General features: G+C 38.4%; 2 protein-coding genes across 2 annotated transcripts; one reads left to right on the forward strand and one right to left on the reverse strand.

Annotated features, from left to right (window-relative positions):
• Window positions 1–16,000: 16,000 nt before the first annotated feature.
• On the reverse strand, window positions 16,001–19,649 carry LOC137579540 (uncharacterized). The gene is made up of 4 exons (XM_068293326.1): window positions 18,881–19,649; window positions 18,447–18,713; window positions 17,335–18,024; window positions 16,001–16,386 (listed from the first exon to the last, which is right to left on the reverse strand). Exons 1-4 carry the CDS (start codon window positions 19,647–19,649, stop codon window positions 16,001–16,003), a joined length of 2,112 nt encoding a protein of 703 aa, XP_068149427.1.
• Window positions 19,650–28,969: 9,320 nt separating this feature from the next.
• On the forward strand, window positions 28,970–175,018 carry l(2)41Ab (lethal (2) 41Ab). The gene is given in 7 exon segments (XM_068293338.1): window positions 28,970–29,680; window positions 29,682–29,893; window positions 29,958–30,100; window positions 30,633–31,192; window positions 31,258–31,402; window positions 79,418–79,626; window positions 174,203–175,018. Coding segments are annotated over 7 exon segments (2,676 nt in total). The 5' UTR covers window positions 28,970–29,077; the 3' UTR covers window positions 175,007–175,018.
• Window positions 175,019–288,358: the final 113,340 nt, after the last annotated feature.

Consider the following 288,358-nt stretch of genomic DNA (forward strand, 5'->3'; position numbering starts at 1 on the left):
CAAGAAAAAAATATAAGTGCACTATCAGAAACTAAAAGGATGTAAAAAGCAAAATATTGGACCAGATCGTGCGGACGACTTCTCTGCAGATTAGCTAAAGGTGTTGTTCGCTAACCCTTTCTGTACCCACCCTACCTTGGCAAACTATTGGGTTTAATTGATTGCCCCTTAACAGACTCTTAAATGATCTTTGACGATTTGTAACGGCAGCATATATTTATAGCATATATGTACATGTGTGTGTTAACTCACGATTTATCCAACGTTGCGATCTCTGGGCCCATCGATGCTGCAGGGATTTGCTATATAATTTAGATATTAGAAAAATGAAATGCAACAAAGCCAATCTCAACGCATTACATACCCATTAGGTTTCCGACTAAGGAAAACTGATTTTAGGGACTTAATTTTAATAATATTTAATGTTTCGTTACGTTACTTAAACTAATAATTCATTTAAATTCCTTTTAGTCCAGACCCATGATTCGGCCATCCTACACTTCATTCCTCGTCGTCGTCATCATATCGTACCCATGTTTTCAAATACTCAGCGTATGTGCTCGTCTGCCTTGGGCCTTCGCTGAATAATTTTCCTGCGGCTTGTTTGCTGTTTTGCAAATACTACCTGTTTATATACATACATACATATATGCCTTTCTACAATGTTAGATTGCTAATTACCTGCTTTGGAAAAACTGACAAGGCAGATAAATGTTATTTAAGTTGATGAAAAATTGGTCCTAGTTGCTGGTTGCTCCTTTTTTTCGTTTACCTAATTGTATGTAAATATTAAGTTTTTTAACTAATTAATACAAAAATTAGTTAAAGAAATTATAATAAATAATAAAGTGCTAATTATTCCTCTCGTTTGCGACAGTTTATTTTTAACTCCATAAGTGGAAACACCGTAAATCCGGACTGAATAGTATTTGTCAATATAATTCAAGACAGTTTTATTCATTTGTGCAAAAATGTTGTTAAAGAATGAAGGAGATGGGTGTTTTATTCGAAAACGCATTAGCGTTTCGTATTAACGAAGCTTAGGGTAAAAATTAAATATACACACTATAATTTAAGGCGAAAATGGATCGCAAGCGGCAGAAATCTGGCAATTTGGTGAAAAAAAAATGAAGTTTGGCTTGAGGAGTATACGATATTCAAGGATTCGGAGCAGGAAGATGCTCAACCATTCAGCCGTCTCACGGAAAGGATTTAATAGAATATCAGTGTTTACCAATTGAAAAAGCACATCCGAAGAAGCACAGGAAGGTAAAAACAAGGACTACAAAAGGTTCAGATAAGGGTATACATTAAACTCTTGTCGTGGCAGCCTCTTCGGACCATTCACTGAGACACGTACGATCACGAAAGGATTTGGAAAATAGCAACTATAGTCCCGAAATGTTGAGTTTGTTAGATATTGATGTAAATATTGAAAATTATTTTAAAACCGAGTATGTCTACAAAGATTTGAACCTCCTGCATGTACATACGAACATTCAAATCATTATATTTACAAAATCACATGACCGTAAAAATAATCATGGAATAAGAGTTATTTGAGGTCCATTTAACAGATATATTAAATTAACAAATGTTTAACTTGAAAGCAATCGCGTTAAAAGTAACGAAGTAATTTACAAAAGTCCCTGTTTTCGACCGATCGTTCCTATGGGAGCTATATGATATAGTCGCCCGATCTTGATCATATTTGGCACAGTCATTAAGAGATATATTAAACTAACAAATGTTTAATTTGAAAGCAATCGCGTAAAAAGTAACGAAGTTATTTACAAAAGTCACTGTTTTCGACCGATCGTTCCTATGGGAGCTATATGATATAGTCACCCGATCTTGATCAAACAGTAGTTTATAGGCGTAATAATCTCTCTAATAGTAAGTTTCACGATAATAGCATAGAAAATAACGAAGTTATTGAGAAAAGTCACTGTTCGTGACTTTGGCGTTTGTGTGGGAGCTATATGATATAGTGGTCTAAAAAATTTTTTTTTTAATTTCTTTTTTTCTTTTTGTAATTATGTTAAAAAATCAAATAAAAACATTAAAAAATGTTACATAGTCGTTTAAAACAATGAAAAATTATATTTGTGATTGAAAATAAACCGGGTTTCGCTCCATTTTTAAAGGAAAAACATATTTTCTGCCTTTGACCTTGAATATTACAGCACCACAAACACCCAGTACTTTTGACAAACATCTATTTTAAAGCTTAAGATATTCTTTATCATATGCTTTTTAAATTTTTAAAATAACTTTATTGGTTTGAAGCTATGATTTATGCAAAGTAAAATGCCAAAAGGCCATGATTAAGTTGGGTTCTTTTGATGGCAACTAAATCGTCTATCTTATACATCGATGCTGGTCTTCTTCTTAAGTTGTACCTTGCTTTGTTTTCATCTTGAATTTGTATATAGAAAATGTTGCTTTGCATCTTTAAATTTTTTATATCGTTTATCATTAAAGTGTTAAATCATTTCGTCTTCTATCATTTTTTTGATTTTGATATCTGACTTTAAAAGCATCTTTGTTCCCGTAAGTAGCTCAAAGGAGTTGTTTTTATACTTCTGCTAAAAATTGAGTTGATGACTTGCTGGACACGTAGTAATATACATGTGCACGTGTAGTTGTTAGCTGTCTAGTTTTTCTACCTTGCTAACGATATCACAAGTGTATGCTAAAGATCGGGGTCGTGCACTTCTAGCGTTGCTCTTGCTTAGCTCGTCGGATGAGGGCCCCCCCCTTTCCTACTCTAGGCATACGCACGGATCATCAAGAAAAAAATATAAGTGCACTATCAGAAACTAAAAGGATGTAAAAAGCAAAATATTGGACCAGATCGTGCGCACGACTTCTCTGCAGATTAGCTAAAGGTGTTGTTCGCTAACCCTTTCTGTACCCACCCTACCTTGGCAAACTATTGGGTTTAATTGATTGCCCCTTAACAGACTCTTAAATGATCTTTGACGATTTGTAACGGCAGCATATATTTATAGCATATATGTACATGTGTGTGTTAACTCACGATTTATCCAACGTTGCGATCTCTGGGCCCATCGATGCTGCAGGGATTTGCTATATAATTTAGATATTAGAAAAATGAAATGCAACAAAGCCAATCTCAACGCATTACATACCCATTAGGTTTCCGACTAAGGAAAACTGATTTTAGGGACTTAATTTTAATAATATTTAATGTTTCGTTACGTTACTTAAACTAATAATTCATTTAAATTCCTTTTAGTCCAGACCCACGATTCGGCCATCCTACACTTCATTCCTCGTCGTCGTCATCATATCGTACCCATGTTTTCAAATACTCAGCGTATGTGCTCGTCTGCCTTGGGCCTTCGCTGAATAATTTTCCTGCGGCTTGTTTGCTGTTTTGCAAATACTACCTGTTTATATACATACATACATATATGCCTTTCTACAATGTTAGATTGCTAATTACCTGCTTTGGAAAAACTGACAAGGCAGATAAATGTTATTTAAGTTGATGAAAAATTGGTCCTAGTTGCTGGTTGCTCCTTTTTTTCGTTTACCTAATTGTATGTAAATATTAAGTTTTTTAACTAATTAATACAAAAATTAGTTAAAGAAATTATAATAAATAATAAAGTGCTAATTATTCCTCTCGTTTGCGACAGTTTATTTTTAACTCCATAAGTGGAAACACCGTAAATCCGGACTGAATAGTATTTGTCAATATAATTCAAGACAGTTTTATTCATTTGTGCAAAAATGTTGTTAAAGAATGAAGGAGATGGGTGTTTTATTCGAAAACGCATTAGCGTTTCGTATTAACGAAGCTTAGGGTAAAAATTAAATATACACACTATAATTTAAGGCGAAAATGGATCGCAAGCGGCAGAAATCTGGCAATTTGGTGAAAAAAAAATGAAGTTTGGCTTGAGGAGTATACGATATTCAAGGATTCGGAGCAGGAAGATGCTCAACCATTCAGCCGTCTCACGGAAAGGATTTAATAGAATATCAGTGTTTACCAATTGAAAAAGCACATCCGAAGAAGCACAGGAAGGTAAAAACAAGGACTACAAAAGGTTCAGATAAGGGTATACATTAAACTCTTGTCGTGGCAGCCTCTTCGGACCATTCACTGAGACACGTACGATCACGAAAGGATTTGGAAAATAGCAACTATAGTCCCGAAATGTTGAGTTTGTTAGATATTGATGTAAATATTGAAAATTATTTTAAAACCGAGTATGTCTACAAAGATTTGAACCTCCTGCATGTACATACGAACATTCAAATCATTATATTTACAAAATCACATGACCGTAAAAATAATCATGGAATAAGAGTTATTTGAGGTCCATTTAACAGATATATTAAATTAACAAATGTTTAACTTGAAAGCAATCGCGTTAAAAGTAACGAAGTAATTTACAAAAGTCCCTGTTTTCGACCGATCGTTCCTATGGGAGCTATATGATATAGTCGCCCGATCTTGATCATATTTGGCACAGTCATTAAGAGATATATTAAACTAACAAATGTTTAATTTGAAAGCAATCGCGTAAAAAGTAACGAAGTTATTTACAAAAGTCACTGTTTTCGACCGATCGTTCCTATGGGAGCTATATGATATAGTCACCCGATCTTGATCAAACAGTAGTTTATAGGCGTAATAATCTCTCTAATAGTAAGTTTCACGATAATAGCATAGAAAATAACGAAGTTATTGAGAAAAGTCACTGTTCGTGACTTTGGCGTTTGTGTGGGAGCTATATGATATAGTGGTCTAAAAAAATTTTTTTTTAATTTCTTTTTTTCTTTTTGTAATTATGTTAAAAAATCAAATAAAAACATTAAAAAATGTTACATAGTCGTTTAAAACAATGAAAAATTATATTTGTGATTGAAAATAAACCGGGTTTCGCTCCATTTTTAAAGGAAAAACATATTTTCTGCCTTTGACCTTGAATATTACAGCACCACAAACACCCAGTACTTTTGACAAACATCTATTTTAAAGCTTAAGATATTCTTTATCATATGCTTTTTAAATTTTTAAAATAACTTTATTGGTTTGAAGCTATGATTTATGCAAAGTAAAATGCCAAAAGGCCATGATTAAGTTGGGTTCTTTTGATGGCAACTAAATCGTCTATCTTATACATCGATGCTGGTCTTCTTCTTAAGTTGTACCTTGCTTTGTTTTCATCTTGAATTTGTATATAGAAAATGTTGCTTTGCATCTTTAAATTTTTTATATCGTTTATCATTAAAGTGTTAAATCATTTCGTCTTCTATCATTTTTTTGATTTTGATATCTGACTTTAAAAGCATCTTTGTTCCCGTAAGTAGCTCAAAGGAGTTGTTTTTATACTTCTGCTAAAAATTGAGTTGATGACTTGCTGGACACGTAGTAATATACATGTGCACGTGTAGTTGTTAGCTGTCTAGTTTTTCTACCTTGCTAACGATATCACAAGTGTATGCTAAAGATCGGGGTCGTGCACTTCTAGCGTTGCTCTTGCTTAGCTCGTCGGATGAGGGCCCCCCCTTTCCTACTCTAGGCATACGCACGGATCATCAAGAAAAAAATATAAGTGCACTATCAGAAACTAAAAGGATGTAAAAAGCAAAATATTGGACCAGATCGTGCGGACGACTTCTCTGCAGATTAGCTAAAGGTGTTGTTCGCTAACCCTTTCTGTACCCACCCTACCTTGGCAAACTATTGGGTTTAATTGATTGCCCCTTAACAGACTCTTAAATGATCTTTGACGATTTGTAACGGCAGCATATATTTATAGCATATATGTACATGTGTGTGTTAACTCACGATTTATCCAACGTTGCGATCTCTGGGCCCATCGATGCTGCAGGGATTTGCTATATAATTTAGATATTAGAAAAATGAAATGCAACAAAGCCAATCTCAACGCATTACATACCCATTAGGTTTCCGACTAAGGAAAACTGATTTTAGGGACTTAATTTTAATAATATTTAATGTTTCGTTACGTTACTTAAACTAATAATTCATTTAAATTCCTTTTAGTCCAGACCCACGATTCGGCCATCCTACACTTCATTCCTCGTCGTCGTCATCATATCGTACCCATGTTTTCAAATACTCAGCGTATGTGCTCGTCTGCCTTGGGCCTTCGCTGAATAATTTTCCTGCGGCTTGTTTGCTGTTTTGCAAATACTACCTGTTTATATACATACATACATATATGCATTTCTACAATGTTAGATTGCTAATTACCTGCTTTGGAAAAACTGACAAGGCAGATAAATGTTATTTAAGTTGATGAAAAATTGGTCCTAGTTGCTGGTTGCTCCTTTTTTTCGTTTACCTAATTGTATGTAAATATTAAGTTTTTTAACTAATTAATACAAAAATTAGTTAAAGAAATTATAATAAATAATAAAGTGCTAATTATTCCTCTCGTTTGCGACAGTTTATTTTTAACTCCATAAGTGGAAACACCGTAAATCCGGACTGAATAGTATTTGTCAATATAATTCAAGACAGTTTTATTCATTTGTGCAAAAATGTTGTTAAAGAATGAAGGAGATGGGTGTTTTATTCGAAAACGCATTAGCGTTTCGTATTAACGAAGCTTAGGGTAAAAATTAAATATACACACTATAATTTAAGGCGAAAATGGATCGCAAGCGGCAGAAATCTGGCAAATTTGGTGAAAAAAAATGAAGTTTGGCTTGAGGAGTATACGATATTCAAGGATTCGGAGCAGGAAGATGCTCAACCATTCAGCCGTCTCACGGAAAGGATTTAATAGAATATCAGTGTTTACCAATTGAAAAAGCACATCCGAAGAAGCACAGGAAGGTAAAAACAAGGACTACAAAAGGTTCAGATAAGGGTATACATTAAACTCTTGTCGTGGCAGCCTCTTCGGACCATTCACTGAGACACGTACGATCACGAAAGGATTTGGAAAATAGCAACTATAGTCCCGAAATGTTGAGTTTGTTAGATATTGATGTAAATATTGAAAATTATTTTAAAACCGAGTATGTCTACAAAGATTTGAACCTCCTGCATGTACATACGAACATTCAAATCATTATATTTACAAAATCACATGACCGTAAAAATAATCATGGAATAAGAGTTATTTGAGGTCCATTTAACAGATATATTAAATTAACAAATGTTTAACTTGAAAGCAATCGCGTTAAAAGTAACGAAGTAATTTACAAAAGTCCCTGTTTTCGACCGATCGTTCCTATGGGAGCTATATGATATAGTCGCCCGATCTTGATCATATTTGGCACAGTCATTAAGAGATATATTAAACTAACAAATGTTTAATTTGAAAGCAATCGCGTAAAAAGTAACGAAGTTATTTACAAAAGTCACTGTTTTCGACCGATCGTTCCTATGGGAGCTATATGATATAGTCACCCGATCTTGATCAAACAGTAGTTTATAGGCGTAATAATCTCTCTAATAGTAAGTTTCACGATAATAGCATAGAAAATAACGAAGTTATTGAGAAAAGTCACTGTTCGTGACTTTGGCGTTTGTGTGGGAGCTATATGATATAGTGGTCTAAAAAAATTTTTTTTAATTTCTTTTTTTCTTTTTGTAATTATGTTAAAAAATCAAATAAAAACATTAAAAAATGTTACATAGTCGTTTAAAACAATGAAAAATTATATTTGTGATTGAAAATAAACCGGGTTTCGCTCCATTTTTAAAGGAAAAACATATTTTCTGCCTTTGACCTTGAATATTACAGCACCACAAACACCCAGTACTTTTGACAAACATCTATTTTAAAGCTTAAGATATTCTTTATCATATGCTTTTTAAATTTTTAAAATAACTTTATTGGTTTGAAGCTATGATTTATGCAAAGTAAAATGCCAAAAGGCCATGATTAAGTTGGGTTCTTTTGATGGCAACTAAATCGTCTATCTTATACATCGATGCTGGTCTTCTTCTTAAGTTGTACCTTGCTTTGTTTTCATCTTGAATTTGTATATAGAAAATGTTGCTTTGCATCTTTAAATTTTTTATATCGTTTATCATTAAAGTGTTAAATCATTTCGTCTTCTATCATTTTTTTGATTTTGATATCTGACTTTAAAAGCATCTTTGTTCCCGTAAGTAGCTCAAAGGAGTTGTTTTTATACTTCTGCTAAAAATTGAGTTGATGACTTGCTGGACACGTAGTAATATACATGTGCACGTGTAGTTGTTAGCTGTCTAGTTTTTCTACCTTGCTAACGATATCACAAGTGTATGCTAAAGATCGGGGTCGTGCACTTCTAGCGTTGCTCTTGCTTAGCTCGTCGGATGAGGGCCCCCCCCTTTCCTACTCTAGGCATACGCACGGATCATCAAGAAAAAAATATAAGTGCACTATCAGAAACTAAAAGGATGTAAAAAGCAAAATATTGGACCAGATCGTGCGCACGACTTCTCTGCAGATTAGCTAAAGGTGTTGTTCGCTAACCCTTTCTGTACCCACCCTACCTTGGCAAACTATTGGGTTTAATTGATTGCCCCTTAACAGACTCTTAAATGATCTTTGACGATTTGTAACGGCAGCATATATTTATAGCATATATGTACATGTGTGTGTTAACTCACGATTTATCCAACGTTGCGATCTCTGGGCCCATCGATGCTGCAGGGATTTGCTATATAATTTAGATATTAGAAAAATGAAATGCAACAAAGCCAATCTCAACGCATTACATACCCATTAGGTTTCCGACTAAGGAAAACTGATTTTAGGGACTTAATTTTAATAATATTTAATGTTTCGTTACGTTACTTAAACTAATAATTCATTTAAATTCCTTTTAGTCCAGACCCACGATTCGGCCATCCTACACTTCATTCCTCGTCGTCGTCATCATATCGTACCCATGTTTTCAAATACTCAGCGTATGTGCTCGTCTGCCTTGGGCCTTCGCTGAATAATTTTCCTGCGGCTTGTTTGCTGTTTTGCAAATACTACCTGTTTATATACATACATACATATATGCCTTTCTACAATGTTAGATTGCTAATTACCTGCTTTGGAAAAACTGACAAGGCAGATAAATGTTATTTAAGTTGATGAAAAATTGGTCCTAGTTGCTGGTTGCTCCTTTTTTTCGTTTACCTAATTGTATGTAAATATTAAGTTTTTTAACTAATTAATACAAAAATTAGTTTAAAAAATATAATAAATAATAAAGTGCTAATTATTCCTCTCGTTTGCGACAGTTTATTTTTAACTCCATAAGTGGAAACACCGTAAATCCGGACTGAATAGTATTTGTCAATATAATTCAAGACAGTTTTATTCATTTGTGCAAAAATGTTGTTAAAGAATGAAGGAGATGGGTGTTTTATTCGAAAACGCATTAGCGTTTCGTATTAACGAAGCTTAGGGTAAAAATTAAATATACACACTATAATTTAAGGCGAAAATGGATCGCAAGCGGCAGAAATCTGGCAAATTTGGTGAAAAAAAAATGAAGTTTGGCTTGAGGAGTATACGATATTCAAGGATTCGGAGCAGGAAGATGCTCAACCATTCAGCCGTCTCACGGAAAGGATTTAATAGAATATCAGTGTTTACCAATTGAAAAAGCACATCCGAAGAAGCACAGGAAGGTAAAAACAAGGACTACAAAAGGTTCAGATAAGGGTATACATTAAACTCTTGTCGTGGCAGCCTCTTCGGACCATTCACTGAGACACGTACGATCACGAAAGGATTTGGAAAATAGCAACTATAGTCCCGAAATGTTGAGTTTGTTAGATATTGATGTAAATATTGAAAATTATTTTAAAACCGAGTATGTCTACAAAGATTTGAACCTCCTGCATGTACATACGAACATTCAAATCATTATATTTACAAAATCACATGACCGTAAAAATAATCATGGAATAAGAGTTATTTGAGGTCCATTTAACAGATATATTAAATTAACAAATGTTTAACTTGAAAGCAATCGCGTTAAAAGTAACGAAGTAATTTACAAAAGTCCCTGTTTTCGACCGATCGTTCCTATGGGAGCTATATGATATAGTCGCCCGATCTTGATCATATTTGGCACAGTCATTAAGAGATATATTAAACTAACAAATGTTTAATTTGAAAGCAATCGCGTAAAAAGTAACGAAGTTATTTACAAAAGTCACTGTTTTCGACCGATCGTTCCTATGGGAGCTATATGATATAGTCACCCGATCTTGATCAAACAGTAGTTTATAGGCGTAATAATCTCTCTAATAGTAAGTTTCACGATAATAGCATAGAAAATAACGAAGTTATTGAGAAAAGTCACTGTTCGTGACTTTGGCGTTTGTGTGGGAGCTATATGATATAGTGGTCTAAAAAATTTTTTTTTAATTTCTTTTTTTCTTTTTGTAATTATGTTAAAAAATCAAATAAAAACATTAAAAAATGTTACATAGTCGTTTAAAACAATGAAAAATTATATTTGTGATTGAAAATAAACCGGGTTTCGCTCCATTTTTAAAGGAAAAACATATTTTCTGCCTTTGACCTTGAATATTACAGCACCACAAACACCCAGTACTTTTGACAAACATCTATTTTAAAGCTTAAGATATTCTTTATCATATGCTTTTTAAATTTTTAAAATAACTTTATTGGTTTGAAGCTATGATTTATGCAAAGTAAAATGCCAAAAGGCCATGATTAAGTTGGGTTCTTTTGATGGCAACTAAATCGTCTATCTTATACATCGATGCTGGTCTTCTTCTTAAGTTGTACCTTGCTTTGTTTTCATCTTGAATTTGTATATAGAAAATGTTGCTTTGCATCTTTAAATTTTTTATATCGTTTATCATTAAAGTGTTAAATCATTTCGTCTTCTATCATTTTTTTGATTTTGATATCTGACTTTAAAAGCATCTTTGTTCCCGTAAGTAGCTCAAAGGAGTTGTTTTTATACTTCTGCTAAAAATTGAGTTGATGACTTGCTGGACACGTAGTAATATACATGTGCACGTGTAGTTGTTAGCTGTCTAGTTTTTCTACCTTGCTAACGATATCACAAGTGTATGCTAAAGATCGGGGTCGTGCACTTCTAGCGTTGCTCTTGCTTAGCTCGTCGGATGAGGGCCCCCCCTTTCCTACTCTAGGCATACGCACGGATCATCAAGAAAAAATATAAGTGCACTATCAGAAACTAAAAGGATGTAAAAAGCAAAATATTGGACCAGATCGTGCGCACGACTTCTCTGCAGATTAGCTAAAGGTGTTGTTCGCTAACCCTTTCTGTACCCACCCTACCTTGGCAAACTATTGGGTTTAATTGATTGCCCCTTAACAGACTCTTAAATGATCTTTGACGATTTGTAACGGCAGCATATATTTATAGCATATATGTACATGTGTGTGTTAACTCACGATTTATCCAACGTTGCGATCTCTGGGCCCATCGATGCTGCAGGGATTTGCTATATAATTTAGATATTAGAAAAATGAAATGCAACAAAGCCAATCTCAACGCATTACATACCCATTAGGTTTCCGACTAAGGAAAACTGATTTTAGGGACTTAATTTTAATAATATTTAATGTTTCGTTACGTTACTTAAACTAATAATTCATTTAAATTCCTTTTAGTCCAGACCCACGATTCGGCCATCCTACACTTCATTCCTCGTCGTCGTCATCATATCGTACCCATGTTTTCAAATACTCAGCGTATGTGCTCGTCTGCCTTGGGCCTTCGCTGAATAATTTTCCTGCGGCTTGTTTGCTGTTTTGCAAATACTACCTGTTTATATACATACATACATATATGCCTTTCTACAATGTTAGATTGCTAATTACCTGCTTTGGAAAAACTGACAAGGCAGATAAATGTTATTTAAGTTGATGAAAAATTGGTCCTAGTTGCTGGTTGCTCCTTTTTTTCGTTTACCTAATTGTATGTAAATATTAAGTTTTTTAACTAATTAATACAAAAATTAGTTTAAAAAATATAATAAATAATAAAGTGCTAATTATTCCTCTCGTTTGCGACAGTTTATTTTTAACTCCATAAGTGGAAACACCGTAAATCCGGACTGAATAGTATTTGTCAATATAATTCAAGACAGTTTTATTCATTTGTGCAAAAATGTTGTTAAAGAATGAAGGAGATGGGTGTTTTATTCGAAAACGCATTAGCGTTTCGTATTAACGAAGCTTAGGGTAAAAATTAAATATACACACTATAATTTAAGGCGAAAATGGATCGCAAGCGGCAGAAATCTGGCAAATTTGGTGAAAAAAAAATGAAGTTTGGCTTGAGGAGTATACGATATTCAAGGATTCGGAGCAGGAAGATGCTCAACCATTCAGCCGTCTCACGGAAAGGATTTAATAGAATATCAGTGTTTACCAATTGAAAAAGCACATCCGAAGAAGCACAGGAAGGTAAAAACAAGGACTACAAAAGGTTCAGATAAGGGTATACATTAAAAACTTTGTCGTGGCAGCGTCTTCGGTCCATTCACTGAGACAGGAAAAAAGGAAATTTTTTTAATGTCTTTTTTTTCTTTTTGTAATTATGTTAAAAAATCAAAGAAGCTAACATCGGCTATGCCGAAGTTTATATACCCTTGCAGTCCTTGGTAATAGTAATTTTACATGTTCAGAATTTGTTTTCTGCAACTCAATACATCAATATATAAAGAAAACAATTTTACTCTTTTTACTACAATTTGTTCTTCTTCTTCCCTCATTCCCTAAGGAACGCACGCATACACATACAGTTTATGTAGCGTTGAGTCTGTGTGTGTATGCATGTGCTCTGTTGGTGACGTATGACGTAGTAGAAAGCAAGCAGCGCTTCCGGCAGAGCAGAGATTATTATATTGACTGTAAGTTGTGTTGTATTTATCCGATCAGAATCAAATTTTGGGATCTGGGGTTTTATATCCAATATTATCACATAAGTAAATTTCATAGCGATACTCCAAGTTTTATGAAAATGTTGGTCTGATCTTGATAATGCTCATACTTCATCAGCGCCAGATAATAAAAAACACAGAACAAAAATTTCAGCCCGATATCTCTTAAGGTGGCTGAGTAAAACGCATACGCACGGACGGACAGACGGACGGACATGGCTATATCAACTCAGCTTCTCATGCTGATCAAGAATATATATACTTTATGGGGTCGGAAACGTCTCCTTCTGTGCGTTACAAACATCTGACCAATTTTATAATACCCTCTGCAAGGGCATAAAAATCAAATAAAAACATTAAAAAATGTTACATAGTCGTTTAAAACAACGAAAAATTATATTTGTGATTGAAAATGGGTTCTTTTGATGGCAACTAAATCGCCTATCTTATACTTCGATGCTGGTCTTCGTCTTAAGTTGTACCTTGCTTTGTTTTCATCTTGAATTTGTAGAATATGTTGCTTTGCATCTTTACATTGTTCATATTGTTTTTCATTAAAGTGTTAAATCATTTCGTCTTCTATCATTTTTTTGATTTTGATATCTGACTTTAATCGCATCTTTGTTCCCGTAAGTAGCTGTAAAAAGTTGTTTTTATACATCTGCTAAAAATTGAGTTGATGACTTGCTAGACATTATTGACAAATTTGTACCATTTTCTTGGATCGTCGCTTGAGAGTTTAAAAAGGACTGCGATGATTGTAGTATTTAGCCTCTCTACTGGGGCGTTCGCTCGAGGAAGTCCCGTCGTGATGAGATGTTGTGTTATGCCTTCGCTTTTACAATACAAGTCAAATTCCTCCGAATCAAAAGCTGATCCTTTGTCCGATATTATTTGGGATGGATTGTCAAAAACCTTGCTCTGCTCACAGGAGGACTACAGAGTCGTAAAACTGCATCTTTTGTGGAAGTCGACTTTGTTGGATACAGCCAACAAAACTTCGTAAAACAATCAATGACTGCCAGGATATGTTTATACTGTTTATGCGTTGATTCCAGAGGTCCGAAAAAATCCATATGGTAGGTCACTAGCGGTTGTTCATCTCTGTTTAATGTTTAAAGCTCTCCTTCTTGTTTTGCTTTCTTGCGGTTAGTCACGATACATCTTATGCAGCAGCTTATAAATATTTTTATTTTCTCTTCCAGATTTTTTATGAAATATTCCAATGATCTCTCGGGTCTTGAAAAAATGAAAATTGTCATGATCGTGGGCTTCTTTTATTAGTTCTCGTTGCATACTAGTTGGTACGACAACAAGTTCGTTGTCCGAGATAAGTTTTTGCAGTATTCCAGCTTTTAAAAAATAGTTATTGTGATTCGTCTTATCTGCCAATACTTCGATAATAGCTTTAGATTGCAGATGCTTTATTCTGCTATGCATGCTGGTTTCGATGATCATCATCATTGGTACACGACTGAGTGCATCAGTATGGCGTATTCGCGTGGCCGCTCTGTGTTCGACGTCGTATTGAAATTTTTGCATTTGTAGAATCTAACGAGCTATTCGTGTGCATAAATCCTTTTTTCTGCAGAGTTTTAGTTAGAGCATTGCAGTCTGTAGCAATTTTAAAGCGAAATCCTAGTAAATAAACTGGACATTTTTTTTAATTCTTCCACAGCAGCTAAAATTTCTAACTTGTAATGGGTAAACTTCTTTTCGGCATCTGTCGTTTTCTTGCTCATGAAATACATTCGATGAAACTGTCTTCTGGCGACTTCTGTTGAAGGACTGCGCCAAATCCATCTATTGAGTTGTTCGTATGAAATTCCATTTCGTGTAGCTGATAAAAAATTTTTAAAACTGGCTTCTCTGTAATAAGCATCCTTAATTTGTTAAACGCAGCTAGCTCTTTCTCACCAAAAATAATCAATGCATCATGTTTTTTCATATCCGTTAGAGGCTTTGCAATCAGAGAAGCATTTAATATAAACTTTCGAAAATATCCAACCAATCCCAAGTAACTCTGTAATTATTTTATATTAGATCAAATACTCAATTTTCGTTTTTAGGAACTGACATTTTTTGAAATTCATTACAAGCCCATATTCTACGCATTGTTTGAATACTTCCTTTCAGTTTTTGCTGGTATTAATATTTCGTCAACATATGGTATGGCTACTCCTTTTCTGGTTAGATCTCTGAATTTAGCAATAACATGCCGTTGAAAGACGCTGGAAGAGTTCGAAAGACCAAATGGAACTCGAAGAAACTGGAATTGTCCCTGATGTGTTACGAAAGAAGTATACTTGCGGCTTCCTTCTTCAATGCCAACATGAAAAAAACCCTTTATTAAATCTACGGAACTGCATCGTACATTTTAAAGTGTGTCTTACTGATCTTCGATTAGGGGAAGTGGAAAATCTCTTATGATTACTTCATTAATTCGTCTGTAATCGATGCATAACCGATTAAATCCGTCTATTTTTTTCACAAGCTCGACTGGGCTAGTATACTCAGACTCTGAAATTTCAATTACGCCATCCTTCAGCCATTGATCGGTTTGATTATCACTGATGCATCTCTCTGCATATAAGAATCGTCGAAATTGTGAGTATATCGGTTTATCATCATTTAGAACTAGTTGCATTTGAATATGGATGATTTTTGTGTTTGTGCAAACTTATATATATATGGTTTATTAATAGATAATGGTACAGTAGAATTCTGGGATGTGTAGTTATAGTAGTAGTAGAAGTAGAAGTCCAGTAGTAGTAATTCCTCGTATCTATAGTAGTAGTAATCCCTCGTAGCTATCGTAGTAGTCTCGTAGTAGAAATCCCTCGTAGTTTTAGTAGTAGTTGCAGTAGTAGAAATCCCTCGTAGTTGTAGCAGTAGTCCCTCGTAGTTGTAGCAGGGAAGTCCGATGTTGTTCCGAAGCAATTAGTAGAACGACTGAGGAGTACAGCTGTTAACAGACCTTTTAACAGTGCGACGATAACAGCTTCTTAGAGATGGGTCACATACATAACACCCCTTAACACCTAGATGGGTTAAAGAATTCCGGGGGTTGTCTTTTCCGACTCGATCTGCGAGGAGTCACTGGAGCTGGGGACAATGGTGCCGGTTCAGACAATTCAGGACAGTCGGGTATATCATCAGATATCGAGACTGCATCTTCAGCAGGTAGTTCGATTGATTCCGTGTCTTGAGTACATTCGACAGGAGGAACCCGATGGCGAAGTTGGTCGAAATGACGTTTAATAATACGGCGATCATGTAAACGAACGTTGTATGAAATGGGGCTGTTTGGTCCACAATTTCGCCTTCTATCCACTTCGGACCGGGGGCGTAGTTACGGACCCAAACCGGAGCACCAATAGAAAACTGCTTATCATTTGTTGGGTCGCAGACCTTTCCGTATGTTATTTCCTTGGGTTGAATTTTGTCGAAATATGACTTCAGCTCTCGATTACATAGTAGTTCTGCAGGGGTACGATTTAACATGGAGTGAGGGGTAGTATGTTGGCTAAAAAGATACCGCGCCAGTGCGAGATCTATGTTAAGATTTCTGTCAAACTTTTTCAGGTAATTCTTCGTAGTTTGTACCATGCGCTCGGCTTGCCCATTTGTGGCAGGATGAAATGGTGCCGACCGAATGTGTCGAATCACGTTGTTTTTCATAAAGATCCTGAATTCTTCAGACGTGAATGCAGTGCCATTATCTGACACTATTTCGTCCGGTAATCCGTGCGTTGCAAACAGCTGTCTCAAGAATTTTATAGCAGCAGCAGATGATGTAGATTTTACAACAGAGACTTCTAGCCATTTCGAAAATGAATCCACGACGAGTAAGAAGGTATTCCCATTAAAGGGGCCAGCGAAATCTATATGAAGGCGTGACCAAGGTTGTCTGGCAGATTCCCAATGATGTGTAGTTGTATGAGGCTGTTCGTTTCGGTTTTGCTGACAGAGATTGCAACGTTTCACAAGTAGCTCTATTTCAGCATCAATATTAGGCCACCAAATGTAGCTTCGAGCCATGGCTTTCATTTTTACAATCCCCGGGTGTGAAGCATGCAACGCTTGAAGTAAGGCCGGTCTAGATGGTTCGGGAATCACAGCCCGGTTGCCCCATACAAGAATTCCTTTGTTTGCTGAAAGCTCATGTCGGCGAAAAAAATACGAGTAGAGCTGATCTGAACGATCAACTTTTCCATTGGGCCATCCCCTTAACACCCAGTTCAGAACCTTTGATAAATGCGCGTCCTTCTTAGTCTGTAATGATCCAGGTCTGTGAATTAGTGTAAAGTCATAGGCATTCAAGAATATTGCTCTTCGAAGCATCTGTGTGGAAATTACATTTGGAGTTGACTTGGCCGTTGTAAATATTCCGAGCAATGGGCGATGATCTGTGACGAGAGTAAACGAACGGCCATATAGATAATTGTGAAATTTTTTAACGCCTGCTATAAGCCCAACGGCTTCTCTGTCGATTTGCGAGTAGTTTCTTTCTGTCTTGGAGAGAGTTCTAGAATAGAAGGCAATAGGCTTCTCTGATCCATCCTGAAGTTTGTGGCTCAGCACCGCTCCAATTCCGTACGCAGATGCATCGCAGGTTAACGATACTGGCAATTTGCTATCGAAATGCATTAGCACATTTTGTGAAGTTACAAGTTTTTTCAGATTCATGAAGGCATCTTGATGTTTATGGGCCCACACCCATGGCGCATTTTTATCCAGTAGTCGGTGAAGCGGCTCAGCAACGGTTGCCTTATGTGGCAGGAATGCGTGGTAAAAATTGATGAGTCCCAAGAATGCTTGTAATTGTTTCTTATCTTTTGGAGCCGGAGCGCACTTGATAGCTTCGACCTTACTGGCACACGGTCTTATACCCAGTGCATCGATTTTAAAACCTAAAAATTCTACTGATGGAACTCCAAATTGACACTTGTCTCTGCGTAGGCGTAGTCCGGCCTTATCAAATCTTGAAAGCACCTCATTAAGACGCACCGCTAGCTCTTCCTCTGATTTTCCCATGACAATTATGTCATCGAAGTAGGGTAAAACACCAGAAACGTTCTGCAATATACGTTCGATGCAGCTCTGAAATATGCCCGGGGCTGAAGAAATTCCAAATTGTAGTCTGGTTACTTTGAAATAACCTTTGTGTGTACATATAGTTTGCATCAACGCAGACTGCTCATTTACCACTAGTTGTTGGTACGCCTGAGCCAAGTCGATTTTCGCAAATATGGATCCTCCTTCAACTGATGCTAATAATGAATTCATTGGAGGAATTTGATGTCCGTGTTGCTTAATCACTTTATTAATTGTAGACTTGTAGTCGCCACATATGCGAATAGTACCATCCTTTTTAATTACTGGCACTGTAGGAGTCGCCCAGTCGGAGTATTCAATGGGTACTAGGATTCCTTGGGAACACAGACGGTCTATTTCTTCTTCATATAATTCTTGAATTGCAAATGGAATGCGTCTTGCTGGCAGTCGGACTGGTGTTGCATCAGTATTGATATGTAATGACACAGGTGGCCCCCGAAACGGCCTAATTCCGACGAAAACAGATCCTTATACTTCGCCAGAGTTGCCTCGATGCTAAGTTTAGCGTTAATGGCATGTATTCCTTCTATGCTGATGCCTAAGGGCATAAACCAGTTGCGTCCAAGTAAATTCGATCCACCGCTTGATGTAACAACCAGTGGAAGATTCGGAATGTATTTATTATCGTACTGGACAGATGTATCCACGATGCCAATAACTGGAATTCGGTTTTTCTGGTAATCCGTAAACTCTAGAGAACAATATTCGGTCTATCGGTTGGCCAGATATAACGAAACATGGCTTCGTCTATCATAGTGATCGCAGACCCCGAATCCACTTCGAATTGGCATTTTCGTTTATTTATAATTATTGTAACGATTTCCTTTGGGCAAATCAACGGTAGTATGCTGTGGACACTGTATTCTTCATTCGGGTTTTGCTTGTGTGGTCCTCGGTAGGAGGCATGGCCACTCGATGTGTTGAATGTTTTACTACCCGGGTCTCTTACAGCCCGGCAGACTCGTTGAAGATGGCCTGCTCGGTGACAGGCATGGCACACAGTGTTCCGATGTGGGCATAGCTGGTGGTGCTGATTGGGTCGGCTTGGACGGATCGCGTTGGTCTGCACTTCGTGTATCGACTCAGTGCTCTCAGCTGTATTTCGCATGACCCAAGCGCTGTGAGCAGCGGCCTCACTAGATGTGGCGCGATCCATCGCGCGTTGAATTGTTAAATCTGCCTCTGCTAGCAGACTCTTCTGGAGACCCTCATCCTTCATTTCACATACGAAGCGATCACGCAACATGCGATCCAAAGCAGCTCCGAATTTGCAGTCGACAGCGAGAGTCCTAAGTGCAGCCATGTAGTTCGCAACCGATTCATCAATTAGTTGGTCTCGCTTGTGAAATTGGTAGTAGGCCGCAATTTCCGATTGACATGGAGAAAAATGTTGGTTGAGTATTTCATATATTTCCGATAAACTCAAATCACTCACCTGAGTAGGGGATGCCAATGACGTTAGAAGCTCGAACAGTGGAGCGCCAGCCAGCGTAAGTAATGCAGCCTTCTTCCGTGCTTCTTCCGAAACGTCATTGGCCAGAAGATACAGCTCAAAACGCTGCTTGTAAGTTGTCCATTTGTTTGGGTGATTTAAGTCAAATGGTTCTAACTGACCCACTCCTGACATTATCACTGATTTATTTGTTGTTTTACGTTCTGTAGCAATATTCACTTTGGAGGGCTTTTCCTCATGTGATTCCAAATCAGACATTAGTAGTTGAATTCGATCGTATGTGTGTGTGTGAGCATCAATTCAAATTGCAGTAGTCGTAGCGCGTCTGTCCGCGAATGCGCGCGTTGGAAAAGTACCGTTTCTTTTTTCCAATAAACTTGGCGCCAGCACGCATGCGATTTTTGGTGTCTCTTTGTTCGCTTTCGCTTGGTCGATTGTAACTGTACACGATATATATATAGTTTGACGAATTATCCCATCCTCGTCGCCAATTTTGTGTTTGTGCAAACTTATATATGTAGAATTGGAATATTCCTGGTTATTTAATTCAATATTATTTATTAACAATGTTTCTTTGTGTTAAGAATACATATATTTATTAATTATTATAATGGCCTTATCGACAAATTTGGGTGTGCGATGTGATCGAGGCGAGAGTACGATTGCGAGTGCTTTTCGATCGACGCTTCTGCTTTATTTTCATGAGTGAGTCGACCAGATAGGTACAGCCGCTGCGTGTCGTTCTGTCTCGCTCACTCGGTACCAAACGATTGCCATGATTATGCCTGCCTGACACTTCATTTCCTACAATCGGCTGTCCTGACAAGTCATTCGACCCGAATGATCCTAGCCAAGGTTTCATGAACTCAGCCACTGTTGAGGTCTTACAAGGTCCTTCACCGTCGCCAACCTTCTCGACGTCGTATCGACCGTGCCTATTCACCTTCGTAACTTTATATGGTCCTAAGTATTTACCTCTCAACTTTAGACCTGTCCCATACTGCGTACGTTTAATCGCCACTAACTCGTTTAAATTGTATTTTCTTTCACATTTCCTGTTTTTGTCGAACGTTCTTTTCATTTCTTGCTGTATTTCATCGATATTCTTTCGAGCCTCCGCTCTAATCTCATCACGACCACAGTCTAATTCTTCTATTAACGAATCGGTTATCAGCTTTCTCATTTTGGGATCATCAGGAATACGCATCTCTATTCCTGTCAAAATCTTAAAAGGTGTAACTCTTGTACTTCTTGGAGCAGTATTATTAATAAATTGTTGCACACGACCTACATACTTGTACCAGTTTCCCTCATTCTCTTGACTTAGCTTTGAAATCATTGGAACTATTATCTTATGCATCCTTTCTACTTGGCCGTTGCCACGGGGTACACCTGTTGCTATCAGTAAATGCTGTATATCCTGTCTGTTACAATTTTCCTTAAACGCATTGGACGTGAATGCTGCTCCCCTGTCAGAAATTATTTTCATCGGGTTACCAAAAATTATGGCCTGCTTTTCAAGAGAAATAAGTACTTCCTCGACTCCTGTTCCACGAGTCGGATACAACCATACAAACTTAGAGAACCCATCAACAATAACAAGTATATGATTGTAACGCTTTGTTGTGACCTCCATCGGGCCAACGTGATCAATGTGATATGTCATCAATGGCTGATCTCCTTTACTTATTGGCATCAAATATCCTTCCTTTTTGCCGGTCTGGGCATTAACAATAAGACATTCCACGCAACACTCAACAACACGGACTACCTCCTCTTTTAATTTTGGAATATAATACGATTTTTCTACAATATCCTGAGTCTTTCTAGCTCCAAAATGTCCTTGTTTATGTGCAATCTGTATTATTTCCTTTTCCATCTGCGAGGGAACGACAATAAGTTCTCGATTAGGGTCCTTTAACAATATTTCGTTTTCAATGTAAAAATCTTCATATCCTTTCTGTTGAACTAAGCTCCTAATCAATTTAGTCCAATCATCTGACAACTGTGCTTCCCTTAATTTATGGGTTATAGTGTCAGTTAGCAGAAAACAAGATAAACGGCTCAAGGCATCCACATGCCGCATCTTTGAACCTGAACGATGTTCGATCTGATAATCGAAATCTTGTAGGTACATTGCCCAACGTGCTACACGCAACGGAACCTCTTTCTTTTTAATTGTCATCGTGAACGCATTACAATCCGTGACAATCTTAAATCCCAATCCTAACACATATATACACCACTTTATTAATGCTCCAATAACTGCTAAAACCTCAAGTTCATATGAATCATACTTCTCTTCGCAAGGTTTAGTTTTCCGACTCATATATTGTACCGGATGGAATAAACCATCTTCTGAATCTTTCTGTAAAAGCGCAGCTCCGAAACCGTGTTTCGAGGCATCAGTGTGAATTTTAGTCTCTAGCTTAGGATTGTATAATTTTAAAACAGGACCTTTGATCAATGCTAATTTCAATTGCTCAAACGCTACCATTTGCAATTCCTTAAACTCAAACTTGTTGTCCTTTCGCAAAATGTCAGTCAAGGGCTTAGCTGTTACTGCGTATCCTTCGATAAATTTACGGAAATACGATGTTAACCCTAAAAATCGTTGAACTGACTTCTTATCATGTGGGATCGGGAATCTTGAAACGGCATCAGTCTTCTCCTTACTTGGCTTAATACTTCCATTTTCAACTATATAGCCCAAAAAATTTACTTTACTCTGCAGTATCTGACATTTCTCCCAATTTATTCTTAACCCATTTTCCGCAGCTATCTTCAACACCCTTTTAAGTTTAATTAGACCATCATTCACGCTAACACTTAGTATAATTATATCGTCCATATACACCACTGCATCTCCATTCTTTACTGATTCTCTCATTACTGCCATTATAAATCTGGTAAAAACTGCTGGAGAGTTGGAAATTCCGAATGGTACGTACAGGAATTCATACTGACCATTCTGAGTTACGAATGCAGTGTACTTCTGAGATTTTTCCTCAACAGGAACATGGAAAAACCCGTTTGTTAGATCTAAAGTAGTGTAAACCAACGCACTTTGAAGTTTTTCTAATACGGTGTCCATCTGTGGCATAGGAAAATTATCTCGGACCACTTTCTCATTTAGCTTTCTGTAATCGCAGCACAGACGCTTTTTCCCATTCTTCTTTTTAACAAGTACAACAGGCGAAGCATATTCGGAAAAACTTGGCCTTATTATCTTCTCCTCTAACCATTCTTGTACTATACTATCAACGATTTTCTGATCAGACTCTGCTAGACGCCTTGGATGCTGATAAACTGGCAACTCATCCGTTAGTACAATCTTCATTTCTATAAGAGTGTTTGTATTTCTAATAGGTTTGTAACTATTAATCAACTTCTTGACTTCACTACCGATTTCTGCACTGATATGTGACAATTCACTCTTGATTTCCAATTTATTCTGTTCTGCACTGTGCATACACATACTTTCAAATTCCTCAAACAACTCAGCACAAGATTTATTCGCGTTACACAGTGATTCTTTTCTGTTGATGCTCACAAACTTTGTACCTTTCTTGGTAACAACCAAATCGACGTGATCTAATATGGTTCTACCCAAAATTGCCTCATATGCCATGTCTTCATCAGGAACGATATGAAACTCGACTTCCATCTCAATGCCATCTATCTTGACAGTTATGCTAAAACTACCGAAGGTCATCACCTGACTTCCACCAATGCCTGTAAGGGTCTTCGAATATCCAGTTAGTGACTTAATTCCGAGTTTAACAAACACGCTTTTACGTATGAGACTCAAATTTGCTCCTGTATCAATTAGACCGTTGAACTTAATCGATTTATAAGTTACTTCTTTCAACTCCAAACCCGAATCAGTAAATTTACCTGATGCTTTTATTAATTTATCATCTACAACATTGGTGCTTTCAACTTTGGTGGTATCTTTATCTTTACATTCAAACGAACGATGGCCTGTTTTGCCACATTTAAAACAAGTAAACGTTTTCTTTTTACAGTCTCTCATGATGTGTGAAGGATCACCACACTTAAAACATTTGCGATCACCTTTTGTTATCGAATTTTTCTCTATATTATCTCTACCTTGCTTGTGCACAGATGAATCGAATGTTGTTTTCTTTGACGACTTTCTAGGATCATAGGATTTTAAGTAGGTCTCTATTTGAACTTTCAACGCATCCACTGTTCTGGCCTGATACAATAATGCCTTATTTGCTCTCATGCCTGGTATACCTTCTACGAAATACTCGATTAAACTTTCGTCATCCAAATCGATACAACTCATACAAGTTCTCACCTCTCTTTAACTGTCGATTGCCCAGTCTTCTATGAACTTCTGCTGATGAAACCTTTACTGTAAATTCGTTTTTCAAAGCTACTTTCAGGGACTCCCAACTACAAATATCTCCCTTACTACGTATAAGCGATAATGCAGCTCCCTTTAACAATTGTTTTGCATACACAAAAAGCTGTAACTGACTCCACTGTACGGTTAAAGCGCATTCTTCTAGCTCCCTAATGAATTGTACAACATCAATCGAACCTAAACCGCAAAACTCTGAAACGCTTCCCTCCACATCTTTTAGTGTGAACCATGACCTTTGCCCATCTGTGTTCGGGACTTCTCGAATTGTTCTAGCCGAGGCGAAATCTGCCTCCTGCCTGTCATTCTCAATTTCTATTAGATCGTAGTGAGCGAGTAGACGCGTTTGCAGCTCTGCTTTAAGGCCTGTAGTCTCTAGCCCTAACTCTCTCAATTTAGTGCGCAACTCCTCAATACGCAACGTTAGAATCTCACCTCGATCCATTTCACTCAATTACAGTTATATTGCTTAACAAGGTTGGTATAGTAATATATAGGTAGTATTAATCAATCAAATTTGTTACGACTTAACAAGATTTACACACTATGTTAATGTAGGTCAAATTGTGTTAGGTTATGGTTTAATTCAGACGATTCTTAGAAATGTGCTCTCTGCAGCTCGCATCAATTTCGTCGATATTTTTGCCACCGGTCTGGTTTCGCTGTGCAAGCAAAGTAACTCACACTCAAGACAATAATTAAACAGCTCACCCAACTATAGTCGTCCTGCTCTATGGGGCCACTCAATATCTCTGTAGCAACTGTTCGGTTCGCTCTCTGTTGCCACTCACTCTGTTGTCGCTACTCACTCGGCTGTTTTCCACTCGTTCTCGTGATCTCTCTTTGTCTGCTTCCACACCAATTGTCTCAACTTCGTGTCTGCTGCCTTCTCGTTTGGTCTTGTCGGCGTCGTCTGCTTTTGTAACGGTTTCTGTTCTCCGCTTTCTGTTCTCCTTTGGTTTTCCGTTTCCACAGTGAACACTAGTTATCACCAACTTCGTGCTCTCTCCGTCTGTCTGCTTCCACAGTGAACACTGGTTATCATCAACTTCGTGCCCTCTGTCTGCTCTCTCCGTCTGTCTGCTTCCACAGTGACCACTAATTATCATCAACTTCGTGTCCGCTGTCTGCTCTCTCCGTCTGTCTGCTTCCACAGTGAACACTGGTTATCATCAACTTCGTGTCCGCTGTCTGCTATCTCCGTCTGTCTGCTTCCACAGTGAACTCTGGTTATCATCAACTTCGTGTCCGCTGTCTGCTCTCTCCGTCTGTCTGCTTCCACAGTGAACACTAATTTTCATCAATTTCGTGTCCGCTGTCTGCTTTTTCCGTCTGTCTGCTTCCACAGTGAACACTAATTTTCATCAATTTCGTGTCCGCTGTCTGCTTTCTCTTTTCCTCTCGAGTCACCACCCTTCTCGAGCTGCTCTCAACTTCAGCCGCCGACTTTTGCCGAAACGGCGCCAAAATTCTGGGTGACGCTCTTCTTGCGTCGTCCGACCGCTCACCGTCCACTCGTCGCCTCTCGTACAGTCACGCCAACTTCCACTAGTTTTGAACTTGTAGTGGTTGCGTCTTTTGAAATTCGTTCGCCAACAACCTTGACTTTGTATATATATTACACGTTAATGCATGCAATTTTAACAATTTTCTGTTCATTTGCGAACTTCACACACACACACACGATTTTCACTAATTGTCTTGGGCCAGAATTCCCGGACGAGCCCCCAGTTTGTAGAATTGGAATATTCCTGGTTATTTAATTCAATATTATTTATTAACAATGTTTCTTTGTGTTAAGAATACATATATTTATTAATTATTATAATGGCCTTAGCGACAAATTTGGGTGTGCGATGTGATCGAGGCGAGAGTACGATTGCGAGTGCTTTTCGATCGACGCTTCTGCTTTATTTTCATGAGTGAGTCGACCAGATAGGTACAGCCGCTGCGTGTCGTTCTGTCTCGCTCACTCGGTACCAAACGATTGCCATGATTATGCCTGCCTGACACTTCATTTCCTACATATATATATGGTTTATTAATAGATAATGGTACAGTAGAATTCTGGGATGTGTAGTTATAGTAGTAGTAGAAGTAGATGTCCAGTAGTAGTAATTCCTCGTATCTATAGTAGTAGTAATCCCTCGTAGCTATCGTAGTAGTCTCGTAGTAGAAATCCCTCGTAGTTGTAGTAGTAGTTGCAGTAGTAGAAATCCCTCGTAGTTGTAGCAGTAGTCCCTCGTAGTTGTAGCAGGGAAGTCCGATGTTGTTCCGAAGCATTTAGTAGAACGACTGAGGAGTACAGCTGTTAACAGACGTTTTAACAGTGCGACGATAACAGCTTCTTAGAGATGGGTCACAACATTCTGTATTTAATTTTGAACTGTTTTTTTAGCCTTTTTACTTGCTGCTGGATCTATGTCGGCCTGCTGTTCTCTGGCGTCATCCACATTGATTTTCAGAAAGGAACTTACTTCGGATTCTAAACTTTTGGTTTTATTTTCATCTTTAGACCTTTGTAGCTGTTTGTGACCTCCGCTTGCTTACAGAAATCCTGGCCAAGAACAATTTCCACATCGATAAATTGTTGAGCCACTGAGAGAAATGTCAAACAGTATTTCTCACCGTTAATGTCAACTGTATAATTAAATGAACCCGATGCTTTGGTCTTGTCTGTGTCTTTTTTTCTTTCCGAAACCGATTAAATAAACGTTAGAATCACTCAACTTTGGATTTTTCAGGTTTTCCACCATTGCTTCAGATATTAAAGTGTACTTGCTGCCGGTGTCTAAGAACGCGTTATAGTTAATATTATTCAATTTAACTGGAATAGACATACAATTTTGAGACGACGTAATTTTAAATTAATTGGCTTTATCATTTTTGATACCGCTTGTTGGGAAATCTTGGGCAATGTGTCAGAAATTACACTGAAAACATTTTTTGCCCTTGTTCTTATTCTCGTAATTAACTGATGTATGGCCTTTGGCAGCGCAAACATTTCAATTCTTGTTTTGCACATTTCTTTTTCACTGCTTGAAACTCATCGTCGTTGCCAATAACTCTTCGTCTTCACTCCGTCATTATTTTTAGTTTGAAAATCGTCATCTTTAAGCAAACATGTTTTCATTAAATTCATTCATTTTGATTGTGCGGCAATCGAAGAGATTTACAAATAATAGCCAGATCCATATCTGGCAGATGTTTAGCAATATAATTAACTTTATAAGTGTATAAAATATCCCACTCTGTATCTCCTTCCGTCTCCTTCTCTTTCAAAAATAATCTTTTGCAACACAACAATATTCTGTATCTTGTCTCTATTCTAGCCGAAGCTAATACACTGAAAGCCATTTAACAGTGCCATTTTTTGTTTCGTCGTATATCGTTTAAATTGAATGTGAATTGAGTAACCAAGGGAGACGCGTCTATTTTTCGGCTTATGCAACATCCAAGAAATTCCGAAATAATTTTTTTTATTTTATACACCAATTCGACTTTACTTACTTGCAAACTTGGGCGTTTTTCATTATTTTTATTGAACTTAAGCGTCACTCACTATTAGTTTTGGGTATTTCTTTTACATTCGTCGTATTTATTTAAACGTTTTTTTGGTTGAGTTCATTTTGTTTTGGCTTATAATTCTTTTTAGTTAGAGCCCCCAAAATGTCCAAGCGGGAATCTTCCCGCATCTGCGTGAGAGGCGGAGCACAAAATGAAAGCGTTGGGGAGACGAAGATTGAGTGAATATTCCCAAACAAAAAGGGCATTGGCCTATGGAAAGAGCACAAGAGCAGAGAGTGGGAGAGACTATAAGGGAAACGTATGCACTTGTCTAGCGTGCGTGTGGCCCATGTAGCGATGGGCATGGGAAAATACACCCGAGCCACACGTACACTGTGCGTGTACGTCAGTGAGAGAGAGTACCGGTGGCAAGCAAGCCGAATAGACGGGTGCGAGGGTGCAGAGTGCCCTGTACGAAATAAAGTGAGGGCTATGCTTGTCTAGTAGACATTGTCTATGCGTGCCGTGCTTTGCTTAGGGAATGAGGAAAGAAGAAGAACAAATTGTAGTAAAAAGAGTAAAATTGTTTTGTTTGTATATTGATTGAGTTGCAGGGAAAGAAATTTCAAAGAAATTTCCAAGGGTATAAAAACTTCGGCATAGCCGAAGTTAGCTTCTTTAATATTTATTTAAACATATGCCTACTGCATATCCCAATAAAAATTGTAACTGTTAAAAGTTTTAAGAGATACTTGGCGGTAAAGAGATACTTCGTGGTAAAATGTCTTCAGCAAATGTTGTCCATGTTTGTTGTAGATTGTTGTGACAGTCTAGGATTAAGCCTCGATTTTTTTTGTCCCCACATACATTTTATCACAGTTTTCCGTATTATTCATGTTACATAGTATTATAAACTACATTGCTTTTGCTTTTTGTTCTGTTCAATATATTTTGCAATATATTGTTAGGTTTGTGTGTTATTTTATTGGTTTGGTATCATAGCAATAGAGTTTGTTAATCTTTCCGATAATTATGGGACATATTTATGTCTTTACATAAACATACTTAGTGACGGACATGAAGCTTTTGAAGAATCTATCTTTGCACTTAACCTGACAGTGGAAAGCATTATACAAATTTTAATTGCTTAAAAAATTAGCTTTAAGAAATGTTGTTCCTAAAATATTTTTAATTTAATGCATTTTCAACATAGTATAAAAAAATATACATATATTATATAGTATAGTATGGTAATATATAAAAATATTTTAGGAACAAAACATTTTAATATACCATAGGGGATGTCTCCCACTAAGACTTCTCTATTAAGATTTTTATATTTTTCTATGAGAAATTTTTCAAACTTTTCTTTTATTTTCTTTTATAAATTATATTCCATTTGGGCTAACAGCCACTTTTTGTTTTGGTCAACTATTGTTTAAGTTTTAACCAATCAAATATTGTGTATGCCTCGAGGTCAACAACACATGCCGGCAAACAAAGGCTTTGATAACACTCAAAGGAGTCACAATGTAAAAAAAGTTGTAAACAAGTTTTTTCTAACCCTAAAATTCTTTACTGTGTAACTAGGAGAGTTTGTTATTTTTGTCAAACAAAAATATCATAACCTTGTATATATTTCTCATAAACCTACACAGTTCGAAAAAGTGAACGCATTTTATGTACCTTCAAAAACATCAAAATGCATGCTGCCGAGGATTTTGCATTGTGCAATTTTGCAAATAACTTAGATGAACAAGAAAATCCTGTACCCGAGCCTGAACAGCTAGCGATTCTTTCTGCTAACCATCCGCTTTTGTTGAAGTTCCAAAATTCGTTAAAAAAACATCTTTTGCGTACGAAAGAAAAATTGGAGAATGAAATTTCCGAATTAAAATATCAAGTTAAAGCAAAGGAATATCGACGGGAAGCGCAAGGCTTGGCATTGTATGACATGCAGCAAAAGATGAGCTTTCAAGATGATCAAATTCGTGAAATATATGCGGAAATGGAACAGCACATCTGTAAGCGACAATCAGAGGAGATAAAAGTCGAAGAAATAAAAAAAGAGTGTGAGGAAAAAATTAAGCTAACAAAGCTGCAAAAAGCATCGTATCAAAAAGGAATGTTTCAGTTAGAAGATTTACAAAGCCTGGGTAGTAATATTAAGAAATGGGCGTACGATGTAGAAGATGATGTGAAAAATGCCAAACGTATTGTTAGCAGAGATGCACAACTGCAAAAAAAACTTTCCGAAAGTAAACGGAAATCAGACCTTCTGTTTTACCGCTTGGACATGGAAGTAAAAAAAGAGAGACGATGAGCTACAATCCATTGGTGAAGAAGAAATATCAATGAAAGAAATTCTTAACGTACTCAATATGAGTATTGTAGATGCAAACACAGACCTAGAAGCTCTGCAAAATGAACATAGGCGTTTAACCCAAGCTTGGAGTGAAGTAATAGTGGCAATTCAGCTCCGGGACAGAATAATGGCTCAAGTTCAAAATAGTATTAGGTAACATACTTATTTTTTTGACAACATTAATACTTCAGAATCCCTTTTTAATGCGCAATAACAGATCACAAATGGAATCTAGGAAGCTTAACAATACCGGCATTAATGCAATTAAAAAGCAGATTTCGAAAGAAATGGAACTCAATAAAAAACTTGAATCATTTAAACAACGACTTGCTGATGATACAAGTTCTCTAAAACGTGACTGTAAGTATTTGTCACATTTGTTAACGATTTATAATATTGAAATCGACGATAGCGAGATTATAAAAGCTTGAAAAAAAACTTTTCAGTGAAACAACTGATTTTGTTTGTTTTTCACCCACGTATCTGAAACTTAACTGGACTAACATGAAATTTTCCTAGACATTTAAAGCTACATTGTCTTATATAGCTTATATAATTTTATATAGCTTACCAAGGAATAATAAACCGGTACCAACTTTGGTATGTTGAGTCCGTGTAGTATGTAAAAATATCAAATTTTATTAACAATTTGGCCCATCCATCTTTCGGCCCTTGTAGTATAAATAATTTACTAGGAGAATATAAATGCTGCAGCTATTTAAATTGGTAGGAGCGTATGTATTTCGCTTATTCTATATTTTTTACACACCCATTTTCGCTTGCGTAGTTTTAAAAATTAGGTTTACTTTGCTAATTTCAAAACCAGTCGGAATGACGACTTTAATTTGTTACAATTTTAAGAAATTAAATATTGAGTGTATCCGTCTTTAAGGTCAAGAAGAAGCCGAAATATTACTTAAATTGGACAAAAAACTTGAAAAGTTCCCAGAGCTTTTAGCAGGCACTGAAGCTGACTTACAAATTGCTTTACGAGAAGGGCTAAAATTTATCTCCGAGATTCGGAAGCTGGACTTAACTCTAGACAAATATCATAAAAAAAAAGTTGTGACAGAGGAAACTATTTTAAAATTGGCACAAGAACAACTTATTAATAACAAAGCTAGTTGTTACAGACTTAAACTTTTAAATAAATCTCAAGAGAATCGGCGAAATATTGACTTATCATTGTCAAAAGTACAGAACCAGCTAGGTTCAGCTATACTTGATGTGGAAAAGCTTAGAACCGTTTTATTTGGTATTAATAGAGATAATGATGATATTGTTGGACATCTTAATAAATCTCAAAAAAAATCAGATGCCCTTGATGCGAACGTAAAAAAAATTCAGATACAAATTGAAATAAGATTAAAACGATTCGAAGTGCTAAGTAATAAAATAGAAAATTTGCAAAAAGTTTTGGGAGAAACTTATGGAAATCCGACTGAATTAAAGGTAATGAATATATTATCATCTAATATTACTTCCCTTTTCTATTTTTGTATCTACGCACATTGTAGATTAAACAAATCGAAAAATCTATTCATACGAGGGAATTACAAATTCGAGAACACCAACAATTTTGGATAATGCTTCAGAATCACTTTGTTAACTTGTCACAAAAAAGAGGCGATCAACTGAATGAAATTCAAGTTACTCGAAAACGTAAGTTTAAAACATCACTTAAGTTTCACTTAATTATCTTGCATTTATTGTACAAAACTGTACGGTTTAGTTCCCTCAACTTTTGTACTCTTAGAAATAGGGTATATTAAATTTGGTCAGCAGTGTGCAACGCATAGACGGAAGCATTTTTCATTATATATTCTTGATCAGCACTATAAGTCGAGTTAAAATAGCCATGTCCGTCCGTCTGTCCGTCCCTCTGGAACAGCGCAAACTCCTAGACCGTACGAAATACTCAGCATGATCTGATCACTATATCATATAGCTCTCATACAAACGTCAAAATCGCAGTCAGTGACAATTGTCATCAATTTGACATTAGTATCTTGCATACCTGTTATTGACTGTGCCAAATTAGATTAATTTCGAATGACTATATTATATACACTGGTCAGCATACACATATGTATGTATGTATATTTTGACATAGCGTTGCCATAGATTATATTCTTGATATTTTTATACCATACACCCATAGGGTGAAATGGTATATTAAAGTCGCCAAAATGTATGTAACAGGCAGAAGGAAGCTTCTGCGACCCTATAAAGCATATATATTCTTGATCAGGATGAACCGCCGAGTCGATCTAGCCATGTCCGTCTGTCCGTCCGTCCGTCCGTCTGTCCGTATGAACACGCAGATCTCGAAGACTATAAGAGCTAGAGCCACCAAATTTGGTATGTATACTCGTGTATTATGTACATATATAGAGTTAATTGGAATATCGGCCACGCCCCATAATCGTATTTTGCTACGCCCACTTCCGCCTCCATAATTTAGAAAAAACCGATTTCTTCCTGTAGTATTTTGACTATCGCAACCAAAATCGGCAGACCAATTAACTACCAAATTGTATTGAAATCAGACTAGAAACATGCAAAATATGCGTATGAACGTATTTTACTAAGCGGGCCACAAGACCAGAACTGGCCGTTGGCTAGTAGCGGCGCTAGAGTGCTCGTGTGTTCGTAGAGTGAGCGAGATAGCACATACTATGAAACATGTAAAAACAATTTAATAGACATACATACATTTGGTTTTCGAAATTTGAAATATTTGTTTCACCTGGTGTATGGTATACCCAAGTCGACGAGTCGACTTACTTGCTTCATTTTTTATTTCTAAAACAATAAATTCATAATTTTTTTTTTTTTTTTTTTGGATTATAGTGTACTTTAGAAAATTATAATTTAAAAACAAAGAAATTCAATATATCCCTGTATGTATATGAATATGTTTTCTTGTTGTTTTCTTTTCTTGTTGTAATTTACTTACAACAACAACAAAATAACTTCGTAAATAAAAGTTGCAGAACAAAGTTCATTGTGTAAATACTTTTGACCACCCCTGTATATTTTAATATTGTTATGTTTATCAACAAAATTTAATATTATGTTAAAAACCAGAGGGCCGGGGCTAACTTCGACCGCGTCAAAGTTTGTATACCCTTGCAACTTTTTTGGTGGCTCTTTCCTTACCTATTAGCCATCAATGTGGAAGAACGTTTAATCTAAAAAGGCTTATGTTTGCGAAAGAATGGCCTACAATCATAGGAAATAACGAAAACGGGAGCTATATGATATAGTCACCCGATCTTTATCAAATTCGGCACAGTCATTAAGAGATATATTAAACTAACAAATGTTTAATTTGAAAGCAATCGCGTTAAAAGTAACGAAGTTATTTACAAAAGTCACTGTTTTCGACCGATCGTTCCTATGGGAGCTATATGATATAGTCACCCGATCTTGATCAAATTTGGTACAGTAATATTATTATTTATATTATAGTAATAATCTCTCTAATATTAAGTTATAATATAATAGCGCAGAAAATAACGAAGTTATTGAGAAAAGTCACTGTTCGTGACTTTGGCGTTTGTATGGGAGCTATAAGATATAGTGGTCCGATCCAGCTGAATCCGAGATATACAACCCCTGCAATATATACAAGCCTACGTGTAAAATTTCAGCTCTGTAGCTCTTTCGGTCTGATCCAGACGGACGGACGGACGGACGGACATGGCTATTTGAACTCGACTGGTCGTGCTGATCAAGAATATATATACTTTGTATGGTCGGAGATGCTTCGTTCTATGCGTTATCGAAGTAAGTCGACTCGCCGACTTGGGTATACCATACACCAGGTGAAACAAATGTTTCAAATTTCCAAAACCAAATGTACATATGTATGTACATATTCAATTGTTTTTACATGCTTCATACTATGTGCTATCTCGCTCACTCTACAAACACATGAATTTATGAATGAATTTATTGTTTTAGAAATAAAAAATGAAGCAAGTAAGTCGACTCGTCGACTTGGGTATACCATACACCAGGTGAAACAAATATTTCAAATTTCGAAAACCAAATGTATGTCTATTAAATTGTTTTTACATGTTTCATAGTATGTGCTATCTCGCTCACTCTACGAACACACGAGCACTCTAGCGCCGCTACTAGCCAACGGCCAATTCTGGCCTTGTGGCCCGCTTAGTAAAATACGTTCATACGCATATTTTGCAAGTTTCTAGTCCGATTTCAATACAATTTGGTAGTTAATTGGTCTGCCGATTTTGGTTGCGATAGTCAAAATACTACAGGAAGAAATCGGTTTTTTCTAAATTATGGAGGCGGAAGTGGGCGTAGCAAAATACGATTATGTTTATTTATAAAGAATATATACATATAAGTTATGAGGTTCCATTTCCCTTATAGGGGAATTCTTACCATTTCCTTCCTAGGAGTTGAAGGATGGGACTTGGGAAACTCAGGATTTTCACAGTGAGACACAAAACTTGATTTGGTAACGTTATAATTTTATTTAGCTTGTCGCTTGATTTACTTAGTTCTATGTCTAAACTAAGACTGCCCGCTCTGTCGAGCGTGGTCCTTTAAATATACCACGAGATGTCCAAAGGGCGCTGGCAGCGGCGTCGTGCCGCTGGCAGCGGCGTTGGGATCGTGTCAGAAGTGGGTCGCCTCTTCCGGCGAATTCTGCTTACCGGCAATATACAAAGACTGGCTAAAAGTGCTTATGCTAGGAAAAGGGAAGTGAAGTACCTAGTGTGACCACGGGGGTCGTCTTGGGTCTCATATTTTGCTAGGGTCGCATAAACACTAGGAAACATAAGTTGCTTACTTGGCTAATTGTGTTTACAGGAAATAAAAGATGTAGGTAGCTTAGTTGACTAAAGGTGATATGAGTCGCGATGCACGCGTGCTGTGGGTGGTCGGTTGGTATTCCTAACATGTGTGAAAGGTATGTGTATGGTCAAGGGATGGTGTTACTTAGGGGGTAATTTGCCCGATGCTCGTTTAGGCGCTTCTGGTAAAGCGTGTTGATCGAGTCCCGTTGTGATAGAAGAAGCCGGGGTGCGGGGCATGGTCTGGTAACTGAAGGACGAGGCGTCCCTGGGGTGCTGGTTGTATGAGAGGAGGCCTCACGTGAGGATGAGTGTGCTAACTCCTCCCCCCTCAAAAATCGACGTCCCGGAGATCCCCTGTATCTGTGGGTGGTGACTCTGGGGGAGGGTGGTGTTTCTGGTTGTTGGAGTGTCTTCTTCAGAATCCAACCTATGGAGATAGCGAGAAGTATGAAGTTGGCGCAGCCGGCCGTGATGGCGGTCCCTTTTGTTAGAGTATTGAGGCGTCGCAAATTGTTTATGTGCAATTTGTGAATGTATTCCACATTTAGTCGGTGCCCTTCGTTTACGACTTCCGACAAAGTAGAGGGTATTGCCACCATCCTTGTAACCGTCTGGCTTCTGAAGGTTTTGTTGCCGATTGTTATTGATTCGTTCGCGAATTGAATGACAAAGGTCCCGTTTAGGTTAGATTCTACAACGCCGTTCGTCATTTTTCCTCTAAAGTTGGTCGTAAATATGGTGCCATCTTCCAGTAACTCAATGAGGCTTGCCGTGTTGGTTATTGAATGGCATTTTGCGGTTCCTCCCTTCATTAGTCTTGGCAGGCAAGACTCTTCATCCAAGTGAGTGAGGTCTGACTCCTTACAAATGGTGATATTGCCCATGGTCTGGCAGTTCCTGGATATAATGTACGTGTCTCGTGGTCCTACCAGAATTTTTCCCGAGGGAATGTCGAGTTGCTGATTATTCGTTATGGTTGGCCTGATGATCTGCACTGAATACTCCTGTTGTAGTACCCGTGGCATCGCTATATTGTACAGAAGTAGGGTACCGTTCACGAAGATAGTGGGTTGGGCAAATTCGATGGCCTCTATGATGTTGTTGTAAGGCAGGCTTGGTGTGGTGTTGATGATGTCCTGCAACTCGTCTATGTCCAGCAGGTTTGAGTTAACCACGCCGACTTTAGCGAGTTGGCATGCTCGCACAATTTCGTTCAGCTTTCGTTCAAGTAACAAGATTTTGTTCAGTAGGGTGGATAGTTCGGAGTTGTTATCCTTGCTTATTGTGTTCAGTGCTCCTGAAAGTTCGTTTATTTTGTCGAATGCCTCCTGGATGCCGGACAGGAATTGTTTATTTATGGTGAATTGTTGGTTATTCTCTCTAATCAGAGAATCATGGGATTGTAGAATCTGGTACCAGTCAGCCGCGTCCGGTGATCCTGCTACCCATTTCCAAGCTGAGCCTAACCATCTGATAGAACGTCTAGTCCTCTTGTTGGAGACCGTGAGTTCCTCGATTTTTGTTTTTAGATCTTTGATTTTGAGAGTGGCCAATGTCTTCAGGTCACAAGAGGGGTACTGGTCCAGGCCTAATGACAAGTTCTCAACAAGGCCCGCGAAAGAGTCGAGAGGGATTACATGTACCAGATTTGAGTGTCCTTCAATTCTCCATCCTTTTCCTTGTTGTAGCGTCACGATTGGGGACTCATATTTAAATACCTTGTAGCTCTCCACCGATGAGAGGCACAAAATGAGGGGGGCTTGTATTGAAAGTAGAAGGGTGTTATTTAGTGTGAAATTAATTTTAGCTTAGTGTCTAGATGTTTAAATGTTATGTGTACAAGTGTATTTTTATTTGATATGTGACTTGTGTAGATTTTTCCCTGTTTGTGTGATTACTGTGACCTTTTTTGGGTCGTCGGTTGTACTTTTGAGTTCCACATATAGTACATTTCGACACATAACTTTTGGTTTTTGCTGCCATTTTTGGGAAATAGTACTTCAAAAGAATTTGTTGCTTATTCTCCAAGTAGCTTCTATGGGCTCTTCGGTGTTCCTTTTCGATTATGTCTTGAATTCGATCCTCTGAAGTTATGTTCTCTACTATTTCTTGCGCTAGGCGGATTTTATAGTTGTTGAAGTGTTCCCAGATTATGGGTTGTATTTCAGAAACAGTGATTTCCGGAATCTTAATCCCATTTGTGTGAACTTTGGAAAGTGCTCCTTCCAGTGCAGCTCTAGTTATGGCAATGTCTTGGGTTAAATTTATGTGAACAACATGTCGCTGAAAACCAGGGAAAGGTTCGGTGGAGGTGTCAATACCTGACCCTACGACTAGGATTATCTGGTTTCGAAAAGTGTTAAGTGGGGTGTCGACCCTGTGAAGTGGGAGGCGGAGTGTTTGTCCTGCTGATTGCGTGAGCCTGAGAGGGTTGAGATGTGAGGTAATGCGTGACAAGGCGTCGGCCACAGCATTAGCTTTTCCAGGCTTATAAAACAACTTGCAATTATACTCCTCGATCCTGGCTTTCCATCTTTTCAGTTTGGCATTTGAATTGCGTTTTCCTAGAGCGAAGGTCAAAGGCTGGTGATCGGTGTATACCCTGATTTCCTCTGCTCCATACAAATACGAGCGCAACGTCTCTAGACCCCATAGTATTGCTAGCATTTCCTTCTCGTTTGTTGCATAGTTTTCTTCCGTTCGTGATAGTCCCCTAGAGATGAAGGAGATCGGTCGATCTTTCTCATCCTGTACCTGCGATAGGACACCACCTAATGCCTCGTTGGATGCGTCGGTCGTGAGGTTGAATGGTTTGTTGAAAGCTAGGACCTCGGAGGAAACCAGTAATGCCTTAAGATCTTCAAAGGCTTTTAATTCATTTTCAGTCAAGGTGATTTGTACCTTCCTTGATTGACTTGCTTTAACTTGTCCCAGGTCCCCTCTCTTGAGGTTGGTGAGGGGTTTGGCTACTTTGGCGTAGTCCTGGATGAATTTCCTGTAATACGATGTCATCCCCAAGAAGCTCTTGAGCTCCTTTAAGTTTGTTGGAGGTTTCATTGCGGTGACGGCTGCCACTTTTTTCTCATCGGTGCGTATTCCCTCACTCGACACCGTGTATCCTAGGAAATTTACCTCGGTTTTCATGAAAGTTGTCTTCTCCAGGTTAACTCGAAGGTTGGCTTCCGAGACTTTTTCGAAGACCCTTTGAATGTCGGCCTCGCTCCTGCTGAATATTATGATATCGTCAATGTACACATAGCAGCATACTCCGATAAGATCACGAAGGACATCGTCTATCATACGTTGAAATATGGCGGGGGCGTTTTTTAGTCCGAACGGGAGTCTTAGGAATTCGTATTTTCCGTTTAGGACCGAAATACGAATTTCTCGCGCATCCGAACCTGATGAAATCCCGAAGTCAAGTCCAGAGTGGTAAAGAATTTAGCCTTACCTAGGCTGGCCAGCGTAGAGTTAATGTCCGGAATGGGATACCGGTCGGCGATAGTAACAGTGTTCAATTTCTTGAAATCGATTACCAGTCTATATTGCTTCTCGCCGTTTGGTTTTGGTTTTTTGGGTACCACCCATACCGGAGAGTTATACGGGCTTTTTGATGGCCTAATGATTTTGTTGTCCAGTAACTCGTTGATTTGCCTCTTAACCTCTCCCATCATTGGCGCTGGGAAAGGGTAGGTATGTGTGTAGACGGGTTCCTGGTCCATGGTGCGGATTTCCGCCCTTACCTCCGTTGCCACTGTTTCTGACTCAATTAAGGGTTCAAAAATGTGGCTGAAGGAATGGATTATTTCATCAAGCTGAGGTGTATATGATTTTGGGGTGGTCATCATGTTTGCTGCGGTTGAACTCATCATTGAAAGTGGGATTTTTACGCCTTGTGCCATAATAAGTTGGTTGGTGGAGCGGTCCAATACGGCTCGTATCTTGCGCAGGGTGTCATCTCCAATGATCAAAGTCGACCAGGTTGGGCAGGACATAAAAGGTGACAGTTGTTTCGTTCCCGAAAGGCTTAAAAAATTGCCCTTCTATGTAGTGGGTAATCTTCATGCTTCCACCAACGGAAGAGGTGTAAAAAGGTCGTGGCATCAGTTGGCCATGGGGGGGCGTGTCGCTTCTGGATGTAATTAGCTGCGGCCCCAGTATCGATGAGGAAGGTGAGACATTCCCCATCTTTGGTAGCGTACTTTAGGTACGGAACTCCGGTTCGGCTGAGATCAAAAAATTTTCAGCCGTTTTAGGGCTTCGTCGGTCAGCCAGTTGCTGAGACTCACCCTTGGAATTTTCAGGGACATCCGATCCTTCCATGGTCAAGTGATTTAGGGATTGTCTTTGGCGGTGCGCATGATCCTCAGGTTTCCTTTGATCAGTTTTATTGCCTCCGTGGTGGTAGCCGTTGTTCCGGCCATAATTATTTTCCCAATTGGTTTTCTTATAGGAATTTCGTCCCCTGAAGTTGTTGTGCTTGTAGTACTTACTGGATTTGTAGTTTCCCCTGAAAGGGTTGTCGTTGTTTCTATGATTCTTATCGGAGAGTGGGGCCCGATAGTCGTTGTCACCCTGGCTGGCGCTTGTCGTTTCGATTTGGTACTCCTGCATTCTATCGACAACATCTAAAGCGGCACGGTATGTGGCGCTTAATGTAGTCGGGGCGAAGTGTACGAGATGTATCCTTATTTCCATGGTTAGGTTGCGAATAAATTCGCTTGAACTGTTTATTTCTTGTTGACGAAGCGTGGATTGCTTCAGTTCGGGCGATAGAGGTCCTCCATTAATTCCACGTATGTATAACTTGTGCAGCGCTCGAAATTTTGTGTAGTAGTTTTCTACCGGGTCACGACCTTGTTTTAAGTTTCGCATAGCAGTCAGGATAGCCTCTGGGCGGCGTTGGTCGGAAAAGTGTTTTCTTAGGACGCGTTTAATGGCTTCCCATGACGTGTGGTCCCCCTCTTCTTCGTAGTAGATATCAGCGGCTTCATCGGTCAACTTTAGCCGCACCCGCCGCATCATCATTTTGTACGCTGTTTGGTTCCCACCTGACGTGACCTCAGCCAGTGCTTCTTCAATTGAGTTAATCCACCGGCCGAGTTTGGCGGGACCTCCAGAATAGGAAGCCAAACCGTTGCACAAACTGTCTATATGGGCATTCAAATCGGAAGTGCAGGGAGGAGCGGGGGCGTTGGAGTCGAATTGGCCGATTGACTCTACTCTAGATCTTGGTTCACTATGGGTCACAGGAGTATTTGCAAGTGTTTCGTTGTTTGACGTGACGTACGCGTTATCCCCGGCGGCTGCCGATTGCTCGCGTTGGGCATCTCTTTCGGCCAATTGATTGATGACCTCCCATAACCTTTCAATTTCGGCAGCCAATTCCCCGATTTGGGCATCCCTTTCGGCTACGGCATTTATGGCATCCTGTAGTGTAACGCCCATGTTTTCGTTGTCACTCATTTTATTTTATAGTAACCCTTTTACCAAATTTTCAGGTAGTTTCTATATTTCTTAATATAGGACGTGGTGTTTGTTTTTTATGAGTGGAAGACTCTTGAGTGTGTATGTGTGTGTTGGGTTTTTAGATCTCACCCGTCGTGTAGCAAATTTTACAATATGTGATACTCACAATAATATCTGTAAGAATGGAAGAATACAAATTAGGATACCATATGTTAGATAGCCATCAGCCAGGCAGCTCATTTACGCTGTCACCATTCCTCAATTCTTGGAAGGGGCAACAGTTTTTTGCTTTTCGCGTTATTTCTGATGAGCGTGCATAATTAAAAATGCGTTTCTGCATATATTTCATATTTCTCCTTTCACCCCTTTTCTGTGCCTTGATTCTGTCCCGCATTGTCATTTTTTAGGGATTTTCTGTTTTTCTTTTTCTTGACCGTCTGACTAAGCATATTTTTGCTTTAAAAACCATAGTGCTGGTGCAGGGCTTAATTTAGTATCAACCAAGAACATGGAGCGATCGGACGAAAACTGCAACGCGACTATGCCAACGGAAGTAGTTTACTGTGACTCTTCTTCGGATGAGGAGAGCATGGAGGAGGAAATTATAGTTGTGGATTCAAGTTCTGAATCCGATGAGGATTCCACTTTCGAATTTTTCCCTCGGTTCACCAGAGGCGGGTCACCGAGCTTCGATCAGACTTATAATTTATTGGAGGATAATTACGACAGCTCAGGAATCATTGTGCCTAGACCGGATGATGATGAGGAAACGATCCCTTTCCCCTTTCCTAAGCCGGTCAGGGTTCCTGAGATGATCATTCAGAAATATCTGGACTATCCCCCATCATGCGAGGAATCGATCACCATTATGCTGAAGACGCATTCTTTAGAGTCGGTTTTCCGTTACGAGGAAAATAGAAGGCGAGCTGGGTGTCCCAACCTGAGGAGTGTACTCAAGTGGAGGCACCCTACTCCTATTCGCAGACGGCCAAAATAACCTGAATAAACTGAACGACAGAATCAAGAACAAGAGTTTAATATTTATTAGTTGGGGTATTATTTTTGGGTTTTCAACCGAATAGTATACGAATGTATACTTTTACTTTCAGCAGTTCCTTTCTCAGAAGGAAGGTTTGGCCTTTTAGTAAAGAATGAATTTTTTCCGCCCTCTCTGCAGGAGGACTTGGTTTTTCAACCAGTCATTCGGCCAATCAAACGACTCTTTCCGCCCTCTCTGGAGGAGGACTTGGTCTTTCAACCAGTTATTCGTTTATCAAGAATGAACTCTTTCCGCCCTCTCTGAAGGAGGACTTGGTCTTTCAACCAGTCATTCGAGGAATGAACTTTTTCCGCCCTCTCTGAAAGAGAACTTGGTCTTTCAACCAGTCATTCGCTTAACAAAACGACTCTTTCCGCCCTCTCTGAAGGAGGACTTGGTCTTTCAACCAGTTAATCGTTAATCAAGAATGAACTCTTTCCGCCCTCTCTGAAGGAGGACTTGGTCTTTCAACCAGTCATACACTTTCTGCAAGACACCGGAAGGAGGAGTTAGATTACATGCCCCCACATAGGGATCATTGAACCACCTCACTGCATGTGGTTATTTTTTATAATTTGTTTTCCTCTTTTTTTTTTTTTAAAGGCCCGTTGCCAGACACGGGAGCGTGTCATTCCCCTTCCGGTTTTTTTTTTATTCATATGTTAGCGCCAAAAATGCAAGAGGCGCAAAAAATTTTCCTTCATTTTTGCTAATTCCGCTTTGCCTGATTCTGCCGGCGTCAGAATGCGGTCTTAGCAAAAACGCGTTTGGGGCGTTTACCTGAAGAGTCAGCAGTTTTATGCAAGCCGAGGCACGCGTTGGTCCCAAATAACACCATTATCTGGTGAAGCATTTACGTTGGTCAAGTGGCCTAAATTATTATTTCCGTATTTGTGTTTTTTTTTTTTTTTTCATTTGGCATAGGTCAGGTTTGTGACTGAACAATTATTTTACTTTACTAAGCGTCTTGCTGACATGGCTTGCATTCAACTGTGGGGCTCTTCCTACTATCGTCTAGACCCGTAATGTTTCTAGCTTTCCCCCGAAGGGTGGTTAGCGCTATCATGGCTTCTAGAAAAATTACGGGTCCCTGCTCGGGCGCCAGTTATGAGGTTCCATTTCCCTTATAGGGGAATTCTTACCATTTCCTTCCTAGGAGTTGAAGGATGGGACTTGGGAAACTCAGGATTTTCACAGTGAGACACAAAACTTGATTTGGTAACGTTATAATTTTATTTAGCTTGTCGCTTGATTTACTTAGTTCTATGTCTAAACTAAGACTGCCCGCTCTGTCGAGCGTGGTCCTTTAAATATACCACGAGATGTCCAAAGGGCGCTGGCAGCGGCGTCGTGCCGCTGGCAGCGGCGTTGGGATCGTGTCAGAAGTGGGTCGCCTCTTCCGGCGAATTCTGCTTACCGGCAATATACAAAGACTGGCTAAAAGTGCTTATGCTAGGAAAAGGGAAGTGAAGTACCTAGTGTGACCACGGGGGGTCGTCTTGGGTCTCATATTTTGCTAGGGTCGCATAAACACTAGGAAACATAAGTTGCTTACTTGGCTAATTGTGTTTACAGGAAATAAAAGATGTAGGTAGCTTAGTTGACTAAAGGTGATATGAGTCGCGATGCACGCGTGCTGTGGGTGGTCGGTTGGTGTTCCTAACATGTGTGAAAGGTATGTGTATGGTCAAGGGATGGTGTTACTTAGGGGGTAATTTGCCCGATGCTCGTTTAGGCGCTTCTGGTAAAGCGTGTTGATCGAGTCCCGTTGTGATAGAAGAAGCCGGGGTGCGGGGCATGGTCTGGTAACTGAAGGACGAGGCGTCCCTGGGGTGCTGGTTGTATGAGAGGATGAGTGTGCTAACTTATATATATCCAATAAATAAACAGAATCGAAGTTTTTCATTTAGAAAAAAAATAAGAGCCAAACAACATCCGATGACTTCTTATCCGCCACCTTGTATTTATAACCGAAATACCCAAGTTATGTTGTGTCACAATTTCTATTCTTGTTTGTTGAGATAAAAAATCAAAGAAACTAACATCGGCTATGCCGAAGTTTGTATACCCTTGCAGTCCTTGGTAATAATAATTTTACATGTTCAAAATTTGTTTTCTGCAACTCAATTCATCAATATACAAACAAAACAATTTTTCTCTCATATTATCACATATGTACGTAAATTTCATAGCATACTCGATTTTTATGAAAATGTTTCTTCTAGTTCTTCTAGAGCTATATTATATAGTGGTCCGATCCTTATGGTTTTCATACTTTATTTTTGCCGGGTATTAGAAACCCCCGAATTCAGCCCGATAGCTCTTAAGACGGCTGAGTAAAACGCGTACGGACGGACAGACGGACATGGCTATATCAACTCAGCTTCTCATGCTGATCAAGAATATACATACATATATACTTTATGGGGTCGGAAACGTCTCCTTCTGTGCGTTACAAACATCTGCTCAATTTTATAATACCCTCTGCAAGCGTATAGAAATCTGAAATAAATATACAAATTTATTAAATGAAGAGATAATTTTCTCAAAAATTTCTTTATAAACACTTCTAAGTCAGCCTACAAAAAACGAAATCGATGCAATAATAAAATATTTCGCAAATTTACAGTTATTGCTGTGCACTTTACTTTGCCATTCATTTTTGCTTCGTTAAATGCAACGGTACTTAAAAAAGTATCAAAGAAGCTAACTTCGGCTATGCCGACTGCCTTGCAGTCCTTGGCAATAATATTTCTACATGTTCAAAATTTGTTTTCTGCAACTCAATTCATCAATATACAAACAAAACAATTTTACTCTTTATACTACAATTTTTTCTTCTTCTTCCCTCATTACCTAAGCAAAGCAACGCACGCATACACATACAGTTTATGTAGCGTTGCGTCTGCGTGTGTAAGCATGTACTCTGTTGATGACAAATGACGTAGTAAATAACAGGTATCGCTGCCAGCAGAGCTGCGAGAAGAGCCGTTTGACTGTAACTTGTGTTCTATTTATCCAACCAGATTTAAATTGTGGGATCTGAGGTTTTATCTCCAATATTATCACATATATGTATGTATAATTTCATAGTGATACTCCAACTACCTTCACTATACTTTCCGATTCTCATACTTGATCTGCTCCAGGTAATAAAAAGCACAGAAAAAAAAAAATTGTACCCGGCAGCTTTTAAGACGGCTGAGTAAAACGCATACGCATGAACAGACAGACGGACATGGCTATATCGACTCAGCTTTTCATGCTGATCAAAAATATATATACTTTATTGGGTCGGAAACGTCTCCTTCTGTGCGTTACAAACATCTGACCAATTTTATAATACCCTCTGCAAGGGTATAAAAAAGACTAATAGTCAAATGTAAATTATGTTAAACCAGAGGGCCAGGGCTAACTTCGACCGCGTCAAAGTTTCTATACCCTTGCATTTTTTTTGACAACTCTTTCCTTGCCTATAACAATCACAGTGGAAAAACGTTTTATCTAAAAAGGCTAATGCTTCAGAAAGAAGTCCCTACAATCTTAGCATAAAAAATAACGAAGTTATTGACAAAAGTCGCTGTTTTGGACCGATCGTTCCTGTGGGAGCTATATGATTTAGTCACCGGATCTTGATCATATTTAGCGCAGTCGTTTATAAGTGTAATAAGCTTACTAATATTAAATAGCTCCGAAAACAACGAAGGTTTTAAGAAAAGTCACTGTACGTGACTGTGCCATTTGTATGGGAGCTATATGATATAGTGGTCCGATCCGGCTAAGTCCGAGATATACAACCTGTTCTCTATATCTAAGCCTATTTGCTCCAACGGTCTAGGAGAAGTTCGCGTCGATTCAGACGGACAAACGGACGGACATGGTTATTTGAACTCATCTCGTCGTGTTACCTTTTATCTTAATATTCATTGTCGGCGAATAAACGTCAAAAAATTTGAAGCAAAAGCCTACCATTTGAGTGCCTTGAGCAATGAAACATCTTCGTTTTTTAGCGATAATGTGAAGCTTAATAATTTTTTATTTTCGTATTCAATGCGTTATGAATCAAAGATTGGTATAAGGTAAAAGACTTCTTATAATCACATCCAGAACCCATGTTCTGGGAAATATTTTGATTTTTCTTAATATCTATTTTTAGATTATTGCCTAATAAGCAACCAGTCTAAAAAAAATTTTAGATAAAGGCAGCAAGTAAAAAGAAAGTGTTGTTTTTGTGACAGAGTTCATGCTCGAAATTTTACACAGAGTTCAGCCCCAAAAAGATTTAGTAGTAAATTAGCACCAGTCTTTAAGAGTTCGTCTTATTATGAATTAGTTAACGAGCAGAATAAATCCCTCGGTGTACATCATTTGAAAGACATAAGCACCTAAATTAGTTAAAGAGGTCCTTTTTCAGTTCATGACTCCGTCAGTAGGCTTCCGTAGCATTAACTGTGGTGTAGTAGCCCTCTTTAATAATAATAATTTTAATTGCATTTCGGAAAGCATTTTTTTTTCTTGTTTGCAAGAATAAATGAACAACCCCCTTTTCCCCCCTTTGTATTAATATTAATATTCACATAAATATATGGTAATATATCCGCCACTCCATCCACTCACATCACTCAATTTCTCACTGCATTCACCCACATAACTTGACACCCCTTTAGTCTAGAAAACAGCGGATGTTTACTGCAACCGGGACTAAACAAAAATCCTATAAACAAATGTCCTCAAAACATCTTCCAAGCGTGAGAACGCTTAGTAGGCAAAAATCAATAAACCAATCAAAATGCAGATCCCATGTCACCAGATGAAAAGCTCCCAATACTAATATCAAAAGCTTTGTAACCGAACTTTAATCACATCTGTATGAATAATCATAAGTTAGTTCTTAAGACGCTTTGTTTCCGACTTTTAGTTGTCTGCTTCTGCTACGTAAATTGTAATTACGAGCATTTGTTGCATGTGCCTTGGCTATGTTATCCTTAGCTTTTTGCCGAGCTACTTGCAATGCATCGAATCTATGTAACGAGGTGTCTTCAGTCATTAAATTCAATTTCCGCAAAAGTTCATAGTCTTTACCATTATGAAGCATGTGTTGACCAAAGCATAGATAGTAGGAGGAATATCCAGTACTGCGGTGGATAGAAGATCGAAAGGCTGCACTAATTTCTGTAAGATGATTATCCCAAGTGGTATGGTCGGTCCCTATGTATGCGCAAATTGCTGCTAGAACTGAGCGGTTAAGACGTTCACTTGCGTTCGCCTGAGGGGAATAAATAGCGGTGCATTGATGCGAGACTCCAAATCTTTGAATTGTGAACCATTGTCCGTCAGTATACATTCCGGTACGCCAAATGTATAAAATATACAATTTTCTAAATATTTGCAAATACGATTGGATGTAAACTTCTTAAGCGGATGCAGAAAATTAAATTTGGTGTTGTGATCGACGATGATCAATAATCCAATGTGCCCTTGCTTTGATCTAGGATACGGACCTAATAAGTCCATGTAAAGCTTTTGAAACGGTCTATCGGATGTCATGGGCTTTCCCATGGGAGGTCGAAGAATCTTGTTGCCGCTTTTTGTAGACCGACAAGTCGAACAACTGTCAATAAATTTTTTGATTTGGGATGCCATGTTGGGCCAAAAGAAGCATCTCCTAATCTTATCACTAGTTTTGCCAATGCCACAATGTGCTGAGTTGGGGGGGATTATGTGCTGTCTTTATTATGTCTTCGGTAAGACTGGATAGGATCCATAATTTCCAAGAATCGTTTTCCTGCGCTTCATTTCCGCTTGCGTGTTCTCTTCGCTTATAAACGTATTTGCTGTCTACGCGCAAATCAGGCAATCTGGACTGGTTGTCTGTAATGTGTTTTGCCAGTTCACGATATTCATCTGATTCAAAATATGTAGACGACAAATCTATCATAGGTTTTATTTCCGAAAGTTCTGAAACTTCATCCCGTCGCGAAAATGAGTCCGCTACAATGTTTTGAGAACCAGGACGATCAACGATTTCAAAGGAGAAAGCTTGTAAGTTAATTGCCAATTTCGCTTATCTACCGGAAAGGTCCTTCTGTTTCATAGGCCATTTTAGAGAGGCGTAATCGGTAACAACTACAAAAGTTTGTCCCTCAATGTATGCTCTAAATTTCTTAATTCCTTATTTTACTGCCAAACATTCGAGTTCTGATATCATATAGTTTCTTTGTGCTTTGTTCAGTTTTTCTGACATGTAAGCTATCGGAAGTTCTATTCCTTCGGAATTAGTTTGAGCTAACATACATCCTATGATTCTAAACTTGTATCACATAATAAAATAAACGGTTTCTTAAAATCGGGAGTGCTCAAAATAGGTGCTGAAGTTAATTTTCGTTTCAGTTCTGAGAATGCGTAGTCTGCCTCTTCGTTCCAACTAAGAGATCGGTTCTTTTTTAAGAGTTCTGTTAATGGAAAGCTAATGGTGGCATAATTTTCAATAAAACGTCGATAAAAGCCAGTAAGTCCCAAAAATCTCCTTAATTGTTTCACTGTTGGAATCGGAAAGTCGTTTATTGCACAAATTTTTCCAGAATCGGTTTTTACAAGTCCCTATCCAATAATAATGGTATTTAATCTCCTGCATGCAGAACTTAGATTTAGCTACATTAATCGTAAGATTCGCTTTACGCAGTCTCAATGCTACCTCTTGTATTAAAGCAATATGCGATTCAAAATCTTCGGAAAGAATTAGCAGGTCATCGAGGTAAACGAATACCCTTGTGCGCAAATAAGACGGTATTACACGATCCATAAGTCTACATAAAGTCTGTGGGGCGTTGCACAAACCAAAAGGCATCACTTTATATTGGTATAGTGGCCGGTTAGGTATTGTGAAAGCGGTGTATTCACTGCTCTAGAATCTAAACATAATCGAACTTTATCGCCACGTCTCACCAATACACAATTGGAGCTCCATGGACTGTTACATTCTTCAATGATATCTAAATCTAACATTCTATCAATTTCCGTGAACATTAACTTCTCAATGGCCGGCGAAATCGGTCAATGCCTTTGTTTAATGGCCCTAGTACTATCAACTTCAATCTTATGATCAATGAGATGTGTGCGACCTAATCCTTCTTTATCGTAGCAGGGTAATTTAGCAATTGCAAAATTAAGTTTTTGCTGCTGAGACTCAGACAAACGGCGCATTTTCACGGAATCTCCATGATCATTTCCTTTTTCTTCAATAATATCCAATACTATTAGTGGGTCTTCCTTCATTTTATCTATTAAACCAAATTTACGCCAAAAATCTATTCCAAGATATATGTCTTGTTTCAAATCAGGAATAATAAAGAAATCAAGGGGTTTGGTAAGTTGTCGATACGTAATGTCACTTGTCAATTTACCTTTAACAAAACATTCAATTCAATTCAATTGTTGGCCATTATTATTTTGCCTTAACAATTGCGTGTTTTAGGATGCTTTAAAAACTCTTTAGCTACCTTACTTCCTAAGCAACTAATATTAGCGCCACAGTCTAAGATAGCAGTGAAGGTCTGGCCTTCTATCTTTATATATGTGTACAATCGATTATCTGATCGGGAAAATATACTGGAAATCAATTTCTTGCGGTTATTTTTAACCTTCTTCCAAAAGAAGCGTAGTCTATGCGTAGAGCGCTTAGACATAATCATTGGTCGTATGCTCTCTACTTCACCAAAGATGCGATGACGAACGGTCTCATACTGAGCCAAACGTAGGTGAAGAGAACGAAATGGGCTTTTATCGACTGTTTTCGAAGTTGGTCCTACATTTCCTTGTGAATCTGTTTCTTTACTACAAACAAGAGGTTCACATTTCTCTGTTTGGGAATATTTTTCCTTCATTATTGGTCTGGATGCGACAAAAAAGTGTTGATCGCCGCATCAGTAGGTCGGTTTTCCTGCGGGTTGCAATTACGACAACGCGGTTTAAAAACATTTACGGCTCCGCAACCATAGTAAAATACAGTACGCGGTTCTAGACAGATATCAAAACGGTGTCCAGGCTTCCGGCAGTTCCAACATGTAAGTTTATGTTGAAAAGCTTTCACCTCCTCCTGCATATAATTCTCGAAATTAGAGTCTAATTCAGCTATCTTTGAACGATGTCCAAAAGTATTCTTGTTCGGTATGCTCTTCATTTGTTTAGCAAACTGCTCGTGATTGCGTACTTCCTGTCTCAGATGAGATAAGGTAAAAATTCCTAGATGCATAAGTTCATAACGAATTGCCGACTTTGAATGTCTAATTAATAACTTGACTAAAGAATCCTCTGAAAGTTGTGTGTTTAATCTTCCTACAAGCATTTCGACACTAAACTCAAAGGTTTCATTTTCGCCCTGGTGTCTGCTATTAATCAGTTCCCAGGTGTCCATGTCGTTACCTACTTCATCAAACTTCTTTCTAAATTCTACACAAAATTTATTCCGAACGAAATTTCCAAAACCAATCATTCGCTTTACTTGCGAACAGTAAATACAAATGATCACAAAGTACTTGATAATCTTCATTTAAATTTTGTTCTGCTAATGAACGAACTCTGTATAGGAAATCCTCCGAATGCATTCCTTCTTTGGAACCATCAAATTTTATTCGCCAACTTTGCATAATGCTTACTACTTTTTCGGGTGACAATGTCGAATTTGCTCGCGACCCTCTATTTGAGTTCTGAGTCTGACTACTAAGATTTCTAGATGTTTGCGTGTGGTTAAAGTGTTCCTCTTGTCTTGGTGCCGGGAGGCTGAACGCTGCAGAACGTTCTGGAATGGGGTTTGGTTCGATGCGCTCAAGTCGAATATAAGCTAACTTGTCGTCAATCAGCAAAGCTAAATGGTTCACTTACTGTTCCTGTTATGCTTGGATAGCAGTTTGTATCAAAGTTGTATAATCAGGAGGGGTACTTGGTCTTGGACTACTAGCTTGAGTAGACGGTGGCCTATGTTGACGTGAGGTGGTCGAAGAAATCGTGCCGATCCCTCTCCTTTGAATTGCTCCCTGATTACGAATAGGTTTGGTATTGGCAGGTCGACCAGGTCCTGAACGAGTATTATGAGGGGTAACAGGCTGAGTTGTGGGCTCGCCTGATTTAATAGCTTCTTGGAGTTCCGTTTCCAAGTCAATATTCGATCTTACAAGTTGTTTTATCTTACACGGATGCTTGCAAGTGGGGCATAAATTCAAAGTTTTTAAACACTCTGTAATACACTTATTGTGAAATCTGTGCTTACAAGGCGACGAAGCAATTGCTTCGTTTTCATTTAAAGTTTCCTGGCAAATGCCGCAAAATGGGTCATTTTCTTGCAAAGCTCGCGCAATGCTCTCGTGACTGTTAAATTATATAAATTTGGAATACGCCATCATTATCCAATCCTAAACGGCAGTTTACAAAGTTGATTCGATCTGCACAAAAAATAGATTTCTATTAAATCTTAAACAAAAATTCCTATTGCCGATTTGTCCTAAACTGGTCATATATCGACATACGCCAGTCATTTGCTATTCCTGGTCCAGGTTCTTTTCACTCTAAGCAAATTTAGGGTCTAAGAATGCCTATTTTATAATATTGTAACTTTTCAACGACTCCATTGGTCAGTCAACCCGATATGACCGAGTTGCAACTGCAATTCCTAACGATAGCCTCAAACTACAAAAATCATAAAATTTGCGTTTCTGTCTAGTCATACAAAGATACGTCATACGATGCTGTTGCCGCCAATAGTTTCTTCTGGTCGACTAATCCGGAAATTCTCGAATTACTATCGCGATTCACACAAGCAATCTACAACTGGCACCATCGCATTACGAGTCTGCATAACTAGATTGAAAATAAAATTAATCTAAATAACTGAATATGAATGGATGATAATGAGCAAAAACATGTGTGTGGATACTTTGGTGGTGTACATATCCGATTAGTAGTGGGGTTGTTCTACGTTTTATTCGGGCCTTATGATTGGGCTCCATGTAGTGTTGTTCTAAATTATTCGAGTCCCGCGGTTGTTGTTTCTGTAGTAATGAATAATTTAGAATTCAGGCCCCACGTTGGGCGCCATTTCTGTAGTAATATACATGTGCACGTGTAGTTGTTAGCTGCCTAATTTTTCTACCTTGCTAACGATAACACAAGTGTATGCTAAAGATCGGGGTCGTGCACTTCTAGCGTTGCTCTTGCTTAGCTCGTCGGATGAGGGGGGGGTTCAAATTATAATATTTTCACTAAATTTAATTTTATATCACCTTATTCTTCGAATATTCACTAATATTTTTATTCACTTTAGCCAAATATGTATATTACTGCCTTGTGCAGTCACTGTACTTTTTAACGATGATGTAATATGCACGTGTTTCACAAATATTGAATATTAATATTCACGTCTTTTCGTGATCAAAGTATCAAATTAAATGAAAAAGCCTGTACCAAAAATTCTGTTTCTAAGCAAACGCAATGCATGCGAACGAATTCTAACGAATCTTTTCCATGCTCTCTTCTTTGCTTACGCTTTGCGTTCGCTGTGCGAAATGAGAGTAAGAACCGTACTCAAGGGGGGTTATTCATTCATTCGTGCAAACAAACAAAAGAAAATATTCTTTCCGAAATGCAATTAAAATTATTATTATTAAAGAGGGCTACTACACCACAGTTAATGCTACGGAAGCCTACTGACGGAGTCATGAACTGAAAAAGGACCTCTTTAACTAATTTAGGTGCTTATGTCTTTCAAATGATATAAACCGAGAGATTTATTCTGCTCGTTAGCTAATTCATAATACGACGAACTGACCTTCCTCAACACCTTAGCTGGGATGAAGACTGGTGCTAATTTGCTACTAAATCTTTTTGGGGCTGAACTCTGTGTAAATTTCGAGCAAATTTCTGTGCCACCGACTTTTAGTTGTCTGCTTCTACTACGTAAATTGTAATTACGAGCATTTGTTGCATGTGCCTTGGCTATGTTATTCTTAGCTTTTTGCCGAGCTACCTGCAATGCATCGAATCTATGCAACGAGGTGTCTTCAGTCATTAAATTCAATTTCCGCAAAAGTTCATAGTCTTTACCATTATGAAGCATGTGTTGACCAAAGCATAGATAGATCGAAAGGCTGCACTAATTTCTGTAAGATGGTTATCCCAAGTGGTATGGTCGGTCCCTATGTATGCGCGAATTGCTGCTAGAACTGAGCGGTTAAGACGTTCACTTGCGTTCGCCTGAGGGGAATAAATAGCGGTGCATTGATGCGAGACTCCAAGTCGAGTAAGAAATGACTTAAAGAATCCGGATTTGAATTGTGAACCATTGTCCGTCCGTATACATTCCGGTACGTCAAATGTATAAAATATACAATTTTCTAAATATTTGCAAATACGATTGGATGTAAACTTCTTAAGCGGAAGCAGAAAATTAAATTTGGTGTTGTGATCGACGATGATCAATAATCCAATGTGCCCTTGCTTTGATCTAGGATACGGACCTAATAAGTGCATGTAAAGCTTTTGAAATGGTCTATCGGATGTCATGGGCTTTCCCATGGAAGGTCGAAGAATCTTGTTGCCGCTTTTTGTAGACCGACAAGTCGAACAACTGTCAATAAATTTTTTGATTTGGGATGCCATGTTGGGCCAAAAGAAGCATCTCCTAATCTTATCACTAGTTTTGCCAATGCCACAATGTGCTGAGTTCGGGGGATTATGTGCTGTCTTTATTATGTCTTCGGTAAGACTGGATAGGATTCTTTTCCTTCGGAATTAGTTTGAGCTAACATACATCCTATACCTACTAAACTTGTATCACATAATAAAATAAACGGTTTCTTAAAATCGGGAGTGCTCAAAATAGGTGCTGAAGTTAATCTTCGTTTCAGTTCTGAGAATGCGTAGTCTGCCTCTTCGTTTCAACTAAGAGATCGGTTCTTTTTTAAGAGTTCTGTTAATGGAAAGCTAATGGTGGCATAATTTTCAATAAAACGTCGATAAAAGCCAGTAAGTCCCAAAAATCTCCTTAATTGTTTCACTGTTGTTGGAATCGGAAAGTCGTTTATTGCACAAATTTTTCCAGAATCGGTTTTTACAAGTCCCTATCCAATAATAATGGTATTTAATCTCCTGCATGCAGAACTTAGATTTAGCTACATTAATCGTAAGATTCGCTTTACGCAGTCTCAATTCTACCTCTTGTATTAAAGCAATATGCGATTCAAAATCTTCGGAAAGAATTAGCAGGTCATCGAGGTAAGCGAATACTCTAGTGCGCAAATAAGACGGTATGACACGATCCAAAAGTCTACATAAAGTCTGCGGGGCGTTGCGCAAACCTAAAGGCATCACTTTATATTGGTAGAGTGGCCGGTTAGGTATTGTCAAAGCGGTGTATTGACGTGAGCTTTCCTCTAGCGGAATTCGCCAGAAGGCGCGCTTCATGTCCAGTCCAGTAATTAATTGAGCAGGTGGCAGAGTGCTAAGTATTCCATCAATATGGGGAAGAAGAATTTTTCAAAGATGAAATATAATGTGGGTCGTTTATGTTAATCTTAGCTCCTTTTTTTATTCCAAGGGTTAAAGGCTTTGCAATGTGTGCAAAATTTGGAATGAATTTACGCAAGAATCCGCATAAGCCTAAGAATAATTTTATTTCTTTCGGGGTTTTCGGGATTGGAAATTTTTTTTAGAATAGCTTTGACTTTGTCTGTGTTTGGTTTGATTCCTTCTGTGGTTATGACGTGACCTAAAAATTCTGTTTCCTTTTTCACTCGCATTTATCTAATTGTAGTTTTAGATTAGCATTGCGAAACTTAGCAAAGACTTTTTTTAGTGATGCCAAATGTTCTTCTAATGAGGTGGAATATACAATAATATCGTCTAAGTAGACTAAACAATCTTTATAGATTTAATCTTCTAATAATTGTTCATACATCTTTGGAATGTTGCTGGTGCATTTTTGGTGGTGCATTCGTGTGTACTCGTAATGACCATGTTTAGTTGAAAATGCGTTTTTTTCGATTGATTTAGGTTCCATTTGGATTTGATGGAATCCCTTGGTAAGGTCAATGGTTGTAAAATATTGACATTTTCCAAGTTTGTCTAATATTTCGTCCATTACTGGTATTGGGAACTTGTCATCGACAGTAATCTCACTTAGAGTACGATAGTCGAAAACTAGGCGGAACTTTTGTTCCTAGGATGCGTCCTCTTTTTTAGGTACGATCCAGATTGGTGAACAATAGGACGATTTCGATTTTCGAATGATTCCCTGTTCTATAATTTCATTAATTTGTTTATTGACTTCTTCGTCAAAGATTTGTGGGTATTTGTACGGGTGTTTATTAATTGGGTCTTCGTGCTTAGTTCTGATGTTATGTTTTATTGTACTGGTAAAGTTCAAATTTTCACCTTTCCTATACTGCAATATTTTCTTTAACTTTTCTATTTCTTCGGAACTTTAATGATCAAGTATAAATTCGTTTCTTTCCTCAATACCGTTATTTATTTCATGTGCGAATGCTTCATTGGAGGATAAGGTATTGATTCTTCCTTTTCTTCTTTGTCGGTGTATTTGAAATAGAATTTGTGATTTGATAATGTTATACTATTTTCTTCGTAATTAATAACGGCCTGGCATGCTTTGAGATATTTTCTACCTAATAATATCTCATATGTTGATCAAAATTTATGGCAATAAAATTTTTGATGGTTGGGGCAAAAGTTTGCTTTATTATTAAGCTCTATTATTCCTTTTATTGTTGAACATTTAAATTTTGTGATGTTTCTGGAAAATTGAAATAATTTTCGTTGATAATATTTATTGAAGAGCCTGTATCTATAACGCACTTGAAAGGAATGTTAATGATTTTTATTTGGACATAGGTATTTGATTGGAGGTATTCGGATGATCTATTTGATCCAACTATTCTGTCTGAGCTATCTGATCCGAGGCTGATTGATGAAAATTTTCGGACCATTCCATTTTGCTCTGACCACTGGTACTCTCTTTTTGCCTTTTAGTGGGTTGATTTACCACAGGGTTTTGATTCTGAGGTAGATTCTGAATCTGATAATTAAGAGGATTTTTCTTGTCTGCCCTGATTAAGATTTTGTTGAAATCCTTCTCGAAGCTGTTGGTTATTTTGGGAATTGGTATGATTTGAATTATTGTCTTGGTGGTTTTGCTTATAATAGTTCTGCCCTGAATTGTTTTGGTTTGATTTGTAATTCGAATTTCCTGAATTTTTTTGATTGTTAGTTTTGGGTTTCTCTGTGGAGCTGTTTTCATATTGACCAACCCTCTCTCTGGGCTACTTGTTTCAAATTAGACACTGTTGAAATATCAAACTTCGCTAATGTCATATAAAGCTTGTCTGGTAATCTTTTAATAATGACTTCTTTGACTGTGTTTATTTTTTTATTTATAATAAAGTTTATAATAATTAAAATTATTGCTAACTTATGAACTAAAGCGCTGGCGGCTAAGGCCTTCGGCTTGGTATTTACATACTTACAAATTTACATATTTACATTTTAACTACAATAAGTGGTATATTTTTGTAAGGTTAAGGAATTGGATTATTTGGGATGTATTTTCTGGTGTGGGATTTGAAGGGATGGAAAGGGGGCAGGTATTTTTGAAAATTTGGTTCCTAAGGTGCTGGGTTGCTGGGCATTCTTTAAGGATGTGGGTAATGTTGAGGTTACTTACACATAAACAGTTTGGGCATGGGGTGATGTTGTTGGGGTCGATATATACTTGTTGGGTGAGCCGTGTGTTTCCTAGTCTAAGCCTTACTATTTTTATTTGGTCTCTACGTGTTATTGTGCTTCGGCTAAATGATTTTAGATAGAGACTTGAGTTCGTTAGGCTAGTGTTGACTTGTTGGTACCATCTATTGCAGTGTTCAATGTTATTCCTAAGTTGTTGAATATTTTTGCTTCTAAGAAATTTGTTGATGTCTTTAGTGTTGAAGTTAGGGGTGCAGTGTAACGGACTAACGATTGTAGACTTGGCTACCGAATCGGCAAGTTCGTTCCCGTCCTTGCCACAATGGCTGCGGATCCAAAGAAGTTTTATTTTGGGTGCAGATTTGGTAAGCAGATTCCTAATTAATGTTGGATAAAAGTTGTTATTGTCAATGTTCCCGATAGATTTTATAGATGAGAGAGAATCCGAACATATTACAAAGTTACCTTTCCTACTTTGAATTAGTTTAATTGCGTCAAGAATGGCTATAGTTTCGGCTGATAGTATTGATGTAAAGTGCGGTAATATACCTCTTTGTAAGGTTTCTGTTTCGGTGGTGATGGCAAAGGTAGCAGTGTTGTGTTGCAACGAGCCGTCTGTATATATAAATGTGTGATTGTTGTATTTAGCCTTGAGATCAAGGAAGTGCCGCCTATAAATACTCGTCGGTGTATTGGGTTTGCTGTATTTTTGTAGTGTGGTGTTAATAGCAGTAGGGAAAGTCCAATGCTCTGTTTGGGAGCGGAAGGTAGGGGATATGGTTTTCTTTGCATAACAGTATGATTTTTATACCATACACCCATAGGGTGAAATGGTATATTAAAGTCGCCAAAATGTATGTAAGGTCTCTCTGTTGTTCTATTGTGGGTATATATGTATATTCTCTCTAGCTTGTCATCTATGAAGTCTTCCTTCGTTCCCGGGCCTAATAATATACCTAGTTGCATCCTTAAAATGTGTTCGATTTCCCTATCTAAGCCTTTAGCTCGGTTATTCTTTATATCGAGTGGGACTTGTAGATTTCCTGATATTTGGAAGGAGTCTTTTATTATTCCGCTTTTTAAAAAGGGTAGCAAATCGAATGTTTCCAACTACCGTGGCATTGCCAAACTTTCGGCAATACCTAAACTGTTTGAGAAAATTATTACGTCTTCCCTTCAACATCTATCCAGATCCACTATTTCTCCTTGTCAGCATGGCTTCATGAAAGGTCGTTCGTCGCTTACCAACCTTTTAGAATTGACTACCCTTGTACACCATGGCTTCCGTAAAAAGTGTCAAACTGATGTTATTTATACTGACTTCAGTAAGGCTTTTGATACGGTTGATCATTCTTTGCTTCTCGCGAAAGTTAACATCATGGGTTTTTCACCAAAATTATTGGGTTGGTTAAAGTCGTATCTTATTGGCAGAACCCAAAAGGTGTCTTTTCGTTCCTCGATATTTAAAACTGTTCGAGTTACGTCAGGTGTACCCCAAGGCAGTCATCTGGGCCCACTATTATTAACATTGTTTATAAATGATTTGCCTTTGGCCTTGGCTCATTCACGCGTGCTCATGTTTACGAATGACGTCAAGATTTGTTATTCCTATAATGATCCTTCTTTCCAACAGTACTTGCAATCAGATCTCGATGCGTTCTGTGATTGGTGCCACTTTAATAAATTACACCTTAATGCCTCTAAGTGTTCTTTTATGACTTTCAGTCGTTTGTCTCCGCTCCTAGCTCATTACTCTATTAAGTCTGTTCTGTTAGATTGTGTTCCTTCATTCAAAGACTTAGGCGTTATGTTTGACCCTAAACTTTCATTTAATGTTCATATTTCTTCAATTGTCAACAGAGCAAGCAGCCTTCTCGGAATATTGCTCGCCAGTGTGGAACCCGCAATATGATGTTCACCATCGTAGTATTGAATCGGTACAGAAGCAATTCCTTAAGTTTGCGCTACGCGGTCTAAATTGGGACCCGGGTCTTCGCCTACCTTCTTATTCTGACAGACTTCTTTTTATTAATCTTCCTTCACTTTATAACCATAGGCTTGTTTTTGGCATTCTCTTTCTCCATAAACTAGTCAACGGCGAAGTCAATGAAATTGGATGGTTTAGTTTATTTATTTATTTATTTATTTACGTCAACTAACACAGCAGTCGACCAATTTACTAGATACGCTATATTTTTGTGTTCCCTCACGTCGGACCAGAAACTTTTTTCCTATTCACTTTAGTAGATGTCTGACTAACTACTCTCTTCACGAACCTCTTCGTGTTCTTTGCCAATCTTTTAACAACCTTTCTCACCTTATCTCTCCTCATCTTTCTGTCACTTCTCTTCTGAAAATATTCTAGACTTGGATTGGCTGCAACTCATCCCTGGCCACATTGGCTGTGAATCGGGGCATAGCTGGCACCTTGTGCAAATAAAACACCTCCACCGGGTCGGGGATGTTTAGTTGTGTATAAAGCTAAGCTACCTTCTTCATTTAATTACTATCTGTCTTTAGCTTAAGCTTTTTCGTCGACTGCTGTGTTAGTTGACGTAAATAAAATAAATAAAAAAAAAATAAATAAATAAAAATAAAAAATATTTGATTCGAAAAGTAAGTTTGATATATGTAGGTGTTGATCGTAGGGCGCCAAGTGATGTGCGTATTGCTGCGTTAAACAAAGATTTCAGCTTATTGAGCGTTGATTTTGGTGCGTGCCCGTAGATAAATATTGCGTAGTCTATTTTAGATATCAATATAGATTTTGTTATGTTGATCAGTGTGTGTGTGTTGCAGTTGAATTTGGGACTTGCTAGGCATTTTATGATATTGAGTAGTGTTGGTAGGATATGCTTTATGTGTGAGTCCCATCTGTATTTGTTGTTAATTGTTAGTCCTAAGATTTTAAGTTCGAAGACTAGGGGGATTTGGATGCCGTTGTATGATATGGTGCAGGCACAGTTTTGTTTTCGGCAAATATGAAGATGTTGGCATTTTCCTAGTGATAATACTGCTCCTGAGTATAAGCACCATTCCTAAATATTTAAGAAGAAGTTGTCCAGATTGAGTGTTAGGTTTTTTTGTTTATTGAGGCTGATAATCATCTGCATAGGCACTGAATTCTATTTCTTTTTCCAGACTGATGGTGTTTGCTAATTTATTATAAGTAATAAGGAAAAGGTTGACCGAAATTGGTGATCCTTGGGGAATGCCGTTAAAGAGTGGGTAAGGACAACTAATTACGTTTTTTATTTTGGTTTGAATTTTCCTCTTGGACATGAAGTTACGGACGAAGTTTATGATTTTTGTGCCTACTTTCCAGTTAATTAGCTGGTCGACAATAGTGTGCACTCCTACTCTATCGAAAGCCTTTGAAAAATCAAGGGCGATGATAGAGGTGTGCTTTTTGGTTCTCAAGGATTTGGTTATCAAATGATCTGCAAGAAGCAGACTGTCTGAAACCGATTTGCCTAGTTTAAACCCGGATTGGTTGTGGTGAATGAGATTGTTTTTTGCTACAAACCACGAAAGCCGTTTGGCTATGATTTTTTCCAATGTTTTTGATAAACAGCAGTTCAGTGAGATTGGTCTATAACTGGTTATTACCGTTTTGTTTGAGTTAGGTTTTAGGATAGGAATGACTAGGCTAGTTTTGTAAGATTGAGGAATAAAGTTGTTGAAAATATTGTTGAAATGGTCTGTGATTCTGGTTTTTACTGAGTAAGAGGTGTTTTTAATCATAGAGTAAGATATACGGTTTAGGCCTGGCGTTGTTCCTTTAAGGGAGTGTAGTGCAGATAGAAGTTCTATCTGTGTAATATCTGATTCAATTGTTTGGGCCGAAGTAATGGGTGTGTAGTTTATTGGTTTTTCTGAATATTTATTTCGAGTAAAGTTTACGTTAAAGCTTTCGTCCTTCGATTGGTTGGACCAATGTTGAGCGAAGGCGTGGGCTATAGAGGTTGTATCTGTCGTTAGTATGTTTGTGTCTGCGATGCAGTGAATACTTTTTGTTGGGTTAAGTCCACAAACGTCCATCGACGTATGTTAGACCAAATTTTTTCGGGGGGCGTGTTGGGATTAATTGTCGAGGTGACATTTGTTGTGGAGTTGATTTTTGATTTTTTGAGCTCCCTTCGAAAGAGCGCATTGGCCCGTTTGAATTTTAACAGATTGACGACATTGCTATAGCGTTTAAATTCCTGCCAAGTTTTGAATTTCTGTGCCCGAAGCTAACTGAAGGTTTTGTTCCACCAAGGAGTGTTCTTGCTGAAATGCTGTGGGGATGTTTGTGGTATAGTGTGATGGGCAGATTGTAAAATTATTATACCATACACCCATAGGGTGAAATGGTATATTAAAGTCGCCAAAATGTATGTAACAGGCAGAAGGCAGCTTCTCCGACCCTATAAAGTATATATATTCTTGATCAGGATCAACAGGGTTTCCACCCCTTTTCCTTTCTTGGGTTCGTGAATATTTAACAAATAGAAAACAGAAGGTACTTTTTAAGTCTTCTTTTTCCGCTTCCATTCCTGTGACTTCTGGTTTACCTCAAGGTAGTCGTCTTGGCCCTCTGCTCTTCACACTATTCATTAAAGATCTTCCATCAGTCATTGTTCATTCGCGTGTGCTTATGTATGCTGACGATGTCAAGCTTTGTCTTACTCATAAAGATACAGATTCATTTAGTCGGCTACAAGCTGATCTTAAAAACTTTCAATCCTGGTGCCAGTTTAATCTACTAAATCTTAACACTACCAAATGTAAGGTAATGACTTTTTTCCCTAACTCTCCTCAACTGGTCACTTATTTTCTAAACAATAGCCCTTTAGAACGTTTAAATAATATAAATGATTTGGGCGTACTTATGGACCATAAGTTAAATTTTAACACCCACATTTCCACCACGGTCGCAAAGGCCATGAGTGTCCTGGGTTTCATTAAAAGATGGTCAAAAGAATTTGATGACCCCTATACAACTAAAGTTCTTTTTACTTCGCTTGTCCGTCCTATTTTAGAGTATGGATCTTGCATTTGGTCACCTCAATATGAGTCGCACCAGATTAGACTTGAATCCGTTGAAAAGCAGTTCTTGCTATTTGCTCTTCGTGGCTTAAGCTGGGATCGCAATGTCAATTTGCCTTCGTATTCTATTAGACTACTCTTGATTAACCTTCCGTCCCTAACTAACCGTAGAATTATGCTTGGTGTCATTTTTATGCACAAGCCCCTAATTGGTGATATCGACTAGCCTGAATTATTAGCTCAGGTAAATCTGTCGGTACCATGTAGACGGAGTAGACATCCTTTGATACCTTTATCCCCTAGTCGTTGTTCTTCTAACTATGCTATGCATGAACCTTTTAGGGTCCTCTGCTCTGATTACAACCTTCTATTCCCTGTAATCAGCTCAGAGTTTTCTATTAATATGCTTAAAACATCTATCCCATTTAGTTAATAGATAGCTATAGTATTATTTGTTTGTCTGTTTTTTCTATTATGTATTTGTCCACGCGATTCGTGCCGTGCGTTATACGGCTGCACCCCTCGGTCGGTCGGGTGGGAGGTGGGCAGTTATCTGCTTGGGCTCGCACGTAACAGGCTATGTCCTGGTGTCGTAGGGGCCACTTGAACGTACTGCGCATAGTATCGTCAACGTCGGCTAATCTAGAAATAAAAAAACAGCCGAGTCGATCTAGCCATGTTCGTCTGTCCGTCCGTCCGTCCGTATGAACACGCAGATCTCGGAGGCTATAAGAGCTAGAGCCACCAAATTTGGTATGTATACTCGTGTAGTATGTAAATGTATAGAGTTAATTGGAATTTTGGCCGCGCCCCCTTACGCCCCCGGAGTTTACATAAAACTGATTTTCTTAAAAACTATGACAGCTACCGACGTCAAATTTGGTATGTATACTACCTTAATAGACGCGCAGATATTGGCTATTTAAAAATTTTGCCACGCCCACTTTCGCCCCCGCAAATTAAACAAAACTGATTTTATCAAAAACTAACAAAGCTGAAGTCGACAAATTTAGTACGTACACTGGCTTAGTATGCGCGCAGAGTATATATATTTTCATATTTTGCCACGCCTACTTCCGCCTCCATAATTAAGAAAAAACCGATTTCCTCCTGTAGTTTTTTGACTATCGCATTCAAATTCGACAGACTAATTAATCATATCAATTTCTACCAAACTACCATTTTATTGAAATCGGATTAGAAACATGCAAAATATGCGTATGAACGTATATTACTAAGCGGTCCACAAGGCCAGAATTGGCCGTTGGCTAGTGGCGGCGCTAGAGTGCTCGTGTGTTTGTAGAGTGAGCGAGATAGCACATACAATGAAACATGTAAAAACAATTTAATAGACATACATTTGGTTATCGAAATTTGAAATATTTGTTTCACCTGGTGTATGATATACCCAAGTCGACGACTTACTTGCTTCATTTTTCTTATGTTTGCTGATTCTTTATTGATGTTTGGGCTTTTAGGAATGTGCTGGTTTGTACTGTCAGTAAGATTAGTGAATAATGTCCAGTCAGCTTCTTTTATTTGAGTGTGTTATCCAATGGTATTGGCGGCATAGCCTTCTAGCTCTTACTTATTAATTGTAATAAAAGACTTATGTTCTAAATCTTCAATGAACTTACGAAGGTTTCCTTCAAAGGAAGTATGGTATAGCCGTCGTAGTAACTCTTCATAAGGCGTTTGCACCTTTTATTCGCTGATGAGGGCGGCCCGCAACTCGCTCCAATTATTGGCGTGCGCTAGTTGTGATATCCGTTGTACCATACATCAAGCTATGTTGACGGATGTCCCTCGACGGGTAGAGTTGTAGAATGTAGTCAACTCTCCGTATGAACGTGCTCAGGGTCAAAGCGTTACCATCGAAATTGGGCAACTGTCTAAGCATGGTAAGTGCCTGGTTCAGATGTGTTTCTGATAGTTCCAGTGTCATCTTGGATTAGAATATATTTAGAACTTCAAGATTCGATGTCGCGCTTTTGACTGCACGAAATGTTCTTTTGCGGATAAAGCGAAAAAAAATATTTTCGGGGTTTTGGGCCTTAGTTGCTTACAGCTCCTTATACATATATATTTTTTTTCGACGACTTTGGGCTTTAGTTGCTTACAGCTCCCTTACTTGTTTTTAGCACAAAAAGTCTTGATCACGGGCCAACCTTAGATTTGATATCTGTAGCGATGGCTTGACACAAATTTCGCACATTTATTTACTTAATGAAACAAAAAAAAAGTTTTGCTTATTACGCAACCTTAGATTCGATATCCGTAACGGGTGCACCCACTAAATTATTTCGTTTTATTCTACCGACTGCGAGAGTTATAAATCAAATTCTTTTATTAATTAAAAAAAATATGGATTGGTGAGCCTCAAAAACGATTTTTATTGAAACAAAACGTTAAGAACTAACTTATGATTATTCATACAAATATGATTAAAGTTCGGTTACAAAGCTTTTGATATTAGTATTGGGAGCTTTTGATCTGGTGACATGGGATCTGGATTTTGATTGGTTTATTGATTTTTGCCTACTAAGCGTTCTCACGCTTTGAAGATTTTTTGGGGACATTTGTTTATAGGATTTTTGTTTAGTCTCGGTTGCAATAAACATCCGCTGTTTTCTAGACTAAAGGGGGGTCAAGTTATGTGGGTGAATGGAGTGAGAAATTAAGTGGAGTGAGTGGATGGAGTGGCGGATATATTACTATATATATTCTTTATATATTCGGGCACGGCTCCAAAAACTGTTCAGTCAACATTCTTGTGCCCACTGTGGCGAGCCCCATGAAACGGTAATCTGTTTGCAGATGACACAGCCATCTATTGTAAAGGCATGCATTACGCTGACATTTAACAAGCCATTCAAAGCGAGCTAAACGAACTCGAAGCTTACTACCATAAGTGGAAAATAAAAGTTAATGCCACCAAAACTAATGTCAAAATGCTTTGTTCGTCATACAAATTTGAGTGTGGATACACAGCTTTAGTAAAAACACTACTCTTAACCTGTCTATCCACACTCAAATTTGTATGACAAACAAATTAGTTTTGTCCAAACACGTCGAAAATAAAACCTGTTCTATTTTCGTCAAACGCGCACTTCAAACACGAAAATTACTGCAAACAACACTATCCACGTTCAAAACTTCCTTGAAATTTTTCTTGATCACAATACTCCTCCTAAGGGTAGAGTATATATATTTTCATATATTGCCATGCCCACTTCCGCCTTCATAATTTAGAACCGATTTCCTCCTGCAGTTTTTTGACTATCGCAATCAAATTCGGCAGACTAATTAGCTTTTATAGCCTCCAAGATCTGCGTGTTAATACGGACGGACGGACGGACAGACGGACATGGCTAGATCGACACGACTGTTGATCCTGATCAAGAATATTTATACTTTATAGGGTCGGAGTAGCTTCCTTCTGCCTGTTACATATATTTTGGCCACTTTAATATACCATTTCAACATATGGGTGTATGGTATAAAAACAGAATCGAAGTTTTTCATTTAGAATAAAAATAAAAGCCAAACAACATTGGATGACTTCTTTTGCGCCGGATGACTTCTTTTGCGCCACCTTGTATATGTGATCGAAGAATTTTTATATACATAGTTATACAAGTTTGATGAATGACAATATAATATGGCAAGGAAAAATGATAATATATGCCTTAAATATGAACTTAAGCTAGGTGAGTGGGACTTTGATGACTAAACTAAGATTTAGCGGCTTAGTGCCAGAGGCTACCCTTAGGAGGAGTATTGTGATCAAGAAAAATTTCAAGGAAATTTTGAACGTGGATAGTGTTGTTTGCAGTAATTTTCGTGTTTGAAGTGCGCGTTTGACGAAAATAGAACAGGTTTTATTTTCGACGTGTTTGGACAAAACTAATTTGTTTGTCATACAAATTTGAGTGTGGATAGACAGGTTAAGAGTAGTGTTTTTACTAAAGCTGTGTATCCACACTCAAATTTGTATGACGAACAAAGCATTTTGACATTAGTTTTGGTGGCATTAACTTTTATTTTCCACTTATGGTAGTAAGCTTCGAGTTCGTTTAGCTCGCTTTGAATGGCTTGTTAAATGTCAGCGTAATGCATGCCTTTACAATAGATGGCTGTGTCATCTGCAAACAGATTACCGTTTCATGGGGCTCGCCACAGTGGGCACAAGAATGTTGACTGAACAGTTTTTGGAGCCGTGCCCGAACTGTTGGCATTTATAGCATTGCGTTAGCTTACCGGGTACTTTTTCTTTGTATTCCCAACGAACCCTAGTATGATTGACAAACATAAAGTCTTTGCGCAGTTGCTGCATTGTTATGGTTTTGCTGGCAAAATATATGATGTACAGCAGCAGTGTATGATTCGATTTTGTTTTCTTTTCAACAATCTTAACGTCAAGGCATTGTAGTCCATGGTTTTGATATCTTCATCGGTGTTTTTATCCAGTCCTGATAGTACTGCTTTGAATCGTTGAGCGGTCTTAGGGGCATGAGTGAAGAACTGACATACGCTTTGCCTTAGTTGGAAGGAGACTATGTCGAACAATTCCATGTTTGGTAGGAAGATTTTTATGTCGATGGAAAATGGACCTTATAAAGTACTCCTGGATTTTAAGTTTTCCGATAAGTTTGTGGATGAATTCTGCACTTTGCTTAAGTACAGTTATTGGAGGTGGTTTGGGTTCAACCACTGTTTGGGCCTCCGATTCTCTTTCGTTCGCCCTATCATTATTCTCTACGTCCCGCACTTGGAGCGGTAGGAAGTAATTGAGAGAGAGATAATAGAGTTTTGGGGCTCCCGTTTGGAAGTTTTTGTGCGTTGAGACATTGTAGAAGAGGCAGATGCAATTGCATCGCCAATAGTGTTGCTACGACGTTTAATTTTGTTGGTAGGTTTCGACGGTCTACAGATTCAAGCTCACAGTGAAGAGATAGAAAGAACGTGAATTAGCTCGCTCTTGTTTCGAGTGTACGCGTGGTTGATCAGTCCAATCCCATGAAATATATTTTTTTTATTTTTATCCTATTTTGATCCATCCCTTTGAATTTTTTGTTTCTTATTATTGTTATTATTAATAATTATGGTTTCCTTATCTTTTATCTTAAAGTGGGTCTAGTTTTCGCCCTGCCTCGTTTCCTATCAGCACTTTATCTCCCAAACTTAATTCAAAATTCTCGTATAATAATTTTCTATAAGCCTTAGAAAAGTCATCAAAATTGTAAATAGGGTCAACCTTATCTATTCTATTAAAATCTATGAACTGCTTTGGTAATCTGCCAAGTACGAGTTCGTTTGGACAATAGTCATGCGTTGCTGATAGTGTCGTATTAAAACAATAAGTGAAATATTGAGTCCAAACGTCCTAATCAGTTTTGTCTGCAGAGATATATGAAGGAATGCATTCGTTAAATGTTCGATGATTTGGTTTAATTTTCCCTAATGCTTGGTGGTGATTTGCAGTAGAGGTGAGATTCTTAATCTTCATGTACTTGCATAAATCCGTTTTCTGGTTTTTATACTCTTTCACATGTCCGAAATGAACGTCTTCATTGAACCGTACTTGAGTGTAAAGATTTAATAATGATGGCTTTTGCGACATTGCTTGCGCTTTTACTTTTGATTGAAATGGCTACTAAATATTTTGTTGAGTCACAAATTAGTGTGACTATATATTCGTTGCCTTGTTCACAAGTGTTTCTGTAACTACGCTTTCACTATGTCGAAAGCATTTACGAGTGTCTCGGTAAGGGTCATTGATGTTTTTATGTGTGTCGTTGTATTAAACTTCTGGGATTTTTAACATCTACATACGTACTATTTTATATGACGTGTCATATTTTTCCTGTAGTAGGGTCTTTTGATTCACGCTATCGCTGTTATGCCACCATGACCTCCTTGAATAGGATCATCATAATATATATATTTGCTGTATTCTCTTTTTTTTTGTAATTTATTGCTCATATATGTAAAAGTATCTATAAAAATTGATTTAAAGATCTCTTTGATCGGTGCCACTTTGAGTTGGCTGATTTGTTATATACCGGCTCTGTTTAAGAATAAACATCTTGATCAGCACGACGAGACAAGTTTAAATAGCCATGTCCGTCCGTCCGCCCATCTGTCCGTCCGTCTGGATCAACGCAAACTCCTACTAGACTATTAGAAATTTTGCATGTAGGCTTGTATATACTGCAGGGGTTGTATATCTCGGATCAAGCCGGATCGGACCACTATATCAAATAGCTCCCACACAAACGTCACGAACAGTGACTTTTCTCAATAACTTCGTTATTTTCTGTGCTATTATCGAAACTCAATATTATACAGTTTATTTCGCCTATAAACTACTGTTCCAAATTTGATCGAGATCGGGTGACTATATCATTAGGAACGATCGGGCGAAAACATCGACTTTTGTAAATAACTTCGTTACTTTTAACGTGATTGTTTTCAAATTAAACATTTCTTAATTTAATATATCTGTTAAAGGTAGCTTTCTGCTCTCTGACGTGACGGTCGTGTTTTTGCGTAGCTCCTGAGTTTTTATTAATGTTTATTGTTTTTTCTTAATTTTGAATTGTGCTTAGTTTGTGTACGCTTTCGCTGGTGTTGTTCGCTTGACTCCCTTGTGTTTTATTTCCATAATTCGCCAAATTAATCAGTTTAAACAGTTTTTTCTTTTTCGTGATTAGTGTTTGGTGCATTGTAAATGCACAGTGAATTTTATTTTTTTTATTTTTTTTCTTTCGTCATTGCTTCTGCAGTTGATCCCCACATCGCCCCCATCATACCATCAGTGCTAGTGGCTTTGTTGTTCTCTCTGCTTTGTGCTTGTGCTCAGCTTCTCTCCCGCGTAATCACTTTTGTAAGGCCGCCTCTCAAAGCTCGGCTTATAACTGTTCTTGCACTCTCTGTTGTGCTGTGCACTCTAGCTGTCTCTTTGTTTTATTTGTAATTATTGATTATTTATCAATAATTATCTTTGTGCTGTGAATTTAATTTTTCTATATATTCTTATATATATATAATTTTTTTTTCCTTTCTTTCGGCTTTTCAATGGCTTGTTGTCTACCTAATTGCAAATATTCTGATCGGTTTGATGATCAGTATAGAGCAATATCTTGTTGGCTCTGCGATAATCTTATTCACTTAAAATGTGCTGGCCTCAATGGCCGCGACTACGACAAATTTTCTGGTTTGTCTGTGTCTAAGCCTGAGCTTGATGCTTGCAGCTTAATGCGCTGGACTTGCCCATCTTGTGCCAGCCAGCAGCTTGAATTTAGCCGTATGTATAGGGATCTTCGTTTAAAGTTTCTTTCTTTAAACAAACTGGCCAAACAGCTGTCTAACGAGTGTGACTCTAGCGTTCATTTATTGTCGCAATTCAAGTTTGTTTCACCTTCTGAGAAATTGCCCAAGAAATGTACCTTTGAGTTGCCTCGTAACCAGTCGCCAGCTCTCTCTATTGCTTCCTTTCCGATTTTACTTTCGCCTACACCATCTTCTTGTCCCTCTTTATGCTCTTCTTTTCAGATTGAAGTACCCATTACAAGCCCTGGTCTACCTCAATCTATCCCTCACGGGAACTCTGATCAATCACAGGATCATGTCGGCTCTCAATCACTTGCGGATCCCAATGCTCCTCCGCCTCCACTAACTGAAGTGCCTCATCGCAAACAATTATTTATCTCTAGGCTTGCTCCAGATACTTCTAAGTTAGTAATATTTGGTAATATTTGCCCTGCTAAGGTTTTAATTCAAAAGTTTAAGTTTTCTAGGCCTCACGAAATCTCCTCTTTTAAAATTACAGTACCAAATGAGTACTTCTCAGCTATGGTTGACCCTAATTTTTGGCCATAGGGCCTAGTTGTACACGAGTTTGCGCCCAATAAGCGCTCTCGTCCGTTGCCTGTCCACCTTCCTAATTTATCTTCTGCTTCAAAAAACTAATAACGTCTAGTCTTTGCATTCATTATCAAAATGTAAGAGGACTTCTTACCAAGCTCTCGAACCTGTTCTGTGATAGCCAAACCTTTTCGGCTGACATATTAGCTTTCTCTGAAACTTGGCTTAACTCCTCTGTTTTAGATAATAAAATTCTTTCTAATAACTTTATTTCTTATAGGCTTGATCGTGTTGGTCGTCGTGGCGGTGGAGTGCTCATTGCTGTCAATTCGAATCTGCGTTCAAGTGTTGTGCCGAATGATCTCCCCTTAGGTGTTGAGTTTATTTGCGCCGAAGTTACATGTTCTAACTTTAGCCTATATATTCTTGTTCATATATGTGGGGTTTTATTTACGATATAATTATAGTCTAGGGGGTTTACATGATAATACGACTTCATAGAGATTACACTATGCTAAATGACAATCGACGTTTGGCTCGGCTCGACTTTGGCGTCCGTCTATGACGCTTCGACTTTTCACGCCCGACTTTGGCGATCGACTTTTAGTGTCCGACTTTGACACACGACTTATAGCACCCGTCTATGGTACTTGACTTTTAGTGTCCGGCCTTGACACTCGACTTATAGTACCCGTCTATGGTACTCGACTTGACCTTGCATCCGACTATGACGCAAGACCTCAAAACACGTCCGTCTTGTTCGACGCGCAAAAACCAACTCTCTCGTCGTCATCTCTCATTCGTTCGTCATCCCTCTTGATCGTCTCTTCTTACACGCTCACGTTCTCTCTTTGATCGTCGTCTCGTCTCTCGTCTTCGTGTACAGTGGGATTGATGCACATCGCAAATCCACATCCCACATATATTCCTCCAGCTTCTGATATCATGATCTACGTGCACCATGCTGATGCTTTACGAACTATTTTTGGTCGTCTTAAAGATCGTGATGTTCTTATAGTTTTAGGTGATTTTAACTTGCCTAATATTTCTTGGCTTGTTAATGATAATCTATCTTTCTTAATTTCTTCATCTCAACATGTTTTTCTTGATAGCCTACTTGAATGTCCACTATATCAGTTGAATTCTTTCCTTAACTGTTCTAAAAGAATCCTTGATCTTGTTTTTGTCTCTGATCCCACTGTTAGTGCTGTATCGCAAACACAGCCACTAGTGAAACCTGAAGATCCTTATCATCCTATCATTGAAGTTACTATTTCTTACAATTCCGTTACTAATTTATTTAAAAACATCTCAAATTCTCGTCGTAAATGTTTTCGTAAAACAAATTTCAATCTTCTTAACAGACTTATTTTCTCTTTTGATTGGTCGTTTCTATTTGAGTGCTGCGATATAGATTGTGCAGTGAAGTTTTTCTACTCTGCTCTTAATTGATAAATGCGTTCCTTATGTGAATGTCTCTACCGTCTCCAGCTCTCCAGTCTGGTTCACACGCTCTAATCTTCGTAACATTAAATCGAGATATTTTAAAAGATTAAAAAAACTGGTTCGCGACTTGACTATGCAAATTATTGTATAGCCAAATCTCAATTTTATCTTTTAAATACTCAATGCTACAACAATTATCTAGTTCGCTGTAAGGTTGAGTTTTATAAGAACCCCAAACGATTTTACAACTTTGATAATTTCAAAAGACGCTCTAATGTACTACCATCCACCTTCAGACTTAACGACCAGTCTGCTAATAATGATTTAGATATTGCAGATCTGTTTGCTAAATATTTTCAGTCGACATATTCTACTACTGTTTCGGATCCCACACCCTATCCCTTTTCAATCCCACATTTAAATTGTATGTTTTTTCCCAGTATTACTGAAGACTGTATTATCTCTAGCTTGTCATCTATGACGTCTTCCATCGTTCCCGGGCCTGAAAATATACCTAGATGCATCCTTAAAATGTGTTCGATTTCCCTATCTAAGCTTTTAGCTCGGTTATTCTTTATATCGAGTGAGACATTTAGCTTTCCTGATATTAGGAAGGAGTCTTTTATTATTCCGCTTTTTAAAAAGGGTATCAAATCGGATGTTTCTAACTACCGTGGCATTGCCAAACTTTCGGCAATACCTAAACTGTTTGAGAAATTCATCACGTCTTCCCTTCAACATCTATCCAGATCCACTATTTCTCCTTGTCAGCATGGCTTCATGAAAGGTCGTTCGTCGCTTACCAACCTTTTAGAATTGACTACCCTTGTACACCATGGCTTCCGTAAAAAGTGTCAAACTGATGTTATTTATACTGACTTCAGTAAGGCTTTTGATACGGTTGATCATTCTTTGCTTCTCGCGAAACTTGACATCATGGGTTTTTCACCAAAATTATTGGGTTGCCTTTGGCCTTGGCTCATTCACGCGTGCTCGTGTTTGCGGATGACGTCAAGATTTGTAATTCCTATAATGATCCTTCTTTCCAACAGTACTTGCAATCAGATCTCGATGCGTTCTGTGATTGGTGCCACGTTAATAAATTACACCTTAATGCCTCTAAGTGTTCTTTTACGACGTTCAGTCGTTTGTCTCCGCTCCTAGCTCATTACTCTATTAAGTCTGTTCTGTTAGATTGTGTACCATCATTCAAAGATTTAGGAGTTATGTTTGACCAAAAACTTTCATTTAATTTTTTACATTTCTTCAATTGTCAACAGAGCAAAGGTTTTATACACTTCGTTAGTTCGCACTACTCTAGAATATTCTCGCCAGTGTGGAACCCGCAATATGATGTTCACCAGCGTAGTATTGAATCGGTACAGAAGCAATTCCTTAAGTTTGCGCTACGCAAAATTGGGACCCGGGTCTTCGCCTACCTTCTTATTCTGACAGACTTCTTATTAATCTTCCTTCACTTTATAACCGAAGGCTTAATTTTGGCAGTCTCTTTCTCCATAAACTAGTCAACTAGATACGTTGTATTTTTGTGTTCCCTCACGTCGGACCAGAAACTTTTTTCTTATTCACCTTAGTAGATGTCTGACGAACTACTCTCTTCACGAACCTCTTCGTGTTCTTTGCCAATCTTTTAACAACCTTTCTCACCTTATCTCTCCTCATCTTTCTGTCACTTCTCTTCGCGCTATACTTTTTAATCATCTACAGCGAAACCAATGAAAATGTTCTGGACTTGGATGGCTGCAACTCATCCCTGGCCACATTGGCTGTGAATCGGGGTATAGCTGGCACCTTGTGCAAATAAAACACCTCCACCGGGCTGTGGAGTTGTTTAGTTGTGTATAAAGCTAAGCTACCTTCTTCATTTAATTACTATCTGTCTTTAGCTTAAGCTTTTTCGTCGACTGCTGTGTTAGTTGACGTAAATAAAATAAATAAATGACTGTGCCAAATTTGATCAAGATCGGGTGACTATATCATATAGCTCCCATAGGAACGATCGGTGAAAAACAGTGACTTTGATCAATATCTTCGTTATTTCCTATGATTGTAGGCCATTCTATCGCAAACATAAGCCTTTTTAGATAAAACGTTCTTCCACATTGATGGCTAATAGGTAAGGAGAGAGTTACCAAAAAAGTTGCAAGGGTATACAAACTTTGACGCGGTCGAAGTTAGCCCCGGCCCTCTGTTTTTTTTTTTTTTTTTTGTCATCTCAACAACTAATGAGTATGTCGAAGCATAACGTTTTCGGTGCATCCTGCTCCTGTTACTGACTTATAATCGAACCTAGCTCCTCTACTTTTGAACTGGAGTTCCTTAAAAAGGACTGTATGCACTAACACCTTGTAACACCTTTTAAATGTTGACTAAATTGAGCGAGAATTACCTGGTCACTACAGACTCAATGAAAAGTTTACAACTTCTGACAAGTGAATACAATTGATTAATTAAAAAAATTAAAAACTTAGAAATCAATAAGTAATTAAAAATGAAAATATTTTAAAAGAGTCGTATACAATTCAAATCAAAAGCTATGGGTAATTTGAAAACGAGACACAAAAAAAAAGATTCCTTTAAATTTCTTGAGGTAAACTCGACTGCTTTAATTATGTGAGCACAAGTGTATTTAATTCATTTAAGACAACAACAAACAATGTTTGTATATGGTGAACCTTAAGCTTAAATTGAAAAGACTCGTCTTGCCCCATCTAATTGATTCGTTCTTTTCAGACGATATGAAAACGATATATTTGAAAAAAGAACAGGAGCTGCACGGTTGGTCCTTTTGGCATTTTACATTACAAGTAAAAGTAAAAGTTAAAGCATATGTCAAAGAACTCCTCAAGTTTCAAAATGAATGTAATATTCTAGGTCAATGTCGGAAAATATTTTCAAGCTTGTTTTTCTTCTAAATTGAATGAAAACAGTTTCTTTTTTCATCCCAAATGAAATTTTTGATTGTTTTAAACGACTATAAAAAGTTTTTTAGTGTTTCAACTAGATTCTAAAGCATTTTAAATATTTAATTTTTTGTAGGTTAATTTTGAATATTTGCTATTGATGTCTGATTTTGATCAAAATAATCAATATCAATATTGAATTAACTCAGCATTTTGGAACTAAATATGCTATTTTCCAATTATTCATATTTTCCCATCCATAGCCTTTGAAAAAATTCAGCTTGTGTTTATAAATCACTTGCGAAAACATCGGGTTGGAGGCATCAAATTGTTATATAGGCAGAAAAAGAATTTAAAGAAACTTTAACAAAACCAAATTCAATCTCTTGATTGGAAGACTGGATAATTTCAGACGAGAACGCTGAATCAACAGCGATCAAAACACCACCACCATTACGGATAGTCCGATCATGTCTGTATGTTAAATATTTTGAGGTGAAAATTGAAGCATCGGCAATATCAGGCTTCAGCCAAGTTTCAGTAAAGGCAAGAAAATGAAAGTCAAAATCTACATTTTTTACATATAGTCTAGAGAGTTTAGACTTTAGTCCCCGTACATTCTAATAGGCCACAGTTAGGGACGAAGTTAGTTTTTTGACTCGCCAACAAGTGCCGACGAGCCAGAATGAATGTTGTTTGCAGAGGCAGGTAACAGGCTAATCGGCCGATTCTTCTTTTTTATTGTATATTCTTTTCTGGACAGAAATCTTTATGACATATTTGGCCAAAAAGATCTGGGGAGACACACGGGTATATGAAAAACTGAACTTTTCCACCGCAATGTTAGGGGCTTGAACTTTGCCCTGGATGTAGGCTATGACTTCCTCAGAAGTAGTATTGGGATAAAGCGTCGAAATAAAAATTTGCTTTTTGGGTGGAACTACAACAAGGGAACTAGAAGTGCCAGTAACAGCAGAAGCAGTAGCAGCTGAAGCAGCTAACACTTTACTAGCTCCTCTTGCAACTACTTTATTGGCAATATTCCTGGGAACGGATGTTTGCCCGGACGGCTCGGAAACTACAACAGATATCGTGCTAGTAGGCGTGATACTGTCTCCAGGGGATATGGGAAGAGACTCCACACCTACCAAAGCCGGACTCCTAAACGATATCGGCTGCTGTGCATTTGGTGAAATAGGGTCATTGTCAGAAGCCGGAACTGGTAGAGATCGGTGTGCCGACGGACTGAGGGACACGCCCTGAAACCTGGCCCTCTTTCGCGTCGGAGATTCAATCAAAAGTTTAGCTCTTCTGAATTGAACCTCCATCTCTAAAAGCTCCTCTTAAAGCTTATGAACGCTAGCTCACAGATTTTAACAAATTAAAAATCAATATGTAAATAAAAAATGAAAAAAGGCAGAAAAATTGAGTATCCCAACATTTAGTGTATTTTTTAAACACTTCTATGTCAATAACGATTTTAGTAAGTATTAAAATTAATAAAACATGCTATTTTAAAGAACATACTTTTCAGATAAAACAAAAAAAATCAAGATCGATTGTTGAATATTCCAATATTCAGTTTTAAAGTTGTGGTATTTTGAAAAATTTGCATTTATTCGGCGCCTTTAGCACCCATTAATCTAAACCGATTTAAAAAATAATCTCTGAAGTATTACCTATCGATTGCATATGTTATTTTTGCCAAACGCGGTCATTAAAAAATTAATTTTTGCAACGCTATCCGCCAAACATCTGACCAATTTTTTAATACCCTCTGCAAGGTTATAAAAACTCGCAAGCATAGAGGCAATTGCCTGATCACTGTGGAGCGTATTCTGATGAGCGACGGTTTTTTCAAATTGGATAACACTCGAATGAACCTGGGAGGTTTGTTAAGCCGCTCATGCCTACCAAGAGGCACACAAATATCAAACAGTGAATTCAGACTATCATAAAAAGTAAACAGATGAGTTTATATCAGATAAGAACAATCAGTAGGAGTTATGTTTTTATTAAGGCTGAAAAAGTCAGTCTTACGAAAGCACCTAGTGAGAGGTAACTCATTTGAACCAAGTAATGGTGATATCAAGGGCAGATAAATTTTAAAATTTAATGATGGATGAAATTTGTCTTCGGGGAGAACAAACGATTCGATCTTAAAAACATCGCAATAAGAAGAATTCAATACAAAAAATAAGATCTAACGGTGACATAGAAGGCAGAGACGTGGTAGATTCATCTGTTAGTGACCATTCTAAAGCAGGTAAATTAAAATCACCTACAACTATGAGCATGTCTTGACTAGAAACTAAAAAAGGCGCCAAACTGAATTGCCTCTAAATGATTTAAGTAGACCACTATGTCTGACGATAGTGGAATATACATAGGAACAAGTAATAAAAGCTTTAAAAGATTTAAAATTTACTTTAACACCGACAAACACAATCTCCTGGGTTTTAGAAAATTGAAATATTTCAGATGGTGAAGTAGCATCAACAGCTTTCAGAACGCCACCGCCTACTAGAAAAGCTTGTGAAAAAACCGATGCTTCAGTAATGTCAGGTTTTAGCCATTTCCCCGTTAAAGCTAGAATGTTTTGTTTAAAAGAAAGTCTATCTACATAGAGTTATATTAGTTAAGTTATATTCCTTAACTATTATATGTTTCGGCTAAAAATCTTCCCGACATACAATGTCGAAGATGTTGACAGAAACACGAAATGTCCCGAGAATAAAATTTTTTTTTAACTTTTTCACCGCAATATTCGAGACTTATATAAAACAAGGACATTTTGGAGCTAGAAAGACTCTAGATATCGTAGAAAAACTGTAATATATTCCAAAATTAAAAGAAAAGGTAAGCCGGTGAGGATAATTTATGACAGGGGAACAGCATTTACATCCCATGCATTTAAGGAAAAAGACAGGACATACAGCACTTACTGATTGGAACAGGTGTGCCCCGTAGCTACGGCCAAGTAGAAAGGATACATAACATAATAGTTTCAATAATTATAAAGTTAAGCGCGGAGCATAAGAAAAACTGGCACAAGTATGTGACCTATGTAACATACACACTATGGATTGAAGTTGAGGGGTAAATAGCTAGGACCCCATAAAGTTACAAAAGTGAATAGGCACGGTCGAAATGGCATTGACAAAGTTAGCGCTGTTGAAGGATCTTGCAAGACCTCAACAGTGCCGGGACTCATGAAGCATTGGCTAGAATCATTCAAGTCGAATGACTCGTCAGGACAGCCGATTGTAGCAAATGAAGTGTCAGGCGTGTCAAGTGGCTAGTGAGTAGACAGAACGTAGCTATCTCATCGAAGAATCTTATAAATAATAAAGACAAATATAAGGAAATTACAAACTTAAATTATAAAAAATAAAATAATAAGGGAAAGTATAATTCAAAATGTTTATCGTTTCTTTCTGCATTTATAGTAGATATAATATTTGCATAAATGAATCCATTTTTTGAATATTGTATAACCCAAAACGACATTTTAGGCTATACTTTTTGAAAAAGGTATGTTTATACCGTTTGTTAGAGTATTTAAAAATAAAAACGTTCGTTTTATTTAGACAATTATAGTATCTAGTATTTATTTTTTCAATTTTTTATTTAATTTAATTAATAAAAAATCAAAACTGTGTTTTATCGCTGCTTCAGGTCAATAAATCTTAATAATTTATAAGATTTAAAATCATAGGCAGCACAAAAGGTGATCAGGTTGTCTGTATAGCTATTTTAAAAACCACCAAGTTTTATCATCAGCAAACTTCGCTAAAGAATCCACAAGTGTAATGGCCATACCATATCTTCATCGCTAAAAATAGTTGGGAATTCAAACTACATTAAGCGAGAAAGGAACGCCGAAATAAATATACAAACTTTGTAGTATATGTAAATTTACATGTAAAATTTCAACTTTGTAGATCTTGAGGTCTAGAAGGTGTTCGCGGCGTTTTAGACGGACACAGGTACAGACAAACATGGCTATTTGAATTTGTCTCGTCGTGCTGATCAAATATGTATATACTGTATATCAAGGATGGGCACGTAGTGGCTCTTTTGGATCCCGTGGCTCTTTACCGGCAGAGGCTGGGCAGAGAAAAAGGTAATTTTTTGGTCTCGACGCACACAAAAATTTGTGTGTCTCGAGTTTTATGACGTGTCATAAACGACCTTTTTGGGTCGAGCGAGCGATCGTCGTCGAACTTTTAGGCAGAGGGACGGCCAAATCCCGAATTTTGCGGGGAGGGAGAAAACGGGTCGCGATCTCGAGCTCGCAACTTTTAGACAGAGGGACGGCCAAGTACCGAATTTTGCGGGGAGGGGGAAAAGGGTCGCGATCTCGAGCTCGCAACTTGTTGGCAAAGGGAGTGAGGGACAAGTAAAAAATGAAGCAAGTAAGTCGACTCGTCGACTTGGGTATACCATACACAAATATTTCAAATTTCGAAGACCAAATGTATGTCTATTAAATTGTTTTTACATGTCTTATACTATGTGCTATCTCGCTCACTCTACAAACACACGAGCACTCTAGCGCCGCTACTAGCCAACGTCCAATTCTGGCCTTGTGGACCGCGTAGTAAAATACGTTCATACGCATATTTTACATGTTTCTAGTCCGATTTTAATAAAATTTGGTAGTTTGGTAGAAAAAGATAAGATAAATTAGTCTGCCAAAATTAAGTGCGATAGTCAAAAAACTACAGGAGGAAATCGGTTTTTTCTAAATTATGGAGGCGGAAGTGGGCGTGGCAAAATGTGAAAATATATAAATTCTCCGCGCATACTATGCCAGTATACATACTAAATTTGGTGACTTTAGCTTTGTTAGTTTTTGATTAAATCAGTTTTGTTTAATTTGCGGGGGCGGAAAAGGGCGTGGCAAAATTTTTAAATAGCCAATATCTGCGCGTCTATTAAGCTAGTCTACATACTAAATTTGATGTCGGCAACTATCATAGTTTTCAAGGAAATCACTTTTATGTAAATTCCGGGGGGCGGAAGGGGGCGTGGCAAAAAGTTTAAACAATTAGTTTCTGCGCGCTAACTAAACGAGCATACAAACCAAATTTGATGTCTCTAGCTATTATACTTTTTAAGAAAAACAGTTTTGTGTGATTCCTGGGGGCGTAAGGGGGCGTGGCAAAAAGTTTGAACAGTTAATTTCTGCGCACTCACTAATCGGGTATACAAACTAAATTTGATGTCTCTAGCTGTCATACTTTTTAAGAAAAACAGTTTTATGTGATTCCTGGGGGCGTAAGGGGGCGTGGCCGAAATTCCAATTAACTCTGAACATGTGCATACTACACGAGTATACATACCAAATGTGGTGGCTCTAGCTCTTATAGTCTCCGAGATCTGCGTGTTCATACAGACGGACGGACGGACGGACGGACGGACAGACGGACATGGCTAGATCGACTCGGCTGTTGATCCTGATCAAGAATATATATACTTTATAGGGTCGGAGAAGCTTCCTTCTGCCTGTTACATACATTTTGGCGACTTTAATATACCATTTCACCCTATGGGTGTATGGTATAATAAAGGTTGTAATTGACGAGTGCTCGAGATCGCGACCATTTTCCCCCTCCCCGCAAAATTCGGTACTTGGCCGTCCCTCTGTCTAAAAGTTGCGAGCTCGAGATCGCGACCCGTTTTCTCCCTCCCCGCAAAATTCGGTACTTGGCCGTCCCTCTGTCTAAAAGTTGCGAGCTCGAGATCGCGACCCTCTTCTTCCTCCCCGTAAAATTCGAGACTTGGCCGTCCCTCTATCCACAAGTTGCGAGCTCGAGATCGCGACCATTTACCCCCTCCCCGCGAAATTCGGGACTTGGCCGTCCCTCTGCCTAAAAGTTCGACGACGATCGCTCGCTCGACCCAAAAAAGGTCGTTTATGACCCGTCATAAAACTCGAGACACACAAATTTTTGTGTGCGTCGAGACCAAAGAATTACCTTTTTCTCTGCCCAGCCTCTGCCAGTAAAGAGCCACGGGAGCCAAAAGAGCCACTACGTGCCCACCCTTGCTTTATATGATTGAATATGCTTCCTTCTATGCGTTGTACAATTCTGACCAACATATATACAACAAAATATACCTTTTTTGAAATGGTATAAAAAGGGGTCAACACTTGAGAATAAGTTGAGAATAAAAATAATTGTCCAAATATGTCCATTGATATATGTATGTTTGATTTACAAAACTGAAATAAAAGAAATTATTAATCAATTATAAAAAAAAAAAAGCCTACTACATTTAAATTAGTATTTTTAAACTGATTTCATTACAGAGTTGTCCATTATAAAACAAAAATCTCTGAAAATTGATCAGGAACTGGAATTATCCGAAAAAAAGACTAAAGAGTTAATGCTCGATATTCAAAAGCATACGGCGAAACTAGAATTGCTTAATGACAAGATTTACAAAACAAGAAAACTTTACGATCACGAAGAAACCGAACTTGAGCAAGTACATACTGGACTTAATGAGAGGCTTAAGGTATGTTGTACCAAAACATAATTATATATGTAAGGTTTTATTTGATAGTTTACGGGAAAATTATGATTAAATCTCGGGTTCTGTATACTGCTAATTTATCTTCTTATTACTGCTTATGACTGTCGATGGCTGATACTTCTGACTGCTGAGCATCGACTTGGCACCACGCAGCCACGGTTATATCCCATTTCACATTCGGCCTTTCTGATTAGTCTGATGACCATGCATCCTCGTTTTTTGTAACAAAACTCCACAATTTCATTTTGTCATTGCTAGTGGTCGTATATTTTAGTCCGTCGGCGTCTATTGCTGCTTTTTGAACATCATAGCGGCCTGCTTTTTTATATTTTTATGTGTTTGGGACATCCTTTTTTTTTTTGCTTTGTCACGCATATCCTGCTTTCCGAGTCAAAGGTATCAAACATTTCATTCTTGAGCAACTGTAAAATATCGCTTACCGTTCCGCTTCTCATTTTCACGCCGAATATTAGCTTAAATGGAAACCGCTTGTGGACTTATGTACTTGAACTCTCGGTATGACCTTATACCATCTCTCAGGCTCCTCCGAAGATAACTTGAATATAATGTTAAGGATCAATCGGTTGACATGTTTAATTTGTCCATTCCCCATTGTCACTCCAGTGGTGCTCCAGACATGTTCAACTCCAGTTTGCTTCGCGTACTACTTAATACTAGATGTAAATGCCGATCTACGATTACTAATAATGCGTCCGGATGTCCAAATATATCTGACAATTTCTGTAGCTTTTTGATGACTTCGTCAGCATTAGCGGTTTTTGTGTACCATTGCAAATATGTATTTGTAATGCTTTAACGTGGCATCCATCGGTCCGAGGCGATCCACTTGTAAAGTGTGCAGCGGTTCAGATCCTTTGTCGACTTGATAAAGAGGGCCTTCTTTTTTGCCAAGTTTTTTGTTGTAGATAATGCAGATTTAATACAAATGTTCTTTCTAGAGATTTTGGTATAGCGAGCAAATCTGTTCCTTGTGCCACCATGTACACCAAATCTTACATTTACATCTTTAAGCTTAAAGTTGTCGGGGGGCTTGCTTCTAAGAATTTCGGAAATTGATTTAATCATTGGATCATCTTGCTGAGCTTTTTTAACTTTCGCTGTGACTACTGACGATACTAACATTATTTGACTTGTGCTTGGCTTATGAAATCCACATTTTTTAACCGCTCACCTGGTCTGTGCTCTGCCTCAAAATCAAAGTCCCGGAAGTATAGAACCCATTGGGCAAACTCCTGAGGAACGCCTTTCTTACTTAATGTTTGTTTGAACGCAGAACCAGAACTAAAAACCCCAGTCTTATTTATCAAAGTGTTGAGTATATAAATGAACTCTTAGACTTTAGGAGGCAACAATTGTTGTTAAAAATATATTATTTAATGACCCACGTTTTTCGGTGGTTGAAAATTGTTTATACTTTATGCTCAGCGTCGGTTACTTGATTACGCGCCGTTGTTACCATCTTAAGTGTTTTCTACAGAAAGTGGATGCATGTTTTGTTTGGTTTTACGCAATAATTGTCATATGAATCTTATTTTTGTACCCTTGCAGAGGGTATTATAAAATTGGTCAGATGTTTGTAACGCACAGAAGGAGACGTTTCCGACCCCATAAAGTATATATATTCTTGATCAGCATGAGAAGCTGAGTTGATATAGCCATGTCCGTCTGTCCGTCCGTCCGTCGGTGCGTATGCGTTTTACTCAGCCAGCTTAAGAGCTATCGCGATGCAATTTTTTTTTTATTACCCAGGTGAAAATTGTCATATAGCTCTAGCAGAAACATTTTTATAAAAATTGGATTATCCCCATGAAATTTACTACGATGATAGTATTGGATATAAAACCCCAGATCCCAAAAGTTGATTGGATAAATATAACACAAGTTACAGTCAATATAAATCGGTTCAACCGCTGCCGGCAGCGCTGCTTGCTGTCTACTACGTCATCATAAAATCAACAGAGCACATGCATACACACACAGACGCAACGCTACATAAACTGTATGTGTATGCGTGCGTTGCTTTGCTTAGTAGTGTTGGGTTGCTCATGAGTGAGTGAACAAAAAAGAGTTGTTCACTAAACTGAGCAACTGAACATGTTCCTCTCGAATTGTTCTTTATTACTCACTTGCTCTTTTTTGCTCACTTGTTCTTTATTGCTCACTTGTTATTTTTTGCTCACTTGTTCTTTCTTGCTCACTTGTTCTTTTTTGCTCACTTGCTCCTTTTGCTCACATGCTCTTTTGCTCAGCTGTTTTTCAACACTCACTTTTGTTGGCTTTGCTCATTTTTACGTACTGTTAGCTCATTTTGCGTTCTTCCGTTTTTTATTGTCTTCGTGTTAGCGCCAATTTTTGTTTCGCTTTTAAAAATTCATTATGTCGCTAATCCGGAAACACAGTGAGATTTGGAATCATTTTGAGGACATAGGTCTCGCATAGATCTCGCACGCTCCAGGGTATAAGCTTCCCACAAGAAAAACGTTAACCACCTCTTTGATACCCAAAGTTCGTGATGAACACTTGGAACATATTTTGGACAATTTGCGAATGGCCACTGCAGTATGTCTAACAACAGACGGCTGGACACCACTCAGCAATGAGAGCTATATAGCAGTAACTGTGCACTACATAAATCAGGATACAACAGTGCTACAATCACACACCATTGCTTGCGAGGCCTTTGAAGAGTCACACACTTCAGTAAACCTTTTTGGTTTTCTCAAAAAAATTGTTGTCAAGTGGGAGTTACAAAATAAAGTAATGGCTATAGCTTCGGACAATGCCCACAACATTTTTGGTGCTATAAAATTGGGCAATTGGAAACAGGTGAGGTGTTTTGCGCACTCCCTAAACATCATTGTTCAAAAGGCTTTGGAGAAAATCAGCAGTGTGCGCACGAAAGTAAAAGCTATCGCAGAGTACTTTAACCGTAGCTCATCAGGGCTAAAAAGTTAAAGGACATGCAAGCTATGTTTAACTTGCCACAACTAAAACTCACGCAGGATGTGCCCACAAGGTGGAACCTTCAAAATGTTTCAAAGACTGTCGATGTTGCAGGCAGTTGTGGCAGCCCTCTCCACACGGACGGACCTTATTTTGTCCCCAGAAGACTGGAGTTTGATAGAAGGTGTACTTCCAATTTTACAGCCCTTCTATCAACTAACGGAAGAGATCTGCGCGGAAAAAAACGTGACGCTATCAAAGATAATTGTCTTAGTTGGGTTGCTGCAAAAAAAAATGGTGACAATAAATGCGTCTGTTGCAAGCCATACTTTGCAGGAGGTTGTCGAGACGCTCTTTTTGAAGTGGATGGCATCAGAGAGGTGGAAACAAATGTTTTGTACGCAGAAAACACCATTCTGGATCCAAGATTTAAAGGACGAGTATTTAAATCAACAGAAGCCTTTCAAAACGCGGTTTCTGAAATGAAGAAAAAACTGACAAAAATGCGCACCGTTGTCGCACTGAATGAAGGTGTCCCAGCTAAAGAATTGGGTTCTACTGACAAAGACGACATCTGGAACGAGTACGACAATAAGTTCCAACAAGTAAGCCACCCCACAAATACAATTGCTGCTGGTATTCGAGAAATGGATAAATATTTAGCTGAAGAGTATATATCTCGGAAGGCTGATCCATTGGAATGGTGGAATCAGCGAAAAATGCAATACCCGCATTTATATACATCTATGCTAAGTCGCCTATGCATAGTTGCAACATCTGTGCCATGCGAGCGCATATTTTCCAGTGCTGGTGAAACAGTAACCAAAAGACGGTCCCTGTTGAAGCCGACCAATGTGGAAAATCTTATGATTTTACATAATAACATGTAAATTTTATGTATGTTCCTAAATAATAGTATTTTTATTTAACGAGAAGACTAATATTCCCAATGAAGGGAATTTCTTTAACTTTAACCTTTTGTTTTTTTATTTTCTAATTTAGTTTTAAGTACAAGTTTTATAGAACATAAATACTCCCAATGAAGGGAATCAAATCTATGAAAAAGGTTTTGATTTGTTTTGTTAAATTAGTTTTAAGTACAAGAGTTATAAAAATCATAAAAAAAAGATTTAAAATGGAACATAACATATTTCATTGTCTGTTGTGTGAAGAATTCAGTAGCTTTGAGCTGTTCATGAACAGTGAGCAACTGAGCAATGTGAGTGAGTCGACTCACTTCGAAAAAAGAACAAGTGAACATGTTCACCAAATTGAGCAACGTTTACCCAACACTATTGCTTAGGTAATGAGGGAAGAAGAAGAACAAATTTTAGTATGAAGAGTAAAATTCTTTTGTTTGTATATTGATTGTAATTGAGTTGCAGAAAACAAATTTTGAACATGTAAAATTATTATTGCAAAGGACTGCAAGGGTATATAAACTTCGGCAAAGCCGAATTTAACTTCTTTGACATTTGTTTTATGTATTTGTTTGGTGCATCTAATTTTTTGAATCCATTTCAGATGAACACAATGTTTTTTATACCCTTGCAAAAAGGGTATATTAATTTTGGTCAGAAGTGTGCAACGCATAGAACGAAGCATCTCCGACCATACAAAGTATATATATTCTTGATCAGCACGACGAGACGAGTTCAAATAGCCATGTCCGTCCGTCCGTCCGTCTGGATCAACGCAAACTCTTCCTAGACCGTAAGAGCTACAGAGCACGTAGGCCTGTATATTCTGCAGGCGTTGTATATCTCGGATTCAGCCGGATCGGACCACTATATCATAAAGCTCCCATACAAACCCCAAAATCACGAACAGTGACTTTTCTCAATAACTTCGTTATTTTCTATGTTATTATCGTAAAAGAGTTTATTACGCTTATAAACGACTTTGCCAAATTTGATCAAGATCGGATGACTATATCATAAAGCTCCCATAGGAACGATCGGTCGAAAACAGTGACTTTTGTAAATAACTTCGTTACTTTTACCGCTATTGCTTTCAAATTAAACATTTGTTAGTATAGTATATCTGTTAATGACTGTGCCAAGTTTGATCAAGATCGGGTGACTATATCTTATAGCTCCCAGAGGAACGATCGGGCGAAAACAGTGACTTTTGTAAATAACTTCGTTACTTTTAACGTGATTGTTTTCCAATTAAACATTTCTTAATTTAATATATCTGTTAATGACTGTGTCGAATTTGATAAAGATCGGGTGACTATATCATATAGCTCCCATAGGAACGATCGGTGGAAAACAGTGACTTTGATCAATATCTTCGTTATTTCCTTTGATTGTAGGCCATTCTTTCGCAAACATAAGCCTTTTTAGATAAAACGTTCTTCCACATTGATGGCTAATAGGTAAGGAAAGAGTTACCAAAAAAGTTGCAAGGGTATACAAACTTTGACGCGGTCAAAGTTAGCCCCGGCCCTCTGGTTCTTAAATATTCTGCGAGGGCCCGTCAAATGCGACGTTTTTTTAATTTGCGTCAAATCTTAAGTTGTCTTATACAAATTATTATGAATATTAAAATTAGAATGATAGCTTTATATTAAGGAAGGTCAAGGTTACATGATGGAAGTTTAAACCTAGTAATTCAATATGATGTTCCTTTAATGATTGTAACTGGCTTCCTTTTTTCTCCAACTCTGCCGAATGGTTTACTATGTTTGCTTTTACTGGATTCCATACTATATTTGTAATGTTACTAATATGGTGAAATGGTATCTTGAAGTCGCCAAAATGTATGTAATAGACAGAAGGAAGCTTTTCCGACCCTATAAAGTATATATATTCTTGATCAGGAACAACAGTCGTGTCGATCTAGCCATGTCCGTCTGTCCGTCCGTCCGTCTGTATGAACACGCAGATCTCGGAGGCCATACGAGCTAGAGCCACCAAATTTGGTATGTATACTCGTGTAGTATGTAAATGTATAGAGTTATTTGGAATTTGGGCCACGCCCCCTTACGCCCGCAGGAACCACAAAACTATTTTTCTTAAAAAGTATAACAGCTAGAGACATCAAATTTGGTTTATATACTCCTTTTGTCAGCGCGCAGAAATTAATTGTTTAAACTTTTTGCCACGCCCCCTTCCACCTCCGGAATTTACATAAAACTGATTTCCTTAAAAAACTATGACAGCTACCGACATCAAATTTGGTATGCAGAATAGCTTAATAGACGCGCAGATATTGGCTTCTTAAAAATTTTCCTTAGTATGCGCGCAGAGTATACCTCATTTTATACTTTGCCACGCCCAATTCCGCCTCCATAATTTAGAAAAAACTGATTTCCTCCTGTAGTTTTTTGACTATCGCATTCAAAGACTAATTAATCTTATCTATTTCTACCAACATGCCAAATTTTATTGAAATCGGACTAGAAACATGCAAAATATGCGTATGAACGTATTTTACTATGCGCTAGTGTGCTCTTGTATTTGTAGAGTGAGCGAGATAGCACATAGTATGAAGCATGTAAAATCAATTTAATAGACATACATTTGGTTTTCGTAATTTGAAATATTTGTTTCACCTGGTGTATGGTATACCCAAGTCGGCGAGTCGACTTACTTACTTCATTTTTTTTCATTTGCATTTTTTCAATATATGCTAGCACCTGCTGCCATTTTCACCATTTTAATATTAGGTCGAATACGTCATACAAATAATTATATGTGCATTATTTCTTTTGTCTTGTTTTACTGTTATAAGTTAGTTTTTGAAAGTTTGACGAATGCACAATTATCATGGTATTCTTTGTGCTTGCCATGCGTATAAAATTTTGTCATTCTAATCTCTTTCGTGGTACCGTTACTGTAAAATGATTTGGTTTATCGGGTTCTGCGTAGTAAATAATTATATGTGCAAAACACTTGTGGCTGATCATTCGTACGTAAAGTATTGCTGTTGAAGACTTATTTCTGAAAATTTGCTTAAATCTCTATTGTAAGTATATAATTTTTTTAAATTTATAAATAAAAAACCTTAATTAGTACATAATATATATTGTTGTCAGGCTAAAATGCCTCGTGGTACAAGTTTGTCCGATTACGAGCAGGGAATTATCCTCGGCATGCATGAAAGCGGCTCCAAGATCTCTGAGATAGCAACCAGACTTAACAGGCATAGAAACTGCATAAGTAGGTTCCTGAAAAACCCATCGAAATATGGTGCTACTCGACGCAGCGGACGCAAGACCAACATTGACGAACGATGTAAACGGCAGATTCGACGTCTTGCAGTCGAGGATTCGATGAGCAGCGGTCAAATAAGGGCTCAATTGGATCTTCAAATAACGAGGAGTAGAATCGTTCAGATTCTAAACGAAAATCGTTTAGTTAAACATACCTCAATGGTCCCTAAACCAAAGCTTCTGGAGCGGCATTTTAAGGCTCGTTTAGAATTTGCCAATAGATACCGATTCTGGGATAAGGAATGGCACAACATCATCTTTAGCGACGAAAAAAAAATTTAATTTAGATGGCCCAGACAATTGCAAAAAATATTGGAGAGATACGCGCCAAGAACGACTATCTTGTTACAAGCGAGGTTTTGGCGGCGGCACCTTGATGGTATGGGCCGCGTTCTGCTATTTAGGAAAGACGCCTATGTGCTTCATATCTACTCGAATGAATGCCAATATGTATATAGAGCTTCTAGACGGTGTTTTGATAGACTTCGCTGGAAATCTTTATGGCGATAATTGGACTTATCAGCAAGACAATGCTTCAACCCACACGGCGCAGGTCACCAAAGACTTTTTTTGAAGGAAGAATAATTCCTGTATTGAAGTGGCCCCCATTAAGTCCGGACCTTAATCCCATCGAGAATCTTTGGGGCATTCTGTCGGCTCGCGTTTTCAAAAATGGAAGACAGTTTGAGACTGTACGACACCTTAAATTGGCTGTAGAACAGGAATGGGCTAATATTGACGCATCTGTTCTACAGTCGTTGGTCAATTCTATGCCAAATCGTCTCAACTTAGTCTTAAATAATAAAGGAAAAAGTATTGATTATTAACATAGTTAATACTTCAAAATTACCAACGTTAATTACTTTTAAGAGACCAAAGTGAAAGAATGCACATATAATTATTTACTATGAATATAACTATAATTTAAAATTTTTTATTTTAGTTGAAATTAAGTTTAAATTTTTTTTTTATTTTTCTATCTTACATCATGCTATAAATAAAATCACATTCTCAGAAATAATTTAAAAATACTATACGACTTTTTATTTGCAAAAAATATGATGCACATATAATTATTTGTATGACGTATGTCTTTTCGAAGTCGCGTCCCGATCCACATCACGTCATTGAGATTTCCGTTATTCGTGGTTTTCGCGGAAGCGTCAAATACAACTCATAATTTAGTTGTCAGACTTGCTTCTTTTACTACTGCTTAATATGGCAGGTCATAAGTTTCGACCATATGTCCTAACTCCAAATATTCTTTAATGAATTTTTCGTACTCCTTAAGTTTTGTATTTTTCTGAAACTTTTTCTCCAAGTTGCTTGCGCCTTTTAGTCACCTTATTACTTTTCTTGTTTAAACGGGATCGTTACCAAATATCTTTTAGAATCATCAATCTTTGTTGTTTTGTTAAAATTTTCTTCACATTTATTAGCTTCTATATCATTTTTTTTAGTCTGCCTCAAACTCCCGAAATCGCTCTAATCCGCTCTAACGTCTATTGTTATTGCTACTATAGACTTATCTTCTTTTGACTTGGTACATCCAGACACGATCTAACCAAATTGAGTATTTTGGCCCAGCAAGCCATCCATCCCCATGGAAACTCCCTCTTTTAAGACTGGGTATATATATATGTCTACTCCCATTATGAAATCAACCTGTTTAAGAATAAACATCGTGTTCATCTGAAATGGCTTTACCAAACCAGATGGACCAACGAAATATACAAAACATAAAACAAAAACAAGTCATAAAGATTCATAAGACAATTATTGCTTAACTCCAAACAAAACATGTGTCCACACTCTTTGGAAAAGCACTTAGGATTATAACAACGGCGCAATATTAAGTCGCCAACGCTGTGCATGAAATATAAACATTAGAATAAGCATTTTTAAGAACAAGAGTTCATTTATATACACAAGACGTTTGTTAATAAAATCAGTTCAAAGTTTGAATTCAAGAGATGAAGATCGTGTTTTAGTTTGCGGTACTGAAATCCTCTTCACAACCCTACCAGGTTTATTAAAGGTGGAGTAAGCTTGCACGTAAGATTGCCATTTTGACATTTCCACATTTGATATTCATTAATTGCGGCAACACAATTGTATCAACTTTAAGAAGCTCTTTTTCGGATCACGCATTTTCATTTCAACGTTTACCTTATACTTGGACGTTTTAGTTTTTGTCGAAGACACGTCACTTATTTCCTTTGTTTTTTGGTTTTGGATAATTTTAATAATTGAGCGGTTTCTTAAGATAAGATGGTGCTCTGTGAGCCACTATCAATCAAGGCTCTTTAAGTTTCATACTTTTCATCTTTTTTTTTTAACTTGTATAAGAGCTGTGGCCAACAGTTTTGGTTGTATCGTTACGCAAGTGTTTACCTTCCCCTGTTTTCCCCCTAAATGGTGAAGTCTATGGCGTCCCTTGCTGCGCAATGAGCAGACCATATCATTGGTGCATCTCTTATTGCTTGAATGCTTAAGCATCTTGTACACAGTTGTACTTTCTTGGCTATTTCCACCCTTTCTTTAGGCGTTAGCACTTTAAACTTATAACACAGAAGTGCGTTATGCCACGGACCACTGCAACCGACGTTTTTTGTAACGGGTTTATCTCTTCCTTTATCATGGCACTTAGCGAGCAATATCTTTGCTCAAAGTATTCCAACACGTCAGATAGCAATTGTATCTGCCTTGTTTTCCTAATCTGACTCTCATATAGTTGGACCCTCCAACACTACTCAACTCCAACTTAAATTTTCTAAGTAGAAGTTGTGCGGACAGATTTGCTTTTATTTTAATCAAGTGCATTGACTCATTAATTATGTCAATGACTCCTTTAACATTTTTTGCGGATTCATTGTTGTTCATCGGTAAATCAACGATCCGACTTAATTGTTCGGAAAATACCCTCCGATTATTTTCATACTCCCAAGCATCAGCTGAACCTGACAATAGACCTACCAAGCTCCTTTCTTTGCCTTTTAACGCAGATTTTAAATAATTAAAAATAAGAGTCAGACATAAGTCCTCTTTTTTTATACCCTTGCAAAAAGGGTATATTAATTTTGGTCAGAAGTGTGCAACGCATAGAACGAAGCATCTCCGACCATACAAAGTATATATATTCTTGATCAGCACGAAGAGACGAGTTCAAATAGCCATGTCCGTCCGTCCGTCCGTCTGGATCACCGCAAACTCCTTGCTTGTATATACTGCAAGGGTTGTATATCTCGGATTCACTATATCATATAGCCATACAAACCCCAAAGTCACGAACAGTGACTTTTCTCAATAACTTCGTTATTTTCTGTGCTATTATCGTGAACCTTAATATTAGAGAGTTTATTACGCCTGTAAACTACTGTGCCAAATTTGATCAAGATCGGATGACTATATCATATAGCTCCCATAGGAACGATCGGTCGCAAACAGTGACTCTTGTAAATAACTTCGTTACTTTTAACGCGATTGCTTTCAAATTAAACATTTCTTAATTTAATATATCTGTTAATGACCGCTAAATTTGATCAAGATCGGGTGACTATATCATATAGCTCCCATAGGAACGATCGGTCAAAGTTAGCTCCGGCCCTCTGGTCTCTTTTACTTCCTCTAAAACTTTGTTCGCACTTAAAGGAGCTGATTTAATCTCTGAGTCTTCTACCACTGCACATTGGGCGCAAATGCGATTTACCTGCATAAACTCCAAAAGTAAAGATATGGACTTAAAATTTTGCAATTATGTTAAGATTTTTTTTATAATTTTGGATTTTCTTGTTTTGGAATTTTGACCACGCCCAAACCAACCGCCCACATGCACATTGTAAAACAAATGGGAAATACTGATAAATTTTTATTTTCCATTCAAGATCGAATTCAAAATCAAATATTTCTTTAAATTCAAAATCGGATTCAACAACAACTGTTTTTTATGTTGAGGGCAACATCAAGAGTGCAATAACCTCTTTTGGTAAAAATTGTACCTTATTGTTTCTTTGCGAAGAGATAATAAAGGGTCAGATGAATCCAAAGCTCTGTGAAACACATCCGTTAGATTATTTTTGCGGCTCTTTTTTCTAGCGTGAAATAGTCTATCACGCTTGTAATATTTATTACGTGCCTCAGAAGCGTTTTCTCCCAAGTAACCGACAGGAAGCACAGAAGATTGTATAATATCTGCACCGTGCACTAAAATCTTGTGCTCGTTGGATACCACGGATATTTCGTTAAAAACAATTTAAGAGTTTCCTCACAAAGTTTCTTAAATTTCATTACATTAATTTCAAACTCGCATGAAAGAACAATTAATATTGTTTAAAAATTCTTCAATATTGCGGCAAATAATGAAACATTTGCAAATGCTCTTCGCGCCGTGTTGCCATCATTGGAATTTCCAGAACCGTTCGGACTTGGTTTGTTCACATGTAGTCCCATATCTGTCCAGAGCTTCTCCTCTATTTGCTTTTTCCGTATGAGCATTGCGTTTTTGTCTAAAGTATTGCAGACTCGCCATTTCCTAACACCAATTCTGTTTGAAATGTTCAATAGCGAATCCAAGTTCTGCAGCGGCATTCCAACAACAGTTACCGATACATTTACTTCAAGAGGCCTGCTCTTTTTATACCCTTGCAAACAGGGTATATTAATTTTGGTCAGAAGTGTGCAACGCATAGAACGAAGCATCTCCGACCATAAAAAGTATATATATTCTTGATCAGCACGACGAGACGAGTTCAAATAACCATGTCCGTCCGTCCGTCTGCATCAACGCAAACTCCTCCTAGACTGCAAGAGCTACAGAGCTGAAATTTCGCACGTTGGCTTGTATATACTGCAGGGGTTGTATATCTCGGATTCAGCCGGATCAGACCACTATATCATATAGCTCCCATACAAACCCCAAAGTCACGAACAGTGACTTTTCTCAATAACTTCGTTATTTTCTGTGCTATTACGCAATCCGCAATATTCTTATTAGTTCTGCTCTACGAAACACAACTATTTTCAGGTTAGGTTCGATTATAAACATGATTTATTAAATCTGCTAAATACAACACAATACAACAACGAACACAGTTTTGGCACTTAAATATACATACATTACAGAGCTGCCAGAAAGCCAGGGATGCGCGAAAAATATTTTTAAAAACGGTTTTATAATGGTTAGGCATTTCTCTAATGGAACTAAGAAAAAAAAGAAGAAAATATAACAAAATAATTTTAGATTTTATGCCGGTAAATCGGCATTTGCGCCCAATGTGCACTAGTGGAAGAAAACTGCAGAGTTCCTTTTTCTCGGAGGATCAAAATGCAGAGGAATCTAGAACCACAACTAAAAAACGCAGTCTGCATTCGTAACATTTAAAATATGAACTGGTTGTATTTATCAACGTGTTGAGTATATAAATGAACTCTTATGTTAGACTCTAGGAGGCAACAACTGTTCTTAAAAATCTCTTATTTTAATGTTTTCCACAGAGTGTGTATGTTTTGTTTGGTTTTACGCAATAATTGTCATATGAATCTTATTTTTGTTTTATGTATTTGTTTCGTTTTGTATATTTCTTTGGGGCATCTAATTATTTGAAGCCATTTCAGATAAACACGATGTTTATTCTTCTTGTACGTAGCTATACAGTTGTTCTTTCTCAGTTTTCTGAAGTTGACCCTCTTGCCACTGTAGCAATGCAACCCGTCCTTAGATGCGTCGGTGTGTATTAAGGTGCGTGTGGTGTTCTGTCCTAGTTCTCGTAGAAAAGACTCCTTGCATTCGGCCAAACACTTTCTAAGCAGAGACACGTTGGCTCCGGTATCTATCAGTCCCTTGACATTCACTTCGCCTATCTGCAAAAAGTTGAGTCGGTTTTCTTCCTACACGATATTTACAGAACAGGAAGTTGTCACAGTCACTCTTCAGTAGACTTGGGTAAAAGCAGCTCATCGAGGTGAACTGGCTCACTCATTCTTTTTTCCCTTGCTGATAGCTCATGACCCGATAGTAAGATACGTTACATTTTAAGCCATTTAAAAATATTACATATTTTAAAATTTTTTTTCTTTGAACTAGTAGAACAAACTCTTAATAAAAAATATATTTTTTAGCTCCCTTCATTGGGAATTTAATAAAATTATAAGATAAAATATAACAGAAAATTAAAAACAAAATAAACATTCTTTGACATCCATTCATTGAACGCAAAATGAGCCATAAGAGTGAGTGAGCCGTAAGAAATCTGAGCTCTTTAGCAAAACTGAACTACTGAGTCAAAATGAGCTAGTGAGCCAAAATGAGCCATATTGAAGGACCCAGCTCAGTGGCTCAGTTCAGTGAGCCATTCATTTTGGCTCACTCACTCATGAGACACCCAAGCCTATTCTTCAGGTTCGATCCCTTAACTATGTATGTGTTTGATAACTGACTCCATATCAATAATCCCATGGGCAGCGTTCCGTTTCATTTGCGAAATGAACTCACGAAACTTTCACCATTGGGCTTTTGTCTATTTCGTCGACATGCACTTTCGGAGAAAACAGTTAGACTAGCGGTGTTATTAACTAGCATTGCTACGTTTGTTCCGGCCTGTTTTCCATAATTTCCTTGTTTATGCTCAATTGATTACAATATGCACCTTAAATCTCGGGTTCTGTGTACTGCTAATTTATCGGCTTGTCTTTGTACTGCTGCATATGACTTTTCTGACTGCGGAATACCAACTGCTGTGTTCACACGACACCTTGCCAATCTGCATAAAGAAATTGCCACCAAAAAACAACTTAGCAAAAACGAACAGAAGTAGACACCGATTCAGCCTGCACCAATATTAACAGAAACCTACAAAAAAAAAGCTTCAATACACTAGAAGAATTTACACTAAACTGGCATCTTGATATAAATATTAGTAAATTATTATTAGTATTATAGGTATTATTCCGACCACCAGTTAACAAATGCAATCATAATGTCAGCAAAAATTGGAAAAGATTCCAAGTTGTCTGTAACCTTTTCAATGGACCCAGTCCTCTTGACAAATTCCTTTACTTTAATGAACACATTAATCTGCAAGTTTTTAGTTCCACCCAAAAAACAAATTTTTATTTCGACGCTTGATCCCAATACTACTTCTGAAGAAGTCATAGCCTACATCCAGGGCAAAGTTTAAGCCCCTAACATTGCGGTGGAAAAGTTCAGTTTTTCATATACCCGTGTGTCTCCCCAGATCTTTTTGGCCAAATATGTCATAAAGATTTCTGTCCAGAAAAGAATATACAATAAAAAAGAAGAATCGGCCGATTAGCCTGTTACCTGCCTCTGCAAACAACATTCATTCTGGCTCGTCGGCACTTGTTGGCGAGTCAAAAAACTAACTTCGTCCCTAACTGTGGCCTATTAGAATGTACGGGGACTAAAGTCTAAACTCTCTAGACTATATGTAAAAAATGTAGATTTTGACTTTCATTTTCTTGCCTTTACTGAAACTTGGCTGAAGCCTGATATTGCCGATGCTTCAATTTTCACCTCAAAATATTTAACATACAGACATGATCGGACTATCCGTAATGGTGGTGGTGTTTTGATCGCTGTTGATTCAGCGTTCTCGTCTGAAATTATCCAGTCTTCCAATCAAGAGATTGAATTTGGTTTTGTTAAAGTTTCTTTAAATTCTTTTTCTGCCTATATAACAATTTGATGCCTCCAACCCGATGTTTTCGCAAGTGATTTATAAACACAAGCTGAATTTTTCAAAGGCTATGGATGGGGAAATATGAATAATTGGAAAATAGCATATTTAGTTCCAAAATGCTGAGTTAATTCAATATCAAAATAAACAATATCAATATCAATATTGATATTGATTATTTTGATCAAAATCAGACATCAATAGCAAATATTCAAAATTAACCTACAAAAAATTAAATATTTAAAATGCTTTAGAATCTAGTTGAAACACTAAAAAACTTTTAATAGTCGTTTAAAACAATCAAAAATTTCATTTGGGATGAAAAAAGAAACTGTTTTCATTCAATTTAGAAGAAAAACAAGCTTAAAAATATTTTCCGACATTGACCTAGAATATTACATTCATTTTGAAGCTTGAGGAGTTCTTTGACATATGCTTTAACTTTTACTTTTACTTGTAATGTAAAATGCCAAAAGGACCAACCGTGCAGCTCCTGTTCTTTTCAATTTAAGCTTACGGTTCACCATATACAAACATTGTGTGTTGTTGTCTTAAATGAATTAAATACACTTGTGCTCACATAATTAAAGCAGTCGAGTTTACCTCAAGAAATTTAAAGGAATCTTTTTTTTTGTTTCTCGTTTTCAAATTACCCATAGCTTTTGCTTTGAATTGTATACGAGTCTTTTAAAATATTTTCATTTTTAATTTTTTATTGATTTCTAAGTCTTTAGTTTTTAATTAATCAATTGTATTCACTTGTCAGAAGTTGTAAACTTTTCATTGAGTATGTAGTGACCAGATAATTCTCGCTCAATTTAGTCAACATTTAAAAGGCTACAAGGTGTTAGTGCATACAGTCCTTTTCAAGGAACTCCAGTTCAAAAGTAGAGGAGCTAGGTTCGAGTATAAGTCAGTAACAGGAGCAGGATGCACCGAAAACGTTATGCTTCGACATACTCATTAGTTGTTGAGATGACAAAAAAAAAAAAAAGGGTTAAACCAATAGAGGGTGAACATTCTTGCTATGCTCGGGTCTAGCTCGTCGGATTGGTCGTGTAGTCTTATTTCTTTTATGACATCTTATGACAGTTCAGCAAGGATACTTGACAGACCATATTAGAGTAACTCAAATCATTGTTTCTGTTCAAACATAATTTTGGGTTTCTTTACTTATTTCCTAACGAGCTTGACAAAGTTTCATATTTCTGACTTCATTACTTTCAATTTAAAAAAAAAATGTACTTAAATTACTAGTATCTTAAATATAAAAGAAAGATACGTTTGTGTTACGGTAAACCGTATAGGGATATTTCATACATGTTTTTAAATAATTATTTTGTTAAAGGATTAACTCATTACTCACGACTTAGGTAAACCTCACAGTGTTTCGTTGTAATCGTTGGGGCCAAGATGTCGTTGAATTTGCTGTGTGTGGTTTTCAACGAAGTTTTAGATTAATTATATACAGGACAATAAAATATACTTCATAGGTTACCTTACGCATATCGCTCCATTAGACAAACAATTAAATAGGAATGTTTAAGAATAAACATCGTGTTCATCTGAAATGGCTTCACCAAATCAGATTGAACAAATAAATATAGAAAACATAAAACAAAATGAAGCAAGTAAGTCGACTCGTCGACTCGGGTATACCATACACCAGGTGAAACAAATTTTTTTAAATTTCGAAAACCAAATGTACATATGTATGTATGTCTATTAAATTGTTTTTACATGTTTCATAGTATGTGCTATCTCGCTCACTCTACGAACACACGAGCACTCTAGCGCCGCTACTAGGCAACGGCCAATTCTGGCCTTGTGGACCGCGTAGTAAAATACGTTCATACGCATATTTTGCATGTTTCTAGTCCGATTTCAATAAAAGTTAGTTTTGTAGAAATAGATAAGATTAATTAGTCTGCCGAATTTGAATGAAATAGTCAAAAAACTACAGGAGAAAATCGGTTTTTTCTTAATTATGGAGGCGGAAGTGGGCGTGGCAAAATATGAAAATATATATACTCTGTGCGAATACTAAGCCAGTATACATACTAAATTTGGTGACTTTAGCTTTGTTTGTTTTTTATAAAATCAGTTTTGTTTGATTTGCGGGGGCGGAAGTGGGCGTGGCAAAATTTTTAAATAGCCAGTTTCTGCGCGTCTATTAAACTAGTCTGCATACCAAATTTGATGTCGGTAGCTGTCATAGTTTTTAAGAAAATCAGTTTTATGTAAATTCCGGGGGCGGAAGGGGGCGTGGCAAAAAGTTTAAACAATTAGTTTCTGCGCGCCAACTAAACGAGTATATAAACCAAATTTGATGTGTCTAGCTGTTATACTTTTTAAGAAAAACAGTTTTATGTGATTTCTGGGGGCGTAAGGGGGCGTGGCCGAAATTCCAATTAACTCTGAACATGTGCATACTACACGAGTATACATACCAAATTTGGTGGCTCTAGCTCTTATAGTCTCCGAGATCTGCGTGTTCATACGGACGGACGGACGGACGGACGGACGGACGGACAGACGGACATGGCTAGATCGACTCGGCTATTCATCCTGATCAAGAATATATATACTTTATAGGGTCGGAGAAGCTTCCTTCTGCCTGTTACATACATTTTGGCGACTTTAATATACCATTTCACCCTATGGGTGTATGGTATAAATAGCTGAAACAGATTCATATACGCATATCGCTCCATTAGAACAAACAATTAAAGAAGGATTCTTAACTATAGATTACTTAAATACTAAAAAAAAAGTTTAAAGGCTCATAATGAGAGAAAATGAATTAAATTTAAATTGTTCTTAAGGAACAGTGGGTAATGGTTGATTCCAGTCAAATGACAAATTTGCAAATTTTTATAGATTTTAAGAAAGGTTGACTCAATTTAACAGTCTTTAAACACATTTAGTTATTATTCAGACGGTTTTTGCATTTTTTTTTTATGTGGTCTATGAGCGACATGTGCGAGGTAGTGTAAAACGATGTATGTGTATCTTAGGTTTTTCCGGAATTCATCACCATCCTTTAGCGCTTTAAGTCACTGTGGCGTTTAAACCCCCTCAGATTTTGAAACTCCAGCCACGAGATTCCGAGGCCTAGGCTATCTCAGCGATAGTAATAAATGTTCGATTTCTCGTTCTGCCTGGGACTGTGAAAACATAGTTTTAGTTTACCGGGTCTGAGAATTATAACCTCACTCAAATATATAACATCACCTTTCAACTCTCGCTTTGAATCGACGAACTTAAAGGCTGTAGTGGGCACTGTACTACGATTTCTAAAAATTTCACGAGTATTGGCTAGATAGCCTGGTAACGAATTTTTTTTTATACACGTGGTATTACGATTTGAAATTTCTTAATAAGGACAATATATATTATACAACTTATCGCTTTAGCAGACCAGAATAGAATGATCTGGGACCTCAAACACGCGTCTTAGGCAAAAGAATTCGCAAACAGAGCTTTATAAAGGGTCTTTTCTCAACTGTTGCGACGTGGCGTCTTTTCATTGGCCGATGTGAATTCATCAGTTAACTGTACTCAAAGCTAAAACTCAACCCTGCCAATAAGTTGACCATGCTCAGAGTGATCGTTTTCTGATTTTATCTTTATAAAGGCGTTTGAAAGTTAAAAATTTTAGAGGAAAAATCCGGTCACTACAATTCTCTCAGTCCGGCCGCAACTCGATCTTTGCCAGTTCCGGCTTGCGATAATGGCCCGATTTCACTAAATGCACAGCAGCTGATTTCGTTTAGGAGTCCGGCTGGGAAAGTATCCCACCTACTTATACAAAATCTGTTGTATTTTCAGAATATTGCCAATAAAGTTGATTATCTTCAGGTTTTCTCGCTATCCTTAGCAATTCTAAAACTTCGTCAACTCTAAAAGTAAGATATCAATGCTGACAAAGATCTGGCGATTGCGGATATGTTATCAAGCAAATCCTCCGTACCTGTTAAACCAGTATATGTACCTGGCCCTGAAGGTAGTCCCGATTGCGTAGTGAGGTTTTGTGAAGAGGTTCTTTGTAAGACAATATACAAATATTCACACCATCCGAAATATCTTCCGATTTCCCATCTTTTTGAAAGGAATCAAATTTTGTTCTTCTCCATAAAAGGGGATATAATTCGAAGCCTCCAATTAAAGGGGTATTTCCAAATTATCGGCCATCCCTAAAGCATTTGATAAAATTTCAACATCTCAATTACAGAACTTTTATAGTTCTATTATTTCGTCATCCCAAACTGGGCTTACGAATCGTAGTTCGACAACTACTAACCTATTAGAATTTTCTTTTCATTCGATCAAAGTATTCAAGACTACTTTGCAAACTGACGTCATTCATATTGACTTCAGCAAAGGTTTTGACTCTGTTAATCATACTCTGCTTTTATAAAAGTTGAACACGCTTTGCAATCCTTTTGCTGGATTGGATTTTCGCGGTTCTCTAAGCGAACTAAAAAATCATCTTTAAGTATTAATTTTTAAGGCTAATCGAATAACTTCTGCAGATAGTCATTTGGGGTGGGGGAAGATAATTTTGACTCCCTTTTACATAGGTATTGAAATTTTAGGGCAGGTTAGCTTTCTCTCTCTAGCTCTTTGTCAGCTAATATATTTCTTCAAGTATTGATTCGAAATACCTTATGTAATTTTCTCTAACCTACTTCTTTTTAAATTGGCGACAAGGATAAGCCCGTAATTCTGAACCGACTTAAATAAAACAAAGTGTGATCGACACTTTCGTGTTCCTGATTGATTTTTATACTAAAAGAGTTCTTATTTTTGAATTTCTGATTGAGGGGACCAGGATCAGAACTACATTTATTCCTTTCCGCCATTAATGCTTTTTTTATACCCTTGCAGAGGGTATTATAAGATTGGTCATAAAATTGGCAATAACAATTGTCCCCCTCAAAATCAAAGCTTGTGAACACTTGCAATAATAATTGTCCCCCCTAAAAACCAAAAGCGTGAGAACGCTAATTCAGCATTTAAATTCTGGCCAATCAAATCGCATCAATATCAATCACGGCACTAAAGGGCTCACAAATTTAGCCTATAAATATAACCATAAGACATTTTTGTAGCTCAGTTTTAAGTTTTCATTCAAATAATAAAGTACGTTGCTTTTCACTCACAATATCTTTTTTTTCCTCTTTGGGAAAACCAGATATTTAATTGGTGTAGTTGGTAGGATCGGTAAAAGTGAACTGATATTCTATCCGTGTGACACAAAGAATGGTTATCCGTGCGTTACATAGAATTAGTAAATAATCACTATAAAACTCCGATCCGACATCAAGAACTTACGGGTAGTGCTCAAAAGTGTACAATTGAGGAACAAAAACGCCAACTCGTGTGCGAAGAAAAAACCAAAAACCAAAACAAAACATAACTAAAATCCAGTAAATCAACAAAACGAAACAGCACAAAAAACCCAGAAAATCAACAAAACAAAACATCACTAAAACCCAGAAAATCAAAAAACCACTAAAAAAAAAAAAAAAAAAAAGAAGAAACAAAATGGCTGTAGAACTCACCGAAGACCACCTCAATCAAGCACTGTCTTCGTTAAGACTGGTGTCAAACTATGATGGAGCACCAGAGAATCTGACGTCATTCACAAGGAGGATAGATTTCATTATGCACTTATATCCAACCTATTATATAAGGCATCATAACATATTGTTCAGTGCAATCGAGATGCAGCTCACTGGGGAGCACAACGGCTCTCACAAATTAGACAAGCCAACACCTGGCCGGAACTAAGGTCACCCCTCATCAATGAATTGAAGACGCAGATCCCCTGTGAGGAACTTCTTCAACGCCTCTACAACACCAGCTACACAGGAAACCTTCCTAAGTTTGTAACAGAATTGGAAGATAAATCCTATATTATCACAAACAAACTAAGTCTAGAAAACAATGCAAATAACACCATTCTTTATACAAATGCTTTAAATAACACTATAAAAGATGTAATAAACAAAAAATTACCCGATAGATTATTTATGACGTTAGCTAGATACGACATAACCACAGTCAGCAAGTTGAAGCAAGTAGCTCAAAGAGAAGGGTTATACGAGAATAGTATAACAGAAATCAGAAAATCAAATCAAAGCCCAAATCAAAACCAAAAAGGTGGAAAACCCTTTGCACCCAATAGTACAACTCCGTCTCATACAAAACAATCCGATACAACACAAAACCAAAAACTTTTCCAAGAATTTCAACAAAAATTAAATATTGACAGGGCTCAAAGTCCAATGAATTATCAACAACAAAATAATTATCCAAAAAATAATGGAACAAACCAGCCTACAAAAAGGCAAAGAGAAAGTAATAGTGAAATTAGCAAAATGGACACATACGAAAATTTTCATCAGAATGCCTCGGATCAATCGGAAGAAGAGATAGGGACAAGTCCTTCATCAGAATAAAGATTAACAATAAACCTTTGAGATGTGTAGTCGACTCAGGCTCTTCAATAAATATAATGTCCGAAAACTTTTTTAGTTTCAAAACCTATTTAGGAGATTCCAAAATTCACATGATTGAAGGAGCAGTAGAATTAAAAGAAATCATTTTCCTTGCACCCAGCAAACTTTTTCCAACAGAACAAAAATTTTATATCCATAAATTTTTAAATAACATACATATATCCCCAAACATTTGATATAGAAATCAGCAAACAGATAAATGAAATGATTGAACAGGGTACCATTCGAAAATCGTACTCCCCCTACTGTTCACCCATTTGGATCGTTCCAAAAAAAGGAGATACTTCCAACAAACAAAAATTCAGATTAGTCATTGACTATCCAAATCTAAATGAAGTCACAATAGATGACAAATTTTCAATTCCAGTCATGGATGGAATTCCTGACAAACTGGGAAAATGCCAATACTTCACCACTATTGATTTAGCTAAGGGATTTCATCAAATTCAAATGGATCCTGAATCTATTGCAAAAACAGCTTGGTCTTAAAAATGCCCCGGCAATATTCCAAAAATGCATGAATAATCTTTTGGAAGACCTTATTTATAAGGATTGCTTTGTTTATCTGGATGCCATTATTGTGTACTCCACTTCATTGGAGGAACACATACTATCACTCAGAAAGGTATTTAACAAACTAAGAGAAATTAATCTTAAACTCCAACTCGACAAATGCGAATTTATGAAAAAGTAAACAGAATTCATTGGTTATATAATAATAACAGAAGGTATAAATCCTAACCCAGATAAAGTCAAAGCAATTCAAAAATTTTCGATACCTAAAACCCCAAAAGAAATTAAATCATTCTTAGGATTATGCGGACTCTTCCGGAAATTCATACCCAACTTTTCACATATTGCAAAACCTTTAACTCTAGGATTAAAGAAAGGAGCTAAAATAAACATAAACGACCCAAATTAAATTTCATTCTTTGAAAAATTAAAATATCTTTTTATGAATGATCCTATACTTGCATATCCCGATTTCAAAAAACCATTTTTCCTAACCACAGATGCTAGCAATATAGCTTTAGGTGCGTTCCTCTCACAGGACCATAGACCTATTTCTTATGGTAGTAGAACACCTAACGAACATGAACTTAATTATTCAGCCATAGAAAAGGAATTACTATCTATTGTAGGGGCAACCAAATATTTTAGGCCATACCTTTTCGGTAGAAAGTTCAAGATTCTAAGCGACCATAAGCCTTTAGTATGGCTCAACAATATAAAAGAACCAAATATGAAACTTCAAAGATGGAAAATAAAACTAAATGAAATTGATTACAAAATTAAATATTTACCTGGCGAAGAAAATGACGTAGATGCCCTTTCCAGAATTAAAATAGATGAAAACTTTTTAGGATCAACAGAAAGCACAGCAGCTACAATACAAAGTGCTCATGAGGATAATGAAAATTACATTCCAATAGTAGAAAAACCCATTATTATTACATCCAGGAATCGAAAAAACGATTTATTTTGTTTAATTCAAAACATTATTAACGAATGCTCAATATGCAATATCGCAAAGACAGAAAATAGAAATACAATACTAACTTTTGAAATAACACCAGAAACTTTTAATATCAGAGAAAAAAACGTCATGGACTTTTACATGATCGACAATTTACAATTCCTTTCATTCATTGACATTTACTCCGAATTTGCAACACTTGTAGAAGTAAAATCTAGAGATTGCAATCAATTGGTTAGAAGCCAAGAGAGCAATTATGAAAGTATTCACTGAAATGGGCAAACCAATATAAATAAAATCAGACAAAGATTCAGCATTTCTGTGTATAGCACTAAAAAATTGGCTACAAGAAGAAAATGTAAAGTTAGAAATCACATCAAGTAAAAACGGCATTTCAGACTTCGAAAGATTCCATAAAATAAATGAAAGTAAGTAAATGAAAAACTCAGAATTATTAATAGTGAAAATGACATCGAAGATAAATAAGTCAAATTTGAAAAAATTCTCTACGTATACAACCATAAGACGAGACATAAAACCACTAACCGAACACCAGCGGACATTTTTATCTATGCAGGATCCGCCGACTATAATACCCAAACGAACAAAATACATCAAATAAACAATTTAAATGAAGATAGACACGATTTCGAAATTGATACTAGATTTAAACAAGCACCATTAGTAAAGTTAACGACAAATCCATTCAAAAAGACAGGAGAAATAAATCAGTTATACGAGAAACATTTTAAAGAAAGAAATACAGGATAAAAAGTCACACACTACAAATCAAAAATTCAAGAAGAATGAAGTAAGTCGACTCGCCGACTTGGGTATACCATACACCAGGTGAAACAAATATTTCAAATTTCGAAAACCAAATGTATGTCTATTAAATTGTTTTTGTCTTATACTATGTGCTGTCTCGCTCAAACACACGATCACTCTAGCGCCGCCACTAGCCAACGGCCAATTTTTCATACGCGTATTTTGCATGTTTCTATTCCGATTTCAATAAATTTTGGTTGTTTGGTAGAATTGATAAGATTAAGTAGACTGCCGAATTTAATTGCGATAGTCAAAAAACTACAGGAGGAAATCGGTTTTTTTTAAATTATGGAAAAAAATTTCGCGTGGCAAAATATGAAAATATATACACTCTGCGCGCATACTAAGCCAGTGTACATACTAAATTTTGTGACTTTAGCTTCGTTAGTTTTCGATTAAATTAGTTTTGTTTAATTTGCGGGGGCGAAAGTGGGCGAGGCAAAATTTTTAAATAGCCAATATCTGCTCGTCTATTAAGCTAGTCTACATAACAAGTTTGATGTCGGTAGCTATCATAGTTTTTAAGGAAATCAGTTTTATGTAAATTCCAGGGGCGGAAGGGGGCATGGCAGCATTCCACAAGCTTGCACCATAACTCTAAATGATTTCATAACTGTCCCCTACAAACGTTCACAAACAAAACGCAAAAAACTTATACAGCCCACTGCCGACCCCCAAAGTTGTCAGAACAAACTCCCCACAATCAATTCAACAACAAAATAATAGGTTCGAAGAGTTATCCACTGACTCATCTGACGATGAAGATCTAGAAGAAAACGAAGTTGATGTAAGGCCCTCAACAAGTAAGGCGGCCTTACACAACATTCAAAAATTAGTGCAAACTACTGGCAGACAAAACACTAGCAATAAGGAAAGCAACAAGCATAACAAAATTCCTCCAATTGTTATTCGTAACAACATAGGAAACATTGTAAATTTTCAAATATTGTTGGATAGCGTGGCCAACGATAGATATTCTTTGAAATCCTCGGCAAACCGCGTCAGAGTCCATTGCGTCGATATTGATTCCTACCGGAAAGTAATTGACAAGCTAAAATCAATTTCTTGCGAATTCCACTCTTACCAACTCAATGAAGATAAACCATTTAGGCTTGTGTTCAGGGGCCTTCATTCTTTGACACCAGTAAATGATATACGCGGTCAACTTTACGAACTTGGCCATGAAGCCAGAAACATTTATAATCCTAAAAGTAAAGTGGACAAAACTCCGTTAAACCTATTGTTTGTAGACCTTGAACCCAAAGCAAACAATAAGGAGGCAATGCAAATAAGAGTACTCTGTAGGCAGCGCATCACTGTTGAACTACGTAGACGCTTCAACGACCTAGTCCAGTGCCACCGATGTCAGGACTTTAAGCATACTGCGAACAACTGTAATCGCAAGTTCAAAAGTGTAAAATGTGGCGGAAGGCATCCGTCTACAGAATGCCCCAAAAAGAAAGAGGAAACTCCAAAATGCGCTAACTGCAAGGGCAACCATACGGCTAACTACAAAGGCTGTGAGAGATATCAACTGCTCTATAAGTCCAGTCTCCCGCAAAAACCAAAGCCAACTTTCATACCAGTTGGCCAGAACAGCTGGAACACTGGACTTCCGTACTCTCAAGTCACTAGTGGAGTCACCCAAAATCAGTCTCATCATTCAGAACAACCGAATGATCAAAAAAACGCCCTTGCCATACAGCAGCAGCAAAGAAATGATTTGATGGAATTTATAAGAGAAATGCGTAATAGCTTCAATATGATGCTACAGCTGCTTCAACAACAGCAGCAACTGATGATCCACCATAAATAATGTTTAAAATTGTTTTTTGGAACGCCAATGGCCTGCTTAGCAAACCTCAAGAGCTGGCGGAGGTCCTTCAACGAAGAGACATAGTGATGATATCTGAAACATTTTCGTGCCCAAACATAAAATTCCCGGGATACACACACTATAATGCTCATAGAAACCAATCCAATAGAAATGGCGGGGCTTCCATAATTATCAAAAATTCAATTAAACACATTCAGTTACTTCCAATAATTAATTCCGAAATGCAACTATCCCTTATTCGCGTAAATACATCAAGAGGTAATTTGGAGCTTGGTGCAATCTACTGCCCACCTCACTCTTCTATTAACGAGGCTCAATTTACAAGTCTTTTAGCTAAAATGAGTCACAAATTCATTCTCGCAGGAGACTGGAACGCTAAGCACTACTACTGCGGCAACAAAAGCTGCGATCGCCGCGGGATAGAACTCTACAAATCCGTTTACCTTGGTCGCTATGAAATCCTCTGTTCTGTAGCTCCGACTCACTTCCCTTCAACTCCACGAGGAACCAGTTATGGAAGCACCAAGATTTCAACTATTGCCTAGAGGAGCAAATATTGGAATATTTAAAAGAGTACTGAGAGACATAGTTCATCCTGAAATAGAAAATACCAGTATAAAGGATATCGAATTTGCGACTGAGAAATTGGTTGAAATGATCACTAATGCTGCTAATTTCACAGGCAAGACCCCGCACACAAACCTTATCAAGAAGAAGAACTCATTTTTCAATTTCTCTAGAGGTACGTGATCTCATACGAACCAGAAGAAAACTGTACAAGCACGCCAAACGATACAGAAGGCCAGAAGACTTAATACTACTGAAAGAAGCCTCCAGGCTCCTAAAGAAAATTCTATGTGAAGCTAGAGCTGAACACTTTGAAAAACTGCTTCGAGACGAAGATGTTACTAGCGGCGCGTTCTACTGCATTTGGAGAGCCACGAAAGCTCTCAAAAGGCAAGCTAAACCACAACACCCTATAAAGAGAGCGGATGGCCGTTGGCACACCAGGAAGGAAAAGGCCGAAGCCTTTTCTCTTCATCTGCAACAGACATTTCGGCCTCTTAACACAGTACCTCTCTCTGTCGCAGAAAACTGAACTGGATCTACAAGTGCAGCTACATCAACTAGAGAAACTAAAATCGATGAAGTCACAGCAACTATCAAAGCCTTAAAACTTAAGAAATCCCCGGGATTGGAGAAAATCGACAGCAAGACTATAAGGGCACTTCCAGAAAACTGTATAGAGTTTTTAGTTAAACTCTACAATGCCATGCTAAATCTCACTTATTCCCAAAATCCTGGAAACATGCTGAAATCAAAATGATCCCAAAACCAGGTAAACCTGTCGAAGCTATCGAATTATATCGCCCAATCAGTCTTCTGCCAGTCCTCTATAAAATATTCGAAAGAATACTTTTAACGAGGATATTGTCGGAGCTCGATAACCAAGACATATTACCAAACCATCAATTTGGTTTTAGAGGTCAGCACGGTACTCCTGAGCAGATTCACCGAGTCGTCCAACATATTGTGGAAGCTTATGAAAAAAAAACATTACTGCCTAGCTGTGTTTTTGGATGTGAAACAGGCATTTGACCGCGTGTGGCATACGGGCCTCCTTACAAAACTTCAGTCAATTCTCTCCCAGCCGCTCTTCAAAACTATTGAATCCTTTCTAGATAAGCGAACTTTTCAAGTGTCAATTGAAGATACATTTTCATTGACACGCAGTGTGAATGCCGGTGTTCCGCAGGGCAGTGTTCTCGGCCCGGTCTTATACACCATCTACACAGCTGACATGCCGAAGCCTAACGATGAACTGAGTACAGTCGAAACAGACATGCTATTGGCAACATTTGCCGACGACACTGCTGTGTTGGTAAGATCGCAGTGCCCACATTACTGCAGTGTCAAGATTCAGGATTATCTAACAAGTTCCAAGTATGGGACAGACATTGGAGAATCGGAATTAACACAACTAAATCTCAAAGCGTTACATTTACGCTACGTAGAGAAAACAGCCCCGAAGTATATTACGAAGGACTCCCGATTCCACAAACAAGGCAAGCGACATACCTGGGAATGACCCTTGATAGAAGGCTAACCTGGAAACCCCACATATCTGCACTAGTAAAGAAGCACAACTATAGAATGAGCAAACTAAACTGGTGTCTGCATTATAAAAGTGAACTAAGCCTGAGATGCAAAGCAGTAATTGTACCCACATGGCGCTACGGCATACAAATTTGGGGGACAGCATCACACAGCCAGATAAAACGGCTCCAAGTTAAGCAAAATATGGCCCTGCGCACCATGACAGGCGTCCCATGGTTCGTACCAGGAAGCACATTACACACTGCATTCCCTACATTGCTTCGATCGCCAGCAAAATGGCACAGAGGCACCATAGCAAGTTACTGCAACACCCTAACAACCAGGCAAACGAGCTTGCAAACGACAAAGCAAGAAGACGATTAAAAAGACTCCACCCATCGGACATTCCATCCCCCGTGAAGTAGCTGTTTTCAATTAGACCTACATATGTATGTGTAATTATTTCAATACCATTATTTCATCTATTACAAAACACTTTGTTTATAATTTCCAGATACAAGGTAATACACAGGATTACGGCCGAACTGCGACCCAAACGCCTGTAATAAATAAATAAAACGATAAAAAAAAAAAAAATAGTTTTTAAGAAAATCAGTTTTATGTAAATTCCGTGGGCGGAATGGGGTGTGGCAAAAAGTTTGAACAATTAGTTTCTACGCGCTAACTTAACGAATATATAAACCAAATTTGATGTCTCTCTCTGTTATAGTTTTATGATTTTTATATTAACTCTATACATTTACATACTACACGAATATACATACCAAATTTGGTGGCTCTAGCTCTTATAGCCTCCTAGATCTGTGTGTTCATACAGACGGACATGGCTAGATCGACTCGGCTGTTGATCCTTATCAAGAATATATATCCTTTATGGGGTCGGAGAAGCTTTAATATACCATTTCACTCTATGGGTGTATGGCATAAAAAGAGAGAAAACTACAGTATATTGATACCAAGAATGGTGTTAAAATTTTAGACCGATCCGAGTAAAACTTCTGAGGTTATGAGCAGTTAAACGCAGGTCAGCCGACCGTTTTATTTATTTTATTTATTTATTTATTTATTTATTTACGTCAACTAACACAGCAGTCGACGAAAAAGCTTAAGCTAAAGACAGATAGTAATTAAGTGAAGAAGGTAGCTTAGTTTTATACACATCTAAACAAACTAAACATCCCGACACGGTGGAGGTGTGTTATTTGCACAAGGTGCCAGCTATGCCCCGATTCACAGCCAATGTGGTCAGGGATGAGTTGCAGTCCAAGTCCAGAATATTTTCATTGGTTTTGCTGTAGATGATTAAAAAGTATAGCGCGAAGAGAAGTGACAGAAAGATAAGGAGAGATAAGGTGAGAAAGGTTGTTAAAAGATTGGCAAAGAACACGAAAAGGTTCGTGAAGAGAGTAGTTAGTCAGACATCTACTATGGTGAATAGGAAAATAGTTTCTGGTCCGACGTGAGGGAACACAAAAAATATAGCGTATCTAGTAAATTGGCCGTTGAATAGTTTATGGAGAAAGAGAATGCCAAAACAAGCCTACGGTTATAAAGTGAAGGAAGATTAATAAGAAGAAGTCTGTTAGAAGCCTGTTGGGAGCCTACGTGCTGGGAAAGTAACCGTTGCATCTTGCGCTTTAAGCTTACATGTTAGGTTCTATGCTTGTTACTAAGCGGCGGACAGAACAGTTTGGTTACAACCGCGAGTAAGGGCGAATTATTTATAGCGGCTCAACTACCGACTCGCTCGCTCACCACACACACACCCACTTAGCCTACCATTAGCATAAGAAAACACGTGGAAGAAATAAATGAAGTATCACGGGAAAAGTGAAGTGTTTCTTGTGGGCCCGCTAAAACATCGAACCTTAGCGCCAAAGTCAACAATTCTATAAATTATGCCAGGAATTAATTCTATAATTAATTCTATAAACTATAGGCCATGAATTAATTCTATAAATTAATTCTACAGATTAATTATATATATTAATCTAACAGTGGTAAACCACTAAAGGAACCGAAAAAGTTAATTATTTAACTCAACTCGACGTGTCAACCCACGGTTCTACAAGTGAATCATATAGAGGTTAACCTCGATGATTGCATAACCAATCACTAAATTGTGATACATAACCTCAACGGTCAACCGTTTACGACCTACATAGGTCACGTAACTAATCAACATCGCTTAAAAGTATAAACTCATTGGTAAACCATGGCAACAAAAGACTTATCAAGTGGAATATATCATTGCAAGAAATGCATGCAAGAAGACAGTGACCGCATGGTGCAATGCAATCGATGCTGTTCCTGGTATCATTTCGACTGCGCTGCGCAGAACCTCGGAAATACCACACGAGCAGGCGAACCTCAGGCTACTTCGTCACCAGCAAAACCAACGGGGCCGCTACAAGAACCGGATCGGGACTTTGGACTATGCCCTCCAAAAATATTCCAGGACACAGCTAGGACAGCTGTTCCTATTTTTACTTCAGCCAAACAAAAAGCGATGGTCACACACTCAGCTGTGCGTGACACGTGGCATTACGATCACGAGGCACCGCAGCTGCCGTTCCTAACCTCAAACAACACGCGTGCTACGACATGCGAACAACCGCACCTAAGTGCTACGCCGATGGCACCCTGGAATTTTACGAATACTCAAAACAGGGCTGCATCGTACTATCCAGAAAATAAAGTGCGAATGGACGCAGACCTAAACACAGCAATGCCAAGCGCGGCACAACTTGCAGCCCGTCAAGCGATACCGAAAGAGCTTCCAACATTTGATGGCAATCCTCAGAACTGGCTTCTATTCTACAGTAGTTTTCAGACAAGTACGGAAATCGCTGGGTATACGAATGCAGAAAATCTTATGCGGCTGCAAGCTAGCCTAAAGGGAAAAGCACGTGAGTTAATTCAATCCAAACTCCTTTTACCAGCAATGGTCCCTGAAATCATACAAACATTACGTATGTGTTTCGGTCGGCCAGAGCATATTTTGCACAACTTACTGGAAAAAACGCGGCAACTACCCGCAATAAAAGATAAGCTTGAACCACTTATCGAATACGCACTGTGTGTACGAAACATCTACTCAACGATGGAAGCATGTGGACTCACAGGTTACATGCAGAACCCAATGCTCGTACAGGAGCTACTAGAGAAACTCCCCACACAACTGAAGCTGCAGTGGGCAATGTCTCCCAAAGACATTAAGATACCATCAATGGAATCTTTTAGCAAATGGATCTACGACATAGCTGAAGCAGCAAGCCAGGTAACATCACCGCTTTACCATAAGAAGAGCGGAAGCCTAAATCATCACACAGAGGCACCTAAAGAGCAGGTCAAGGAAATTACGTGCGTCGTATGTAACGAACCTGGGCACAAAATACACAGCTGCCCATCGTTCAAAGCCACGCCACATCAACAAAAGATGTCTTTTCTGAAAAATCACAAGCTCTGCCAACAATGCCTAAACCGTCATCACCGAAAGTGCCAACGTGAGAAGGTTTGCGGCATACGAGGCTGCCGAAGCAAACATCACCCATTGATCCACGAGATGCAGCCAATACCAGAGAGAGATACTGCGAAATCCAGCAGCCCAAACAGGCCAGCTATGGTCACCAACGTGCATACGCCGGAGGGCAAGCACACCCAGCGATCCAGAGAGTCTGTCTCAACATATTTCCGTGTCATTCCAATACAAATCATCAATAAAACGAAAGTCACTAACACTTTTGCATTTCTAGATGAGGGATCGACACTAACGCTCATCGATAACAAGGTCTTTAAGCAGCTCGGCTTAAAAAGCGTTCCAGATCCACTGTGCCTAAAATGGACCAACGATACAACACGCGAAGAAAATGCATCAGAACGTGTCACGCTTACGGTTGACAATCCATCTCTTTCCTGCTGGTCTTTTAACGAGAAAAGACTTGAGATGGCAACCTCTTCGCACCTCAACTGGTTGATCATTCGCAACAACAACGCTTTCTTGTTGAAGAAGCGTGATGTGAAGAAACCCTTCAGCACAGAGCCCAACAACTTGACAAGTGTTAGCTCTTACCGTTACAGCGGCGTCGTCCACAAAAAGACCGTTGGCTTTGTTCCTGCTGCCGATAAGAAGGGCTTCACTGCAGTGCTGAAAAAGGGCAAATATGCTCAGCGTCCTGCCAAGAACACGGTGCGTGTTGACTTCAAGGCTGGTCCCAGACGCTCCCTGAAGAAGTTGAAGAACTTGTTGATTGGCTCCAAGTACCGCAAAGATCTGACACAGGCTGCTCTTCGTCGCGCCTCTGCTGTTCTGCGTTCTCAGAAGCCCGTCGCAGTCAAATCGTCCGCTTAAGGTGCCCGAATAAAATGCATTAATTGGGACAATGATTGTGAAGCCGTTTTCTACTCCAGAATAAAGAAAAAAAATGTTAAAAACCTAAAAAAAAAAAAAAAAAAAAAAAAAAAATCCACATAATGGCAATCAATTCTACTTGGAAGAGGTTCACAGTGTAGATACCCTGGATCTACCTGTACAGTCTATCGACATAAGGGCTCCCGCCAAAGAATTCCCCCCACCTAGCGGGACTACCGATAGCATCATACACCAACGCACGCCCAAGCATCTTAATCGACACAAATAACTGGAACCTCGACGTACCCCTTAAAATCAAAGAGGGGGCTTGGCACCAACCAATAGCGTCAAAGACGCGACTGGGGTGGGCACTACAAAGCTCCACGCCATCAAGGGCCACTAGAGCTAATGTGAGCGTTCACAAGTGTGGATGCAGGGACGCAGACGCCAAGCTGCATGAGATCATCAAACAAGCGTTCTCATTAGACGCTACCACAGCAAAACCGCTATCATCACCAGAAGAAACTCAAGCTTTAAACAGACTTGAATCTACTACCTCCCTAAAGAATGGCAGGTACGAGGTCGGTCTAATGTGGAAAGACCCTGAAGTTTTATTACCTGATAGCTACGCAAACGCACTAAAACGGCTTAAATACCTACAATAAATTTTCCCGACAACCACAGTTGAAGGAGCAAATCACCAAGCAAATCTAGAACCTCATCGAAAAATGCTATGCTAGCTGCACCAAACAGACGGACATGGTATCTACCAACCTTCATAACTAAAAATCCAAATAAACCAGAGAAGGTCCGGCTTGTATGGGACGCAGCCGCCCAATCTGGCGGCAAGGCGCTGAATGACTACATCTGGAATGGCCCAGATCTCCTCAACTCCCTGTTTGACCTCTTGCTCTCATTCCGAGTGGGACGAGTGGCGATCTGTGGCGATATTGCCGAGATGTTCCACCAGATCCAAGTGAAACCAGCAGACACCCATGCGCAAAGGTTTCTGCGCACCCTGCATTGCACACTTTATTCGCGACAAAAATGCAGATCGATTCTGCCAACAGTACCCTCAAGCAGCACAAGCCGTGAAGGACTACCACTACGTGGATGATTTTATATACAGTGGCGACGACTACGTGGAAGTCGGAAACATCGCAACTCAAGTCAGAGATATCCATGCAGCAGGTGGTTTCCACATACGCAATTGGTCTTCGAACTCAAAGGAGGTCCTTCGAATACTAAAGAGCGATTCGCTGCTCCCCGAAGCTGTCGAAATTACCGCCACAGAAAAGGTACTCGGCTTATACTGGGTGCCGAGCTCCGACGTATTCACATTCATCTGCAAGTTCGACAGGTTGAAGCGCAACGTTTTGGACAGCGACAAAACACCAACCAAACGCGAGCTCATGCAAGTACTTATGTCAATGTACGACCCACTCGGCTTCATCTCATGCTTTACAATAGAGCTGAAAATCCTACTGCAAGAAGTCTGCATAAGCGGCATTGGCTGGGACACTGGTTTGCCCGACGCATTGTTACCCAAATGGATACGATGGAAACGGATCCTTACAACAATCGCCGGATTGACCAGCGAATTGGCATACGCAGCAGTCTGCTACCTTCGGATACGCCAGGGGAAAAGAACCTACCTCAGCTTCGTGGCCTCCAAGGCGAAAGTGGCACCGTTGAGTCCACTATCTATATCAAGGATGGAACTGCAGTCCGCAGTGATCGGAGCAAAGCTGAGTAACCGAATCCAACGCAATCCAAGTTTGTCAATTAATTCGAGTTGTTATTGGTCCGACTCAAAGACTGTTCTCAAATGGCTTCGTATGGATCCACGAAAGTTTCAGCAATTCGTCATGCACCGCGTTGGCGAAATACTGGCATTCACAAACGTTAGCCAATGGAACTGGGTTCCAACCAACCTTAACCCTGCAGATCTTGCTACTAAAATGATTTGGGGCCACCAAACAATGCTGAAGTCAGGCACAACATACTCTTCATCGACAATGCGCCGATGGAGCTAAAACTTAACGCGGAATATTTTTTCGACTGGCGCAGGCTATATCGAGCTTTAGCGCGCTTTATTCTCTATATTGAGAAACTGAAAGCAAAACAAACGAAGGCATCGCCACCTACAGAGGTGTCTTACGAGATGATTCAGCAGGCACGCACACGCACAGAAATTCGCAACTTAACGAGAGGTAAACCTTTAAAAACAAATTCTAAACTCATATGTTTGAATATCTTCCTAGATGAAAACCAGCTCCTACGTACCCTAGGGCGAGCAGAAAACCTAAACGGCCAAAACCAAATACTGCTCCCATATGGGCACCACATTACTCGGCTCATAGTGAACTGGTATCATCAGGAAATGCACCACACATCCCATGAGACGTGTATTAACAGGATTCGCGGCATGTTTTACATACCACGCTTACGAGTCTTATACAAAGGCACGCGGAAGTCTTGCCAACGCTGTAAAAATGAGAGCGCCATGCCTGATCCACCGCAAATGGCTCCCTTGCCCATCGCCAGGCTGGCTGCCTACCAACGTCCCTTCACTTACGTCGGTATCGACTACTTCGGGCCCTTCTTGGTCGCTGTAGGACGGCGAAGCGAAAAAAGATGGGGCGTTATTTTCACCTGCCTAACCATACGGGCAGTGCATATAGATCTGGCGTGCTCTCTGGACACTGCATCGTGCATAATGTGCATCCGAAACTTCATCAATCGGCGCGGGACCTCAAGAGAAATTTACAGCGACAATGGCACTAACTTGTTGCCGCCGAAATCCACTGACTGCCCAGCAGCCCCGACGCAGCCACCAATGGGTTAACCCATATCACTCATTCTCTTTCATATTCATACTTATACTTAAGCGCCAGCCTACGTGCTGGGAAAGTAACCGTTGCATCTTGCGCTTTAAGCTTACATGTTAGCTTCTATGCTTGTTACTAAGCGGCGGACAGAACAGTTTGGTTACAACTGCCAGTAAGGGCGATTAATTTTATAGCGGCTCGCATAGGACGACTCGCATACAGCATATACACCACATACACACCCACTTAGCCTACCATTAGCTTAAGAAATACACGTGGAAGAAATAAATGAAGTATCACGTGAAAAGTGAAGTGTTTCTTGTGGGCCCGCTAAAACATCGAACCTTAGCGCCAAACTCAACAGGGATCATCAAATTCTTTGGCCCAAAGTTTAAAGAAGCCGAGAAGGCTGCTTGCTCTATTGACAATTGAAGAAATATGAACATTAAATGAAAGTTTAGGGTCAAACATAACGCCTAAGTCTTTGAATGATGGTACACAATCTAACAGAACAGACTTAATAGCGTAATGAGCTAGGAGCGGAGACAAACGACTGAAAGTCATAAAAGAACACTTAGAGGCACTAAGGTGTAATTTATTAACGTGGCACCAATCACAGAACGCATCGAGATCTGATTGCAAGTACTGTTGGAAAGAAGGATCATTATATGAATAACAAATCTTGACGTCATCCGCAAACATGAACACGCGTGAATGATCCAAGTCCAAAGGCAAAAAATTTATAAACAATGTAAATAATAGTGGGCCTAGATGACTGCTTTGGGGTACACCTGACGTAGCTCAAACAGTTTAAGATATCGGGGAACGAAATATGCCAATAGTTTTGGGGAAAAACCCATGATGTTACGTTTCGCGAGAAGCATAGAATGATCAACTGTATCGTATTCTAATCAGAGCATATGACAAAAAAAGTTCATGCAAAGAATAGTTAGATCAACAGTGTTTTAAGGATACAGGAATAAAATTTCTAGTAGGTCTACGGGCTACAGATAGGCTCAACTGGTTCAATAGCTCAGGAGAGTCTATTTCACCAACTAAAAGTTTGTGGATAAAGATAGCACCAAGCATTATTCTACGATTAATTAAAGAAGGAAAATTGATTAAAAGAAGCCTACTACATTGCGAACCCAATTTAGACCACGAAGAGCAAAAAGCAGAAATTCCTTTTGCACAGATTCAATTTTACTTTGGTGCGTCCCATATTGAGGTGACCATATGAAAGATCCGTACTCTAAGATAAAACGGATTAATACTTTATTAAGTATACAGAATTTTGGTTGTGTACGGATCTTTTGACCATCGTTTCACAAACTCAAGAAGATTCATAGCTTTACTAACTGTAGCAGAAATATGAGAATTAAAAGTTAATTTATGGTTCATAAGGACACTTAAGTCATTGATAATATCTAACCGCTCTAAGGGAGTGTCGTTAAGATAATGAGTTGCCAAATATGGAGTGCATCTATAAAAAGACAACTTTACATTTAGAGCCGTTGAGGTTTAATAGTATGGTTTCACACCAACTCTGAAGATTATTACTGAGGTAAAGCTTAACATCGTCCGCGTACATAAGCACACGACAATGTGTCACTACCAATGGAGAATCATTTATAAAAAGAATGAATAGTAATGGACCCAAATGACTACGCTGAGGTACTCCATAGGTCACATGGATGGTCTTTATTTATTTTCTTATTTATTTATTTATTTACGTCAACTAACACAGCAGTCGATGAAAAAGCTTAAGCTAACGACAGATAGTAATTAAATGAAGAAAGTAGCTTAGCTTTATACACAACTCAACATCCCCGACCCGGTGGAGGTGTCTTATTTGCACAAGGTGCCAGCTATGCCCCGATTCACAGCCAATGTGGTCAGGGATGAGTTGCAGCCAATCCAAGTCCAGAATATTTTCATCGGTTTCGCTGTAGATTATTAAAAAGTATAGCGCGAAGAGAAGTGACAGAAATATGAGGAGAAATTAGGTGAGAAAGGTTGTTAAAAGATTGGCAAAGAACACGAAAAGGTTCGTGAAGAGAGTAGTTAGTCAGACATCTACTAAGGTGAATAGGAAAAAAGTTTCTGGTTCGACGTGAGGGAACACAAAAATATAGCGTATCTAGTAAATTGGTAGAAATGACTTCGCCGTTGACTAGTTTATGGAGAAAGAGAATGCCAAAAACAAGCCTATGGTTATAAAGTGAAGGAAGATTAATAAAAAGAAGTCTGTCAAAATAAGAAGGTAGGCGAAGACTCGGGTCCCAATTTGGACCGCGTAGCGCAAACTTAAGGAATTGCTTCTGTACCGATTCAATACTACGCTGGTGAACATCATATTGCGGGTTCCACACTGGCGAGCAATATTCTAGAGTAGGGCGAACTAACGAAGTGTATAAAACCTTTGTTACATAGGGATCATCAAATTCTTTGGCCCAAAGTTTAATGAAGCCGAGAAGGCTGCTTGCTCTATTGACAATTGAAGAAATATGAACATTAAATGAAAGTTTAGGGTCAAACATAACGCCTAAGTCTTTGAATGATGGTACACAATCTAACAGAACAGACTTAATAGCGTAATGAGCTAGGAGCGGAGACAAACGACTGAAAGTCATAAAAGAACACTTAGAGGCACTAAGGTGTAATTTATTAACGTGGCACCAATCACAGAACGCATCGAGATCTGATTGCAAGTACTGTTGGAAAGAAGGATCATTATAGGAATAACGAATCTTGACGTCATCCGCAAATACACCTTTTGAGTTCTGCCAATAAGATACGACTTTAACCAAGCCAATAGTTTTGGGGAAGAAACCCATGAGGTTACGTTTCGCGAGAAGCATAGAATAATCAACCGTATCGAAAGCCTTACTAAAATCAGTATAAATAACATCAGTTTGACACTTTTTACGGAAGCCATGGTGTACAAGGGTAGTCAATTCTAAAAGGTTGGTAAGCGATGAACGACCTTTCATGAAGCCATGCTCACAAAGAGAAATAATGGATCTGGATAGGTGTTGAAGGGAAGACGTAATAATTTTCTCAAACAGCTTAGGTATTGCCGAAAGTTTGGCAATGCCAAGGTAGTTAGAAACGTGCGATTTGCTACCCTTTTTACTAAGCGGAATAATAAAAGACTCCTTCCAAATATCAGGAAGGCTACAAATCTCACTCGATTTAAAGTATAACCGAGATAAAGGCTTAGCTAGGGAAATCGAACACATTTTAAGGATGGACTAGGTTTATTATCAGGCCCTGGAGCGAAGGAAGACGTCATAGATGACAAGCTAGAGATAATACAGTCTTCAGTAATACTGGGAAAAAACATACAATTTAAATGTGGGATTGAAAAGGGATAGGGTGTGGGATCCGAAACAGTAGTAGAATAAGTCGATTGAAAGAATTTAGCAAACAGATCTGCAATATCTGAATCATTATTAGCAGTCTGGTCATTAAGTCTGAAGGTGAAAGGTAGTACATTAGAGCGTCTTTTGGAATTAACAAAGTTGTAAAATCTTTTGGGGTTCTTATAAAATTCAACCATACAGCGAACGATATAATTATTATAGCATTGAGTATTTAAAAGACAAAATTGAGATTTGGCTATACAATAATTTGCATAGTCAAGTCGCGAACCAGTTTTTTTAAATCTTTTAAAATATCTCGATTTATTATTACGGAGATTAGAGAGCCTAGGTGTGAACCAGACTGACGCGCTGGAGACGGTAGAGACATTCAGAGCAGAGTAGAAAAACTTCACTGCACAATCTATATCGCAGCACCCATGGAAAGGACCCATCAAAAGAGAAAATAAGGCTGTTAAGAAGATTGAAATTTGTTTTACGAAAACATCTACGACGAGAATTTGAAATGCTATTAAATGAATTAGTAACGGAATTGTAGGAAATAGTAACTTCAATGGTAGGGTAATCTTCAGGTTTCACTAGTGGCTGTGTTTGTGATACTGCACTAACAGTGGGATCAGAGACAAAAACAAGATCAAGGATTGTTGTTCATGAAGGAATTAAGAAAGATAGATTATAATCAACAAGCCAAGAAATATTTGGCAAGTTAAAATCACCTAAAACTGTAAGAAAATCACGACCTTTGAGACGACCAAAAATAGTTCGTAAAGCATCAGCATGGTGCACGTAGATCATGGTATCAGAAGCTGGAGAAATATATGAACAAGAGATATATAGGCTAAAGTTAGAACATGTAACTTCGACGCAAATAAACTCAACACCTAAGGGATGATCAATCGGCACAACACTTGAACACAGATTCGAGTTGACAGCAATTAAAACTCTACCGCCACGACGACCAACACGATGAAGCCTATAAGAAATAAAGTTATTAGAAAGAATTTCATTATCCAAAACAGAGGAGTTAAGCCAAGTTTCAGAGAAAGCTAATATGTCAGCCGAAAAGGTTTTGGTACTGTAATTTTAAAAGAGGAGATATATTTGCACCTTAGCAGGGCAAATATTACCAATGTAAGCTGCCACACACGACTCAGAAGTATCTGGAGCAAGCCTAGAGATAAATAATTGTAGTGGAGGCGGAGGAGCATTGGGATCCGCAAGTGATTGAGAGCCGACATGATCCTGTGATTGATTAGAGTTCCCGTGAGGGATAGATTGAGGTAGACCAGGGCTTGTAATGGGTACTTCAATCTGAAAAGAAGAGCATAAAGAGGGACAAGAAGATGGTGTAGGCGAAAGTAAAATCGGAGAGGAAGCAACAGAGAGAGCTGGCGACTGCTTACGAGACAACTCAAGGGTACATTTCTTGTGCAATTTCTCAGAAGGTGGAACAAACTTGAATTGCGACAATAATTGAACGCTAGAGTCACACTCGTTTGACAGCTGTTTGGCCAGTTTGTTTAAAGAAAGAAACTTTAAACGAAGATCCCTATACATACGGCTAAAATCAAGCTGCTGGCTGGCACAAGATGGGCAAGTCCAGCGCATTAAGCTGCAAGCATCAAGCTCAGGCTTAGACACAGACAAACCAGAAAATTTGTCGCGGCCATTGAGGCCAGCACATTTTAAGTGAATAAGATTATCGCAGAGCCAACAAGATATTGCTCTATACTGATCATCAAACCGATCAGAATATTTGCAATTAGGTAGACAACAAGCCATTGAAAAGCCGAAAGAAAGGCAAAAAAAAAAAAACAGTCAAACAGTGCGCCAAATAAAAAATAGCGTTTGACAACACTGAAATCTAGCTTTACCCGATTTTTCCACTTTTCAACACTGAAATCTCGAGTAGTAATAGTAAACATTTACCGACATTTTTAGCAGTGTTGTACGACGCCAGAGTGGAACTAGTGGTACCTTTTATTTTATTCCTAATTATGCCTAATGCTTGGTAGTGGACGGAGCTGCCCCTATAAAGTCGAAATAGCTCATATGCGAAGCGAAGCAGAGCGCCATGAAATATACTCGTTTTGATTATGGTCTTATGGTTCCTTACACTCTATTTCTGGGATGATTTCGGCATCCCCATATACCTCCACCTCCGGTGCTACTGCTTTTAAAATTTCTAATTGTGTCCTTAAGGACTCTATTTCTCTAAGGACTCTATTTGTTGAGTGAAAGTAGACTGCATCTGAGCAGCTTGGTAATCAGGCGCAGTCTGTACTGCCACTTTGTACGTTTCTTTCACTCCTTCGCTTAGGCGGGGGAGTGCGACTTTCTGAACCAATAGAAATGCGAGACACGCACGTTTAGGTAGATAACTAATATAAATTTATTAACTAATTGAGACTCAACAATATAGAGACGTTTATAAAGCGATGCCGTTGGATTCGTTCGTGATGGCCGTTCGTTACCACCGATCGTAGGAGCTTATTCGTTCGCACCTTTCCTTCTCAACGTTTATTCGCCAACTACTTCTTCTTCATTTATCGATAACGCCAGGGGTAGTCCATAACGTCGCTTGCCCAGGGCTGAATCATTATATTCATAATACACATATACATCAACGCTCTCGTGGAAGACGGACGTGTTTTTTTTAAGCTCCCGAGTTTTAACTGATTTTATAATTTTTTTATTTTGTTTTATCGGCATCGCGATCGAAAATTATACATAATTATAATATTAAATCTAACTTGCACCATATCACTCGTTTGCGTTTTTGTGTGTTTGTGTTAATAATTTTTAACAACCTTAATTCTGTTAAAACCTTTGTTGGTTTTTTTTTTCTTTTCTTTCTCTCTTTCCCACCTTTTTTATTCTTTCTTGTAAATCACAAGCAACGCTCATTTGTTGTTGTCTTGCAATTTCTGTGAGTTCTTGTTGCAGTGTTTTTTTTTTGTGATTTCTAGCTCCCGCGCTCGCGCTCTTTAACTTTTTTCGTTTTCGTTTCACTCGTCGCCGTTATTTGCGCTCTTACTGCAGTCTGTTGTGTGTCTGTAATTTAGACTCTATAGTGCTCTCTTTATCTTTTAACCCTTGTGCACTCTCAATATCTCGCTTTCTGGACCTCAGAGTGAGTTATATATTTTAATACCAATCTCATTTTTATTTGTTTGGTTACTAATTCATCCAATTAACTCTTAATGCCTGTCTGTTCGGTTAAAAATTGTTTGCAGCCCGCCTCACCCCTGAATAGTTTTATTTACTGTTGGTTGTGTAAAACTACAGTACATGTTAAGTGCGCCGGCTTTACATGCAGGGTAAAGGATCTTTTAGATCTAAAAAAGGGTCTCAAATGGGGATATGAGTCATGCCGTATCGTGGAAGATGAAATGGAACTTTTCATGCGGCAAACAAAGGATAACCTGATAAGTCTGTCCGCCAGTTTTCTTAAACTCTCGCAAGAGTTTAAAGCTGTCGAGTCACAGTTTAGTAGTCTAACGCTACTGACTGAGTCTCGAAAGCGTAAGAAGGCAGGAGAACAGACTTCTGATTTGTCCTTGTGTTTTCCGGTCTCCATATCTATATCGGTTCCGACCCCCTCTCAACCAATGCCAACTCTAATTCCGCAGACAATGTCTGTAGTGTCCGTTTTGTCTGGGCAAGAATCTACACCGATGGATTTTGCCGATAGGGATTCTAGTGATAGTAGTGCCGGAGTGCCACTTGTTGCAACTGATGCTACAATAAATGCGGTAGCTGATGCAATACCTGCAATGCCGAAACCATTGGTGGGAGTGCCACCTAAAAAACACATTTTTGTTTCGAGACTTCTCCCTGATGCTACATCGGATGATGTCATGGCCCACATTCGGGCTAAACTGAATGTCACCAATATATCAATAGAAAAGTTCAAATTTTCATATTCTAGAGAAATTTCATCTTTTAAAATCAGTGTTCCAATTGAGTTCTTTGACTGTATCTGCAGTTCTAGCTTCTGGCCGAAAAGCTTAATTGTGAAGGAGTTTACATCCAGAAAAAGGAAGACACGGGGCCAAAACAAGGATTCCTTCAGCATCTATTTCTCTTTCTTCTTCATCTATTCCCACTCCTTCCTTATCTATTCCTTCCTTATCTATTCCTTTTTCTACTCTATCAAAAAACTAACAACTTCCTTCTCTGTCGGCTATCAGAATGTCAGAGGCCTTAATTCTAAACTTACTAAACTCTTTGTAGATAGTCTGGCTTTTGATTTTGACCTAATTGCCTTTACTGAGACTTGGTTAAAACCTGACGTTTTTGACGGCACAGTTCTACCCTCTAAATTCAATATTTTTAGACGTGATCGTACTGATCGTAGGGGTGGTGGAGTTCTTATTGCTGTAGATTCCGCCCTATCATCGGGTCTGATAACAATACCTGTCTCAAGTACTATCGAATTTATATGCGTTAAGGTATCTTTTACTCGTTTTTCCATTTTTGTTACCTGTTCTTACATTCCGCCCCAATCGGAATGGCCAACATATTTCCTACACTTAGATTCTATTAAATTTATACTTGAACTACTTTCTGACAGAGACTTATTAATTGTCCTTGGGGACTTTAACCTGCCCACTATGACTTGGTCAACAGTTAATGGTAGCAAAACGTTGCTGCCCTCGGGTGTCATGATTTTATTGATGGTCTGCTTGAGCTTTCATTGGCCCAGCTGAATTCGATTTCTAATACGTCTGGCAGATTTCTGGATCTGATTTTTACTTCTGATCCTAGCTTTTGTGAAGTATCTAGAACTAGTCCAATGGTGTTACCAGAGGATAGTTATCATCCAACTTTAGAGTTATCTATTGAGTTTCCCAGCCGCGAGCCCATCTCCGAGTGTGATCCTATGGTACGCACCCGATGTTTTCGGAAGACTGACTTTGTCGCACAAAACAATTGGACTAATACTACCGATTGGACTAATTTATACACTTGTACGGATATGAATTCCGCCATTTCTTTATTTTATACCACTGTTGACTCGATTTTTAACGACTGTGTACCCTTAGTGTCTCCTGTGGTGACGCAAAAATTACCATGGTTTACGCGGGGGCTGTCAAAACTGAAGAATCTTAAGTCTAGGTATTACAAAAAATATAAAGTCACGGGTCTATCATCGGATCTGTCTCGTTACTTGGTTGCTAAATCGAATTTTATTGTTTCTAATTCTAAATGATATAATAATTACTTACAACGTTGCAAGTTGCAATTCTCCGAAAATCCTAAAGAGTTCTATAGTTTCGTGAACTCAAAGCGAAATTCTATCTCCCTTCCATCGTTTGCAGTTTTTAATAATGATCCGGCCTCTTCTGATCAATCTATTTCTAATTTATTTGCTAACTTCTTCTCGACTACGTACATATCTACTAAGTACAACTCTAGTCAGATATATCCATATCCTATAACGAAATCCAACTGTATTCTTAATCCTATTATAACGCAAAGTTTGGTAGCTAAGGAACTAATGACGATTAAGCCGGTATACTCACCGGGCCCAGACGGTATTCCCGCTTGTGTCCTGAGGTTCTGTGCGGAGTCATTGTGCTCGCCTTTACTTAAGCTTTTTGAGTTGTCCGTTACGCTGTCCCAGTTTCCAACTATATGGAAGGATTCGTTTATTTTACCTCTTCACAAATGTGGCAATAAATCCGACGTCACTAATTACAGAGGAATTTCTAAATTGTCAGCGATACCTAAACTGTTTGAGAAAATGACGTCTCAAATACAGCATTTATGTAAATCTATTTTTTCGCCATACCAGCAAAGGGTTTGTCAAGAATAGATCTACCACAACTAACCTTTTACAGTTTACTTCTTTTGTAATCCAAGGTTTTAAGAAACAAAAGCAAACTGATGTTATATATACGGATTTCAGTAAGGCTTTCGATTCGGTAAACCCTGCCTTACTATTATATAAGCTGAATTTAGTTGGCTTTCCGGATGCTCTGCTTGCTTGGATTTCGCAATATCTAAGCAATAGGAGGCAGAGGGTTCTTTTTAGGTCCTCTCTTTCTAAGATCATTTGTGTTGAATCGGGAGTCCCACAGGGCAGTCACCTTGGCCCATTACTATTCACCATTTTTATTAATGGTCTCCCCACCGTTCCTTTAAATTCCAGAGTTCTTATGTATGCCGATGATGTAAAAATCGCTAATCGCATCGTAGACTCTCTCTCATGTCATACCTTGCAAGCTGACCTGAATGCTTTTCAGGGGTGGTGTAGGACTAACTTGTTATCTCTAAACTGTTCTAAGTGCAAAGTTATGTCTTTTTATCGAGGTTATCCCCAATTAACGAGTTACTTTTTAAATAATTTCCCGTTAGAAAAAATTAATAATACTTCCTTGGTTGTAAAAGATTTATGAATCTTAATCGACCAAAAACTTAGTTTTAATCAGCATATATCGACTACTGTTAGTAGGGCTAAAAGTGTTCTTGGCTTTATATAGCGCTGGTCGAAGGAGTTCAAGGATCTATATACTACCAAAATACTTTTTGCTTCTTTAGTCCTCCCCATATTAGAATATGGATCTTGTGTTTGGTCTCCTCAATATGAGTTTTATCAAAACAAATTAGAATCTGTACAAAAACAGTTTTTACTCTTTGCCTTTCGTGATTTGAGCTGGGATCCAACTGTACAACTTCCATCTTATTCTAGTCGACTTCAGTTGATTAACCTTCCGTAATTAGTTGTAATCATCTTTATTTTAACCTATCCTGTTTTCTTTTTATATGTAACCTATTATCTTATTACATTTAATATTTTCTATTTCTTTAGTTTAATTTATGTTTATATATGTAATACGCCTATGCCCTTAGGTCAGAGTGGGTAGAGGTTGTAACATTAACTTTACTTTGGGTCATTCGTAACAGGCCCGGGCCTGGTGTCATATGGGCCACTTGTTCGTACTGAGCGTTGTACGACTACGTCTTTTGAAAAAAAAAAAAAATTAAATAAACTGTCTGGTGACAGCTCGGCCAATCCTGTATTCGGATCGCCCTCTATTCGAGTATCTTCGTCGTCAGATACATCCAATTCAGGAATATTTGAACACCAGGGTTTCATCTTATCCGAGGAGTATACAGAATAGTATTTACGTCCTGTAATCTGTATGCCGGGGATATCTTTGATTACATAACGATCGTTTACAAGGACTTTGACGACTTCATAAGGTATCGTGGTTCCAGTTTACGTGATTCGCCTGTCGCGGCTGGTTCATTCTCGACTACTACAAGATTACCTGGGGAGTAAACAAAAGGGTTAGCGTGTTTGGCATCAAAACGTTTCTTTCATTTAGCTCTATTGGCTGCGGCTTGACTTCGATTTTCGGTGACGGTTTTGTTGGAATACGGTTTATCCTGGTCAGCGTGTATCGCTGCAGTAAGGTTGTTTTGCACGACATCAATAGCGTTGAAATTAAATACAAGATCAATTGGACTGAATCCAGTGGTGCTGTTTTTCTGCGAGTTGACAGTCCATTGAAGGTTATGAAGAGTCAGATCCCAATCGTTTGGATTTTCGTTCATCGTTCGTATATAATTCAGAATTATTTGATTAGCACGTTCCACTTGACCATTTGCACGGGGTGCTCGTACAGCATTCTTAACGTGTTGGATATGGTTTTGCTTACAGTATTTCCCCGTTTGCTTCGAACAAAAGGACCCAAATGATCCGCGTGAAGTCGAGGAAAAGGGACCGGTTCAACATCGTTGTAATGCATGCGATCTTCAGGCTTTCCTCCTTTAGACTTATATAAGCAGCATTGGATGCATGTAGAGATATAGTTCTTCACGTACTTCCTCATCTTTGGAAAGCAAAATCGTTTTTGAATTCTCTCCATGGTTTTATCAAGAAGTATACAGAATTTTGGTTGTGTACGGATCGTCAAACTCTTTTGACCATCGTTTCACAAACCCAAAAACATTCATAGCTTTACTAACTGTAGCAGAAATATGAGGATTAAAAGTTAATTTATGGTCCATAAGAACACCTAAGTCATTGATAATATCTAACCGCTCTAAGGCAGTGTCGTTAGGATAATAAGTTGCTAAGTATGGAGTGCATCTATAAAAATACATAACATTTAGAGCCGTAGAGGTTTAACAGGTTTGTTTCACACCAACTCTGAAGATCATTAAGATCCGATTGAAGTAGGAAAGAAGAAAGTGAAGAGTGAAAAGCGATGGACCCAAATGACTACCCTGAGGTACTCCAGAGGTTACTTGGATGGTCTTAGAAAATGAAGACTTAAAGAGGACCTTTTGTGTACGCTTAGAAAGATATTGAAGAATCAAATCTAGCAAAAGGCTGGGGATGCCAAGTGCTTTTTATTTATATAAAAGCAGAGTATGATTAACAGAGTCAAAGGCCTTGCTGAAGTCAGTATAAATGACGTCAGTTTGCACGGCAGCCTTAAATCCTTTGATCGAGTGAGATGTAAATTCTAACAGGCTAGTAGTTGTCGATCTACGTTTCTTAAAGCCATGTTGCAAAGACGAAATAATTGAGCTACAAAAATGCTGCAATTGAGATGTTATTATTTTCTCAAATGCTTTGGGTGTAGCAGACAGTTTAGAAATGCCCGTATAATTGGAGGCTTTGAACTTTTTCCCCTTTTTATGAAGAGGAATAATACATGATTTCTTCCAGGTAGACGGGAAAGTGGAAGATGTGACGGACAGTGTAAACAACTTAAGTATTGCCTTACATAGGGCCTCTGCACAAAACCTTAACACGCAGCCTGGTATTCCGTCCGCTGCCAGGTGCATATACTGGTTTGACGGAACTGAGCACGCTAAGAACCGAACTTTCATCAAACACAGGGTCTAAAATGCAGTTAAACGATTGCATTTGATGAGGTTAAGGAGGATTTGCTTGATAAATCAAAAAAGAATAGGTTGTTTTGAAGAAATCAGCAAACACATCGGCAATTGCCTGATCAGTGTCAGCTTTATTGTTTTCGAAAGACAAGGAAGACGAGTGCACTGATGTCTTACGTTTTACATTGTCAAAGTTATAAAATTGCTTACATCGCACACTGGGCTGAATTGCCAAATAAGTGGCATAAAGTCGAATAACTCATATATCGAGCTGAAACTTGGTATATTTGATAAGAATAGCACTCTAAATATTGAAACAAAATTTGAAGTTCATTTGACCACGCCTACCCCAGTAGCCCATATAAGGCAACAATGCGTATACGTGATCACAAAGGAAAGTGTAAAAACTATATAAAGTACAAAAATTTTAATATTTTTTTTTTATTTTAGTGATAGTAATATAATATTTATTATGATTAAATTCTTACTTAAAGACAGGTCTTAGTTACTAACAATTTTAGAAAAGTTCATTTTTTAATTGTTTTCCACATCTAATTCAAACGCATATGGATTTATATCCTCTATTTCTGAGTCGGAGTCATCATGAAAACTGTAATCATTATCTAAAGACTGAACATTTATTGGAAAATTATAATGTGGTGTTTCTAAAAGTTCAATGACATCTCGCGGAAGGGGGGTTTTTAATGTCGAGCTGCCCTTTTCTTAATGGATTAGCTTCCTGGACATTTCGGTAGCTTGGATATATGTCACAATTATGCTGTTTGCTTATTTGACGAATTTCATTGTATAATCGTTTGCTTATCGAGTTTTCCAGCAAAAATCCCAAAGCTTCATTTATTGTTAAAGGTATTGGTTTTGCAATACCGAATTTTCTTATAGCTTCAGTTGCATCACATTCAGAATTGCTAAAATTTTTAAGCACAGATGCAGTGTTACTTTCATTTGATTTTCTGGGTGCCATTGTAGCAGCATGAATCAAAAGTTTGCTGTCGTTCTTATTGTTCATTGCAACATGGGCAGCTAGTTTTCTTTTAAGACGGGGCCCAGCTTCATCATAATTTAGCTTTGGTCTACCCAATTGAAGACTGTCCGTATCATCTTTATTGTCCAATCCAATTTTCAAGCTCATTGATAGCCACTGTGAATGTTTTATTCGGAATGTGCGCATATTTCTGCTGCACTTTTGTAAATTCGAAGTAATGTATATTTCAAAGGTTTTAACATTCTTTTTAATTTCACTAATGCTTTCATTGGTTAGCGAACATTCCGTCAATTAGCCAAATATCCAGTTTGCAAGAACGACAGAGTTGCGGTCGCTGTCAATCCATACGTCCAGCAGCGTTGAATGACAGAACTCAATGTGATCTACAAGTTCAGAATACCGCCAAAGCCGCAAAAAGCCGCAAACAAGATTATTACTAACTTTTTATACACACTCTCTACTTTGTTTTCACATACATTACATATCCCAGAAACACACAGAAGGTAAGTTTTTACTCCACAGAAGACGAACACATTTGTTTAATTTTCTATCTTTTTGGACAATACAAAACAGTACAGATATATAAAATATAATAAATTTGAACACCAAATTGTTGTGTTTTATACATTATACTACATAGCTTGGCCTCCAAAATCCATTTTTTCCACTATCTTATTTTTCTTTTGTGTAAATTTGCCAAGCGCTCAAAGTAAATAAAAATTTCCCGCCAATTTTGTCGCAGGCATCAGCTGACTAATCACCTGACTTTGAAGCTTGATCAGAATGACAGGGTTGCATGTTTGGTAAAAGCTATCATCGATTTTTCCTATTTAGGGACTCTAGTTTGAATATACATAATTAGAATTATTATTTGCTTCCACAAAATTTTCGACTTTATGCCACTTATTTGGCAATTCAGCCCAGTGTGCATCGCTAAAGATAATCCTTATAGCATTGAGAATTGGGCACCATAAAATTTGATCGAGCAACTACATAAAGGGAAAACTCCGATGCTTTACTGGATTTTTAAAATCTTTTATAGCATCTTGATTTTACGTTCTTTAAGTTACATAACTCACGTGAGAACCAAAGAGGTCTATCAGACCATCCTTGGGTAACACGAGGGACACAAACATCGAAAAACGACTCAAGAGTTTTATAAAAGACGGAAATGGCAGAGTGCATTAGCTAACAAAAGTTTTTTAAGTTTAGTAAAGTTTGTCTTGCAAAAATCACCTACAACTATGAGCATGTCTTGACTAGAAACTAAAGAGGAGCCTAACTGAATTGCCTCTATATGATTTAAGTAGACCACTATGTCTGACGATAGTGGAATATACATAGGAACAAGTAATAAAAGCTAAAATAAAAAAGAATATATTTTGGCACGACCACTTCCGCCCCAGCAAATTAAACAAAACTGATTTTATCAAAAATTAACAAAGCTTAGTATGCGCGCAGAGTATATATATTTTCATATTTTGCCACGCCCACTTCCGCCTCCATAATTAAGAAAAAACCGATTTCCTCCTGTAGTTTTTTGACTATCGCATTTTAATTCGGTCTAATTATTCTTATCTATTTCTACCAAACTACCAAATATTATTGAAATCGGATTAGAAACATGCAAAGTATGCATATGAACGTATTTTACTAAGCGGTCCACAACGCCAGAATTGGCTGTTGGCTAGTGGCGGCGCTAGAGTGCTCGTGTGTTTGAAGAGTGAGCGAGATAGCACATACTATGAAGCATGTAAAAACAATTGAATAGACATACATACATATGTACATTTGGTTTTCGAAATTTGAAATATTTGTTTCACCTGTTGTATGGTATACCCAAGTCGACGAGTCGACTTTCTTGCTTCATTTTTTTATGTATGTCTGTATTTTAACAAGGAATCGAGTCGCATATGATCTTAACTAAGCTCTTAACTTAGCATATCTATATTTTTAGTGGTCGCATGTTTTATATTTATTTAGTTACACAAATCAGTCAGGAACTTAGCGTATAATTGTAAGATATTGCCTTTTCATTAGCCTGTGGATGGTCCTTTGCCTCGCAAGGGGTCTAGACATCCGGTACCCTTGTGTCTGCAGCCTGTCATTGTACCTCCTGGTGTGGCGATTTTTAAGATCTTCTGCCATCTCCACGTCAAGATCATGGTGTAGTGAGGCGCCTCGGATAAACCATGGGCACCCTTTCATCTGGCGCAGAGCTTTGTTTTGAAAAGTTTGTACCTTTTTTCTATTGGAATCTGCAGGCATCCCTCAGATTTGGGCTCCATATCTCCAAGTTGGAGCTATTATGGCATTATAAAGTGCCCGTTTGCATCTTAGTGGCAATTTGCTTTTGCCATTTGCTAGCCAGTTTAGTTTTGACCATTTGATTCTTCACGTTTTTAGAGAGGCTTCGTTGTAATCTTTGGCCTCGTTTAGCATTATATTCCATCTGACAGCCCAGCTCTCAAGCTTGCACTTTATCAGCAGCAGAATATTTACAGGATGAAGAATAAAACATAAAGACATCATCTACATACGGACTTCTTTTCTTTCTGGTATGGGTATATTAGTATAACATGGTGTATATTAGAGAACCGGGAACACTTCCCTAAGGCAGGCTGGCAGCCACATCATAGACTCTGGAGACCACAGATCTTACTTTAACTTGAAATTTTCTGTTTTCCAAGTAGGAGCGAAGAATGATGTATAAAGGAGCAGGCAGCTTTCTCTTCAGTCTTGCAAAAAGTCCAACATGCCAGACTCTATCGAATGCTTGCTTTACATCTAAGAAGACTCCATTGCAATACTATTTTTTTTGTCAAACGCCGTCAGAATATGACTTACAACTCGGTTCACTTGTTTCACAGTGCCATGTCCCTTTCTAAATTCAAACTGGTGATTTGGGATAAGTTGCATGTTTGGAAGTCCAGTAATTCAAGTCACCATTACTTTTTCCCATATTTTTGAGACACAAGGTAGTAAAGACATTGGGCGGTATGATTCTGGATCATCTTCCTGCTTTCCTGGCATGTGTATCATGATATCCCGAGCCAGTTTCCACTGTGTTGGAAAATACTGCAGTCCTAAAATTGTGCTAAATATTAAAACAATAAAAAGCAGTGCACGCTTGTCATGGCCGGCAGATTTGTGATTTGGTAAACCACTAATTATCTTATTGACCTCTTCTAATTGGATGGGATTTATTGGAAGACTTATTTGCAAAGGCGCCTCTAATTCATTCATTTCCTCAACTACTAATGGGTCAGCAATCTGTAAAGGCTTAAAACGATTTTCCAAATTATCAGCGAAGATTGATGCTTGTTCACCATCTGATCTACAAAAACGTTCCAGTGGGTGTCTAATGGGTACAAATCTCATCGGCGGCCACTTTAAAGATCTCGTAGCCTTCCATAGAGAATACAAGGAATCGACAGTATAGTCCAAAAGCAAGTCTTTTGAAGGTGCAACGCCTCTTTAAGCCTCTTAATCGTTTCTTGCCATGATGCCTTGTCCCCTGGATGATGCGTATTATTATATCGTCGACTTATTCTTCTTTTCAGCTTAATCAACTCTTCTACTTCTCCATTTAGCGTGTACAAAGTAGAGGTTGTTATTTTGCCTATTAATATCCGGCTGAGCTGCCGCATTTTGGACTTTCATAGTAAGGAGATCAACCGCGGAATCAATGTCTTTGCCAGTTTTTAATTCCATGTTGAGATGAATGCTTTCATTAAATTTCTGCTAGAATTTTTTAACATTGGCTTGAAAGAAACTCAGATGACCTGGTTAGGATATCGAGTTTATTCCCTTAGTATTCATGGTTATTGTTGGTGTTTAGATTATATAAAATAATGTAACATTAAGATATCAATCAAGATATCAACATTATAGATATCAATGGCTCAAAGAAATGCATTATTCTTAGTAAGTTCAGATACCAATTGTAGTTACATCGGGTGTGCATCGCTGTGTCTTTGGCCCCCATCTCTACCTTTGTAATCTCACTCCGAAGTCCACCCAAATTATGTGTTGCTTGCGACAACTTTGAGTCACTGGTTTATGTGCTAGTGCCCATTTATATATAAACAAATAAAGATAAACTTAATTCAAGAATTACCAACGTCTTCCATTGAACATTTTGGTGACCCCGACATTGGCGGCTATAAGTTGAAAAGGTAACAGACTTGGTGAAACCGTCATCAAGGAGAATATTTGGTCAACTGAAGCGACCAATATGTCAACAACAATGTAACTGGTCAACTAGGCGACTACTTTTGTTGCACGCTTTGGACACAGCAAGGGCACAAACATGAACATTTCACATCAATCTGGGGTCCCGACTAAAAACTAAAAAATTGATTAACTTGGCAATCATTGCGTAGCCAACTTGGCGACTAAAAACAATTTTTCGGAAAACTAGGAGTTGCTTTTCCGCAACGGGGTAGCAGTGCACACCCATTGAACAAAAATTGATCAACTTGGCGTTCATTTTGTCAAAACCATTTAACAACGATTTGTGTCAACAAGGCGACCAAATCATAAAAACTATTTTTATATAAAATAAAGGTTGTTCAACTCTGTTGCACTCCCTTAAAAACTTTGGCGTCAGCAATCTCTGACCTAGTGCACTCGGTCAGTAACCCAGGTAGTACGCACGAGTTTGGCATCAGTCAGCAGTTTTCGAAAAGATATAATAAATAAAAGAAACTCAAAAAAAAACTTATATTTTTATACCATACACCCATAGAGTAAAATGGTATATTAGAGTCGCCAAAATATATGTAACAGGCAGAAGGAAGGTTCTCCAACCCTATAAAATATATATATTCTTGATCACGATCAACAGTCGAGTCGATCTAGCCATGTCTGTCTATCCGACCGTCCGTCCGTCTGTATGAACACGCAGATCTCGGAGGCCATAAAAGCTAGAGCCACCAAATTTGGTATGTATATTCGTGTAGTATTTAAATGTATAGAGTTAATTGGAATTTTGGACACGCCCCCTTACGCCCCCAGGAATCACATAAAACTGTTTTTATTAAAAAGTATGACAGCTAGAGACATCAAATTTAGTTTGTATACCCGATTAGTTAGTGCGCAGAAATTAGTTCTTCAAACTTTTTGCCAAATCGGAATCACATAAAGGAGGAAGAAAGGAGATTCAAAACATTTGGTCAACATCGACCCTGGAATTTGCGCGGAATCTCGTAAACTCTATTCCTGCTCGACTGCAGGAAGTTATCGATGTTAAAGGCGATGTTTCACGTTTCTAGTTTTTATACCATACACCCATAGGGTGAAATGGTATATTAAAGTCGCCAAAATGTATGTAACAGGCAGAAGGAAGCTTCTCCGACCCTATAAAGTATATATATTCTTGATCAGGATCAACAGCCGAGTCGATCTCGCCATGTCCGTCTGTCCGTCCGTCCGTCCGTCCGTCTGTATGAACACGCAGATCTCGGAGACTATAAGAGCTAGAGCCACCAAATTTGGTATGTATACTCGTGTATTATGCACATGTACAGAGTTAATTGGAATTTCGGCCACGCCCCCTACGCCCCCAGGAATCACATAAAACTGTTTTTCTTAAAAAGTATGACAGCTAGAGACATAAAATTTAGTTTGTATACCCGATTAGTTAGCGCGCAGAAATTAGTTCTTCAAACTTTTTGCCACGCCCCCTTACGCCCCCAGGAATCACAAAATTATTTTTCCTAAAAAGTATAACAGCTAGAGACATCAAATTTGGTTTATATACTCGTTTAGTCAGCGCGCAGAAATTAATTGTTTAAACTTTTTGCCACGCCCACTTACGCCCCCAGGAATCACATAAAACTATTTTTCTTAAAAAGTATGACAACTAGAGACATCAAATTTGGTTTATATACTCCTTTAGTTAGCGCGCAGAAACTAATTGTTCAAACTTTTTGCCACGCCCACTTACGCCCCCAGGAATCACATAAAACTATTTTTCTTAAAAAGTATGACAACTAGAGACATCAAATTTGGTTTATATACTCCATTAGTTAGCGCGCAGAAACTAATTGTTCAAACTTTTTGCCACGCCCCCTTCCGCCTCCGGAATTTACATAAAACTGATTTCCTTAAAAAACTATGACAGCTACCGACATCAAATTTGGTATATATACTCGTTTAGTTAGTTCAGTTAACTAACCCGACATAACAAGCTTTGCAAACTGTATTTGGCGCCCACGACTCATTAAATATAACATCACAATTAAAGTTACATACATGTATGTATGTCGAAATGCCTTAACAAAATTTTCACTAACTGATCCGTGCTTATCACTCGCCGGGGTAAAACGTCCACAAATTTTGACACGCGCACGAAAATGAAATAAAACAGATTTTCTCGAAAACTAACAAAGCTAAAGTCACCAAATTTAAAATGTAGATTTTTTTTAGTATGCGCGCAGAATTTGTATACTTTAATATTTTGCCACGCCCATTTCCATCTACATAATTTAGAAAAAATCGATTGCCAGCTACAATTTTTTGACTATCGCAACTAAATTCTGCAGACCAATTAATCTTATATATTTTTACCAAACTACCAAATTGAAATTGGACTAGAAACATGCAAAATATGCGTATGAAAGATCCATAAGGGCAGAACTGGCCGTTGGCTAGTGGCGAATCGGATTAATTTGATCTTGATAAAGGAAATGAACAACCCAAAAAAACTCGTTTCTAATTTTCCATATTTAAAAATATATTTGTTGTTTCAAATTAATCTTGATATTATTCTATCAAAAAATATTTATAAATTAAAAATACTTCCAAAACTACTTTAAAAAAGGGCTTAATTGTAAGTTTTTCTAGAACTGTAGCTGAAAAAGTCATTTTGGGTTAAATTGAATTTATTTAACCATTAACAATATTTCTACAATAAATGAGGATGATTTAAGTCGTATGCATGAAGAAGAAAAGATATATAAGTCATATTTATCTCATATGACAAACAAAAAAATTACCCCAAAATGAAAAATTTCAACTCGCTATAAAAAAAAAAACGAGCTAACTTTGAAAAACCCAAATAGGATTTTGATATTCAATACATGAACTGTCAGAAAAAAAACGTCCGGTTCGGTTTGATTTTTGGTGTTGCACAGTGTACTTTGTATGATCGGAGATGCTTCGTTCTATGCGTTGCACACTTCTGAACAAAATTAATATACCCTTTTTGCAAGGGTATAAAAAGAGAATATTTTTATACCATACACCCATACTTTATGTCCAATGGCTGATTCAGAGTTCTAAACTAATGCTTCAATCGAAATTTTGCAGTGCCATGATTAATTTGGTTAGTTCCACCGGGGAAAATTTGTGCGATGACCAATATGGGATGCCAATGTGAATTTTAAATATTCTCAGATCATGAGAGAGTAAATCTATGTCATCCCATGTAAACAATATCAAATATTATACAAATAGTCAACAGCGAGGGAAATGAAATAAATATCTCAAGAAAGGCATTTGAGTTGTACTAAACGACAAGTGCTGTCTGACACGGAACGTACCTTCGACCCACTCGGCTTTTTGACGCCAATGGTGATCAAGCTTAAAATTCTGCTTCAGTTATTAGTCTTGCGAAACCTTACTACGTAGCGCTTGGAGACATATCAGCACTAAGGCAAATCCTGCGGATTGCGCATTATGAGGCATGCTATCGAATGAATTAATTAACTTCGATTTATGACTTTGGCTATGAACAGACCATCGAAAAGAACATAACCTCAATTTAATTTTTATACCATACACCCATAGGGTGAAATGGTATATCAAAGTCTCTAAAATGTATGTAACAGGCAGAAGGAAGCTTCTCCGACCCTATAAAGTATATATATTCTTGATCAGGATCAACAGCCGAGTCGATCTAGCCATGTCCGTCCGTCCGTCCGTCCGTCTGTATGAACACGCAAATCTCGGAGACTATAAGAGCTAGAGCCAAATTTGGTATGTATACTCGTGTATTATGCACATGCACAGTATGACAGCTAGAGACATCAAATTTAGTTTGTATACCCGATTAGTTAGCGCGCAGAAATTAATTCTTCAAACTTTTTGCCACGCCCACTTACGCCCCCAGGAATCACATAAAACTATTTTTCTTAAAAAGTATGACAACTAGAGACATCAAATTTGGTTTATATACTCCTTTAGTTAGCGCGCAGAAACTAATTGTTCAAACTTTTTGCCACGCCCTCTTCCGCCTCCGGAATTTACATAAAACAGATTTTCTTAAAAACTATGACAGCTGCCGACATCAAATTTGGTATGTAAGCTAGCTTAACAGACTCGCAGAAATTGGTTATTTAAAAATTTTGCCACTTCCGCCCCCGCAAATTAAACAAAACTGATTTTACCAAAAACTAACAAAGCTAAAGTCACCAAATTTAGTATGTACACTGGCTTAGTATGCGCGCAGAGTATATATATTTTCATATTTTTCAACGCCCACTTCCGCCTCCATAATTTAGAAAAAACCTATTTCCTCCTGTAGTTTTTTGACTATCGCAATCAAAATCGGCAGACCAATTAATTTTATAAATAACCAGAGGGCCTGGGCTAACTTCGACCGCGTCAAAGTTTGTATACCCTTGCAACTTTTTTGGTAACTCTATCCTTACCTATTAGCCATCAATGTGGAAAAACGTTTTATCTAAAAAGGCTTAAGCTTGAGAAAGAAAGGCCTACAATCATAAGAAATAACGAAGATATTGATCAAAGTCACTGTTTTCCACCGATCGTTCCTATGGGAGCTATATGATATAGTCACCCGATCTTTATCAAATTCGGCACAGTCATTAACATATATATTAAATTAAGAAATGTTTAATTTAAAAGCAATCGCGTTAAAAGTAACGAAGTTATTTACAAAAGTCACTGTTTTCGACCAATCGTTCCTATGGGAGCTATATGATATAGTCACCTGATCTTGATCAAATTTGGCATAGTCGCTTATAGGCGTAGTAAACTCTCTAATATTAAGTTTCACGACAATAGCTCAGAAAATAACGTAGGTATTGAGAAAGTCACTGTTCGTGACTTGGCCGTTTGTATGGGAGCTATATGATATAGTCACCCGATCTTGATCAAATTTGGCATAGTCGCTTATAGGCGTAGTAAACTCTCTAATATTAAGTTTCACGATAATAGCATAGAAAATAACGAAGTTATTGAGAAAAGTCACTGTTCGTGACTTTGGGGTTTGTATGGGAGCTATATGATATAGTGGTCCGATCCAGCTGAATCCGAGATATACAACGCCTGCAGTATATACAAGTGCAAAATTTCAGCTCTGTAGCTCTTACGGTCTAGGAGGAGTTTGCGTTGATCCAGACGGACGGACGGACATGGCTAGTTGAACTCGTCTCGTCGTGCTGATCAAGAATATACATATATACTTTGTATGGTCGGGGATGCTTCGTTCTATGCGTTGTACACTTCTGACCAAAATTAATATACCCTTTTTGCAAGGGTATAAAAATATTTCTACCAAATTACCAAAATTTATTGAAATCGGACTAGAAACATGCAAAATATGCTTGTGAACGTATTTTACTAACCGGTCCACAAGGCCTGAATTGGCCGTTGGCTATTGGCGGCGCTAGTGAGCTCATGTGTTTGTAGAGTGAGCGAGATAGCACATAGTATGAAGAATGTAAAAACAAAAGACATACATTTGGTTTCCGAAATTTAAAAAAATTTGTTTCACCTGATGTATGGTATACCCAAGTCGGCGAGTCGACTTACTTAATTTTTTTTCGATCAGCGAAAAAACTGTCAGAGTGAGAGTTGTAAATGAATTACTGTGTATAGGTAATAATAATATGGGTCTTGTTGGAGTAGACGTCATGGTGTTCAAAGAGGAGAATTCTTAAAGTCACTTTTGTTTAAACTTTAAATATACATAAATCAAAACTTACAACAATACTTGCATTAGCGGTGTTGTTGTTTTGCTTATCTCTTTTGCCTTTTTGTCTTTACCGTTGTAACTAACACTTGCGCTCTCCCGCTCTTTCCTATTCTTGTTTGATTTGCGCTCTCGTCTTTTGCCTACCCGCGACTCTGTGATACGTGTTTTTGTTTTTGTGTAATCTTGCTTATTAATTTCTTTAGTTGTGAAGGCTTACTCTGCACATTAACCCTTGTGACAGCACTGGTCAGTATATTCTTATACATAGATTTTTTACCTTTGCAATTTTTATTTTTTATTCCTTTTTTTTTTTTGATAAAATTGTTGTCTGCTCAAAAAATAATTGCACAGTTGCCACTAATGCAGTTGACTCCCATGATTATTTTCTTTGTTGGTTGTGTGACAATGCGGTTATTGCTAAAGGTGGTGGCTTAAAATTTGGATGTGATGCTTGCCGTGAGGTCAAGAATGAGATGCGCTCATTCATAAGGCGGACTAAAGATAGTTTTGACAATTTAAGGGCAGGTTTTAACAAACTCCAAGCAAAGTTAACTGCGGTGGAGACTCAGTTCAGAAGCGCTTGTCGCTTATGAATGAGTCTCCGAAACGTAAAAGAACCAGGTCTTGGGGTGTTTCTTTATCTGTTGATCCACCAGCATCTCTTATCGTTCACGACCGGCCTCATGCCCCGTCCACTCCTAATGTACAGCAATTGATATCGTTTAAGAGCCCGGTTGTGAATGCGATTAGTAAGGAATTACCGGTATCACATGGGAATGATCTCTTAAAAACGATGTCTATTGTAGTGTCCGATGTGTCCGGGCAATTACCCATTCCAATGAAAATTGCCGATAGTTCTAAATGTTTCGAGGGCCCCGTAAACAAGTGACTTGTCCAACGTTGCTACTGCGGCTGACGCTTCGGGACCACGGCCTCTCGTTGGCATACTACCAAAGAAACATATATTTGTTTCTAGGCTAGACCCTGTTGTCACATCTGATGATGTAATAGCCTATATTCGGAAGAAAGTTAACGTCTCGAATATTGCGGTGGAAAAGTTTAAGTTTTCTTATTCTCGGGACATTTTGTCCTTTAAAATAAGTGTTTCTGCCAATATCTTCGACATTATATGTCGAGAAGATTTTTGGCCGAAACATGTAATAGTGAGGGAATATACTGTAAAAAAGAACAACTGCCAACAACAAGTGTTAGCACTATTCCTGCCACATCAGCGTTTGCTGGTGTGTCAAAAACTAGATTTGTCCCTTAACCTGGGTTACCAGAACGTTAGAGGACTGAAATCTAAACTTCCTAATCTCTATGAAGATAGTCTTTCTTTTGAACATAACATTCTAGCTTTTACAGAGACGTGGCTAAAACCTGATATTGCTGATGCATCGGTTTTTTTCCACAAACTTTTCTATATTCAGACGTGACCGGATTTCTCGCATGGCGGTGGCGTTCTGATAGCTGTTGATGCTGCTTTATCATCTGAAATGATTCAATTTTCTAGTACCCAGGAGATTGAATTTGTCGGTGTTAAAGTAAATTTTAAATCTTTTGATATTCCTTGTTCCTATATTCCACCATTGTCAGACATGGTGGTATAGGTACTTTAATCATTTAGTGGTAATTTAGTTTGTCTCCTCTTTAGTTTCCAGTCAAGACATGCTCATAGTTGTAGGTGATTTTAATTTACCAGCTTTAGCATGGTCACCAACAGATGAATTTATCATGTTGCTGCCCTCTATGTCACATGACTTTATTGATGGCCTTCTAGGCTTATCTTTATCCCAAGTCAATCCTGTCTTGAATTCTAATGGAAAATCGTTAAATCTTATTTTTGTATTGGATTCTTCTTATTGTGGTGTTTCTAGGATCGAACCATTTGTTCTTCCCGATGACAAATTTCATCCTACATTAAATATAAAAATTGATCTGCCCTTGCTTTCACCATTACTTGGTTTAAATGAGTTACCTCTAACTAAGTGCTTTCGTATGACTGACTTTGCGTACAAAACTCCCTGTTTCTCTCGAGAGTTATCCAATTTAAAAAATGTGAAGACTCGATATTATAAGAAGTTTCAAAAAACACGTCGTTCATAAGATTACGCTCTGTATACAGTCGCTCGTTCAAAATTCATGATGCTTAATACAAAATGCTATAAGAATTATCTTCAGCGGTGTAAGCTTCAGTTTTCTTCTGACCCTAGACAATTTTATAATTTTGTTAATTCTAAACGTAAACCTCTGTGCACCCATCTTGTCTTCTCAAAATAAAAAAGCGAGCACTGATCAGGCAATTGCCGATATGTTTGCGAGTTATTTCAAAACAACCTATTCCTCAACGGAATATCGAGCAAATCCGTATCCTTATCATTTGAAAAAGGCTAATTGCATTTTCAATCCAGTGATTGATGAAAGTTCTCTTCTTAGCGAACTTAAACTAGTTAAACCTAATTATTTTCCGGGGCCAGATGGTCTACCTGGATGTGTACTCGGGTTCTGTGCAAACGCATTATGTAAACCCATTTTAAAATTGTTTCTATTGTCTGTCGAATCTTTCTCTTTTCCATCTATTTGGAAAGAGTCGTATATCATACCTCTGCATAAAAATGGCAAAAAGTCCGAAGCCTCTTGTTTCTATTTGGGGTGTTACATTTACTAATTCATTATCCATTCCTATGGATAGTAATGTACACAAGCCGGAATGATTCCAGATCATGAACATCCCTCTATGTCAAAAAATCTTCTTTAATTCAAGAGGTCAGGTTCGGCTTACGCATACGGGAGACAAGTATTGAGAATTTTGGGTCTAGGTGGGACTTCTGGCTGTCGGCTAGCAAACAATCCTTGGGGGTTCTTTGGACGTATGTATATATTCTGCGAAAGCCATCATGTGTGTCGATTCTTAAATCTTTGCAACATTCAAGATAAGATAAGATAAAATAAGATTTGTTAGCTTTTTCCAAAACCCAATGTCAAGAATGTCTCGACGACGCGTTACTTTAGCGCCCGAAAATTTTACTGATACAAAAATAGAACATTTAGCACGAATTGATTCTAAACTTTTTTATTAGAAACTGAGTACAGATTATGATGGTGGTTCTTAAGTACAAAAAAATTATAAAGTTTATCAATATGTATTAAGACCTAAGGCCCATGGCCTCGAGCATTGTTTTGTGCTAATTATCGGATGCTTATTTTAACGTATCGTTCCTGTGTAATTTTTTTCTGTACTGACTCCTCGATTCACTTTTTAGAACTGGTCTCTGCCTCGATAAGTCAGGGTTGCATTCAAGTCGATACATACTAAATCTAAAGGGAAAACGATGAGGGCTACCCAAATACCGCCTTTACAACATCCCGCCTACCGTAAAACTACTCGGGAGTTTTACCCAAATCGTCTTATACAGCAAGCTTAGACACTGGTCGTTTCGGAATTCCAGAATTTGTTTTTACTTCGACAACTCGTATTATTCCATCTCTGAATGGAATAACTTTCACGATGGTTCCTCTTTTCCAGCTTGTCCGTGGTTGGTTTTCGTCACATATTATGACTTAGTCTCCCATCCTTATGGGTCGAATCGGTGCGAACCACTTTGTTCGCTTTGTCAGAGTTGGTAGATATTCCCTTACCTATCGTTTCCAAAACGTATTTTTTAATTGTTGACAAATTCTATATTGCTTTCGATGACAAAAGTTGTCTTCCTCTCCTTCCTGTTGAATTGGTTGTGCCAAGCAGTGGACCTGGATCGTCTTTATCCACTGGAATGTGTGTTAGTGGTCTGCTATTTATAATATTTTCCGCTTCGATAAGGAAACTTCTAAGTGTTTCAACCTGGGGCGCCTTGTCTTGCAACGTTACTACTTTTTAACTGTAAACGTTATTACTTTTTAACTGTGTAAATAGAGCTTTCCATCTTTTTTCATGTCGGCAGCCGATTATTACAGTAACTGGCCCAAAATAGTCTAGTCCTATGTAGGAAAATGGTCTTTGGTAAGGAGTTACACGATCGGTCGGTAGCTGATCCATCGAAGTCGAATGCGGCTGTATTTTTCTATTTTTACAAAACTATCAAACCGCTCTTTTTTTTACAGTGACATGCAAACAAATGACCCAGAATTTTTGACGAATCTCAGCGATAATGAATTCATTGTTTTGATGATGAAATCTCTCTTGATACGATGTTACTATTAAATCAGTTAATTTGTGTTTTTTGGGTAATATGATAGGTTGACGAGCACTTTGCGATAATGATGTTGCATAGTCACGCCTACCGTTGACCACTAAGATCCCGTCTGCGTTCATCGTAGGAGTTAAAGAGAAGATACTACTGTCTTTTGGCACGCCTGAATTTGTTTGTAGATCAGCTAATTTTCTATGATAGACTTCCTTTTGCACAATTTTAACTAATGTATTTTCTGCATCTTGCGATTCCCGCGAAGAAAGTGTTGTTACATCATTATTATATTGACGTTTCAATATCCGTTGTTTGAATCTCAATATCCATCCCATTGTTCGCTTCAGTCTCAAAAATTTAGAAAATTTGTTTAGTTCGATAATATTTTCAACAGAAAATGTTAAATATACCCTTTTTTGTTCAGTCGAATCGTTTTCAACGTAGATCTTTTCCTGTGCTGGCCAACTAAATTCATCATTCAATAAAAATTCGGGGCCTCTTGTCCAAATATTGTCCGGTTCGTACTTAATTTGTACTTTTGTTCTCGTGGCTTTATCGGCTTTATCTGATTAAGTCTGTTGGAACCCATCGCCAATCATTTTCATTTGTTGTTTCCAGTATTTCGTTTATACGGTGAGCCACGAATTGTTTATATTTTCGATGATCTGATTGAATGCAGGCTATGAAAGTGTTTGAATCTGACCATAATACATATTTCTGCGCGTTAACAGTATGACTTTCCAATATCAGAGTCTGGTATCTAAAACCGCTGTCTGGAGCTCTAATCGGGGAACAGACGGCGTTTTTATTGGTGCGCATCTAATTTTTCCCGCGACGAAAATTGTTTCGATAAGTCCATCAAGTATTATTCTCCAATAAGCAACGGCAGCAAAGGCTTGTTCACTAGCATCTACAAAATATACAATTCTATGCTTTAGATGACATAAAATTTTGAGAGTAACATCTGTTTTATTTAAACCTCTTCACATTTTCAATTTGTAGGACCCAAGTTTTAAAACGGATAAATAATTCTTGTGGGATCAAATCATTGAGGTCGGCTTTACATACCTAATGTATCGTAGATAGGACATGACCAAGCTAAGCAGCTGCCTTATTGAACAATTTTCAGCCTTAAATATGCTTTGGTCTATGCGATTCATCTTCAAATCAAATATAAATTCGTCTGTGTCGCATTCGTCGCACTGTTTTGCGCATTTATATTTTTCACATATTGAGCACAACACGGAGAACAAGTGGCTTCGAATATCATGACCGTCATCTTATAAGTATCGACTTCTCTTGTTGTCTCCGTAAAAAGCGCAAGCAATCCTGATTTTCCTGTCGAAGTTGAAATAAAATTTAAGTCAAAGGCGGATTTTCATCGGTCCTTTAAGTAATCTTGAGTTGGACGACACTTCTTCGATTGAGGCTGCTGCGTCGAATACTAGTCGTAACTTTCCTGGTGTTTAAGAATAAACATCGCGTTCATCTGAAATGGCTTCACCAAATCAGATTGAACAAAGAAATAAACAAAAATAGCTGATACAGATTCATGGCTCAAAAACCAAACCAAACATGCGTCCACACTCTGTGGAAAAGCACTTAAGATTTAACAACGGCTCAATATCAAGTCGCCAATGCTGTGCATGATATAAACAAGCATTAATATAAACATTAGAGTAAGCATTTTTAAGAACAATTGTCGCCTCTTACAGTCTAAGAATTCTTTTATATACACATACGTTTGTTAATAAAATCAGTTCTTATTTTGAATTCAACGAGTGAAGATTGGGTTATTCTTCTCCTCCGAAATCCTCTTCACCTGGTTTGTTATTGTAAACGGCAAAACGAGGTAGATACCATGTCTTACAACTGTTAGAACTGGTTACACAAGCTTGATGTTTTGTCATTTTGACAGCATATTCTTTCTTCACAAAGTCCATAATGGCGTCGTCATAGGTCTTTTTGCTATTTGAGCGAATAATTTTATTCTCTATTAACTGGAGTCTTTTCAATGTCATACTGTAACTGTTGGAAAGATTTAATGCTTCTTTTGTCCATAACAATCCGGTTTCAGATTCTCCTTCTAATTTTACTATTGTGTTTCGAAGTATCTCTTTAGCTCGAATTATGTCAGCGGACTCTACAGACTTAATAAACGGCCGTACCCCAAAATTCTCAGTTGTGAAATAATCTGCTATCAGATCGTGCATTTCCCTGTTCATTTGATCCTCCGAAGAATTCGCATGAAATACTGATGTTACTAACGGGTTTGTATTAGATTGGTTTACTCCAAAAATCACCCATACCAAAGGAGTTTTTGATGCCACTAGTCTTGGTCCAATATCAACGCTTCTTATATTCTTTACCAGGTGGGTATTATCTACACCAATCAGTATTGTTGGTTTGGCATCTGTGGTAACTTTCTATTGGGAGATTCGCGACTCGAATGTACTGTTCCGCTAATGTTTGATGATCCATTGATTGCAGAGGTAATTCCAGATCAGGGATTGTAGTGCCTTTTAACTGTAACCAGTATTTATTTTCATTAATACCTGTTCTTTTTAGAAGACATACTGTCGTATTCAAGGTAATGGCATGATTCTTAATCCAATTTAATGTTAATCGATCTAAGTTTTCTTTGACCCTTAACTTTTTAGCTAAATTTTTGTTAATTAGCGTTACGTTGGATCGCGAATGTTTCAATTAATGAATTCTGTGGACCCATTATTTCAACTGATACGACTTAAACTAAGAACCTTTTCATAGTGATTTGACTGTATGTGTAGCTGCTTCTTTTGCTTTATCTTCTTTTATCATCTGTCTCTTAGGATTATGTAACGATTTGTGATTTGAACTCTTGCAGCCGGTGATGTTACATCTTCGTTTGAACTTACAGGATATCATATTGTGGTTGTGTTTTAGACAGCTAAAACAAACTCCCAATTTCTTGACCATGTTTCATTTCTCGTTTACATCAGCATTTACATATACATCGCATTTGGACAGAGATTGGTCGCCACTACATTCGGTGCAAACTTTTGTATATTTTTCATCCTTTTGATACTCTCCCGTATTTGTTTGTATTACCAGTTTTGGATTGTGCCGATGATCACCTTTTTAAGTGGGCCTGTTAGAAGTTGTCATTAATGTTACCTTCGCAATCGTTCTTGCTATACTATTTAATCAATTACTAAAATGCATCAAATTGGCGTATGGATGTATTTGAGATGAAAACTCTTGCCATTGCATGCGTTTTGACATTGGCGTTTTTGAAACTAATTGATCCAGCAACGATAGATTTTGCAAATGTAATACTGCTTCTGAAGATTGTAAAAATATAACCAAGTTTTTTACTTTCATGGCAAATATAAACCATCCTCTCTAAATTATTCTCTGGGATTTGGGGTATATCATTAACAAAGTCTAGCTGACTTTTAATAAGCAACTCTGATCTTCCGTATTGTAGGTGTTCAATAAGATGTGGCACGTTTGCCGGATTGACTGGTAGCCCCTTTACCTCCTCTTTTGCCGCTCATTTTAAGCTTTTCTGTAAACGTACTACATTTTCCAATTGGAGGATTCTTTGAACATTGTAATAAATACTGGCCAATCTTCTGGCCGGTAGGCCAGTTAGTTAGTTAGTGGTAACTAAATGCAGTCAGGTCCATAATTCTATGGCCGGATATATAATTGTGTGGGTATTCTCCTGACTAGTCCCTGACTAGCCTGACCAACCCGAATGCAACCCGTAACATTATTAGACTCACCCGTATCAATATTAATGAGGGAAGGTTCGTAGACATCAAACATTCCTGTAGTTTTAAATGGCATTTTGTTTTGTGTAACACCAACTTCGGTAGCACCCAGTGTGCCGCCCAAAGCACGCGAAGCGCCCATTATGGCCCATGACGTTGTGCACTGCAGTGTCCAAATATGCAGCGCCCTGTGTGCCACCCAAAGCATGCGGAGTGTCTATTGTAGCTCCATGACGTTGTGCACCGTTTAAATATGCAGCACCCTGTGTGCCGTCCAAAGCATGCCTCTTCTCTAATTCTGAAATACAGTCAGTTATAGATTTATTAGCAATTTTTAGGTGATTAATTTCTTGTATCTGTTGTTCTTGTCCATTGTGGATAGCTTCGATTTTTGAACCTTGTGATGCAATTTGTTCTTGCAATTGCGTCATCATTCTTTGCACGCTTTCCAATATACACATATTGTCTTCTCTGACTTTTGGCGCTTGGCTCTTATTGGAAGTCTCTCTTTCTGTCTCACTCTCTCCCACGGTAGACTCGTTTACCGCCGATTTCGGCGATTCCATCAAGTCCATGTCGATACGCTTTTTTCTCCAGCGCGTTTTCATTTTATTGCTCATATTTCACATTTTTTGTTAATTACGACACCATCAAAGCACTTTTAAATCTTATATAATAAAATAAAGAATGTTAACGTCAAAAATGTCTCAACCACGCGTTACTTTAACGCCCAAAAGTTTTACCGATACAAAAATAGAACATTTAGCACGAATTTTTTTTCTTTTCTTTTTTAACGTTTAATATATATTTGTTGAATCTACTCTTAAATTAGAGCCTAACAACAAGTTTGAGATATTTCTCTTAATCTAGTACTTAAGATAAATCCTGGGGATATTGCAGGCGGCCCTAATCACTTGTTATTGGGTTGGTCTGTCTACGTTTAGGTAGATAACTAATATAATATAAAGTCCTATTTATTTTATAAAAATGATAGTGATTAGTGTTGATGACAAAGATTTTATTTTTAAGTTTTCCATCTAGTGCATCTGTCTTGGTTGAACGTCACCGGAAGAAGAGAGCGGCACCAGGCCGATACCGATATTTTCCATAGGCGACTTAATACTAACAAACGATACTTAAATACTAACAATCGAGACTTAAATACTAACAATCGAGACTTAGATACCAAAAAGTAATCGAACAGAACTTAAATAAATGACATCTTACAATAAATTTATTAACTAATTGAGACTTAACAATACAGAGACGTTTGTAAAGCGATGCCGTTGGATTCGTTCGTGATGGCCGTTCGTTACCACCGATCGTTCGCACCTTTCCTTCTCAACGTTTATTCGCCAACTACTTCTTCTTCATTTATCGATAACGCCAGGGGTAGTCCATAACGTCGCTTGCCCAGGGCTGAATCGTTATATTCATAAACTGTCTGGTGACACAAATTTACTCATTACAATATTCAAGACCATGATGGCGAGGAATAAAAAAGTAGAATCAGAAGTTACAGTTACAGGCGAACTGCCTACAAATACTTTTAGTCGATCTTGGTACACCCTAAAAGATGTTGAGGGCAGTGTATCCTTTTTTTCCGGGTCAGGTAGTCCCGAAATTGATTCGTGGGTGCAAGAGATAGAAGAGTGTGCTATTACAGTACAACGAGACAAGTTGCAGACCTTTATATACGCCAAACAGTTGTTAGCTGGGGCAGCTAAATCATTTATTCGGAGTCAACATGGTATATACAATTGGGAGATATTACAAGCAGTATTGCGCAAAGAATTTGGTTCGAAACGATCAGGAGCTGAGATTCATAGAATATTATCGCCACGTTCTCAGAAAAGAGGAATATTTGTATGCTTCAATGGAAATTGCCAAACCAGTGAATTTGGACGATGAGACCTTGATAGAATACTTTATAAACAGCATTCCAGACTCAAAAGTAAATAAAGCTATTCTATTTCAAGCCGGGAATCTAGAAGAACTGAAATTTCAAATAGAAACGTATCAGAAAGTTCGTGCTTCACACAAGTCGTTAAACAAGTTTAAGGCTCAGTCAGGAGAAAGGATTAATCAGGGTAAAATAATTGACTGTCCAAAGAACGATCAAAAGTGTTTTGAATGTGGTAAAGTAGGACATCGAATTTTCAAGTGCAAACCAGAAAATCCAATTAAATACGAGAGAAATGCAAACGTGGGATAAAATGAAGATGTTGTAATACAGCCGTCAAGCGAATTTATTCCGTCCGACATCGTATATTCGAACGTTATATTTAAAGGACTCGTAGATACTGGCGCTGGTTTATGTCTTATGCGAAGAAATATTTATTTTATGATTGGACTTAACAGGAATTGGCGACAGTAAAGTGTTGACTTTCGGTAGTTTTATAATATTAGTGAAATTGGATGGTTTAGTTTATTTATTTATTTATTTATTTACGTCAACTAACACAGCAGTCGACGAAAAAGCTTAGGCTAAAGACAGATAGTAATTAAATGAAGAATTTAGCTTAGCTTTATACACAACTAAACATCCCCGACCCGGTGGAGGTGTTTTATTTGCACAAGGTGCCAGCTATGCCCCGATTCACAGCCAATGTGGTCAGGGATGAGTTGCAGCAAAAAGTATAGCGCGAAGAGAAGTGACAGAAAGATGAGGAGAGATAAGGTGAGAAAGGTTGTTAAAAGATTGGCAACGAACACGAAAAGGTTCGTGAAGAGAGTAGTTAGTCAGACATCTACTTAAGTGAATAGGAAAAAAGTTTCTGGTTCGACGTGAGGGAACACAAAAATATAGCGTATCTAGTAAATTGGTCGACTGCTGTGTTAGTTGACGTAAATAAATAAATAAATAAATAAACTAAACCATCCAATTTCATTGACTTCGCCGTTGACTAGTTTATGGAGAAAGAGAATGCCAAAAACAAGCCTATGGTTATAAAGTGAAGGAAGATTAATAAAAAGAAGTCTGTCAGAATAAGAAGGTAGGCGAAGACCCGGGTCCCAATTTAGACCGCGTAGCGCAAACTTAAGGAATTGCTTCTGTACCGATTCAATACTACGCTGTTGAACATCATATTGCGGGTTCCACACTGGCGAGCAATATTCCGAGAAGGCTGCTTGCTCTGTTGACAATTGAAGAAATATGAACATTAAATGAAAGTTTAGGGTCAAACATAACGCCTAAGTCTTTGAATGATGGTAAACAATCTAACAGAACAGACTTAATAGCGTAATGAGCTAGGAGCGGAGACAAACGACTGAACGTCGTAAAAGAACACTTAGAGGCATTTAGGTGTAATTTATTAACGTGGCACCAATCACAGAACGCATCGAGATCTGATTGCAAGTACTGTTGGAAAGAAGGATCATTATAGGAATAACAAATCTTGACGTCATCCGCAAATACACCTTTTGAGTTCTGCCAATAAGATACGACTTTAACCAAGCCAATAGTTTTGGGGAAAAACCCTTGATGTTACGTTTTGCGAGAAGCATAGAATGTCGAAAGCCTTACTAAATTCAGTATAAATAACATCAGTTTGACACTTTTTACGGAAGCCATGGTGTACAAGAGTAGTCAATTCTAAAAGGTTGGTAAGCGACGAACGACCTTTAATGAAGCCATGCTGACAAGGAGAAATAGTGGATCTGGATAGGTGTTAAAGGAAGACGTAATAATTTTCTCAAACAGCTTAGGTATTGCCGAAAGTTTGGCAATGCCACGGTAGTTAGAAACGTGCGATTTTCTACCCTTTTTAAAAACGAAATAATAAAAGACTCCTTCCTTCAGGAAAGCTACATGTCTCACTCGATATAAAGAATAACCGAGATAAAGGCTTAGCTGGGGAAATCGAACACATTTAAAGGATGGACTAGGTTTATTATCAGGCCCGGGAACGAAGGAAGACGTCATAGATGACAAGCTAGAGATAATACAGTCTTCAGTAATACTGGGAAAAAACATACAATTTAATTGTGGGATTGAAAAGGGATAGAGTGTGGTATCCGAAACAGTAGTAGAATAAGTCGACTGAAATAATTTAGCAAACAGATCTGCAATATTTGAATCATTATTAGCAGTTTGGTCATTAAGTCTGAAGGTGAAAGGTAGTACATTAGAGCGTCTTTTGAAATTAACACAGTCGTAAAATCTTTTGGGGTTCTTATAAAATTCAACCTTACAGCGAACGATATAATTATTGTAGCATTGAGTATTTAAAAGACAAAATTGAGATTTGGCTACACAATAATTTGCATAGTCAAGTCGCGAACCAGTCTTTTTAAATCTCTTAAAATATCTCGATTTAATGTTACGTAGATTAGAGAGCCTACGTGTGAACCAGACTGGCGCATTGGAGACGGTAGCGACATTCACATAAGAGAAAATAAGGCTGCTAAGAAGATTGAAATTTGTTTTGCGAAATTATCTACGACGAGAATTTGAGATGTTTTTAAATAAATTAGTAACGGAATTGTAAGAAATAGTAACTTCAATGATAGGGTGATAAGGATCTTCAGGTTTCATTAGTGGCTGTGTTTGCGAAACAGCACTAACAGTGGGATCAGAGACAAAAACAAGATCAAGGATTCTTTTAAAAGAGTTAAGGGAACGAATTCAACTGATATAGTGGACATTCAAGAAGGCTATCAAGAAAAAAATCACGATCTTGAAGACGACCAAAAATAGTTTGTAAAGCATCAGCATGGTGCACGTAGATCATGGTATCAGAAGCTGGAGAAATATATGAACAAGAGATATATAGGCTAAAGTTAGAACATGTAACTTCGACGCAAATAAACTCAACACCTAAGGGGAGATCAATCGGCACAACACTTGATCACAGATTCGCCACGACGACCAACACGATCAAGCCATTATTCAAAACAGAGGAGTTAAGCCAAGTTTCAGAGAACAGGTTCGAGAGCTTGGTAGGAAGCCCTCTTACATTTTGATAATGAATGCTTTATTAGTTTTTTGGAGCAGGAGATAAATTAGGAAGGTGAACAGGCAAGGGTCGGGAGTGCTTACTAGGCCCTCTGGCCAAAAATTAGGGTCAACCATAGCTGGGAAGTACTCATTTGGTACTGTAATTTTAAAAGAGGAGATTTCATGAGGCCTAGAAAACTTAAACTTTTGAATTAAAACCTTAGCAAGGCAAATATTACCAATGTAAGCTGGCACAGATGACTCAGAAGTATCTGGAGCAAGCCTAGAAATAAATCAGTTAGTGGAGGTGGAGGAGCATTGGGATCCGCAAGCGATTGAGAGCTAGCATGATCCTGTGATTGATCAGAGTTCCCTTGAATTGCGACAATAAATGTACGCTGGAGTCACACTCGTAAGACAGCTGTTTGGCCAGTTTGTTTAAAGAAAGAAACTTTAAACTAAGATCCCCATAGATACGGCTAATATCAAGCTGCTGGCTGGCACAAGCGCATTAAGCCAAGCTCAAGCTTAGACACAGACAAACCAGAAAATTTGTCGTAGTCTCGGCCATTGAGGCCAGCACATTTTAAGTGAATAAGATTATCGCAGAGCCAACAAGATATTACTCTATACTGATCATCAAAACGATCAGAATGCTTGCAAGTAGGTAGACAACAAGCCCTTGAAAAGCCTAAAGAAAGGCAAAAAAAAAAAAAAATTAAAAATATATACATATATAAGAATATATAGAAAAATTTAAATACATAGCACAAAGATAATTATTAATAAAAAATCAATAATTACAAATAAAACAAAGAGACAGCTAGAGTGCACAGCACAACAGAAAGTGCAAGAACAGTTATAAGCCGAGCTTTGAGAGGCGGCCTTACAAAAGTGATTACGCAAAGCGAAGCTGAGCACAAGCACAAAGCAGATAGAACAACAAAACCACTAGCACTGATGGTATGATGGGGGTGATGAGGGGAGCAACTGCAGAAGCAATGACAAGAGACAAAAATAAAAAATTAATAAATGCACAAAACACGAATCACGAAAAAGAAAAAACCGTTTAAACTGTTTAATTTGGCGAATTATGGAAATAAAATACAAGAGTGTCAAGCGAACAACACCAGCGAAAGCGTAAAGAAACTTAGAAACAATTAAAAGTTAAGAAAAAACAATAATATAACAATAATAAAAACTCAGGAGCTATGCAAAAACATGACCTTCACGTCAAAAAGCAGAATCTTTTTTTGAACATACAATTCCATGTAATGCCAGATAAGGGTATAAGTTTTGATGCTATACTGGGTCGAACGATATTGAACACTGTATTAGGGTAACAGCAAATGGATCTTAGTATGCCAAAGAGAGAACAAAATGAGTCAGATATTCAGGGGGCAGGAGAGATTGGAAATATCTTCATCACGAATATTGAAGACCATTTGATAAAAGGGGAAGTAGAGAAATTAATTCGAAACTACCAACCAAAAAAAAAAAAATGCAAACGCACCAGTAAGCATGAAAATTGTATTGAGTGACGAAAAACCTGTGTATCAGCATACGCGACGTTTAGCCCTTTGTGACCAGGAAATCGTTGATAAACAAATTCAAGAATGGCTAGCAGAGAAAATAATTAAAACCAGTACTTTTCAGTACGCGTCTCCAGTTTAATATATATTTGTTGAATCTATTGATAAAAATAGAAATTAACATACATATGTATAAATCATCAAACAAGCAAACGATTAAGCAATCAAAAAAATTTAATAATAATAAATAAGTTTTTATATAATAAAACTAAAAAATAACTTCATACATTACAATTGGAAACGATTGTGGATAACGAATAATTTTTTTTTTTTTTTTTTTTTTTCTACAGGTGGGGGATTTAGCATGTTCTATAATATCAAGTGATCACTGTACTCAGTAAAATAAATTAATAATATTATAAACATATTGTATCACTTTGTTACAATATTTATGTAGGTACTGCTCCCTTTTTTTTTTATTCTATATAAATATAGATTATGAATTTAAAAAATATTGGTGCAATTATGGTCTTTTTAATATGATTTAACAACTTTGAAGTCAAAGCTTAAGGGCACTGCTATTTTCGAACTTTTTTGTTTTTTTTTTTTTAACGTTTAATATATATTTGTAGAATCTACTCTTAAATTAGAGCCCAACAACAGGTTTGACATATTTTTCTTAATCTAGTACTTAAGATAAATCCTGGGCATATTGCAGGCGGCCCTAATCACTTATTATTGCGTTGGTCTGTCATTTCTTTTAAGACGAATATTATTGTTAGTTGGCGTAGGGGAATTGGCAAGATTTTAGATTTTACGCTAGGTATATTATAATCACTTTGAATGTTGTCGTTCCGTATGTACCACGGAGCCCCCTTGATTGATCTTAAAATCTTCGACGGCGCCCTTTGTATAATTAATTTGCTGGTATTTGCATTTCCACATAGTACGGCTCCGTAAGTCCAGATGGGTTTCAGTAAGGAGTTGTATAGGAGGATTTTATACTCCAGACGTAGAGGCGACCGAGCATTGATGATCCAATGTAAGCTACACGCTTTCAGTTTAAGCTGTGACTTTTTTGCTTCGATGTGCTTGCGCCAAGTTAGTCTTCTGTCTAGGTGGATGCCAAGGTAAGTGACATCCACGGCTTGAGGAATTGGTACGTTGTTTAGCATTAGTGCTTTACAGTTTCTTCTGTTAAGCGTAAATGTGACATGTTTGCATTTCTGCTCGTTGACCCGGATACGCCAGGTTGCTAGCCATTCCTCTACCACCTTGAGGTGTTCCTCTAATTTTGCAGAGGCTTGTATTGTGTAGTAGCGCTTGTAACCGTTTGTATTTAGAAAGAAAACGATAAAAAAGAGTAGGAATGATTTTTCTTCTTTATAACTAAAACGATATATAAACGTTTTATCCCTCAAAGTGGGCAATATAAGTTTCACAGAGTAATCTGCATTCACTGCTTACACTGCTTGTACTGCTTGTATTGTTAGTTAGCGTTATACTAACTAACAGAATGTAGACTAACATTGTATAACTTTGAAGAAAAATAGGAAATGCGATTTCGAGATTCATTTTTTTTTTGGTTCAGAAAATTTTCTTTGAATTTTTTTTATCCGATTACTTTCTTTTTTTTTTGTGGCGCCCCCTAGGCTCCTCTAGAGTTGGGATCAGGAAAGTTTAGGGGTAATCGAGGCGAAGAGAGGGGTCCAAAGAGGACTAAGAGATAGAGACTTAGCCAAGTATGTCGGCCCCCCATGGGAATGACTTTTCTTTTCCAAATCATCTTCAACTAGTGCGGTCGCAAAAATTAAAGTCATAGTGAAAACTAATTTTTTCGGAAAAAGTCCGATTGTGAAGTTTGAATGGTGAATTCGAAGCAGTTTTATTCCGCCAGTGAGTGATAGTGTTTTATTTCAAAATAATGTAAGTTCAGCGCTATATAAACGCGCATATCAGTTTGAGTAATGGAAGCAATTTTTATGAAAAATGTTTGTCTTTTAGGCATATGGGCAGTCTGAAGAAGTAGATTGTCGAGAGGAAGTAATATATCCTTTTTAATCCGGTGCCAAGTCAAATGGTAAACAGTAAAAAATGCGACTTTTAATGTGTGTAGTAAGAAAGTTTTGTTTTATATATAGAGTTGGCACCTAGTTCACAGACTAGATGCAATGGTCTAAGCCGGTCAGCCGACTAGAGAAAGGGACAAGCTGTCAAAAGCGGACCGAAGCCCCTGGAGCAGCAAACGCAGAGTATTGGCCAGAAAAGATCTGAGACGGGCATGAAGAGTAAAACAAAAAAAATAAAGAGTATAGGATTCTCTAGACTAGAGGAGAGACTTCCCCCCGCCCTTACCTTGCAAGCAAACTCTGATAAGTAAAAGCTTTTCTTTTGTGATAACTATCAGCCAGCGGAGCTTTCATATGTGTAGCCGCTTGTCTGGCGTTCCGTTTTGGTTATTTTATTTACTGGTGATCGTTGCATAGCCTTCAGCCAAGAAACTAAATATCTTCGCCAGGCCCTAATATTGCATGGGTTAAACTAATGTTGGGCGAAAATAATTAAATGCCTTTAATTTTTTTTTCTAATACTTTCGCCTTAAAGCTAACTTTTAAATGGTAAAATTCTGAGTCTTTGGTGTACTCCAAAGCCAAGTTAATTTTTTTTGTAAATTTTTTTTTACTTTACTTTTTATAATTTCATTTGTAATTTTTTTTGGTCATGAGTGGAACTTCGGTGAAAATTTTGTTTCACCCCTTTTTTTTTTTTTTGCACGCCACTGGCGAAAGCTTAGCATGGTTTAATTCTCTCTTGAATCAACAACATACTCTCTCCCCATATTTTTACACAATTACTTACAGCGGTCACCAGAAAGATCTTTCTCCGTGGGATGCTTAAGTGAGTACTCTTTGGTTTTAATGTCATTTTTCTTGTGTTTTTGGTATATGATTGACCAAGCAAAGTAAAGAGAGAGTTAAAGCAGTTTACGTTGCTCTCGTTTAAATAACGTATAAAATTTGATTTTGGTCTTTTTGGTCATCAGAACTTTAACTTATGCTCAAAAAAAAGAATTTTTTTTTTTCTTTGAATTTTAATATACTTTTCTGGAATCATGCAAACTAAGTTAGGTTAAAAATTGGTTTGGTATAGGGATCGGTGGGTAATTTTTTTTTTACTTTGGATACAGCGATAATGGTAGGGTGGGCGAATTTGTTTTGGGCGTCACTGATATCAGACCCCTTCTTGTTCAGCATCTGCGCCAGGAAACGCGGTATTTCTTTTCTTTTTCTCATTCTTTTCTCTATTCTTTTTTCTTTTGCAAGTAAAAAGAGTTAAACCGAGGATAAATTGTGTCAGTACGCGAATTCATTAATAAAATTCTAACTAGTAGAGCGGGTAGTCTATCCATTTCCCCCATTCCCCATCCCCCATTCCTCACCGACTAATTGAGCCGAAACCAGCGCGTACTACTAATAGATTCTACCAGATTCCAACAGCTCGCAGTAAAATTGTAGCAGGTTATATGTTACAGTTAGTTAAGTATTCATAATTTTATTAATTGGCGCCCAAACGTGGGGCCAAAACGGTTTCGGGAGCCCCGACGAAAACATTTTAGTCAATAACAGCTTTTCTTATGGGTATTTATATCTCGGTTTTCGAACGCTAGTGTTCCTTATTGTATTGGGTGGTCAGTCGGAGTACATAAAGTTTCGACATAACTCTATGTCCACACCACCAACAAGAAGAAAAATAAACTTGAATTCTAAAAGATTTTCGGCTCCGCGCTCAGGATTGTCGGTTTAGCCACGGGTAATTTTCGATATTCAGAAAGTTATTTTTCGTTTCGGATCAGGTTTAACAATGGTCAAAGACTATAGCCTCCAAGCGGTTAATACTTCTTAGAACTATTAGTTTTCTTAGTTGCCTACAAGTTAGGTACAAAATGTTGATTGCTTTAAGTAGTTAGGTAAATTGTATGGAGTTATGATTACTTGGCAATAGGCTAGGGCATACCTGCAATTTCAATTATACTTAAAGTCCTCTTTTATCGTTATTTCAGCAGCTGCTCAAACCATTTTTTTAACACATGGCATGATTCCCCTCATTAGTTTTATGAAAGTTATTAAAATTTTCTTTATATTTTCTTTGCAACATCAGTATAATAAGTATAGTTTTGTTAATCAATCAATTTAATATAAATAGTTTTATTAGGAACTAACCAGATCTGGAATTAAAAGCTTAATAATAAGAGGGAAGTCCTCAACATATTTAGTTAACAAATAAGCAAACGTTTTGTGGTGAGATATGTCGGTAAGGCACAGTAGTGAAGATCTAGCCGCGATTCAGGACGACAATACCCTTTGCCTTATCTGCGATAAACCAATACAATATAGGGCGCAGCTACGGAGCACTACTTGTGGTCATCATTTCCACATAGCGTGCTTCAACATACGCGTCGGTAGTAGGGAAATTTGCCCCACTTGTGATCAACCGTTACAGAGTATGGAAGGAGAAGGAGCTGAAGCATTTAGTGGGGGACCACAGACCAGCCATCAGGCAAGAATGCAAACCAGGGCAGCAGCGCAAAGGGCCAACTTACTAGCAGAAATGGCACAGAGAGATTTGAGTCAGGAAAGAAGGTTAGATGAGGGTATAGAGCCATCCGAATCTGTTAGGAATAGCGACGTTAATTTAGCCAGATTAATAGCGAATGCCATGGCGACGGCTGCATCTCGCCAAAGTGAGCGACTGGAAATTCAAGCAGTTAGACAAACGGAATTGTTGACACAAGCGTTAGAAAATGGATTCCAGAGATTGTATTCAGTAGTAGCGACACACCAAGTGAACGCTGAGGAAAGTACACAACAGGCAGCGAACTTATGTAGCCAAGTATCAGCAACAGCAGCTAGTGAGCAGGCAAGTAATGGTAACAGTATTTTGGAGCTTAGACCAGACAGAATAAGTCAGGTTATAAGTAGTTGGAAGTTAAGGTTTAATGGCAAGTTCGTTATATCAGTGGACGAGTTTATTTATAGAGCGGAAGCAATGACCCATTAGGCTTTAGAAGGTAATTTCGTAGTTCTGTCGCGGTATGTTAGCAATTTGTTTGAAGGAAATGCTAGTGAGTGGTTCTGGAGATACCACAAGAAGGTATCACACATCAAGTGGGTAGACTTATGTAGAGCCTTGAGGGAACAGTTTAAAGACGAGCGTACCGATCAGCATATTAAAGCTGCTATCAGCAAACGCAGACAAGGGGGGATAAAGAGTCGTTCGACGAATTCTACGAGATGATAGTGGCACTAGCTGACAAACTGTCTACTCCGTTACCAGAAATTGAGTGGCTAGAGCATCTTCGGGCTAATCTTCTGCCCGATATTCAGCATGAGTTATTATATGAGTCCATAGCTAATCTAAGTTAAGGCAGTTAGTGCGTACTAGAGAAACTTTTATGCAGACAGTACGGAAACCATTGAGTGTACCACCAAAACCAATGCCTAGGAGAGTGGTAAATGCAGTGAGCATTCAAACAGAAGAAAAGTCCGAGGCAGAAGATGAGGTGGTGGAAGTGGTGGAAGCAGTTAACTTGGTTTGTTGGAACTGTGATACGGCGGGTCATCCCTATCAAGAGTGTGTAGCAGAACGGCGAGTGTTTTGCTATGGCTGTGGGAAGCCAAACACGTATAAGCCATCTTGTGCCTATTGTAATGATCATTCAAAAAACACGGCAGGTCGTGCACTTCGGAGAAGTGCACGCAGACAGATGATTTCGAGGGCCAGCAATACAGATTAAAGGAAACAATAGGGTTAGAAAAATATTTGCCCGAATTTACGCATATCTCTGATGAGAAATCGTTAGAAATGTCTAAATATTCCGAAACGGAACCAGTAGAGTCGCCTAGATTAGGAATTTATTGGTCACAGACTCGTTCAAGAAAGCGAAGGAAGGCTTTTAATAAAAGTGTTAAAAAGGAGCGAAAGCTAATAGCCTCGGCGGTAGTCGGCAATGTTTTTGATATCCGCCCTTATGCAGAGGTAAAGTTATTCAATAGATTAATAAGTTGCCTCATGGATACTGGGGCTAGTATAAGTTGTGTTGGTGGCAGTTTTGCCGAAGAATTATTGGCTGTAAAACAGAATATTAAGCCAATGTCAAATAAAGTAAATACTGCAGATGGAACACCCCAGCAGATAGTAGGAAAGATAAGTACTGAAGTTAGTTTTAGAGGAAATAGTAAGATATTGAAGTTTTATATAGTCCCTGGGCTAACCCAGGATCTATACTTAGGCATAGATTTTTGGCTCGCGTTTGATTTATTACCATTTGGACTGGCATTAGGACCGCTACAGATAGCTAGTTTAGGCGTAGAGGATGTTAGACAGTAATCAGAAGCAACGTTTGTCTGAATGTATGGGTTTGTTTCCATCATTCGCTAAGTTGGGACTAGGGAAAACGCAGCTGCTGTCACATTCAATAGATGTTGCTGGTGCAGCACCAATTAAGCAGCGACACTATCCTATGTCACCAGCAAAGGAACAATTAATATATGAAGAGTTATATCGCATGTTAAAATTAGGAGTTATTGAGGAATCTCAAAGTGCTTGGTCTTCGCCCGTTGTGTTGGTGAGTAAGCCAGGAAAACATAGGTTATGTATAGATAGTAGACGGGTGAATGCCGTTACAGTTAAGGATGGTTACCCAATGCTAATCATAGACGGCATCCTTAGCAGATTACCTAAGGCCGAGTACATTACAAGCCTCGACTTGAAAGACGCTTATTGGCAAATTCCTTTAGAGCCTGAGTCACGGGATAAGACAGCCTTTTCAGTAGCAGGTAGACCCCTGTACCATTTCAAAGTAATGCCTTTTGGATTATGTAACGCGGCGCAAACCATGTCCAAACTCATGGATAAAATAGTGCCACCACATCGGCGTCATCAGATATTTATCTACTTGGATGATCTGTTAATTGTCTCAGATTCGTTTAACGAGCATATAACTCTGCTTACAGAGCTATCCAAATGTATATCCGATGCAGGGTTAACTATAAACGTCGAGAAAAGTCATTTCTGTAGAAATCTGACGACTCTTAGTGAAAACACTACTCTTAAACTACTATTAGACAGCTTAGGAGCATATCTTCTTGATCACAATACTCATATCTCCTAAGGGTAGCCACTGGCACTAAGCCGCTAAATCTTAGTTTAGTCACCTTAGTCCCAGTCACTTAGCTTAAGTTCGTATTTAAGGCATATATTAAAGGTTTTCGCTCATTTTTCCTTGCCATATTATATTATCACCCATCAAACTGTATAACTATGTATATAAAATTTCTCAGCTGAAAAGCAAACGCTATAACTCTGTAAATTCTCCCTATCACATATAGCTTTAAGAACATTGTACTATCAAAGAGCAATAAAGCAAATAATGAATTTCTGTAGAAAGAATGTCAAGTATCTAGGGCATATTGTAGGTGAGGGAACGATTAAGACAGACCCAGATAAAATATCCGCCATAGTCGATTTCCCCACCCCAAAATCGGTTAAACAAGTTCGGCGCTTTTTAGGAATGGCGGGTTGGTATCATAAATTCATTCAAAATTACGCTGCTATTGCGTCTCCAATTACCGATACTTTAAAACATAAGCGTAAATTCATATGGACATCAGAAGCTCAGTCAGCATTTGAAGACTTGAAAACACGTTTAAGCCAGGCACCAGTTTTACATAGTCCCGATTTTAAAAACCTTTCTCCATAAACTGTGACGCAAGCCATACGGGAGTGGGCGCAGTGTTAACCCAGTTAACAGAGGATAAGGACGAAGTACCCATTGCGTTTATGTCAAAAAAACTGAACCAGGCACAAAGAAACTACTCAGTTACAGAGAAAGAGTGTTTGGCAGCCGTGTTAGCAGTAAAAAAATATAGGGCCTACGTGGAGGGTCAAGAATATTCTATCATAACCGACCATGCTTCTTTAAAGTGGTTAATGAGTCAATCAGACTTGAGTTCTAGGTTGGCCAGATGGTCTTTGAAACTTCAGGGATTTAATTTTACCATTTCACATCGAAAAGGTAGTCAAAATGTGGTGCCAGACGCTTTGTCCAGAGTTTTTACCCCTGATTTAGCGGTATTAGATAGTGATTTAGGAATCGATCTCAATTCGGTGCATTTTCTAAGTCCCGAATATGTGGAGCTAAAGGCGAAGGTCGAAAAAAACCCCCAGTCAGTACCTGACGTGAAAGTAATGGGCAATTTAGTTTACCGGCGTAGTGAGCATTTTCCTGGGGAGAAGTTAGCAGATGATCAGTGCTGGAAACTATGGATTCCCAAGGGACTAGTGGCGCAGTTGTTGAAATGGGCTCACGAAAGCCCACTAGCGGCCCACTGCGGTATTAATAAGACATTGGAAAAACTCAGGCGCTACTATTACTGGCCAAATCTAGTGTCAGAAGTTAAAGAGTTTATAAATATATGTGATGTTTGTAAAGCCACTAAACACCCGAGTTATACGTTAAGGCCACCATTAGGCAAGTCGGGTGAAACGTCAAGATTCTTCGAGAGACTGTATGTGGATTACTTGGGTCCTTACCCGCGTAGCAAGTCTGGCAATATTGGAATATTTATTGTAGTGGACCATTTCTCAAAATTTCCGTTCCTAAAGAAAGTAAAAAAAGTTTACCGCGGAAGTGGTTACCCAGTTTCTAGAAGAGGATCTTTTTCATTGTTTTGGGGTACCTGAGATTATAGCATCCGATAATGGGCCCCAATTTAGAGCACACCATTTTAATGAGCTGTTGCAAAGGTATAAAGTGCGTCACACGTATACGGCTGCGTATGCTCCGCAGGCTAATGTGTCGGAGAGAGTAAACCGGTCGGTATTGGCAGCAGTGAAGGCTTACGTAAGTCCAAGCCAGTCTGATTGGGACGAAAAGCTAAGTAGTATCGCTTGTGCATTGAGGTCTACTATTCATTCGGCGATAAACACAACACCCTATAGAATGGCATTTGGTCAGCATATGGTAACCGACGGGTCCGTTTACCAAGTGCTACGGAACTTAGAATTGTTAGAGGATCGGGCTGTAAGGTTTAGTAGGGACGACTCTTTCGAGTTAGCCAAGTATGTCGGCCCCCATGGGAATGACTTTTCTTTTCCAAATCATCTTCAACTAGTGCGGTCGCAAAAATTAAAGTCATAGTGAAAACTAATTTTTTTCGGAAAAAGTCCGATTGTGAAGTTTGAATGGTGAATTCGAAGCAGTTTTATTCCGCCAGTGAGTGATAGTGTTTTATTTCAAAATAAATGTAAGTTCAGCGCTATATAAACGCGCATATCAGTTTGAGTAATGGAAGCAATTTTTATGAAAAATGTTTGTCTTTTAGGCATATGGGCAGTCTGAAGAAGTAGATTGTCAAGAGGAAGTAATATATCCTTTTTAATCCGGTGCCAAGCCAAATGGTAAACAGTAAAATATGCGCCTTTTAATGTGTGTAGTAAGAAAGTTTTGTTTTATATATAGAGTTGGCACCTAGTTCACAGACTAGATGCAATGGTCTAAGCATTTAATTTTTTTTTCTAATACTTTCGCCTTAAAGCTAACTTTTAAATGGTAAAATTCTGAGTCTTTGGTGTACTCCAAAGCCAAGTTAATTTTTGTTGTACATTTTTTTTTTACTTTACTTTTTATAATTTCATTTGTAATTTTTTTTGGTCATGAGTGGAACTTCGGTGAAAATTTTGTTTCACCCCTTTTTTTTTTTTTTGCACGCCACTGGCGAAAGCTTAGCATGGTTTAATTCTCTCTTGAATCAACAACATACTCTCTCCCCATATTTTTACACAATTACTTACAGCGGTCACCAGAAAGATCTTTCTCCGTGGGATGCTTAAGTGAGTACTCTTTGGTTTTAATGTCATTTTTTTTTGTGTTTTTGGTATATGATTGACCAAGCAAAGTAAAGAGAGAGTTAAAGCAGTTTACGTTGCTCTCGTTTAAATAACGTATAAAATTTGATTTTGGTCTTTTTGGTCATCAGAAGTTTAACTTATGCTCAAAAAAAAAATTTTTTTTTTTTTTTCTTTGAATTTTAATATACTTTTCTGGAATCATGCAAACTAAGTTAGGTTAAAAATTGGTTTGGTATAGGGATCGCTGGGTAATTTTTTTTTACTTTGGATACAGCGATCATGGTAGGGTGGGCGAATTTGTTTTGGGCGTCACTGATATCAGACCCCTTCTTGTTCAGCAGCTGCGCCAGGAAACGCGGTATTTCTTTTCTTTTTCTCATTCTTTTCTCTATTCTTTTTTCTTTTGCAAGTACAAAGCGTTAAACCGAGGATAAATTGTGTCAGTACGCGAATTCATTAATAAAATTCTAACTAGTAGAGCGGTTAGTCTATCCATTTCCCCCATCCCCCATTCCTCACCGACTAATTGAGCCGAAACCAGCGCGTACTACTGATAGATTCTACCAGATTCCAACAGCTCGCAGTAAAATTGTAGCAGGTTATATGTTACAATTGGGCATTTGGATCTGCTGAGGATTGCCGTGTCATCAGCAAAAGTGGACGTTGTAAGTCCTAAACTCGTTGGTAAGTGTGGAGTGTACAGCAGGTAGAGCGGTAGACCTTGCGGTACACCAGCTTTGATTTCAAAGTCAGCCAAAACGGAGCCATTACATCTTACAGCGAATTTCTTATTGTAAATGTAATATAGCACGAATTGATTTTAAACTTATTTATTAGAAACTGAGTACAGATTATGATGGTGGTTCTTAAGTACAAAAAATTATAAAGTTTATCAATATGTATTAAGCCCTAAGGCCCATGGCCTCGAGCATCGTTTTATGCTAATTATCGGATGCTTATTTTAACGTATCGTTAAAGCTATTGAGTTGAAATTGCATGTAGGATTGTATATACAGCCTGATCGGACCACAATTCATTGTTCATATTCACGAACAGTAACTTCTCAATAATTCTATTTTCTAATCTGTAGTTTGAAAAATTAAACAAATTTCGTGGTTACGAACATTGACTTTACTCAATAACTATTTTATTTTCTGAGCGATCGTCGTAAAATTTAGTATTGATCGATGAAAAACCGTGACTTTTATCAATAGCTTTGTTAGTTTTTACAAAATGTAAAAGTTATTGTCAGTTTAATGATTGTGCTGAGTTCTAATGAATATCAAAAAACTATATTATTTAGCTGTCATATAAACATATGTTGAAATGGCATGTTAAATGCGCCGCATTCGTCTAGCCTAAAATTGTAGGCCGTTCTTTTCCGAACATAAGAATTTTAATATAACACGTTTTTCCCTTTGGCAGTCATAGGTAATGAAAGAGTAACAAAAAAAACTTGCGTATGTATTCTCTGGTTTTATAGCTGTTATTTCATGATTTTGTCTTTATGTTACATGGTCGCACTTTTTGTTAAGAGTAATGGTGTATTCACAACATAAGTTGATTTTAGTTGATTGCTTATTGGCAAACAGAAAACATCACACGGAGTTAAATAAATCTATTTCTAGTTAAATATAAATATGGATTCTGTTGGGGATAAACAATTCTACTCAAGTTAAAGTCCAGCCTGAGGCGGCTGCTTGCTGCTGCTCCACCTGTAAGCTGGACAGTAGATACGGTGGATATTATTATGACCATACATGACACCGTTTGGAAGGAGTTTGATTAATCCCCTGATGATATTTTTGATATTCATGAATCGCGTGGTGACGTCGACCCCATTGGTGAATTTTGAGGTTATGAGATGAAGTACTTAACCGCACAACTGCACCCAAAGGAACGAAGGAGATTGGTTAACACAGCAACGGCAACTAAGCTTGTGGATCCCAGTGAGGGAGTTCTATGAAAGAAAGACAGTAAATAAAGCTACGTGTTCGACGTTAGCGGGAAGCTCAGCATTTAAGAATTCATTCGAGAGGTCCATTCACAACAGGGTAAATTTTGAAAGCTCAGAAATTTCAGTATCTCAAGTTTTTCTGAGTGATAAATCTGCAGAATCAACATGCAAGTTTAATTATTAATTTGCCTTTAATAGGCAATAACCCGCTGTACAAAACTGCTTGGGCAAGCCCAATTAAATCATGATCGACCTCGTCATATCGTTAACTCGGTTTTGGCTACTTTTAGACGACTGCTATCAACAGGGCGACAGATGTCTCTGTTTTATGAAAGACTGCCGATTGGGCAAGTGAAGTTGTACACGGCATGGATTCACTTGGCCAAACTGATCGCATCTGTTGGGTTGGGTATTTTCTACTTGATATAATTGATACAGATTCACAATGCAACAAATTTCCCAAAGCAGTGAGGGGCATCTTCAAACCATTTGCGCGAATTTCTAAGATTTCGAGGTGACATTGGGGGGATCTGCTCGAATATTGATTTTCACAAACTTAAGAGACTGCATTAAATGTGATTCAAAAAGCATACTGTATACAAGTGTGATCAGTTCTTGGATCTCTCCTTTGAAGGGAGCAATTCGTTTGCTCTGGTGAAACGTTTGTGTATTAGTTGTCTAAGGCCATACCATGCTATTTCAAATTATGTGTCAAAGTGTAAATGACAACACTGTCGGGACAAGTGCCTCAACGCAAGCATTAAACCCAGCAACACTGTTATTACCGATCGAAATAAAAATATCGCTCCAAAGGTTTTGGAAGAATTACGTATCAGTTTACAAATCAGTGCTGATGATCTGAATTCGAAAATCATTTCCACCTCACGCACTCTCGTGACTTAAATGAGTTGAGTGTTGAGCTTCCATTTAAATATTCGGATGTCAAACAGAGTCGCATATGATGAGACAGAGACGAATGTACAGCAATAACACACAAACACCGAATTGTATTTGATGGATTGATAAGGATAAGAGTGGCAGATCATTAAAGGACGAGTTACTAGTGGGCACAAGTATTCAGCGAAGCCTAATGAATGTGTGTTTACTCTTTCGTACACACAAGTTCATATTTTTTTGCACAGACATAAAAATGTTTAGGCAAATATGGATTTTAAAAACCATCGCAATTAGCAAAGAATTGTATGGATAGAAAACCCAACTGAAGAGTTGCAACACTACCAGCTTTCTACGGTAATTTATGGTACAGCCTGCTCACCGTTTTAAGCTGTATGCCTCTCACTTGCCATCGACTTATAAGATGCATACCCAAATCTGCCAAGATTCTATTAAAAGTTTTCTACGTTGTTTGCTTAACTTGTTTAATTACTAAGTGGAGCGCAAATTAGTCACCATGAACGAGTCTTTTCCACTAGAGGAACTTATTGGTCGTGTTTCTTTCTTGCCGAGACTTATGCCCATTGTGGCATATATGTTACGATACATTCGACGCATAAAAAATCGCAAGAAAGAGCAGACTCTCCCGCGGAACCTATGCTTGCACAAGCATAAAGATAACTTACACCCAGGAGTTTCGGCACTCTTTGTAAAATATACAAGCGTCAACGTTGCTGGATAATGGGAGACAGAAATCTGATTCGCAAGGTTACTCACAACTGCCGAAGGTGTTTTAGACAGCGAACACAAAAAGGTGGGGCAAGCATTTCCATTCGAAAATACAGGCTGCGATTATACTGGATTATCATGATTAAGAGTCACAAGAAAAGAAACGCTCGATAAGAAAAGGTATACATACATGTGTCTCTTTGTAAGTTTGGCAACCTCAGCTATACATTTGGAGTTGTCAACAGACCTTAGCATTGATACACGTTTCGTTTCACGGCGAGGCAAATGTGTAGGTCGTCCTTACACCACAGTGCCAGATGGAGATTTGGATCAAGTGCGAGAAAACCGGTTGTATTACGGAAAATAATCGCAAGCTATGGTGCAAGGATTTTGAAAAAAACGCCCATTGCTTGGATACTGGCACGTATCGAGATGCTTCCTGGCCCAGATGTTCTAACACAAGCCCTTAAGTTAAAGACATCTGCAGCAGAGAACCCATCCCATGAGCCAGATGTCTGCTCTGCGTGTTTCAGAAACATTGTTTCGGGGCCCTGGGGTCTGTTGGAACGGTTGCTGAATTTTAAATTGCGAAATTTAAATTTGTAAACGATCTCTTGTATTGAATTTTTTTGTCACATTTTTCTAGCTGATGCAATATGGTTATTTAATAATATTGCTTATTGGCCCACAGAAAACATCTCATGGAGCTCAAAACATATATTATTAATTAAATACGAACCAGCAAACTTCGTTTATATACATAAGATTGCAAATTACACTTTCAAAGTAGAAATTAAAGACATGGCGAAACTTCATGGTCCTGCAAATCACACTGTGTTGGCTAACGGCTGCGCCCTTGCGGAGCCCCAAACTGCTCGCTTTATATGATGCGGCCTTCGGATGATTTCCACTGAGGCGGCTTCGAGGCACTTGCGATTTGGAAGGAATGAGATGACCAAGATGACTTCAATCCAGATGCTTTATTTTCCTAACCTAAAATATAGTACAATTGTCGGCGGGCACAGAAGGTGCAACCGCATCGAACGATATTAATTTCAAGAGTAAAATTCAAGTACAGCAAACCACGCTGTCTTTTACAAAATTCAAAGTTCTGGAAATTTCCTTAGAAGATATAAGAAAGAAAAGAATTGAAATAACGGATCTCCAAGTTTGTCTCTTCAAAGTAACTTGTTCTGTTCTTGGTCTCTCTCTCTCTCCTTGGTCGTTTTCTCTTTTCAGCAAAGAGAGTCTTGCTTCAGTTGCAGCCCAAACATTCTCCCCCCTTTGATGATGAAGATCTTCATTATCAAATTCACGTCCGGAAGACTCCTGCGAAAAGAAAACTGAAACGAGAAAGTAACAATTTAACGCTTAAGTGTTGGGCTGGTGTCATTCTTCATTCTCCTAAATAGGCAATGGACAGAGTTTGGATACCGGTCGTTTCATGAGTCCCTTGACTGTCTTCAAAGTCACCACTCTCACTAGTCCATCGGGTCCTGCATGTGTCTCCATAACCCGGCCTAGAGGCCATTGATGAGAAGGGAATAGCGCGTCCCTGATGAGCACTATGCATCCATCTGTTAATACCATTAAATCGTCAGGATCATTTGATAGGGGAAATAACGGTCTTGAATTTAAACAAGACTCAATCTCTGCCAACACAGTTGCCATTTCCTCAAATGTTAAAACTTGTTCTCCCAGAGTTCTCTTCAGATGATACTTCATGGACTTCACTCCAGCCTCCCACAATCCACCAAAGTGTGGCGCTGATGGTGGGTTGAAATGCCAGGTGATTCCCTTGCTCAATAATGTGGGCGCAATATGTTTTGTAATGTACGAACATTATGCCAGTTTGTCCACTTGCAATTTTTGTTGGCTCCAACAAAATTAGTACCGCAGTCACTATAAACGTCTGTGCATAGGCCACGTCTGCCAATGAAACGGTTAAATGCTCCTATAAACGGATGAGAATGCTCTTAAAGGGCGTACCCGTACTGCTGGTAACATTCACATTTTCTGACCTGAAAATTGAGGCTTCATCTTAAAACATGTGGTACATTTATAAATTCCAAACCGAACTGCATTGCGTCCATTAACAATCCAGAATTTCTTCCTTATAAAATTCAGCGTTAGTGAGGTTCCACCATGCAAGGTGCAAATATGACTGTAAGATATGACCAGATCTGTGAAAGGATGTTTATACGGTAATATATAAGGATATTTTTCATTTATGGGTAACAGGGAATCTCGTTCGTTCGAATCAAAATACGGATTAAGAGGCAATAGTATGCTGTCGTTTGCTATTACCCTTCCATCCGATAGCGCCTTTCATGCAGAGTCAAAACAATCCTTCTGCACCATCCTAATCAATTTACGTAGGCCCTCTTCTAATTCCACAATTGAGAGTCCTAATCCTCTTCGTTCTGCCACAGATATACGACAATTATATACGAAACGTTTTATATATGACATAATCCAGACGAATCGTGTGTACGATGAATACTTGCTGATAAATGCTACACTTGGCATTTCTTCCACTGATATCTTATGGCAGGTCACCCTTTTGACTTCAGTGTCAACAGCCGACAGTGAATCCTGATCAATAGCATTACAAGGCCATTTGATGTCCGATTCGGGTTATCTTTCGAGGCGACGTGTCTCCATTGCCTTTCGTCTGAGATTTCCAGGATTTTGTTTATTCGATTGGACACAAATACCTTCCAGTTGGCAGCTCCACCCCGGATCCAACCGATGGTTATCATAGAATCTGACCAAAAAATAGTGTTCGAATAATTAATGTTAATTCTTAAATTCTCCTTTAGATACTTATACATTTTGGCTGCTACAAGCGCAGCACATAACTCTGCCCTAGGTATGGTTAGTTTTTGTTTAGTTGGCGGGGAGAGTATAGCCAATAGCAACTCTGTGTGATACTTATCCTCTCCAATTGGGAAGCGCAAGTAAGCCGCAGCTCCATATGCTCGTGACGATGCATCGCAAAACAGGTGCAATTCAGCCACACCACCCGGTAGCCCCCATGTAACATGCCGTGATATTCGTATGGTTACTATGTTTATACCCTTGCGAAAAGGGTATATTAATTTTGGTCAGAAGTGTGCACTTTATCATATAGCTCCCATACAAACCCCAAAATCACGAACAGTGACTTTTCTCAATAACTTCGTTATTTTCTGCGCTATGATCGTGAAACTTAATATTAGAGAGTTTATTACGCCTGTAAACTACTGTGCCAAATTTGATTAAGATCGAGTGACCATATCATATAGCTCCCATAGGAACAATCGGTCGAAAACAGTGACTTTTGTAAATAACTTCGTTACTTTTAACGCGATTGCTTTCAAATTAAACATTAGTTAGTTCAATATATATGTTAATGACTGTGTCGAATTTGATCAAGATCGGGCGACTGTATCATATAGCTGCCATAGGAACGATCGGTCGAAAACAGTGACTTTTGTAAATTACTTCGTTACTTTCAACGCGATTGCTTTTAAATTAAACATTTCTTAATTTAATATATCTGTTAATGACTGTGCCAAATTTGGTAAAGATCGGATTCCATAGAATACGTTGGTACTGCGCGTCGTCGGGTGGAATGTTAATACATCTGTACATTTTTTCAACATCCACCATAAATACCCATTTTAGCCCTCGCCAATTGAGAATGATTCCTTGAAGATGTACGTGAATTTTGGACCTATTGCTAGAATCTCATTAAGTGATTTTCCGTTACTCGTCTTGCTCGATCCATCGAAGACAACTCGTACCTTCGTAGTTGATGACGATTCCTTTATGACTGGGTGATGCGGTAGGTAACAATGATCGACTCCCCCCCAATGCAGGATTGCCCGTCTTACTAGCCCGTGACGTTACACGTTCCCTTTGACCCAGCTCCGATACTCATTTATCGTGCCAACATAAGCGTTCTTCAAACTCGCATTGGTACGCAACCGTCTGTCCAGAAATTGTAATCGTTTTAACGCGCCCTTATATGATTCTCCAATTACCATTGATTCGTCCAAGTTAGTAAGAAAAGGAAGACGAACAACATATTTTCCAGACGGCATTCGGCTATGTGTCTTAACGAAGAAATCTTCGCACCAGTTATTCTCTACTGAAACCCCATGTGGCTCCTCGTCGAATTGTTCTAGCTCCCAAAACTTACATAACAATTGTTCAAGTATCTCATCAGCTTCCTTCTTTCGTACCGTTATGGCGTAGGACTATCTTCTACCAGCTTCTTGATTCGTTTTCCCTGATACAATGTATCCCAAATGTGTATTTTGCGCCAGCGGCATACCACGTATTCATCGATGCACTTCTCCTAACATCAGCTCATCGTAGATGTCATTTCCCAGCAAAATATTAAATGCTTGTGGACTGAAGAAGTTAGGGTCGGCCAACGGTAAGCCCTTTAGATGAGTCCACTCTTCATATGGCAGTCGTTTAATTGGCATTCGCTTACTTACTAGAGGTATTACTGACGCGAGCAGCTTGTATTTCGTATGTGGGTTGTAGATTGATCTTATGACTAGCTTCACCTCTGCTGCCGCATCTGTAATTTTTGTATCTGCTAATCCAGTAATCGTGATGTGAGCCTGTTTGCGCCGCAAACGTAGCTGCTGAGTTGCATTCTCTGAAATGAACGAAACTTGTGAACCTTGATCCAAAAACGCTCTAAACTGTAAGGGATAGCCGTCTATTGACGGCTGTTGGTAATAAAACCTTTATGCCTTACCGCAATTTCTGTTGTACTCCGATAAGGTGTGTAATACATATATATCTATTATATATTTGTTTTAACCATTGAAACTAACTACAACTACATATATGCAATTCGGGGCAATTTGGTTTAAAACTTCTGCTTACATACTCCGATAAGGTGTGCATCCCCGTGACACACAATGCATAGGTCTGTCTCTCGAGTAACAAATGAAGCCTTTGTGTAGTTCTGGTTAACTCGTAACCCATGTACACCTGACCTTGCATTCCGATGTCTATCCCGTGATAGAGTTCCCTCGGTATTACCTGCTGACGCCGTAATCATTGTTCTGTACTGTGTTTCAAGATACAGACTGAGCTCCTCAAAGCTCCACAGATGCTGCGTTGAAGATATTGACCGCTCCCAATCCACTCTTATTGATTCGGTAATCTCTTCATCATGTAGTACACTAATATTTCAGACTGTTGTCGCACATCCACACCAGTCTTCTCCAATGAATTGACACATGAGCAGGAAGTTTGCACAAATCTTCTCAAACTTTCCGCATCTCCATATTTTATTGGTAATTGCTGATCGAACACATCCATGTAATGTAAAAATAACACTCGCTTGTTATCATACAAATTCATCAACATTCTCCAAGCCACTTTATAGTTCGCCCCTATTAGCGTTAGATGTTCAATATCCTTAGCTGCGTCTCCAACCAATGAATCCTTCAAATAATGAAAACGATGTAAGTCCGTCAGCTTGTCAGAGTGGTGTACTCTCGTTAGAAACACCTCTTGGTCCCATTTGTTCATGCACCGTCTGATGCAAACAAGACTTATCAAATGCAGTCGACGCCGGGATTCTCCGATCCTTGTGTCTCTGCAACTCATTTCGAATCTCAGCTACTCCCATTATGTAGGTTTCTTCGAAACAGTCTCTGATGTCTTTGTCAAAATATCTGCCCTTTATCTCCTCATTATCTCCTCATTATCTCGTTCTTGCACCAGTTGGTGATGATTGCGCTGAAAATTTGCGTGAAGGTGGGCCATCGAGTCCAATCTGGCTTCCAGATGACTCTCAGTATGTCCCGACTCCTCCGATTTATACCGCGCCAATGACTTCTCCTACCCGGTAATAGTTTTTTAGCCATAATGAACACCTACCCAGACACATCAACGTTAAATTGTACTCACCCGAATAAGTCTATCCACTGGCAATCACACTCTAAATCCAATCGCCAAGATCATTCCTCCCGGGTTTCGGCACCAAAAATAGCCCCAAACTGCTTGCTTTATATGATGCGGCTTTCGGATGATTTGCACTGAGGCGGCTTCGAGGCACTTGCGATTCGGAAGAAATGAGATGACCAGGATGACTTCAATCCAGATGCTTTATTTTCTTAACATAAAATATAGTACAATTGTCGGCGGGCACAGAAGGTGCAACCGCATCGAACGAAATTAATTTCAAGAGTAAAATTCAAGTACAGCAAACCACGCTGTCTTTTACAAAATTCAAAGTTCTGGAAATTTCCTTAGAAGAAATAAGAAAGAAAAGAATTGAAATAACGGATCTCCAAGTTTGTCCCTTCAAAGTAACTTGTTCTGTTCTTGGTCTCTCTCTGTCTCTTTGGTCGTTTTCTCTTTTCAGCAAAGAGAGTCTTGGTTCAGTTGCAGCCCAAACACATTGCATCATTAGTTTTTTAATGATTCTTTTAAAGAAAGTTTTTCATCAAAGTTGCATTTTTTTGAAAAGATTTTTATACCATTGCAAAAAGGGTATATTAATTTTGGTCAGAAGTGTGCAACGCATAGAACGAAGCATCTCCGACCATACAAAGTATATATATTCTTGATCAGCACGACGAGACGAGTTCAACTAGCCATGTCCGTCCGTCCGTCTGGATCAACGCAAACTCCTCCTAGACCGTAAGAGCTACAGAGTTGAAATTTTGCACGTAGGCTTGTATATATTGCAGGGGTTGTATATCTCGGATTCAGCCGGATCGGACCACTATATCATATAGCTCCCATACAAACCCCAAAGTCACGAACAGTGACTTTCTCAATAACTTCGTTAATTTCTGTGCTATTATCGTGAAACTTAATATTAGAGAGTTTATTACGCCTGTAAACTACTGTGCCAAATTTGATAAAGATCGGATGACTATATCATATAGCTCCAATAGAAACGATCGGTCGCAAACAGTGACTTTTGTAAATAACTTCGTTACTTTTAACGCGATTGCTTTCAAATTAAACATTTGTTAGTTTAATATATCTGTTAATGACTGTGCCAATTAATTTGATCAAGATCGGGCGACTTTATCATATAGCTCCCATAGGAACGATCGGTCGAAAACAGTGACTTTGATCAATATCTTCGTTATTTCTTACGATTGTAGGCCATTCTTTCGCAAGCATAAGCCTTTTTAGATAAAACGTTCTTCCACATTGATGGCTAATAGGTAAGGAAAGAGTTACCAATAAAGTTGCAAGGGTATACAAACTTTGACGCGGTCGAAGTTAGCCCCGGCCCTCTGGTTTTTTCTATTTTCTTCCAAAATAAAAAACAGTTTGTTCTTATATTATTCTCCGATATATTTCGACCACTCATCGGTGGTCGTCTTCAGGGCAACTATAAAAACACTTAATTGTGATTAACTGTAACATTAATTTAACAACAAGAAACATCTACTTATTTTTACACGTCCGCACACTGTGACGTGGAGCTACACACTGACTTGTCCCTAATAAATGCCTGTATAAATTCGCGCAGTTGTCTCTATCTACCTTATAATTAAGTCTTATGTTTGTCGAAGTATTTATTATGTGCAGCATCTCCATGTTACCTCTTGGTTTTCTTATTGTTAGATTTTAGTAAAGTCCTTATGGTGTGGTTTGGAAAGTCATTATCCTTTAAAATTCGTCGTATTTCTTCCCTCGTTTCCTCGTGAAAAATTGGGTCCGATATATTGAGCATCCGTTGTATACAACCTCTTGCTGTATTCATTATCATCGACTTCGGATGTTTGGAGTTAAAGTTGATGATTCGTCCTGACGGTGTTGGTTTTTTGTACCATTTTAATTTTAGCTCGTTTCCTCGTCTGTGTATTGATGCGTCTAGAAATGTCAATTTGTTGTCATTTTCTAACTCTATTGTAAATGTCTGTTAAATGAATTTATGTAGGTTGTCAAGTGTAATTTGGATCTCGTCTTCTCTAATAATGGCAAAAATGTCATCTACATATTTCGTCTAGGTGGTCGCTGTATGTTATGTTTATGTTTTATTAATAAGCTTAATATCTTTGTGTGAAAATTATGAGTATGTCTTTCAAATATTTTGTTAATTTCCGAATGTGTGTCAGTATCTTTTGTGAAAATCCTATTCTATTTTGAGTTATTGCTGATAAATTTTGGGACTAATTTTGATTACCTACATTTTAAGAGATATTTTATGCTAGACTTAAGTTTTACTGATTTTTTTTGTTGTTGATTGATACTTGTTAATTACCGTTTTATATTTGCTATAGTTGGACTTAATTTCTGCATAAGCCATGGTGTTGGAATATGCTTTCGGCATGCCTTCCGTTCAAGTTATTTGTTGATTTTTGCGACCTTTTTATTGTTGGTTTTTTTTTTTTTTTTTTTTTTTTTTTTGAAAAACTATTTGTTATTTTAAACAGAATTATCAGTGACTACACAATTTGTGTTACGACATTAATTTTTTTAATAGGCACATTGGTGAGCGGATTAAAAATCGCTCAAAGTGTCAGTCTGTCAATTCTGTAGCACACCTGATAAATAGATTTTGTCTTAACTATGAATGGATTGTTTAATGCATATATTTAAAAATTGGAAATAATCTAAATTTTTTATTTTTAGGATACTGAATTGGATTTATTAAACTTGGAGGGAGATATAACTGAGATCCAAAGTGAAATAGAACTTCATAAAGATCTAGTTATAGAAAACCATAGGGAATGCTTGTCTTGGGAAACGAAGTACAAGCTAATTGAAGAAACTATTCGATGGTCAAAGGCAGAACGTTCCGTAGGTGGTGATATTGGTGTAATGAAAAATGAAATACATCGAATGAATATTCGATATAATCAATTAAGAAGGGCTCAAGAGAAATTGGTCCAAGATTTAGAGCATTGTGTCATTCACCGTGAACAAATATTCGTAAATGCAACTGTCAAGGAACATATCGGTGCCAAGCTGAATAAAAAAAATTACTCATCCCAGATGCAAGTTAAAATTAATGAAGTCCGTAATAAACTAAAAGTTGTACAAAATGAAATAACACATCTAGCTGAACGGCGTCTTATTGATGATGTCAACAATATTGAACGGATGATTTATATGCTACGAAGAATTCAAAATGATCTTAAGGATGTTAATGAAGAAGACTGCAGTATTCAAGTCCAAATAGAAGATGGTACCTTACTTAAGCATGCTAATTTGGAGCAAATAATTCGAAAACAAAATCGCTCAAAAGCTTATAGCAGGTTGAATTTCAGAAAATCACAACAGAAATTACCCCGTTCAGAGATTACAATACAACTACACACAGATAAACAGAATGATGTAAATTTCACTATGCTTGAAATGGTACAAACATTAGTAATGGACTACCCTGAAAAAAAGTCTTTCTTTAATAAAGTCTTGCATGTCCTAAAGAATTGAAATGTATAATATACTTAAAAAAATAAAATGGTTGCATAAACACTACACGTATATAAGCTTTGTTGCATTAAATAATTAATATTATTATTCGGAACACTTTATATTTATTTTAATATATCACAAGTGTATGTGATTGACATGTAATAACAAATGCGAGTACAGGCATTCCCCTTTCCTGCTTAAACATATAATAAAAATAATAAACAATGAATTCATTTTAAGAAAACATAAGATAAAAGGGGAAATATATACAAAATCCCATAAACTATAATCTAACTTTAAAACTAAAACTTATACTAGACTAATGACTCAGCTGAGAGAATTAAATATTTTGTATATGACGGTAGACAGAATATTCACATCTATTTATGAAATTTGAGTGCAGATTAGCCAATCTTGCTGGGACTCGCTCCACATTGGCTTCAGTAGTGCTTTGGTTTATTTTACACCATTTTAAGTATTTTATTTGTAATATTTGAATCTTATAGCGGACGTTGACGATACTATGCGCAGTACGTTCGAGTGGCCCCTACGACACCAGGACATAGCCTGTTACGCGCGAGCCCAAGCAGATAACTGCCCACCTCCCACCCGACCGACCGAGGGGTGCAGCCGTATAACGCACGGCACGAATCGCGTGGACAAATACACAATAGAAAAAAGAGACAAACAAAAAATACTATAGCTATCTATTAACTAAATGGGATAGGATAGATGTTTTAAGCATATTAATAGAAAACTCTGAGCTGATTACAGGGAATAGAAGGTTGTAATCAGAGCAGAGGACCCTAAAAGGTTCATGCATAGCATAGTTAGAAGAACAACGACTAAGGGATAAAGGTATCAAAGGATGTCTACTCCGTCTACATGGTACCGACAGATTCACCTGAGCTAATAACTAAGGCGAGTCGATATCACCAATTAGGAGCTTGTGCATAAAAATGACACCAAGCATTATTCTACGGTTAGTTAGGGACGGAAGGTTAATCAAGAGAAGTCTAATAGAATACGAAGGCAAATTGACATTGCGATCCCAGCTTAAGCCACGAAGAGCAAATAGCAAAAAGTGCTTTTGAACGGATTCAAGTCTAATCTGGTGCGACTCATATTGAGGTGACCAAATGCAAGATCCATACTCTAAAATAGGACGGACAAGCGAAGTAAAAAGAACTTTAGTTGTATAGGGGTCATCAAATTCTTTTGACCATCTTTTAATGAAACCCAGGACACTCATGGCCTTTGCGACCGTGGTGGAAATATGTTAAAAATTTAACTTATGGTCCATAAGTACGCCCAAATCATTTATATTATTTTAACGTTCTAAAGGGCTATTGTTTAGAAAATAAGTGACCAGTTGAGGAGAGTTACGGCAAAAAGTCATTACCTTACATTTGGTAGTGTTAAGATTTAATAGATTAAACTGGCACCAGGATTGAAAGAGTTTAAGATCAGCTTTTAGCCGACTAAATGAATCTGTATCTTTATGAGTAAGACAAATCTTGACATCGTCAGCATACATAAGCACACGCGAATGAACAATGACTGATGGAAGATCCTTAATGAATAGTGTGAAGAGCAGAGGGCCAAGATGACTACCTTGAGGTACACCAGAAGTCACAGGAATGGAAGCGGAAAAAGAAGACTTAAAAAGTACCTTCTGTTTTCTATTTGTTAAATATTCTCGAACCCAAGAAAGGAAAAGGGGTGGAAACCCAATGTCGCTCAGCTTAGAAAGTAATAGGGTATGATTAACGGAATCAAAGGCTTTGCTAAAGTCAGTATATATTACATCAGTTTGTTTACCATTTTTAAACCCCTTGATAATTACTGATGTAAATTCTAAAAGGTTAGTGGTTGCAGATCTACGTTTCACAAACCCATGTTGGGATGGCGAAATAATAGAGCTGCAAAAATGTTGCAATTGAGAAGTTATAATTTTCTCAAAAGCTTTCGGAATAGCGGACAATTTTGAGATACCTCTATAGTTAGTGGCTTCGGACTTTTTGCCATTTTTATGCAGAGGAATGATATACGACTCCTTCCAAATAGATGGAAAAGATGAAGATTCGACAGACAATACAAACAATTTTAAAATGGGTTTACATAATGCGTTTGCACAGAACCTGAGTACGCATCCAGGAAGACCATCTGGCCCCGGAGAATAAACAGGTTTAACTAATTTAAGTTCGCTAAGAATAGAACTTTCATCAATCACTGGATTGAAAATGCAATTAGCCTTTTTTAAATGATAAGGATACGGACTTGCTCGATATTCCGTTGAGGAATAAGTTGTTTTGAAAAAACTCGCAAACATATCGGCAATTGCCTGATCAGTGCTTGCTTTTTTATTTTGAAAAGACAAAAAAGATGGGTGCACAGAGGTCTTACGTTTAGAATTAACAAAGTTATAAAATTGTTTAGGGTCAGAAGAAAACTGAAGCTTACACCGCTGAAGATAATTCTTATAGCATTGTGTATTAAGCATCATGAATTTTGAACGAGCGACTGTATACAGAGCATAATCTGATGAACGACGTGTTTTTTGAAACTTCTTATAATATCGTGTCTTCACATTTTTCAAATTGGATAACTCACGAGAGAACCAGGGAGGTTTGTTAAGCCGCTCCAGCCTACCAAGAGGCACACAAATATCAAAGAGTGAATTCAGAGTATCATAGAAAAAACAAACAGCTGAGTTTATATCTCTACAATTGTACAGATAAGACCAATCGGTAGTAGCAATGTTTCCATTAAGGCTGGCAAAGTCAGTCTTACGAAAGCACCTAGTTAGAGGTAACTCATTTAAACCAAGTAATGGTGAAAGCAAGGGCAAATCAATTTTTAAATTTAATGTAGGATGAAATTTGTCTTCTGGAAGAACAAATGGTTCGATCCTAGAAACCTCACAATAAGAAGAATCCAATACAAAAATAAGATCTAACGATTTTCTATTAGAATTTAAGACGGGATTGACTTGGGATAAAGATAAGCCTAGAAGGCCATCAATAAAGTCATGTGACAAAGAGGGCAGCAACGTGGTAGATTCATCTGTTAGAGACCATGCTAAAGCGGGTAAATTAAAATCACCTACAACTATGAGCAAGTCTTGACTGGAAACTAAAGAGGAGACAAACTGAATTGCCTCTAAATGATTTAAATATACCACCATGTCTGACAATGGTGGAATATAGGAACAAGTAATGAAAGCATTAAAAGATTTAAAATTTACTTTAACACCGACAAACTCAATCTCCTGGGTACTAGAAAATTGAATCATTTCAGATGATAAAGCAGCATCAACAGCTATCAGAACGCCACCACCTATACGAGAAATCCGGTCACGTCTGAATATAGAAAAGTTTGTGGAAAAAACCGATGCATCAGCAATATCAGGTTTTAGCCACGTCTCTGTAAAAGCTAGAATGTTATGTTCAAAAGAAAGACTATCTACATAGAGATTAGAAAGTTTAGATTTCAGCCCTCTAACGTTCTGGTAACCCAGGTTAAGGGACGAAGCTAGTTTTTTGACACACCAGCAGATGCTGATGTGGCAGGAATGGTATTAGTTGTTGTTGTTGGCAAGCGAATCGGTTTCCGATTTTTCTTTTTCACAGTATATTCCTTAACTAGTATATGTTTTGGCCAAAAATCTTCTCGACATATAGTGTCGAAGATATTGGCAGAAACACTAATTTTAAAGGACGAAATGTCCCGAGAGTAAGAAAATTTAAACTTCTCCACCGCAATATTCGAGACGTTAACTTTCTTCCGAATATAGGCTATTACATCATCAGATGTGACAACAGGGTCTAGCCTAGAAACAAATATATGTTTCTTTGGTGGTATGCCAACGAGAGGCCGCGGTCCCGAAGCGTCAGCCGCAGCAGTAACGTTGGACAAGTCACGTACTGCAGCGTCAACTTGTTTACGGGGCCCTCGATACTTTTAGAACTATCGGCAATTTCCATTGGAATGGGTAATTGCCCGGACACATCGGACACTACAATAGGCATCGTTTTTAAGAGATCATTCCCAGGTGATACCGGTAATTCCTTACTAATAGCATTCACAACCGGGCTCTTAAACGAAATCAATTGCTGTACATTAGGAGTGAACGGTGCATGAGACCGGTCGGGGACGATAAGAGACGCTGGCGGGTCTACAGATGCAGAAACACCCCAAGGACTGGTCCTTTTACGTTTCGGAGACTCATTCATAAGCGATAAACTTCTGAACTGAGTCTCCACCGCAGTAAACTCCGCTTGGAGTTTATTAAAACCTGCCCTTAAAGTGTCAAAACTATCTCTAGTCCGCCTCATGAAAGAGCGCATCTCATTCTCGACCTCTCGGCAAGCATCACATCCATATTTTAAGCCACCACCTTTAGCAATAGACTCCTTGATTCTGCCTGTGTAACCTGCACACTTAACGTGAACCGCATTGTCACACAACCAACACAGAATATAATCATGGGAGTCAACCGCATTAGTGGCAACTGTGCAATTATTTTTTGAGCAGACAACCATTTTATCAAAAAGTTTAATTAAATTAAAAAAAGGAAATACAAAAAATAAAAAATAAAAATTCTAAGGGTTAAAATTCTGTGTATAAGAATATACTGACCAGTTCTGACACAAGGGTTAATGTGCAGAGTAAGCCTTCACAACTAGAGAATAAAAAGAGATGAAAGCACAAAAAACAAAAACACGTATCACAGAGTCGCGGGTAGGCAAAAGACGAGAGCGCAAATCAATCAAGAATAGGAAAGAGCGGGAGAGCGCGTCAAATTGAACACATGCAACAACAATTTGTACTCAAGAGCGCGAGAGTTAGTTAAAACGGTAAAGACACAAACGCAAAAGAGATAAGCAAAACAACAACACCGCTAATGCAAGTATTGTTGTAAGTTTTGATTTTATTTAAATTTAAACAAAAGCGACAGCAAGAATTCGCGAAATGAAAATAAAATTCGGATGTTGAAATTATTATTAATTAAACCGATAATGAATTTAAGAAATTTGTAAAAGTATTTAATCGCGAGAAAAAAATAAAAATTGATAAGCGCAAAAAAAACACGTCCGTCCTCTGCAACGAGTGAAAGTTTTTTGCAATGTCCAATGCATGTGGACATTGGCAATATCAGCCCAAACCGGTGTCCCATAAAAAATTATGGACTGAAAAATTTATCTAAATAGATACATTTTATTTTCTAAGCTGTGTAGAGAGTTCCTTTTTATGAATAAATTTATTTTATCCAGCGCCAAGAGCACCGCTTTGTAAGGCTTATCATTTTTATCGGCATACGAGAAATTCTTAAATTTACCCGTCATTGAATGGCAAGCGGCTTCAAAGGCTTTTTTATCCGTTCGGATAGATATTTTTAATGGAGTAGCGAGTGCAATTAATTTCCTTGTAGATTTTATGGATTTGCTTCACTGTGCAGCTTCTTATGCTAATCAAGAATATATAATTAAATATCTGGTCTTCCTAAAGAGGAAAAAAAGATATTGTGAGTTAAAAGCGGGTACTTTATTATTTGAATGAAAATTTAAAACTGAAGTACAAAAATGTCTAATAGTAATATTAATAGACTAAATTTGTGAGCCATTCAGTGGCGTGATTGATATTGATGCGATTTAATTGGCCCGAATTTTAATGCTGAATTAGCGGTTTCACGCTTTTGATTTTTAGGGGGTCAATTATTATTGCAAATGTTCAATTGTTTATGAATAAAACGGATTTTATTGGCCTGTGTTTTAATTATGAGTTAGCGTTCACACGCTTTGATTTTGAGGGGGACAATTGTTAATGCATGTTGATTGATCAGATGTTTGTAACGCGAAAAAGAAGACTTTTCGACAACATAAAGTATATATAGTCATATATCCAACGTCAATACCCAATAACTTATAAATTTTTCGGCCCTAAACATCCGTTTTTATACCCTTGCAGAGGGTATTATAAAATTGGTCAGATGTTTGTAACGCACAGAAGGAGAAGTTTCCGACCCCATGAAGTATATAAAGAGCCCCCAAAAAAAAAAAGATGTCATCGCGATAGTTCCTAAGTCGGCTAAGTAAAACGCATACGCACCGACGGACGGACGGACAGAGGGATATGGCTATATCAACTCAGCTTCTCATGCTGATCAAGAATAAATATACTTTATGGGGTCGGAAACGTTTCCATCTGTGCGTTACAACATCACATCTAGTAGTTGCACTTTTAGGTCAGTGGCATCAAGGATTGAACCTCGCACTAATCCTATGCAGAAACCATGGAGGAAACCATACGGCCAACTACCGAGGATATCCTGTCTTTACGGACGCAAACCTCCAGTTGAACAGACTTCTTCTTACAACGACTCCCAAACTACACAGGAAGTATACTTGGCCAAGGTTATCAAATCATCTTCCCCTTCACCAGCTCTAGTGTCTCCTCTACTACATAGCTTCGAACTATACAGACGGAGCGCGAGACTCCATCGCTTCTCTATGCAGCGAATTTATTGATAAGCATACACTTGATCTTGGCGAGCCAATTCCAAGTGGCTTAGAGAGTGCATATTTGTCGTCCTTAACTATGAAACATAAACACCTTTATCAAGTTCATGCAAACCATCATGCAGGAATTGATGCGGAATCAAAGTCAGCTCTGACATATATCCATGTCTTTAAGGCAGGGACAGTAATCATTATAAGTTAAATTTAAAAAAAAAATAAAATAAATTATTTTATAATTTTTTTAAGATTTTCTTTTCGAAAAAAAAAAAACATATTTTTTAAAAATTGCTTCGCAGTCTTAAATTTTCAAAATAATTTTGCTTATCATTAAAAAAGAGATTCAAATATTACATCTTAATTTTCCTTTATTATATAAATTAAATAAATTTTTCAAAAATTTTCAGTACCGCAATTTTTATATTAGGGATGTGGATCACAGCTTCGCCAGCTTTTTTCGCTTCATTTAGTTGGCAATGTAATTCCCAACTAGTTTTAGCGTTGAAGACATGGTATGGCTATTGCAATTCTGGAGTTCTTTAGCAAAGTCTGCTAATGATAGAACTTGGTAGTTCTTAAAATAGCTATACAGACAACCTGCTCACCTTTTTGTGTGTTACCTTTGAAATAATCTTCTTTTGTAAGATTGACCTCGAGCCGGCTAAGTTCGATTCATATTATTTTTATATTTAGTACTATTTTGACACATATTTCTGGTAGGTCTACATGGTAAAGATAAGTTAAACTGGTTAATAGCTCATAAGAACCTCTTTCACCTATTATAAGCTTGTGTATAAAGATGGCACCAAGCATTACTCTACGATTAATTAAAGAAGGAACATTGATTAAAAGAAGCCTACTGGAGAATGATGACAACTTCACAAAAGCAAAAAGCAGAAATTGCTTTTCAACTGATTCAATTTTATTTTGGTGCGTCTCGTATTCAGGTGACCATATGCAAGATCCGTACTCTAAGAGAGGACGGATTAAGGAAGTCAACAGAGTTTTGGTTTCAGGGTAGTCACCCTGATGTACTCCAAAGATCATTTGGATGGCCTTACAAAACTAACAATAAGACTTGATAAGGACCATTTGTGTGCACTTAGAAAGATACTGGAAAATCCAATCAAAACCAAAACCCTTGCTATAGTCAGTATAAATGACATCAGTGTTCTCAAATATTTTAGGTGTGGGAGACAATTTGGAAATACCCCTGTAATTGGATGCTTTGGACTTTTTCCCACTTTTACAAAGAGGAATAATATATGATGCATTCAAAAAATATGGGAAGTGGAAAATGTTAATAGCCTGATCAGTGAGAGCTTTATTGTTTTCGAAGACAGGTAGAACGCCCTAATGTCTTCCGTTGTGCGTTGACAAAGCTAATTAGATAATCCTTATAGCGGTGTGAATTCAAAAGCATGAAATTTTAACGAATGACTACATTAAGGTAAAATTCGATTATTGACCCGATCTTTTTAATTTTTTTAAGCATTTCGATTTCACGGTCTACAAGTTACAAGAATCACGTGATTTTGATGATTTTATATACATATATATATACATTCACAGTTTCAGCTAAATATCTGTAGGGACTTATTGGTTTTCCAAATTACTTTGGGTGATTTGTACATTACCATTTCCATTTTTGGAATTAGATCGGTTGGAATTACTTCTGAAATTACTTCGGTTGGAATTAGTTCTTCCTTGGTTAATGTATCGTGAGTTTCCGCGATATCCACTTGTAATATTGTTATTCCTTTAACCGTTATTTTGGTAATTACCTCTGCCACGGTAATTATTTTGTTGTATTGTTCATTGATGCAGGACTGAGTTTGTCTGTTCTGTTTCCGATGTGTAACTGTCTACTGTTTGTTGTTAGTTCGTTCATGTCACAGAATATTCCAGCTTTTAGTATGTTTCGTACTTGATTGTTTATACAATTGTTAAAATTGTCTGTAGCAAGTGAAAGTGTATCCTTTTTAGCTATTTCGACGATTCTACCATCGTGTATGAAGGCTCCGTCTAGAGATTCAGTAAGCTTTTCAACCTCTTGGGCGTACTGGCTTGCTGTTTTGTTTCTCTATGGTAGGTGAATAGGGATTCCGGAGGAGAAGAATAACCCAATCTTCATTCGTTGAATTCAAAATATGAACTGATTTTATTAACAAAAGTATGGAGTTTATATAGGGAATCTTAGGCTCTAGGAGATAACAATTGTTCTTCAAATATCTTATTCTAATGAGACTCAAATCCCACGTTATCGGGGGTTGAAAAATATTATTATCTTGGGCACGGCTTCGGCCACATGACCTCCTGCCGTTGTGATCTTTTGGGTTAGTTTAGAATTACAAGTATTTTTCCCACAAATTTTTTCCATTTTTTTTTTTTTTTTGCTGTAAACTCGAATCTGTCTTCAAGTGTGGTGCCGATTGATCTCCCCTTAGGTGTTGAGTTTATTTGCGTCGAAGTTACATGTTCTAACTTTAGCCTATATATCTCTTGTTCATATATTCCTCCAGCTTCTGATATCATGATCTACGTGCACCATGCTGATGCTTTACGAACTATTTTTGGTCGTCTTAAAGATCGTGATGTTCTTATAGTTTTAGGTGATTTTAACTTGCCTAATATTTCTTGGCTTGTTGACGATAATCTATCTTTCTTAATTCCTTCATCTCAACATGTTTTTCTTGATAGGCTACTTGAATGTCCACTATATCAGTTGAATTCTTTCCTTAACTGTTCTAAAAGAATCCTTGATCTTGTTTTTGTCTCTGATCCCACTGTTAGTGCTGTATCGCAAACACAGCCACTAGTGAAACCTGAAGATCCTTATCATCCTACCATTGAAGTTACTATTTCTTACAATTCCGTTACTAATTTATTTAAAAACATCTCAAATTCTCGTCGTAGATGTTTTCGTAAAACAAATTTCAATCTTCTTAACAGCCTTATTTTCTCTTTTGATTGGTCGTTTCTATTTGAGTGCTGCGATATAGATTGTGCAGTGAAGTTTTTCTATTCTGCTCTTAATTCTCTAATTGATAAATGCGTTCCTTATGTGAATGTCTCTACCGTCTCCAGCTCGCCAGTCTGGTTCACACGTAGGCTCTCTAAGCTTCGTAACATTAAATCGAGATATTTTAAAAGATTTAAAAAAACTGGTTCGCGACTTGACTATGCAAATTATTGTATAGCCAAATCTCAATTTTGTCTTTTAAATACTCAATGCTACAATAATTATCTCGTTCGCTGTAAGGTTGAATTTTATAATAACTCCAAAAGATTTTACAACTTTGTCAATTCCAAAAGACGCTCTAATGTACTACCTTCCACCTTCAGACTTAACGACCAGACTGCTAATAATGATTCAGATATTGCAGATCTGTTTGCTAAATTATTTCAGTCGACTTATTCTACTACTGTTTCGGATACCACACCCTATCCCTTTTCAATCCCACATTTAAATTGTATGTTTTTTTCCCAGTATTACTGAAGACTGTATTCTCTCTAGCTTGTCATCTATGACGTCTTCCTTCGTTCCCGAGCCTGAAAATATACCTAGATGCATCCTTAAAATGTGTTCGATTTCCCTATCTAAGCTTTTAGCTCGGTTATTCTTTATATCGAGTGAGACATGTAGCTTTCCTGATATTTGGAAGGAGTCTTTTATTATTCCGCTTTTTAAAAAGGGTATCAAATCGGATTTTTCTAACTACCGTGGCATTGCCAAACTTTCGGCAATACCTAAACTGTTTGAAAAATTTATCACGTCTTCCCTTCAACATCTATCCGGATCCACTATTTCTCCTTGTCAGCATGGCTTCATGAAAGGTCGTTCGTCGCTTACCAACCTTTTTAGAATTGACTACCCTTGTACACCATGGCTTCCGTAAAAAGTGTCAAGCTGATGTTATTTATACTGACTTCAGTAAGGCTTTTGATACGGTTGATCATTCTTTGCTTCTCGCGAAACTTAACATCATGGGTTTTTCACCAAAATTATTGGATTGGTTAAAGTCGTATCTTATTGGCAGAACCCAAAAGGTGTCTTTTCGTTCCTCGATATCTAAAACTGTTCGAGTTACGTCAGGTGTACCCCAAGGCAGTCATCTGGGCCCACTATTATTTACATTGTTTATAAATGATTTGCCTTTGGCCTTGGCTCATTCACGCGTGCTCATGTTTGCGGATGACGTCAAGATTTGTTATTCCTATAATGATCCTTCTTTCCAACAGTACTTGCAATCAGATCTCGATGCGTTCTGTGATTGGTGCCACGTTAATAAATTACACCTTAATGCCTCTAAGTGTTCTTTTATGACTTTCAGTCGTTTGTCTCCGCTCCTAGCTCATTACTCTATTAAGTCTGTTCTGTTAGATTGTGTTCCATCATTCAAAGACTTAGGCGTTATGTTTGACCCTAAACTTTCATTTAATGTTCATATTTCTTCAATTGTCAACAGAGCAAGCAGCCTTCTCGGCTTCAAAGAATTTGATGATCCCTATGTAACAAAGGTTTTATACACTTCGTTAGTTCGCCCTACTCTAGAATATTGCTCGCCAGTGTGGAACCCGCAATATGATGTTCACTAGCGTAGTATTGAATCGGTACAGAAGCAATTCCTTAAGTTTGCGCTACGCGGTCTAAATTGGGACCCGGGTATTCGCCTACCTTCTTATTCTGACAGACTTCTTTTTATTAATCTTCCTTCACTTTATAACCGTAGGCTTGTTTTTGGCATTCTCTTTCTCCATAAACTAGTCAACGGCGAAGTCATTTCTACGAATATACTAGATACGCTGTATTTTTGTGTTCCCTCACGTCGGACCAGAAACTTTTTTCCTATTCACCTTAGTAGATGTCTGACTAACTACTCTCTTCACGAACCTCTTCGTGTTCTTTGCCAATCTTTTAACAACCTTTCTCACCTTATCTCTCCTCATCTTTCTGTCACTTCTCTTCGCGCTATACTTTTTAATCATCTACAGCGAAACCAATGAAAATATTCTGGACTTGGATTGGCTGCAACTCATCCCTGGCCACATTGGCTGTGAATCGGGGCATAGCTGGCACCTTGTGCAAATAAAACACCTCCACCGGGCTGGGGATGTTTAGTTGTGTATAAAGCTAAGCTACCTTCTTCATTTAATTACTATCTGTCTTTAGCTTAAGCTTTTTCTTCGACTGCTGTGTTAGTTGACGTAAATAAATAAATAAATAAATAATACAACGTGTGTGGCTGATTGTAATTCTAGTCATATGCTAGATTACTTGTTTGTGACAAAAGTACAGTAGTATTATGTTTTCTTTAGTGCATCTGAATTGGTTAAGGCGCTTCAGATGAACACGATGTTTATTCTTAAACATTCTGCAAAGGGCCAGCAAATGTGACGTTTTGGACTTTACTTTTATTAAGTTATCTTAAACAAATTATTATTATTAATATTATTATTAGTAATATAACTGTTGTTAAAGAAGCATGAAGAGCTACATGAGAGAAGTTAACCCTAGCAAATCAATGTTATCCTTCTTATAAACTGACTTCCTATTATTTTGTATGATTTACCAAATAGGTTTACTAATATCGCCCGATGCCTAACAATTTTTGTTTCGGGATATCTACCCATTCCTGATGTGTATTACTGTGCTGACTTCTAGCCTTTTTATATGGTGGAGACTTTAAAGACCAACTACTTTTACCTCTCGGCTTAAACCAATGTGGCCTTTGCTGGTATTTGAATTTTAAGTGGTTATTCGGATTAAGTGTTGTCCCTTTTTGTAATAGAGCCTCGGACAATTTGTTACCTGATTTTATTTTGACACTATTTCTTAGATAATCATTATTTAATTTAACCATTGCCATCTGAGTGTTCTCATTTTGTACTGGCTCTGGGATATATACTTTTTCTTCCCCAGATTTTACTTTACCTCCGAACTGAGGTCCTGCCGGGGCCTATAAAATTATTTCTTTTACCTCCTGCCGGGGCCCGAAAGGTTCTTGTTTTGTTTTGTTGTTGAGTTTGTTTGGACTTGTGTTGTATTTTTTTTTTTCATATTTACCTTATTGCTTCTCCCAACGCTTTTTAAAACCTGTAACACCTATTTTTGGTGCCACTACAGATTTATTTATTTTTGATTTGGTGCATCCCGAGACGATCCAACCAAATTTAGTATTTTGACCTAGTAGGCCATTTATCTTTCTAACTCCCGATTTTAAGATTTGGGTATATACGTCTACCCCTATGATCATGTCAACCCTACCAGGTTTATTAAAGTTGAGGTCAGCAAGTACGTAGGATTGCCATTAAGACATATCCACGTTTGATATATTTAACGGAAGAGCTTTCATTAAATTTGGCAACACAACTGCCTCAACATTAAGAAAATTATCCCGTGGATTCCGCGTCTTCACATCTATTTTTACTTTATATATTGATTTTTTGGCTTTTATTAAGGACAGTCCACTTATCTCTGTATATTGTTTAATTTTATGTAATTTCAATATTTGAGCGGCTTCTTCAGATAATATAGTACTCTGAGAACCACTATCAACCAAAGCTCTTAATGTTTGAAACCCTCCATTTATTTTCTTGATTTGTATTAGGGCTGTGGCCAACAATTTTTGTTGTGCCGTTACACAGGTATTAACGCTCTCCTGATTTTCTTCATAATGGAGCAACGTATGGTGTCCTCTGCTGCAAAAAGAGCAGACCATTTCATTATTGCATCTCTTGTTGCTTGAATGCTTCAAGCATCGTGTACACAATTGTACTTTTTTGGCTATTCCCAGCCTTTCTATAGGTGTTAGCGCTTTAAACTTATAGCACTGAAGTGCGTTATGCCAGGGGCCTTTGCAGATCGGACAACTATCATTGAACCCCACAGCCGACGTTTTTTCGAATGGTTTTTTCTCTTCTTTGCTCATGGCACTTAGCGAGCAAGTATTCCATGACATCAGATAGCAATTGTATCTGCCTTGTTTTTCTAATCTGACTCTCGAATAATTGCAGAGCGTCTCTATCAAATTTCCGAAGTATAAGTTGAGCAAATATTATGTCAACTTCATCGGACTGGCTTGCTGTTTTGTTTCTCTATGGTAGGTGAATAGGGATTCCGGAGGAGAAGAATAACCCAATCTTCATTCGTTGAATTCAAAATATGAACTGATTTTATTAACAAAAGTATGGAGTTTATATAGGGAATCTTAGGCTCTAGGAGATAACAATTGTTCTTCAAATATCTTATTCTAATGAGACTCAAATCCCACGTTATCGGGGGTTGAAAAATATTATTATCTTGGGCACGGCTTCGGCCACATGACCTCCTGCCGTTGTGATCTTTTGGGTTAGTTTAGAATTACAAGTATTTTTCCCACAAATTTTTTTCCATTTTTTTTTTTTTTTTGCTGTAAACTCGAATCTGTCTTCAAGTGTGGTGCCGATTGATCTCCCCTTAGGTGTTGAGTTTATTTGCGTCGAAGTTACATGTTCTAACTTTAGCCTATATATCTCTTGTTCATATATTCCTCCAGCTTCTGATATCATGATCTACGTGCACCATGCTGATGCTTTACGAACTATTTTTGGTCGTCTTAAAGATCGTGATGTTCTTATAGTTTTAGGTGATTTTAACTTGCCTAATATTTCTTGGCTTGTTGACGATAATCTATCTTTCTTAATTCCTTCATCTCAACATGTTTTTCTTGATAGGCTACTTGAATGTCCACTATATCAGTTGAATTCTTTCCTTAACTGTTCTAAAAGAATCCTTGATCTTGTTTTTGTCTCTGATCCCACTGTTAGTGCTGTATCGCAAACACAGCCACTAGTGAAACCTGAAGATCCTTATCATCCTACCATTGAAGTTACTATTTCTTACAATTCCGTTACTAATTTATTTAAAAACATCTCAAATTCTCGTCGTAGATGTTTTCGTAAAACAAATTTCAATCTTCTTAACAGCCTTATTTTCTCTTTTGATTGGTCGTTTCTATTTGAGTGCTGCGATATAGATTGTGCAGTGAAGTTTTTCTATTCTGCTCTTAATTCTCTAATTGATAAATGCGTTCCTTATGTGAATGTCTCTACCGTCTCCAGCTCGCCAGTCTGGTTCACACGTAGGCTCTCTAAGCTTCGTAACATTAAATCGAGATATTTTAAAAGATTTAAAAAAACTGGTTCGCGACTTGACTATGCAAATTATTGTATAGCCAAATCTCAATTTTGTCTTTTAAATACTCAATGCTACAATAATTATCTCGTTCGCTGTAAGGTTGAATTTTATAATAACTCCAAAAGATTTTACAACTTTGTCAATTCCAAAAGACGCTCTAATGTACTACCTTCCACCTTCAGACTTAACGACCAGACTGCTAATAATGATTCAGATATTGCAGATCTGTTTGCTAAATTATTTCAGTCGACTTATTCTACTACTGTTTCGGATACCACACCCTATCCCTTTTCAATCCCACATTTAAATTGTATGTTTTTTCCCAGTATTACTGAAGACTGTATTCTCTCTAGCTTGTCATCTATGACGTCTTCCTTCGTTCCCGAGCCTGAAAATATACCTAGATGCATCCTTAAAATGTGTTCGATTTCCCTATCTAAGCTTTTAGCTCGGTTATTCTTTATATCGAGTGAGACATGTAGCTTTCCTGATATTTGGAAGGAGTCTTTTATTATTCCGCTTTTTAAAAAGGGTATCAAATCGGATTTTTCTAACTACCGTGGCATTGCCAAACTTTCGGCAATACCTAAACTGTTTGAAAAATTTATCACGTCTTCCCTTCAACATCTATCCGGATCCACTATTTCTCCTTGTCAGCATGGCTTCATGAAAGGTCGTTCGTCGCTTACCAACCTTTTAGAATTGACTACCCTTGTACACCATGGCTTCCGTAAAAAGTGTCAAGCTGATGTTATTTATACTGACTTCAGTAAGGCTTTTGATACGGTTGATCATTCTTTGCTTCTCGCGAAACTTAACATCATGGGTTTTTCACCAAAATTATTGGATTGGTTAAAGTCGTATCTTATTGGCAGAACCCAAAAGGTGTCTTTTCGTTCCTCGATATCTAAAACTGTTCGAGTTACGTCAGGTGTACCCCAAGGCAGTCATCTGGGCCCACTATTATTTACATTGTTTATAAATGATTTGCCTTTGGCCTTGGCTCATTCACGCGTGCTCATGTTTGCGGATGACGTCAAGATTTGTTATTCCTATAATGATCCTTCTTTCCAACAGTACTTGCAATCAGATCTCGATGCGTTCTGTGATTGGTGCCACGTTAATAAATTACACCTTAATGCCTCTAAGTGTTCTTTTATGACTTTCAGTCGTTTGTCTCCGCTCCTAGCTCATTACTCTATTAAGTCTGTTCTGTTAGATTGTGTTCCATCATTCAAAGACTTAGGCGTTATGTTTGACCCTAAACTTTCATTTAATGTTCATATTTCTTCAATTGTCAACAGAGCAAGCAGCCTTCTCGGCTTCATTAAACGTTGGGCCAAAGAATTTGATGATCCCTATGTAACAAAGGTTTTATACACTTCGTTAGTTCGCCCTACTCTAGAATATTGCTCGCCAGTGTGGAACCCGCAATATGATGTTCACTAGCGTAGTATTGAATCGGTACAGAAGCAATTCCTTAAGTTTGCGCTACGCGGTCTAAATTGGGACCCGGGTATTCGCCTACCTTCTTATTCTGACAGACTTCTTTTTATTAATCTTCCTTCACTTTATAACCGTAGGCTTGTTTTTGGCATTCTCTTTCTCCATAAACTAGTCAACGGCGAAGTCATTTCTACGAATATACTAGATACGCTGTATTTTTGTGTTCCCTCACGTCGGACCAGAAACTTTTTTCCTATTCACCTTAGTAGATGTCTGACTAACTACTTTCTTCACGAACCTCTTCGTGTTCTTTGCCAATCTTTTAACAACCTTTCTCACCTTATCTCTCCTCATCTTTCTGTCACTTCTCTTCGCGCTATACTTTTTAATCATCTACAGCGAAACCAATGAAAATATTCTGGACTTGGATTGGCTGCAACTCATCCCTGGCCACATTGGCTGTGAATCGGGGCATAGCTGGCACCTTGTGCAAATAAAACACCTCCACCGGGCTGGGGATGTTTAGTTGTGTATAAAGCTAAGCTACCTTCTTCATTTAATTACTATCTGTCTTTAGCTTAAGCTTTTTCTTCGACTGCTGTGTTAGTTGACGTAAATAAATAAATAAAACAACGTGTGTGGCTGATTGTAATTCTAGTCATATGCTAGATTACTTGTTTGTGACAAAAGTACAGTAGTATTATGTTTTCTTTAGTGCATCTGAATTGGTTAAGGCGCTTCAGATGAACACGATGTTTATTCTTAAACATTCTGCAAAGGGCCAGCAAATGTGACGTTTTGGACTTTACTTTTATTAAGTTATCTTAAACAAATTATTATTATTAATATTATTATTAGTAATATAACTGTTGTTAAAGAAGCATGAAGAGCTACATGAGAGAAGTTAACCCTAGCAAATCAATGTTATCCTTCTTATAAACTGACTTCCTATTATTTTGTATGATTTACCAAATAGGTTTACTAATATCGCCCGATGCCTAACAATTTTTGTTTCGGGATATCTACCCATTCCTGATGTGTATTACTGTGCTGACTTCTAGCCTTTTTATATGGTGGAGACTTTAAAGACCAACTACTTTTACCTCTCGGCTTAAACCAATGTGGCCTTTGCTGGTATTTGAATTTTAAGTGGTTATTCGGATTAAGTGTTGTCCCTTTTTGTAATAGAGCCTCGGACAATTTGTTACCTGATTTTATTTTGACACTATTTCTTAGATAATCATTATTTAATTTAACCATTGCCATCTGAGTGTTCTCATTTTGTACTGGCTCTGGGATATATACTTTTTCTTCCCCAGATTTTACTTTACCTCCGAACTGAGGTCCTGCCGGGGCCTATAAAATTATTTCTTTTACCTCAGCTTTTATCTTACCTCTAAGGTGAAATCCTGCCGGGGCCCGAAAGGTTCTTGTTTTGTTTTGTTGTTGAGTTTGTTTGGACTTGTGTTGTATTTTTTTTTTCATATTTACCTTATTGCTTCTCCCAACGCTTTTTAAAACCTGTAACACCTATTTTTGGTGCCACTACAGATTTATTTATTTTTGATTTGGTGCATCCCGAGACGATCCAACCAAATTTAGTATTTTGACCTAGTAGGCCATTTATCTTTCTAACTCCCGATTTTAAGATTTGGGTATATACGTCTACCCCTATGATCATGTCAACCCTACCAGGTTTATTAAAGTTAAGGTCAGCAAGTACGTAGGATTGCCATTAAGACATATCCACGTTTGATATATTTAACGGAAGAGCTTTCATTAAATTTGGCAACACAACTGCCTCAACATTAAGAAAATTATCCCGTGGATTCCGCGTCTTCACATCTATTTTTACTTTATATATTGATTTTTTGGCTTTTATTAAGGACAGTCCACTTATCTCTGTATATTGTTTAATTTTATGTAATTTCAATATTTGAGCGGCTTCTTCAGATAATATAGTACTCTGAGAACCACTATCAACCAAAGCTCTTAATGTTTGAAACCCTCCATTTATTTTCTTGATTTGTATTAGGGCTGTGGCCAACAATTTTTGTTGTGCCGTTACACAGGTATTAACGCTCTCCTGATTTTCTTCATAATGGAGCAACGTATGGTGTCCTCTGCTGCAAAAAGAGCAGACCATTTCATTATTGCATCTCTTGTTGCTTGAATGCTTCAAGCATCGTGTACACAATTGTACTTTTTTGGCTATTCCCAGCCTTTCTATAGGTGTTAGCGCTTTAAACTTATAGCACTGAAGTGCGTTATGCCAGGGGCCTTTGCAGATCGGACAACTATCATTGAACCCCACAGCCGACGTTTTTTCGAATGGTTTTTTCTCTTCTTTGCTCATGGCACTTAGCGAGCAAGTATTCCATGACATCAGATAGCAATTGTATCTGCCTTGTTTTTCTAATCTGACTCTCGAATAATTGCAGAGCGTCTCTATCAAATTTCCGAAGTATAAGTTGAGCAAATATTATGTCAACTTCATCGGATAAATTTGTTTTAATTTTAATTAAGTGTATTGACTCATTAATTATGTCAATCACGCCTTTTACACTCTTTGCGGATTCATTGTTGATCATCGGTAAATCAACAATCCGATTTAAGTGCTCGGAAAATACCCTCCGATTATTTTCATACCGCTTGGTTAGCAGTTCCCAAGCGGCTACCATGCTCCTTGCTTCGCCCTTTAACGCGGATTTTAAATAATTAAATTTAAGAGTAAGACTTAAATCTTCTCTTTTTTCAATTAATTCTGTAAATAACTCCACAAACCGGTCCCATTCTCTAGCCTCTCCAGCAAATGTGGGTACCTGAATCTTTGGCAACACCGGTAGTTCGCCTGTCACGGTAACATTCTCAACTTTCAAATTTTTCTGATCGTTTGTTTTTTCTTCTAAGGCTGATGTCAGAGTGGACGCGATAAGCGATGCGATAATATTGAGCGACAATGAGCGAGAAAGCTCTGCATTCAAATTTATATGTAATCGTTGAATGCATGTCAGAGTGCAAGCGATGCGAGAAGAGAGCCAAAGCGACAAGTTGAAGCGAGTTGCGAGAAAGCGATTCAGAATTTATCGCTTCATCCAACTGTTGTTATACGTGTGTTTTCGTTGCGTTCTGAGCTTAAAAAATAGTTGGTTTTCGGTTGAAGTCTATGGACATGCGAAAAAAAATGCTTTGCAGAATGAAAATTCAAAAGATTGTACTTTCTCATTGTGGAGACGGAAATAATTCCGAAAACAATTAAAAAAATCAAACATTTTTGTTGGAAAAAAAAAAAAAATATATATAATTACATAGTTACCACCTCAAAGTTAGAATAAGTTTTTCACATGGCGTTATGGGATTAACAACCAAATTTGTCCAACACTTTTCCAGTTTTGAATGAATCTTCGTCAAAATATAATCGAATGTATTGATCCACATTCGAGTATAATTGAAAAATTTGTCAGGATACTGCCTTAAATTTTTATACAAACTATTAAACTCTCCTTTTAGACTAAAATTAGAACCCTCGCTAGGTTTCTCGCTTTGCGGAAAGCTTTCACTCTGCCATGCCATCGCTTTGCAGATCGCTGCGATAATTATCGCTTGTAGCATCGCATCACTTATCGCGGCCACTCTGACATCAGCCTAACGCTACCAAGGTATTCTGAAGGTCGAACTCTAATTTTTCTATGACCTCTTTAAACGTATCATTACCTATAAACTCAACTGAATACGCTTGGCACATCTGTACCTTCCTGAACAAGAATTTATATTTTTTAACATACATTTCGCCTGTTCTATTGTCTATCGTACGTAAATCTTTGCTCACCATGTCCAAATATTCCTGCAGCTGAGGAATCTTTTCTTCCAATTTTTCCTGGCTAACCTTAGCATTCTCATTACTGGAGGTCTCTCCGCTGCTGTCCTCAAAATTCTCTAACATCGTTGCATCTGCTTCAATGTTTTCCGAATCAACAGTGCCCTGCCTGATTGCTTCTCCTTTGGCTATTAATCTATTAATCATATCTAAGCCTTCCTCATATTTTCCATCTACAAAATAGATGTGTTCGGTTACTCCATTCTGTATCATTTGGTTATTGTAACTAACCCATTGCTTCTGAATCTCCCTTACTTCATTAAGAATTTTGCTAGTGAACTTACTAGCGTATATTTCTTCTATCTTCTTCACCCTTTTATGCAGCACGTGCTGCTTCAATAACGATTTGTCAGTTTTGGTAGGGAACATATTAGGATATCGAAATAATAATAATAATATAAGTTAATTTTCGCATTGCTATGAGAAACAATTCCTTTTATTCAGTACTTAGTATAAAGAGTTTCAATAGTAAGTTATTGGTATTTTATGTTGGAGCAAATTGATTAATAGTTCTTGTTCTTTTGCTGGGTGCAACCAGAATAATCCTTAACCCTGCCGCCCAGAAGCGCCAAAGCTCCCTAGCTGGCCCTGAGTTGCTGACGCAGCGCGAATGACCGTCCAACGGTCGCACGCGCATCCGGTGTTACCGCTTTGGCTTTTGGGCAAGCAGTTGGTATTTCTGCTTTCCCATCCTTTCTGCTGAGCCAGCAATCCATGCTGAGCCAGCAGTTTGTGTGAGGGGCAGAGTGGCCAGTTGTTTGTGGGCAGAGTTCATGGTGTTAACTCCTCCCCCTCCAGAGATCTGCGTCCCGCAGATAACGGTGAAGGCGACGGACTGGCCTTTTCTGGTATCGCCAGGCCTCTTGTGGACGTCATTTTTCTCCAGGCAATATATAGCACGTTAATAGAGATATCTGGAGCTTTCTTGATACATCGTCGGGGTGTAACCTAAGGCCGTTGGAGAGAACCGCAGGCATTGCGGTAAGGGTAGAAGCAGATCGGCTCGAGTAGGTCTTCCTGCCGATGGTTATTGTTTCGTTTTGGAGTTTGACAATAAAGGGGCCCTGGAGTTTTCGTTGTCCCGAGGAGGTGGTCCCTGTTCCATTAAAGCCAGTGAGAAACACCGTGCTCTCGTCTATCAGTGTCACTGATTCCTGTGCGTCCCTTAGGTAATGGCATTGTGCATTGCCGCCTTTGATAAGCCGTGGGATGCAGCCTTCCTCATTTAGCCTGCGCAGGTTTTCTTCCTGACAAAGTGTTGTATTGCCAATGGAGAGGCAATTTCAAAGGACCTCATAGGTTTCGGTTAGGTCCACTGCTATCAGGTTGGCATCCAAGACGAGTTTCTGACCCTCACGGACTGTGGGGAGTAGGTGAAGTAACTTCTACTTCCTGTCCGTCACCTTGGGAATGGCTAGGACGTAGAGCAGGAAGGTCCCATTGGACATGACCGTTGGGCGGGAGAATTCAATAGCCTCAACCGCATTCTGGTACGGGAGTCCCATTACTTCGTTCAGGATATCGTCTACTTCCTTTCCGTTTAGCAGGTCCGAGTTCACCGCTCCCGTCTTGGCTAATTGGCATGCTCTGGTCACCTCATGGACTTGCTCTGCCAAAATCATGGCCTCATGTAACGTCGCAGTGGTGGCGTGGATGTCTCCATCTATCGAGTTGACTTTGCCGATGATCCCATTAAGTTCCTCCAGAGTCCGATATGTAGCCTCGAAAAGCTTTTCGTTGATGCGGACTTGCTGATTATTGCCCGCAACAAGACCATCCTGGGTCTTCAGAGCCGCGTTCCAGTCGGCCGCATCTGGGGAGCCAGCAATCCTTTTCCATGCTGAACCGAGCCATTCCACGGCCCTAGGTCTCCGGACCGGTGTAGAAAGTAATCTTCCAGTATCCTCTTCAGCCTGATCCAAGTAGTGGTCCATTATCATCCATGTACGCTGGTCGGATAGCAGTGTGGATTCCTCCCGAGTGGTTTGGATTGCCTGTTGGAATTCCAGCAGATTTATGACGTGAATCAGCCGAAACACGCCGCTAACCCGCCAGACGTATCCCTGCTGAAGGGGAATTACCGGAGAGTCATAATTGAAGAAATGGGCAGCACTTGCCTGCTGCAACATCACCATTGCCATCCTTGAAGACGAAGAGAGTTAGTAATGCTTATAATATGAATTTTCTTAAGGCTAAGTATTGGTATTGGTTTCCACCTGGTTCGTGAAGAGTGCTTTCTTAATTCTTAAATATTCCTCAATTTTTTTTGGTTTGTTTTTTTTTTTGTATATTTTTGCCTGCTTCTTTTCTTACTTGTATTTTTTTTTTTTTTTACTTTATATTATCGTCTTTATGGAAATGGGTTGTTGAGGTGGGGCGATTTCCTATCTACTCATTCTTTTGTTTTAGATTTCAGATGGGCCTTGTGAAATACCTTGCCCGTCTTTGTTTTTACCGTGGCCCTTCTATCCTCCTGTACTTCCTCAATATTGAATAGGTTTTTCTCTTTTCCCTTAATCTGTTTGCTTCTGACAAAGATTTCTTCCCCTTGTTTGTATTCAACCTGTTTCTTTTTTCCTTTATTCCGCCTGCGGATAACCTCCTCCTGTTTCGCTTGTAAAAGGCCGCTTATATCCTCTAAAGTGTTACGCCTAAAATCCGTCAAGCCTTGATAATTTATCCTAGCCGTTCTGTATAGGAAAATATCAACTGGCTTTTTCCCGATGACGGAGTGGATTGAATTATTGTATTTATCGACAGCCGTGGGTACGAGTTCGGATACTTTGAGAGTTGAGAACTCGGACTTGAGGCATCTATAGATTTCGAGGAATGTCGAGTGGAATCGTTCCACTTGCCCATTGACCTCGCTCCGTTGGGTGGGAGTATGATATACGACTATGTCCAGCAGTTTAAGGTAATTGAGGACTGTGGGGCAAAGGAGCCCTCGTTCATTGTCTGTTACCAAGATTTTGGGTGCCGTGAAATAGTGCAGCACCTCCGCCAATCTTTCGCGCAGGTGGAGGGGCTGACTTTGACTCTATGGGAAATAGTTTGGCAAATTTTGAAATTTTGTCAATGCAGCTGAGAAATTTTTGTTTTTCCAACGCGAAGATGTCTATATGGATGATTTCGCACGGGTATGTTGGAATCGGGGTAGGTTCCAATAATGGTTGATTGGGGTGCCGGTCGTATTTATACAACTTGCATGTTTTGCAGGCTGCCACAATATTTCTGATTCTGCTCGCCATTTTTGGGAAATAGACCCGCTCTAGTAGCTGAAGTCTTATTTCATTGGAATTTCTGTGAGCCCTCTGGTGTTCCTCAGTGATGACTCCGTAAATCGCGTCGTCATCAGTCAAATCGGTCAAAGTCAGGGAAATCTAACACCTCTGATGAGGAGAGAAGCGTTTTCAAATCGCGGAAAGCTTGCATTGTCTCCTCGTCTAGTGTAATTAGAACTTTTTTTGATTGCGAGGACTTAACTTGGGCACCGCCCGCACGCGTCAGATTCGTAAGCGGTTTCGCAATTCTAGCGTAATCTTTTATAAATTTTCTGTAGTAGGAGGTAATACCTAAGAAAGACTTGAGCTCCTTTAGATTTCTTGGAGGCTGTATTTTTAGGATTGCATTGACTTTTTTGTCATCGACTTTGATGCCACCCCCCGTTACGATGTAGCCTAGGAATTCGACTTGTTTTTGCAGGAAGTGAGTTTTTTCGAGGTTCACCTGCAGGCCTACATCACGAAGTCTGGTAAGTATTGTAGTTAAGTTCAACCAATGGTCTTCGTAGGATGAACTGAAAACAATTATGTCGTCAATGTACACGTAGCATATTTTCCCGATGTACTCCCTGAGTACATCGTCTATCATTCTTTGGAAGATGGCGGGGGCATTCTTAAGCCCGAAAGGTAATCTAAGAAATTCGTACTTTCCGTTCAGGGTTGAAAAAGCGGTCTTTGGAATGTCCGCGGTATTCATATGAATCTGGTGGAAACCCAAGGTCAGATCGATGGTAGTAAAAAGCTTCGCCTTGCCTAAGCTAGCTAACGTGGAAGTAATGTCTGGGATTGGATATCTATCGGAGACCGTCACCGCATTTAGTCTTTTGTAGTCAATCACCATGCGGTATTGTTTCTCCCCGTTGGGCTTTGGTTTTTTTTCAACCACCCATACTGGAGAGTTATACGGGCTTTCCGACGGCTGGATCATACCCTCGTGAAGGAGTTTCGTAACCTGGTTTTCAACTTCCTGTCTCATGTGGACTGGATATGGATAGAATCTGGTGTAAACGGCATCCTCCGTTCGGGTGCGGATGGATGCTTTAATTTGGGTTTCTACGGCTCCACCAGGGGCCACAGGTTCGAAGACGGATGAAAAGCTTTTGAGTAGGGCTTCCAGGGTGGGCCCGACTTCTTTCGGATGGTCTTCGTCTAAGAGGAAATTGAGTTGGGTTGATAAGCGGTTTAGGAGAGGTATCGCTACCCCGGGCTGTATGGTTAATGTGTCAAGCTCCCTGTCAATTTTAGCCTTCAGATGTCTTAACGTATCATCGCCGATAAAACCATCAAAGCTGTTCAGGTTCGGTAACGTGTAAAATGTGAGTTGAGTGTTGTTGCCCAAAGGGGCGAAAAAGGGTCCGGTTGTAGATTTGGATACTTTAATAGGGCCTCCGGCTGACTGCACTAGGAATGGGGTCTGCAAAGCCGAAGCCCCGTCAGATAGTTCCCGACTAATGAAGTTTCTTTTTGCGCCAGTATCAATGAGAAACTGTCGCACTACCCCATGCCTATCTTCATACTCTATGTATGGTACGCTTGAGAGGCCATGCCCATAAAATTTATTTGATCTTGGATCACGAGGTCGTCGGGGTGTGGTGGGGCCAAATGGGCTGCACCCTCATCTCGCTCGTTAACCGCGATCGTCGGCATTTCTTCGTACAACTGTTCGTTACTCGGAGTAGCCTCAATAGGCCTTGGGGCACAGTCTACTCCATTAGGATCGGACACGTTTGGTGCTTCCACATGGAATAGATACTGTGCTTTTTTGAAGGGGTTAGTTGACTCGCTGGGGCTTCTCTTGACGCCCCTTCAACTCCCTGGTTTGGGAATCGAGTCCTGGACTGGCTTGAGGTTGCCGGTTCCATTTTGATGGCCGGCCTGGTAATTTGCTGGCTTCGGAAGCCACTTGATACCGGCGGGGGCTGGTGTGGGGCCGCGGTCCTATGATTTACTTAGGTCACGGGGTTGTTGAATCTTGGGAAAAAATTATTTGGTGGATATTGCTGCCGATAAACGGCCCGTTGTTGATACGGTGGCCTAACGGGAGCGGTCGAGGAAGCTAAGTTCTTCGTGACAATTGAAAATGCCTCTGGCAATGTTCTAGGGCGATTTACAGTGATCAACCCCGCCATTTCTTGGGGTAGCCCTCTTATGAAGACCCTTGGCGTGCCCTGCATTCCTGAGTTTTGCTAAGATCAAAGAGAGATGCCTGTTGATATTGTTATAATATGCCTCCAAGTTCCCATCAACGCGGACTAGCATACTCATCTGATATTCTAAAGTCCCTATGTCCCTTTTGTGCTCATAATTTGAGGCAAGGACCTTTCTGCCGCCCTGCCTTCTATCTTCGACCTCAGGTGGAGGACGACGGCTCTATATATCAGCTTATCTCTTGCTACTTCATAATCCCGAACTATGGATTCAGCTTGCCTGATCCAGGTTGGATACTGGGCAGCTTCTCCCGTAAAGGGCCTTATTTCCTTGACGCAATCTGGTAAAGTTGCTATCTGCCTAAGGTAAAATTCGGTGAGGGCTTTGGATAGCGGCTTGTCCGCTACGACTACGGGTTCTGAGTTCTTCCCTTCTAAAATCAACACCTTTTCCTTTTGCTTTTTTAGCTCCTCCGTAAGGGAGGCTACCTGAGCGAGTAGGGTGGAAATGGCCTCTTTCATCTCGTCCATTTTTTAAGGAAAAAAAAATTTGGAATTCAATACGATAGAATAGGATGGAATAGTGTGATATCTTTCAAATTAACTTTTTTAATTGGTTGGTTGGTTCATAAAATATTTACAAGTAAAACAATTACAAGCAAAAAATAAATGACAATTTTCCTCTTTTTATTTTTCCTTTATTTTATTTTTCTTTTTAAAAGAAGGAATAGATTTTTCTGATAAAATAATTGTACTAAATTTGAGCACTCTTCACTCACCTGGGCTATTGTTGTTAGTATTGTTTTTATTGAAATGATTTCTTTTTAATAAGTCTAATATACCCCTGTCAGCATTAAAAAAAAAAAATCAAAGAAGCTAACATCGGCTATGCCGAAGTTTGTATACCCTTGCAGTCCTTGGTAATAATAATTTTACATGTTCAAAATTTGTTTTTTGCAACTCAATTCATCAATATACAAACAAAACAATTTTACTCTCATATATGTAAATTTCATAGCATACTCGATTTTTATGAAAATGTTTCTTCTAGTTGTTCTATTATATAGTGGTCCGATCCTTATGGTTTTCATACTTTATTTTTGCCGGGTAATAAAAACCCACGAAAAAAAATTTCAGCCCGATAGCTCTTAAGACGGCTGAGTAAAACGCGTACGCACAGACGGACAGACAGACGGACATGGCTATATCGGCTCAGCTTCTCACGCTGATCAAGAATATATATACTTTATGGGGTCGGAAACGTCTCCTTCTGTGCGTTACAAACATCTGATCAATTTTATAATTCCCTCTGCAAGGGTATACAAATTCTTGAATTTGCTTTAGTTTGCATTTTTTCTTTTCGGCATTGCTAGTTTTTTTTTGTTCGTTATTTATTGGTACTTAATTTTCGAGCTCATTTTTTCTTTTCGTTCTCATTCTCTTTTTTTATTGCTGAGCAAGTATTATTTCATTTTATTTTTTGTTGCGCGCGTGAGCTGCCTGTTGCTGTGTCCCCCTTTGTCAGTAAGGGGAGGCTCCATTTTTCCCTTTTAGCCCATTTACGGGCCTACTTAGGTAGGAGTGGCTATCTCTTTTGTATCTCTTTTGTTTTTCTCTTAAAAAAAAATACCGCCTCATACACCGCTCACTCGCACAAACCGGGTGCCCCTCGGGCAAGCCGCACTGACAACCACTGGTAACTGAGTTGAGTTACTTAATGAATAGTTATCCCTCAACGGGGTTTTAAACCCCGGGCCCCCGCTTATCAGGCGGTAGCCATCCACTTAATATTTTTGAGGCCATTCAGTTTTCACTCACTTTAACTTCAAAAAATTACACTACAGCTTCGTTTTGTCAGGCGGCTGCCAGAGGCTTTGTTTTATTCTTTCATAATTTTTTCCCTTTTTTTTTTATATTATTCTTTAGTGTTTCCACAGGCACTCGGTTATGCACTCGCGATTGGTTTTTTTGAGGCGGTCCCTGCAAGGGCGCTAGTTAACTTTCGCATTGCTATGCGAAAGCTACCTTACGTAAGGATTTCGTAAGGATTTATTACAAATGTTATTTACCCAAATAAGAATCCTGGACAATTAGAAAACATTACAATTCCTTTTATTCAGTACTTAGTATAAAGAGTTTCAATAGTAAGTTATTGGTATTTTATGTTGGAGCAAATTGATTAATAGTTCTTGTTCTTTTGCTGGTTGCAACCAGAATAATCCTTAACCCTGCCGCCCAGAAGCGCCAAAGCTCCCTAGCTGGCCCTGAGTTGCTGACGCAGCGCGAATGACCGTCCAACGGTCGCACGCGCATCCGGTGTCACCGCTTTGGCTTTTGGGCAAGCAGTTGGTATTTCTGCTTTCCCATCCTTTCTGCTGAGCCAGCAATCCATGCTGAGCCAGCAGTTTGTGTGAGGGGCAGATTGTGTGAGGGGCAGAGTGGCCTGATGTTTGTGGGCAGAGTTCATGGTTTTAACTTACATGTAGTTTGATGTATGTACTTATGACTACTTATTTTAATTTATCTCTTATCTGATGATCCTGTTCGCTGCTGCTTGTCCGCCAATAGGTAGAGTTCGCTGTTTTTTTGTTTACTGTGTCATCGCTCAGCTGCTCTTGTCCAGGGCCTATGGGCTCAGGCGGTACCGGTGCCGGATTTCGCACCAGATTTTCTTATACTGGCACTTTTCCAGCCTCTTCTTTGCAACTATCTTGTTGCTCTGCTGCTGTTGGTAGTTGCCGACTTGCAACTACATATAGTGTACATATGTATATACCTATACACTAGTTAACTTTTTTTTTTTCGATATTAGGGCTTCGAATACGCCACACACGAACTTTATATTGTTCTTTTTTTAGCCAAACTGCCTTTATATACTCGGTCGCACGCACTTTTTATTTATTAAGCAATATTTTGCTTTAATTTTATACTCTGTCTCTTACCACTGGTGGTGGAAAACAAGAGTTATTTATTTTGCTACCTTTAGCTGGTCTAAGAATTTACACTTGCATTAGATCTCAAACTCTTAAGGCGCTGATTCATTCTCTGAGTCTCTTACCACTGGTGGGGGAAAACTACAGATTTCCTTTTTCTCGAAGGACCAAAATGAATAGGGATTCCGGAGGAGAAGAATAACCCAATCTTCATTCGTTGAATTCAAAATATGAACTGATTTTATTAACAAAAGTATGGAGTTTATATAGGGAATCTTAGGCTCTAGGAGATAACAATTGTTCTTAAAATATCTTAGTCTAATGAGACTCAAATCCCACGTTATCGGGGGTTGAAAATTATTATTATCTTGGGCACGGCTTCGGCCACATGACCTCCTGCCGTTGTGATCTTTTGGGTTAGTTTAGAATTACAAGTATTTTTTCCACAACGTGTGTGGCTGATTGTAATTCTAGTCATATGCTAGATTACTTGTTTGTCATATGCTAGATTACTTGTTTGTGACAAAAGTACAGTTGTATTATGTTTTCTTTAGTACATCTGAATTGGTGAAGCCGCTTCAGATGAACACGATGTTTATTCTTAAACAGTAGGTTTTTTTTCTTTAGCAGTTACTGACGCTACCGATTCTTTTTTTTACACTGGTGGCAATACGTTTAATTATTTAATTATTATTCGAGGGTATTAGATTAAGTTTTATTTTGTAAGGCACACTGCTTTTTTTCATGGTCGCCTATAAGTGACTTTACTAAATTCAATGCATCCATAAAGCTCTGAGGTTTTCCATTTACTATTAAACTCTGGCATTAGGTTTTAGGCTCGCTTTAAGAAATCAGTAACCATTTCATTCATCAAATTTTTTTTTAATTGAGAAAAAAATTATAGTAACTGAGTCTTGCACAGTGAGCCAGAGTCGTGAAAATGTAGGAGCATAGGACATGCCTACAGTTTAAACAATGTTTAGTTATTACAAATATGCCTACGCATAGTTTTTAGTAACAGCCTTACAGATTGTACTGAGCAACAAGTGCTCGTACATGTTTTGGTTTTCTTAATTTTAAAAATTTAAATGTAAGTAAAAATTTTAATTATAAATAGAGGCAAGAGCATCGTTTACTCGTTGCACTTACAAAGTTGAGCTGTATTTTGCCTAAGGCACACTGTAGTGCTAATCTGGCCTGGTGCGCCAGGTTTCTTCTTTTATGAAGGGGCACCGGTGCTGGCAAGACAGGTTTGCAATGAGGTGAGCTTAATGGTCCCTCGAAGTCGTTTGAGCGTGTCTTCTTTAGCTTTGGAATCTCTTATAATTTGGATGTTCATTTTGTTAATATATCTTTACAATGTTCGAAATGGCTGGTGTTTAACTTTTTTAAGCTGATAATTGATTAAATAGAATTTAAATAAAATCAATACAGACACGTCAGTATGGCTTGTTTGTGGTTTTCATATTTCTCTTAGCCTATGTTTACATATATATTCTTATGCTGTCGCGGAGCTGTAGTTACAATAGAGAGGGAGAGTGCCGGTACTTTTATACATATTTCTTGGCGCACTTGCGTTAAAGTGCAGGCTCAGCGTTCACATGCTGGCTTAGCCCTAGACTGCGCTCGGACCCGGTGGAGGGGTCAAAAGAAATACTGTCTAGTAACTTCACTGGATGCTCGAAATGCCTTCAACACAACTAGATGGTGTAGAATCCTGGAAGGACTCTAGTCGTTCGGCATGGCAAGTGGAATGGTCCTACTAAAAGGAGCTACTTAGAAGGCCGCACCCTACAGTAAGCCACTTCCAAAGGCACGTAGGATGTCCACCGATAATTGGATATGCAGCGATTCCGGCAAGGCCGTGCTTTAGAAATGCGGTAATCCAAATGTGCAGTTGAGCTCGAAGCTATAAGGCGAAGATGTACTGGCGCAAACTATTCGGCTAACTAGGTGATATGTGGTTATACAGTTTCTACCTACTACGTTCCCTCAGTTTGGGAGAGATTGAGTGTCGAGAACCTCGTTGCGCACGCAAGGCGTAAAATAAGTCATTATTGCTTGAGATTTTAATGCATGGTCCCATGAATGGGGAAGTAGTTCCACAAATGACCGAGAACGCAGCCTGCTTGAAGTTTTTGCCATAAACACGATCCTAAATACAGGCACAACTTCAACTTTTAGCAGAAGATAAGCAGCCATTAAAACGCTAACGACCACATGGAAAAACGGAAAATTAAATTTTCGCATCATCATTAGGGATTCCTTAACTAGTTGGAGATCTGTAGTTGCAGCTTGCTGCTTTGCAGTATGCCCACCAGCAAAACTCATAGTAGACACCATCCCCATGTATACTGGTGGAACAATGATATAGCCGAAGCTATGAAAAGATGCCTGCGTGCAAGGCAATCTCTCAATCAAAGAGCGCTGGGCAGTTGTAGCTCTTCACATCCCGGGAATGAGTTTGGCATTAAACCGAGTTATTAAGAAGAGCAAGTGCCGCTGTTTTCTACAATTATGCAATGAAGCGTCAAACGACATTTGGGGCATGAGGCATAAAATGGCAGTTAAAAAGCTGAGAGCAGTCGGACCCGCTGGTGCAAGTGACGACCACATGGCGAATATAGTCCAAACTCTCATATTTGGCTCTTAGGGATATGCTGCATAGCGAGCACACTGATCATATGAGTGTCAGCACAGATGAGCTGCTGCTAGTAGCTGTTGATGATTCCATACAAGTCACTCAAACTAGCAGTACGTCTTCAGCCAGAAAAGTTCACCCACATTGGTATACTCAAAATGTTTTAAGGAATGCATTTTTGCATTACAAAATCCGAATAAGCCCCAAGATGAGCCGTTTGCATACAGACCACTTTGCATACTAGACTCGGCAGCTAAGCCGCTCGAAAAACTTATCAGCTCGAGACTGAAGATGCCATTCGGTTTTCGCAAGGCCCAATCAACAATACACGCATTGGCAACAGTTGTTGAAATATCGAAAAAGTAAATTTAAGGACAGTGCTGGAAAGGCGGGGGTAAAAAATACTGCAGCGATCGAAATAGCAAAACAGTGGCTTGCAAATGCAGGACTAGAACTTAAAGACCAGCAGCAGGAAAATGGTAGAGCAGGCAAGACACCTGCCCAAGTTGTACAGACGAGGAATAGAGCCCACATACCGTTTTGGAGCGCTTCGCGTATGCCGTGGCTCACGCACAATTGCGGATGATGAGGCTCTCGTAATCGCAAGTATGTTCCCAATTGACCTATTAGCTATAAAAAAAAAAAAAAACGGAACGCAAAAAAATTAATAATTTGAATGTTTTGTTTGTATATTGATGAATTTTGAACTTGTAAAATAATATTGCCAAAGAATGCAAAGTACTTAAACTTCGGCACAGCCCAAAAGATAGCTTCCTTTTTTAAACGCTTAATATAATTGTTGAAGCTACTCTTAAGTTAGTGCCTAACTACAAGTTTGAGATTTTTTCCCGAGTCTAGTAATTAAATTAAATCCAGGGACACTGCGGCCCTAACCACTTTTTATTGTACGGAGTTGTATAGGAGGACTTTATACTTCAGACGTAAAAGCTACTCGCTTTCAGTTTTAGCTGTGATTTTTTTGCTTCGATGTGCTTGCGCCAAGTTCGCCTTCTGTCTAGGTGGACGCCAAGGTAAGTGACATTAGTGCTTTACAGTTTCTTCTGTTAAGCGTAAATTTAACATGTTTGCATTTCTGCCCGTTGACCCGGATACGCCAGGTTGCTAGCCATTCCTCTACCACCTTGAGGTGTTCCTCTAATTTTGCAGAGGCTTGTATTGGGCATTTTGATCTGCTAAGGATTGCCGAATCATCGGCAAAAGTGAACGTTGTAAGGCCTAAACTCGTTGGTAACTCTGCCATGTAAAGCAGGTACACTGAATGGAGGTACACCAGCTTTGATTTCAAAGTCAGCCGCGACGGAGGCATTACATCCATCAGCGATTTTTATTTTATTATCCATAAGTTTGTGGGTGTACTGTGGAAGTTTTTGCCAAATTTTGAACATAAGACCCTCCAGCCGAACTCTGTCGAAAGCCTGGAAAAAAAGCCGCACAGTATTCTTTTAGTTCGAATGTTGTTCGTGTTTCGGATGTTATGTTTATGTCCCGTGTTTTTCGCGGAAGACGAACTGGTGTGAAGGGATTGCGTTTTCCGATGCCAAAAGTGAGTTTTGTTGGATCTGCAGGACCTTTTCAAAAAGCTTGAAAAGACATGGCAGCAAACTAATTGGCCTATAGGATGATGGCTTGTTAAATGTAGGCGAAGAGAGTGTGTAGCGAACTTTTATTACATAACTTCCCCATCGTTTAACCTAAGACTCTCCTGAGTTTTACAATTCAAATATATAAGAAGTTCAGATTATAATAAATTACATAAAGATATTAATTTCGAAATATTAAATTAATAACATGGTTGTAGATAATCAAGTCTCAAATTTCCTTCGTTTTATGCACATTATTTAAGTTAAATTTTTGAAATTTCGGTTCATTTTTTTGTCTTAGAGGCCTATAGTTTTTAATATACACCTCGTTTCTGGTTTCTTCAAATTTTTCTTTTGTTTGATTTAAAGATGTAATCACTAACCATAGAACACATAGATGGGACAAACTCATGTTTTTTTGATTGCAAACGATAGCCTAGTCATGGAACCCCAGAGAACTTCGGGAAAACCCGAACGCTCGTACTCTCAATGAGAGCGTAAAGTGGGGGAGAGGGCCAAGCAGCTACGAAAATAATTTAGTGTAGCACAGACTACAGAACGACGAAGGCAGGCCTATGTCGCTTGTGATTTCGTTCTGTCTATGTATGTGTACACTCGTCGGTACATGCTCAGGCTTCGTTGTATGTGTGTGACGTGAAGTTGTACAACATCGCATTTCAATAGCTCGCTCGACCAAAATTTTTAATTTTCGACAAAACAGCGACAATGCGAATAGGATATGCCCCTGTCGAAAGAATATCAAGAAATATTGGCATCACCTTACTATGTATCCCGGTGGCTGTGCCGATTGAGTGTTCGCTTGGCGATCGGAATATCCCTGGTTCGAATCCCAAGTCGATTATCGTTAATAAAGGTTTCCGACCCCATAAAGTATATATATTCTTGATCAGCGTGAGAAGCTGAGTCGATATAGCCATGTCCGTCTGTCCGTCCGTCTGTGCGTACGCGTTTTACTCAGCCGTCTTAAGAGCTATCGGGCTGAAATTTTTTTTCGTGGGTTTTTATTACCCGGCAAAAATAATGTATGAAAACCATAAGGATCGGACCACTATATAATATAGCTCTAGAAGAACTAGAAGAAACATTTTCATAAAAATCGAGTATGCTATGAAATTTACATATGTGATAATATGAGAGTAAAATTGTTTTGTTTGTAAATTGATGAATTGAGTTGCAGAAAACAAATTTTGAACATGTAAAATTTTTATTACAAGGACTGCAAGGGTATACAAACTTCGGCATAGCCGATGTTAGCTTCTTTGATTTTTATATTTAAGAATATTTTTTTCAATAAGTTTTTTATCGCAGTTTCCAAATTCAATATTCATTGGCGTATTTTGTATTGTATAATTCTAATTTTTTCTGTTAGTGTGTTACGGAATCTTTCGACATCTGAATTGCCAGTGTGACTATTCGGTTTTACGGTTTTCTTTTACGTTTACGCTATTGAACTCATTTTCAGTGATCAATTTTTCGAAATGTCCTCTTTAGGATTTGTACATGCGCATTTATTCAATTATAGTCTGGTTATTGCGAATTTCAAGGAAATAAGCGAAAGCACATTTTGAAAATCGGTCAATAAATGTGAGAAATTACATTTTGAATTTTTAAAGATATCCATATAGAATATTTTTTCTGTCACTTGGGCAAATGTGTTTTTAGAGTGGTGAATTTGAACTGTCAAGAATTATTTTGTATGTTTTGGCTGTAATAAGGTCTGTCTGTTGTTCTATTGTGGGTATATTTGATTCGAAAAGTAAGTTTGATATATGTAGGTGTTGATCATAGGGCGCCAAGTGATGTGCGTATTGCTGCGTTAAACAAAGATTTAAGCTTGTTGAGCGTTGATTTTGGTGCGTGCCCGTCGATAAATATTGCGTAGTCTATTTTAGATATCAATATGGATTTTGTTATGTTGATCAGTGTGTGTGTGCTGCAGTTGAATTTGGGACTTGCTAGGCATTTTATGATATTGAGTTAATTATGTAGTGTTGGTAGGATATGCTTTATGTGTGAGTCCCATCTGTATTTGTTGTTAATTGTTAGTCCTAAGATTTTAAGTTCGAAGACTAGGGGGATTTGGATGCCGTTGCATGATATGCTGCAGACACAGTTTTGTTTTCGGCAAATATGAAGATGTTGGCATTTTTCTAGTGATAATACTGCTCCTGAGTATAAGCACCATTCCTGAATATTTAAGAAGAGGTTGTCCAGATTGAGCGTTAGGTTTTTATACCATACACCCATAGGGTGAAATGGTATATTAAAGTCGCCAAAATGTATGTAACAGGCAGAAGGAAGCTTCTCCGACCCTATAAAGTATATATATTCTTGATCAGGATCAACAGCCGAGTCGATCTCGCCATGTCCGTCTGTCCGTCCGTCCGTCCGTCCGTCTGTATGAACACGCAGATCTCGGAGACTATAAGAGCTAGAGCCACCAAATTTGGTATGTATACTCGTGTATTATGCACATGTACAGAGTTAATTGGAATTTCGGCCAAGCCCCCCTACGCCCCCAGGAATCACATAAAACTGTTTTTCTTAAAAAGTATGACAGCTAGAGACATCAAATTTAGTTTGTATACCCGATTAGTTAGCGCGCAGAAATTAGTTCTTCAAACTTTTTGCCACGCCCCTGGAATCACACAAAACTGTTTTTCTTAAAAAGTATAATAGCTAGAGACATCAAATTTGGTTTGTATGCTCGTTTAGTTAGCGCGCAGAAACTAATTGTTTAAAATTTTTGCCACGCCCCCTTCCGCCCCCAGAATTTACATAAAACAGATTTCCTTAAAAACTATGATAGCTACCGACATTAAATTTGGTATGTAGACTAGCTTAATAGACGCGCAGATATTGGCTATTTAAATATTTTGCCACGCCCACTTCCGCCCCCGCAAATGAAACAGAACTGATTTTATCAAAAACTAACAAAGCTAAAGTCACCAAATTTAGTATGTATACTGTAGATACATACTATGCGCGGAGAATTAATATATTTTCACATTTTGCCACGCCCACTTCCGCCTCCATAATTTAGAAAAAACCGATTTCCTCCTGTATTTTTTTGACTATCGCTATCAAATTCGGCAGACTAATTATTCTTATCTATTTCTATTAAACTACCAAATTTTATTGAAATCGGACTAGAAACATGCAAAATCTGCGTATGAACGTATTTCATTAAGCGGTCCATAAGGCCAGAATTGGCCGTTGGCTAGTGGCGGCGCTAGAGTGCTCGTGTGTTCGTAGAGTGAGCGAGATAGCACATAGTATAAGACTTGTAAAAACAATTTAATAGACATATGTACATTTGGTTTTCGAAATTTGAAATTTTTGTTTCACCTGGTGTATGGTATACCCAAGTCGACGAGTCGACTTACTTGCTTCATTTTGTTTATAGAGGGGAGAGGAGGAGGAAGAAATCATCTGCATAGGCACTGAATTCTATTTCTTTTTGCAGAATGATGGTGTTTGCTAGTTTATTATAAGCAATAAGGAAAAGGATGACCGAAATTGGTGATCCTTGGGGAATGTCGTTAAAGAGTGGGTAAGAACAACTAATTACGTTTTTAATTTTGGTTTGAATTTTCCCCTTGGACATGAAGTTACGGACGAAGTTTATGATTTTTGGGCCTACTTTCCAGCTAATTAGCTGGTCGACAATAGTGTGCACTCCTACTCTATCGAAAGCCTTTGAAAAGTCAAGGGCGACGATAGAGGTGTGCTTTTTGGTTCTCAAGGATTTGGTTATCAAATGATCTGCAAGAAGCAGGACCCTTATCATCTAACTATGCGCCACTGTTTCTTCCTACTGTCATCATCTTTTTTGGATACAAGCCATAAAGGGGCATTCTATGAGGAAATGCTTTTACGTATTATTCCCTGGGAGGTTGAAAAGGGGAAAGGGATAGGACCCTTATCATCTAACTATGCGCCACTGTTTCTTCCTACTGTCATCATCTTTTTTGGATACAAGCCGTAAAGGGGCATTCTATGAGGAAATGCTTTTACGTATTATTCCCTGTTGTAACATTTGCTTATATATTTCTAGTTCATGTACTTGAGGGTATCAGTAAATCTTACAATATAAAGGTTTATTCACTATAGTTTTTATCTAATGTTTAAAGATGTTTGTATTGCTAAGACACTGGCCTTCAATTAACTTATTGAAAATAATTTTCTGTGTGCTATTTCAAATGGTTTAATTTGATTTATCTCTTCAGAGTATTGTGAACTATTTTGAAATTGATTCGCATTATTGTTAATTATAATTTTGTTCTGATAAAAATCAATAATGGCAATAAATGGCTTGAGAATGTTTTGCCTTATAATAGCATCAAATTTGTTTTTAAAATTTTAATAGCATAAAATTCTTTGAACTCTATAGCCAAATCAGTTAGTTTGAATTAAGAGATGAAAGTGATTTTGGGTGACACAAAGTTCTTCGTGGGTAATGTACCGAGTTAAAATTGATTAGGTTGGAAAAATTGGAAAATTATTTAGATAAAATGCTGAAAAATGACAATGGAATAGAAAGTCAAATTGTTAGAAAAAGATGGGAGAAAAATTGTTAGTAATGTAGATAAAGGAGTGAAAATGAAAGATGTAGAAATTAATATTAGAAATGTGGTTGTACAGAATGTTGTTAAAGAAAATGAGGGAAATGTGTTAGTAGAAAATGTGGAGAACAGAAATGTGAGAAATGTGAAAATTTTGAGAAAGAAATGTTAGAAATCAATTTATCAGACAATGCGAACGAAGAACATGTATAAAACATCGGTGAAAGCGTTGACTTTATGACTCGATACAAGTTTGTCAAACTGTTAGAAGAATGCTATATTGAGCAGAACAGACCAGAGAATCCAAATTTTAAATGTGTAATGAAGATAACTCTTCAAAATACGAAACCCTTTAGTTGTTCACCTAGAAGGTTATCATATACGGAAAAAGAGAAACTACAGATAATAATATATGATTGTTTAAAAGAAGGGATTATACAACCCAGTAATTCAGCATATCCATCGCCTATAGTTTTGGTCAAAAAGAAAACAGGAGTTTTGCGTCTATGTCTAGACTTTAAAAAATTGAAAAAAAGTATGGCTAAAGATAACTATCTATTACCATCTCGATCTCCTAGATCGCTAAGCACAAAAGAAAGTATTCACAAAATTGGATTTAAAAAATGGATATTTTCATGTGTTCATGGACAAGGAGTCGGTTAAATTTACATATATTGTAACACTTAGGCCAGTATGAAAATTTAAGGATGGCAATTGGATTAAAAAATGTTTATAAACAGTATTTTTGATGACATGATTAGGGAAAACAAAATTACTTTACATATGGATGATATAATGATTGCTAGCAAAAATATTGAGGAACATTTAGAAACGCTAAAAGAAGTATTCAAGAGATTTGTGCGGATCAAATTAGAGCTTAGAATGGACAAATGCGAGTTTATGCAATCTAGTGTAAAATAAAGTTGACAGCTTTTTTGGCTTGTTTTCCTATTTTAGGAGATTCATTAAAGACTTTTCAATAGAAGCCAAACCGTTGAATTATTTATTAAAAAGGGAAAACATTTTGAGTTTGGGGAAAATGAGTTGAATTGTTTTTTTAAAATTAAAAAGAAATTGATGAAAGCACCTGTATTGGCTACCTATAATCCTAACGATAAAACTGAATTACACTGTGATGCCAGTGCTTTAACTTGGAGCAGTTCTGCTTCAAAGAAAAGTGGATAAGCGGCTACACCCAATTTCTTATTTTTCCAAACGCACTGCAGTAACTGAGGCGAAATACCACAGTTTTAAGCTAGAAACACTGGCAATAATATAAGCGTTACGCAGGTTTAGAATTTATGTCCAAGGAAAACGTTTTAGAATACTTACAGATTGTAATTCTTTGCCTTTGACTTTAAATAAATTTGAGCTTAATCTAAAAATTGCTAGATGGGCGTTAGAATTACAGGAATACTGTTACGAGCTAGTGCATAGATCTGGCAAACAAATGCAACATGTAGATGCGTTGAGTAGATGCACAAACATTATGATCACAGAAGCTAGTAGTTTTAAAACAAATTTAGTTATTTGCCAATAAAAGATGAAAAGATTCAGAGTATAAAAAAATGGTATATTATATAGGAAAACAGATGATAGAAGGGTTGTATTTTATGTACCGGAAGATAGGAAAGAGCATGTATTATATAAATATCGCGATGAATTGGGGCATATTGGCAGGGACGAAATGATAGAAGCAATAGGAAGAGGATACTGAAGGAGAAGACAAAAAAACATATAAGAAATTGTTTGAAATGTATAGCGTATTCACCGAATACGGGAAAAGGAGATAGTCTTTTGCATAGCATACCGAAAGGAAATAAGCCCTAAAGAAGTCATTAAACATTGATAGATTATTTTCGATCATATAGTAGACAGAAATGTCAAATTTCGGAGAATTTGTAAATTTTATGAAAGAATCGAATGTAAATCGAATCGAATGCCTTGGAAGCGAAGATGCTCTCTTTAATTGTTGAATATCTAACTCTCTAACTACTCTATCTGTGAGCAGAGTGTCAGTTAGTAAGCATAATCCGAAGTGATCAGTTCAATAAATAAAGCAACAAACAATTAATAGGTGGCATAACCGTATTATTTATACTACCATATTACCATAGGAGCGCTCAAAGTTGGTTTTGCTTTCCACAGAGGATGTTTGGTGCTGGTTGGCCTGAGCCTTTCTATGTATTTCCTTTGAGTGCAGCTTTCTTCTTATCTTAACGCCTTGGAGAGGTTGCGATTGGCAGGCGAACTTTTGCTGCTGGTGAGCGCCTACTACTACTCAGCCATTCTCTTTGTTTTGATTAAGTGAGATCAATAGGGCCTCTAACCACTTGGAGTTTGCTGGTTGTAGCAGGCATGTTAAATGATCTAACAGTTTCGGGGTAGTTGATATTCGAAAGTTTCGAAATAATGGTGGTGCGGGTTGGCTCCACGGATGTATAGTGGGGGTGGTCTAGCCGATTAAACTTTTTAACGGTGCCAGTTTGGGAGTCTTGCTGATCGGCAAGAACTTTAAAACAATTACCGCTTAGGAGTGTTACTCGTTCATTTGATTTGGTTACCTTTGGCGTATTGCCACTTTTTTTTTCTTTTGCGGGCTGAGCTACCAACTTTGAGCTACCGCTTAATTATTTTAATATGTCTGTCCAATTTAGTTTGGACAGAAGGCGTTGAATTTATTAATGTGTTTGGGTCTGGGTGACTTGGAGATGTTGCAGTAGTTACTGTCAACGAGCTGGTTGTGCTGGTCGGTGCGAACGGTGACACAGTTATCAATATTGATGGAGAAGCACATTGGTCTCTCCACAGTAAAATGCTATTAGTTGATGATTTTCTGCATTCAAAAACACGTCTGCACGCGGCGGCGGATGAAATTGAATGATATATATTTTTTGATATATATTTCTTTGATCGCTTATTACAAGGTGGAAATTATTTATAATAGGTTGTTTTGTAAGTGTTGCTGTAGGGGTCTGATTAATTTGGGCATTCTCTGATTAGGTGGAGTAGATGGTGCAGTGTTCCCAAATTTCAAACTTGTAGTTGCGCTCTAACTTAAGAGTAGATTCAACAAATATATTAAGCGTTTAAAAACAAAAAAGAAAGCTATCTTCTAGGCTGTGCTGAAGTTTACGTACAAAACATTCAATATTATATACAAAATAAGAAATGATAGACACGGAGAGAAAAGGGATCCTGCGAAACTGCCTTGTGGTATTGTCTATAGTGGGCTGCCTATGCCCCTCCTACTGGAGGGGAGCGCAATACTTTGCGCTCATGAGTATATTTCCGGGATAAGCCTGAAGGTACATCTGCCCTTCTGGGAGGCTGTCCAGCGTAATTTCCACTCTGCTAGGCTAGTTTGACTGACATTTGCAGTTGCCTCTCTTCTGATCCGCGCTCTGCCATGTTTTAAATGTGCTTTGCGCTTCCTTAGCTAATAGGTCGATTGGGACCATACATGCGATTACGAGAGCCTCATCATCCGCAATTGCGCGTAAGCCACGGCATACGCGAAGCGCTCCAAAACGGTATGTTGGCTCTATTCCTCGTCTGTACAACTTGGGCAGGTGTCTTGCCTGCTCTACCATTTTCCTGCTGCTGGTCTTTAAGTTCTAGTCCTGCATTTGCGAGCCACTGTTTTGCTATTTCGATTGCAGCAGTATTTTTACCCCCGCCTTTCCAGCACTGTCCTTAAATTTACTTTTTCGATATTTCAACAACTGTTGCCAATGCGTGTATTGTTGATTGGGCCTTGCGAAAACCGAATCGCATCTTCAGTCTCGTGCTCGTAGGTGAACTTTCTGGCTGGAGACGTACTGCTAGTTTGATTACATCTGTGGCCTTAAGTACACGGTGGCGATCAGTTAGGAAATTATTCAGGTCGTCCCAGGATGAGACTGCGGTCTTGTTTGGTGCGGACTGTTTTTATAACAGGAAGGTGAAAATGGGCATTTTGGTCGTAAAGTTTGCTATGAAAAGGATATCCCAATTGTCTGTACGAACTCCGGAACGCTCAAGACCCGTTAAGCAGCATTGCTTAAAGCTTTGCCAGACTCTTGGGATACAGCTGGGATCTGTGGGATCGTTTGCGACGTTTGCCCAAAGTAACTTAAGCTGGTCTAAGTACATTTTAATGGAGACGAGTGGCACATCGTCAGCTAATGCGTTGGTTTCGCGAGCCTCAAACGCCTTTGAGTCTTCGCATACGGCAACAAAGTCGGAAATAGTCATCGCAGAGTGTTCTCTGAGCTGTTACAAATCAAATGGGATGAAAACTTGGTAGAATTGGAGTTCTTGTAGTGACCGAATTTTTCCTAAAACTTAAACGTCAAAGGAAAAGATTTTTTTTAAAATCATCCTCGCTTATATAAAGAAAAAATCAAAGAGCGGTCACTTTGATAAGATCATGGTCAACTTAATGACAGTGTTTTAGCTTTGAGTACAGGTAACTGATGCATTCGCACCGTCTAATGAAAAGACGCCGTTAGAAAGCTCTGTTCGCAAATTCTTTTGCCTAAGACGCGTGTTTATGCACCAATTTCATTCTATTCTGGTCTGCCAAAGCGAAAGGTTGTATAATACATAGTGTTCTTGTTAAGAAAATTCAAATCGTAATACCACGTGGTAAAAAAATCCTTTACCAGCCTATCTAGCCATTAATTTTATTTAAACTCATTGTATAATAGTGCATGTCAAATTTGGTATTATTTTAATTAAACTTGAGATTTCGCCAGATTGGTAAAACCGTCTACTGTACAACGCTCAGAGCAACTGACTCACACATCAGACACGCTAAACTTACCTCCCTCTCAGAGAGTGATTAAGAATACTGGGATCGTTACAATAAGGTGAAATCTTATAACTTAAAATTGAACTAGTCGGTGGCTCAATCGAGACCTACTAAAACTACAATTCTGTTGTGCTCGAGTTCGAACCCCGACGTAGGTGGAGTTTCCCCCCGATGAAGCAATACTGAAAGGTAGTTCCGTCGGGGATAATGAAGACGATTCTTGATAACTACAAATTATTTAAGATACATTGGTGAGGTACATTTGCTTAAGCATAACTTTTGGTCCCTTTTTCTTTTACCTATCCAATGTTTTATATTGTGGCTACTCCAAACACCTTGATACGCTTTAATACAGCTTTCCACATCCTTAATTGGAAATCGATCATTTTTGAGAACCTCGTCTATCACATAAGGTCCTTTGTGTTTTGTGATTAGCATTTTTTACGCTCCTATAGTTGAATCGAAATTCTTCATTATAAAATAATCCTCTGCCTTATATGCTGTGGGTGCTACCCTTTTGTTGCTGCTCATTGTACTTCTGTCTTTGCTTCTGATGTATTTCCCCATCCTTTCTAGTTGTATCAGAATTTCTCAGATCATTCACTATTCCTAACTGCTCTAGTCCTTTTGTTAACTCATCTTCGACTTTGCCTTTTTGCTCTACTCCAAAGAGCACTTTGCTCGGTAACTGCTTAATGCTTCTCACAATGTTCTACATTCTCAATTATCAAATCCCAATATATACCCTTCTCTAGTTCCGATAATTTAGCAAGCATAGGTCCCAGGGTACGATTGACCCATCCCCCCCATTTTGGCCATTAGCTTGAGGGGACCCTGTGACAATCTTAATTTGTTTAAAGTTATTCTGATTTACAAACATCTCGAACTCTGATGACGTGAAACAGCTTCCTCTATCCGATACAATGGAAAAGGGTCGACTGTAGGCCCTAAAATAGTCTTTAAGAGCTGGCAACGCTTCTTCAGTATTCGTCGTCTGTGCTGGCATACAACAAGATTGTCTTCAAAACGTTTTGTATCCACAACAAGTAGATTCGTACATCAATTAAATTCGATTGAGTGTGAAAGTTAGCAAATTACAATCTGTAAGTACCTTAAAATATCTTCCCTGTAAATACACTCTGAAACTGATTACTGCATATATTACCAAGGTCTCTAATTCGAAACTATTGTACTTTGATTCTACGTCACACTTAGTTTTGAGAAATAAAAAACAGGGGGCAGTTTCTTATCTTCTTTCCTTTGCATCAATATTGACCTGAAGCCTATCGCGCTCGCATCAAAGTGTAGCTCTACCTCGTCCTTGTGGTTACATTTTGCCAACACCAGCGCTTCTACTAACTTATCTTTGACCAACGAAAACCAATCCAATTCTCCCTTTCCGAATTTAAACACCCTATTTTTCGTCACAACGAGGAAAATAAGAAGCTAAGCCCAAGAAACTTCTTACTGTGTGAACGTTTGTTGGTTTGGGAAAGTTCTTAACCGCCTCTACGACCTTATCATCGGCTCTAATACCGTCTTCTGATAAAAGAAATACCAAGTATTTAATGCTTGACTGAAAGAACCTACACTTATCTATACGCAATTCCAGCTTTTTTTCTGATTATCCTTCTAAAAACTTCTTCCGGTGTATTAAGGTGCTCTACGGCAGTTCAACTGGCTACCATGATATCGCCTTGATACACTATTACTTTATTGTCTCTAATTATATCAATAAAAATTTTGTTCAATCTTAACTCGCCAGCTTTCTTAGGCACTAACAAAATGGGTGATGCATACTTCGACTCACTAGGGCAAATGATCTACTTCTCTACTTGGAGAAGGGTACTTACCCGTCTAACATCGCCAGCAATTTCTCTTTCTCAGAATATGACAATCTTCTAGGGGCATAACTGAATGCCTTCGATCCCTCCAAGTTGTGATTCATTTCACATTTGATATCAGGCAATTCATGATTTTGTGATGGTATGTAAATATGTACTTTCAAAAAATTGCAATTTAAAATCTATTCTTTCACCTATATTGGACATTAGCAATTGCTTTTCCCTCTTCACATTTATCAGCTCTTAGTCTTGACTATTTTGCTTATATCTCCATTCGCTGTTTTACTAACAATCTTGCTATCACTTCATGCTAACATCCCCCTCAACTATTTCGCTAACAATTTCCTCTTCATCACCTTCGGAGTTACATTCTTTCGTGACTATTCTATTTTTTGAATCTTTTTTTAACTATTTCATCAACTGTTCTCCCAACATTTATATTTCTAGCTATTTGTAAATGTGTATGGCATCTCCGCAATGACAAGGACTCAAACTCCGACCGCACTTCAAGTTTATTTTCGCCTTTTCTCCTTTCAAGTGTAACCTTTTCAAGGCATTTAAGTTTAAATTAATATTACATGCTTTCATAAAATCTCTTCCCAAAAGAACTTCATAGCTCATAGACTCATTTTCAACGACTATTTAATGAAAGAATACTTTTATGTGAATTTTGACTTTCCCATTTGACAAAAGTGAACTCTTATTTAATCCGTAATATTTATGATTAAGTGAAATTAAATTTATCTTTTCTGATAGACACGAGATTTTAATTAGTGAAACATCACTGGCTGAGTCTATGAAGCATGCTGTAATTAAGTAAGGATTAGTTAGAGTTTTAAAATATATTTTAACATATCATACGTCGTCGCACCCATTAGCGAACTTCTCTCTATTAAGTGGACACTTAGCCACCCAGTGATCCAAGGCACCGCATCCGGCTGGCACTCCGTCTAGTATCTTGCAATCCCTGCTTATGTGGCCCTTTGAGTTGCAATTGTAGCAACTGAAATCTTTCGACCGTCTGCCAGTAGTGGGCACCTTTGCTTGCTGTACCGATAGCTGAATGCCTGAAAATGCAAGGCGTAGTTTCGCAATGCACTTGAATCCTTGAATCTGCCCTTGGATGCGTAGTCCCTCGACAGCATGGACTTCTCATCGATGTAGCTGATGAACTTCTCATTGGCACTCCGAATACGAGACTACTAGGCGCCTGGCATCTGCTTGAGACATTTTTTTCCCGAAGTAGCCACTCATAATCCCGCTCTTTTAGCTTGGACACTAGGAGCATGTGCATTTGTACACCTTTGATTCCGTATACACCGCTTGTATTTTTCACTTGCGTGACCCATTTCTTTCCACACGAGTTCCCATTAAATTCCGACAACGCTTTCTTTGCTAATTTTAACATTTCTTTCGAGGTTCACGTCACTGGTTCTGCGAGCCAGTTGGTTTTGTTGCCGTCTCGCTTTCGCTGCCTTCGGACAATTGTGGTCGCAGCAAATCACACAATTTTTTGTTGTCTTCCTTCTTATATGTGATCTCTGACAGTTGACAATTAATTTCGTATTCTGCGAGCTCCTGGAGAGGTTCAGTTCCAATAAATATGGAACAACCTCCTCGTTGATCTACTGGAACTTCGTTCAAGCGCCACAAGCTTGGCCTTTGACCTAGTAGTAGGCAAGTCGTTAGACTTCAGCTCCAGCTACTTCTTTATAGTTTGAAAATTGTGAGCCTCAATATTAATGTCCATTGCGGTTAAAATCACCACTTTTGAAATTGTGGGCGGTAGATAAATCAAGCGATGTCAGAACATTTAGGAGATTCGGGTTTTAGTTGTTTTAGATTATTAGTAGTTTATTTTATTTTTTAACTGTACATATTATTATTTATTATAGTTATTATTAATGTTCTCTCGATATCTGTCCTACTCTAGTGAACTCTCAGCATCGTCTGACGCACACGTCAGACGCGCTAAACTTACCTCTCTCTCAGAGAGTCATTAAAAATACCTGGATCGCACAGTAGCAACAAAAATTAATACTTACTCTTAATATTAAGTAAAATTATTTGAAAACACAGTCCCGGTTACAGACTATGTTTATTCATCAATCAAGACCCCGGTCCCACGGTAATTTAGTCATTTTTGGACTTGGAAGAATGTTGAAGTCAAAAATATGAAATTTTCTCAAGATTGTTATTAAGTAAAAAGCAGAAATTATCTTTTAAATAGGAATAATGTTTTAAGTTACCTTAATATGGTATGTGAAGTACCTTTGCTAAACTATTAACCGATGTCATAAGGAAATAAAGTTACTTTTGTTATAGGACAATCTTTGCAATAGAATAGTTGTCATAGTCGGGTAAGAAAGAAAGATTAGGTCACGCTGAATTGGCACCTTAGCATTAGTAATAATAGTAGCAGCACTTTTAACTTTGTTTACTTATTTTAGTTTTCTTAACGCACATTACATTTATTAATGATAGTGAGTGTGAATAGGGATGGAAGAGCCTCGACCAATCCAATAAACCCGAGCATAGAAAGAATGCGCACCCTCGATCCTGATCACACTGTTGGTTTTACCATTTTTGTCATCCCACCAACTAATGAGTATATGGAATGAAGCATAAAGTTTTTGGAGGATCCCGCTCATGTTACTGACTTCTGAACTGGAGTTCTTTAAAAAAGGTCTGTATCTACTAACACCTTGTAGCCTTTTTAGATCTTAACTAAATTGAGCGAGAACTATTAACCAAAACCCATTCACTGTACTCTCAAGAGAGGAGATCGAAACGAAGCTGTAGGTATTGGACTGTATAATTTAAAATTAAAGGGTTTAAAATTTTCCTCGCAATTTTGTAAATAAGAAAAGATAATCACTCGGGTATCGAAATTTATAAGTGTTACCGCCGTCATTATAAATTTAAAAGTAAACCGTCGACCCGGGAAAACTAGGGATGGTAGCCCTAAAAAGGAAACCGGGTGGCAACCAACTGAGAGTTTGTCGTAAGTCGGGCAATGCCGGAGGAAAGGCGGGAAGCCGAGAAAAAATACCATGACCAAATATACAACTTGCTTGCACAGCAGCAAAGAACGCAGGTAACGTGTTTCCAATAAAATTGACCTACTCTACCAAAACGGTACCCCAATAATAATCGGCAGCAACAACTGGAATCTACGTATACCCCGCAGAACCCACGACGGAAGACGAGACAAAGTAGATGTGGAGAACTATCGATGGCACTATCGTTACTATCGATGGTTTGGCACTATCGAGCTGTCATATTATCGATGGCGCTGCATTACCGATAGTGCCGATAGTGCCATCGATAGTTTGGTTTCACATCACTGCAATACAATTTGCCGCATTTATTTTTGGCGTCGTTTGCACCTTTACTATAAATATAAATTTTCTTCGTGAATTTTAAAGTGATTAAATTTAAAAGTTGATAAATTTCAAAGAAATGGATCGCTTCATTCAGAAAGGTAATTATCAATAGGTATTTTTTAAGCCATTAGAAAGTATTTTAACTAAATTTTTATCAAATACAAGGTAAACGTCGCGGCTCTACTCCGGTCTGAGACTGCACCTCCTCAGACTCTGAAAAGGATGTTGTGTCCGAGAAACAAACACAAAAGATGAAAAATAAAATATCTGAAGTTTGGAAATATTTTAAGCGGTCCGACGACAAAAAACTTGCAAAGTGCCTAAACTGCGCAAAAGAATATAAAACCAGCGGAAACACTTCGAATTTGCGGGACCATTTAAAAAGATTTCATCAAGATTTAAAAGACCACGCATCGGATTCTAGCACAAAAGCTACACTTCTTGATAACGACAAGACAGCATCTACAAGCAGCAGTTGCAGGTCCAGTATGCGCTCTATGGACTCGTATTTGAAAAGAGCCGTTTTCTACGATGCAAACAGTAAGCGAAAGAATGATATTGACAGAGCCCTAACCAAGATGATAGCCAAAGATGTGCAGCCATACAGTGTCATCGAAAATTAAGGCTTTATAAAGTACACGCAAGTCTTGGATCCAAGGTACAAGTTTCCAAGTCGAACGCAATTAAGAGATGTGCTGATGCATAATTTGTTTCGAGAAACTTCGTCCAAATTATCCGCGATATTGGAGAGTATTTCAAATATTGCCGTCACATGCGACTTGTGGACCTCAAGTGCAAATGTAAACTTTATAACCGTAACATGCCACTAAACCATGATAACAGCATCGTTAGCCACACGCAAGTTAATTGACCCAACTAATCACTCGGCTCAAAATATTACAAACACCTTGCGCGAAATACTAAACTTTTGGAATGTTTACGAAAAAACGATTTGCATCTTTAAAGACAATGCCCGTTCAATGCTAAAAGCGTGCGAATTATTAAATATACATAATCTTCCATGCTTTGCTTAACCTTAAATTTGGTTGTTCAAGATGGACTCAAATTGGATAAAGACGAAGCATTTAAGACTTTATTTACAAAATGTAAGGTGATAGTGAAATTTTTTAAGAAATGTTCCATAGTAAATGAAAAATTCAAAATGGTTCAAGATAAATTTGCTTACACCCTTTTACAAGAAATGCCTACAAGGTGGAACAGTTTCTATTACATGATACAACGAATCCTGGCAACGCACGAAGGTATTGCACTGGTTCTACTGTCCACTAAGCATGCACCTCTTCCATTTACGGCAGAAGAAATAAATATTCTAAAAGATATTAAAAAAATATTGTAATTTTTCCATCAAATTAGTGAAAGAATTTGTGTCGGAACGTATGGGACAATTTCATTAATTATACCTGTACCGAAAAATACTAAGTCTAAGAAAAATATATTATTGGAGTCCATTTCAAAACGGCAGTCTACGTACGAGGAACGAATTGTGACGAGAATAGCAACAATAGATCCGAGGTTTAAAAGAGATGCATTTCAGCAAATTGTGAATGCTGAGGAAGCAGAAAAACTTTTGGAAAATGAATTGGTGAATTGCACTAGTGACGAAATCCCCATCAACCAAGACGCAGGACTCCTTCCTTAATTTCTTAGATCACCGTGCCAACGATAAACGTGGAAATGCGCGCTCTAATGCCATAATCGTCAAGCGGCAGTATTTGGAGAGAGCTCTAGCTCCTCAAGATATGGAAACATTATTATAGATTAAGGTGAAATTAAATAATTAATTATTGATAAACAACATCTAATTTTTAACATTAAATTAAAATTAACATTATTACAGGATAACCAGATGAACTTTCCATGTATGAATAAGTTAGTTTCAAGATATATATGCATCCCCGCAACATCTGTCGAGTCCGAAAGGGCGTTTAGCAAGGCGGGACAAATTGTTTCTGACAAAATAACGTGACTTAAGGAAGAGAACATAAACGTTCTTTTATTGTTAAATCAAAATCTTTGGATTAAGTAATATTCTTACATGAAATGATCTATATATGTACATGAAAATATGTATGAAAACTTAAAAAGGATTCCTAAGCAAATTATCTTGTTATTGACAAAAAATTAATAAAATAATCTAACAAAATATTAAATTTTTTTTTAGCATCAAATCAAACAACTGTTGCACTGTTTTTTTTTTTTGACTATCGATCCACTATCGATAGTACTACTGTCAATATCGATGGTTTCGAAAAAACTATCACCCACTATCGATGGCGTCCACTATCGATATTTCTCCACCTCTAAGATGAACCCATTGCTTCAAAGTGCACATTAGGATGGTGCATTCAAGGATCAACATACTCAAGCAAATACGTAACAATGTATTATTGCGAGTGCAATTGGAGTGAAATAGATAGAGCCATTAAGAAAATTATCGTAACTAGAGAATGGGAATCTAAAATCGACAATAGGGCCAAAGGCATACTCGAAGATACCTGTAAAAAGATCAATGGTCGATACGAAGTCGGCCTTTACCCGAAAGCTAAATTAAAAGAGTGCCGGAACTTTTTGTTAAAATTCAATCACAAAATGACAATCTATTAGAAAAAGGATACGCATTACAGCTCAGAGCAGAAGTATCTAATCGAAAAGAACGCGTCTGGTATCTATCAATAATTATTGCCTTAAATCCGAATGCTTTCGAATCCATTACAAAGGCCCATTATGAAAACGACCTTATCCACAGTTTTAAAGATGACCTTGAATCCATAACAGTTACATCATCAGTTAGAGACAAACATGCCGATGGTGGATTCCAAATAAGAAATTGGTCAAACTCTGTATCTGTTCTCCAACATCTAGGAGAACAGCAAATAAATCATCTCTACAAAGAATTAGGAAACCCTAAAAAGGACCTCGGTATGTATTGGGACACGAATAAAGACGTTTTTGAGTTACCTTCAGGTTTTCGAGACTAAAACGAGACGTCCTAACCTATGAAATAGCGCCAACGATACGTGAGGTAAGAACCGAGGGGTTAGAAAAGTACTGATGTCTATATTTGATTTATTATCGTGATATACTATAGACCTTAAAATGCTGCTGCTGTAAATAAGCCCACCTCAAACGTGTATCTATACCCCGCATGGAACTATTGACATCCGTCTTGGCAGTAGGTCTAACGGTGCGTATACTCAGCACTCGAGACTTAAGAATCGATTCCTGCACATATTGGTCAGATTCTAAAAAGGTCCTTAACTGGTTAACCATGGGACCCAAGAAGACTCCAGACATTCGTTAGGCATTAAGTGTGCTAGATAATCGACAAAACCAGCCCTAACCAATGGTACTGGGTAAGCACAAAGCAAAACGATGCAGATTTAGCCACAACATTTTTTAAGTACCAGATGCATTTCGTTGGATTAAGGGGTCTGATTTTCTAGGACTGTGTATTTGAGAACATCTCACAGGAAATCGAATTGCATTCATCACAGTAAAGCTTAATTTTGAATTTGCAGTGGAATACTTTTCTAACTGGAAGCGCCTGTTTAGAGCAGTGGCCAACGTAATGCTGTACGCTCAAAGGTTGCGCGGTAAGTGTTCGGGAAAACCTGGTCAAGGCAGAACTTATGAAGATTGATTTCGATCAAATCGCCGTTCACTATGAAGCTATAAAGGCGTTTTAATTTACCAGCCACCAGTGAATGTTACCACCGTTATTATAAATTTTAAAATTAACCGTCGATCAGGAAACACTGGCGATGGCAGCCCTGAAAAAAGGGGTTGGCAGCCCTGAAAAAAAAATCAGGGTGGCAACCAACTAAGAGTTTGGCGTCAGTCTGTGATGGCACCAGGAGAAACGCTACAATCTTTTTTTATGCAACAAATCTAGCACAGCCTATCTCGCTTGCTCTTATACAATGATGCCGACATAAAAAGTTTTTGCGTTGTCATTTCTTAGAACTTTATTTGTTGTCTCTTTTACTCATGCAGTGTTATATGTATGTCAATTTCTTTAAACGATATTTCGGGCGAGCCCCCAAAAATGTAGCGTTGATTTAATGAATGTTACTATATTTATTTATTTATTAATATTTGAATTGTTTGATGACAATCGAGTTCAATATAAAAATAACACTGGACTACTTATGGACCTTGACGTGCGACTCAGTTGATAGTCTCTATGCGAATGAATTACGGCCTTTTTAACAAGCTTTCTCTCAACTTAAATAATGATCCTATACCCTGCTCTCTCTACTACTACTAGAATGTTCGGCCACTATTCGACCCGAATGACGGTCCCCACAAATTCATATATTCCGATACAGTTGATGTCCTATAAGGCCCTCCCGCCTGTCCGACTTTCTCTTCTTCATATCTTCAATGATTTTTAATTGCCGTTACCTTATAGGGTCCTTAATACTTTCCTTTAAGTTTCAGACCACCGCCATATTGGGTACGCTTAATAGCAACCAAATCATTTGTTTTGAATCGTTTACCATCTTTTCTATTTAGATTAGCTTACTTCTTGTTCTCCTCCTGAATTTGTTTTATATTTTCAACTGCCTCCATTAGTGTTTTCTTCCTATGTTCTGCTAGTTCTTCGTTAGAAGATCATCGAGTGGTTGTTTAAGGTTGACATCCTCTGATCTACGCATGTAAATACCGGTTAGAATCTTAAAAAAAGCGACCTTAGTACTTCTAGGTGCCGTATCGCTAATGATTTGCTGAACTTTCCCTACGTATTAATACCATAAAGCTGGATTATCTAAACTCATTTTAGCTATCATTGGAATAACAATCTTGTGAATTCTTTCAACCTGCCCATTTCCTCGCGGTACTCCGGTGGTAATCAATAAATGCACGATGTCGTGATCCTCGCAATATTTTTTCAAGATGTGCTATGTAAAAGCCGCGCCAATATCAGATATCAATCGTACTGGGTTCCTAAAATTTGTTGCTTGCACTAAACACCGTATTACTTCATCTACGCCTGTGCTCCTGGTGGGATAAAACCAAACGTGCGTTAACAACATAAACTTTCACTCGTTGCAGAGGACGGATGTGTTTTTTTTGCGCTTATCAAATTTTATTTTTTTCTCTCGATTAAATACTTTTCTATAACTTTTAATCTCAATATCGGCTTAATAATAATTTCAGCATCCGAAGTTTATTTTCATTTCGCGAATTCTTGCAGTCGCTTTTGTTTAGTTTAAATATACATAAATCAAAACATACAACAATACTTGCATTAGCTGTGTTGTTGTGTTGCTTATCTCTTTTGCCTTTTTGTCTTTACCGTTGTAACTAACTCATGCGCTCTTGCGTACAAATTGTTGTTGCATGTGTTTAATTTGACGCGCTCTTCCGCTCTTTCCTATTCTTGTTTGATTTGCGCTCTCGTCTTTTGCCTACCCGCGACTCTGTGATACGTGTTTTTGTTTTTGTGTAATCTTGCTTATTAATTTCTTTAGTTGTGAAGGCTTACTCTACACATTAACCCTTGGGACAGCACTGGTCAGTATATTCCTATACACAGATTTTTTACCTTTGCAATTGTTAATTTTTTTTTTTTATTCCTTTTTAAAATAAATTAACTTTTTGATAAAATGGTTGTCTGCTCAAAAAATAATTGCATAGTTGCCACTAATGCAGTTGACTCCCATGATTATTTTCTTTGTTGGTTGTGTGACATTGCGGTTCACGTTAAGTGTGCAGGTTACACAGGCTAAAGGTGGTGGCTTAAAATATGGATATGATGCTTGCTGGGAGGTCGAGAATGAGATGCGCTCATTCATGAGGCGGACTAGAGATAGTTTTCACAATTTAAGGGCAGGTTTTAACAAACTCCAAGCGGAGTTTATTGCGGTGGAGACTCAGTTCAGAAACTTATCGCTTATGAATGAGTCTCCGAAACGTAAAAGAACCAGTCCTTGGGGTGTTTCTTTATCTGTTGATCCGCCAGCATCTCTTATCGTTCCCGACCGGCCTCGTGCACCGTCCACTCCTAATGTACAGCAATTGATATCGTTTAAGAGCCCGGTTGTGAATGCGATTAGTAAGGAATTACCGGTATCACCTGGGAATGATCTCTTAAAAACGATGCCTATTGTAGTGTCCGATGTGTCCGGGCAATTACCCATTCCAATGGAAATTGCCGATAGTTCTAAAAGTATCGAGGGCCCCGTAAACAAGTTGACTGCTGCAGTGGGTGACTTGTCCATCGTTGCTGCTGCAGCTGACGCTTCGGGACCGCGGCCTCTCGTTGTCATACCACCAAATAACATATATTTGTTTTTTGAAAAAATATAACAAATAAAGGACACTCAAAAAAAAAAAAAATTGGTTTCGCTGTCGTAAAAAAAAAAAGTATAACAGCTAGAGACATCAAACTTGGTTTATATACTCGTTTGGTTCTCGTTAGTTTCGCAGAAACTAATTGTTGAAACATTTTGCCACGCCTTTTCCGCCCAGGGAATTTACATAAAACTGATTTTCTGAAAAACTATGACAGCTACCGACATTAAATTAGGTATATAGACTAGCTTAATAGACGCGCAGATATTGGCTGTATAAAAATTTTGCCACGCCCATTTCCGCCCCCGGAAAATAAACAAAACTGATTTTATCAAAAACTAACAAAGCTAAAGTCACCAAATTTAGTATGTACACTGGCTTAGTATGCGCGCAGAGTATATATATTTTCATATATTGCCATGCCCACTTCCGCCTTCATAATTTAGAACCGATTTCCTCCTGTAGTTTTTTGACTATCGCAATCAAATTCGGCAGACTAATTAATCATATCAATTTCTACCAAACTACCATTTTATTAAAATCGGACTAGAAACATGCAAAATATGCGTATGAACGTATTTTACTAAGCGGTCCACAAGACCAGAATTGGCCTTTGGCTAGTAGCGGCGCTAGATTTCTCGTGTGTTCGTAGAGTGAGCGAGATAGCACATACTATGAAACATGTAAAAACAATTTAATAGACATACATTTGGTTTTCGAAATTTGAAATATTTGTTTCACCTGGTGTATGGTATACCAAAGTCGGCGAGTCGACTTACTTACTTCTTTTCTTATTCTTATTTGTGCTAGACATGACCAATTTTAGGAACGAGTCGGAGTTTTCCCTGTCTTTGACAAAATAAATAAACTCCCATCGGGTCAAGTAATAGTACAAATCACCAAGTACATAAGAAAATAAAAGAACATGGAAGAGTTTTATAAGCAGCAGACAGAAAGAGAAGAAGAAATTCAGGCATTCATTCGGAATAGCAAAAAAAGCACCAGCAGACGATGTAGTCATACAATCACCGCCTTATTGCAATTGATACAATCATTGCAACTACCCAAAATTTGATGGGGATTATCTGAAATGGCAACAATTTCATGACATCTGCAAAAAGGTGGTTCATGAGTCAAATGCGTCCACAATAGAGAAAATGTGGTACTTAAAATCAAAGTCAAAGCAGAGTCTGCTTAGCAGACAGTTTGATACGGCATCTGGAATTATAAGAAACCAATTACAAAACTGCTTGGTCAGTATTGCAGGAACGATTTAATAATTAGCGAGTTCTAGTAACAGCCATACTGATAAAGCTGTTTGATCACCCAAATGTGGGAAATAACGCAGCTTCTTTAAAGAACTTGCATGATAATATTTTTGAATCGTTGCAAGCCTTAGAAAATGTAGGCGTCAATATGGAATCGTCAGATGCTGTCATAATGTTTCATATGACAAGAAAATTGGATAGATTCAACCACGCACTATATGAGCAATCTCTTTCCAATATAAGAGATCTGCAGGAACTGAAGGATTTCCTATCATTCTTGGAACAGCGCTTCCTAACATTAGAGGCGAAACCAAAAACGAAAATCGCAGCATTGAAAAACTAAATCCAAGGAAGATATGCACATCCGCATCTGGGACAAACAGTACCTTGTGTGCTTTTTGCGAAAAAGCAAAGTACAGACTCTTCCAATGTGAAAAGTTCAAATCAAATCAGCAGCAGAGCGGCTTAATTGTGTGCAGAGACACAAATTGTGTGTCAATTGCTTCAAGCCGGACCATATGGCAAAAAATTGCTCCTGGAGGGGATGCTTTAAGTGCGATGAAAAACATAACACAATGTTGCATTTAAAAACAGACAAACAAATTGCTACATCTGAAACTTCTACATATGGAATTGGCAGAAAATACACTCTTTTGGCAACGGCCAAGGTAGTGATAAAAGGGATCAATGAAAGGAGAGGAGAATTTCGAGCACTCCTGGATAGCGGCTCACAAGTAAATCTCGTCTCAGAGAGACTGGTAAAGAAGTTATCGTTAAACATTAACGAGACTCATGTGCACATAAATGGAGTGGGTGGTCAACCACATATACAACAAGTTCGCAATGCTACTTGAGGTATTTGTATTGCCACACATAATAGGTGACCAACCCACAGAACAAATAACGCAGAAAGTCACATTACCAGACAACATTCACTTAGCGGACCCAACATTTGATAAACCTGGAAAGATTGATATTCTGTTGGGAGCTGATGATCACTATGCTACACTGCCACCGGAAAGAAAAAGGGGCAATCGAAACAAAATTCAGAGTTTGGATGGATTGTTGCTGGCAGAATTAATATGTCAACGTCACCTGCAATCACATGTATGGTAGGCATGACGAATCCAGAGGAATCTCTAGAAAGATTCTGGCAGCTAGACACACTAGAGCCAATGAAATGAGCTATTGAAGATTGTGAAAAATTCTTCATCGATAACCTACACACGGCTGTGGACAATCGACTAATTGTAAAGCTTCCATTTGTTGAAGAGGCTTCATCTCTTGGAGAATCCTGGGAAAAAGCCATAGGACGATTCATGTCGTTCGAGCGGCGAATGAGCCCTGGAAGGAGTATGTGAAATTTATGTCAGAATATGAACAGCTTGGACATATGAAGCAGGTAATGGTAGAACAAACTCCCAAGAACCATTACCTTATACCGCATCACTGTGTACTAAAGCCAGAAAGTACCACCACCAAGCTAAAAGGGGTATTTGATGCATCATGCAAAACGTCATCAGGAAAATCACTGAACGACATTTTATATCCTGGACCGGTTGTACAGAGTCAACTTTTCTCAATTCTTCTGCGGTTCAGGACACACAAATATGTGTTCACTGCGGATATTGAAAAAAGTATAGACAAGTTTGGATAAACCCTGCCAATCAATTCAATTAGATGATTGTGTGGAGAGAGGATCCAAGTCAAGAACTAAAGTTTTATCGTTTAAATACGGTGACTTATGGACGAAGTGTCTGGAATATTTGGCACTAAAAAACATGGAAAAAAAAAGCGCTGGGAATCATAAGGACACCCGAAGAAGATCAATTATGTGGAAAGGCTCAAAGGCATACAAAAGGAATAACCAGACGAGTGGTGCTATCTGTCAAATGTTCAATCGTCTAGGGCTGTTCGCACCGGTAGTGGTAAGAGCGAAAATATTTCATCAACATGTTGCTACCGAAAGAATTGAGATGGATGGTGACCTGCCGCCGTATTTGGAGAAGCAATAGGAAGCCTACAGAAAGGGTGTACAGGCATTAAACCACATGAAAATTCCAAGGCATATTTTTGATGGTAAGGTCCCCACTACAAAGGAACTGCATACATTAGCTGATGCATCAGAAAAGGCGTAAGGAGCGGTCAGATTCGGTCAGATTGTTGAGCGCCAAGTCGAGAGTTGCTTCCCTTGAAAAGCGGACACTACCCCGGCTGGAACTATGTGCAGCTGTGCTTGGAGCTGAACTCACGGATAGAGGATCTCCAATTAGGATCAGAATCATTTCTCTCGTCAGGCTTAATAGTAGTACTCTCTCGGATTAATTCACGGGCATCACATTTCCACACGTTTGTGGCCAATCGGGTCACTAAAATACATGCAGTATCACATCCAAGGCAATGGTGCAAGGACCACAACGTGGCTGGCCAGCACCATTTAAGCCTACTGAGCACAACTTAAGTTCATACATTTGGGAGGATTATAAGAAGCTGCGGTAAAGTCCGCTATGCATTTACCTTTAAAAAAAACGTATCGACAGCAAACTTAACGTTTGAACAACTGTTTACCAGCATTGATAATGTTGAAGCAGTGCTGAACTCTCGTCCGTTAATCCCAAACTCAGACGATCCCAACGACTTGACAGCTCTATCCCTAGGCCATCTATTAATCGGAGGAACATTGGTAGCCCAACCAGATGCAGAGCCAGTAACACAGCGATCGATTCCAGAGCAATGGGAATTAGTGCAACTGCTTAAGCATACATTCTGCACACAGTAGTCTCAGGAGTACCTAGGGGAATTGCAGGGTACATCCAAATGGTCGAAACCATATAACAATGTCAAAGAAGGCATGATATTATTTCTAAAGAAGGATAATGTGCCGATGCCGATTGGACGAATTGTTAAATTATATCCAGGCCTGAATGGATACGTCCTTGTGGGAGACGTTAAAACATCTAGAGGCACTTTCAAGCGGGCTATCCATAAATTGGCTGCCTTGCTTAGAGAGACAGCAATAAAACGTAAAATCGAGACAGATGACACAGAATCGAATTCCCATGAAGACCCTTCTATCGAGGACACTGCAGAACCAAAGACGAAAAGACGTTTGTCGGTCGGTCTGCCTCCGTTGGCAATGGCGATCTGCCTAATGCTGTTGTTACTTCCTATAGCATAAAGGTTCCAGAGGCATACAAGAGCCACTTGGAACATGTCAACTCAGAGCTACGAAATGGAAATGATCTCCTTCACATAGAACGCCAACGACGATCACCATTAGATATAATTGGGAACATTGTGAACGGTTTATTTGGTGTGCTGTACTCAAAGTATGCAACAGAGATGTCAGGCACCAAACGAAAGGTTAAATCAAATGAAGATTACTTATTGAATTTGCTGCTAAACCAGACATCCGTAATTGATTCAATGATAAATATCATTAAGCGAGACGAAGCCACAATTGAAAATCAGATGAAACTAATGGAACAACAAATGAACGACATAACCAAGGTCCAGGACAATGCAGTAAAGGCATTGCAATGGTAACTACTCAGATGACAGTGACTGCAGGGAATTCGCAACTAATTCAAACCGAAATTTCCCGAGTATTATAGCAAAATAAGCCCGTTACTACTATCACCTGGCCAGCTTCGGGAACATATGAACCAACTTTGGAGACATCTTCCGTTTGGTTTGGATTTTCCATTCCAGATAACGACGTCTAGCAATTATTGCAATTTACTGCGGTGGAGACTCAGTTTAGAAGCTTATCTGCCCTAGCTGCCCAGCAGACCCGACGCTCCACCAATGGGTTAACCCATATCACTCATTCTCTTTCATTTTCATACTTATACTTAAGCGCCAGCCTACGTGCTGGAAAATTAACCGTTGCATCTTGCGCTTTAAGCTTACATGTTAGGTTCTATGCTTGTTACTAAGCGGCGGACAAAACAGTTCGGTTACAACTGCCAGTAAGGGCGATTAATTTTATAGCGGCTCGCATAGGACGGCTCGCATACAGCATATACACCATATACACACCCACTTAGCCTACCATTAGCTTAAGAAATACACGTGGAAGACATAAATGAAATATCACGTGAAAAGTGGAGTGTTTTCTTGTGGGCCCGCTAAAACATCGAACCTTAGCGCCAAACTCAACAATGAGTCTCCAAAACGTAAAAGAACCAGTCCTTGGGGTGTTTCTTTATCTGTTGATCCGCCAGCATCTCTTATCGTTCCCGACCAGCCTCATGCCACGTCCACTATATCGTTTAAGAGCCCGGTTGTGAATGCGAATAGTAAAGAATTACTGGCATCACCTGGGAATGATCTCTTAAAAACGATGCCTATTGTAGTGTCCGATGTGTCCGGGCAATTACCCATTCCAATGGAAATTGCCGATAGTTCTAAAAGTATCGAGGGCCCCGTAAACAAGTTACTGCTGCAGTGGGTGACTTGTCCATCGTTGCTGCTGCAGCTGACGCTTCGGGACCGCGGCCTCTCGTTGTCATACCACCAAAGTAACATATATTTGTTTTTTGAAAAAATATAACAAATAAAGGACACAAAAAAAAAAAAATTGGTTTCGCTGTCGTAACGTTTATCAGTGTAAAAGAATAGGCATATTGGAAAAAAATAACTATTGTTAAACCCTAAACAAAAAGGCGACTTCTATTTTTATACCATACACCCATAGGGTGAAATGGTATATTAAAGTCGCTAAATGTTGTAACAGGCGAAGGAAGCTTCTCCGACCCTACTAAGTATATATAATCTTGATCAGGATCAACAGCCGTGTTGATCCAGCCATGTCCGTCTGTCTGTCGGTCCGTCCGTCTGTATGACCGCAAATCTCGGGGCTATAGCTGAGCCACCAAATTTGGTTGTATACTCGTGTGTTGTAATGTATGGTTATTGGAATTTTGGCCACGCCCTCTTACGTCCGCGGATGACATAAACTGTTTTCTTAAAAGTATAACAGCTAGAGACATCAAACTTTTTATATACTGTTTGGTCTCGTTAGTTTCAAAAAATTGTTGAAACATTTTGCCACGCCTCTTCCGCCCAGGGATTTTACATAAAACTGATTTTCTGAAAAACTATGACAGCTACCGACATTAAATTAGGTATATAGACTAGCTTAATAGACGCGCAGATATTGGCTGTATAAAAATTTTGCCACGCCCATTTCCGCCCCCGGAAAATAAACAAAACTGATTTTATCAAAAACTAACAAAGCTAAAGTCACCAAATTTAGTATGTACACTGGCTTAGTATGCGCGCAGAGTATATATATTTTCATATATTGCCATGCCCACTTCCGCCTTCATAATTTAGAACCGATTTCCTCCTGTAGTTTTTTGACTATCGCAATCAAATTCGGCAGACTAATTAATCATATCAATTTCTACCAAACTACCATTTTATTAAAATCGGACTAGAAACATGCAAAATATGCGTATGAACGTATTTTACTAAGCGGTCCACAAGACCAGAATTGGCCTTTGGCTAGTAGCGGCGCTAGATTTCTCGTGTGTTCGTAGAGTGAGCGAGATAGCACATACTATGAAACATGTAAAAACAATTTAATAGACATACATTTGGTTTTCGAAATTTGAAATATTTGTTTCACCTGGTGTATGGTATACCAAAGTCGGCGAGTCGACTTACTTACTTCTTTTCTTATTCTTATTTGTGCTAGACATGACCAATTTTAGGAACGAGTCGGAGTTTTCCCTGTCTTTGACAAAATAAATAAACTCCCATCGGGTCAAGTAATAGTACAAATCACCAAGTACATAAGAAAATAAAAGAACATGGAAGAGTTTTATAAGCAGCAGACAGAAAGAGAAGAAGAAATTCAGGCATTCATTCGGAATAGCAAAAAAAGCACCAGCAGACGATGTAGTCATACAATCACCGCCTTATTGCAATTGATACAATCATTGCAACTACCCAAAATTTGATGGGGATTATCTGAAATGGCAACAATTTTATGACATCTGCAAAAAGGTGGTTCATGAGTCAAATGCGTCCACAATAGAGAAAATGTGGTACTTAAAATCAAAGTCAAAGCAGAGTCTGCTTAGCAGACAGTTTGATACGGCATCTGGAATTAAAAGAAACCAATTACAAAACTGCTTGGTCAGTATTGCAGGAACGATTTAATAATTAGCGAGTTTTAGTAACAGCCATACTGATGAAGCTGTTTGATCACCCAAATGTGGGAAATAACGCAGCTTCTTTAAAGAACTTGCATGATAATATTTTTGAATCGTTGCAAGCCTTAAAAATATGTAGGCGTCAATATGGAATCGTCCGATGCTGTCATAATGTTTTATATGTCAAGAAAATTGAATAGATTCAACCACGCACTATATGAGCAATCTCTTTCCAATATAAGAGATCTGAAGGAACTGAAGGATTTCCTATTATTCTTGGAATAGCGCTCCTGGAGGGGATGCTTTAAGTGCGATAAAAAACATAACACAATGTTGCATTTAAAAACAGACAAACAAATTGCTACATCTGAAACTTCTACATATGGAATTGGCAGAAAATACACTCTTTTGGCAACGGCCAAGGTAGTGATAAAAGGGATGAAAGGAATGAAAGGAGAGGAGAATTTCGAGCACTCCTGGATAGCGGCTCACAAGTAAATCTCGTCTCAGAGAGGCTGGTAAAGAAGTTATCGTTAAACATTAACGAGACTCATGTGCACATAAATGGAGTGGGTGGTCAACCACATATACAACAAGTTCGCAATGCTACTTGAGGTTTTTGTATTGCCACACATAATAGGTGACCAACCCACAGAACAAATAACGCAGAAAGTCACATTACCAGACAACATTCACTTAGCGGACCCAACATTTGATAAACCTGGAAAGATTGATATTCTGTTGGGAGCTGATGATCACTATGCTACACTGCCCCGGAAAGAAAAAGGGGCAATCGAAACAAAATTCAGAGTTTGGATGGATTGTTGCTGGCAGAATTTATATGTCAACGTCACCTGCAATCACATGTATGGTAGGCATGACGAATCCAGAGGAATCTCTAGAAAGATTCTGGCAGCTAGACACACTAGAGCCAATGAAATGAGCCAATGAAGAGTATTGTGAAAAATTCTTCATCGATAACCTACACACGGCGGTGGACAATCGACTAATTGTAAAGCTTCCATTTGCTGAAGAGGCTTCATCTCTTGGAGAATCCTGGGAAAAAGCCATAAGAAGATTCATGTCGTTCGAGCGGCGAATGAGCCCTGGAAGGAGTATGTGAAATTTATGTCAGAATATGAACAGCTTGGACATATGAAGCAGGTAATGGTAGAACAAACTCCCAAGAACCATTACCTTATACCGCATCACTGTGTACTAAAGCCAGAAAGTACCACCACCAAGCTAAAAGGGGTATTTGATGCATCATGCAAAACGTCATCAGGAAAATCACTGAACGACATTTTATATCCTGGACCGGTTGTACAGAGTCAACTTTTCTCAATTCTTCTGCGGTTCAGGACACACAAATATGTGTTCACTGCGGATATTGAAAAAAGTATAGACAAATTTGGATAAACCCTGCCGATCAATTCAATTAGATGATTGTGTGGAGTGAGGATCCAAGTCAAGAACTAAAGTTTTATCGTTTAAATACGGTGACTTATGGACGAAGTGTCTGGAATATTTGGCACTAAAAAACATGGAAAAAAAGCGCTGGGAATCATAAGGACACCCGAAGAAGATCAATTATGTGGAAAGGCTCAAAGGCATACAAAAGGAATAACCAGACGAGTGGTGCTATCTGAAGTTGGTCAAATGTTCAATCCTCTAGGGCTGTTCGCACCGGTAGTGGTAAGAGCGAAAATATTTCATCAACATGTTGCTACCGAACGAATTGAGATGGATGGTGACCTGCCGCCGTATTTGGAGAAGCAATAGGAAGCCTACAGAAAGGGTGTACAGGCATTAAACCACATGAAAATTCCAAGGCATATTTTTGATGGTAAGGTCCCCACTACAAAATTTAAGATCTGTAGCTCTTACGGTCTAGGAGGAGTTTTCGTTGATCCAGACGGACGGACGGACGGACGGACGGACGGACATGGTTATTTGAACTCGTCTCGTCGTGCTGATCAAGAATATATATACTTTGTACGGTCGGAGGTGCTTCGTTCTATGCGTTGCACACTTCTGACCAAAATTAATATACCCATTTTGCAAGGGTATAAAAAAAACAGTGCAACAGTTGTTTGATTTGATGCTAAAAAAAATTTAATATTTTGTTAGATTATTTTATTAATTTTTTGTTAATAACAAGATAATTTGCTTAGGAATCCTTTCTTAGGAATCCTTTTAAGTTTTCATACATATTTTCATGTACATATATAGATCATTTCATGTAAGAATATTACTTAATCCAAAGATTTTGATTTAACAATAAAAGAACGTTTATGTTCTTTTCCTTAAGTCACGTTATTTTGTCAGAAACAATTTGTCCCGCCTTGCTAAACGCCCTTTCGGACTCGACAGATGTTGCGGGGATGCATATATATCTTGAAACTAACTTATTCATACATGGAAAGTTCATCTGGTTATCCTGTAATAATGTTAATTTTAATTTAATGTTAAAAATTAGATGTTGTTTATCAATAATTAATTATTTAATTTCACCTTAATCTATAATAATATAATATATGGAAACATATCTTGAGGAGCTAGAGCTCTCTCCAAATACTGCCGCTTGACGATTATGGCTTAAGAGCGCGCATTTCCACGTTTATCGTTGGCACGGTGATCTAAGAAATCAAGGAAGGAGTCCTGCGTCTTGGTGCTGAGGTCCAAATCGGCGTTGATGGGGATTTCCTCACTAGTGCAATTCACCAATTCATTTTCCAAAAGTTTTCTGCTCCCTCAGCATTCACAATTTGCTAAAATGCATCTCTTTTAAACCTCGGATCTATTGTTTTTGCTATTCTCGTCACAATTCGTTCCTCGTACGTAGACAGCCGTTTTGAAATGGACTCCAATAATATATTTTTCATTGTCTCTCCTTCCTGAGTTTGCAATTGTGGTGATAGACTTAGTATTTTTCGGTACAGGCCATATGTCAAAGGTATAATTAATGAAATTGTCACATACGTTCCGCCACAAATTCTTTCACTAATTTGATGGAAAAATTACAATATTTAATATCTTTTAGAATATTTATTTCTTCTGCCGTAAATGGAAGAGGTGCATGCTTAGTGGACAGTAGAACCAGTGCAATACCTTCGTGCGTTGCCAGGATTCGTTGTATCATGTAATAGAAACTGTTCCACCTTGTAGGCATTTCTTGTAAAAGGGTGTAAGCAAATTTATCTTGAACCATTTTGAATTTTTCATTTACTATGGAACATTTCTTAAAAAATTTCACTATCACCTTACATTTTGAAAATAAAGCCTTAAATGCTTCGTCTTTATCCAATTTGAGTCCATCTTGGACAACCAAATTTAAGGTATGAGCAAAGCATGGAGGATTCCGAATATTTTATAATTCGCACGGTTTTAGCGATGCAAATATTTTTTTCGTAAACATTCCAAAAGTTTAGTATTTCGCGCAAGGTGTTTGTAATATTTTGAGCCAAGTGATTAGTTGGGTCAATTAACTTGCGTGTGGCTAACGATTCTGTTTTCATGGTGTACTCATAGAGAAAGCGGCATGTTACGGTTATAAAGTTTACATTTGCACTTGAGGTCCACAAGTCGCATGTGACGGCAATATTTGAAATACTCTTCAACATCGGACGAAGTTTCTCGAAACAAATTATGCATCAGGACATCTCTTAATTGCGTTCGACTTGGAAACATGTACTTTGGATCCAAGACTTGCGTGTACTTCATAAAGCCTTTATTTTCGATGACACTGTATGGCTGCACATCATTGGCTATCATATCGGTTAGGGCTCTGTCAATATCATTCTTTCGCTTACTGTTTGCATCGTAGAATACGGCTTTTATCAAATACGAGTCCATAGAGCGCATACTAGACCTGCAACTGCTGCTTGTAGATGCTGTGTTGTCGTTATCAAGAAGTGTAGTTTTTGTGCTAGAATCCGATCCGTGGTCTTTTAAATCTTGATGAAATCTTTTTAAATGGTCCTGATTTTGTCTAACAGTGGACTGTACCTTTAAATTAATTGGATAATTTTACCTTGTGGTTCTTTGCTACTGAATCAGTTGAGTGCCAATTTATTACTGTACGAAAGAGAAAAAAGCGCCGACGCAGCAGCGCACAGATATGTGTGTGTGTACAATGCTTCTATATGTGTCGATTTTTATAAATACATGTGACCTATCGATAAACGCAATCCGTTCATGAACATCCCGGCCCGCCCTGAAACAGTTTCTGAACGGGGCAATACCGCAACCTTGGTGATTGGCCGAGTTGATTCTCCTGAAGAGGTCAAGACCTCAGACTCAAGAGTCTGACCGCTTGAACCAATTGATCCTTGCCTGGGTAGGCTTTGAGAACCAGCGCCAGATGCCAGTGAGCTGGTGGGGTATTAGATTCCCTTACAAGTACCACATCTCCGACAGATATATTTGGTGCTGTGGTGGTCCACTTTGGACGCTGTTGCAATGTGGTAAGATACTCCTGGTGCCATTGCTTCCAGAAGCCTTGCATCATAGATTGGATACTTTGTCAGTACCCAAGTCGGCCCACAAGGATGTGGACTAAGTCTGCCCCTGGTATGGTTGTCAGAGGCCTGCCGATCAAGAAATGTGCTGTTGACAAATAATTGACATCTGTGTTCGAGTTGTAACACAAGGGTCGTGAGTTGACCACTGCACTGACTTGTGCAAGTAGAGTTCGCATCTGCTCGTAGGTAAGAATAGATTTCCCAATGACTCGGCGAATATGCAGCTTTACGCATCTGACAGCAGATTCCCATTTTCCTCCCCAATGAGGAGCATGTGGCGGAATGAATACCCATTGAATGCCATCATTCGCCAGAGTGTTCGTAACCTTTTCGATGTGTGGTTGAGATGCCAGCAGCTTCTGCATTTCATCAAGAGCGCGTTTAGCTCCAATGAAATTCGTTCCGCTGTCGCTATAGATTTTGTTGCACTTGCCACGCAAAGAGACGAAACGTCTTAGCGCGGCCAAGAATGAGTCGGTTCTCAAATCCGTTACAAGTTCCAGATGGATTGCCGATGTGACCAGACAAACAAATAGGCATATGTAGCCCTTACCAATGCGCGGTTTGCGCCTCTTTCCATCCTTAAGAAGGATTGGACCAGCATAGTCACATCCAGTGTTAACAAATGGAAGTGCCTGAGTGACACGAATGCTGGGTAGATCATACATCCTTTGTTGTGATGTATGATGCCGTTGTCGAAAACAAGCCAAACAGTCGTGTGTGACTTTCCTTATCAAGTTCCTTGCGCCAAATATCTAGAATCTTTGGCGTACCATAACAAAAAGTGATAAGACACCAGGGTGCAGGTTAACCCTGTGTTCGTATTCAAGTACCAGCTTGGTGATGCGATAAGATTTCGGTAGCAAAACTGGATGTTTCGCCTCTGTGCACAATTGCGAGTGGTGCAAGCGTCCTCCAACCCTGAGTATTCCTTGTCGATCATTGGCGAGAGTTTAGCCAGCTGAGATCGACTTCGCAATGGTTTATTTGCGAGTAGCAATTTATAGTCATCCTGAAAGCAGGTTTGCGCGTGGCGCAAGCATACAATGCGCAAGCATACATACGTAAAGACTCTTTGAGCACTTGTCTCCAAATGAACCCTTAGTGCGCCGTAGAAAGCGTAGGACATAGCCAACCGTATGAACGAGCGTCAACCATAAAGATACTCGTTGAACAAGATGATCGAGTGGATGATCAGGAGCTGCATTTACTAATGTAGTCAGACAATTGATTTTGACTTCCTTTTGTATGTTCTTTTTTGAAATATCCAAACAGACTTGTGAGTTGTTTAACCTTACCATAAACTGATCCGCGTCACGTATCCATGGCGGGCCATTCCACCATAACTGAAAGTCCTTTAGGTCTGCAGCCATGCACAATCAGCTGGCTTTGATTTGGAGTCCACATGACGCCAATTATGCCTTGGAATAACAAATGTTTTTAGTCGAGAAGGTGCGTATGATAGCCAATAGAGTACGATTGTGGAATCGCACCATGCAAAAACCGTGACCTTTTGATGTCGAAGTGCCGCCTTTATCGAACATATGAGTTGACTTAGAAGCAGTGCCGCGCAAAGCTCTAGGCGAGGCAGAGATTGCTGCTTTAGCGCAGCCACCCTAGATTTCGCAGCCATAATCAATGTAGAGATCGAGCCATCCTTGTTGATTACTCTGCTGTACACTACAGCAGCGTATGTCTTCGTAGATGCATCGGAGAATCCATGCAATTCAATGTTGTCGCTGTCGTTGACGGGGTATTTGAATGTGTTGTAGAATATCCAAATCTGCTCGCCATTTGAGCCAATTGTCCGCTAGTTGCTTAGGGAGTTTGTCATCCCATCCCAAATCGAGAAGCCATAATTGTTGAAAGAGCATTTTGAATTGGACCACAATTGGTGCCAAAAGCCCAAGTGGATCAAAGATCCGTGAGACATCCGATAAAACTTGTCGTTTTGTACAATCGACATTTCCTTTTAGACCAACATTATAAGGCAATGTATCAACACCAGGTTGCCAGTAAAGTCCAAGAACCTTCACTGGAGATGATTGTGTAGAATCAGTTCCTTCTGTTGGTATGCGAGGTGTGTTTGATACCCATTTCCCAAGCTCCAAATTAGCACATGACATAAGTTGAATAAGTTCCTTTTGAGTTTGTATCAGTTCCTCCTCACTGTTTGACCCAGTGAGCATGTCGTCGACATAAAAATCCTCTCGTAAGATTTTTTGCAGCATTCGGGAATACCTGCTGATGATCAATAGCCAGTTGCTCTATACCCTAACAGCCAGGAATGGTGCACATGAGGTGCCATAAGTGACGGTGCATAGTTGATAGTGTTTGATTGGATCCGATGGTCTTTCTCTCCAGGCAATTCTCTGGAAGTCGCGGTGTTTGTTGTTCACCCAAATCTGCCGGAACATCTTGACTATGTCAGCTGAGAATACAAATTTATACATCCGAAAGCGCAAGCAGACTTCATCTGGTGGGAGTTCGCGCATATGCCCCAAATCAAAATATTCCCTCATAAAGTTGACATATTTTGCTCTTAGATTTGCATCTTGTTGTAAACGTCGTTCCACCGATTGGAAACGATTAAGAGCTCCTTGTAGAGTATCCCCAAATTCAGGATTAGTGACCTTGAATGGAAGTTCCTCGATGTACTTCCCCTTTTCATCTCGAGTGTGCGTAGCGAGAAAGTGTTTCTCCACTTGTTCATCATCAGGCTCAATTTGCTTGTGGAACTGATGTCTTCTAGCTCCTAAAACCTCTGGAGCGAAGCGTTAACATCAATGTATGATGTCAAAGCGAAAGTGTTGTTAGCTTGGGGCATCGTTATAGAGCTGATGACCCATCCGAAAATTGATGATATTGCAATGAGTTTGCCCGTATTGTCATACAACTTTTTCCCTGTAATTGGAGACCAAACGTGTTCACCACCCAAAAGAACGTCAATTGGAGCGTTTGTGGTGAATTCCGAGTCGGCGAGTTGAACATCGCTAAAGACATCAAGTGCCGATGCGTCAATGTTCTGCCTTTCTAGTGTTGATGTAATTTTGCCAAGAACATGAGCCCGTACAGTTAAGTGATTGTTTGAATACTTTGACTTGATCTGAAGCGTGCTGCTTCCCCTTGTGGTGTCAGCCTGAGCCGAAGAGATTCCTGTGACCAAAATGGATGATGCCGACCGTGGCAATCCAAGTGCTTGTATGCATCGCTCTGATACATATGAAAGTTCCGAACCAGTATCTAGTAAGATACGACATGTGATGTAGTCTCCATTTACCTTTTGAACATAAACCGTTGCAGTAGGCAATATGCTTCGATTTAAACCTTGTCCTGTTTTCGATTTCGCAGTGCTTTGTGAACAAACCGTTGCTGGTGCACTCCCATTATGAGCCACTAGACTTGTTGTAGACAAATCGTGATGAGAAGCGTTTGGACTCCGCTGATTCTCCCTTTTACCTTGTTGCAAGTTCCTTAAAGCCATTGAGTTACCTGGATCATAAACCAGCGAATGGTGCTTACCTCTACAATATTTGCATGAGAATGATAAAGCCTTTTCCCTGATAAACATACGACGTTCTGCACATGTTAAATCCATGAATTGTTGACAGCCATACAACTTATGATCCGGCGCCTGACATTTGGTGCAGTTGCTAGCTTGAACTGCAACCATCGAGTGTGGGACCCTTTTTGTATGTATGTATTTGCGCCGGCGTTTTGCCTCCAGACGCAATCTCCCGTTTGCTGAGCTCTAATTCCTCACAACGATCATCTAAGAACTTGAAGAATTCCTCCAGTGTGGGCGCCTCGTTGCCCATGCTGCGCTCAATCCACCTGCACCGTGTATCAGCGTCAAGCTTTTCCAATACCAGATATTGTATCCAGCAATCCCGTCCTGTTTGATTGATCGCATCCCGACCGCGAACAATCTCATTTGTACCATCTGATACCTTGCGTAAGATGGATACATCAATTTCGTTTGTCGTTGGTAGACCCATAAATTTTTCCAAAAATGAGTTTACAATATGGCGTGGCCTATTGTACCTTTCCTTTAAGCGCTCCCAAGCTGTGTTGTAAGCCGTGTCAGTTATCGTCAGGTGCCACACCAAGTTGACAGCATCATCGACCTGCAGTGTTTTCAAGTTATGAAACTTTTGAGTGTTGTGTATCGTGCTCTCATAGATATCTTGAAAAGCTGGCCACTCTGTGTAGAGTCCAGCGAACCGTTTTATTTAAATCTTCGACAATTCGCTGCCATGCCGTCGTGTTGTTTCCCGTAGTTGAACCTGAAGCAGCCACCTCATTGCGAGCGGGCATCGACAAGTTTGAACTGCTCTGGTTTGTAGCTAGCTGTTCAAAGAGTTGTTGTTGTTGCAGCAAATGAACGATGTCGTCGTTATATGCGTGCAGACTCATGGCGCCATTGCTGTCGCCAGACAATGGCGCTTGTTGCTGTATTAGCCGTTGTTTTCCTAGAAGTAAAGAATATGCCTTCAAGTACTTCTCTTCGTAGGTCACGTGATCGACCTCTGGATCCACATAGCCGTCCACATCTTCCAGTAGGGCTGTGGAATCCCCTATTCCATTAAATTCCTTCCACACGGACTGGAGTTGATCCATCCGAGCGGCTACCTCAGTAGTTGATGTAGTTTGGGTTCTTTCCGACCAATCCAGAATTCTTGTGATGCTGGCCTTGAGTCGGCTCCGTCGACCCACCAATGCCTTTAGTTCTTCCATTGCAAAGAACTATTCCAGAGTAATAACCCACCAAACTTTCCAATAGATCCAAAGAAATTCGCACGAAAAGCACCTTATTCGAACGAAAACCGATTCCCTTATTCGGCTCGAATGACCAAATATGATTTGGTCTTACAGTGGACTGTACCTTTAAATTAATTGGATAATTTTACCTTGTGATTCTTTGCTACTGAATCAGTTGAGTGCCAATTTATTACTGAACGAAACAGAAAAAAAGCGCTGACGTAGCAGCGCACAGATATGTGTGTGTGTACAATGCTTCTATATGTGTCGATTCTTATAAATACATGTGACCTATCGATAAACGCAATCCGTTCATGAACAGGTCCCGCAAATTCGAAGTGTTTCCGCTTGTTTGATATTCTTTTGCGAAGTTTAGGCACTTTGCAAATTTTTTATCGTCGGACCGCTTAAAATATTTCCAAACTTCAGATATTTTATTTTTCATCTTTTGTATTTGTTTCTCGGACACAACATCCTTTTCAGAGTCTGAGGAAGTGCAGTCGAAAACCGGAGTAGAGCCGCGACGTTTACCTTGTATTTGACAAAAATTTAGTTAAAATACTTTCTAATGGCTTAAAAAATACCTATTGATAATTACCTTTCTGAATGAAGCGATTCATTTCTTTGAAATTTATCAACTTTTAAATTTAATCACTTTAAAATTCACAAAGAAAATTTATATTTATAGTATAAGTGCAAACGACGCCAAAAATAAATGCGGATAATTGTATTGCAGTGATGTGAAACCAAACTATCGATGGCACTATCGGCACTATCGGTAATGCAGCGCCATCGATAATATGACAGCTCGATAGTGCCAAACCATCGATAGTAACGATAGTGCCATCGATAGTTCTCCACCTCTAGTTTCCACCTCTTTTCCTTTCTTGGGTTCGAGAATATTTAACAAATAGAAAACAGAAGGTACTTTTTAAGTCTTCTTTTTCCGCTTCCATTCCTGTGACTTCTGGTGTACCTCAAGGTAGTCATCTTGGCCCTCTGCTTTTCACATTATTCATTAACGATCTTCCATCAGTCATTGATCATTCGCGCTTGCTTATGTATGCTGACGATGTCAAGCTTTGTTTTACTTACAAAGACACAGATTCATTTAGTCTGCTAAAAGCTGATCTTAAACTCTTTCAATCCTGGTGCCAGTTTAATCTATTAAATCTTAACACTACCAAATGTAAGGTAATGACTTTTTGCCGTAACTCTCCTCAACTGGTCACTTATTTTCTAAACAATAGCCCTTTAGAACGTTAAAATAATATAAATGATTTGGGCGTACTTATGGACCATAAGTTAAATTTTTAACATATTTCCACCACGGTCGCAAAGGCCATGAGTGTCCTGGGTTTCATTAAAAGATGGTCAAAAGAATTTGATGACCCCTATACAACTAAAGTTCTTTTTACTTCGCTTGTCCGTCCTATTTTAGAGTATGGATCTTGCATTTGGTCACCTCAATATGAGTCGTACCAGATTAGACTTGAATCCGTTCAAAAGCAGTTTTTGCTATTTGCTCTTCGTGGCTTAAGCTGGGATCGCAATGTCAATTTGCCTTCGTATTCTAGTAGACTTCTCTTGATTAACCTTCCGTCCCTAACTAACCGTAGAATTATGCTTGGTGTCATTTTTATGCACAAGCCCCTAATTGGTGATATCGACTCGCCTGAATTATTAGCTCAGGTAAATCTGTCGGTACCATGTGGACGGAGTAGACATCCTTTGATACCTTTATCCCTTAGTCGTTGTTTTTCTAACTATCCCATGCATGAACCTTTTAGGGTCCTCTGCTCAGATTACAACCTTCTATTCCCTGTAATCGGCTCAGAGTTTTCTTTTAATATACTTAAAACATCTGGATAGATGATAGGATATCACATTTAGTTAATAGATAGCTAGTATTATTTGTTTGTCTGTTTTTTTATTGTATTTGTCCACGCGATTCGTGCCGTGCAATATACAGCTGGACCCCTCGGTCCGTCAAGTGGAAGGTGGGCAGTCATCTGCTTGGGCTCGCGCGTAACAGATTTTGTCCTGGTGTCGTAGGGGCCACTTGAACGTACTGCGCATAGTATCGTCAACGTCCGTTAACAATACACTCGAATACACACGAATAACCTTATCTCTCAATCCGGGAATATAGTATGATTTCTCGATCAAATCTTGCGTTTGACCCTGGGTATGCGCAAGTCTATTAACCTCATGTTCCATTTGCGAAGGCACTACATCAATTCATAATTAGGGTCTTTAAAGTGAATCTCGTTATCTAAATAGAAGTCTTCATATTTTTTTTTTTTTTTAATAGCGTCCTTACTGCCTTGGTCCACTCATCTGGCAACTGAGCCTTTTAATCGATGTTTAATAGTGTCCTCGACAAGCATAAGACATGCAAAACGGCTCAACGCATCGACGTGCCCCATTTGAGTACTTGATCGATTTACAATAACATAATCAAAATCCTGAATATACAAAGCCCAACGAGCAACTCGCAAAGGAACATTTTTCCTTTTCATGGTAAAAGTGAATGCGTTACAATCAGTAACTATGTTGAATCGAGATCCTAGGACATAAACACGCCATTTGGTTAGTGCTCCAACTATAGCAAGCACTTCGAGTTTGTAAGAATGATACTCATATATTCAACGGGATGAAATAAATTATCCTCTGGATGCTTTTGTAACAAAGCTGCCACAAATCCGTATTTTAAAGCATCCGCATGTATTTCAGTTTGCAATTTCTTTAGTCAACGCAGCTCTTACTTCTTCGAAAGCGAGTTTGTGTATATCTTTGACTTCAAACTTCGAATCCTTGCGCATTAAATCGGACAATGGTTTCGCGATTACTGCATACCTTTTAATAAACTTTCTAAAATAGGAAGTTAGACCAAAAAATCTTTGTAACCCCTTTTTGCTACTTGGAATGGGAAAATTCGAAACAGCTATAATCTTTTCTTTGCTCGGCGTTATGGTACGATTTTCCACACCATACCCTAAAAATATGACTTTTCGTTGCAGCATCTGACATTTACTCCAATTAATTCGTGAACCGTTTTTTCCTGACACATCTAGTACGCGTTTTAGCTTGGCCAAACCATTATATATATGAATGATGATGTCGTCCATGTAGACTACACAATCGTTTGCTCTAATCAAATCTCGTTATGGTTATGAATCTTGTAAATACAGCTTGTGAATTAGAAATACCGAAAGGAACTTACAGGAATTTATATTGCCAGCTTTCGACTACCGGTACATGGAAAAATCCGTTTATTAAGTCTAAAGTTGAAAACATATTGGCACCCTGCAACTTTTCTAAAACGCTGTCCATTTGATCTATGGAAAAACTATCACGAAGAATCTTTTCGTTTTATTTTCTGTAGTCTTTGGAATGCTAACGGCATCTCCAAGCACAAAAATGAATTGCAACTATTCCTAGACTCAAGTGAAATCGACGTTTTGCTGATTTCGGAAACACATTTAACATCAAAAAATAATTTTCAAATACCAAAATATATCTTCTATGCAACAAACCATCTAGACGGAAAAGCTCATGGCGGGCCGGGTATCCTAATCAAAAACCGTATAAAACACTCGTTCCTCAACAGATTTGAAACACAGCACCTACAACCAGCTGCGGCAACACTACATTGGTTGCCCTGTACTGACCACCACGCTTCTCAATCTCTGAAAAGAATTTACCGATTTCTTTAACACAATCGGAGATCGCTTCATTGCAGCAGGGGACTATAACGCCAAACATACGCACTGGGGATCTCGCCTGGTAAATCCTAAAAGCAAGCAGTTGTACAACACAATAGTCAACCCACTCAATAAGATGGATTGCGTCTCACCGGGTAGGCCTAGATATTGGCCCACAGATCCACAGAAAGTGCCTGACTTGATTGATTTCGCAGTAACCAAGAGGATTCCACGTAATCGGATCACTGCGGATACACTGCTGTATTTAACTTCCGACCACTCTCCAGTGCTATTCACACTATTAACAAGACCTCAAGTACTTGATCGCCCATATAGGCTTACAAACAACAAAACAAATTGGCTTAAATTTAAAATGTACATGAGTGCCCACATTGACTGTTCGCCGAAACTGGATGCTGCAGAGGACATTGATATGTGCGTCTCTGCACCTGAGTCAATGATGGGAGCTGCAGCAAGAGTATCTACTCCACCTGCCTCTTCTTACACTAAACCTGTTGACAGGCCTACGAACCGGCGGATAGAACAATTAGTAACGGTAAAACGACGTCTAAGAAGAAAATGGCAGATTACTCGCTCACCAGCAGCGAAACTTCGCCTAAGGCATGCTAATCGCAACCTCTCCAAGGCGTTAAGACAAGAGGAAAGCTGGGCTCAAAGGAAATACATAGAAAAGCTCAGCCCAACCAGCACTAAACATCCTCTGTGGAAAGCCCACCCAACTTTAAGCGCTCCTACAGAGACAATTTCACCGATAAGGAGTCCAACCGGTGGATGGGCCCGCAGTGACGAAGAGAGGGCATCCGTATTTGCCACACATCTTAGAATGGTTTTCCAGCCAAATCCAACATCAAACTCATCTGTACTTCTCCCTTCGAGCACATTAACGGTTAGTGAGTACTCGGAACTCCAATCGGACGAGATCACTGCAGTTATTAAAAACCACATAAAGCCGAAAAAAGCCCCGGGCCATGACCTAATCACACCGAAAATGATCCTAGAACTCCTTATCATTGCCATACAATACATCTGCAAACTGTTCAACTCTATAATAAAAATTGGCTACTTCCCAAGAGCATGGAAAAGGTCCCCTATCATCATGATTCCTAAAGTGGGAAAGGACAAAACCCAGCCATCATCCTTTAGGCCAATTAGTTTGCTGCCATGTCTTTCGAAGCTTTTTGAAAAGGTCCTGCAGATCCGACTAAACTCATTTCTGGCATCGGAGAACACAATCCCTTCACACCAGTTCGGCTTCCTCCAAAAACATGGGACAATTGCACAAGTCAATCGCATAACATCCGAAATACGAACAGCATTCGAACTAAAAAAATACTGTTCGGCTGTCTTTCTCGACATTGCCCAGGCTTTCGATAGAGTTTGGCTGGAGGGTGTGATGTTCAAAATCCGGCAAAAACTGCCACAGTACACCACACCCACAAACTCATGGAATCTTACCTTTACAATAGGAAATTGGCTGTAAGATGTAATGGCTCCGTCTCGGCTGACTTTGAAATCAAAGCTGGTGTACCCCAATGCAGTGTACTCGTCCCATTGCTCTACCTGCTGTACACTGAAGACTTACCAACGAGTTTAGGACTTACAACGTCCACTTTTGCCGATGACACGGCAATCCTCAGCAGATCAAAATGCCCAATACAAGCCTCTGCAAAATTAGAGGAACACCCCAAGCTGGTAGAGGAATGGCTAGCAAATTGGCGTATCCGGGTCAACGAGCAATTATGCAAACATGTCATATTTAATGCTAAACAACGTACCAATTCCTCAAGCCGTGGATGTCACTTACCTTGGCATCCACCTAGACAGAAGACTAACTTATGTAGTGACCGGATTTTTCTCTAAAATATTAAACTTTCAAAAGGAAGAGAATTTATTTTTTTTTTAAATCAACCGCGCTTTCATGAAGAGCAAGTAACAGAACGGTTACACTGATATGATCATGGTCAACTTAATTGCAGGGTTGAGTTTTAGCTTTGAGTACAGTTAACTGATGCAGGCGCATCACCCAATGAAAAGACGCCACGTCGCAACATTTGGGAAAAGACCCATTAGAAAGCTCTGTCCGCAAATTCTTTGGCATAAGACGCGGGCTTAAGCTCAAATTTATTCTATTCTGTTCTGCCGAAACGATAAGTTGCATAAGTATCCTTGCTGAACTTTCATAAGATGTCATAAAAGAAATAAAACTACATTGTTTTGGGACAACCTTTGAATTAGAACAGTTGTCATGGTCGGGTGGGTAAAGAAGAGAGACTCATCACATCTAAGTTCTCTCCCATTCTTTATTTAGATTCATGTTTGTCTTCTTTCTTTAGGTCGTGGTGAATTGACACCTTTGCAATAGTAATAAAAGTAACATCACCTTTAACTTTTAGTAGTTAGTTTAGTTTTCATAACGCGCATTAAATTTATTAATGATAGTGAGTGTGAAAAGGGGAGAAAGAACCCCGACCAATCCGACGAGCTAGACCCGAGCATAACAAGAATGCGCATCCTCGAACCTGCTCACACTGGTGGTTTAATCATTTTGTCAATTCAACAACTAATGAGCGCAACGAAGCATAACGCTTTCGGAGGATCCGGCTTATGTTAAAGACTTATCCCCAACCTTAGTGCCTCTACTTCTGAAACGAAGTTCTTGTAAAAAGGACTATGTCCACTAACACCTCGGGACTTTTAGATGTTAACTAGGTTGAGGTAGAACTATGAACCATAACCCATTCTGGTCACTACATATATTAATAATTGGCGCCCAGCGTGTGGCCCGACCAACAAATCCATAAACAAACCACTTTTCAACTGTTTGAGGAAAATTCTCAAATGATGTGTCGTCCAACAAAGACTTCAGACTTAACGACCAGTCTGCTAATAATGATTTAGATATTGCAGATCATCTGTTTGCTAAATTTTTTCAGTCGACATATTCTACTACTGTTTCGGATCCCACACCCTATCCCTTTTCAATCCCACATTTAAATTGTATGTTTTTTCCCAGTATTACTGAAGACTGTATTCTCTCTAGCTTGTCATCTATGACGTCTTCCTTCGTTCCCGAGCCTGAAAATATACCTAGATGCATCCTTAAAATGTGTTCGATTTCCCTATCTAAGCTTTTAGCTCGGTTATTCTTTATATCGAGTGAGACATGTAGCTTTCCTGATATTTGGAAGGAGTCTTTTATTATTCCGCTTTTTAAAAAGGGTATCAAATCGGATTTTTCTAACTACCGTGGCATTGCCAAACTTTCGGCAATACCTAAACTGTTTGAGAAAATTATTACGTCTTCCCTTCAACATCTATCCAGATCCACTATTTCTCCTTGTCAGCATGGTTTCATGAAAGGTCGTTCGTCGCTTACCAACCTTTTAGAATTGACTACCCTTGTACACCATGGCTTCCGTAAAAAGTGTCAAACTGATGTTATTTATACTGACTTCAGTAAGGCTTTTGATACGGTTGATCATTCTTTGCTTCTCGCGAAACTTAACATAATTTGGTTTTTCACCAAAATTATTGGGTTGGTTAAAGTCGTATCTTATTGGCAGAACCCAAAAGGTGTCTTTTCGTTCCTCGATATCTGAAACTGTTCGAGTTACGTCAGGTGTCCCCAAGGCAGTCATCTGGGCCCACTATTATTTACATTGTTTATAAATGATTTGCCTTTGGCCTTGGCTCATTCACGCGTGCTCATGTTTGCGGATGACGTCAAGATTTGTTATTCCTATAATGATCCTTCTTTCCAACAGTACTTGCAATCAGATCTCGATGCGTTCAGTGATTGGTGCCACGTTAATAAATTACACCTTAATGCCTCTAAGTGTTCTTTTATGACTTTCAGTCGTTTGTCTCCGCTCCTAGCTCATTACTCTATTAAGTCTGTTCTGTTAGATTGTGTTCCATCATTCAAAGACTTAGGCGTTATGTTTGACCCTAAACTTTCATTTAATGTTCATATTTCTTCAATTGTCAACAGAGCAAGCAGCCTTCTCGGCTTCATTAAACGTTGGGCCAAAGAATTTGATGATCCCTATGTAACAAAGGTTTTATACACTTCGTTAGTTCGCCCTACTCTAGAATATTGCTCGCCAGTGTGAAACCCGCAATATGATGTTCACCAGCGTAGTATTGAATCGGTACAGAAGCAATTCCTTAAGTTTGCGCTACGCGGTCTAAATTGGGACCCGGGTCTTCGCCTACCTTCTTATTCTGACAGACTTCTTCTTATTAATCTTCCTTCACTTTATAACCGTAGGCTTGTTTTTGACATTCTCTTTCTCCATAAACTAGTCAACGGCGAAGTCATTTCTACCAATTTACTAGATACGCTGTATTTTTGTGTTCCCTCACGTCGGACCAGAAACTTTTTTCCTATTCACCTTAGTAGATGTCTGACTAACTACTTTCTTCACGAACCTCTTCGTGTTCTTTGCCAATCTTTTAACAACCTTTCTCACCTTATCTCTCCTCATCTTTCTGTCACTTCTCTTCGCGCTATACTTTTTAATCATCTACAGCGAAACCAATGAAAATATTCTGGACTTGGATTGGCTGCAACTCATCCCTGGCCACATTGGCTGTGAATCGGGGCATAGCTGGCACCTTGTGCAAATAAAACACCTCCACCGGGTCGGGGATGTTTAGTTGTGTATAAAGCTAAGCTACCTTCTTCATGTAATTACTTGTAATGTACACAACCGGAAATAATTCCAGATCATGTACATCCCCTCTTAGTCAAAAAAAAACTAAATCTATCTTGATCAAAGAGGAGGTCGGGTTCGGCCTAAATAGGTGGCCTCTCTCTTGCAGTCCCTGTACATCAGATGTTACGATAGGCAAGAGCACCACAAATCAGGCCGAAGCCAACACGTACGGGCTTAATGTATTGAGAAGTTTGGATCCGGTTGGGACTTCTGGCTGTCGGCTAGCAAACAGTCTTTGGGGGGGTTCTTTGGACCAACATGTTCTCAACACACCCGTATTACATAAAATAAAACAAAGTCCCTGTTGCACTAATATTACACAATTACTCAATTGAAAGAAATGAACTAAGAGATAGAAAAAAAAGGCATATTAGTATCGCACGAATAGGGAAGCTATTAAGATGTTATTGTAGCTTCGCGTCTTAACCCACCCAACCAATGATTTTCCCATCGCAAGATTCTGGAAAATCCCAATATAATCAGCTCACCGCTCACATTTCGCCACAAGGAAGATTACACACTCTCTACTCAAACATTATAAACGATATTTATTCACGAGGGTTACGGAATACTAAAATACTTCGATAAGTCGGAAACATAATCCGAGTAAACTAAACTAAAATGATGATTATTATAATAAACGATACTCAAATTAAATATTTGGATCATTTCAGGCATCCAAAAGCCAAATTGGGAATAATATGTTTTGTTTTGTTGAATCTTAATTGTAAGGTGGATATATATAAAATTATAGATATTCAAAAATAAAAATGTCAATTGAAATTTGTAAATCTTCAATTTAAATTATGATTTCAAATATAAATGGCGACTTTGCTCACACAGTCAAAGGCGATTATCGATAGCGATTTAAGTTTAACACAAGGATTGACAATTTCCCTTTCTTTTCAATACTTCCAATACTTTTTTAACTTTACTGTACTCGAGATGGTTTTTCTTATTTGCAGATTAATTGACAATGAACTCTCTTTCTTTTTGCATAAAAAAAACTGGAAAATACCAGATCGATCATGATTTATGGTTTAGAACTTAGTACTTACCCATCCGTCCGGTCCGTCGAAGGCCTTCGTCGTCCGCTGGATGATGCTTAGGAATATAATATTAGGTTAAATCAAGCGACTGACATTCCTATGCAACAAATTCGGTCCACGGGACTCTCAATCCGCAACGAAAAAACTTTCTCTGCCCGTATCCGATTCGGGCGGCTATTCCAAGTTAATTAACTTCCTCAAAAAGTCTCTGTGCCCTTCACGGTGTGCAGCTTTTGAGCGGTGTCTCAACAGAAAAATATCTTTTGCAAATTTACAGAATTCCAACTGTGATTCCTTTTTCCAGGTTTCCAAAATACAAATCAATTATGGCTAATTTTCAAACGAACTTGTTAGAAATTTACAATGATTCAAATATCCACAAAAAATATAACTTACGATAATAAGATTCACAAAACTCTATAATAATAGTTGTCCTTTCTGCTCCAAATTAGTATAAAGTTAATCATTAGGCTTGATGGCCGAGAAAATTTCAGATTTAAATTTATATATTTTTTCTTGAGGAGCGGCGTGGTTAAGGCGTCTAGCCAGGGCGGAAGTTCGTCAGAAAAGAGTGTGACCAATGCATGCGATCGCGCATGATACCTATTCGCTAGGGTTGCACTAGTAGAACTATCGAACTTCTAAGCTCAGCTGATCATTATTATCGACGCACTTACCCAACCCTTACTGAAATTCAAATTAACGCCTTAATTTTTAAAAATAAAACTAACGGCAGAAACTGGGCACTACAACCACAGGATAATACTAGAGCTTGCTTCGGAGTATTAACCTGAAAAAAGACAGTTACTGCCTAATGTCCTTAGCATGATAAGTTCCTAACAGTTTGCCATTCAAATCTTCCAACACGTAATAACAGTTTCCTAATCTCTCTCTTGTTCGGGACTTTAACCATAGCAAGTTCAATTTGGCATTAACACATTTTTGAAAGTTGCTTTGACCAAAATTACGTCTAAAGACTTCTTGTCCAACCTTGAAATTAACCTCCTTGGTTCTCAGGTTATATACCTTTGCATTGTGCTCCGCTGTTTTTGCTATTTTTTTCTTGAGTAAATTACGGCGTAATGCTAACTGATCGTCCTTTCGCAATACGTTATTCGGTTCATTTAGCATATTTATCCTTTCGAGAAGAGTGTATTGGGAACCATGTGTGGCCATGTCAAAGCCAAACAAAGCATGGAAAGGAGAGCATCCTATACTCTGATGATACGAATTCCTTAGTGCACAGCTTATAGCGGGTATATGTAGATCCCATTCGCGCTGGTCCTCTTTGAGGTAGGCGCGGATTGCTGCAATGATAGATCTGTTCACTCTCTCAGAGGCATTCGACTGTGGGGAATAAATTGCTGTATACACATGTTTTATGCCCAATGTCGTTAACCATGCATTAAATTCGCTTGCCTTGAATTGTGAACCATTGTCGCTAACCAATATCTCGGGAACTCCATATCGAAAGAATATATTATCTTGCAGATACTCTTGAATCACATTGCTCTTAAATACTTTAAGGGGTTGAAGCCAATGATACTTAGATAAATGATCAACCACTATCAGAAGTCCGATGTGGCCACGTTTGCTTCTCGGATATGGTCCCAAAAGATCAATATATAATCGTTGAAAAGGTCTCTCTGATACTACAGCTTTACCCATCGGTGGCTTTAAGATTTGGTTGGGAGCTTTCGTTGACTTGCACGTCTCGCAATTCCGGATATAATCGCGCACTTGTATCACCATGCCGGGCCAATAGAATGTACGACGTATGAGCTCCAAAGTTTTTGCCATCCCGCCATGTGCAGATATTTTATCTTCATGCGCTCTTTTGATAACTTCCTTTGATAAACTTTGTGGAATCCATAGTTTCCAAATATTGATTTGGCTGAACTCTGCTCCATCATCATGCTCCGTGCGTATATATACAAACTGATCCATTATTTTCAAATCCGGATATCTGTCTTGTTCTTTTTCAATTTTCTCTCTCAGTTGTTGATATTCGTCGTCATTGAAACTAGGTGAGTTCAAATCGACTAAGGGGCGGAGTTCCTCCAAAGCACACAAATCTTCCGAAAACATTCTGGACAATGCGTCTGGTACTACATTATCTTGACCTCTTTGGTGACTTACTTCAAACTTGTACCCTTGCAGTTTCATCGCCCATCTCGCAAGTCTTCCTTTCAAATCCGATTGTCGCATTAACCAAACTAAACTGGCGTGATCGGTTATAACTTCGAATTCTTGTAGTTCAAGATAACAGCGGAATTTTTCTATTGCCTCCAAAGCAGCCAAGCACTCGCGTTCTGTCACGCTATAATTTCGTTGAGCTGTCGTTAACTTCTTCGACATAAACGCTATAGGTTTCTCAGCTCCTTCTTCGTCCAATTGTACCAACATTGCGCCAATGCCGTAGTTGCTTGCATCACAATGCACGTAGAATTTCTTGTTAAAGTCTGGATTGATCAAGATCGGGGCCGAGGTTAATTTTTCCTTAAGTTCTTCGAAGGCAACTTGAGCTTCCTGTGTCCATGAAAATTTCTTTTTCTTAGTTAGCAATTGGGTAATCGGAAATGTAATGTCAGAAAAATTATCAATGAATCTACGATACCAGCCAACAACACCCAAGAAACCTCTGGTCTGTTTTATAGTTTTCGGAACCGGCCAATTTTTTATTGCTTCTATTTTGGCAGGGTCTGTTGAAATTCCTCCTCTTCCTATAATATAGCCCAGATATGTTACTTCTGTAACACAAAACTTGGTCTTTTCTATATTTAACGTTAGATTTGCCTTTCTAAATTGCTGAGACATACGAATCAGAATCTCCAAGTGAGTATCAAAGTCTTCTGAAACAACGCAGAGATCATCTAGGTATCCGAACACACAATATTTCAGATCTGCTGGGATTAGATCGTCTATTAAACGCGCCATGGTTTGCGAAGCGTTGCATAATCCGAACGGCATTACGGTGAATTGGTAAAGGGGGCGGCCGGGTATCGTGAAAGCTGTTATGGGTTTGGATTTTTCTGAAAGAGCAATTTGGCAGTAGGCATCTTTCAAATCGATTTTTGTTATAAAATTGGCCTTTGGCAGTCGCGCGAAAATTCCATCTATGCTTTGCAGAGGGTATGCATCCTTTTTTGTGACTTCATTTATTTTTCGTGCATCCAAACATAATCGTACTTTTCCGGGTTTTACCACCATACGCATAGGAGAACTCCAAGGACTATTGGCTCTCTCGATCACTCCCATTTCTAACATTCGGTCGATTTCTTTATACATCAACTTTTCAACCGCTGGCGACACAGGATAGGAGCGTTGTTTGATTGGAGTTGCTTCTTTGATCTCTATGTCATGAACAATAAGTGGAGTTCGACCTAATCCTTGTTGTTTAAAATCCGGAAACAATTGAATAACATCACTTAATCTTTTCTCCTGCTCTGGTGTTAATACACATTTCTTTTCGTCATCAACCGAGTGAATATTTTTGTCTAAAGTGGGAGTCTTACAACGAAATGAAAATTCTGGACATAACTCAAAAGATTTCCAGAAATCGATTCCCAAAATAAGTCGTTTTGCTAATGACGGGATAATAAAAAGAGAAAGAGGTTTTCGCTTGCTTTCATATTGCACCTCTGTTCTTACTATTCTGGTAACTGGATGTCTTTTCCCATCAGCTGTGGCCACACTTGATATAATAGTTGAAAATCCAGGGTATTTCGTCCAGTCTTTTGCTGCTAAATCTGATCCGATGCAACTGATATTGGCTCCAGTATCTAATAGACCAAGCTCAGAAAATTCGAGAAATTTAACTGCAGCGTAGAAACGACCATCTGCGGCTTCATTGATCATAGACGATATTATTAGTTTTTGGGCATCTTTTACTTTCTTCCAAAAGCGACGCATACGTTCGCTCGAGCGACTTCTAATGAACTGGGAAGTTGCAACTTCCTGTGCAAAGATTTTGTCTCGAATCGCTAAATAGTTTTGCAGACGTTGATGGTATGGTAGTCTGGGATATTTTTTTTTTTTTTTTTTTTTTTTTAACGTTTAATATATATTTGTTGAATCTACTCTTAAATTAGAGCCTAACAACAAGTTTGAGATATTTTTCTTAATCTAGTACTTAAGATAAATCCTGGGGATATTGCAGGCGGCCCGAATCACTTGTTATTGGGTTGGTCTGTCTTTTCTTTTAAGACGAGTTCTATTATTAGTTCGCGTAAGGGAATTGGCAAGAACATTAGGGTGTGCATCCAGTTTCGCAGAATACTTTAGTTGTTGACTACCTATTTCAGATTTTACGCTAGGTATATTTAGATCATTTTGAATGTTGTCGTTCCGTATGTACCACGGGGCCCCCGTGATTGATCTTAAAATTTTCGACTGCGCTCTTTGTATAATATCGACATTGCTGGTACTTGCCTTCCCCCATAGTACGGCTCCGTAAGTCCAGATGGGTTTCAGTACGGTGTTGTATAGGAGGACTTTATATTCCAGACGTAGAGGGGACCGAGCATTGATGATCCAATGTAGGCTACTTGCTTTCAGTTTAAGCTGTGACTTTTTTGCTTCGATGTGCTTGCGCCAAGTTAGTCTTCTGTCTAGGTGGATGCCAAGGAAAGTGACATCCTCGGCTTGAGGAACTGGTACGTTGTTTAGCATTAGAGCTGGACAGATTCTTTTGTTAAGCGTAAATGTAACATGTTTGCATTTCTGCTCGTTGACCCGGATACGCCAGGTTGCTAGCCATTCCTCTACCACCTTGAGGTGTTCCTCTAATTTTGCAGAGGCTTGTATTGGGCATTTGGATCTGCTGAGGATTGCCGTGTCATCGGCAAAAGTGGACGTTGTAAGTCCTAAACTCGTTGGTAAGTCTGCAGTGTACAGTAGGTAGAGCAATGGGCCGAGTACACTGCCTTGCGGTACACCAGCTTTGATTTCAAAATCAGCCGAGACGGAGCCATTACATCTTACAGCGAATTGCCTATTGTAAAGGTAAGATTCCATGAGTTTGTGGGTGTACTGTGGCAGTTTTTGCCGGATTTTGAACATCAGACCCTCCAGCCAAACTCTATCGGAAGCCTGGGCAACGTCGAGAAAGACAGCCGCACAGTATTCTTTTAGTTCGAATGCTGTTCTTATTTCGGATGTTATGCGATTGACTTGTTCAATTGTACCATGTTTTTCGCGGAAGCCGAACTGGTGTGAAGGGATTGTGTTCTCCGATGCCAGAAATGAGTTTAGTCGGATCTGCAGGACCTTTTCAAAAAGCTTCGAAAGACATGGCAGCAAACTAATTGGCCTATAGGATGATGGCTGGGTTTTGTCCTTTCCCACTTTAGGAATCATGATGATAGTGGACCTTTTCCATGTTCTTGGGAAGTAGCCAATTCTTATTATAGCGTTGAACAGTTTGCAGATGTATTGTATGGCAATGATAGGGAGTTCCAGGATCATTTTCGGTGTGATTAGGTCATGGCCAGGGGCTTTTTTTGGCTTTATGTGGTTTTTAATAACTGCAGTGATCTCGTCCGATTGGAGTTCCGAGTACTCACTATCCGTTAGTGTGCTCGAAGGGGGAAGTACAGATGAGTTTGATGTTGGATTTGGCTGGAAAACCATTTTAAGATGTGTGGCAAATACGGATGCCCTCTCTTCGTCGCTGCGGGCCCATCCACCGGTTGGACTCCTTATCGGTGAAATTGTCTCTGCAGGAGCGCTTAAAGTTGGGTGGGCTTTCCACAGAGGATGTTTAGTGCTGGTTGGGCTGAGCTTTTCTATGTATTTTCTTTGAGCCCAGCTTTCCTCTTGTCTTAACGCCTTGGAGAGGTTGCGATTAGCATGCCTTAGGCGAAGTTTTGCTGTTGGTGAGCGAGTAATCTGCCATTCTCTTCTTAGACGTCGTTTTTCCGTTACTAATTGTTCTATCCGCCGGTTCGTAGGCCTGTCAACAGGTTTAGTGTAAGAAGAGGCAGGTGGAGTAGATACTTTTGCTGCAGCTGCCATCATAGACTCAAGTGCAGAGACGCACATATCAATGTCCTCTGCAGCATTCAGTTTCGGCGAACAGTCAATGTGGGCACTCATGTACATTTTAAATTTAAGCCAATTTGTTTTGTTGTTTGTAAGCCTATATGGGCGATCAAGTACTTGAGGTCTTGTTAATAGTGTGAATAGTACTGGAGAGTGATCGGAAGTTAGATCTAGCAGTGTATCCGCAGTGATCCGATTACGTGGAATCCTCTTGGTTACTGCGAAATCAATCAAGTCAGGCACTTTCTGTGGATCTGTGGGCCAATAAGTAGGCCTACCCGGTGAGACGCAATCCATCTTATTGAGAGGGTTGACTATTGTGTTGTACAACTGCTTGCCTTTAGGATTTACCAGGCGAGATCCCCAGTGCGTATGTTTGGCGTTATAGTCCCCTGCTGCAATGAAGCGATCTCCGAGTGTGTTAAAGAAATCGGTAAATTCCTTTTCAGAGATTGAGAAGCGTGGTGGGCAGTACAGGGCAACCAATGTAGTGTTGCCGCAGCTGGTTTGGACGGTTATAGCAGTTGCTTGTAGGTGCTGTGTTTCAAATCTGTTGAGGAACGAGTGTTTTATACGGTTTTTGATTAGGATACCAGCCCCGCCATGAGCTTTTCCGTCTGGATGGTTTGTTGCATAGAAGGTATATTTTGGTATTTGAAAATTATTTTTTGATGTTAAATGTGTTTCCGAAATCAGCAAAACGTCGATTTCACTTGAGTCTAGGAATAGTTGCAGTTCATTTTTGTGCTTGGAGATGCCGTTAGCATTCCAAAGACATAGACGTAGGGAAGCCATTATTTATTCTCGATAAGCTTCTGGATAAGCAGGTTTTGATTCCGCATCAGTTCTTGCATACAGTTTTGCATGAACGTCATAAAAGTGGTCATGTTTTGATTGAGTGAGATCAATAGGGCTTCTAAGCCACTTGGAATTTGCTGGCCAAGCTCTGGTGCGCTAGGTTGCGGATTCTGTAGATGGTGGAGTGACGGGGTCTCTTTTGCGGGCTCCGTCTGTCCAGTTCGGAGCACACTAGCGAAGGATACACTAGGACTGTATGTAGCAGGCAAGTTAGATGATCTAACAGCCTTGGCAAAGAATACCTCCGGTGTAGTTTTAGAGGCGTTGACGGTGATTTTTGGTCCAGCTGGGGGTTTGCGCCCGTTTAGGTGAGATTTAAGATCCTTGAAGACAGGACATCCTCTGTAGTTGGCCGTGTGGTTCCCTCCACAGTTACTGCATAATCTTAGTGCGACATTGTTTCTGTCCTTGGTGCAAATGCCATCTTTATGACGTTCGCCACAGCCAACACACACTGACCTGAGATTGCAGTTGTTAGAGGTGTGGTTGTATTCCTGGCAGTTTTTACACTGCGGTGGTTGGTGTCTCTTATGGGGCTCCTCTACGGTGATTCTTCTGTGCAATAGGAGCATTAGGTTGTAGATTGGGTGCACTTCATTTGGCTTCGACCGCTTTGCATCTGGTTGGAGCTCGATTTTAATGAGCGGCTGTGCGACTTTGTTCCTGTTGATGATGTTGACAACGGATTTGACCGCAAACCCTTTTTCGACCAACGCGTCTGCTATTTCTTGAGTAGGGACCGATGGCTCAATCCCCTTCAACACAACCTGGAGCCCTTTACTGCTTTTTAGTTGGTAGGTATAGAAGTTGATATTAGCATTACGGAGGTACTTTTCGATGATGCGGAAATTGTCCTCAGTTTGGGTTTGGCATTTAATTTCTTTAATGTTACCCCTATTGAGAGGGGTTACAACAAAGTTATTTGCCCCTACTATTTCTACTAGCTTCGAAATCAGGGCGCTGCAGTTGGCTCCACGGATGTATAAGGGGGGTGGTCTAGCCGATTTAACTTTATCTACAGCGCCGGCTTGATCATCTTGCTGATCGGCAAGAATTTTAAAACGATTCCCGCTAAGGGGTGCTACTCGTTCATTTGGTTTGGTTATTTTCGGCGTGTTGCCACTTTTTTTCTTTTTGCGGGCTTAGCTTCCGCTTAGTTATTTTAATATATCTATCCATTCCAGTTTGGACAGAAGTCGTTGGGTTTACTATTGTCTAGGATATGGCTGTATTTTATTTTCTCGCCGATTCGTTTCGTTATTATCTGTCAACTCTGGTTCGTCGCTGTATTACTGCTAACATCTACTGAGGGTCCACTCGATTGCGACGGAATGATGGGCCCTGATTGGAGTTTTTCGAACGAGCTAGACATACATCGCATTGTGGTTTGTAAACATTTTTCTTTCCACATCCGTAGCAGAAAATGCGGCGCTCTTCTAAGCACATGCCCCATCTGTGTCCTTCGATGTCACAATTCCAACAAATGTATTTCTTTTCCTTGACGTGAATTGCATTTAGCTCAGGTTGAATATCTTCCTCTTCGGGCTCTTCACCTGTCTCTTCAAGTAAAGCAACATTCTTTCTAACATTTGTATATTTTGTGATGCGTTTTCCTGATTCTTCACGGAGAAATTGCTCTCGGCGGTGCACCAATTGGCGAAGTTTAGATACCGATTTTATGGGAACGTATAATAAAGCTTCTCGTACTTCAGAAATAAGTTTTCTTTGTAGCTGATGAACGAGTCGTCTTTCCTTCATAGGTATTATCAATCTCGATACCAAAATCATTACGTCTTCGTAGTAAACATCAAATGCTTCACCAATCCTCTGTTTTCGGTTGCGGATTTCTTCAAGAATCAAATCATCATCCTTAAAATCGTCATATTCCTGTTTCAAATCCAGACAGAATTCTTCCCAAATAACTTCGTCGTGGTCTTTTCGATAGCGCCAATACCATTCCTTGGTTCTTCCGGTTAATAGTAGGTGCAAATTCCTGCACACCGGTGTAAAATCACTCTGAAAGTTATCTACAGTTAACGCTTTTATTCTGTAAAGAAATTCTGAAACTGTAGGACCTTTAGGAGACGCATCAAATTTAATACCCCAACTTTGTACTAGTTGGGCAGCTTTTCCAGGATTAATGTAATGGTGAGATGTTGAATTCGATCTTGGCGTCAGAGCGCGATGCTGATCGTGGTTACTAGATTGTCCAACTGAATTGTTTAAATTCAAATTTCCTAGTCTCTGATCAATTAAATATTCCATTATCTCAAAAATTGCATCCACATTTACCTCAGCTGCTCTGCCTGAAGTTGATTGTTGCTGCGACCGAGCTGAACGCTGGTTGTGTTGATTCGAGTTCTCCTGTTTACGTGCCGTTGATAATTTGGGTTTTCTTCCCCTAGCTCCTGATTTTAATGGACAGGCCGGAGATGCTACATTACTTGACTGAGATTGAGCTCTTGTATTATGTGTCTTCTTGTTTCTATTATCTATGTGACCCTCCGCTTGTTCAGACATTATGAACTGGACTAAATCTTTCTGGTGGCATACTTTCTTACAGCAATGACATTCCTGATGTTCTTGTATATAACTTTCTACACACTCTTGGTGAAAAATATGATTACATTTAGTAATCCTAAGCTCTTCTGTTTCAAAAATTACTTTCGAACAAATTGTGCATTCTGCTTCTGGTAGCACACTCTATTCATGATTACTTCGAATTACTGGCATTTTGATTATTTTTCCACAAAAAAAATTACTTAAAATACTTTATTTAATTTGTTTTAATATATTTAATCATATAACTATTATCTTCCTTGTTTTGAAAGTGAGGGTGAGCAAAATTATAGGTGCTGTACTAATATCGAGGGAGAAATGAACTAATCGATAGTTCAATCTCAAGAAATTTTTGTGAAGGGATAGAAAAATCTTGTCGTCCCAGACCTAATCATCTATATCAAATCCAAAACGAAAAGACTGATCTCAACAAACTCCTAAACTGAACTAGCTTTGTTTCATCGGTCAGAATTCGGACCTCGCCAAATATCTGCATTCCTAATAAATAAGTTACTCAAACAACCATCCATGAATACAGAAAGAAAGCGAAATGAAAAGAAAATAAAAAATTTGATAGCAAAGGAATAGATAAAAGACTAGGGATTTCATTAAGAGATAGAATAAGAAGTAGGAGAAGGAAAAAAAGGAACCTGAAATTCTTGAACAACTCAGCTCAGCCTGAATCCTATAGAGAAACACGGTTGAACCGAAATACTGTAACAAGTCTAACAGGGCTCTTCGTTGGGCGCCAAAATTATGTAATGTACACAACCGGAAATAATTCCAGATCATGTACATCCCCTCTTAGTCAAAAAAAAAAAATAAATCTATCTTGATCAAAGAGGAGGTCGGGTTCGGCCTAAATAGGTGGCCTCTCTCTTGCAGTCCCTGTACATCAGATGTTACGATAGGCAAGAGCACCACAAATCAGGCCGAAGCCAACACATACGGGCTTAATGTATTGAGAAGTTTGGATCCGGTTGGGACTTCTGGCTGTCGGCTAGCAAACAGTCTTTGGGGGGGTTCTTTGGACCAACATGTTCTCAACACACCCGTATTACATAAAATAAAACAAAGTCCCTGTTGCACTAATATTACACAATTACTCAATTGAAAGAAATGAACTAAGAGATAGAAAAAAAAGGCATATTAGTATCGCACGAATAGGGAAGCTACTAAGATGTTATTGTAGCTTCGCGTCTTAACCCACCCAACCAATGATTTTCCCATCGCAAGATTCTGGAAAATCCCAATATAATCAGCTCACCGCTCACATTTCGCCACAAGGAAGATTACACACTCTCTACTCAAACATTATAAACGATATTTATTCACGAGGGTTACGGAATACTAAAATACTTCGATAAGTCGGAAACATAATCCGAGTAAACTAAACTAAAATGATGATTATTATAATAAACGATACTCAAATTAAATATTTGGATCATTTCAGGCATCCAAAAGCCAAATTGGGAATAATATGTTTTGTTTTGTTGAATCTTAATTGTAAGGTGGATATATATAAAATTATAGATATTCAAAAATAAAAATGTCAATTGAAATTTGTAAATCTTCAATTTAAATTATGATTTCAAATATAAATGGCGACTTTGCTCACACAGTCAAAGGCGATTATCGATAGCGATTTAAGTTTAACACAAGGATTGACAATTTCCTTTTCTTTTCAATACTTCCAATACTTTTTTAACTTTACTGTACTCGAGATGGTTTTTCTTATTTGCAGATTAATTGACAATGAACTCTCTTTCTTTTTGCATAAAAAAAACAGGAAAATACCAGATCGATCATGATTTATGGTTTAGAACTTAGGACTTACCCATCCGTCCGGTCCGTCGAAGGCCTTCGTCGTCCGCTGGATGATGCTTAGGAATATAATATTAGGTTAAATCAAGCGACTGGCATTCCTATGCAACAAATTCGGTCCACGGGACTCTCAATCCGCAACGAAAAAACTTTCTCTGCCCGTATCCGATTCGGGCGGCTATTCCAAGTTAATTAACTTCCTCAAAAAGTCTCTGTGCCCTTCACGGTGTGCAGCTTTTGAGCGGTGTCTCAACAGAAAAATATCTTTTGCAAATTTACAGAATTCCAACTGTGATTCCTTTTTCCAGGTTTCCAAAATACAAATCAATTATGGCTAATTTTCAAACGAACTTGTTAGAAATTTACAATGATTCAAATATCCACAAAAAATATAACTTACGATAATAAGATTCACAAAACTCTATAATAATAGTTGTCCTTTCTGCTCCAAATTAGTATAAAGTTATTCATTAGGCTTGATGGCCGAGAAAATTTCAGATTTAAATTTATATATTTTTTCTTGAGGAGCGGCGTGGTTAAGGCGTCTAGCCAGGGCGGAAGTTCGTCAGAAAAGAGTGTGACCAATGCATGCGATCGCGCATGATACCTATTCGCTAGGGTTGCACTAGTAGAACTATCGAACTTCTAAGCTCAGCTGATCATTATTATCGACGCACTTACCCAACCCTTACTGAAATTCAAATTAACGCCTTAATTTTTAAAAATAAAACTAACGGCAGAAACTGGGCACTACATACTATCTGTCTTTAGCTTAAGCTTTTTCGGCGACTGCTGTGTTAGTTGACGTAAATAAATAAATAAAAAATAAAGCTCGAATAGTCCATCCATATTTACAAATTTTAGGAACAACTAAAGTTCCATTTGATTACAAGTTATTGTGCATATTCTAGAAAGTATATTGGTATCGCGCACGAATACGATCTTTGGAAACGCGATTGCAATTCCGAAATGAGGATTGGTCGACCAAGTGAGTTTCGTGATAGCCTAGCCTTAGATACATATTTCAGGAAATGCTATGGTAATAAAAATTTGGTTTAGATAGGCATGGAGGATTTATTTTGGAATTACTATGTTTTGGAGAGTTTCGGATATAGTCCAGTCATTCATGCTTATCCACTTTCAAATCGGCAATAGGCATATTAGATACAGTAAGACCAAAGAAGAAAACAAACATTTAGATCCAGATAAAGATTAGACATCAATGAACAAGTTGAGAAAGAGGAAAGACAGACCTTAGTGATATTGAGAAAAGTTTTTTTTATATTTAGTAAAAATTATTGGAACATACACATTTAAAATGTTTCGTAGTAATGAAAATATAGCCCAGCCGGCAATAGAAGATCCATTTTGCGATGTATGTAATGTAGTAATGAACGTGACGGATCTGATAGCAAACGCACCATGTAGACACAGATTTCACAAGGAATGTCTTCTGGAGCATCTGAAGACAACTGCAGCCTGTCCGACATGTGCGACTAGTTGTATTCCCGTACAACTAACATTTTCCAACAACACATTGGCAGCAGAATTAAATTCACTAGCGTTAGGATCAGCAAGTGTTAATACTTCTAACGAAAATGTAAGGAAATCAGCTAAAAAACCCTACAGAGGCAAAGGCAGACCTAAATACGGCAGCAAGCCCGGAGTTAATACTAGATCGCAACAAAAGCAAGTAGAGAGTAGACTTGATGCTTTCATTGCAAATTCGCAGGTCGAAATAACGAATTATATCAATTCGGCTATTGACAGTCAGCAAGTAAGGATAGTGCAAGATTTGTCCAATATATTAAGTCAGAATATTGAGGCTTCCATACAAAAGCATCTAGCTTCACTTCAACTTAGCCAACAACAAGCAATCAGACAAAGCCCTAATAGAGAAGAATCAGAAACCTTCCAAAGGCCAAGAGTAGACCTAGAGAATTCAGGAACGAGCAGAGATCAACTTAGATCACTTAGTTGCATTTCCCCTGGAAAAGCGTCTAGCATTATCCAGACGTGGCGAATTAAATTCGATGGTACAAAGCAGGGTATAAGAATGGAAGATTTCATCTACCGAGTACGATCACTGACACGGCAAAATTTAAATAACGACTATCAACTGTTATGTGATCATTTATATTTATTATTTACGGGTAAAGCCAGCGATTGGTACTGGAAATTTCATAGTAACCATAGCAACCTTACCTGGGAAAAATTTTGTGTCGAATTTCGTAAAATATCGAAGATGTAGAAACAGACTTAGATATCCGGGAAATGATTAGAAAACTACGCCAAGGGGAAAACGAAGTTTTTGACGACTACCAGTATGCCATTGAAGACTTAAGCGATAGACTTCAACAAGGCATGTCAGAAGAACACTCTTAATTAGAAATGCTAAATCCAGTCTTCATCATAAGTTACTCCATCTGAAAATCACAAACAGGTCACAGTTACGAGTAGAGGTACGCAAGCACGAACAGTTTTATAACGAAATTAAATCATTCAAACCACGCACGCTTCGCTCATACGTTAACGAATTGACTGAAACCTATGAAAAGTTAGACCAAACAATTGATAAAGAATCATGTGAGGAAGTTCTTGCTATAACAGCAAACCCAACTAGTCCAAAGTGTTGGAATTGCGACCAACATGGTCACCGTTTCGATGACTGCTTAGAACAGCGTAGTATCTTTTGCTACGGGTGTGCCGCTAAAGATGTACTTAAACCGCGATGCCCAAAATTCAATCCAACGGGAAACCGAACATCGGGTGTGTTTGCCAAACATCACAAAACACACCCGTAAAACCCGTCGAATATAGTTTTCAAATGGTAAATAGAGCCCAGGAAACACAAACAAAATCTATTTTATGTAAAACATAAACCTATCATGTTTATTTGCAAAACTACAATAAGGTACGCGAAAGAATATTTGGAGGAATGGATTATGTAAATTATATTAAAAAACCTAGACGTTCAACTATACGGATAAGAAAATTTTGGAAAGCGATTCGCGCTAGCCACCATAAGATCGTTTCAACCATCTTTACTTAGTTTGACGATCGATTATATACGGAAATCACCATAGAACACAGAAAATATAAAGCTTTGCTAGGCTCAGGAGCAAACATTAGCTGTGTAGGCGGAATGGCTGCCAAAGAATTGTTAGAAACCGGTAATTATAAAAAGTGCTCAGATAGAATCCATACGGTGAATGGAACACCAAGTAGAGTAGTAGGTAGACTTGAAACCAAAATTAAGTACAGACAAGTCATTAATACGGTAGAGTTATTCATTATTCCAGAACTTAAACAAGACGTTTACCTGGGAATTGATTTCTTTATGAAGTTTGGTCTACTAGACCTTATCGCTTCATCTCTAGAAGTTACAGAATTGGATGTAGGATCAGATTACTCAGAAGAACTACCGAAGTATCATAATTTATCACCAGAGCAACAGAAACGACTAAATGTAATAATAGGAAACTATCCATCATTCGAATTAGAAGGACTTGGCCGCACTAAGCTAATAGAACATACAATCGATGTCGGTTCAGCAGTCCCCATAAAACAACGAACTTGGCCCGTGTCGCCCGCTAAAGAAAATCTTATGTTTCCTGAAGTAGATATGATGTTAGCCCTAGATGTTATTGAAGAATCGAACAGTCCCTGGAGCAGTAACTGCGTCCTAGTTCAGAAAGGAAGTAAAAATAGATTGTGTTTAGATTCGCGTGAGGTTAATCGAGTGACCAGGAAAGACGCTTACCCTTTACCGCATATCGACGGTATTTTAAGTCGTCTTCCCGCAGCACAGTATATCACTGGTTTAGATATGAAACATGCATACTGGCAAATTCCTCTTGATGAGAAATCACGTCAATATACTGCATTTTCTATTCCAAATCGACCGTTGTACCAATATAAGATGATGCCCTTTGGTCTTTGTAATGCCGCTCAAACTCTTTGTCGTTTAATGGACAAAGTCATACCACCTCAGTTGCATAACCAAGTTTTTGTATACCTCGACGATCGTTTGATCATGTCTGATACATTCGATTCACACTTACTTTTACTTCAAGAAATAGCACTATGTTTGCGTAAAGCTAATCTTACCATCAACATAAGCAAATCTAAATTTTGTATGCGTGAGATAAAATATCTCGGTTTTATCATTCGTGAAGGACAATTAATGACAGACACGGACAAGATAAAAGCCATTAAAGAATTTCCAACTCCGACTACAGTAAAGCAGTTAAGACTATTTTTAGGATTATCCGGCTGGTATCGTCGATTCGTCGAAAATTACGCTACCATTTCCTTCCCTCTTACGGAAATATTGAAATCCAGGGGTCCCTTAAAGTGGAACGATGCCGCTTCCTTAGCTTTCGAAGACTTGAAAACTCGTCTAACCACTGCACCAATACTAATCACTCCAGACTTTTCAAAACAATTTATTTTACTATGCGACGAAAGCACTGTTGGCATCAAGTGCGTATATACAATCGGTACATTTCAAATCGGTAGAATATCTAGAACTGATTGAACATGTTCAAAGTAACCAAGCTAAATTCCCTGATTTAAAGGTTATAGAAGGGTTCGTTTATAAAAGAACTGTTTTTAACAATGTCGTAGAGTCTCGAGAAGATACATCATGGAAATTGTGGATTCCATCTGCCCTAGTACCAGAAGTCTTGCAACAGGCCCATGATTTACCAAGTTCAGCCCATTGTGGAATGGCGAAAATGGTAGAAAAACTAAAACGATATTTATTTTGGCCACAAATAGTGAGCCAAATAAGAGCTTGCGTTTCCAATTGTGATATTTGTCGTTCAACGAAGAGTCCAAATATTGTGCTAAAACCCCCTATGGGAAAACCTTTAGTTTCTGAACGTCCGTTTCAAAAACTTTATTTACATCTCCTCGGCCCATATCCTAGAACTAAGAGTGGAAACATCGGACTCATCGTAATCGTCGACCATAAAATGAAGTTTCATTTTTTGAATCCCATTAAGAAATTTACTGCGCCAAGGATTTGTGAATTTATGGAAAGAACCATATTTTACACTTTTGGCGTGCCCGAAGTCATTCTTACCGACAATTTAAATCAAGTTATTTTGAAGCTTTCTTAACTAGTTTTGGTGTATCTCATCGGTTTACGGCTATATACTCGCCACAAGCTAATGGCAGTGAAGGACTTAATCGATCTATCCTTTCCGCGATTCGTGCATATGTCGGCGATGATCATACCAACTTGGATGTACATCTGAACGCTATTAGTGGCGCACTCCGGGCTAACGTACATCGAAGCACCGGGTTTTCACCATTTTTTCTTACATTCGGTCAGAATATGATCCTTAACGGAAACGACTATACTCTGTTAAGAAAGTTAGATTTGTTAAAGGACGATACTATGTTAAATCACCCTGATTATCTAAAACTAGCCAGACAAAAAGCACAAGAAAATATCGATCACACACACGAGAAAAACGCACAGAGATATAATTTACGTAGTAGAAATATACAACCCAACGTTGGTGATCAAGTTTATGCCAGGAACTTCACCCAAAGCAATGCAGCTAAGAAGTTTTCTGCGAAATTAGCATCTGTCTTTGTACCGGCAACGGTAAAGAAGAAACGTAGTCCGTTTTATTACGAATTAGTAGACAAACATGGCAAAATCCTAGGAGTTTTTCACTTAAAGGACATTCAAGTCAAGAAAAAGCGATAATATCCTGTCTTTTTCAGATCATGCTGCTGTGATAGAGATCTCGCTTCATTATCTGTGGTGTAGTGACCGGATTTTTCTCTAAAATATTAAACTTTCAAAAGGAAGAGAATTTATTTTTTTTTTAAATCAACCGCGCTTTCATGAAGAGCAAATAACAGAACGGTTACACTGATATGATCATGGTCAACTTAATTGCAGGGTTGAGTTTTAGCTTTGAGTACAGTTAACTGATGCAGGCGCATCGCCCAATGAAAAGACGCCACGTCGCAACATTTGGGAAAAGACCCGTTAGGACAATCCAAAAGAATAAAAAGTTAATTACCAGGCTATCTAGCCAATATCGGTGCAAAAGTTGAAGACCAGTACAGTGTGAAACCCAACCGTTCGGTTAGTTTGTTAAAAGTGAAAGAGTTAGAAGGTGATATTTTTTGTATAATTTTGTGAGGTTATGATTCCCTGACCCGGTAAACAAAATTCATGTTTTCACAGTCCCAGCCGTAACAAGGTATCCGTACTAGCGCTAAGAGTAAGCCTAGGCCTCGGAATTTCGTGGCTGAAGCTTCCAAATTTGACGCGACGAACGCCCCATGGTTCACATACGGTGACGTAAGGCGCTGAAGGAAGGCCGTAAATTAGGCAAAAACATAAAATCCTCATACACCGTCTTGAGAGGGAGCTGCCTAGACTGCTGAAAAATAGTCGTTGTCATATAGTCACGTAAATACCCTACCTCGCATAGGCCAAACCAAAAATATAATAATCGCCTAAATAAATAAACCCCAATGTGGTTAAGGAGAGTGTTAAATTGAGTCAGTATCTCTTATAATCTCTAAAGATTCGCACTTTGTCATTCGATTGGAATCAATCATAACCTAACGTTCCTTAAGCAACGGACTTAAACCAAACAATTTAAATTTAGTTTATTTTTTTGCTCATTACGAGCTTTAAACCTTTTTTTTTTTTAGTATTTAAGTAATCTCTAGTTAAGAATCCTACTTTAATTGTTTGTTCTAATGGAGCGATATGCGTATGGTAACCTATGGAGTATATTTTATTGTTATTTAAATAATTAATCTAAAACTTCTTTAAAAACCACACCACAGCCAATTCAACATCATCTTGGGCCCAACGATTGCAACCAAAAACTGTGAAGTAAGCCAAAGTCGTGAGTAAAGTGTTAATCCTTTAAAATTTTTATGTATATATATTATATTTGAAATATCTCCATATGGTTGGATCTAGCACATCCTTTTCTTTCTTTTATATTTAAGATGTTAGAAATTTAAGTCACTTTTGGTTTTGAAAGAATGAAGTCAAAAAATATGAAATTTTGCCAAACTTGTTAGAAAATAAGTTAAGAAACCCACAATTATGTTCGAAACAGAAATAATGAATTGAGTTACTCTAATATGGTCTGTCAAGTATCCTTGCTGAACTTTCATAAGATGTCATAAAAGAAATAAAACTACATTGTTTTGGGACAACCTTTGAATTAGAACAGTTGTCATGGTCGGGTGGGTAAAGAAGAGAGACTCATCACATCTAAGTTCTCTCCCATTCTTTATTTAGATTCATGTTTGTCTTCTTTCTTTAGGTCGTGGTGAATTGACACCTTTGCAATAGTAATAAAAGTAACATCACCTTTAACTTTTAGTAGTTAGTTTAGTTTTCATAACGCGCATTAAATTTATTAATGATAGTGAGTGTGAAAAGGGGAGAAAGAACCCCGACCAATCCGACGAGCTAGACCCGAGCATAACAAGAATGCGCATCCTCGAACCTGCTCACACTGGTGGTTTAATCATTTTGTCAATTCAACAACTAATGAGCGCAACGAAGCATAACGCTTTCGGAGGATCCGGCTCATGTTAAAGACTTATCCCCAACCTTAGTGCCTCTACTTCTGAAACGAAGTTCTTGTAAAAAGGACTATGTCCACTAACACCTCGGGACTTTTAGATGTTAACTAGGTTGAGGTAGAACTATGAACCATAACCCATTCTGGTCACTACATATATTAATAATTGGCGCCCAACGTGTGGCCCGACCAACAAATCCATAAACAAACCACTTTTCAACTGTTTGAGGAAAATTCTCAAATGATGTGTCGTCCAACAAAGACTTCAGACTTAACGACCAGTCTGCTAATAATGATTTAGATATTGCAGATCATCTGTTTGCTAAATTTTTTCAGTCGACATATTCTACTACTGTTTCGGATCCCACACCCTATCCCTTTTCAATCCCACATTTAAATTGTATGTTTTTTCCCAGTATTACTGAAGACTGTATTCTCTCTAGCTTGTCATCTATGAAGTCTTCCTTCGTTCCCGGGCCTGATGATATACCTAGTTGCATCCTTAAAATGTGTTCGATTTCCCTATCTAAGCCTTTAGCTCGGTTATTCTTTATATCGAGTGAGACTTGTAGATTTCCTGATATTTGGAAGGAGTCTTTTATTATCCCCCTTTTTAAAAAGGGTAGCAAATCGGATGTTTCCAACTACCGTTGCATTGCCAAACTTTCGGCAATACCTAAACTGTTTGAGAAAATTATTACGTCTTCCCTTCAACATCTATCCAGATCCACTATTTCTCCTTGTCAGCATGGTTTCATGAAAGGTCGTTCGTCGCTTACCAACCTTTTTAGAATTGACTACCCTTGTACACCATGGCTTCCGTAAAAAGTGTCAAACTGATGTTATTTATACTGACTTCAGTAAGGCTTTTGATACGGTTGATCATTCTTTGCTTCTCGCGAAACTTAATATAATTTGGTTTTTCACCAAAATTATTGGGTTGGTTAAAGTCGTATCTTATTGGCAGAACCCAAAAGGTGTCTTTTCGTTCCTCGATATCTGAAACTGTTCGAGTTACGTCAGGTGTCCCCAAGGCAGTCATCTGGGCCCACTATTATTTACATTGTTTATAAATGATTTGCCTTTGGCCTTGGCTCATTCACGCGTGCTCATGTTTGCGGATGACGTCAAGATTTGTTATTCCTATAATGATCCTTCTTTCCAACAGTACTTGCAATCAGATCTCGATGCGTTCAGTGATTGGTGCCACGTTAATAAATTACACCTTAATGCCTCTAAGTGTTCTTTTATGACTTTCAGTCGTTTGTCTCCGCTCCTAGCTCATTACTCTATTAAGTCTGTTCTGTTAGATTGTGTTCCATCATTCAAAGACTTAGGCGTTATGTTTGACCCTAAACTTTCATTTAATGTTCATATTTCTTCAATTGTCAACAGAGCAAGCAGCCTTCTCGGCTTCATTAAACGTTGGGCCAAAGAATTTGATGATCCCTATGTAACAAAGATTTTATACACTTCGTTAGTTCGCCCTACTCTAGAATATTGCTCGCCAGTGTGGAACCCGCAATATGATGTTCACCAGCGTAGTATTGAATCGGTACAGAAGCAATTCCTTAAGTTTGCGCTACGCGGTCTAAATTGGGACCCGGGTCTTCGCCTACCTTCTTATTCTGACAGACTTCTTCTTATTAATCTTCCTTCACTTTATAACCGTAGGCTTGTTTTTGACATTCTCTTTCTCCATAAACTAGTCAACGGCGAAGTCATTTCTACCAATTTACTAGATACGCTGTATTTTTGTGTTCCCTCACGTCGGACCAGAAACTTTTTTCCTATTCACCTTAGTAGATGTCTGACTAACTACTCTCTTCACGAACCTCTTCGTGTTCTTTGCCAATCTTTTAACAACCTTTCTCACCTTATCTCTCCTCATCTTTCTGTCACTTCTCTTCGCGCTATACTTTTTAATCTTCTACAGCGAAACCAATGAAAATATTCTGGACTTGGATTGGCTGCAACTCATCCCTGGCCACATTGGCTGTGAATCGGGGCATAGCTGGCACCTTGTGCAAATAAAACACCTCCACCGGGTCGGGGATGTTTAGTTGTGTATAAAGCTAAGCTACCTTCTTCATGTAATTACTTGTAATGTACACAACCGGAAATAATTCCAGATCATGTACATCCCCTCTTAGTCAAAAAAAAAAAATAAATCTATCTTGATCAAAGAGGAGGTCGGGTTCGGCCTAAATAGGTGGCCTCTCTCTTGCAGTCCCTGTACATCAGATGTTACGATAGGCAAGAGCACCACAAATCAGGCCGAAGCCAACACATACGGGCTTAATGTATTGAGAAGTTTGGATCCGGTTGGGACTTCTGGCTGTCGGCTAGCAAACAGTCTTTGGGGGGGGTTCTTTGGACCAACATGTTCTCAACACACCCGTATTACATAAAATAAAACAAAGTCCCTGTTGCACTAATATTACACAATTACTCAATTGAAAGAAATGAACTAAGAGATAGAAAAAAAAGGCATATTAGTATCGCACGAATAGGGAAGCTACTAAGATGTTATTGTAGCTTCGCGTCTTAACCCACCCAACCAATGATTTTCCCATCGCAAGATTCTGGAAAATCCCAATATAATCAGCTCACCGCTCACATTTCGCCACAAGGAAGATTACACACTCTCTACTCAAACATTATAAACGATATTTATTCACGAGGGTTACGGAATACTAAAATACTTCGATAAGTCGGAAACATAATCCGAGTAAACTAAACTAAAATGATGATTATTATAATAAACGATACTCAAATTAAATATTTGGATCATTTCAGGCATCCAAAAGCCAAATTGGGAATAATATGTTTTGTTTTGTTGAATCTTAATTGTAAGGTGGATATATAAAATTATAGATATTTAAAAATAAAAATGTCAATTGAAATTTGTAAATCTTCAATTTAAATTATGATTTCAAATATAAATTGCGACTTTGCTCACACAGTCAAAGGCGATTATCGATAGCGATTTAAGTTTAACACAAGGATTGACAATTTCCTTTTCTTTTCAATACTTCCAATACTTTTTTAACTTTACTGTACTCGAGATGGTTTTTCTTATTTGCAGATTAATTGACAATGAACTCTCTTTCTTTTTGCATAAAAAAAACAGGAAAATACCAGATCGATCATGATTTATGGTTTAGAACTTAGGACTTACCCATCCGTCCGGTCCGTCGAAGGCCTTCGTCGTCCGCTGGATGATGCTTAGGAATATAATATTAGGTTAAATCAAGCGACTGGCATTCCTATGCAACAAATTCGGTCCACGGGACTCTCAATCCGCAACGAAAAAACTTTCTCTGCCCGTATCCGATTCGGGCGGCTATTCCAAGTTAATTAACAAAAAAAATATAACTTACGATAATAAGATTCACAAAACTCTATAATAATAGTTGTCCTTTCTGCTCCAAATTAGTATAAAGTTATTCATTAGGCTTGATGGCCGAGAAAATTTCAGATTTAAATTTATATATTTTTTCTTGAGGAGCGGCGTGGTTAAGGCGTCTAGCCAGGGCGGAAGTTCGTCAGAAAAGAGTGTGACCAATGCATGCGATCGCGCATGATACCTATTCGCTAGGGTTGCACTAGTAGAACTATCGAACTTCTAAGCTCAGCTGATCATTATTATCGACGCACTTACCCAACCCTTACTGAAATTCAAATTAACGCCTTAATTTTTAAAAATAAAACTAACGGCAGAAACTGGGCACTACATACTATCTGTCTTTAGCTTAAGCTTTTTCGTCGACTGCTGTGTTAGTTGACGTAAATAAATAAATAAAAATAAAGCTCGAATAGTCCATCCATATTTACAAATTTTAGGAACAACTAAAGTTCCATTTGATTACAAGTTATTGTGCATATTCTAGAAAGTATATTGGTATCGCGCACGAATACGATCTTTGGAAATGAGGATTGGTCGACCAAGTGAGTTTCGTGATAGCCTAGCCTTAGATACATATTTCAGGAAATGCTATGGTAATAAAAATTTGGTTTAGATAGGCATGGAGGATTTATTTTGGAATTACTATGTTCTGGAGAGTTTCGGATATAGTCCAGTCATTCAAGCTTATCCACTTTCAAATCGGCAATAGGCATATTAGATACAGTAAGACCAAAGAAGAAAACAAACATTTAGATCCAGATAAAGATTAGACATCAATGAACAAGTTGAGAAAGAGGAAAGACAGACCTTAGTGATATTGAGAAAAGTTTTTTTTATATTTAGTAAAAATTATTGGAACATACACATTTAAAATGTTTCGTAGTAATGAAAATATAGCCCAGCCGGCAATAGAAGATCCATTTTGCGATATATGTAATGTAGTAATGAACGTGACGGATCTGATAGCAAACGCACCATGTAGACACAGATTTCACAAGGAATGTCTTCTGGAGCATCTGAAGACAACTGCAGCCTGTCCGACATGTGCGACTAGTTGTATTCCCGTACAACTAACATTTTCCAACAACATATTAGCAGCAGTACAGTGATCACTTGAAATTATAGAACATGCTACATCCCCATCCTGTAGAGAAATAACGTAATTGTATGAAGTTATATTTTAGTTTTATTATATAAAAACTTATATATTACATATGTGTGTTAATTTCTATTTTTATCAATAGATTCAATAAATATATATGTGGGGTTTTATTTACGATATAATTATAGTCTAGGGGGTTTACATGATAATACGACTTCATAGAGATTACACTATGCTAAATGACAATCGACGTTTGGCTCGGCTCGACTTTGATGCACATCGCAAATCCACATCCCACATTCGGCCATTCTGATTACGCATTCGACCCGAATGCTGGGTCATCTTCCTAGTCGTCTCGGTTTAGGCTCCAGGGCTTCATGTACTCTGCACATGTTGATGTCACTTTAGGCCCTTCGCCCTTGCCAACTTTTTCGACATCGTATGCGTTGTTGTGCTTCACCTTCTTAATCTGGTAGGGTCCAAAATATTTCGGTTTTAATTTGAGACCACTCCCAAATTGCGTCCTCTTAATTGCAACCAGGTCGCCAACATCATAAGATCGAGCTTGCTTACGACGTAGGTTGTAGTACTTCTTGTTTTCGTCTTGGATCTTAGAGATGTGTGCCTTCGCCTTGGCACGGAGCTCGCTTCTATCGTCTGTAAATATTGCCTTCGTCTCTTGGTTGATAAGATCTCTCAGTTTATGGTCATCGTTGGTCCTCATCTTTTCGTCAGTTAGTAACTCAAATGGAGAAGTGCCAATACTTCTGGTGTACGTCGAATTGATAGCCTGCTGAACTTTGCTAACTTGTCGATACCGCTTCGCCGGATCATCAATATACTTATGGTCTTTGTGAATCGACTCGAGAGGACAGGGAATACAGCTTTCAATAAAAGAATTTTTGTAAATCAGCTCTTTCGTCTGTGTTGCCCAGAAATGTCCTTTGTTATGGGCTTGACCAATAATCTGCTTCTTTACTGCGTTGGGGACGACGTCATCCTTCTTTACAAGTACCACCGGACATGTGTACTCGGACGTTGATGCTTCAATTATGCCATCAGCCAACCATTCTTCGACTTTCTCGTTCACGCACTCTGTCACTTCTTCATTGGTCGTCTTGGTTGCTACCAGTTGACAATTAGATATCGAATCGTCTTTATCAAGTTCATCTACATTATTTGCGACATCAATTTTTAGAATGTTTATTTTATCACTTTCATTTTCGAACTTTTCCACTCTTAGACCACTTCGACTAAATATAATGTCAGCTTGCAAACATAACTCCTCGCCTATGATCATTTCGATATCTAACAATCTAATCGGAACTACAAGAAAATCTAGCACGAACGATTGGTCGTCAATCAAAATGGAATTCATGAAATGTCCAATTGGTCGTATCTTATTTGATTTACCGCCGCCAAATCCAATTAGGAAACCGTCAAAGCTACTCAACTTTTGTTTTTTCAAACGTTTATACAAATCTTCGCGAATGACACAAAATTTACTTCCTGTGTCGAACAATGCTTTACCCTCAATATTGTCAATTTTGATCACTTTACGGGTTATTTCTGTTTTCGACTTTAAACTTCTTATGTTTGGTTTGAATTGACTGTTCATCTCTTCCTTTTTACAATCTTTAGCTACATATATGACCAAATCCATTACATTTGTAGCACTTTCTACCTTTCTCTTTATCATCACAATTTTTCGAGTAATGTCCTTTATTTCCACAATTGTAACACACGACATCGTTTTGAACATCTTTATTATTTCTTTTCATCATTTTGTCTTTCACTGTATTTTTGATCTCTTCGTTTTTGTATTTACCATTGGCTTTCTTACTTTCTTTTTCACTCATTGTTTTATACTGCTTTAATTTCTCTTTAAACTCATTTAAATTTTTCGCTCCATATAAAATCGACTTATTCTCACTTTTTTCATCAATGCCGTCAATTAAATATTCTATTAATGAATCGTCTTTTACTTGTCCACGTGAAGCTACATCTTTCATTCTGTAAAAGTACTCAAAAACACACTCATTGTTTTTACGCTTCATTTTCATCAGTTGCTCATGTACGTCTTTACTACTCACGCACGATTTGAATTCACTCAACAGTGCTTTTTCGAGAGAGTTCCACGAATTTATTCCTCTCTCACTCAAGACAAACAGTTTCGCGATGCCTTTTAACGCCTTCTTCGCGAACAGAAACTTTTGGAAATCGTTCCAACACATCAACGTTGCTTGCTCATTGAATTCGTTAATCCAAACTTCTACTGCAATAGTATTAGTGCCTTCAAAAATACGAATGTTCTCTTCGTCTTCGTCTTGTGATGCCAACAAATTGTTCAGCTTCAAATTCATGAAAATATGCAATGCTAGGTCGTCGACACTGTACTTGATTCCCAATACATTGCAAATCGAAACAAGATCACCGTTCGTCAAATTTCGTCGTAGATATTCCGCCTTTGCTTCGTACTTTGCGTTCGTTTCATCGAAATCGAAACCAGAAAATTCTCGAATTCTTTTTCGGTTATTTCTATCTCCCTCGCTCTCTTAGATAAATTTATGTAATGCTTTGGTATTGTCTGCTTTACCCGTTTTCAGAGTATCACTTATTAAATCATTTAGACACGACATAGTTAATGTTTTAATTTCACCACTAGCAGAGCAGGACCGACTTAATACGACACGATTGTTCGAGAAAAAAAAATCACTTTTTTTTTTTTTTTTTTCACTCTTCTCCCACACGAACGCATAAAAAAATGTATGTGGGGTAGTCTCTTGTATCCCGCACTCTTTCTATCACGACAAAATATGTGGGAAACTCTTTTGTAACCGCTCTAACTTGAATCTATCCCGGACGAGCACCCAAAATATGTGGGGTTTTATTTACTTGACCTTGCATCCGACTATGACGCAAGACCTCAAAACACGTCCGCCTTATTCAACGCGCAAAAACCAACTCTCTCGTCGTCATCTCTCATTCGTTCGTCATCCCTCTTGATCGTCTTTTCTTACACGCTCACGTTCTCTCTTTGATCGTCGTCTCGTCTCTCGTCTTCGTGTACAGTGGGATTGATGCACATCGCAAATCCACATCCCACATATATTAAACTGGAGACGCGTACTGAGAAGTACTGGTTTTAATTATTTTCTCTGCTAGCCATTCTTGAATTTGTTTATCAACGATTTCCTGGTCACAAAGGGCTAAACGTCGCGTATGCTGATACACAGGTATTTCGTCGCTCAATACAGTTTTCATGCTTACTGGTGCGTTTGCATTTTTTTTTTTTTTTTTTTTGGTAGTTTCGAATTAATTTCTCTACTTCCCCTTTTATCAAATGGTCTTATCTGGCACTACATGGAATTCTATGTTCAAAAAAGCTCCTGCTTTTTGACGTGAAGGTAATTTTTTTGCATAGCTCCTGAGTTTTTATTATTGTTTTTTCTCAACTTTTAATTGTTTCTTAGTTTCCTTACGCTTTCGCTGGTGTTGTTCGCTTGACACCCTTGTATTTTATTTCCATAATTCGCCAAATTAAACAGTTTAAACAGTTTTTTTCTTTTTCGTGATTCGTGTTTTGTGCATTTATTAATTTTTTATTTTTGTCTCTTGTCATTGCTTCTGCAGTTGCTCCCCTCATCACCCCCCATCATACCATCAGTGCTAGTGGTTTTGTTGTTCTCTCTGCTTTGTGCTTGTGCTCAGCTTCGCTTTGCGTAATCACTTTTGTAAGGCCGCCTCTCAAAGCTCGGCTTATAACTGTTCTTGCACTCTCTGTTGTGCTGTGCACTCTAGCTGTCTCTTTGTTTTATTTGTAATTATTGATTTTTTATTAATAATTATCTTTGTGCTTTGTATTTAAATTTTTCTATATATTCTTATATATGTATATATTTTTAATTTTTTTTTTTTTTTGCCTTTCTTTAGGCTTTTCAAGGGCTTGTTGTCTACCTACTTGCAAGCATTCTGATCGTTTTGATGATCAGTATAGAGTAATATCTTGTTGGCTCTGCGATAATCTTATTCACTTAAAATGTGCTGGCCTCAATGGCCGAGACTTCGACAAATTTTCTGGTTTGTCTGTGTCTAAGCCTGAGCTTCTTGTGGCTGCCAGCAGCTTGATTTTAGCCGTATGTATGGGGATGATATCATGATCTACGTGCACCATGCTGATGCTTTACGAACTATTTTTAGTCGTCTCAAAGATCGTGATTTTCTTATAGTTTTAGGTGATTTTAACTAACCTAATATTTCTTGGCTTGTTAATGATAATCTATCTTTCTTAATTCCTTCATCTAAACTTTTCTACTATTCTACTATTCTACTATTGTTTCGGATCCCACACCCTTTCCCTTTTCAATCCCACATTTAAATTGTATGTTTTTTCCCAGTATTACTGAAGAATGTATTATCTCTAGCTTGTCAGCTATGACGTCTTCCTTCGTTCCCAGGCCTGATAATAAACCTAGTTCATCCTTAAAATGTGTTCGATTTCCCTAGCTAAGCCTTTATCTCGGTTTTTCTTTATATCGAGTGAGACTTGTAGCTTTCCTGAAGGAAGGAGTCTTTTATTATATCGCTTTTTAAAAAGGGTAGCAAATCGGATATTTCTAACTAGAGTGGCATTGTCAAACTTTCGGCAATACCTAAACCAATTGAGAAAATTATTACGTCTTCCCTTCAACATCTATCCAGATCCACTATTTCTCCTTGTCAGCATGGCTTCATGAAAGGTTGTTCGTCGCTTACCAACCTTTTTAGAATTGACTAACCTCGTACACCATGGCTTCCGTAAAAAGTGTCAAACTGATGTTATTTATACTGACTTCAGTAAGGCTTTTGATACGGTTGATCATTGTTTTGCTGCTCGCGAAACTTAACATCATGGGTTTTTCACCAAAACTATTGGGTTGGTTAAAGTCGTATCTTATTGGCAGAACCCAAAAGGTGTATTTGCGGATGACGTCAAGATTTGTTATTCCTATAATGATCCTTTTTTCAAACAGTACTTGCAATCAGATCTCGATGAGTTCTGTGATTGGTGACACGTTAATAATTTACACCTTAATGCCTCTAAGTGTTCTTTTATGACTTTCAGTCGTTTGACTCCGCTCCTAGCTCATTACTCTATTAAGTCTGTTCTGTTAGATTGTGTACCATCATTCAAAGACTTAGGCGTTATGTTTGTTCTTCACGAACCTTTTCGTGTTCTTTGCCAATCTTTTAACAACCTTTCTCACTTCGCGCTATTCTTTTTAATCATCTACAGCGAAACCAATGAAAATAGTCTGGACTTGGATTGGCTGCAACTCATCCCTGACCACATTGGCTGTGAATCGGGGCATAGCTGGCACCTTGTGCAAACAAAACACCTCCACCGGGTCGGGGATGTTTAGTTGTGTATAAAGCTAAGCTAAACTCTTCATTTAATTACTATCTGTCTTTAGCCTAAGCTTTTTCGTCGACTGCTGTGTTAGTTGACGTAAATAAATAAATAAATAAATAAACTAAACCATCCACTTTCACTAATATTATAAAACTACCGAAAGTCAACACTTTACTGTCGCCAATTCCTGTTAAGTGTCCAGCCCCGCTTAAAAACGGCGATCACATTCGATCCAATCATAAAATAAATATTTCTTCGCATAAGACATAAACCAGCGCCAGTATCTACGAGTCCTTTAAATATAACGTTCGAATATACGATGTCGGACGGAATAAATTCGCTTGACGGCTGTATTACAACATCTTCATTTTTTCCCACGTTTGTATTTCTCTCGTATTAAATTGGATTTTCTGGTTTGCACTGGGAAATTCGATGTCCTACTTTACTACATTCAAAACACTTTTGATCGTTCTTTGGACAGTCAATTATTTTACCCTGATTAATCCTTTTTCCTGACTGAGCCTCAAACTTGTTTAACGACTTGTGTGAAGCACGAACTTTCTTATACGTTTCTATTTAAAATTTCAGTTCTTCTAGATTCCTGGCTTGAAATAGAATAGCTTTATTTACTTTTGAGTCTGGAATGCTGTTTACAAAGTATTCTATCAAGGTCTCATCGTCCAAATTCACTGGTTTGGCAATTTCCATTAAAGCATACAAATATTCCTCTTTTCTGAGAACGTGGCGATAATATTCTATGAATCTCAGCTCCTGATCGTTTCGCACCAAATTCTTTGCGCAATACTGCTTGTAATATCTCCCAATTGTGTATACCATGTTGACTCCGAATAAATGATTTAGCTGCCCCAGCTAACAACTGTTTGGCGTATATAAAGGTCTGTAACTTGTCTCGTTGTACTGTAATAGCACACTCTTCTATCTCTTGCACCCACGAATCAATTTCGGGACTACCTGACCCGGAAAAAAAGGATACACTGCCCTCAACATCTTTTAGGGTGTACCAAGATCGACTAAAAGTATTTGTAGGCAGTTCGCCTGTAACTGTAACTACTGATTCTACTTTTTTATTGCTCGCCATCCTGGTCTTGAATATTGTAATGAGTAAATTTGTGTCACCAGACAGTTTATGAATAATGATTCAGCCCTGGGCAAGCGACGTTATGGACTACCCCTAGCGTTATCGATAAATGAAGAAGAAGTAGTTGGCGAATAAACGTTGAGAAGGAAAGGTGCGAACGATCGGTGGTAGCGAACGGCCATCACGAACGAATCCAACGGCATCGCTTTACAAACGTCTCTATATTGTTAAAACTCAATTAGTTAATAAATTTATATTAGTTATCTAGTTAGTTAATTAGTAAGTTAGTTATCTCGCATTTCTATCGGTTCCGAAAGTCGCACTCCCCCGCCTAACATTTCCTGACAGCTTCTCGATCTACAATCTTTTACTGGGTAATGAGATTTATTTATTTATTTATTTTATTTACATCAACTAACACAGCAGTCGACGTGTAAATAGGAAAAAGTTTCTGGTCCGACATGAGGGAACACAAAAATATAGCGTATCTAGTAAATTGGTAGAAATGACTTCGCCGTTGACTAGTTTATGGAGAAAGAGAATGCCAAAAACAAGCCTACGGTTATAAAGTGAAGGAAGATTAATAAGAAGAAGTCTGTCAGAATAAGAAGGTAGGCGAAGACCCGGGTCCCAATTTAGACCGCGTAGCGCAAACTTAAGGAATTGCTTCTGTACCGATTCAATACTACGCTGGTGAAAGTTTAGGGTCAAACATAACGCCTAAGTCTTTGAATGATGGTACACAATCTAACAGAACAGACTTAATAGAGTAAGCAGCTAGGAGCGGAGACAAACGACTGAACGGCGCAAAAGAACACTTAGAGGCATTAAGGTGTAATTTATTAACGTGGCACCAATCATAGAACGCATCGAGATCTGATTGCAAGTACTGTTGGAAAGAAGGATCATTATAGGAATAACAAATCTTGACGTCATCCGCAAACATGAGCACGCGTGAATAAGCCGAGGCCAAAGGCAAATCATTTATAAACAATGTAAATAATATTGGGCCCAGATGACTGCCTTGAGGAACACCTGATGTAACTCGAACAGTTTTAGATATCGAGGAACGAAAAGACACCTTTTGGGTTCTGCCAATAAGATACGACTTTAACCAACCCAATAGTTTTGGTGAAAAACCCATGATGTTAAGTTTCGCGAGAAGCAAAGAATGATCAACCGTATCAAAAGCCTTACTGAAGTCAGTAGCAATAACATCAGTTTGACACTTTTTACGGAAGCCATGGTGTACAAGGGTAGTCAATTCTAAAAGGTTGGTAAGCGACGAACGACCTTTCATGAAGCCATGCTGACAAGGAGAAATAGTGGATCTGGATAGATGTTGAAGGGAAGACTTAATAATTTTCTCAAACATGAAGACGTCATAGATGACAAGCTAGAGATAATACAGTCTTCAGTAATAGTGGGAAAAAACAAACAATTTAAATGTGGGATTGAAAAGGGATAGGGCGTGAGATCTGAAACACTAGTAGAATATGTCGACTGAAAAAATTTTGCAAACAGATCTGCAATATCTGAATCATTATTAGCAGTCTGGTCGTTAAGTCTGAAGGTGGAAGGTTGTACATAAGAGCGTCTTTTGGAATTGACAAAGTTGTAAAATCTTTTGGGGTTCTTACAAAATTCAACCTTACACCGAATTGTTGTAGCATTGAGTATTTAAAAGATAAAATTGAGCTTTGGCTATACAATAATTTGCATAGGCAAGTCGCGAACCAGTTTTTTTAAATCTTTTAAAATATCTCGATTTAATGTTACGAAGATTAGAAAGCCTACGTGTGAACCAGACTGTCGAGGTGGAGACGGTAGAGAAATTCACATAAGGAACGCATTTATCAATTAGAGAATTAAGAGCAGAGTAGAAAAACTTCACTGCACAATCTATATCACAGCAATCAAATAGAGACGACCAATCAAAAGAGAAACTAAGGCTGTTAAGAAGATTGAAATTTGTTTTACGAAATTATCTACGACAAGAATTTGAGATGTTTTTAAGTAAATTAGTAACGGAATTGTAAGAAATAGTAACTTCAATGGTAGGGTGATAAGGAACTTCAGGTTTCACTAGTGGCTGTGTTTGCGAAACAGCACTAACAGTGGGATCAGAGACAAAAACAAGATCAAGGATTCTTTTAAAAGAGTTAAGGAAAGAATTCAACTGATATAGTGGACATTCAAGTAGGCTATCAAGAAAAACATGTTGAGATGAAGGAAATCTATACGAAAATCACGATCTTTAAAACGACCAAAAATAGTTCGTAAAGCATCAGCATGGTGCACGTAGATCATGATATCAGAAGCTGGAGGAATATATGAACAAGTGATATATAGGCTAAAGTTAGAACATGTAACTTCGACGCAAATAAACTCAACACCTAAGGGGAGATTAATCGGCACCACACTTGAAGACAGATTCGAGTTGACAGCAATGAGTACTCCACCGCCACGACGACCAACATGATCAAGCCTATAAGAAATAAAGTTATTAGAAAGAATTTTATTATCCAAAACAGAGGAGTTAAGCCAAGTTTCAGAGAAAGCTAATATGTCAGCCGAAAAGGTTTGGTACTGTAATTTTAAAAGAGGAGATTTTGCACCTTAGCAGGGCAAATATTACCAATGTAAGCTGCCACACACGACTCAGAAGTATCTGGAGCAAGCCTAGAGATAAAGAATTGTAGTGGAGGCGGAGGAGCATTGGGATCCGCAAGTGATTGAGAGCCGACATGATCCTGTGATTGATCAGAGTTCCCGTGAGGGATAGATTGAGGTACACCAGGGCTTGTAATGGGTACTTCAATCTGAAAAGAAGAGCATAAAGAGGGACAAGAAGATGGTGTAGGCGAAAGTAAAATCGGAGAGGAAGTAATAGAGAGAGCTGGCGACTGCTTACGAGGCAACTCAAGGGTACATTTCTTGTGCAATTTCTCAGAAGGTGGAACAAATTTGAATTGCGACAATAATTGAACGCTAGAGTCACACTCGTTTGACAGCTGTTTGGCCAGTTTGTTTAAAGAAAGAAACCTTAAACGAAGATCCCTATACATACGGCTAAAATCAAGCTGCTGGCTAGCACAAGATGGGCAAGTCCAGCGCATTAGGCCAAGCTCAGGCTTAGAAACAGACAAACCAGAAAATTTGTCGTAGTCGCGGCCATTGAGGCCAGCACATTTTAAGTGAATAAGATTATCGCAGAGCCAACAAGATATTGCTCTATACTGATCATCAAAACGATCAGAATGTTTGCAATTAGGTAGACAACAAGCCATTGAAAAGCCGAAAGAAAGGCAAGGCAAAAAAAAAAAAAAAAAATATATAAGAATATATAGAAAAATTAAATACACAGCACAAAGATAATTATTGATAAAAAATCAATAATTACAAATAAAACAAAGAGACAGCTAGAGTACACAGCACAACAGAGAGTGCAAGAACAGTTATAAGGCGAGCTTTGAGAGGCGGCCTTACAAAAGTGATTACGCAAAGCGAAGCTGAGCACAAGCACAAAGCAGAGAGAACAACAAAACCACTAGCACTGATGGTATGATGGTGGTGATGAGGGGAGCAACTGCAGAAGCATTGACGAAAGAACAAAAAATATGTAAATGCACCAAACACTAATCACGAAAAAGAAAAAACTGTTTAAACTGATTAATTTGGCGAATTATGGAAATAAAACACAAGGGAGTCAAGCGAACAACACCAGCGAAAGCGTAAA

The sequence above is a fragment of the Drosophila tropicalis genome, unplaced genomic scaffold (genome assembly GCF_018151085.1).
Source record: "Drosophila tropicalis isolate 14030-0801.00 unplaced genomic scaffold, ASM1815108v1 contig_697, whole genome shotgun sequence".
NCBI lineage: Eukaryota > Metazoa > Arthropoda > Insecta > Diptera > Drosophilidae > Drosophila > Drosophila tropicalis.

Excerpts from the sequence above, each read along its gene's own strand:
- LOC137579540 (XM_068293326.1), bottom strand. The coding sequence starts at position 19,649 with ATGTCAGGAGTGGGTCAGTTAGAACCATTTGACTTAAATCACCCAAAC. Across the intron at positions 18,714-18,880 it reads AAACCCGAATGAAGAATACA|AGTTTACGGATTACCAGAAA; the intron begins GTGTCCACAGCA and ends ATTGTTCTCTAG. Across the intron at positions 18,025-18,446 it reads CCGTTTCGGGGGCCACCTGT|CCCCGGGCATATTTCAGAGC; the intron begins GTCATTACATAT and ends GAATTTCTTCAG.